Source organism: Lepidochelys kempii, chromosome 24 (assembly GCF_965140265.1).
Source record: "Lepidochelys kempii isolate rLepKem1 chromosome 24, rLepKem1.hap2, whole genome shotgun sequence".
Lineage (NCBI taxonomy): Eukaryota > Metazoa > Chordata > Testudines > Cheloniidae > Lepidochelys > Lepidochelys kempii.
In genome coordinates this window covers 8,178,160-8,383,959 of record NC_133279.1, presented here as the reverse complement: position 1 = coordinate 8,383,959, position 205,800 = coordinate 8,178,160, and the positions used below count along the sequence as shown (strand labels likewise).

At 48.6% G+C, this 205,800-nt stretch overlaps 3 protein-coding genes and 1 long non-coding RNA gene across 18 annotated transcripts; 3 read left to right on the top strand and 1 right to left on the bottom strand.

Moving 5' to 3' along the window:
• Positions 1-1,001: 1,001 nt before the first annotated feature.
• Positions 1,002-67,380, top strand: CGN (cingulin). Of its 8 annotated transcripts, none has more exons than XM_073322423.1 (21): positions 1,002-1,085; positions 23,591-24,821; positions 25,803-25,903; positions 27,543-27,612; positions 29,620-29,734; positions 30,294-30,445; positions 30,910-31,071; positions 31,479-31,691; positions 32,620-32,768; positions 33,511-33,652; positions 34,232-34,444; positions 35,032-35,238; positions 36,133-36,390; positions 38,816-38,986; positions 40,634-40,795; positions 45,311-45,400; positions 50,225-50,308; positions 55,681-55,799; positions 58,007-58,115; positions 61,662-61,825; positions 62,602-67,380. In XM_073322423.1, the coding sequence occupies exons 2-21, from the start codon at positions 23,619-23,621 to the stop codon at positions 62,741-62,743; spliced, it is 4,026 nt and encodes a 1,341-aa protein (XP_073178524.1). In that variant the 5' UTR covers positions 1,002-1,085; positions 23,591-23,618; the 3' UTR covers positions 62,744-67,380. The 8 variants fall into 8 exon arrangements, with proteins under 8 accessions (XP_073178524.1, XP_073178525.1, XP_073178521.1 ...); XM_073322424.1 differs by having other exon boundaries at positions 25,800-25,903; positions 29,620-29,718; positions 30,930-31,071; XM_073322420.1 differs by having other exon boundaries at positions 25,800-25,903.
• On the bottom strand, positions 53,890-104,848 carry LOC140902405 (uncharacterized). The gene is made up of 2 exons (XR_012156061.1): positions 104,741-104,848; positions 53,890-55,782 (listed from the first exon to the last, which is right to left on the bottom strand). It is a non-coding gene; the product is annotated as an uncharacterized lncRNA (long non-coding RNA).
• Positions 104,849-104,944: 96 nt separating this feature from the next.
• TUFT1 (tuftelin 1) lies at positions 104,945-132,290 on the top strand. 2 transcript variants are annotated; one of them, XM_073323429.1, is made up of 13 exons: positions 104,945-105,053; positions 115,528-115,602; positions 116,152-116,256; positions 117,031-117,117; positions 120,831-120,920; positions 121,310-121,381; positions 122,247-122,360; positions 125,536-125,664; positions 126,289-126,383; positions 127,042-127,147; positions 127,953-128,036; positions 129,369-129,469; positions 130,022-132,290. In XM_073323429.1, exons 1-13 carry the CDS (start codon positions 104,994-104,996, stop codon positions 130,083-130,085), a joined length of 1,182 nt encoding a protein of 393 aa, XP_073179530.1. In that variant the 5' UTR covers positions 104,945-104,993; the 3' UTR covers positions 130,086-132,290. The 2 variants fall into 2 exon arrangements, with proteins under 2 accessions (XP_073179530.1, XP_073179531.1); XM_073323430.1 differs by lacking the exon at positions 120,831-120,920 and having other exon boundaries at positions 104,946-105,053.
• Positions 132,291-140,147: 7,857 nt separating this feature from the next.
• On the top strand, positions 140,148-192,463 carry SNX27 (sorting nexin 27). 7 transcript variants are annotated; one of them, XM_073323353.1, is made up of 14 exons: positions 140,148-140,457; positions 162,211-162,442; positions 168,427-168,619; positions 169,704-169,768; positions 171,358-171,462; positions 172,748-172,826; positions 175,872-176,035; positions 176,661-176,750; positions 179,145-179,294; positions 179,751-179,879; positions 180,233-180,292; positions 182,324-182,407; positions 182,504-182,909; positions 183,496-184,523. In XM_073323353.1, exons 1-14 carry the CDS (start codon positions 140,183-140,185, stop codon positions 184,014-184,016), a joined length of 2,553 nt encoding a protein of 850 aa, XP_073179454.1. In that variant the 5' UTR covers positions 140,148-140,182; the 3' UTR covers positions 184,017-184,523. The 7 variants fall into 7 exon arrangements, with proteins under 7 accessions (XP_073179454.1, XP_073179453.1, XP_073179455.1 ...); XM_073323352.1 differs by having other exon boundaries at positions 182,318-182,407; XM_073323354.1 differs by lacking the exon at positions 182,324-182,407 and having other exon boundaries at positions 183,496-184,521.
• The last annotated feature ends 13,337 nt before the right edge of the window (positions 192,464-205,800 follow it).

The window sequence follows — 205,800 nt, the reverse complement described above, 5'->3', positions numbered from 1 at the left end:
ACGCGCTATCTCAGAGTGCAGTGGGGGACGTGCAGGTGCTGGGGAGGCTGATCAGGGTTGGGGGGGGCTGCCCAGGCTTGAGGGGGGCACTGGGGGATGTGCAGTGGGTAGGGAGGCTGATCAGGGTGGGGGGACACTGAGGGAGTGGGTTGCCCACGCCTGGGGGGGCAGTGGGGGACGTGCAGGGGCTGGGGAGGCTGATCAGGGTTGGGGGACAACACTGAGGGAGTGGGGAGGGGGGTTGCCCAGGCCTGGGGGGGCTGATCAGGGTGGGGGGGGGACACTGAGGGAGCGGGGGGGGGTTGCCCAGGCCTGGGGGGGCTGATCAGGGTGGGGGGGGACACTGAGGGAGTGGGGAGGGGGTTGCCCAGGCCTGGGGAGGCTGATCAGGGTTGGGGGGACGACACTGAGGGAGTGGGGAGGGGGTTGCCCAGGCTGGGGGGGCTGATCAGGGTGGGGGGGGGGACACTGAGGGAGCGGGGGGGGGTTGCCCAGGCCTGGGGGGGGCTGATCAGGGTGGGGGGGGACACTGAGGGAGCGGGGGGGGTTGCCCAGGCCTGGGGGGGCTGATCAGGGTGGGGGGGGACACTGAGGGAGCGGGGGGGGGGTTGCCCAGGCTTGAGGGGGGCACTGGGGGACGTGCAATGGGTGGGGAGGCTGATCAGGGTGGGGGGGACACTGAGGGGGGCTACCCAGGTCGGGGGGGAGGCTGCTCAAGCCAGAGGGGCGCTAGCTCGGGAGGAGCCTCGTGAGGCGGGGGGGGGGGGGCTGCGCGGGGCGGGGCTTGTTGCGAACGCGTCCTTCGAACCTCACCCTCGCCAAGATGGCGGCGCGCCCCCTCTCTCCTTGGGGGAGTCACATGACCTCTCCTGCCCCCCGGGCCCCCGCGAGCTGGCCGCGGGCCAACGGGGGCGGGGGTGGCGCGCAGTAGGGGCGTGGCTGTCTCACCGCGGAGGGGAGGGGGGCGGGTCTGGCCGGAGCCCGGGCCAATGGCAGGGGCCGGGGGCGGGGCCTGGGCGAAGGTAACAGGTTGCGGTGGGGCGCGGAGGTGAGGAGCGCTCGCGGCGGGGAGCGGCCTGGGCACGGTGAGTGCGGGGCCCCCTGCCCCTGTGGGGCGTTGCCTTCCTCCGCAGCTACGGTTTCTATAGGGGCTCTGCCCCCTGGGACCCGCCCTGCCCCTAGAGGGGGCTGCCTTCCCCTATAGCTGCTGCTCCTATAGGCGCTTGCCTGCCCAAGGGGCCTCCCTGCCTCCTGGGGACCTGCTGGTTCCCTATAGTGACCCCGTGTCCCACAGGGCTTCCCTGTACAGGGATTCTCTTCTCTTCGGGACCCGCTCTCCCCATATAGCACCCGCCCCCATCATGACTGCCCCTATAGGGAGCTCCCCTCTGTGGTGGCTGCCTGTATAAGGACTCTTCCCCTGGGGACCCATACTCCCTCTATAGTGACTTCTCCTATTAGGAGCTCCCTCCTATAGCATGTGCCCCTAGAACAGCCCTTCATCCTTTGGTGGGAAACCCCTAATTCTCCGTGATGTGCATGTGCTTACCTCCCTCCCCCAACACACGCACCTTCCCCTGCCCCATAAGACACCCCCCCCCTCCCCTGGTGTGTCCTCCCTCCTCGTATAGGGCTCCCTCTTGTTGTGTCCCTGTTCTAGTTACTCTCCCTAGGAAGAGACACCCGCTTCACCCTTCCCAAGCCCCAGCTTCTCCCCATTATTCCCCGAGAAGCATCATCATCCACTGAGGTTTTCCCACCCAGATTAAGTCCCGCTGGAGAGTGTGTGTATAACACCACAGATGTGTTACAAGGCTTGTGACAGCAGCTGGAGATTGGGGGTGGGGGGGAAATTGACTGGCTTGAGGGAGTGGGAGGTATCTGGAGCCCTTCACCCCCAGGACACCTGCTCAAATCCAGCCCAGGCTGGAAGTGACTAGAAGCCATGGCCATTCAGTGGCCCTTGTGTTACGGGCTTTCCGTCCAGTTCCTAGCGGCCAGGTACTTAGCAAAGTTGCCATCCTGGATGGCCACAACAGGCTGCTGTGTTAGTAGCCTCAGCAGAGAGGCTGCATGAGACATGGAGACTGAACTTGAGGGCCCGCACGAGGGTCTGTCTGCTGGTGAGGCCCGTTGGCAGGGATTCTGGCTGAAGCCCCGGCTACTTCCACACAGCTTGGCCCTGATCGGTGGCTAAACGGGGACTTCGGACTCCGGGTTTGTCAGGATGAAAGATATGAGCAGCATTAAATCACCATGACCTAAAGCAAACAAATAGCCCCATGCCCAGTAGAAAAATGTAATCTAACCAGTTACTAGTAGCTGAGTTAAAATCCCAACTTAATTGTGGGTAGTACCGTTCTCCAAGCGGTGGTGAGCAAATGGTCTGTGGCCCCCTACTTGTAGACCTGTGTGTATCTTCTCATGCTGAATTGAATATAATCTCTTGTGACGCTGACCTGGACACTGTTGCGTTCCCTCTGTAGAGGGACACAGTAAGAACGCACAAGAATCCTTTCCCTGTGTCGCTGACAATACCTGAAATGATTAAAATCCAAAGGGTCCTTAAAATTGCACGTGCAGTTTGCTAGTGTTCAGGCTGCATCCCTCCTCTCCCCTCCCCAAGCTGATCGAAACTCCAGCAAACATTGAAACTCATTACTCAGTTTCACTCTCTGGTTCCCATGCATTCAGAACAATGCTGCTATTTCTGAGCGCCCCTCACCAGTCTCTTATGGTGTGTGTGATGGAAATACTTCACATCCAAACAAACTTTTCACTGAAGATGAAGGAACAAGATTAGGCTTTGTGAAAACTGTTGTGTAAACAAACCCTTAATGTCTCAGCCTGTTATACCTCACTGGACAGAAGAATTCTGTATTTATGGCAGTTGCCATGTAAAGCAAATGAGAACTTCTGTTTTAGCTGCTCTAATGGAGGGTGATTGTAATTAATTAGGAGTTGGCAATGAACTTTTTGCACTAGTAATTGTATTGTAAATGTTTAAGTGTTTAGTAGCTCAGTTCTCACAAAGTGAGTTTCCCTCTAAGAGCTAAGTGCCACTGGCCTAAACATAGAAGCTGTGTGTAACTGCATGACAAGTGAATGGTTGGAGTTGTCCAGTTTAATCTTTCTGCTTATCTTTTCTTCCCCCCCCACCCCCCCAAAACCAAAACCAAAACCAAACTCTTGACTGTACTAAGTGCTGAGATAATCCTAACTTGACATGAGTCATTGTCTTGTTTTATGCGAAGACTCCTGGTGAGGTCTCAAATTGCAGGGAAGGAGGGGATAAATGTCTTCAGGGGAAGCCTTGATTTGAAAAAGTGTCTTGGACCCAGCAAATTTTGTGAATTTTGATTCAGTTTGCCTTACTATCTTAAAGCGCTATAATTTGGGTTTCACCTCTGGTTGCAGAATTTGTGTAATGCAGCATCTTTAAAATTTAATGTGCAGTTTCTTACACTGCTCTACCCTGCCCTTCTTTAACATTCATTCTGAAGGATGGTATTTTTACCAGTAAGTTTGTTTTTTGTTTTTTTTTCTTCAATCAGAAGAAAAATCTGAGCCCTAGATTATTTATTTATTTATTTACACTCAGCAGCTGATTACAACGTGAATACTATGCTGGGATTCTTTTAATCTTTATAGGCTTGAGGCTTTTTAAAAGACAATTCCTTCCCATTGTGTTAATACATTAGGTTCAGCTATCTGTGCCATGCCTGTATTGTTCTCATACTACATCTTGTGGCATTTATTTTGTAGCTGTGTAAAAAGATGTCCTGACAGGGCACTTTAAAAATACAATCCATTCACAAACCAAAAGAGATAGGTGTCTTTGCAGAATGATTGTTTCTGTGGAATGGCTGTCTGCTCCCAAGTGTGTGTTTCCAAACCATGATTTACAGATTGCTCGGGCTTAAAATCTTGTAATCTTTTAATTTATTGTGTTCCATTTCTGTCAAGGACCTTCAGTTAAGAAACTGTGCTGAAGGATGACATATTCCATCATGTAGTCCTGTTCTGTCTAATTAGACTGCACCCTTCAGCATGGGATCTGTTTGTTTATACACAATAATTAGGAATATAGGGCTCTTGCTTATGTAATAAAACAGTGCTCCTGTCAAGGGTTTTATTACTGCCACAAACCCCAGTTGATGGCGTGAGTTGTTGGGGAATTTTTCACCTCTAAGAGGAGAGGGGATGGATGGCTTAGTGATGAAGGTAGTGGGTAGGACTCGAGACATTTGGGTTTAGTTCGTGCTGTGCCACTGACTTCCTATGTGATGCTGGGCAAGTTGCTTAGTCTTGTGCATAGGACCTCCTAGGGATAATAACCCTTCCTCTGTCTTGATTGTGAACTCCTTGGGGGAGGGGAGTGTCTCTAATTATAGAGCTACATCACACTTAGCACAGGGGGGTTCTGATCTCTGTTGGGACTTTGAAGGTTTACCATCATAAAACAATAATACTAACATATTTAAAATGTGTTTCTCTTTAAAAGAAAAACTACTCCCTAGTCTCCTATCACATTTGCTGGTATCTAGAGGCTGAGAGTGGGATTATGTGATGCATCATGGAAGGCAGTGTGGCTTAGTGGGTAGTTCATTGCACTGTCACTCAGGAGACGGCGTTTCAATTCTTGGCTCTGCCACTGGTTTGCTGGGTGACCTTGGGCAAGTCACTTCCTGTCCCTGTGCCTCGATACTCCTTTCCGTAAAGTGGAGATAATGTTGCTGATCTCCTTTGTAAAGCACTTTTGAGATCTACTGACAACAAGAGCTATATAAGAGCTAGGAATTGTCATAATCCAATACCACAATATTATTTCCTGACCCGGGAGGCAGAGAGACAGAAAGAGAGAGGACTGGGATCCAATCCTGCAAGATGCTAAGTGCCTTTAACTCTTACCCAAGCCAATGGTGTATTTTTTTTTATTTTAATTCAGTCCATTCTCTCTGTGGACAGTGCACTTGGTTTTCTTCCCCCGCTGCCCCAGAGATAGAATCCTGCTGTGTCCTTCATTCCCTAGTCACTTGCCGGGTTTGTTTCCACAGTTCAGATATCCCTTCCACTCCTGCCTCCAGCTCCAAGGAAGGAGAATGTGCTGCTGGTTGTTGTCATTCTTGTTTGGCTACTGAAGTCAGACATCAAACCGACTGATCCGGAGTAATGTGCAGTGTTGAAAGTTGGTTAGACTGTGCTTCATGCTTGGGCAGCTATTTCAAATTTGTGGGGGGGGGGGGGGTGGAGGGTGAGAAAACCTGGATTTGTGCTGGAAATGGCCCACCTGATGATCACTTTAGATAAGCTATTACCAGCAGGACAGTGGGGTGGGAGGAGATATTGTTTCATATTCTCTGTGTATATATAAAGTCTGCTGCAGTTTCCACGGTATGCATCCGATGAAGTGAGCTGTAGCTCACGAAAGCTTATGCTCAAATAAATTGGTTAGTCTCTAAGGTGCCACAAGTACTCCTTTTCTTATTTCAAAGCGGGCATCTCCCTTCGCTTCTTCCCTTTTTACATAATGCTTTTAAATTGGCCCTCGGCATCTGTGTTCAATAATAACTCTTTATCTTTAGGCTAATTTAGCAACCTTCGTTTTAGAATACATTAACAGGTTGGTTGTGGAGATTTCTTTTTCTTCATTTCACCCCCTCCCCTCCAACCAGTTGGTCTGGTTTTGAATAGGCTCTGTTTCTGTTTAAAGAGTTCTAGTAGAGTAAAGTGCTGTTCGTGTGGCTATTCCTGTTGACAATTCTTTGTCACTTAGGAGAACACATGATAATTATGGGGCTAAGAGTTACTTGCAGGATCTCTCTTGGGCCTCAAGGCCTTGATTGATCGATTGAAAAAACTAACTGGTCTGTGTATTGGTTACTTTCCCCTTAATCTTAATATACTGCAGTGTAGTTGCTTCCTATTGTGGTAGCACATCTTGGGTGCTAGGAGCTGTACAAACATAAGAAGAGAGAGAAATTAATTCTCTACTGCCCTGCACATTGCCAAGTGAATTACAAATGCTATAAAGGGTAGTATTTATATGTGTATTTTGCTGTGGTGTGACTGATTAAAAAGTGTAGGGCATTGGAGAATAGGATTCTGAGTCATTGTGCCAAAGGGCTTATAATCCAATGACCTGGTGCTGAAATGTTTGCTTGATAATTGCAAAGTAATGCACACTGGAAAACATAATCTCAGCTATACATTAGCTGTTGCCACTCAAGAAAGATCTTGGGAGTCATTGTGGATAGTTCTCTGAAAACATCTGTTCAATGTGTGACAGCAGTCAAAAAGGCTAACAGAATGTTAGGAACCATTAGGAAAGGGATGGATAATAAGACAGAAAATATCATCATAATGCCATGGTATGCCCACACCTTGAATATTGTGTGTGGTTCTGGTCTCCCCATCTCAAAAAAGATATATTAGAATTGGGGAAAGATATAATACAGGTTTATTAAAATCATGAATAATGTGGAGAAAGTGAATAAGGAAGTGTTAGTTATCCCTTTACATAACTCAAGAACCGGGGGTCACACAATGAAATTAATAGGCTGCATAACAAACAAAAGGAAGTATTTCTTCACCCAGCACATGGTTAACCTGTGGAACTTGTTGCCAGGGGGCGTTGTGAAGGCCAAAAGTATAAATGGGTTTAAAAAAGCATTAGCTAAATTAATTGAGGATGGGTCCATCGATGGCTATTAGCCAAGTTGGTCAGGGATGCAACCCCATGCTCTTGGTATCCCTAAGCCTCTGATGGCCAGATGCTGGGACCAGGGCGCCAAGGGATGGATCACTTTATAATTGCTCTGTTCTGTCCATTTCCTCTGAAGCACGTGGCATTGGCCACTGTTGGAAGAGAGGATGCTGGGCTAGAAGGACCCATTGGTCTGACCCAGTAAGGCCATTCTCGTGGGTTGAGTAGCCCATTGACATCTGTAGGGCTTTTCATGGATTACAGTGCTGCTCACCGTGACCCTCAATATGCAAACAGGCAAACAATATACAAGTAAAACATTCAAAATGCTGTCAAGGTATGTGTCATGTTGCTGGTATAGGTTGAAATTTTCAGAACCACTTAAGTGACTTGGGCCCCGAATGTTGCTGAAAGTCAAGGGGCTCTTAGATCATGGGTACAATTTTCAGATTTATGAACTATCTGTCTTTCTTAGATATTCCTACATGTTTTTTAAAAAATGGAAAAATCCCCCACACATACCATGTGTGATTTTTTAAAAGTCCTTAGACTACTAACTGGAAAAATAAAGCGTTATGAGAAAAACAGCTGATTTGGTTTTGCTTTTCATCATGTTTTAGTCTGAACAGTAATGATCCAGGACAGGTGTTAGTTTCAGTCTCTGATACTCATGCACTAACACAATGGTTTTTAACCTTTTTTTCGTTTGTGGACCCCTAAACATTTTCAAAGGGAGATGTAGTCTGTGGACTACAGGTTGAAAACCACTGCATTAGCACAGGTTTCAGAGTAACAGCCGTGTTAGTCTGTATTCGCAAAAAAGAAAAGGAGTACTTGTGACACCTTAGAGACGAACCAATTTATTTGAGCATAAGCTTTCGTGAGCTACAGCTCACTTCGTCGGATGCATACTGTGGAAAGTATAGAAGATCTTTTTATACACTCAAAGCATGAAAAAATGGGTGTTTACCACTACAAAAGGTTTTCTCTCCCCCCACCCCACTCTCCTGCTGGTAATAGCTTATCTTATGCTGGAAATGGCCCAACTTGATTATCATACACATTGTAAGGAGAGTGATCACTTTAGATAAGCTATTACCAGCAGGAGAGTGGGGTGGGGGGGAGAGAAAACCTTTTGTAGTGGTAAACACCATTTTTTCATGCTTTGTGTGTATAAAAAGATCTTCTATACTTTCCACAGTATGCATCCGACGAAGTGAGCTGTAGCTCACGAAAGCTTATGCTCAAATAAATTGGTTAGTCTCTAAGGTGCCACAAGTACTCCTTTTCTTTTTGCATTAGCACAAATGCTGTCATGTTCGTTTTGGGTTGCAGGCTCTTCAGGCGACTTTCTAACTCCAAACAAAAGTGCTTGAAATAATAAAAAGAAGTGTATTATGGAACATCATTTTTTGGGGGGGAGGAGGGGATTGAATTTCCTAATATAATTTTAAAGATTATTCTAGGTCTGACTACTTTCCCTCACTCTTTTGCATTTGTTTTAAAACGAAGGGGTTAACTTTCAGAAAGGCCAAATCCCCGAACACCAAACCAGCGACATGCACATTAGTATTCTAAAATACCTTGGCACTGTACTGGAAAAACAGCCAGGTGCAGATTCATTACATGTTCTGAGGAGCAGTTCTTTACTCCAGTATTTATGTCCGCCATTAAATATTTACTGGTGGGTCTGTGTGAATCTGAATAACTGTTTTCAGAAGCACGATTTGTTTTGAAATTGACAAATGGAAGATTAACAGGAACAGAAATCTGTGGGAATTTTGACATGATGCAATTCATGTAACAGTTTGTTTTATTTTACTATTAAGTTAAATATTTATTTCTTAAATCTGGCATCTCACACGTATCTAGGATGTTGGAATTAGTCTTTCTAACTGTGCATACCTAGGCAGGAAGTATCTGAAGAGCGACTATTTGGAGTATTAACTACTTATGGCTCCAGGCCCTGTTTGAGCAAAGCTTTTAAAGACATTTTAAAGACAATCCTACCAACTTCAAAGCTTTTGCTGAACAGGGGCCCAAACCAGGACTGCTCTCATGTATGTGGTTATCTTTATGCACAAGTCTCTGTAGGATCAGGTTCTAAATCAATAAGGAAATCATGTTTGGGTTTAAAAAACCCTGCATTTTCTCTGTCTTGCAATTCAGATATTCCAGCATCAGGCAAGTGACCAATCTATTTCCATATTTTGGGATCAATCTTCACTATCCAGGTTGAATGAAATGCAGAAAATGGGTAAAAAGAACAAACGGGGACTACTAAATTTGGCTTCTTAAAATCCAGCTAGTATAAGGCAGTGTGGATTGATTTCAAGGAAAACCTTGATTTAACTCATAAATTTTAATCAGCTTTTCTATTTGTACTTCAGTTATTTTCTAAAGAATATTGGTTGATATAACCATTAAAATAATGTTGATTTACTACTAAATAGTATCTTTGCACTAGATTTGGTACAATTTTTTGCTCTCTAGGAGAGTATACTATAAATAGATACATTTATATAAGCAATAATATAGCTTAATATTTTCAGATTCTTGTACGTGTTAATGTGTTAGAAAATAGTGAATGATATATTTACTAAATTAACTTTTGCTCGTGATGTGGGTCAAGCTGCGTTAGGATGGTAACGGTAATTTAAAGAGACAAAACACCATATTTATCTTTTTAACTTAAATATTTTAAGAGATTATAACAAGATTAGACCGTAATATATTTTGTATTAAATTCAGTTTTCATTTTAAACAGGTTTATTTTTAAAAATAAAAAACTTATAATTTAAATAAAGTTAAAAAAAAAAAATCTCCCAGCCTACCCTGTCGTAGGGTAAAATTTTCAAAAGAACCAGAGTCCCATTTTTAAAAGTGACTTCAGGATACGTCTACACTGCAGTAGCACGGTCACTTAATTCTGTAGCAAATCTACCCCCTTTCAAAATGGTAGGTAGGTCTTGGGGCTCTGAAGTGTCACTGAAAGTCAGTGGGGCTTAGGCCTGGTCTATACTTAAAAGTTAGATCGACCTAGTTACATCACTCAGGGCTGTGAAAAATTTTGTGACCTGAGCGCTGTAGTAAGATCAACCTAACAACTGGTGTAGACGCATCAAGGTCAACAGAAGAATTCTTCCATTGACCTAGCTTGCGCCTTTCAGAGAGGAGGATTAACTGAGCTGACAGGAAAAACACCTTCCAATGGTGTAGCAAGTGTCTACGCTACGGTGGCATAGCTGCCACTGTAACAGCTGTAATGTAGACATACCCGTGGGCTCCTAATCACCTGGGTCCTTTTGAAAATTTAACCCATAATCTAAAATGGTGGTAGCTTCTTAGCACCTCCTTTTTACAATTGATTTGTAATTTGCCAGTGTCTTAGTCACTATTTTCTTTTGTGGGGGGAGGGACTTTTCCAATTCCTATTAAGGATTGCTTAATAAATTATACTGGTATAACTCTTATTCTGGAATAAGAGGGTATCCTTTCAGTTTATGTCATTTGGGAAGGGATTTGAACCTAAACTGGTGGTGGGAAAGCCACTCTTCTGGAATAAGTGTGTTCACATGGTGGATTCTACTGGTAAAACTTCCCTGTGTAGACAAGCCCTAAATGAAACAGCACACGTCCCATTGACTTCTCAAAGGGTATGTCTATACTACCCGCTGGATTGGCGGGCAGCAATCGATTCAGCTGGGGTCAATTTATCGCATCTAGTCTAGACGTGATAAATCGACTCCTGAGCGCTCTCCCATCGACTCCTGTACTCCAGCGCTGCGAGAGGCGCAGGCGGAATCGATGGGGGAGTGGCAGCAGTCGACTCACCCCAGTGAGGACACTGCGGTGAGTAGATCTAAGTACGTTGACTTCGGCTACGTTATTCACGTAGCTGAAGTTGCAAAACTTAGATCGATTCCCTTCCTTCCGCCCCGCCGCCATGTATACCAGGCCACAGTCACATAAGCCTTTTCAAAAGTCACTCCAAAATACCAGCATACCTATGGCCGATGCTTCATTGGAAACTTTTTCGGTGTAAAGAATGTATCTATTATGGCTTCCTCTGGTAGAGTTTTTATGTCCCTGCCCCCTCTTGTAAGGGTTAGCATTTCAATAAGCTTCTTAACCATTTTTTTTTCTTTAACATAATAACGGAGGCTTTTTTCCACCTGCTTAATAAGTTATGCGTAGGCATAAATAAAACAGTTTGCAGCAAAATCATCGTAGCTTGCCTCCTGTATAGGAGGGGGACTGCAGCTGTAGAAGCATGTTTTCTGGACGGCGAAAAATGTTGCATAGCTGCTTAGACATCTCCTCCTGCATTCGCTGGAAAGGTAGGAATTGGTCCTGGGTGTCTGGCTGGTGAATCTTGCCCATATGCTCAGGGTTCAGCTGATTGAAATCTTTGGGGTCAGGAAGGAATTTTCCTACAGGCCAGTTTGGCAGAGGCCCTGGAGGTTTTTAGCCTTCCTCTGTAGCATGGGGCATGGGTCACTTGCTGGAGGATTCTCTGCTCCTTGAAAGGTTTCAGAGTAACAGCCGTGTTAGTCTGTATTCGCAAAAAGAAAAGGAGTACTTGTGGCACCTTAGAGACTAACCAATTTATATGAGCATAAGCCAAAGTCTGCGATACAACCGCATTTGCTCCAACCCCTCAGACAAACACCTACAAGATCTCTATCAAGCATTCTTACAACTACAATACCCACCTGCGGAAGTGAAGAAACAGATTGACAGAGCCAGAAGAGTTCCCAGAAGTCACCTACTACAGGACAGGCCTAACAAAGAAAATAACAGAACGCCACTAGCCGTCACCTTCAGCCCCCAACTAAAACCCCTCCAACGCATTATTAAGGATCTACGAGACAGGCCAGTCCTTGCCTACAGACAGCCCCCCAACCTGAAGCAAATACCACACAACAGAACCACTAACCCAGGAACCTATCCTTGTAACAAAGCCCGTTGCCAACTGTGCCCACATATCTATTCAGGGGACACCATCACAGGGCCTAATCACATCAGCCACACTATCAGAGGCTCGTTCACCTGCACATCCACCAATGTGATATATGCCATCATATGCCAGCAATGCCCCTCTGCCATGTACATTGGTCAAACTGGACAGTCTCTACGTAAAAGAATAAATGGACACAAATCAGATGTCAAGAATTATAACATTCATAAACCAGTCGGAGAACACTTCAGTCTCTCTGGTCACGGAATCACAGACGTGAAGGTCGCTATCTTACAACCAAAAAAACTTCAAATCCTGACTCCAGCGAGAAACTGCTGAATTGGAATTCATTTGCAAATTGGATACTATTAATTTAGGCTTAAATAGAGACTTGGAGTGGCTAAGTCATTATGCAAGGTAGCCTATTTTCCCTTGTTTTTTCCTACCCTCCCCACCCCTCCCCCCCAACGTTCTGGTTAAACTTGGATTTGTGCTGGAAATGGCCCACCTTGATTATCATGCACATTGTAGGGAGATTTCGGAGTAACAGCCCTGTTAGTCTGTATTCGCAAAAAGAAAGAGTACTTGTGGCACCTTAGAGACTAACCAATTTATTTGAAAAAAGAAAAGGAGGACTTGTGGCACCTTAGAGACTAACCAATTTATTAGAGCATAAGCTTTCGTGAGCTACAGCTCACTTCCTCAGATGCATATCGTGGAAACTGCAGCAGGCTTTATATATACACAGAGAATATGAAACAATATCTCCTCCCACCCCACTGTCCTGCTGGTAATAGCTTATCTAAAGTGATTTCCAGCACAAATCCAGGTTTTCTCACCCTCCACCCCCCCACACAAATTCACTCTCCTGCTGGTGATAGCCCATCCAAAGTGACAACTCTTTACACAATGTGCATGACAATCAAGCTGGGCTATTTCCTGCATAAATCCAGGTTCTCACATCCCCCCCACCCCCATACACACACAAACTCACTCTCCTGCTGGTAATAGCTCATCCAAACTGAGCACTCTTCAAGTTAAAATCCAAGTTAAACCAGAACATCTGGGGGGGGGGGTAGGAAAAAACAAGAGGAAACAGGCTACCTTGCATAATGACTTAGCCACTCCAAGTCTCTATTTAAGCCTAAATTAATAGTATCCAATTTGCAAATGAATTCCAATTCAGCAGTTTCTCGCTGGAGTCTGGATTTGAAGTTTTTTTGTTTTAAGATAGCGACCTTCATGTCTGTGATTGCGTGACCAGAGAGATTGAAGTGTTCTCCGACTGGTTTATGAATGTTATAATTCTTGACATCTGATTTGTGTCCATTTATTCTTTTACGTAGAGACTGTCCAGTTTGACCAATGTACATGGCAGAGGGGCATTGCTGGCACATGATGGCATATATCACATTGGTGGATGTGCAGGTGAACGAGCCTCTGATAGTGTGGCTGATGTTATTAGGCCCTGTGATGGTGTCCCCTGAATAGATATGTGGGCACAGTTGGCAACGGGCTTTGTTGCAAGGATAAGTTTCTGGGTTAGTGGTTCTGTTGTGTGGTATGTGGTTGTTGGTGAGTATTTGCTTCAGGTTGCGGGGCTGTCTGTAGGCAAGGACTGGCCTGTCTCCCAAGATTTGTGAGAGTGTTGGGTCATCCTTTAGGATAGGTTGTAAATTTATTTGAGCAGAAGTAGCTGTAGCTCACGAAAACTTATGCTCAAATAAATTGGTTGGTCTCTAAGGTGCCACAAGTACTCTTTCTTTTTGCGAATACAGACTAACAGGGCTGTTACTCCGAAATCTCCCTACAATGTGCATGATAATCAAGGTGGGCCATTTCCAGCACAAATCCAAGTTTAACCAGAACGTCGGGGGGGGGGGGGGGAGGGTAGGAAAAAACAAGGTATTCCTTTTCTTATTGTAGGGAGAGTGGTCACTTTGGATAAGCTATTACCAGCAGGAGAGTGAGTTAGTATGTGTGGTTTTTGGAAGGGGGGGTTGAGAAAACCTGGATTTGTGCTGGAAATGGCCCACCTTGATTATCATACACATTGTAAGGAGAGTGATCACTTTAGATAAGCTATTACCAGCAGGAGAGTGGGATGGGAGGAGGTATTGTTTCATGGTCTCTGTGTATATAATGTCTTCTGCAGTTTCCACAGTATGCATCCGATGAAGTGAGCTGTAGCTCACAAAAGCTTATGCTCAAATAAATTGGTTGGTCTCTAAGGTGCCACAAGTACTCCTTTTCTTTCTGCTCCTTGAAGTCTTTAAACCACGATTTGAGGACTTCAATAGCTCAGGCATAGGTAATAGGTTTTTCGCAGGAGTGGTGGGTGAAATTCTGTGGCCTGCGTTGTGCAGGAGGTCAGACTAGATGATCATAATGGTCTCTTCTGACCTAAATATCTATGAATGTGGCATCAAAGATACTTTTACTGTCAATTAATAAATCAGAAGCATTAAAATGTGTTTAGTTGGCTTGTGGGACAGTGTGTAGGGAATATGAAGTGAAACTAGAGGTTAGGGGAAACTTTTCCATTATCTTGGTGGTTGATCATTAACTATGGACTCTTTTTTTTTTTTCTTCCTTGCTTGTGGGATGAAAGAGCTGCGTTGTTAGATGCGTATGCACGTTTTGAGATTCCTTTGCATCTAGTCTCACCTGCAGATCTCAAATGCATTTTTATAATGTTAGTGTTATCCTCATTCTCAGATTGGGGGTGGGGGTGAACTGAGGGTGTGTTTACACTGCAATGAAGCACCTGTGCCAGGCCCATATCAGCTGACTCTGGTCTGGCCTGGGCTGTGGGGCTATATAACGACAGTGTTGACACTTGGGTTTCAGTCCAAGCCCCAAGGCCTACACTGCAATTTTATAACCCTACAGCCAGCCCAAGTCAGCTGATACGGGCCAGGCGCAGGTGTTTTATTGCCGAATAAACCTACCCTGAGATGCAGAGAGGAAGAGAAAAGGAGTACCTGTGGCACCTTAGAGACTAACAGATTTATTTAGCATAAGCTTTCGTGAGCGACAGCTCACTTCATCGGATGCATACAGTGGAAAGTGAGCTGTCGCTCACAAAAGCTTATGCTCAGATAAATCTGTTAGTCTCTAAGGTGCCACAAGTCCTCCTTTTCTTTTTCCGGATACAGACTAACATGGCTGCTACTCTGAAACCTGTCATTAAGAGAGGAAGAGACTTGCCCAAGGCCACCCAGCAAGTTGATGGGGATAGAACCCAAGAATCCTGACTTCCAGGCCTGCCAATGCAATGCGTCTTCTAATCTTGTGACAACTAGGGGGTGCAGCAGGGGGAAACTGCTACGTAGAATTTCTCTTGTCCCCTCTATAGCCATTGAATGTGAAATAACAAGGCACTGTAGCCCTAGTTTCTCCCAAACAGGCTATAGTTTCTTTCTTAACAAAGAGAAGAGAGAGTGCCTCTAAAACGATACATTTAATAAGCATTGGTTAATAAGGAAAACCTTCTCTATTGTCAAGAAGGAAAACGGACATATTTGTCTTCCTGTGGAGTACGTGTCTTGCCTTTTAATCATTATTTACCTTTCACTGCCGAAAGTTGTGCAATGGCTGCGAAGTGGGTTGTATACCTGAGATTCCATTCTGTCTGCAGCACCTGCAGGCAAATCCTGTGTGACGTTGGAATGCTGCATGGTGCTGACTCATTTCGAGTACTTTTTTGGGGTTTTTTTTTGTTAAACTCTCTCATGGTTCTGACCTCTTGGCTAGCACACACTTCAAGGAATGGCCACAAGTTCTAGTCACCGATTCTACAGTGTTTTCCACCTTGCACATTTTAAATGTGGTATGTGATGCAGTTTTTTTGTGTGGCCCTAAGATCACTCATACCTTTGGAATGAAGGGTGGCTACTTTTCTGACACCACGCTCTGTCTGTGCAGGTATATGCTGGGAAAAGGCTGTGTAGAATAGGGCCAGGTCTCATGTGATATGTGTAGACAACTGTATCTAAACATGTGACAGCAAATTTCAGATGGATTGCAATTCTTGTGGGCCCACACTGGAAGTGGCTTAAAACTTTGTGGAAGGTAACAGGAGGAAATAGTAACCATTTCTTTCCATTGTGCTAGTTAAAATAGGAGGGTATATCTCAGTGATGTCACTCTGGGTGTGATCTATCTGGCCAATTCCTTAGACTATTCCAAGACTTGAGACTTATCTTAAACAACACTTCCCATATGTAGGGCCCTGACAAATTCATGGTCTGTTTTGGTAAATTTCACAGTCCTAGCATTTTCAAAAACTTGAATTTCAGAGTTTTAGATATTTAAATCTTAAATTTCTTGGTGGTGTAATCATGGGGGGTCCTGATTCAAAAGAGGGTCACAGGGTGTAGAGAGGGTGGGGTGTTGCAAGCCTATTCTGGAGGGGGGGGTTTCAATCACAGTATAGCCACCGTTACTTCTGTGCTGCCTTCAGAGCTGGGTGGCCAGAGAGTGGCAGCTGCTGGCTAGGAATAATAGGAATAGGCTAGGCCAGCAGCAGCAGAGAAGTAAGGGTGGCAATATCATACCATGCCACCCTTCCTTCTGTGTGACTGCTGGCGGTGGCTCTGCCTTTTGGGCTGGGTGCCTGGCCAGCAGACCCCGCTCTCTGGCCACCCAGCTCTGAAGGCAGTGCAGAAGTAAGGGCAGCAGTACCACAAGCCCTCTACAATAGCCAGCTTTCACAGAGGAGACCAGATTTCACAATCCGTGATTTGGTAGGGCCCTAACTGTGTGAGAGACAGCTGTTTCTTCAATAGCCGTAAGGTCTAAATTACAAACACTGAGCTGTGTGATCATCTAGATGCATTTTCCCACATCTTGCAGAAGTTCAGCCTCTAGATTTCCTTTTTGAATTAAGAGGATTTATGTAGCCCCCCCCCCCTTTTTTTTTTTTTAAATGTTTTCCATTCTCTTTCTGCCAGTTGCAAAATACCCTTTTGGGTTAACCTGTTACCAAAGGTACTATTGTGTTGCTATCTCCATGAGCAGAAGTTGGCCTCTTTCCATCAGTAAAACAGTGATTCAACAGCTCCAGGTTGGGGGTGTGTGTGTGTGTGTGTGTGAAGACCCATTAGCAGCCTCCAGTTGCCCTTCCAGTGTTGTCTTTACTTCCTTATCTTAACTCTATGGGCCAAATTAATCCCTGCAGTATAACACTGAAATGGCTTGCATGAAATCCAGTTTAGGCTTTAGTCCTTCAAGGGCTTCCAGCTGGAAGTATGTCTATACAGCAGCTGACAGGTGTGATTCCCCAGCTCAGGTGGGTGTACATGTGCTAGCTCTTCTCACTAGACATAGCTGTGTGGCCACTGGCTCGGGCCACTGGCTCGGGCTAGCCGCCTGAATACATACCCAGGGGGCCGGGCGGGCGGGACAGCACTCTGGCAGCTAGTCAGAGCCACCACCCATGCTGCTGCCGCCATAGTGTGCTAAACCAAGCAGAGCTTGTGCGTGTATGTCTGCCCGAGCTGGGAATAGCCCCTCCCAGCTGCTGCAGAGATGTACCCTGAGAAATTGGAGTCCCAAGTTCTAGCCTCCTTGCAGAATTACTCAACACTGGTGCTAACCCAGCAAGCACTGGAGAGGCTATTGCAGGGTAGAGTTAAGATGCAATTGTGTCATAAAGCTCTAGCTTGGCCATAGCTGGGTGAGCACAGTGCTCAGTTTAATGTAACTGCGTACAACACTCTACTCCTCCCCCCTCCGTTCTGATGTGTACTATCTTGTAAACACTAAAATCCCTCCTTTGGGACAGCGTTTGGGCTGGGTTTCTCTCAGGACTGCTCTTCCCCTTTTTCGGGTGGGAGCGGAGTCCAGATATGCTGTTTCTCGAGCCCCTTTATCAGCTGAGCTGGACTGTAAGAATTCCTGACAGATTAAACATTTACCATGACTCACCCACCTCCACGTAGGACAGGGTGTGATTCAGATGCAGCATACTCTTATACTAACTCTATTCAGGTGGCACCTAAGAGCCCCCATCATGGATCAGGACTCCACTGTGCTAGGCGCTGTATAAAGAAAGCCCCTGCCCCCAAAAGCTTACAACCTATGTAAGTCTCTAGTCCCTGCCTCTGACTAAACGTGGTTGTACGCAAGAAACATACGGGAGTTACAAGGTGCAAGCTAGGGAGATCTGGGTTTGTGAGCTAGAGGCAGTGTTAACATTCCAGCCATGTGTTTTGCTTGATTAGTGGTTTTTTTGCACACTGTAATAGTGATGTTACCTCTGCTTCCCCCAGGCACTAGTTCCTGGAATCTGGTATCCTCCAACTTTATTGCCTTTCTGCTTCCTGGGTAGTGTCTCTTACGTTATTCATTCTCTCTTCTCCCCCTGCCTCTGTCAGACTTACCATGTGTACTTTTTATAGAGGCTGTTATAGGTCAGCACAGCTGATGCCTCCCGTACCGGTTGCTCTTTCCTTCGTGCAGTGGCACATCATGCTCCATCTGGCTGAATCTTGAGGCTAGGATTGGCACCTACAAGCAGGGCTATCTCCGACCTGACTGCACTGTGTCCATTCTGCCTTGATGTGCTGCAGCATCTGTTCTTTTCCTGTTACAAAAGCCACCCACCGCTTCCTACTTGCTGTGATCAGCCAGGCTCCTGTTGCTCCTCTCTTATATCAGTTGCTTTTGCCAGATCTTGTTCCTTCTTCTAGTCACTAGGTGGCTGGAGAGTCTTGAAACAGCTGTTCTGAATCCTTGATATGGTCTGTCCCCCTGCACCATCCCATCACAGAGGTGTCTCTCACTAGGTGTTTAGTATCCCTCTGCTTTACAGGGTCTTTCCTCCCATGCATTCAGAGAGGAAGATCTAAGACCAACTGGTAAGATACTGCTGCATCTTGTTGATGCTCTGCATCGTCTAGCCTGGAAATATGAAAATAATAGGATTGATTAAGGGTATTTGCTATCTGCTTGTGATCTGGGTATATTTACAGATGCTAGGGATAAACTCCCCTGGATAAAATCAATCTCGTTATTTCAATGCTCCTACAGTCTGTGTGGATCACAAGCTCAGGACACGGAGTGTAGGGGGACCCGGTATCTTGACACTCTCTGTATGTTGCAGAGGGCGAGTGGTCTAGTGATGGTCAATGTCTGGTACGTGTCATGCTGAAGACCTCAGGCTAGATTTAGCACTCTGTGTGAAACAGGTGTAACTATGGAGTTATCACATTTATGAGCATATAGACTGGAGATTATTTCCTGTCTCTTCCCCCCCGGCATGATATGGACCAATTTAAGAGTGAGTTGTAAACCTTAATTCTGAATTTCCGCAAAGAGGATGAACCAAACACTGAGACTGGTACTGTAATTGGCAGAAAGATTTCTGCAAGTCTTCACCCACACCCACACAAACAAAAAGCCTTCGGGAAAGAGTCCAGTCCTAACCGTTAGATTGTGGAGGCTGTGAATTGGGACTGCTGGGCTCCTGTAGTGTGTGTCCTTTTAAAATAGCTGTGAACGTATTATTAGAAGCTGAAGAACACATATGGGTATGACTAATTGTGCTTACTGAATATACACAAATATGCCCGACCTAGCTACTCGTATGCTCCTGCTCGGACTGGCTTCCTGCAGCTTCTTAAATATAGCACACAGTGAGCACTACTGGAGGGCTCTCAAACCATTTAAAGGGATACTACCCTCCACTTCCAGTCCAGATGTGGACTGGGAACCATGGTGTAGTGGTTAGTGCAGGGACTCCTGGGTTCTGTCCCCGACTTGCTGTGTCACCTTACGTGAAGCAAAGTTTGCCTCTTCAATGTATGTGCACAGTTACAGGCAATCTCACTGGGAACTGCTCACACCTCAGAGGGGAAGAATCTGTCCCTCTGTGTTGGCTTCTCCACTTGTACAATAAGTGACGAGAGGTACAAGAAATAGTGCCCATCTTCATAAAGTACTTGGATCCAGCACAGTGGGGCCTGATGTGACCTGGGTGATACTGAAAGACAAAGATGTGAACAGCGCTAGATGAAAAGGAGCAGTGTTTGGCATTTTGCTTTTCTCATAATTCTAATAATCCCCAGCTCTCTTCATCCCTAGCTTTCAAGCGCTTTACAGGAGGCCAGTGTCCGTACCCGTATTTTACAGATTGGGGAAACTGAGGCACAGAACGGGGACATGACTTGTTGAAGGTCACCCAGAAGTTCCGGGGTCGAGCTGGGGGTACAACCCAGGTCTCAGCAATCCTGTTCCAATGCTCTTCCATGAGGCTACACTGCCTCCCAAAACACGTATTTGTATGGGATATCTCCACTGTTTGCACCCTCTGTGTATGTGCTTGCTTGTCCGTGTCTGGGGCACATCCTGATGACTACGGTGTCTTCCAGACTCGTGCAATCTCTCTACCCTTGTACGAAATGTATAAGCGACGCTGCTTGTGAAGTGATCCTGTGAAAACCTGTATACAGAGGGGTAAGGTGGCTTTAGGGCCTCACTGCCTGAGATTCCCCCTCCCACACTCCCTATGTTCCACCACAACAGCTAATACAACTTGTCTTGGTTGCTTTTAACAATTTTTGGGGAGGTTTTGGGGGGGGCAGGTGAGGATCCCAATTGGAAACATCTTAAAGGGGCCCAGATTGTTAAAGTACAGAGCACCTGCCTGAAATCACTGGTCACTCTGATGACTTAGGGCTGGTTGACACTAGGCTAGAAAATTTACATCAACTCAGCTGTGTCACTCAGGGGTGTGAAAAATCTAGCTATGCTGACCTAAGTCCCTGCGTAGATGGCGCTAGGTCAACAGAAGAATTCTTCCATCGACTTAGCTACTGCTTCTTGAGGACATGGACAGATTCTCCCATCAGAGTGGTGGCTTCCATATAGGGTCACACCTGGGGTCTCTTACACACCCCGAAGCCTTTTCCTATAAGCCTCAGATGTCAATTCAAATGTAAGCTTTTGTGAACTGTTCACAGTCCCCAGTATCAACTCTATCCATCTGGCTGTACGCCTCTATGGCTTTGGGACCAATACCGGGTGAAACAGCGGGGCCGGTCCACAGCATCAGCCAGGGTCAAACTGCAAGACTTCTCAAAGGCAGTGAGGTAGGCGCCTATATCTCCCCTCTCCTCTTCCATTGGGGCAACAACTTGGTATCGAGGTACGCTAGAGCAGAATCACGCTTTTCGTCCAGCTGGAAGGGCAGTCTCCAAGCTGCTCTGCCGATCAAGGATAGAAGGAGCCCTGGGAGCTCAAACAGGTAACCTGCTTGGCTGTCAGACAGCTGGAGCGGAGGCAAATCAAACATGCCTACAGATGCCCTGACTGCCGGTCAGTTACATGCTGGAGGGAATTCAGGCAGGCTGTCATTCCCATTACGTGCTGCCGGCCGCCTGCCCGTGCCTACGGTGAAGCAGTCTGTGTAGCTTATGGTAATTGATCATCTAACATATTGCGAAGGAAATTGATGCAGTGAGGCTCACTGCATCCAATGGGGAGCAAAAGACTCTCTCCATGCAGGCTGCCCCTGGGACTGATGAGTGTTACATCACTTTTGTGCTCAATATGTCACTGCTAATATCTGTTCCCACCAAATGGGAGTCTTACGGCTACCGAAGTGCTGGGGACGCTAGCTTAGATCGAATGCCGGTGACTGGGTGCAGTGGTGTTCTTATTCAGGTCTCTTGTGGATGTCGGGCATCTGCTTTTGGACCCAACAGAGGTGCTAACCTTCAATTGCAGCGGGTATGTAGCACTCTGCTAGTGCTTCTTAGGCAAGCAAGCCAGAAGAGGTGGGTAGTCTGGTCTTCAGAGTTTGCAACACACACACACGATTTCTCTAAGATCGTATCCTGCTTTTCTCCTCTACTTTCCCAAGTGAGCATGTGCAGGGTGTATTTGCTGACGCTGCATATTTTTTAACAGGAACCCGAGACTGTAGGCACTTGAGCTGTGCGGCTGATTGGGATTTTGATCAGAGAAGGAGAACAGGATGGGTTGCATCTGGAATGCTGGTGACCAGAAAGATGGCATGAACTCAGTGTCAGGATAACAGTCTTTCGTTGTGTGTGAAACTGCTCTGTCCTAAAAATGCAGCTCGGTTCAGACTTGAGGCTGAGGCTTCTTGCCTGTTGTATGCTTTTTTGGTTTAGTGTCTCATAAGATTTTAACAATTGTGTGTTTGTCTGCTTTTGGGGAGTGGGGGAGATTTTTGAAAGAAAAATGCTGTGCTTACAAACTTCAGAAAGCTATTAATCTCCAGCACGGCTAATCCTTGCATGAGATGCATTGCTAGTGTGACAAGTAAAAAGGAATTTTCAGTGTTGTCTAAGGTTCTGCAGTAAAATACGCCCCCCCCCCCCGATATTGGAAACAACAAAATCTTGCACTTGAGAAGCGTGTGTTTATTTATTTAAGGGGTGTCTGTTGGATAGAGAGGGAAAGGGAGTTGGGACTCCTGGGTTCTGTTCATGGCTCTGTTGCTGACTTGCTGTGTCCTTGGGCAAGTCACATAGGCCCTGATCCTCGAAGGGCATCAGTGTGGTTGAAGACTGATTTGTGGAGCTCTGCTTCCTTCACAGCTTTGCTTAGGCCCTGATCTGGCGTTGGATCACTCTCTGCTTTGAGCACCTTGCATTTCTGGTTCTGCTTTTAAAGGGTCCTGCCCAGTGCACCTTCTGCTAGTACATGTTTTTCAGTAATAAAAGGAGACACATATTAGGAGTGCCGAACTTTAATCTCTTGAACACTGCTCCTTATCTCCAGTGTAAATAAACTCTATCGACAAAGCATTCCACATTTGAATAGCATTGAGAGAGAGAGAGTGCCTGCCTGCTCTGGTGGGTTATGCTCTGCTTTCACGAAGTTAATCACATGCCTTTGTGGTGGTTGAGCTCTTTAGCTTAACAAAGAGGAAGTTTAGGGGTGGACTTGATTAGCCTATGTAATGGGGTTCACTCACCACTGTGGTGCCTCCTGCTGGCTGTCTTGGGAATTAGCTCAGTGACCTCTTCAGGTGATGTCTTGCCACCATCACTCCTGCTCTAGGACCCACATCTTTCCAAGGACCGCAGCGTCCTCTTCAGCAACACAGACCTCGGCTATGCCACACGCTGTGCTCCCCCCTTCCGGGGGACCTGCAGTCCGCTGTTCAGCCACTTCCCTTAGTGGCTACTGCAGCAAATTGTTTGGCTACTTCCCCGTGGCGCCAGCATCCTCTTTGCCCTTGCCTCAGGGCCGCAGCCAGCCAGTGTCTCTCACTTCCCCTGGTCCCTGCTAGCAGCACTGCTCTGTCCATGATGCTGGCAGTTGTCTCAGCCCTCCAGAGACACCATCCTTCCTCTCTGGGGTCCCAGCAGAGAACTGCCCTCCTCTGCCCTGCAGCTCCCTTTTTATATGGGCCTGCTTGGCTGCTCCCCTCAGCCCTTCTCTGTTTGGCTGCCTTCTGCGCAGCCTCCCATGGGCTCTGTTAACCCCTTAGAGCCCAGTGTGGGGCAGGTGCCCCATCATAGCCTACAAGTACCTTCGTGGGGAACAAACATTTAATAGTGGGCTCTTCAATCTAGCAGAGAGAGGTTGAACATGAGGCAATAGCTGGAAGCTGAAGCTAGACAAATTCAGCCAGGAAATAAGGGGTGTGTGTGTGTGTGTGTGTGTGGTTTTTAACAGTGAGAGTAACCACTGGAATAATTTACTAAGGGTCATGGTGGATTCTTCATCGTGGGCAATTTTTAAATCCAGATTGGATATTCCTCTAAAAGATCTGGCCTCTGTGATTCAGGAGGGCTGACTGGATGATCACAATGGTCCCTTTTGGCCTTGGAATCTATAAGCCCAGTTTCCTCAAGTGCAGCCTTGCCAGCAGCTGCTCCTGGTTCCCTACTTAAACCCAGCTGTGCCAGTGGCATAAGAGTGTTCTCCTCTTTCCCTTGCAGGAGGCTGGAGTGCTTTTAACCCCCGGGGATGGAGCAGCATGTGAATGGAGCTATGGCCGAGAAGCCAAACCCCATGGACTATGGAGTTCAGATCCGATTCATAGATGATCTGAAGGAAATGAAGAAGCCCCAAAACATCAGGCCTAAGCATTCCAAGCCAGGCTCCTACGGGGTTGCGGTGAGGGTCCAGGGCATTGATGGGCAGCCCTTTGTGGTCCTGAACAGTGGGGCGAAAGGAGAAGACTCCTTCGGGGTGCAGATCAAAAGCGAAAGTAAATACGGGAACCCCGCTCACAGCCAGTGGCCTGAGCAGCTGCCCCCTAACTCTCTCAGGGAAGGCCCGGGCTCCATCAGTTCTGATTCTGATTTGCCGGAAAGCCGGTACGTGGCCAGACATTCCCAGTACAGCACCTCTGACGAGGAGCTGAGCTCCCAGCGCTACCCGAGGGAGACGAGGCCTGTCAGCGCTGAGGCAGCTCATTCCTACCGCCAGGATGGCTCCTCGTCCCCTCAGGGTGGCTCCAAACAGCTGCCACCCCAGAGGCCTTTTGGGGAGGAGCTGAGGAGGACTCAATCTCACAGCTCTCTCTTAAGCCCCAGTTCAGAGGAGGCCTATGGCCCAAGCCCCCTCAGCATGCAGCCCAGGGGCACCTACCGATCCCAGTCTCCAGCCAGTACCAAGAGCAACAGCACGCTGGACATTGCAGGCAGGAAAAGGACTGGCCCCAGCCGGGAATCCCATCCAGCTTCTGGACGAAGGTTTGTAGGCAAGCAGCGATCACCAGACCCAGAGTCCAGGTCTGGTCCTCGGCAGCCAGCTGACCAAAGTGACATTGACACGAAGCCCCTGTCCTCAGTGGATTCCCTGATCACGAAGTTCGACGGGAAGGTTCAGCAGAGGGGCCGAGCTGCCAGGAGAAGCCGGATCTCCCTGGAGGAGAGGAAGCGGTCACAGAGTCTTGAAGGCAGGGTGTCCTACTACGACACGGCCGATTCCAGAGAGCTGAGCTCCGCCCAGCTCCAGGATCGCCTCACGGAAGGGCCGAAGGGCCTGGCTGCCAAACCGCCTGGTGCGGCCAATGCCTCTCGCACCGGCAGCCTGAACCGAGCGCTCCCGGAAAATCTGAAGGAAAACTCAGTCAAGGTCCAGCTGATGCGAGACTGGACCCATAAAAGCTTGGAGGAGCCTGTGGTTGAGCAGCAGCAAAGTCAAGTGCAATCTGGAGTGCAGGTAACTCTTCGTTTGGGGCTCAGTCCTGCTCGGCACGCTGGCCGTGCTTCAGCACCTATTTCACTCTAAGCACAGGAGTAGCCAATGGGAGTAGCGATGCGCTTGACTTCTTGACAGCCCAGCAAACCACATGCTGTCAATGCTCAGGATGGAGCTTTAATTAGCTCTCTGGGCCTCAAGTTCACTGCCTGGGTGATGCCATTGGTCCCTGATCTCAGGATATGCCTGTACTGCAGTCGGGAGGTGTGATGGCAGTAACTGCTGCACAGGCCAGCTTCGCCTGGCACCCTGGGGACAGAGTCAGGCCACCCGCTCGTCTTGCTGAGACTTTGCTGCTGCGGTTCCCACTAGCTTTGCACTGCAGTCGCAGTGTAGACGTGCCCTGCGATGCCAGACTCTGGTGGTGGCTGCAGCAGTGTGGTTATTCAACCTGAAATCGGCATGCTCCATCTTCGGGCTCGTCCTACCCCAATGAGGAAGCTGCTGCTCCTCCTCCTTAAGGAATGCTGTTCCCAGCTGGCCTATTTCCAAGTGCTTTATGCACTAGAGTTCAATGCTGGGAGCGTAGGTCCTGAGGTGCATTTGACTCGGAAATTCACTAGGCCCTTAAGGGCCACAACCTAACTGCCACCTACACCTAGTTATATCAGATCCCAGCCACGTTTGCTTGCAAAACTGCTGCTGTTGTCCTCTCCTAATATAGGGAGCAGAGTGACAACGTCATAGGTGGATGCAGATCTTCCTGCTTCAGGGTATAAACCAAGCACTCATTGTCTGGGCTTAAGAAGAAACTTACTTTGTGGGTAGGTTATTCCATAAAGGGAGTGGTGGGGTTGGCTTGCGCATTGCTCTGAATCAGCTGGTGCTGGCTCGCATCAGACGGGATACCAGGCTAGATGGGCCCGTTGGTCTGATCCCGTCTGGCAGGTCCTACTGCTGTGCAATGAGCATCTGGTGATGCTTGTCCTGTCTCGTTAGCAGCTTAAGTCCACTCCAGATCTTCTGAAAGACCAGCAGGAAGTCTCTCCGCCTGGGAGCAGCGAGTACACCAAGGAACTGATTTACAGTATTCTGAAGGATGGGTGAGTGTTGGGCCGAGCGCTTGTGGGTCCAGTGTTAGACAGGATATCCGCATCTGATGTGCAGCTGGCTCCGTTGGAGCATGGGGGACTGGAGGCATTGAGTGCTTCACTGCCATAAACTATGGGTGACAAGGTGAGGGAGGGAATATCTTTTATTGGACCAACTTCTGTTGGTGAGAGGCACACGCTTTCATGCTTACAGCTCTCTCACAGAAGTTGGTCCAATAAGATATTCCCTCCCGCCCCCGTGTTTCTCTCATATCCTGGGACCAATACGACTCCAACAATGCTGCATAAACTCACTCTAGTGAAAAAGGTTTCTGAAACAATACAAAGACTTGCTGCATCATCTTGGGGGTGGGATCAGGGCTGACCAGAGGCGGGGGGAAAAAAGGGGGCACAATTGTACTGGGGCCCTGAGCTCAGGGCTCCCCCCTAAACATCTGTATAAATAAAGTGAAATGGGAGGAGGTGGGGCCCCAGCAAACGTGATGCATCAGGGCCCCACATTTCTCTCAAGGGGGTGGGGTTTCTCAAGTGAACTCTGCCCCATAGCTCTCGCTAGGCAAATCTATCCTAAACAGGAGCCTTTCTACCAAGTCTGTTACACAGGAGCTCAGACTAGCTGATCACAATGGGCCCTTCTGGCCTTAGAATCTGAGTGTAGAAAATCTGGCCCCAGATGTGTAGGAAAATTGGTCCTTTAAATAAAACAAAACTCTGTTCCTTTAAATCCAGCCCTGGGATAGGAGTCTTGTGCCCTGGGCATCTTGCGGGAGTGTATGCTTAAGAACTCTTGAACCCACACACTAACAACTGTAAGCCTCTTGGCTAAACGGTAGCAACTCTAGAAAGGTGCAAATTGTGCACATGGCAACCTTGGAGCCGACAAAGGGAATTAATTCCTAGTGGCGTCGCATTCTGTTTTAAATAATCCTGTGGAGGTGGATAGTGTCTGTTCTCTGGGAAGTCCCCAGGTGGGTGGGAGTACAGGGCAAATGAGGCAGCTGATCTGCTGAACTTAATCACTAAAAGGATTCTCTATGGGAAAGCAAGGGTTTAAAGATGACCTCTCTCCTTCCCCTTCCCTGCCTTGTGGATACTTGACTGAAACACTCACTTTCAGATTTTCACTCCCATGGCTTCTTGTAAAGAGGGACTTACCCCTTTACCTTCAATTCATATATTATGGGCCTCATAAACTGTGGGGAGCGGTGAATCAAACTTTCCTCTAACTTGCCCCAGAGGTTCTCATCATAAGTGTTACCTGCAACAACATTAAGTTAAAAAATCTGGACAGAAGTGTGTATGTCTCTTAAATACTTACTTTGGTAACAGGGGCCAAGTATCTGAGCACTTCACAACCTTTAATGTATTTCATCCTCTCAATGCCCCTATGAGGCAGTGAAGAGCAATTATCTCCCTTGCTCAGATGGGGAAACTGAGGCATGGAGGGGTTAAGTGACTTGCCCACGATCACATAGGTCCTGTGGCAGAGCAGAGATTCAAATCTAAGTCTCCAGAGTCATAGGCGAGTGCCTTAAACGCTGCTTTGCTTTTCCTCCCCCCGACTCTTGTGGCTGTGTCCCTTTTAACCTGAATGATTTTCTTTGTTGGTATTTGCTTGTTTCTTTTTTAGGAGTAAAGAAAGAGAAAGCTCACTGAAGAGAAAAACCAACCTGATGTTTGAGAAGATCCAAGCGCTCACTGTAAGTCTCCATATCAGTCTCCCCTTATTTTGCAAAGAATGACATTCACCCCTGGACAGAGTCCAGTGCAAAAGCCCTATAAGACTTATGGGGCACCCGGCTCTCAGCAGAAGGGTAAATTTTTCACCCCCGTATTATCAAACCAGGGTGGTACTGATTGGGCAGGATGACTGCCGTTTCTTAGTGTACATCTGCACTGCAGCTGGAAGTGTAGAGACGTACACCTGCTAGCTCCAGTCAAGTTAGTGCAATAAAAATAGCAGCATGCCAGGGTGGTGTGGGCCGCGGGAGAGGCTAACAATCCTCCTACTTAGCTATTGTTTCACATGGGATTGTTCTCCGGGCAGCTTGCGTTGGTTGCTGTGGCAAGGCTGCCATTTTTAGTGCACTCACTCAGTCAAAGCTAGCCCAGGCATGCTGCCCCAAGCTGGAAACTTACAGCTGCACTGTAGACACTACCCTCTTCTCCTGACCCGCACCAAGGGGCTGAGCTCCCTCCCCCTCCACCCCTCACGGGAACCCCCCAATACACAGCGTGGTCAGATGCATTGTGGGCTTTTCACCTTTCGTTAAGCCATCGACAATTGGCCCCAGCTGGGGGTTGGATTCCAGGCTTGACAAGTCAGTGATCTGACAAATGCTTTGCTCTCTAGGGCTCAATATTTTTATCCTTTCTGAACTGCAACCTTGAGCAGTTTGAAGCAAGAATGAAAGTTTTGGGGCTGGGATTCTGGGGTGTGTGTGTTTGTTTACATTATCCCATTCGCTGAAAGAGATCAGTTTTTCCTGTGGACGCTGCTGTGGCCCTGGACTTGGTTTTTTGTTTTGTTTGTCATCTTCTCCAGGGAAGCAGACAGAAATGACTCTTTCATTCTGAAAATTATCTGTGTATGAAAGCAACATGGCTTCCTTTCAGGCATCAGCTCTGATGCTGCTGGAGATGTTAACTTAACAGGGAGCGCAGTTCCCGTTTCATATTCCATGTTAAAAGGGATCTGAACCCATTTTGCCAACTCCACCATTCTCACAGCTCATTTGGTGCTGGCTCCTTCCTGCTGTGCTTGGAGCTTGCCTGAAATGGCTGCGATCTTGATTAAACCTGGCATTTCAGAGCCTCGGACTTGAGGCCCAACATACCTCTGGCAGGACGTGGATCGATATCTCGTGTCAGGTTTAAAAACAAAAACAAAAAACTGCTGCTGAGAATGATACTGTCATTTTTAACTCTTAACTTAAAGGAAGTTTAAAATTGGTGGCCTGAACTACTTGAGCACTGAGGGGGGAAAAACCGGAGACCACTGGATTGGCACTCAGGAGATCTGGGTCCTAGTCCTGGCCCCACCACAGGCTGCGGGTGTGACCTTGGGCAAGTCCTTGCGCCTCTCCATGCCTCAGTTTCCCCGTATGCACCCTGGGGATACTCGCTCTGCCCTGTCTCACAGCGGGGTTTGTGAGGATCAATACACTAAGACTGTGAGGTGCCCAAAGTCTGTCATGATGGAGGGCTGTAAAAGTACCTAGATAAAACTAAAGGTACCCTGTATCAGTGTTACCACCATCAGAAGAGACTGAGATCAAGGCCCTGTTTTGCTAGGTGCTGTACAGACACGTGGTCCTCAAAGTGAAGTGCTTGTCATGTACATAGGAAAGAGAAAGGAAGATCCCCACCCCCGTTTTACAGGCCTGTCTTGGGTACTTACCTGGCCCCCATCACCACAATATCAGAGCACCACACGTTCATCAATCAATTCATCCTCCCAAGACCCAGAAGGTGGAGCTAGGCTGTTGTCCCCATTGTACAGGTGGGGAACTGAGGCACAGGGAGGCCAAGTGATTTGCCAAGGGTCACAGAGGAATTCTGGTGGAGCTGGGACTTGAACCCAGGGCTCCAGAGTGCCATCCCAGTCAGTGTCTTAACCACAAGACTGTCCTTCCTCTCCAGTAATTGACTTCAGGCAGCATCTCCAGGGTGCTTGTGTTAGACAGAGCCCCCTCTTTGTTTAACAGGTGGTGCCTCCTGAGGACGCGAGAGCATCCATTTCCCAGAACAGTGAGCTGAAGAGGAAGGTGGAGGAGCTGCAGGAGAAACTAGATGAAGAGACAAAGGTGACACCAGTACCTGGTCGGTTAGATGCACTGGACAGTCAACTCCTGCATTGCTAGGAGGGTGGTGGAAGGCTGCCGGCCCTATGGAGCTGCCACCCTTCCACTGCTTTGGGTGGGGAGGGGGGGTGAACTCTGTGCTGTCACCATACACCCCAGCATGGAGTGGGGAGGTTTGGGGGGAGACTTGGCTAGTGACTCTGTAATTACATTGGTCCAGTGGCTGTAAGTACTGTGTACCCTTTACTCTTGGACTGGAATATCAGCTGTAGGGCTGCCTGCGGGTTGTGGGGTGGGTTCTATCTCTGCCTACCCCTAACCAGTTCCCTGCACAAACCCATCCCTTTTTTACCTCCTTCCCTCCCCGCAAATTAGGAGTGAGGTGCCTAATCCCCTTAGAACCAGATCCTCGGCTGGCCCAGTTCCGGTGAAGTCAGTGGACTGACTTACGCCAGCTGAGGATCCATTTGTGGGATGCCACGAGAAACGTTCTCTGAAGTTAGCTGGTGGCAGCATCCATTAAATCCTAGCCTCTCCCTCTTCCGTGGCCGCTAATGCTCTATTCTCCCCTCTCCCAGCTCCGCCAGAAAGCGGAGCAGGCCAGGGAGCATGCCAGGAGCAGTGCTGCTCGGAACCTGGAGAGCCGGCTGGCGGAGGCGCAGGACAAGGGCAGGCTCCTCAAGGAAGACTTGGAGAAGACGATGCAGGAGCTGAAAAGCCGCTTGCAAGAGTAGGAGCCACTTCTTGTGTCTGGGGTGGGCTACGCAGGTCCTGGCAGAGCGCTAACGCTCTTCGCTATGGATACTATGCTCTCCATCATTAATAAGCCCTTCCCACCTGAGTTAGGTTGTGGGCATCCCTGTTTTATAGATGGAGAAACTGAGGAAGAAGTGACTTGCCTTATCTAGCTGATCCTAACTGCCTCAAGGCCATTAATGGCTTTGTCCTCTCAGCCCCTGCTTGAGGTATTATCCCCATTGTACAGCTGGAGAACTGAGGCACAGGGTAGATGGAATGACTTGCCCAAAGTCCCACAGGAAGTCTGTGGCCAAGGCTGGGAATTGAACTCAGGTCTCCTAACTCCCAGCCCAGAGCCCTACCCACTAGGACCCCTGGTGTCTGGGCCAGAATTGTATGTGGGGCTGTGGCTGTACTGTGCTGAGACCAGGCTCCTCCCTGGCTGGCTCTAAACAGGCTCACCGGGTCTCCTCTAGGCTGACGGAAGTGAAAGCTGCCAGAGAGCAGGCAGAGGACAAACTGGGAGACGCAGAAGAGCAGCTAATGGGGATGCACGAGGAGCTGGACAGGCTGCGGAAAACCTCGGTGGACTCTGCAGACCGAGACGAGCTCATGAAGGTACATGACTCTCCCCACCTCATCATGCGTCTTGGATCCTGACTGCGCTTCTCAGCAGGGGTAAATAGATGCGGCCGTTGAAGCCGACGGTGCTGCGCTGAATTACAGCACTGGGGGAGCAGGGCCTCTCCCTGAATCAGCATTCCACCAGTAATCCCTAGCGCCCTCCGCACTGGATACAGGAGGTCAGTCTCATTATCCCCACTGAGCAGATGGGGAAACTGAGGCACAGTAACTTGCCCAAGGTCACCCTGCAGGCTGGGGGCAGAGCTGGGAAGGGAACTCAGATTGCCAGAGTCCCAGTCCAGTGTGTTCCACTGGCCAAGACTGCCTCTCTACAGCACTGCTAGACGTGTATAGCATAGCTCCAGGTGGGGAAAGCATCTCTGTCCCTCCCCTGCCCTCAGGAGCTTCTGGAAACCAGAGAGGAGTTGGAGGAGGTCCTCAATGCCAAACAGAAGCAAGAAGAACATCTGCGCCTGCGGGAGCGGGAGCTGACAGCACTGAAAGGAGCCCTGAAGGAGGAGGTGGCGAATCACGACAAGGAGCTGGACCGGGTGACACAGCAGTACCAGCACGACATGGACCAGCTGAGGCGAAACATGGAGGACGTGTCTCAGGTAAAGCCACAGACGCGTGAAATGGAAGCGTAAAGCGAACACGCTGGGGGAACTGTTGGCGTCTGCTAGGAGATTAAGGCTTGCTCATTTTACGGACTGGATTTAGAAGACATAGAAAATTATAGCTGTGGCCCGCTTCCCTTAAATGCCCTCCCCACTAGCTTTTCAGTTGGCTACGACCTTTGCTTCCTGTCCTAAAGTATCCTCGAGGGGTGGTGTGGCCATGGGCGCTGCATGTCCCTGCTCAGTGACGGGGAGGCTCTGGGCTATACCAGAAAGTTGCACCAGTTTTAACTTACGGTGTGATCTCTCTTAAACCGCTTTCTAGCTGGTTCAGACATCTCAGTGGATGCTCATTTTGGTCAGAACCTGATTTATTTCTGCTCCACACAGCTGACCAAAATCAGCGTCCATGCAGCCTTCTGCACTGATTTAATGAAAGCTGGTTTAAAAGAGGTCCCAGCTCAACTTAAACTGGTGCAACGGCTCAGCCGATGCCTTGGTTGGTGTGTGCAAAGCACTGTGAACCGCCAGAGAAAAGGGGCACGTTACTTAGCGCTCCTCCTCCCCCAGCACTGAACTTCTGAATCCATTGACCGAGTGCTACCTGTGGGTGCTCAACTCACTTGCTTAAGCGATGGCTCGAATATGTCTCTCCGTGGTGCTGAATTCTGGTGTGTTACACTAGTATCCAGTTGGAGGAGCTCCCTAGATTTTAGAGAAGCTACTGCAGATGACCCTGATGTAACAAAGGACAGGATCTAGGCTGGGTGTGCGTTGGAAGCCTCCACTAAGTACACGGAAAGCTGTAAGGAACCCTGTGTAAGTTTTGCAGAGGTTTCTACCAAGGCACAACTTTCCCAACCTACTTGCAGTAAATGCACCCAACCCAACAGCAAATGTTTGACAGCTTCCTTCCTGTTCCTAGGACCAAGCCAGTCTAGAGATCGAGAGGCAGAAAATCAACTCGATAGTGAGGAAGCTCCAGAAGGAGCTGGAGGAGAGCAACGAGGAGACTGGCCACTGGAGGGAGATGTTCCAGAAGAACAAGGAGGAGCTGCGCAGCACCAAGCAGGAGTGAGCTCTCACTGATGCGCCGTGTGCATCCCAGGATCGCAGCTGTGACTGGGCATGGTTAGCTAGGGCTGATCTGCCCACAGGCTAGAGTGGCCCTAAAGGGTTCGGCTGCTCCATCTTATCCAGTCATAGAATCATAGAATATCAGGGTTGGAAGGGACCTCAGGAGATCATATAGTCCAACCCCCTACTCAAAGCAGGACCAATCCCCAATTTTTGCGCCAGATCCCTAAATGGCCCCCTCAAAGATTGAACTCACAACCCTGGGTTTAGCAGGTCAGTGCTCAAACCACTGAGCTATCCCTTCCCCTCAAACGCCTTTCCTGTAAATCCAGGAAAGATAACTGGGGGATGTCTCCCAACCTGGCTCTAGGGTGTCATTCCAGGGAGAATCAAGGCAGGATTCTTGGCCTGGGCTCACTGGCAGAAGCCGTGATGCGGTCGGTGGACAGGCTTACAGGCACTGGCATTGCTGATGCGGAGCCCAGCAAGGAGCTGCACGGTGCCTCTCTCTGATCCTGTCACAACGTTACCCAAGGGAGGATAGGGGGTCGTGTAGCTCAGGCTTGGCTGGTGTGCACAGGGCATGCGGCCAGCCACCTAAGTCTCAGTGCACCCCTCCTGGTGACCTTCATAGGCTTTCTTCCCACTCAGCCCAGCTTCCCATAGGGTCAGACTCCCCATGGTTCTTCCATGGGGCAATGGGGAGCCCACCTGGCACTACTTCGCTTCCCGCACGCAGGCTCATGCAGGTGAAACAGGAGCGGGAGGAGTTCGAGGAGGAGCTGCGGGAGCTGCGGGAGCGGTTCTCGGCCATGCGGGTGGAGGTGGACCAGGTCAGGAACAGCACCGTGGATGCTGGCCAAGTAGAAGCCCTGAAGAAGGTATGATGGGCAGAGCGTGGTCAGAAGGAAGGTGGCTCTTGGCTCATGAAGCAGCTGTGTGAACTACCTGAAGGTTGGGGCCCGGTTCTCACGGATGCCAAGGCCTCTTCAGGCCACTCTGGTAGAAGAAAGGTGCCTTAAAATGAGCTCCCTGAGATCGCCATGGCACATGGGGCCACTGTACCACTGGTGTAGCTGTTGGCATAGAGGGCAGGGTAAGGAAGTGGTCAGAGCTTGCCCCACTACTCTCTGCTGCCCAGAGCCCAGGGGGTTATGGCTAGAGCAGGTTGGGAATCTTCTGACAGTTTTTCTTTCCCTCCTTGTCCCCCTCCCCCTCCCCCCAAATGGGGACAGGAAAAACCACTTCCTGCCCAGGCCTAGCTACCACAACGCAGTGGTCTTAACTGGGACCACCGCTAAGCTGAGGGTAGCAGGCTCTCTGGGAGCCCAGTTCCCTCTCTGTTAGACCTCCGGCTACCTCATGAGCACTGCCGGGACTCCCAGAGCTTGGCGCGTGTATTCGATGCTCTTTAAAGCCTGTCAGCAACTCTCCTCCTCCTCCTCCTCCTCCTCCTGCAGAAGCTGCGTCAAGCCCAAGAGGAGCTGAGGGAGCTGGCTTCAGAGAAGCAGGCCCAGGACGAGCTGGTCCACCAGAGGGAGCAGGAGCTGGCTGCCCTGAAGGGGGCACTCCAGGAAGAGGTGGCCAGCCATGACATGGAGGTAGAACAGCTAAAGCAGCAGTTCCAGAAGAACTTGCAGCAGCTCAGGAAGGACTACGACGAAGCTGCCAAGGCAAGAGCCCCGGGTCTCCCAGCTCGGACCCCCTATAGCAGAGGACCCCTGGGAATGCCTATCCCTGCCTGATCTCAAGCCAGGCATGCTGAAGGCTGCAAGCCTGGGTAACTGGCACCGGTGGGCAGTGATTATTGCAGCTCAGGGGTGTGGGGCACAGGACTGTACCCAGGACACAGATCTGGGGCACCTTCTGCACAGCTTGCTTTCCTGCACCCTGCCCCGAGACCTGCCCTTTATCGCTGTGACAGCAGCAAACCTCTGAGCCCACAATGCCCCTTGCGCGTGTCTGGCTGCTTGCCGCCTCCATATCCTTGGAGTTCCGTCAGAGGCTCCATTTCCCACCCCGTTGACCCAGCAAGCGAGAGGTGTCACCTCTTGCAGAGGCGCCTGCTCACTGTGTGTGGGGCCACAGTGGAACGGGCACCCTCTGTCCAAAGATCTGCACCTGAGAGCCCATTTGCCCTCCGCTGGACAGAAGCCTTTGGAGACCAGCTCCTGTGAGTGCCGGCTTCCCACGTGCCAGCGGATGGTGTCCGGATCTGGCCCTGGACTCACCTGTGCATGTTTTCTTGCCCGGCGTGCAGGTGAAGGTGGCCGTGGAGAGCGAGAAGGAGGCCACGGAGCAGATGAGGAAGGCCATGGAGTCCGCTCTGCGGGAGACGCAGGAGGAGAATGACGACTTGAGGAGGAAGATCCTGGGCTTGGAGATGCAGGTCAAGGAGTACAGGCACTTCTCCGAGAACTGGGAGGGCTCGGAGGCCAGGCTCAGGGAGAAGATCACCAAGCTGGAGGTACAGGAGGGCAGCAGCACTGCCGTACGCACAGACCCACCTCCTTCCCCAGCTTCCTTCCCAGGGGAATGCCTTGAAGGCCCCATGGTGCTGGGTGCTGCACAGACCTGAAGAAAGTCAGTGCTTCAGGGCATGTCTACACTATAAAGTCAAGTCGGCCTATAGAGTTACAGCCACTGTAGTAATCACTGCCCTGTGATTCGTGTCCACGCTGCCCTTTTTCCGTCAGTGGTGTACGTCCTCACCAGGAGCACTTTCACCAACTTTAGAGGGGCAGTGGCGGGGGGGCTGAGTCCCGTCAGCTGCTGTGCTCCCGACAGGGAGCAGAGTGCCCAAGGGGTGCGCCTGGTGTCCAGTCAGCTGCCCCATTTCTAGCAGGGAGCTGAGAAGCCCAGGGGGGGATCCTGAGCCAGGAGTGGAGACCATGCAGCAGCCCTGCTGGGGAGCTGGCTTGTCAATCTCACGGCTCCAGCAGAGCTGTGAAGTTGACAAGAATGACAGCCAATAGATGTAAGTAATACAGTGTCTACAGGACACTGCGTCGCCTTAACTACACCGACATAAGCCCTATGCCTCTTGTGGAGGTGGAGTTATTCTGTTGGTGTAACAGGGCACTTCCATCGGCGGGAGCGAGGCTGTAGTGTGTACTCTGACATAATTAGATTGATGTAAACTGCCTTCTGTCAACCTCCTGCTGCCATGTAGACCAGGCCTCAATGAGCTTACTGCCCACACAGAAGGGAAGGGCCTTGCCCAGGGTCACCCGCAGGTCACACATCTCCTGAGCATTATCCATTGGACCATGCTGCCCCGTCCAGACTGAGATATTCAAATACAAAGCTCCCAGGGATGTTAGGGGCTGGGCTGTTTCTCTGAGAGCTCCTCCCCTTCCAGGCTGATCGCAGACAGATGGAGGTATCCTTGGAGGAGGCTGCGGAGCAGGAGCAGGAGCTGCTGATGGCCAAGAGGTCTCTGGAGAGCCGCCTGGAAGAGGCCCAGAGGAGTCTCAGCCGGCTATCTCAGGAGCACCAAGTGCTGAACGCCTCGCACCAGGAGGAGATGAAGCAGAAGGAACAGCTGAGGAGGACCAAGAATGAGCTGGAGGAGCAGAAGAGGCTGCTGGATAAGACCACAGAGAAGCTGACCAGAGAGGTTTGTGAGACTCCTCAGCTGATGTCACCAGCTTAAAGCCTGGGGGAGGGGCCAGGTGTTGCCCATGCTCTCCCAGGGCCGCTTGGATCAAGTTATTGCACTGCATGCTGGGACATGTAGTCTCTGTAGGATGTGGCCATCTTAGTCCTGAGAAGCTTGCACAAGGGCCCAGAGTTTAAACCTCCCGCCACCCCCCAAATCTTACACTGGTGGCATTTGCTACCAATAAGGGGAGAGGCCTCTATTTGAAAAGGGCTGGGATTCTGATATGTCCAGCAGCTAGGGTGACCAGATAGCAACTGTAAAAAATCCGGACGGGAGCTGGCGGAGGGGTAATAAGTGCCTATATAAGACACAATCCTGAATATTGGGACTGTGCCTATAAAATTGGGACATCTGGTCACCCTGCCAGCAACCTGCTTGCAAACAGGTCTTGGCTGCGTTGAAACATTAACGCTAAGATGCATCAGGTTCATAAACTGTTCCATTCCACCCAAGCATGGTATCCTTCTGGCTGGGCGGGAGCTTTCAGAGACCTTGGGCTTAATACTCTGGACATCAGCTGGTGTTGCCAACAGATCAGGTGGCTGCACCCGAGCTGAGCTGTACCAGCGCACAAGGTAGGGAGGTGGTCTAGGGGAAGCCTCTCTTCTCCCTGTCAGGCGACCGGCCTGCCCACCCGCCAGCTAACACGTTTGGCACAGCCAGCATTAAGCACCGCCTGTGACTGTATTTTGCTCGTGCTCGGAGATCTGTCTGGGAGCCCTTTAATAGAGCACACACGGGACAGTCTTTCTGCTTCCTCTCCCTCTGGCTAGAACAGGATTTAGTCTTTTAATCTCAGGTGCTAGGAGAAGCCCATGAAACCTTTTGCGGGAGAACAAGTTCCTGCCTCCAAGCTGGTATCCTTAGCCACAGGACGAGGTGGTTCTCGGGTGTATCGTTCTAGCTTGTGAGCAGCTGGTACGTGACTAGGAGTTGCCATGCAGCTGTCCTACAAGCTCTGACACTTCTGTTTGTTTAGAAGAGGCTCTCTTAACCTCTTGTGAGCTAGTATTTCATCAGCTTGTACGAGGGTGGCCCCCACTGTGCTAGGCACCACAAACCCAGCGACTGCAGGGCGCTTTTAATAATCCCCGGCTCTCATCTAGTGCTCTTGATGAGTAAATTCCAAAGAAGGCCTGTACCATTGTCCCCATTTTGCAGATGGAGAAGCTGAGGCACAGAGCAGGGAAGTAACTGGGCCAAGGTCACCCAGCCGCAGAGCTAGGAATAGAATCCCGGTCTCCTGAGTCCCAGTCCAGTGCGCTGTCCACTAGGCCACGCTGCCTCCCCATTTTTAGGAGTTTCCAGTCTAGGTTACAGATAAAGCAGTGAGGAGCAATAACTGGCCATTGCGGGAAGCGAGCATTAAAGTGGGTGACGCCTCTCCAGCGCTGCAGGGGAGGCCTGACGTAAGGGAACGGCCAGATCATTACACAGTGTCACGTGGCTGCCAACTCCGTTTGTCGCCCAGGCTTACAGAGCTGTTGCTTGGCGTTTGGCTGGGATTCTGCAGAGGCGGCGGGCTGGCCTGCTAGCTGGAGTGCATGTGGCTCGTGCTGCCGTGGCTTGGCTCGCCAAGGGGTGGCATTGGGAGCTCGCCCAGTAGAGTAACTGGAGATGCCTTGCGAAACCAGCTGAAATATGGAGCCATCTGGAAGGTGCTGAGCCACCAGCTGGGGAGGATATTAGTACAGACTAGCTTTTCTTGCCCTCTTAAAATGTCTCATTAGTCTCCATAAAACCCACTACGACTTCTCAGCTCACTAGAGACCCCAAGGGATGCAGCATCCTGGCAGGTCCTGGATGCTAGAAGATTTGGGAGTTGTAGGGTGAACTCTGGTATCCAAGGTGACTCATTTTGCAGTCCTCTGGCCCCACCAGGCTCGCTTATGAAATTCACTGGATGATGAGCTCTGGTGGCTGGATTACCCCAGCGATAGGTGCTGTATAAATCTAAGCTGTGCTGCTGGGTGACCTGCAAGGACTTCATATTGCTGGCCCCAGCCAGGTTAGCCAGCTGCGTTTAACAGGCATTTCTGTGCAAAATCTCTGCTTTGAGTTCAGCTTTGCCCGTCTCCTTCGGACATCAGTACCATTCCTAGCAGCCTCAGCTCTATTGTTCAAACCAAATGTCTGGGAGAAAAAGGGGAAAGTCCAGCCCACTAACCAGTATTGCAGGGAACACCCTCTTACTTCCTTCCCTTCCTCCTCATGGTGGTTCTAAACCTACTAGGGCTCTCTTCCCTCCACTCCCATGGACGTTAACTGGGACCCCCCAGGTGGCTCCAATGGCATCGTTGATCTCCATGTGGCCCAGGGGAGGTGGTTGGTTGTGGGCACTAATTGTGGGTTCCTAAGTACTCCTTCTCCTGTGCTCTAGCTGGACCAGATGGCTCAGGAGTCCCACAGCTCACTGGCCATGCTGCAGTCGCAGCTGGAGGAGTACAAGGAGAAGTTACGGAAGGAGGTTGCAGATTCCCAGAAGCAGGCCAAGGACCGCGGTACGGAGGTGGAGAAGATGCAGTTCACCATGGGCCGGCTGCAGGACGAGGTAGGCTGCCAGCTCTCAGGTGCTTCGTCTTGCTCACAACCTGCCAGGGGCCGTCTTTAGAGACGGCGTCTACGATGTGTTTGCCAGAAATCACTAGCGCTGGGAAGATGCGAACGTCCCTCGTCCACTTTCAAATTACCCAGTGTAACCAAGTCACGCACCTTCCCTGCCTCAGGCAAACTGCCTGCTCAGCTCAGGCCTTGATCCGAAGGTGAGCGTAGCCCTGTTGGAACATGGGAGAATGCAGGAGCAGCAGCCAATGTAACTCTAGACAGTACAAGAGCTCCCTTGCCCCCAATTCCAGTGGAAGAGGCTGCACTACCTGAGACTGGCCGCTGTGTCCTTGAAGTCGGCTGTGCTCAAGGGCATCGCAGAGGCTGTATCACCAGCGATCCCAGATCAGATCTGTTCAGTAGACAAGTAAAGGGGTGAGCATCTGTAACAGCAAGCGCCAGCAGGGACCAGAGTCGGACTGGGCGCCGTCTGGCTCCCACATGGCCAGCAATAAAGATCCTGCAGTCGGAACTTAGCAAATTCCGTTTGTGAGCCAGGAAAGAGTCTGCCTCCCTCTTGCATCGCTTGGGGGACTTGGGGACAGACTCTGGTTCCCTCCTCTGGAGCTGGGCTGGCCCTCCAGGGCTAAGAGGAGTGACAGGTAGTGGAATCTCTCTCTAGTTCAGTCTGCTCTGTTCCGACTGGGAGCGCAGACTGGACAGATCGAAGCTGGAGTAATTCTCGCCTTCCGAGTGAAACTGCAGCATCTCGGCCTTCCTGAGACCAGATACCTCTAAGGTGCTTCCTGTGAAACCCATGAGCCCAGTGCTGGGCCCCAGCGTGTGCGGGTGGAGTGGGGTTGTGCGCTCGCAGGGCTGGAGAGCTCTGCCCAGCTATTCCGAATCCAGCTGCTGAGAGCCCTCTGTGCAAAGAGGGAAGCTCTGCTGTGGCTAAGCTCTGGGTCAGCTGCAGCATCACCAGCTCCAGGCCACACGTAGGGCACAGGCTGGAGTGCTGTGTGAGGTGCATTCCCCTCCTTGGCTTGTGTGGGGGTGGGTTTTTTGTTTCAAATCCAGAGTCATTCCAGTCCCTTCCTGCAGGCTGGCCGCTATCCAGAGGGCCACTCGCTACCTGAAGTATTTAGCTTGGTGGTGTCTGGCCCCTCCTACATCTGTTAATCACCCTGATGACAGAGCTGGGTCTTCTCTGCTATGCAAAGAGCAGATCACCGGTACTATGCGTGGGTGCCCAGAAGTGTCCTTAGACCAGAGCCTGCTGGTTGCGGGGGAAGAGTCTCCTCTCGCCGCACAGTGCAGAAATGGGGGCTGTTTCTCTTTTCTCTCCCTCTCCTCCAGCCGAAGCAGGTTGGCCATGGCTGTCTGCAGGGCTCGCTAGCACTGCAAGCATCAACCACACAGTATCACTGGAGGCCACTAGGGGGTCGTTCAATGGTTGGCACCACACTGGTCCTCCTAAAGCCTTTGCTTCTCCCCTCCCCCAGGATCCTCTGCTTTGTCCAGCTGCTACACCTGTGAGCCAGCCTGTGTGGTCACTAGGGGAGATCTTCAGATGCCTGGCATGTACAGCTTTCTGCAGGCTCTAGGGGAATGCCGGGGTAGCGCGGTAGCTCTCTGACGCCGTCTCTTCCCGCAGATCACGCGGCTGAAGCAAGCACTTCAGGACAGCCAGGCTGAGCGGGAAAGCGCCGTGCTGGATAAGGATGTGCTGGCCCAGCGCCTGCAGAACCTGGAGCAGGAGGTGGAGTCCAAGAAACGCTCCCAGGGCGATCGCTCTCGACAGGTCAAAGCGCTGGAGGTTCGTTTGCTCTCCCTGACCCTAGTGCCGCTTTGAACTCCTGTGGCACAGGGAGCTCACGGGAATGCAGGAGTTCTTATTCACAGGGCTTCGGAGCGGAGCCCGGAGCTGGAGCGGAGCCGGAGCACAGCTCCAAAGCCCTGCTTATTCAAGTGCTGGCAGGTGAGGGTCCCCCTGGGAAGGCTGCAGTGGTTGGGAGGGGAAGAGTCTTTATGACCAAGTCCCCATCTCCACTGCCAACCTTACTACAATCCTATCTGTGCCATCTTCCTCCAGAACATCTCACCAGCACTAAATTCCCATGCACAGAACGTAGCATTGTTCTCTGTTCTGCCGCAGAATGGGCGCGACAGTGAAACTGCAACTAGCTCCTTTAGCATGGCACCGAACAGTGTGACGCACCCTGCCTGGGACCCCCAGCAACAATCTGGTGACTAGACTGCCCTGGCACCCTGATACCAGTGCTGCCTCTCCTGCTTGCAGCCCCAGTAATGGCGTAGCTGGGGGACACAGGCCTATAGTCTAATCCATGAGTATGCAGTGGGTGGGGGCTGTATCTCCGGGTCTGCCTGCGTTCCCCAGAGTCCAAGCCTCTGGATTGGCCTGTTTTAGTGCCACAGCTATGCAGGTGCTGGTCAAATGCTTTTTCTCCCCCCAGAGCATCTGTAAGTACACGGTCTGCTTTCTCCTCCAGCATGTGCAAACAGCAGGTTGGTTAATGCTGACTGCTGAGGTTCTGATTGCCACAGCCTTTTCTTAGGCCAAACTCCCACTGACTGCATGTTGGGGGGCCTTTCGTGACATAGAATCATAGAATCTCAGGGTTGGAAGGGACCTCAGGAGATCATCTAGTCCAACCCCCTGCTCAAAGCAGGACCAATTCCCAACTAAATCATCCCAGCCAGGGCTTTGTCAAGCCTGACCTTAAAAATTTCAAAGGAAGGAGATTCCACCACCTCCCTAGGTAACGCATTCCAGTGCTTCACCACCTTCCTAGTGAAAAAGTTTTTCCTAAAATCCAACCTAAACCTCCCCCACTGCAACTTGAGACCATTACTCCTCTTTCTGTCATCTGCTACCACTGAGAACAATCTAGATCCATTCTCTTTGGAATCCCCTTTCAGGTAGTTGAAAGCAGCTATCAAATCCCCCCTCATTCTTCTCTTCCTCAGACTAAACAATCCCAGTCCCCTCAGCCTCTCCTCATAACTCATGTGTTCCAGTCCCCTAATCATTTTTGTTGCCCTTCGCCGGACTCTCTCCAATTTATCCACATCCTTCTTGTAGTGTGGGGCCCAAAACTGGACACAGTACTCCAGATGAGGCCTCACCAATGCCGAATAGAGGGGAACGATCACGTCCCTCGATCTGCTGGCAATGCCCCTACTTATACACTCCAAAATGCCATTGGCCTTCTTGGCAACAAGGGCACACTGTTGACTCATATCCAGCTTCTCGTCCACTGTCACCCCTAGGTCCTTCTCTGCAGAACTGCTGCCGAGCCATTCGGTCCCTAGTCTGTAGCGGTGCATTGGATTCTTCCGTCCTAAGTGCAGGACTCTGCACTTGTCCTTGTTGAACCTCATCAGATTTCTTTTGGCCCAATCCTCTAATTTGTCTAGGTCCCTCTGTATCCTATCCCTACCCTCCAGTGTGTCTACCTCTCCTCCCAGTTCAGTGTCATCTGCAAACTTGCTGAGAGTGCAGTCCACGCCATCCTCCGGATCGTTAATGAAGATATTGAACAAAACCGGCTCCAGGACTGACCCTTGGGGCACTCCACTTGATACCGGCTGCCAACTAGACATGGAGCCGTTGATCACTACCCGTTGAGCCCAACAATCTAGCCAGCTTTCTATCCACCTTATAGTCCATTCATCCAGCCCATACTTCTTTAACTTGTTTGGTGACATAACCCTGCCCCCCTCCCCATAGTGGTCATGAAGCCATCAGAGTTAGTAGAGCCCAAATGTTCACCTGTTTTTAAGAAGGACTCTTTCAGCTCCACGTCTTAGGCTGTGGGGCTCTGAATAAGTACTCAAGAACAATAATCAAACTTTCTTGCAACAGCACCGGGCTTCGTGCTGTTAAAGGCAATTGCTAACAAACAATATCTGCTGTAACTGAGATTTTAAAACCAGATGGTTGTAGCCATTAGACTAAAAGCCACCAAGTAAGTTTTTAAGAGTAGCCAGCTGGTGCATCTGTGTAATGGTGAGACAAATCAGCAGGGAGCTGGACTCTGGGAGCGGGGTGGCTAGAAATGACAAGGAGGACTCTGTTTTGAGGGAGAGCTGAGAGTTTACCCCAGTGTTTTGCCCACATCTAACAGCAAGTAAGGAAGCATGCACTCAATCCAGGAGAGCATCTGCTGCTGTCTGTGGCACAAAACCTGCTAGCTACAAAGCCTGCCTTTAACAGCAGAGGGCAGAGTTGTCTTCAGAGTCTCTCATTCACTTGGAAAGTGGACCTTTTGTTTAACACTTTCTTGAATTGCCAAAAGAAAAGGAGTACTTGTGGCACCTTAGAGACTAACCAATTTATTTGAGCATAAGCTTTCGTGAGCTACAGCTCACTTCATGCTCAGATAAATTGGTTAGTCTCTAAGGTGCCACAAGTACTCCTTTTCTTTTTGCGAATACAGACTAACTCGGCTGTTACTCTGAAACCTTTAATTGCCAAGTAACTGATTTTGTTTCAGCTCTTTCAAGCCTTGCAGCATAATTGTTCATGGCAGAGACTTGTTCTGTTTCTGGGGTTCTTTATTTATGGATTTATAAAGCAGCTATTTTGATCTGAATGCCAACAGCAGACTTGAGATTCTTTGTGCAGGTCTGTAGTGATCCGCAACAAATCTTATGGTAAAACTTTTAAATACTTTCGGATCAAATCCAAGTCCTCGTTCACCAGTATGTTTAGATGAAGCTCCCAGGCAGATCCAACCCAAACCAATCTTTTAGAAAAATCAAATGGCTTGGCAGTGTGGAACAGAGCAGAGACAGCAGAACCCAAGCAGCCTCGAACATGGTGTCTGGAGATCATGACTTTCCAAGCCACGTTTGAGTTCAGGAAAGGCTTCAGATGCACTTGAACCTTCTGCGTAGTCCGTGCAAACTGTATGGTTTTGAAGCCAGCGTATCGGCAGTGAAACTTAATGAGGGATCAGACTCTTATTTCCAAGCATGGTTCAAATCCCATGGCAGACAGGTCCTAAAGTTGCTTAACTGGCTCTCTGCTGCAATCTGCATTGAAATCTCCAGTGCACCGGAGAAGGGATTTCATGAGGGGTCTCTCTCTCTCTCTCCCTCCCTCCTGCCCTCCAGGTTGGCTGACAAATGCCCCCCTTCAGACAGAGTCAATTGCAAGTGCTGGGGGCCAAGGTATCTCCTGTCTGGCCTCAGAGAATAAATGGCTTTCCAAATCTGAAGCCCTTCTGCCCCTTTCTCTTCCCCAACCTGGCCCCTAGGAGTCCTTAGAAAGTTGTGGCTCTGTGAAGCAGGAATTAATGGGTTGGGGTCAGTGCCTCGTCAAAATTAAAATAGCCACTGATCTTTGGTTGCCTGGCTTGAGGCACCCTTGCTCAGCACCTCTGAAAAAAGTGAGGTCCACCTGCCACTGACTCCAGTTCTGGGCGCTCAGCGTTTTGGCAATTCAACCAACGGTGCCTCCTGTTGGGCACCTGAAATCAGTAGCCCTTCCTGGAAAGGGTGCTCGGAATCTCCTTCCTGCAGGTTGTTCTGTAGGGGCCGCCCCTGAGGCTCTCAGAGCCCCGTGGCAGGCAGTGAGGCTCTGCACAGGCCCGGGGACCAACTTATGTGGCTCACGTTTCAGGAATAGGGTCTTGGGGGTCCTACCGAGCTCTCCCACTGAATCCCCATCACGTTCCTATCCTTACTCCAGCACTCTCGGGGTTAACTGCCTAGCTTCACCATTTCTGAGCACACTGATGTCTTAGTGCGCCCATAACTCCTGCGAGTGCCGCAACGCTCTGTGTGAATGGCCCTCTGTCTGGTCCAAGGTTGGGGTGGGGAGTGGTAGTGTCCCATAAACACCCCCTCCCCTCAGTGATAAGCTGCCAAAATCTTAACAACCGGTTTCCTCCTCACTCCCCCCCTGCCCCAGCTCACCTCCGCTCTGCCTCTGTCTCCCTGGGCCTAGCGCAAAACCACTACTTGCTTCTCAGTCCTCCCAGGCTTCCCGCGTGAACAGCTGATTTGCGGGAAGCAGGGCAGGGGTGTAATTCAGGGGTGGAGGCGGAGCGGAGGGGAGCTGGGAGGGGAGCTGCACCCACCAAATTTTCCCCGTGGGTGCTCCAGCCCCGGAGCCCCCACGGAGTTGGCACCTAAGGCACCACTTTTGGCCAGTTGTTAAACTTAGAAGCCCTTTTAGAACCGGTTCTAAAAGGGCTTCTAAGTTTAACAACCAGTTCCAGCGAACTGGCTCCAGCTCACCACTACCCCCCGCCCCCATCCTTCCCAGAATCTGAAGCTAGAATAACCCGGGCTCTGCTCACAGGAGAAATCCAAGCACCTCGAGGTGGAACTGGACGAGGAGAGGAACACGGTGGAGCTGTTGACTGACCGGATTAACCGCACCAGAGACCAGGTAGGGGAATGTGCTCCAAAGGGAAGGGTTTGAAAACCACACCATAGCCCAGCTTCATCCAATAGGTTAATGGAGACCTGGCGTGGTGTGGGGAGGAAGGGGAGGGTGGGCACAGTTTCCCTGCAATGGGGGAGAGACTGAGGCCCCTGATATGGGGGGAAGAGGGGGCCAAAAAGGGAGTTTGGGGGAGAGGGAGGGATGCAAGGAGCCCCTGGGGTGTGCAATAAGGTTGGCTGACAGACTAGCAGGGCCCACACTTCTTGGCTTCTAAGTGCCCTGCGTTGTAAGCTCTCTGAAGCAGGGGCCATCGCTTCGTTCTGTGTCCGGTACAGCTCCGAGCACAGTGGAGTGCTGAGCCATGCCTGGGGCTCCTCGCTGCTGCTACTGCAATATGAACAATGACCAAATAACCCCTCCCTTTGCAGATGGGGAAACTGAGGCACAGAGGTGGGGACTTGCCCAGGAGCCCTGGTGCTCCAGCAACTATACAGTGCCCTATGACGCTGATCCTCATTTATAATTGTTCAGCGTTCCTTTCCAAGCTAGCCTGTAACACAGCACGGAGCCCGCCGGGCGCAGAGTGCAGCCCTTAGCCTTGCTGATGCTACCGTAACTGCTTACTGGAAGCTCTCTGCTGTGGACAGACCTGCCAGAGGAACCGGGGCTTAGCTGTCTGGCTCTTGGTTCTCTCCTCCAATCTGTTCCCCAGCATCATGTCGGCGTGTGACTGAGGTAGACACTCTGTAGCGTCAGTTGCTTCCACGAAGGGCACTAAAGCAGAACTTCCCTCACTGCAACGGACACATACAAGTGCGCTATCCATGCCCAATAGGTGCTGTTATTTTAGTCCCGTTCAGACACCGTGATGCAGTGGCTAGGACACCCAGGCATCAGGAGTCCTGGATCCTTTTTCCTAGCTCTGTGACTGAATCCACTGTGCAATCATGAACGAATCCCTTCCCCTGCCTTTTTCCTCAGCTTCTCCATCTGCAGAACTGGTGAGGGGGGGGGGGTGGTGGGAGAATCTGGGTAGATTCATGTCTAAACTAAGTTTCATCCTCTCAAGCAACCTCTGACTAGGAGCTACTGCCTCTTGATTGTTCCTAGAAATATTTGCTCAGTGCGAGCTTTTTTTTATTTTTCTGCTTTCCCTGCCTCCTCCTATCCTTGCCAAATAGGCAAATACAGCAACGACTTAAGGCAAATATTCCCCATTCTTGCAGGGCTTCCCTGCTTCACAAACATGCTACTAGTTCTGACTGTTGGCTGTTGATGGAGCTCCTCTGAGCTCCTGCAGACATGGTCTCTATTGCTTTCCATCTAGCAATCTTAGCATCTCCTAAGAGTGCTCTGAAAACACGTTTGTAGCTTGAATCCCTGTAGTAACAAAACCCTCTAACATGTGCACAAAACATAAGAGATGGAGTCTCTTAAAAATAAAGAGCTCATGAGAAGCTCCAGCTGCCACCAGATGCTGCTCTTCTGCATTTTGCAAACTGCTCTGCCACTGGCATAAGTCCCCTTCCCATTATCCTGCTTGAATTATGGGTTCCTGCTGTAACTCGTTTCTGTGGTGGCCTTCGAATGCTCCCATCTCTACCTATGTTGCTGGTTTCTGAATCCAAATTGCAGAACCCTATGGACGCTGCAAGGGCATTTTGAATTGCAAGGTGATTATTTTAATGGCACAGAGAGAACAGGCTACATACAGGTGGAATGGTTTTCTTGGCTCTTAAATTTTCTGAACAGAATTCTCCTTTTGATCTATGGCTTATTAACTCTTATTAGAGCCAGACCTGGAAGCGCTGTGCAGGGAACATATTTTTGAATTGCAGTCTCTATTTTGTCTGTTCTCTAATTTCTGACGCATACAATCTGAAAGCCAGCTGTCAGCCCCAAGCCAGCTATTCTGTCGTGCTAAGCCATTAGTGGTCTATGGAGAAGTTGCAAAAAGTTTGGGGACTGCCTGCCTGTTAGACTCAGTGCTTCTTAGAGCAAGGTACAACCCTGGTGTACTCTCCAAGTAGCCAGTTATTCAGACTCTACATACCTGTTACTAAATGGTCCTAAATTCTCCATCGCATGCAGCTTAAGTTAAGACTGGATATCCCTTTCTCAGAGGTCTGCTCTAGCTTGGTACATTGGGTGAAGTTCTCTGGCCGGCGTTCATGTGCGACATCAGACTAGATCAGGGGTTCTCAAACTGGGGGTTGGGACCTCTCAGGGGATCACGAGGTTATTACATGACGGGTTGCGAGCTGTCAGCCTCCACCCCAAACACCGCTTTGCCTCCTGCATTTATAATGGTGTCAAATATATTTAAAAGTGTTTTTAATTTGTAAGGGGGGTCACACTCAGAGGCTGGCTATGTGAAAGGGGTCACCAGTTCAAAATCTTGAGAACCACTGGACTAGATCATAATGGTCCCTACTGGCCTTAACATTTACTAATCTGGGTGCTGTCAAAGTCTGAGCTCTGCATTTTCAGACTGGGAAAGTGAGGCACAGAAATGGGTTGCAATACCTGGATTGTAAGATCTTCGGGGCAGGGACTCTTTTCTTCTGTGTTCTGTGCAGCACCTTGTGCCATGTGAGGGCATGGCTAATATCCATCAGTAGGTGCAGGGGAGATGCACTGCTAATGCCCTGCAGACCACTGATGTCTTAAGAAAATTTATCCATGTGCAACAGCAGTAAGAGCCTAACTTCTCCTGCCAGGTCTTTCGGGTGTGTCTACATTAGAGTTGCCAACCCTCCAGGATTGGCCGGGAGTCTCCCAGAATATGCCTCAATCTCCTGGTGACTATTAAAGGCAATCTGGGAGATTTTAATAGGCCAAAGTCCGGTCAGCAGCACAGCAGGGCTAAGGCAGGATCCCTACCTGCCCTGGTGCTGCGCGGCTCCCGGAAACAGCCAATGGGTGGCTCCACGTGCTGCCCCTGCCCTGAGCGCCACCCATTGGTGCTGCGGAGCGGTGCCTGCAGGCAGGGGCAGTGTGCAGAGCTGCCTGGCCACCCCACAGCCTAGAAGCCAAATGTGCCAATCGCTTCCAAGAGCCACCCAAGGTAAATGCCGCCCAGCTGGAGCCTGCACCCTGAACCCTCTCTTGCACCCCAACTCCCGCCCGGAGCCCCCTCCCACACTCCAAACCCCTTGGCCCCAGCCCGGTGAAAGTGAGTGAGGGTGGGGGAGAGCGAGCAACTGAGGGAGGGGGGATGAAGCGAGTGGGGGTGTGGGGCCTCAGAGAAGGCGTGGTGCAGGGCGTGGCCTTGAGGAAAGGGCGGGGCAAGGGTATTTTGGGTTTGTGTGATTAGCTAGTTGGCAACCTTAGTCTACACTGCAGCTGGGACAGACTCGTGCTAACGGGGCATGGCCACTGCACTCAGAATAGCAGTGTGGACGTTGTGGCAGAGGTTCGGGCCAGTCCTCCAAGCTCAGACCCAGGGGCTAGAGAGTCCGCAGTGTTCACACAGCTGTTCGTAGAGCGCCAACAGGAGTCCGAACCTCCCAGCTGCAGTGTAGAACATCCCCGCATGGTCTCCGCTCACGTCAGCGAAAACGCCCGTTGGTTCGGCTATCCACACTGATCCTCCTCCGCCCTGCCTGGCAAAGGGAAGGGCATTGTTGGAAGGGGGCTGGCAGCAAGTCTCGCGCCTGACCTTGGCGAACGTTAAGAAAATAGAAAAGATCTGGCTGCTGAGTAAACAATGATCTAATCTCGCTAGGGATGAAACGTGCTGCAGCCTCTGCACAGTGTCTCGTACGCAATTAACCAGCATCAGGGACTCTGCCAAGCCATGATCTCAAGCTGGGCTGCACCCTGCTCTACATGCATCTCTTCCAGGTCCCTGGGTATTCATGGTTTCTCTAACTCACTGAACCCAGCTGTCGCAGCAGCATGCACGGCCGTGTGCTCACACCAGCCACGGGGAATGGATGGCAGCTGAGAATGGTTTCCCTTTTTAATGATGCTTTGTTCTGTCCCTGCCGCCGGTTGCCAATGCGGGCCTGCAACCCACCAAAGATTTATCCCCCTGAGGACCGCAAGTTTCAGTTGAAGACCTAGCACGGAGCAGTGGCTTAAGCAGGGTGGGCCTATGGGTGAGGGTTTGACGTCTTCCATGTCATGGCCTCTAGTGGCTGATCTAGATAGCCCAGCCTTCTAGTATCGGTTTGTAAAACAGGGATACGCCTTCTGTCCTGCTTACTCAGACCGAACTCTGAGGGGGGGACTTCGTACAGCGCCTGGCACAAAGGGGCCCTGGCACTGGCGGAGGCCCCCTGGCTGTTCTACAGAGAACTAGAATCTTCGTACAGTCGCTTTCAGCTCCCACGGAACCCACATTAATGTAATGGAACCACAGTGCCCGCTACTTGTCATGTTTTATGGGCCAGCCACTCCAGACTGCCACTGGTTTGACTCCATTGATCATGAGGGACGTGGGCTGAACTGAGAATTCGGCCCTGGCGCCTTTGATTTCCCCAAAAATGCCAATTGTGCCTAGCTTCTGTTGGCTTTGGGAACGTACAGCCCCCCTTGAAATGCAGTGCTGCCTCTAATCCTTACAGCCCTCCACAGGAAAGGCAGGCTACAAGTGGGGAAACTGAGGCACACCGTGGGGAAGGGACTCGGGACGTGTGTAATAGCCAAGATTAGAACTCGGAAGTTCCTGAACTGTCCCGCCAGTCCTCTGACTGGCTGTATCCATGAATGACCTCAGGAATCTTAGCCGTCTGCCAGGGAGAGAACTGCCACTGGCTGAGAGAAGACGCACCATTCTGACCAGAAATAACCCCTAAACAAAACCTACCTTCCTTCCTCCAGATTGACCAGCTGCGTGCAGAGCTGCTGCAGGAGCGCTCCAGCCGGCAGGACCTGGAGTGCGACAAGATCTCCCTGGAGAGGCAGGTAAGGCTGTGATCGGATGTGGGATTTGGACACCTCTTTCAATGCTGGCAGCCGGTGCTGCTTGGGATGTGCTGCTGCACGGCTCTGCCTCTCCTGGAGCTAGCCCTGCTGTCTGCTTGGGTAGCTAATGGCTGCTCTTGTGGTTTCTTGCAAATGCCGAGACGTCAAGGGGTTGCAAGTCTGCCCCCTCCCGCAAGTGACAACACTAGAAAATGTATTTAGACCAGCTTGCTCTTGTGACTTGGTTGATCATCTTGCTCTGATCCTGGAAAAGCTTCCTCACCCAGAGATCTATCTGGCGGTGGAAGGGTCCCCAAAGGAGAGGGGTGGAAGCCTCCTTTGCTTGGGAGTTTTAAAACTAGGCTGGAGAGAATGCTGCCCCAGGTGGGGAGTGGGGTCACCTGGAGCAATAGGTCTGCCCCATTGCTACTGCCCACAATGTGATGGTCTTAGCTCATCACCGGCATACTTTTTCTATGCAAGACCGACTCTACTGGTCCCGCTTGTTTTTCTTTATCAACAAAAGTCCCCCAACCCCTTCTACGCTATTTCACAGTCTCCCATGCCACCCCCACCCCCATCCCATAAAGCTGTCACCTCTCGTTAGCACCCTCAAAACCTGCGTCTGCAGTGACACCTCCTGTCTGGTGCTGTCAGGCCAGGACACCTGCTGAACTCTGCTTGTTCTGTTGTTTGATCCTCATGTTGCGTCCATTTCATCCACCTGGGGGAAGCAGCGACTCTGAAAAAGATCTGGGAGTCGTGGTGGGTGACCAGCTGAGTGTGAACTCCTGGTGTGATGCTGTCGCCAAAGGGCTAATGCAGTCCTGGGAGGCATAAATGGGGGAATCTCAGGTGGGAGTCGGGAGGTTATTTTACCTCTGTACGGGGCACTGATGCGACTCCTGCTGGAATCCTGTGTCCAGTTCTGGCACCCACAGTTCAAGGAGAATGCTGATAAATTGCAGAGGGGTCAGAGAAGAGCCACATGAACGATTAAAGGATTAGAAAACCTGCCTGAGAGTGATAGACTCAAAGAGCACAAACTAGGTAACTTAACAAAGAGGTTAAGGGGTGGCTAGATTAAAACACCCACATGGGGAACAAATATTTAATAATGGGCTCTTCAGTCTAGCAGAGAAAGGTCTAAGACGATCTAATGGCTGGACGTTGAAGCTAGACAAGTTCAGACTGGAAATAAGGTGTAAATTTTTAACAGGTGGGTAACTAACCACTGGAACAATTTACCAAGGGTCATGGTGGATTCTCCATCACTGACAACTTTTTGAATCAAGACTGGATGTTTTTCTAAAAGCTCTGCTCTGGGAATTATTTGGGGGCAGTTCTCTGGGTCATACAGGAGGTCAGACTAAGTGATCACCCTGGTCCCTTCTGGCCTTGCAATCTGTGACCTGTTGTGTCATTCTCGATATCTCAGTCTCAAGCTCTCTGCGGAAGGGATGGTCTGTCTGTATTGCTCGTCTGCCCAGCGTCTAACACAAAAAGGAACCCCAGTCAAGGATCAGGGGCCATGTTACCATAATAGAAACAATAAATATACGCTGTGGTCCCAGCCTGTCTATGCAAAGAAGAGTCTGTATCCCGGTCCTCTCTTCCCCCTCTCTCATCTGCATCCCAAAGTATGACTGTATGATTGGGGGCAGGAGGGGTAGCTCAGTGGTTTGAGCATTGGCCTGCTAAACCCAGGGTTGTGAGTTCAATCCTTGAGGGGGCCATTTAGGGATCTAGGGCAAAAATTGGGGATTGGTCCTGCTTTGAGCAGGGGGTTGGACTAGATGACCTCCTGAGGTCCCTTCCAACCCTGATAGTCTATGATTCTATGATCTCTATGCCAGATGCGACACAGTCCCTGCTCCAGTGGGCCCTGTTTGGTGTCTCTGGGAGCTACTGGAATATGAGCAGAAAAATGCTGCGAATGGCTGAAGTGTTTAACCTCCTTTCCAAGCAGGGACAGAGTCGGAGATCCTCAGGATTTCTTCTGGCAGCATCGTTGCGCCTCCTGCCAGCGGCTCTGCGATCCCTCCTGTGGCATTCCAAAGGCGGCTAGGATAATAAGGGGTGTCTCCTCTTCTAATCTTCACTCTTAATTTTCAGTTTATTGCACACACCCAGCTCGGGGGGGGGCCCAGGCGTGTTGCACCTTGGAGCTCTTAATGGACATGATTTTCTAATCCCCTGGAACTCCCATAAACCTCTCCCCGCCTGCAGGGGAGTGAGGCTAGCTGTGTGCCCTGGGAGGCTGAGAACCTTGGGCTTGGCCTAATTCTTAAAGGGGAAGCTGTAGCTCATGAAAGTTTATGCTCAAATAAATTTGTTAGTCTCTAAGGTGCCACAAGTCCTCCTTTTCTTTTTGTGGATACAGACTAACACGGCTGCTACTCTGAAACTTAAAGGGGAAGAGGAATTTATAGGTGAAATGCAGGGACTGTCGGCGAAAGGAGGGTGGGGAGTCCTAGATAGCAAAGCAGATCTCTGAGACAGCCAAAGCACTAAACTATCTGTGTGCCCAGCTAGGAGACTCGCTCCCAGCTGCAGCGTAATACAGTGCCCCAAACGGCCTTCAGTGGAAGCAAACTCTGCAGCAATCCATGGAGGTGTTGTACGAGCCTGTGCCACAAGGGACTGCCGGAGAGCAGCTGTGTAACTCTCTGCCCTGCCTTAACTCTGAGAATAACTGTCTGCTGTGTTTTGTCCAGCACTGTGACCCTCCCAAGGCCCCTGCCTCCCCCACAGCTGTGAGCCAGGGCATCTCGTTAGTGCTGCCTAGAACCCTGCAACAGAGCTCAAGCGTTAAGCTGTTGGGGTTTGTTCTTAACCTGGTTGCAAGGGTGCAGCGAGCTCTTGTTGCAGGTTGTCGTGCAGTCAATATTCTCAGGTCTCCTGGCTCCTTTGTAGATATGGAGATGGGGCCTCTATGGGCAGGCTGATGCCCTTTGCCTTTCCAGGAGAAGGGAGGCCCTGAGCTATTGGGGTCCAAGAGGCAGCTCTCTCCTGCCATCCCGGAATGCTGACCTCGCTGCCAGGAGCCGTTCCTGAAGGCAGGGAGAGGGAGGGCTTGGGGTGGGAGGCTTGTCACCTGCCATCCACAAGAAACTCTTGGGGTTTGAGTTCAGAGACTGGGACCTGGCTAGGCACAGAGCTGGAGTGGAGGCTGAGGTGCCGGTGGCTTTGTCTCTCTTCTGGATACTGAGGCTACCGGAGCTAAAGCTGCACCCAGGGCAGCTCTAACATGCACCTTGGCTGCAACAGGGCCCCATGTAGCAACATCGTCTAGCCGGAGGGCAGAGTTCTTTGCCCTCGCTCCTTCCTTCCTTAGACACGCTAGGGGGGATGTGGCACAGAGCATCTCCACCAGTCTTATGCCGGGGCAATCGGCAGTGGGGCTGGGCAGAAACACAGACCTGAGGTCTGCCGTCAGACGTCACTGGTGTGGTGCTCTGCTCTGTTCAATGTTGATAACAGTCGGCTGCGTGCGTGTGTTCCCTCTGTGTGCTGCCCTGGCTCTGCAGATTGCTGACACAGCAGACCCCAAGAGAATCCCCAATGACCACGGACTCCAATAAGGTACCAAGACACCCGGCCAGGTTTATTGTCAAATGAAGCACAGGAATGGTTCCCCACATACACTACAGGACATAGTACGAATATGAGCCCCCGACAATGAACCAGCTAGTCCGTGGTGGGACACTCCACTGCCCCCTAGGCCGGACAAAGACAGCCCCTCAGGGGTGCATTCTGATACACGGGTACAAACAAGTTACACATCACTCCTGACGCATTGAGGTGCAACCCTTCTACGTAGCAAGGTACAACCCCTCTATGCAGTAAGGTGCCGCCTCTCACCTTGTTCATGTTGGTTCGAACAAAACAACTCTATCCATCATAGTATTCTTTTGCCCTTGTCTTTAGGATGAGTCAACCTGTTCCTTGTTATCTGTGTGGAATGTGCAAGTATCGGAGTGTTCTGGTACCGTCCTAGCATATGTTTATCTCTCTAGCATCCAGTGCCTTGTAGGTTTGTGTATTTTTGCAACATCAGCCCTTTCCTTGCCAGCTTCTGTGAGCCGGGCCTGCCTCCGGCTCACAGCTTAACTTTGCTTTATATTAGCAAAGTCTTGACCATTACTTTAGTTCAGGCCTTAGGCCTCAGGCCTCATACCGGGCCTCTGATGTAAGGGTTTATGTTTCAGGGCTTCATCTTACTACAAGGCCCACATCTTCAGGGTCTATCTGCAGACCCAAACTGACTCATGGTTCAAATCCATTTGGAGCCCCAGAACTCATTGACCCGTGCTTTAGAGGAACCGGGCGACTTAAGACGAAATCGCGCCGATGCCTCCTGGACAGCTTTCCCTGCCGCGATGCACCTTAATTCGTAGATAGGCTCTTAATTCCAAAGTTCTTTAAAAAACGTGGTGGTAAACTACAGCCTGGACTGCTGTGAACATGCAGCAGCTACCTGCCCGAACTTGTGTTGCCAAATGCTCTGCTACACAAGCGTGTGCTGGCTCAAAAAAGCAAATCCTTCAAGCTGTTCTTGTTCTCTGCATGTAATTAACAGGGACAACACAACACTCGGCTTGAGCTGCTGACTTCAGGTAGTGCAAAAAGTCACAAAGTTCCCTGCAGTGCATCAAGCTCATTCTTCAAAAGTTTTCAGCCTTATTTCTCCCTCCTGGACGTTGCCAGTTACCGAGGCGTGTTTAATATTGGCGTTGTCTCTGCTGTCACTTCGTGTGGAGCAGGCTAGAGGAGCTCTGATGGCTCTTAGGGAAGGAGGTGAAGCTGGCAAATTTAGCTCTTTGGGCTGAGGAAGCTATTAAATACACTGGTCATTAATATCTGAGTTCTGCACTGGATTGTGTCCCCGCCAGGAGAGCTTTGGCTTGCTGCTAAACCTGTATCCGTACAGGACTGTGGGCAGGTAAACTCCATTCTGTGGGGGAGGTGTGCGGTTTTTCCTGCTGATTGTGATGGAGCATTGGGAGGAACAGCCTAAATGGAGATGTAAGCTATTCCCTGGCCTGTGATCCCCAGCCAGCATGTTCTGACAGCATTGGCTTTGCAGAGCGGGAGAACTGTCTTCACCTGTTTTGAGCGCTTGAATTCCACACACAGCTTTAAACTACGCTCAGTTGGGAACATTTTTAATGCAGGAAAAATGATTGCCATTATATAACCCTACGCATTAAGCTTCCTATTTGTGAAAGGGATTTCGCAGAGCGTGACTCACTGCCGAGGTTTACATAACGCTCCGTTCTTTCTCTGTTTGTTTATAAGGCCAACTTTCTCACTCTGCTGCTGGCTGTTGGTTTCTTGGGTGACTAATCAGGTGTAATTTCTCCCATCAGAACAAAGACCTGAAAAGCCGACTGGCCAGCTTGGAAGGCTTGCAGAAACCGAGCGCCAGTTTGTCTCAGCTGGAGTCGCGGATCCAGGAACTGCAGGATAAGCTGCAGGCAGAAGAGAGGTAAAAGATGTGGAAACAGTAATTGGACCTGGCCCCGTCTGGCAGAAGAGCACAAAGCACTCAATGCTAAGCCCTTGTCTAAACACAGGTTATATCGCTCTAACAGTATAGAGAGCTACAACCCTTCCCTTCACACCCCCCAGAGCGGATGCAGTTCGACCAGGATAGCTGTTCCTCTGTGGAAAGGAGAATAAGCTATACTGGTATAACTGTGTCCGCACTAGGGGTTGCACCAGTATAACCGTATCAGTAAAAATTCATCCCTGAACTGACAGCCAGCCTTAGTTTACACTGGAAAGTTTTACCAGTATAAGTGTCTCGGCCCCTCTGCACAGAGAGGGAGGGAATCGCCACCCCCAGTTTATAGATAGGGAAACTGAGGCATGCAACAGGCATGTGACTCCTCCGATGTCTGTAGCAGAGCTGGTATTGGTGTATAGGAATGCTTACCCACCCCCACCCCGACATGCACTACCCAGAAAGCTCAAGGGTCTTTGCACAGAACTGCAGTTTCAGGGGAGTGCATGGGTTCTCGCCCCATCTGTGCCCTGATCTTGCTTTGCAGCCTCAGGAAGGGGTTTCATTCGGTAATACTGGTGTTGCTCTGTCGGACTTCACGCCCAGAATCCTCTCCATCCTGAGCCCCACTTCTCTCACTCGCGCCCCTTTTCAAAACAGACCTCGGCCTGATCTGCCTCCCAGGCACCTCCCCAGGCTTAATTTCGTAGTAACCACTTTCAGGAGAGCTCAGAGGTTGCGTAAGTGTCATAGATTCATAGATGTTTAGGTCAGAAGGGACCATTATGATCATCTAGCGTCAACAACATTCCCATGCAAAGTGGCGCGAGAATGTGCGGTTAACCCTTTAACTGGCACGTGCGAGTTCAGCAGCAGTCTGGTACCAAGCGTGGCAGCCTGGAACTGACTCCCGATCAATGCGGGTGTGGAGGAGGCTGTCTGCCATATCGAATCAGAAGCCTTTCTCCTAGCTGGCAGGAGAGGGCCAGTACCTCACTTACCTGTGCTTCTGGCTGGGTTTGAACTACCCTAGTGGCACGAGGCAGAATAACCAGCTGTGCGGACAGCCCCTGCTACAGGGCTCTCCACAGCAAGAGCAGCCGTTGCCAGGTTTAAAAAAATGGTGAAAAGAAAACCATCTATGCGGTGGGTCACACTCAGTTAATACCAATTTTTAAACTGATTTTAGCTAAACCGCTTCAACCCCCATGTGGATGCCCTGGTTTCAGTTTGAGCGTTCCCCAATGTGAACGTTTTTTATTTAAAATGTAAATACATTGAAATCCGAGTGTTTTAACAGAATTTGGTTTAAAATAACCGCTGAAATGCATGTCTCTCACGTAGACAAGTCTCTAAAGACTGCCTGGTGGGGAGGGGGAGAGGGGGTGTGTCCCTATCTCAGACTAGAGTTTTAAAAACAGGCATTCCTAATTGGTGTAACTCACATGGCTGAATTGGCTCATTGTTTGCTGCCTAGTGTTATGCAGTGGAAAAATACATCATCCAGAAGGTGTGGCACTGATCGTTGCTGTATAAAAGGGGACTGAGACACTCAGCCATCCACAGGCAACTCTTCTCCAGCTCAGGTTGGCATTGTCAGAGCCACCCCTCTTGGACGCTGACCTGTGTGCACAATAGGCTTGACGTAGTGCTTGGCATTGCGTAATAACCTTGTTGGTGGCATCTGGGGGAAGCGTGCCCAGCACTATCTGCCTTGGAGCTGTCCCTGTTGTAGATAAACAGGGTGTCTGCTTCCAGGCGTGTCACCCTGGCACCCTGAACCAGAACTAAATCCTCGTGCACCCTTGTAATTTTTCTTGAGCCAAATCTAATTTTTGAAGGTAGCTCATCCCAGGTCATTGTGGGCGCAAGTCATGCTGCCCTCAAAGGGCAGAGGGAAGGGGTGGCCTAGTGGTTAGGGTGCTGCACTGGGACTCAGAGGTTCTGGGTTCAAATCTCAGCTCTGTCTCTGACTGCTTGTGTGAGCTGCAGCTAGGCGCTTTATCTCTCTGGGTCTCAGTTTCCCTGTTCAGACTGTGAGCTCTCTGGGGTACGGGCTGTCTGTGCAGCACCCAGCACCAGAGTGGGCTCCAGTCTCAATAGGGGCTTCTGGGGGCCACCATAAGGTAAACTGATCCTGTGTGTGTCTGAGCGGAGCAGCGGCTGAGCTGTGCCCAATGTGCTTTCAGGGAAAAGAATGTCCTGGTGTCCTCAAACCGCAAACTGGAAAGGAAAGTGAAGGAGCTGACAATCCAGATCGACGACGAAAGGCAGCATGTGAATGACCAGAAGGACCAGGTGTGTAGATGACATTATATTGTCTTCCCCCCACCCCCAACCACCCCACACACTCTGACTCTTGGAGCTGCCCTGGGGCATCACTCTCATCCCTCCATTCTTGTCTTCCAATTTTTATTTGTTTAAATGGCTTCCACAGCCTCTGGCACCTGCTTGGCAGACAAATGGGGAAATCTCAGCCAAGTTGGCTCTGTGCAGCCGGAGAGGTGTAGGGGGGTGGGTGGGTGGGTGTGTGAGACCCTTTACACTGCTGATCCCAGCTCAGCTGCTGAATAGCACAGACTCTAGAACATCAGCTCTGTGTGTGTGTGTGTGTGTGTACACACATGTGTGTTTGTTTGTACATGCGCTTTCAGACAGTGATTTGGCTCCAATTCAGGGCTGATCTCTCCTACTGGCCAATCCAATCTGGGTACCAATGGAAACCATGGGTCAGACCCACGGATCTGATCTTGGCTCATCTCCCACACATCTCCTCTCTGCTCCTTCACGCAGCATCTTTCTCCTCTTGGTGCAAGAGCCATCCCCCTTTCCAGCTGCAGCCACCCCATTCTCTCTGCCTCATCAAGCCCCTCCCGCCCCCCATCCTGATTACAGCCTAATATTTCGGTGTCTCCCCGTCTCATGTCCTTTTAGGGCATGTGGGGCAGGGTTTTGGGGGAAGACCCCATGCAGAATAGTCCTGTAGAAGCATTTTAAGAATCCGCTTCAGCTTCCTGGTCTCTGTTGCCACTCCATCTTGCCTAATTACAGCTGGTCTGCCATCATATCTCCCAAGCCTGCTCTTCGTTTTCGGTTCTCTGCTCCCCCCTTTGGCCTACTTGAGCTGCTCTCTTGGTGTTGGGGGCAGATCCTTTAGGTTCTACTGACAGTGCCTCTCCGTGGCTCACTGAGAACAAAACATGAGGGAACAAAAACACCCCTCTCGTTGCCTGACTAAACTGAGCCACTAGCCAAGATCTGCCTGCATACAGCATGTCTTGGGTGGCGTTCCCAGAGCCAGAAGCTTCCACACACAATACACTGGTAGGACAGTAGTTTGCATCTTCTCCACCCGGATTCCTTGTGGAGAAAGTCCTAATCACGCCTGGTTTCCTCAAGCTGTGGCTGATGCATGTGGCACAGTGGAGTGCGGATGGATCTATAGGAGTGTAAGGAGATAGGATAGCATCTGTCCATGGTGCAGAGGGAGCCTGCCCATGTACGGTAACTTAGAAGACTGTACGAATTCTGATCAGTATCTGAGCATCTTTATTTCTCCCCTTCCCTCCCACAAACCTCACTTCTGTCCATGGAGCTGACTCCATACTCAAACAAAAAAATCTTCCTGTCCTGGATGCTTCTTAACCCTCTAGAAGTCTCTCTTCCCTGCAGAGCTCACCTGGGCTCTTAGCCAGGTGTGGACCCTGGTCCCCCTCCCACAAAACCCTCTCACCCAAGTTTGGTGCTTCAGAATCCTAGAAGATTAGAGCTTGAAGAGACCTCGTGAGGTCATCTAGTCCAACCCCCTGCTCAAAGCAGGATCAACACCAACTAAATCATCCCAGGCAGGGCTTTGTCAAGGCAGGCCTTAAAAACCTCTAAGGATGGAGATTCCACCACCACCCTAGGTAACCCATTCCAGTGCTTCACCACCCTCCTAGTGAAAAAGTCTTTCCTAATATCCAACCTAGATCTTCCCCACTGCAACTTGAGACCATTGCTCCTTGTTCTGTCATCTGCCACCACTGAGAACAGCCGAGCTCCATCCTCTTTGGAACCCCCTTTCAGGTAGTTGAAGGCTGCTATCAAATCCCCCCTCACTCTTCTCTTCTGCAGACTGAAATAAGCCCAGTTCTCTCAGCCTCTCCTCATAAGTCATCTGCCCCAGCCCCCTAATAATTTTCATTGTCCCCACTGGATTTTGTCCAATTTGTCCACATCCCTTCTGTAGTGGGGGGCCCAAAACTGGATGCAATGCTCCAGATGTGGCCTCACCAGTGCCAAATAGAGGGGAATAATCACTTCCCTGGATCTGCTGGCAATGCTCCTACTAATGCAGCCCAATATGCCATTGGCCTTCTTGGCAACAAGACTGACTCATATCCAGCTTCTCATCCACCGTAATCCCTGGTCCTTTTCTCAGGAACTGCTGCTTAGCCAGTTGGTCCCCACCCTGTAGCAGTGCCTGGGATTCTTCCATCCTAAGTTCAGGACTCTGCACTTGTTGTTGTTGAACCTCATCAGATTTCTTTTAGCCCAATCCTCCAATTTGTGTAGGTCACTCTGGACCCTATCCCTTCCCTTCAGCCTATCTACCTCTCCCCCCAGCTTAGTGTCATTCGCAGACTTGCTGAGGGTGCAATCCATCCCATCATCCAGATAATTAATGAAGATGTTGAACAAAACCCGCCCCAGGACAGACCCCTGTGGCACTCCACTTGATGTCTAGCTGCTAACTAGACATCGAGCCATTGATCAACTACTCGTTGAGCCTGACAATCGACCTGTATAGTCCATTCATCCAATCCATACTTTTTTGACTTGATGGTAAGAATACTGTGGGAGACCGTATCAAAAGCTTTGCTAAAGTAAAGATATATCACATCCGCTGTTTTCCTCATAGCCACACAGCCAGTTATCTCATCATAGAAGGCAATCAGGTTAGTCAGGCATGGCTTGTCCTTGGTGAATCCATGTTGACTGTTCCTGATCACCTTCCTCTCCTCCAAGTGCTTCAAAATGGATTCCTTGAAGACCTGCTCCATGACTTTTCCAGTCTGCTTTTCTGAAGTCCAGGGTCCGTATTCTGCTGCTCTCCTTTTGTCAGGATCCTGAACTCTACCATCTCGGGGTCACTGCTGCCCTGGTTGCCACCCACTTCTACTTCCCCTACCAATTCTTTCCTGTTTGTGAGCAGCAGGTCAAGAGGAAGACGGACCCTAGTTGGTTCCTCCAGCACTTGCACCAGGAAGTTGTCCCCAACACTCTCCAGAAACTTCTTGGATTGTCTGTGCATTGCTGTATTGCTCTCCCAGCAGATGTCAGGGTGATCATGCCGGCCTGGGTGCGGGTGAGGGCTCAGGTTCCACTTCGAAATGAGGATGCAGGCTGTACGCCTGATAGTGCTGACAGACCTCCACTGCCTTCCCACAATTCCCCCCACATTCCCCCCTATGCCCAGAAGGCCAGACAAGTTCTCCCACAATTCACTGGGAAAGAATCTAGAGCAGCTCCGCTCGCCGCAGAGCTAAGGACTGTGGGATGTGCCCCTGCGAGTCCTAGTGTGTCTAGGCTCTTATCCTGCTCGCAACCTCCAGAGGGGGCTGAGCATGGCTGGTTCCCGGCTTGCTCTGGCCTCCTTCAGCACCAGGGCACTGCTGTGGCTGTGAATGGCTCTTGCTGCTAGCAGAGGCCCGGAGCGTCCTGGGGCAGGAGGAGAGGGGTAGAGGTGGGGGTGAGGTCCCTCCAGCACTGCCCTGGGTGTCCGGATCTAGGTGGCATCCTCCCAGCGCCACAAGCCAACATGCCCCTCCCCTTACGCCCCCATTGCTCTGCCCCGCGCAGCTAAGCCTACGCGTCAAGGCGCTCAAGCGCCAGATGGACGAGGCCGAGGAGGAGATCGAGCGCCTGGAAAGTGCCAGGAAGAAAGCGCAGCGGGAGCTGGAGGAGCAGCACGAACTCAACGAGCAGCTGCAGAATCGCGTCAAAGCCCTGGAGAAGGAGGCCTGGTAGGCAGTGGGTGCGGTGGGTGGTCAGGTGTGTCCCAACTGTGTGCTGCAGAATCCCCTCCTTAGCCTGGTGTCCTAGGGGTCCCCACAGGTAAGGGGCTCCTGGAATAATACGCATCCCAACTTAGCTCTTCTCCGTACCAGTCTCCCTATGCGGCCGGCTGAAGCCCTAGCTCATCTTCCAGCAGAAATGTGACCATAGAAAACTCCCCCTTGAGGAATAATCGCAGGCTGCCTGTCCCCTGCCCTCCTTCCAGCCCTGTAGCTAGGCATAGCTCTGTGCTGGGCGCGCCGAGGAAGATCTGCTCTTGGAGAGCAGGAATCTGGTCTAAGCGACCTCCCCGAAGCAGAGCGGCAGTGTGCCCATAATCTAAGCCATGCTCCAGTGCCCTAGCGAGGGTCGTTCACACTGAGCCTGCGGCCAAGGGAAGTCCGTAGCGCGGTGTGCAGGGATAGTCAAACAATCCTGCCCCGGTCCCGCTGAGAGTCAAGCGAAGGCTGGGCACTGACCTGCCCCAGCTCCATGGAAGTCTCAGCCCAGCAGGCTTGGAACGGTTCCTTTCTGGAATTTCATTGATCTTTTCATCTCATTGCTGCCCTCTAACACAGTGTTTGGGGTGCAGGGTGTCCAATCAGGGCTGTGGGCAGATGGGAGCTCCTGATTTAGAGCAGGGATCTCCCGTTGCTCTAGGCCCTAGTGGGAATCAGCCAGCCGGGGACAGAGAGCAGGGTCAGGTAACCGCAGCCATTCACTGGCTCGTCCTCTTCCCACCCAGGCGCAAGGCCACCCGCTCGGCTGCAGAGGCCTCCCTGGACGACGACCGCCTGAGCTCGGACGAGGAGTTTGACAGCGCCTACGGCCCATCCTCCATCGCCTCGCTGCTGACGGAGGGGAACCTGCAGACCAGCTCGTGCTAGCAGCTAGCGTGGGTCGTTAACTGGCTCCTGGGGTGCGCCCTTTTCCCCACAGTCAGAACTACTTCGGGCTCCTTGAGAGGCAGGTGCAGGGCGTCATTCCACGGGGGAGCGTCCCCTATCCACTGACGTTCCAGTCCCTTTAGGAGGAAAAACAACACCCTGGAGGCCAGCGATCCTTGGATTGGAGTTGGCTGACACATGCGTCCTTTCCAAAAAGCAGCTAACTGGAGAGGAGCCAGGAGCAGAAGAACTGAGAACAATGTGCAGGAAGGTTTTCTGCTTAAATTGGGAGGGAGGGTGGGGCAGAATTGGGTGTTAAGATCCCCAGAAAATTCTATTTAATCTGTTTTTCTCTGTGATTCTCAGGGCACTGCTTAAATTCCAGATGTTTCGTATCTTAACCAAATGTTTGTCTGTATACTGGGGGTGGGGGGTGGAAACAGATGTGCAATAAGGCAGGATGATATTCTGTGGCTCATAAACAAGAGGTGAACCTGTCTCTTCAGGCACCGTGGGAGTTCACTTTTCTCTGCCAGAAGGGGAAGCGTGGTAGGTTACCGTCAGCAACCAGAGTCTGAGGAGACGGTCCGGGTGTGTGGGAAAGCTGGGTTCTGCTCTGAGAGTGTCTTTAATGTCTACAGACAACCTCATGGAGTCCTGGGTCTAAAATCCAGCGGCTGCTTTTTCCAGGACTTTTGCAGCTTTCATTTCCTCACGCCCTGTTAAAGAGAAATTCCTGGCCAGCCCATCAATCCGTGGGGCCTACGTGCTGCTCTTCCCTTCTCTTCATTCTTTGTGAGCACGTGGCTGCGCTGAAGGATGGCTCTGACTTCGTAATGACAGAGGATGGGGAGTGGGAGCCTCAGGCTTGCGAAACTCTATGGGGCTAGTGTGCTTCACAAGGGACTCTGTTGGCACATTTTTGGCCCTTTCTGTTGGCCCTGCTCTGGGGGAGGAGGCCAAGGATGGGGATGTAGGTCAGGAAAAGTTTGAGATCGCCCAGGTTGACTGGGACCTCAAGGGTTCATGGCCTGTGTGAGAGGAAGTGGTGGGTCTCGGTCCAGTCCCCAGCTGTCAGTGACATTACACTAATCCCGTCGCAGCTGGCCCATGGAGGAAGAAGTAAAACAGGTTTTGGAATAGCTGAGATTTTTATCTGACATGATAGCACTTTGTTGTTGAAACTAATGAGCATGAGAGCTTGCCTCCACCTGTCTGAGCCGAGCGATCAATCACGAAATGAGGCATGACCCTGGGGGTCCATCCAGGGCAGGGCTGCCTGGCCATCCTGTCCACATTCTGCTGTCCTGTATAAAGGGACATCCAGCCTCCAGGGCTGTCTCCAATGCAATTAATAACAAACACCTGGGGTCTGCCTGCTGGGGGCCCCTCCTATCTTGCACCTCTCCAGCAGTTTCTCGCGTCTGTTTTTTGGCAATAAACCAGCCAGGGAAAGCAAACCCCTGCCTTTGGAAGCACGTGTGCTGCGGATGTTAATGAAAAGCAGGGGCTGTACTGGCCTTGATGGGCTGAGCAGCCAAATTCTCTCACCTTCAAGCTCCTCCATGTCCCCAAACGCTGCTCCTGCTTCACTCACCCAGCTGCAGTTGTAATCAGTGGAGTGTGAGCTGGGCTGGGCTGTAATGCATCCAGCCTATTCAGAGAGGAAAGAACAATACTGGGCCAGCCCTGCTTGAGACCTATGTATCCTTGAAACGAACCTGCCTTTCAGCTCCCATTGAGCCTCGTTTTGTAGCTGAATTTGCACCTGTTCCTAAAGTGCTGCTTTATAGATTGGGAACATATGTGGGGCGAGGGAGCGTTTCCACTGAGTGTGTGACACCCCCCTCCGCCCCGCTTCTGTTGTGGGTTGAGCTGCTAACATCTCAGTTTCCCTCTGTTACCTTTTTAAACTTCACCAGCTCAGGGGTTTCAGAGCAATTTGAAAGTCAGGCCTTGACCGTTGTGCATTAATGGGGAGTGTCCAGTGGGGGAAACTTAGTCCAGTGAATTTCTGCTTGGAAGCGGACTTGGGGGTAGAACATTTAAACATGCCTATGTTTTAAAATAACCCGATTTAACATGCACATGCCCCCTGCCTGAGGCAGCAAGAGACAGGAGCAGGGGTGGGGAGGTGACAAATACACCGTGATGCTCGGTCTGAGCTCAAGAGCTAACAAAAATCCCCAATGCCCAAATATAGCCATTGCCTTGTCTTGCATGATTTCAGCTTCCACTAGTGTTCACGCCCTTCTGCTCCCAACAGGGGCCTTGCTTGCTTGCGCTGCCTTGCTCGGCATGCTGCCCTAGAGCAGGTCTCCGTAGCCACGTGGATGAGACGGTGCTTTGGATGCTTGTTTTTTGTCCTGATGTTTGGTTCGAACGTCTGCAGCTATGGGCCTGGCAGTTCGCAAAACGCCATGGGAACAGCAAGTCCTCGGAGTTCTCATCTGCTCCATGGCAGTGTGCTGGTCACGCAGCCCAGAGAGCCACTCTGAGGCTTGCTTGGACCATTTAAATAGCTGCCCCTAATTGGGACCTCCCAAAGCTGCTGATCTAGATGTAAAAGGTGTTTGGCTCTAGCGTTTCCAGGCGAACATCTCCCCCCCGAAAACAAACACACTCAGTAGATAAATTCTGCAAGATGCATCTCAGGTCATCGACAAGCCAGTGCTGTCACCTTCTCCTGGGATGCAGTGGTTCAGAGACACCTTTGCAATCTCTCAACCTACCCCAACCAGCTCCAGCTCTCCACCATGAGGCTTTGGGGAGGAATCTGCTCAGGGAGCCAAGTTTTTTCTTGTTTAGAGGCTGCCGCCACTGAGGAAGAGCAGGTGAATCAAGGCTTGACTTACGAATCAAGGCTACATCGTCTGCTGGCGTGAAGGGGAGTAGCTCCATTGCCGTGGATGGAAGACCGCAGATCTGCACCAGCTGAGCATCGAACCCCAGCTTTCAAACAGCTGGATTTTCAGCTGATCTTGGTGGGTTGGGTCTCTTTCTCTCTGGATTTTGATTGGGACTCTTCACACTGGGCACTTAATAATTGAAACAAAGTTTCCTTGTTAAAACACCCACAGATGGGTGGGGGGAATCTTCCCCCCACACACACACACAGCCTACCCCCCTAAAAAGCCCTGGATGGGTGCAGCTGTATCATGACGACAGCCTGAACCTGTTATGCTCTGTGACTGTAGGAATGTGCCCATTGCAAAGGAGCTGGAGCGAAGGTTTCACTAACCAGGTTGCCATCCACACCTTTTGAGGGCTGTCCTGTTTCACTCTCCATCTGCAGGGCCTGGGTGGGTTTCGTTGCAGGCAGCCCCCGCCTTCTGCGCCTGGCTTTGCTCCTCCTCCAAACCCGCCTGATCTGGAGGGGGCTGCAGAGAGGGAGCTAACCAAGAGCATTTCTCCAGAGCTGGCCAGCCTCTGGATCCCAGGGTAGTCTCCCTAGACAGCAGATGCCTCATCGGGGCTCTATTGGTGGATGCAGAGACCCACCCCTTGCACTGTTAACGGGCAAGCTGCTCAGTGAAGCAGCAGCTTCAAAAGGGAGGTTGTAGGGGTGGAATGAGGAGATGGAATTTAAGGTTCCCTTCCCCCACCAGCCGTCAAAGTAATGGGATGTGAGACTCTCGAGAAACAGCCATAGATGAGCTGTGTGGCTCATGGAGCAAGAAGATGGTCCTCCCAGCAGAGTTTTGGGGTTTGTTTTGTTTTTGTTTTTGTTTTTTTGAGATCTAACATACCTCCCACTTCAGGAGCCTGATGGGAGCCAGCCCTGCTTCAGAGCTGCTAAGGGACTCCCGGACGTTCATTACAGACCCTAGCAGCAGGCGTGGGTGTGGCTGGTTGGAGTGAGTGACACTAGGCCGGGACCAGCTTAGTGCTGGAATTTCCCCCCTCCCTCTGCTGTAAATGCAGAACAACCACCTGGAAGTCAGTGACGCTTCTCCCAGGGCTGCCCTAGTAACGGGCCCATTGATACTCTGCCGCAGCGAGAGCCAAGGAGCTGCAGAATTGTGTGGTCCGATTGTCACCCCGCAATGTGCGTGGGGATCCCGCAGCAGCTGGGGCACCGTTTCCCCCTCTTCTGCCTGGTCAGTGAGGACTGAGCGAGGCTGGGCCTTGCCTTCCAGCTGGCTCTGTGGCTCTATACACCAAGAGGATGTTTCGCTGCCAAGCTGGACCAATTTTCTTGTGGGCCCCAGGCTTTGCCCTCCTGGCAGTTGAATCAGAGACACAAGCCACCTACATGTCCCCCCCAAGAAACGTGCAGGGATGAGCCTGGGTTACGGGTGGTCTCCACAGGCTGTTCTGCAGAGGCTGGGCGAGAGGGAGGGAGGGAGGGGGAATCCTTGCTGAGATCTCCTGCGAGGATAACTTGCTTTTTTAAAATAAAACCCGATGTAAGAGGAATTTGAGACAAGGGAGGGGAAGGATGATTCAAGTCCCATGCTAATAGCGTTTATTGCAGAGTGGCTTTCATGCCCCTGTGGATTCTGATTGCTTGTATAGCAGCATATGAGAGAGATGATCTGATTATTATGTAACTTTGTTTTCCTCTTGCATATGCCCTTCAACTTGTATTTTAAAATTAAAAGTTTATACATGCTGAAGCTAATCTCATTGCAGTTTTCCCCTGCATCTCGTATTTATTTTTGTTTGTGTTGTACTAGGAGCCCCAGTCATGGAACAAGACCGCAGGGCGCTAGGCGCTGTACAAACACAGAACAAAAATACAGTCACTTCCCCAAAGAGCTGACAATCTAAGTATCAAATGAGACAACAGGTGGAGATGGACAAATGAGGGCACACAAGGACACAAATACCTTGCAGCGTCAACATTTAAAACAATTTTATTGTAACAGCATTTCAAAGTTTTGGCCCAAGGGTGGGGGCATGGGGCCATCATTTGAGCTCCCCGCCTCAGGTGCCAAAATGTTGTGGGCCAGCCCTGGCACACATTATTATTGAGGGTTATCAAGTGCTAATTAACTTAGTTGATCTGAATGGCTGTGTTCACCGTGATGCAGTGGTGAGCTCAAGTCCGACCTGTCCTGGCCACTTTATCCCTGGTGTAACAGTGCTCACTTTAAGGGACTTACAGCAGGGGCATGTCACTTACAGAGCTGAATTGGTCCCGTAACTGGGGAAACAAACGTATCTGAACTGCAAAGAGATAATGAACAAATTCCCTGCTGTTACATCCTATCAGTAACCAAACAGCCCCCCTGAAAATAGCAGTTCTCTGCCCCTCTCCTTTCACTGGAGGAAGGTCTGTTTGCATTGAGATAGCACCTAGGAACACCAGGGATGAACTAGGACCCAGTAGGTGCTGTACTCCCATAGGAAAAGACCCTTCCAGTCTCACTGTGTTCTGCACAATCTAATGATTCGCATTTCACAGCCGGGGATGCTGATGCAAGGTCTTCAATGCAATGGTGCATTCCTGCTACTCCACTCCAGTGAGAGCAACCATCTTGCGAAACACCTCTGGAGCCAGGCAGAGTGACCGGCTTAGCAGCTGATGGGTCATTGGGATCCGGTTACAGCGGGAGTTACCACTGTGTTACTAGCGTGAGCATCTACAGCACTGGACCTTCAACCCCTACCCCCTACAAGTAGGCTAGTTGAAGTTTAAAGTGCCACTTAAATGGGGCTTGAGATTTTTGTGTGGGGCTAGGAGTTGGACTGGGGGAGTATTCGAGCTGTATCGTGAGCAAATGCAGAAGCTGAAGCAAAGCGTTTCTCTTCAGTTTATTACAGTAGCATGTAGGAATCCCAGTCAGGGCCCTGTGACGATGCACGGACAAAGACTTTCAATAAGCCAAACGTGGGGTTAGTGCCGCCAAATTCAGGAACATCCTTTCTGGATTATGAAAATCTTGAACTCCCTGTTTTTTACAGAACTTCAGTTTTACCAGATCACTCAGATCTTGGACACAGTAACACTTAAATTAAACTCTTCTGGGGAGAGTCAGAGAGATCAAACTGCACATAGCAGCTGTGAGTGACCTCTCTTAATACCCAACTGCAGTGATGAGGGTCAGATAAGAACTCCCATAGGGCAGAATCTCTAACTCCTGGTCTTGTGCTTTCACCCTATGTCTGTCCTTCCTCTGGCTAGCAAAGGAAGCTGCCTTTAGCTAGAAAATGGACTTTGTATGAAGACTAGTGGATCACGGAAGAAAAGGCCAAGTGTTTAATTCTTACACCCTACCTCCATTAAAGAGAAAGTTAACCCTACAGCTACGATGAAAAAGGTGTGGAAAATGGGTAAGGAAGGTTGTGTTGGATCAACCAGCATTTATTCCAAAGGGTGATGTGCTTTACCTGAGATAATCGCCCATGTTTCTTTGGAGCAAATATTGCCATCCGTTTCACTGTGTGCAGAAATGTCCATTTCTCTTCCCTTTGGAAAAATCCCCCACTCCTGAGAAAACGATTGTTGAATCCCATAGGCAGTGGGACAGCAAGGGAGGGTCAACACAAAGGTTGATGTCATGAGGGAAATTGCAGCTGTTTCTCCATTGGCTCATTGCTGCTACCGACCTTTTTGCTAATTGCAGAACAAACCCTGTTTACTTTTCCACAGGTGTGAGTGCTTTGTTGTTGTTTTTTAAATTGCCAAGGGCCTTTTATAGCAGCCAGCAGTCAAGGTACAGCTCAACCCATCCTCTGAATGCCCAAACTCTGTTGTGTTGGGTGGAGATGGTGCAGAGAATAAAGTGAACTGTCAAGCTGTAAGTCCCCTGTTATGATAATTGGGTCTACAAATTTACCTTATCTGTAAGATCAATTGGAAAAAGTATATGAAAGTTCATCAGCTGTTACAATAACCTCTAACAACAGATGGCGATGGAAAAGAGGTCAAGTTGTTTTTCATAATAAATGTAATAAACAGATGCAAGAGAATTAGTGCAGGCAAAAAACCAGCCCTGCTGATATTCTTCAATGAGTCGGTTGAAATCGTGCTTGGTAAAAACAGAAGACTTGGGACTGGAAATTAATGAACCAGAATTAGTGTGTTGGATATTAGGCCTAATGGGTGGACAAAATCGTGAGGGGATGGGCTGTTCCACACACTCCGTGCTTAAAGAAAAGATGGAAGTTAACCGAGGTCGGCACGGCACGGCCCCCAGGGTTAACGGTTAAGGTCCAGTTAAGCCTAATGTTTGCAGGATAAACTTTGACATCCCTCATGTGGGACGCAGGATCAGGGTGGTCAGCGCAAACTGCAATGTTGAATTGGTGGATGGAGATGGCTGAAAATGAGGCCCAAATAGCCAGTGCTCTGCGTTCAGTGGGAAACCCTTTTTTCATGTGGATGTCTATTTCCTCAAAGGGGCCTTCTGAAAGCTACTGCCCGTCCTGGCTGTTGGGGTTGGTTTAATGGAGCTTCCTTGACAGCTCGTGGGGGCAATGGATGGGGGCTCAGGAACCCTGGATTCTATGTTCCTAGCTCTGCCACTGATTTGCCTTGTGACCCTCGGCACATCCCTTCTCCTCCCACCTTGTGTCTGGCTGGTCTATTTAGACTGTACGCTCTGCAGGGCCTGTTGCTCACTAGGTTTATGTGTAGCACCCAGCACAGTGGAGGGGGCTTCCAGCTGCTGCAGTGATTCACATCACGCATCAGGTCTATCTGAGCTGCAACCCACTCTCCCTCCCTTCATCAGATCCCTGTTCGCAGCATCACCAGGAGCAGCAGCAGGGAGTTAGCTGGGCGTTTACATTTCGATTCCTAGTAAAGGGTCAGCATTGACTGGAACTAGGACCATAGGCGTCAACTTCTCCTGGCACCAGTGGGGTGCTTGACACCCCCCCCGGCTCCTCCCCAACTCTGCCCCTGCCCCCATTCCAACCCCTTCCCCAAAGTCCCCACCCCAACTCTGCCCCCTCCCTGCCCCTATTGGATCCCTTCCCCAAATCCTGCCCCAGCCCCACCTCTTCCCCGCCTCCTCCCCTAAGCGTGCCAAAGTTCTGCTCCTCCCCGCTCCCTCCCACAGCATCTTATGCTGCAAAACAGCTGTTTCACAGCAGCAAGCGCTGGGAGGAGGCGCCGGTGAGCTGGGGTGGGGCAGGCAGCTGCTGGTGGGAGCAGAACACCCCACCAATTTTTCCCCATTGGTGCTCCAGCCCCGGAGCACCCAAGGAGTCAGCACCTAGGACTAGGACAGAGGTAGAGGACTGTGCAACTGCCGATAGCAGCAGCCCTACATTGGGTGCTTTGGAAAGGCTCCCGCCTAGCCGCGGATTTGCATAAGGCAGGTGCTTCCCCCTCCCTGAGCTGTTCTCGGTGTTTATCTCTAGTCATGGGATTTAATCAAACACACTCCACCTACAGCAGATCAGGCCCTGGCTCTCCTGGCTGATAGCCATTCACCCCCTCACCTGCTCCGCATTAGCAAGAGGGATGTGGCAGGGACCTTGGTTTTAAAGTGCTGACTTGCAACTCCAGGCACCAGGGCTCAATGCCTGTCTCTGCCACAAGCTCCCCACGTGTCCCTGATAAAATCACTTGAACCTCTCCAGGCTGCTGCTCCCCAACTAGAAAATAAGGCTGCAGATCCTTCTTGTCTAACTGGATTGCAAGCTCTTCAGGGTAGGGACCGGCCCTCACTCTATACATGCCCTGAACACAGTATGAGTGGGCCTTAAGGTACTACTGTCCTGCAACTAATGGACTAGTGTAGAGGAAAGAAAACGAATGTGGGACGAGCAAAACTCAATAATAACGGGGGATTTCAACTCTCCCCATATTGACTGGGTATGTGTCACCTCAGGACAGGATGCAGACATAAAGTTTCTTGACATCTTTAAATGACTGCTTCTTGGAGCATCTAGTCCTGGAACCCACACGAGGAGCGGCAATTCTTGATTTAGTCCTAAGTAGAGCACAGGATCTGGTCCAAGAGGTGAATATAGCGGGACTGCTTGGTAATAGTGACCATAGTATAATTAAATTTAACATCCCTGTGGCGGGGAAAACACCACAGCAGCCCGACACTGTAGCATTTAATTTCAGAAAGGCGGACTACACAAAAATGAGGAAGTTAGTTAAACAGAAATTAAAGGGTACAGCGCCAAAAGAGAAATTCCTGCAAGCTGCATGGAAACTTTTTAAAGACCCCATAAGAGAGGCTCAACTTCAATATATACCCCAAATTAAAAATCATAGTAAGAGAATCAAAACTGTGCCACTGTGGCTAAACAACAAAGTAAAAGAAGCAGTGAGAGGCAAAAAGGTGTCCTTTAAAAAGTGGAAGTTAAATGCTAGGAAAATATGAGAAAAATAGGAGCATAAACTCTGGCAAATGAAGTGTAAAAATACAATTAGGAAGGCCAAAAAAGAATTTGGAGAGCAGCTAGCCAAAGACTCAAAAAGTAATAGCAAAAAAATTAAGTACATTAGAAGCAGAAAGCCTGCTAAACAACCAGTGGGGCTACTGGACAATTGAGATGCTCAAGGAGCATTCAAGGACGATAAGGCCATTGCGGAGAAACTAAATGAATTCTTTCCATCGGTCTTCATGGCTGAGGATGTGAGGGAGGTTCCTAAACCTGAGCCATTCTTTTTAGGTGACAAATCTGAGGAACTGTCCCAAATTGAGGGGTCATTAGAGGAGGTTTTGGAACAAATGGATAAATTAAACAGTAAGGAGTTACCAGGACCAGATAGTATTCACCCAAGAGTTCTGAAGGAACTCAAATGTGAAAGTGCAGAACTACTAACTGTAGTCTGTAACCCATCATTTAAATCAGCTTCTGTACCAAATGACTGGAGGATAGCTAATGTGACACCAATTTTTAAAAAGGACTCCAGAGGTGATCCCAGCAATTACAAGCCAGTAAGCCTCACTTCAGTACCAGGCAAACTGGCTGAAACTATAGTAAAGAACAGAATTGTCAGACACATAGATGAACCTAATTTGTTGGGGAAGGGAAATCATGCCTCACCAATCTACTAGAATTCTTTGAGAGGGTCAACAGGCATGTGGACCAAGGGGATCCTGTGGATCCAGTGTACTTTTTCAGAAAGCTTTTGTCAAGGTCCCTCACCAAAGGCTCTTAAGCAAAGTAACCTGTCATGGGATAAGAGGGAAGGTCCTTTCATGGATTGGTAACTGGTTAAAATATAGGAAACAAAGGGTAGGAATAAATGGTCAATTTTCAGAATGAAGAGAGATAAACAGTGGTGTCCCCAGGGGTCCGAACTGGGTCCAGTCCTATTCAACATATTCATAAATGATCTGGAAAAAGGGATAAGAAGTGAGGTGGCAAAATATGTAGATGATACAAAACTTCTCAAGATAATTAAGGTCCAGGCAGACTGCGAAGATCTACAAAAGGATCTCTCAAAACTGGGTGACTGGGCAACAGAATGGCAGATGAAATTCAATGTTGATAAATGCAAAGTAATGCACATTGAAAAACATAATCCCAACCATATAAAATGATGAGGTCTAAATTAGCTGTTACCACTCAAGAAAGAGATCTTGGAGTCCTTGTGGATAGATCTCTGAAAACATCCTCTCAATGTGCAGCGGCAGTCAAAAAAGTGAACAGAATCTTGGGCATCATTAAGGAAGGGCTAGATAATAAGACAAAAAAATATCATGTTGCCTCTATATAAATCCATGGTACGCCCATATCTGGAATACTACATGCTGATGTGGTCGCCACATCTCAAAAAAGATATGTTGGAATTGGAAAGGTTCAAAAAGGGGCAACAAAAATTATTAGGGGTATGGAATGGCTTCCATGTGAGGAGAGATTAATAAGATTGGGACTTTTCATCTTGGAAAAGCAGTGACTCAGGGGGGATATGATAGAGGTCTACAAAATCATGACTAGTGTGGAGAAAGTAAATAAGGAAGGGTTATTTACGCCTTCTCATAACACAAGAACTAGGAGTCACCAAATGAATTAATAGGTAGCAGATTTAAAGCGAAAGGAAGTATATTTCACACAGTCAGTCTGTGGAACTCTTTGCCAGAGGATGTTGTGAAGGCCAAGACTATAACAGGGTTCAAAAAAGAACTAGATAAATTCATGGAGGAGAGGTCCATCAATAGCTATTAGCCAGGATGGGCAAGGGTGGTGTCTCTAGTCTCTGTTTGCCAGGATCTGGGAATGGGCAACTGGGGATGGATCACTTGATGATTACCTGTTCTGTTCATTCCCTCTGGGGCACCTGGCACTGGCCACTGTTGGAAGACAGGGTACTGGGCTAGATGGACCTTTGATCTGACCCAGTATGGCTGTTCTTATGTGTTAACCATTGGAACAACGTAATGAGGGGGAGGGAGGGTAGTGGATTCTCCATCACTTCAAGTCTTTAAATCAAGAATGACTCAACCCAAAGTCTAGATTGCTGGGTGAGATTCTCTGGCCTGAGTTATACAGGAGTTCAGACCTGACGGTCATCATGAGCCACCTTTGGCCTTCAAATCCATGAAATTTCAGGCACTTGCGTTTGAAAATGTCGTCCCTGGCTCCCAGCCTTAGACAAAACTCTCTCTGTCTCTGTTTTGACCGTCTGTATCATTAGTATGTATTTGTATTACCATCCCACATAGGGGCCCTAGTCATGGACCAAAACCCCATTGTGTATATATAAACTTGTGGAGCTGCTTCTGGTTTACAAATGCTTTCAAGTCACTGCTCTGCGTTGAGAAGCCTTGTTTCAAAGGGGGTATTTTTGTAGAACCTTTAAAAAAAAATCCCTTAACTCATGCATAACAATTCGAGTTGGGAGTTGGTTGCAGCCAATCTTATATGGATAAGATACCATCTGGGTTTCAAACTGGAACAGGGTTGTAACTAGTTCCCCTGACACAGCTGCATTGGTAATGCAAGGCACAATCATTCTTACCACACCTAGTTGTTATCCATTGATCCTAGGAAGTAAATGTAATTAGTGGGTTAATTTCAGCTCCATTAGAATGATGGGGCCAGAGGAACTATCTGCTCAATCAAAAAAAAAAAGCCATTAGGCCAAATGGTTTTCCAGGAAGGCGTTAGTTGCTTTAAAGATCTAAATGCTGCCATCATCTTTAAATTTCAAAGTGTAATCATCTACCAATGCAAAAGCTCCTGGTTGAAATACAGTATTAAATGCAATGAACTCACCCTGCCTTCGATGCGAGAGTCTTTTACAAGCAGGGGCAGAATTACAATTTCCAGCTGTTGATTTACTCCAACTGATTTACAAGGCTATTTGCTATGCTGAAAAGCCTAGCCGCAACAGGTAAGGTGTCTTTTTGCAATCTTGCTCAGATGCTTTGCAGAGGCAGTGTGTGCGTGAGATTATTTATGACCTGGCCAATCCAGTAAAACTCTTTTTAATCATAACCTCAGCAGCAACTGGGTGGTGGGAAACGTTGTGCATGTCTTCAAAGGAGACTGATTGCAGAAGCTGGCCCTATTTCTTTATGTGCAATGATAAACTGTAAGCGTTCTTACAACTACAATACCCACCTGCTGAAGTGAAGAAACAAATTGACAGAGCCAGAAGAAAAGGAGTACTTGTGGCACCTTAGAGACTAACCAATTTATTTGAGCATGAGCTTTCGTGAGCTACAGCTCACTTCAGTTACCTACTACAGGACAGGCCCAACAAAGATAATAACAGAACGCCACTAGCCATCACCTTCAGCCCCCAACTAAAACCTCTCCAGCGCATCATCAAGGATCTACAACCTATCCTGAAGGATGACCCATCACTCTCACAGATCTTGGGAGACAGGCCAGTCCTTGCCTACAGACAGCCCCCCAACCTGAAGCAAATACTCACCAGCAACCACACACCACACAACAGAACCACTAACCCAGGAACCTATCCTTGCAACAAAGCCCATTGCCAACTGTGCCCACATATCTATTCAGGGGACACCATCACAGGGCCTAATCACATCAGCCACACTATCAGAGGCTCGTTCACCTGCACATCCACCAATGTGATATATGCCATCATGTGCCAGCAATGCCCCTCTGCCATGTACATTGGTCAAACTGGACAGTCTCTACGTAAAAGAATAAATGGACACAAATCAGACGTCAAGAATTATAACATTCAAAAACCCATCGGAGAACACTTCAATCTCTCTGGTCACTCGATTTCAGACTTAAAGGTCGCAATATTAGAACAAAAAGACTTCAAAAACAGACTCCAAGGAGAGACTGCTGAATTGGAATTAATTTGCAAACTGGATACAATTAACTTAGGCTTGAATAGAGACTGGGAGTGGATGTGTCATTACACAAGTAAAACTATTTCCCCATGTTTATTTCCCCCACCGCTCCTCGGACGTTCCCGTTAACTGCTGGAAATGGTCCACCTTCATAGAATCATAGAATATCAGGATTGGAAGGGACCTCAGGAGGTCATCTAGTCCAACCCCCTGCTCAAAGCAGGACCAATCCCCAATTTATGCCACAAATCCCTAAATGGCCCCCTCAAGGATTGAACTCACAACCCTGGGTTTAGCAGGCCAATGCTCAAACCACTGAGCTATCCCTCCTTGATTATCACTACAAAAGGTTTTCTCCCCTCCCGCTCTCCTGCTGGTAATAGTCATCTTAAGTGATCATTCTCCTTACAGTGTGTATGATAACACCCATTTTTTCATGTTCTGTGTGTATATAAATCTCCCCACTGTATTTTCCACTGAATGCATCCAATGAAGTGAGCTGTAGCTCATGAAAGCTTATGCTCAAATAAATTGGTTAGTCTCTAAGGTGCCACTAGTCCTCCTTTTCTTTTTGTACTAGGTACTGTAGTCTATGGAGGTGGCTGTATGTAAACCCTTGCTCTAGCCTGGTGAAGAATCTAATAATAATCCCTAGTTTGTCTATAACACTTCCCCCCAGTAGATCTTGAAGTACTTTAAAAGGAGGTTGGTTTTATTATCCCAATTTTACAGATGGGGAAACTGAGGCACAGGCAGATGAATTATCTAGAGTAATCATTTACACTGCAAACTCTTTGGGGGCAGGGATTGTCTCTTACTAGGCATTTTTACAGCTCCTAGCACATTAGGGATTGAATAATAACAGAATCATAGATATCCTTAGTATGATTATTTATCTATCCTGAGACTGACCTGGGGGACTTCAAAGGGACCAGATATTCAGAGGTTGGGGGAGGGAAGAGAATTTCTCAGCAGTTCCTGAAAATCAGGCTCCTTTAAGGGTCTCAGGCTGGGCCCCCAAAGTCATGAGTCGTTCTTGAAACAACCTGGCCTTTGTTTTTAAACTGAACTTTGTCTTTAGGAATAAAATGCACTTTGGGGTTTTTAACCTAGGCAAATAGCTGGTCAAGATACTTATCTGGCCCCTCCTGCCCCAATATCTGAGCACCTCACAATCTTAAATGTGTTTATCCTCAGCCCTGCTATTGTCCCCATTGTATGGATGGGGAAACTGAGGCACAAAGAGTGTGAACTTGGGCAAGTCACAGGAAGCCTGGCAGAGCTGGGAATTGAATACTAGTCAAAGGTAAGTGCCCTTCTCATTGTACCAGCTATTCTCTGGTTTTGACAGGGTGGGGGTAGGCTCCCCATCAGCTGAGATTTCTAAAACTAGAATGGACACATCCTAGGAGCTACCCCAGTTGAGTAACAAACCCTGCTCTGTTTTGTGAAGGCTGTCTGGTGTTACTGCAATATGTGCTGGGTGCTTTGGTCTCTGAAGAGTGGACAAGGCCCTACCACCAGTCTATCTCCGTTGGACTCGCTGGGCAGAGCTCATGGTGGGAGGCAGCTATGCTGGAGGCCAGAAGCTCAGTCTCCAAGACATGGAGGCAGCACGGCTTACCCTTAAGGAGGAGTGGGCCCCCTTGGGGGTCTGGCTCATGGACAGCGTTTCTCCAAGGGACTGTTCGGAAGCTGGAGCCTAGCTCAGATCGGTGGAGCCCTGACAACCAGTATAACCCCGGGGGTTGGACATTGATTCCAGACTGAGAGTGGCTTTTTATCTAATCCCCCTTCCCAAAGGCCAGGAGCTAACCCAAGAAAAGGCCCTGTTATGCCGGAAGAAGTGTGGCTCCACAGAGGCGAATACTGGTGTAACTAGGTTGGTTTAAATTCATGCTTTGGCTTATCCTGAAAAAACATCCCCATAGGGGAATGAACTCTCCCCTTGCCAGCCCTTTATACCCGGTGAGCTGGGGTCCGCGTTAGGTAATGTACTGCGTTAGGTAACGGTAGCATTAAAGCAGGACCTAAGCCCTACGTCAGCTTAAATTGAGACTGTTCGTTAAACTGGTGCAGCTCTTCTGGCCATTACAGACTCAAGTGTCTCGACCCCGACGTGTTTTTGGAAGGAGGGCAGTTGGGGAAGGGACAGGCTGTTGGCAGGTGGGTTCTATACCCAACTTTGGGCACCGAGTTTAACCAAATAGGATCAAAATCACCCCTGTGGTGTGGTCATTACAAGGTTGGGTGTCATCCTTGGGCTGCCAGGGTGTCCCTACCTCCCCTGCCCCACAGGCTGGAGCAGCCTGGTGGGGATGGGTCAGAGAGTGACTCATGCCCTGCTTGCCAGGAACACACGTTAGTTCAGCCCCCCGTCTTCTGGCAGCAAAATAAGGGAGGCCCTGGGTGGTGTCAGTGGGAACTTGACGCAATGTGGAGCCAAAACGTAGTCACCCCGCTGTGGTCATACCCGTGCCGGGCTGCCCCCTCCCTGGCGAGGCTAGAGAGGGCCACGAATCACAAGCTAAAGCAGAAGCACTGGGTCTGATTCTGGCCTCTCACACTGGGGTGACTCCGGAGTGGCTTCACTGAAGTGAACAGGTTTACATGGCTGGGAGTGAGAAGAGGATCAGGCCTGGTGTTTTCGCACCATGCCCTGGCAGCAGGGAAGAAGCATCCACCCTCTTCAGGTTTACTCTGGCATAGCCTCCTGGGAACCACTCCTGTGACTTGAGCAGAGTAGATGGGATTTACCCCCTGCTATCACCAAGGGCAGAATCGGACTCTGCCTGATTTAACTCAGCTGTCCCTGTGCCCAGTGCTAGGAGCTGTATATTCCCAGCAGGGCACACACCAGCCTCTCTCTGCTGCACCCCCTGCTTGTGTGCATGTGTCATGGGGTGACCAGGCCGATGCTTTGGAACTGCTCTGTATGAAGCCAGTCAGGGCTCTGGGGGAGCCTCCTCTCTCTGACACTCTTGCCAGGGCAAGACGTTTACACAGCTTTGGCCTTCCTGGGTCTGACGTTGGAGCATTCAGCATCCCCTTCCACACTCACTTCCTGCAGTGAGTCCTCCTGGGAGGGGCTCCTGGGGAAGCCAGAGGCCCCTGCACCCCAACTCCGCAGACAGCAGTGTCTCTCAGCCAGTGTGTAAAAGAGAAGGTTTATTTAGTTGACAGGAACACAGCGTGGAACAGAACTTGTTAGCACAGAAATCAGTGACTTTCAACCAACTCCCTCTTGGGGGAACCCCAGGCCAGACACCCTGGACTCCCCCCTCCTTGAGTCCCGCACAGCAGACTGAACTGGACCCTGCTGCCTGGCCTCTGACATGCCCATTGCTCCTTCTCCCATCTTAGTCCTGCTTCCTGGGCAAAGTGTCACCTGGTCACACACCCCTCCGAGTTCTCAGGTTACAAAAGGCATTGGCCATCGCTTATGGGCAGGCAGCCCCTGAGGGTCTGAGCAGAAGTCACACACCCATATTCCCACCACTTAGGCACTGGAGTGATACACAGGGAAACTGAGGCACACACAGTATTCATGCAAACCAGTAACTCACATAGGCTCACATATTACGTAATGAGGAGGAAAACCCCACTTTTGTCACAGCATGTCTCTCTTGTCCATGATGCAGTGCCTGGGGGTGGAAGAGGATGTGGGTGGCAGGGCAGAGCAGCGCTGCTGGGGTGGCACAGAGGAATTTGTCTTTCCTTGCAACCCATCGCTTCTTCCTGCCACTGACGGGCTTGTGTGCAAGAGGCTGTGAACCACCTAAGAGCCAGAAATGGATGGCGGGCAGGGGAACGAGGGACCTTGTTTGCCTTCTCAGGGCCTGATGCAGCGAGGGCCCCTGTGGTGGGAGAGGCGAGTGGGAGCGGCTGAGAGCAGCAGTCCCTGCTAGTGGCTGGCTCCTCTGTCTTTTATGGAAAGTTTCCTGCTGTGTTTGGATGTGGTTTCCCTAGCTACCCTATCACTCTGGTTAATCAGCAAGGGAGGTTAATTGCAGGGTATAGGGGCATTTTCATTCATCAGGCTCCCGCTCCCTGTATGGGTAATGGGTATTTGGGGTGCAGGGAGAAGCTCTGGGGGGCGCCGGAGGCCAGGCTGAGTGGGAGGGATCAGAGATCCCTTCCCCCAGGCTGCAGCCTTTCCTCCTCTCCTCCCTTCCCCAGCGGCCTCCCTGCTGGCAGAGAAGGCCTCACGCAGCCAGGGTGGTGTGTGTCTGAGGGTGTGAATCGGAGAGGCGTGAACGTGCACCCGGCGTGACACAGCAGCATGCGAGACAGAGCTGCTTCCTGCACCAGTGCCCCAAATCCAGAGGAGCGCGGGAGAGATTCCCTTGAAGTGAGCTGTAGCTCACGAAAGCTTATGCTCAGATAAATTGGTTAGTCTCTAAGAAGAAAAGGAGGACTTGTGGCACCTTAGAGAACTAATTTCAGAGTAACAGCCGTGTTAGTCTGTATTCGCAAAAAGCAAAGGAGGACTTGTGGCTCCTTAGAGACTAACCAATTTATTTGAGTATGAGCTTTCGTGAGCTACAGCTCACTTCAAGGGAATCTCTCCCGCGCTCCTCTGTAGCTCACGAAAGCTCATGCTCAAATAAATTGGTTAGTCTCTAAGGAGCCACAAGTCCTCCTTTGCTTTTTGCGAATACAGACTAACACGGCTGTTACTCTGAAATTAGTTCTCTAAGGTGCCACAAGTCCTCCTTTTCTTTTTCCTCAAACCAGTGGGAGCCATGAAGGAAAAACCTTGCTTGATCCTGTGAATAGAGAGAGTGGCACTATGCTGTCCCCACTTCTCCCCTCTCCAGGTCAGAAATAGCTCCTGGGATCACACCCCCAATCCAGGGGATGGATCACACCCACCTCTGACAGACAACCCAGGGCAGTACGTGTCTGGCTTCTCCAGCTGCTAAAGCCTTGTTGAATTGGTAGAGTGACCCCAGAGAACCCCCACCTGGGGCTGGGATGGGAGCTGCAGCTGGGCTTCGGATCCAAAACCTCCTGTCCATTATGGCATTTTAGAGCTGGGGAAACTGAGGCACCGAGTGGGACTGTGACTCTCCCCAGGGTCATGCAGCAAGTCCAGTGAGAATTCAGCCTCCTGTGAAGTCAGTTAATAAGGACGTTGTTCCCCAGTTGTTCCTCCTCCATCCCATCTGCCTCTTGTTTACAAAGGGGTCCTGGTGCTGGGTCTTTGGACTAATTGTTGTTACTTGCCTAGTAATGGAGAGCTGGGAAGGGATGCTGGGAAAAGGATTCTGTTTATGCACAGAGATGCCTTCATTGCAGCTGGGGTGGGAGCATTAATAATGCCCATCCTGGGAGACATCTCTGCCCCTGTGGAGTTGCCAGAATTATACCTCCCCTTCTGCAGGGCCCATAGGCAGGGCTGGTGGCTGACGGGAATGCTGCTCGCCAGGCTATGGGCAGGAGATGTGCTGGGCAGCGCTGACTAGCAGGCAAAGGGGGAACTCCTCAGACCCCCTCAGACCCTTCATCCGTCCATTTCACAGCGCTTGAGGAAGGGGGGCTGTGAATCTCCATGCTCCAGCCGTACCATTGGCTCCCATCCAGCTTCCCATGCTGACTTAAGGCTGTGGTCCTACGTCAGAGACTGAATGTCAATCTATGAGCTGCCGCGACCACTGCGCTGCTCTGGGACACCGCAGATCATGGAGCTCAGGACAGCATGTGAGAGCTGGGGATAAGGCTCTGTCGAGGGGCTCCACAGGTGGAACCAGCTCCCAGAGGAGATCAGACAGCTCTGAAGTCGGACCAGTTTTATGAAATGCTACACAACCTTCCTCTTCGAAAAGGTCTTTCCACTGTAAGACCGACATTCGTGACACTGACACCCCTATGTATCCCTTTCCTGTGGTTCTCAGCCCGTGGGCCACTTACGGCCCAATCAGCACACAGCTGCAGCCCATATGACCTCCTCAGGGCCTACTACACAGGTACTAGATACATTATGTGGGTGAGGCCCATATAACACCTAGCAAGCCCCATACGCGGCCCACAAAGGTAAATAGGTTGAGAACCACTGCGCTAAACCCCAACACAGACTCGTCCTCCCTACCCCTGAACGCAACCAGCCTGCCAAAACAACCAAGGAACTCAATACCATCTGAAAAATCCAAAACAAAATCTCTCCCTGCAAGCAGAGCCGGTTGATATTTGTTCTAGCAGAATGTTTTTCCATTGGAAAATGCTGACTTGACAAAATTGAAATATTTTGTACAAAATCTTTGATTTCAGCAAAATTTTCCATTGATTTAATTGAAATTTTCTATGGGGAATTACTGAAATGTTTTCTTCCATGGAGCAGAAATGTTTCGTTTCACCTTTACAGAGACATTTGGTTTCAACTTTATCATTTCTACTCTGATATATTTCTACTCTGTGATGGATCAGCTGCCCCAAGTCAGCTGATCTGGTGTGGCTGGCAATCAGGGGACTTGGTTCAGCTATCAGACCCAGCTGGGGAAGAGTTGGGTGTTGAGAGAGCTCAGTTGATGAAGAAGGCAGGTTACCTCTTGTGACTGGTCCAGAAGGAAAAGGGAAATGGGGAAGAAGCAGGCTGGAGGTAGCCTGGGAAGATGGACCTGTGGGAAGATCTCCAGGGAATAAGAGCTGATGGTCAGTGGCTCAGGGAGGAGCCAGGCCTCCATGGAGAACGTCTGGAGGGCCACTGCTCTGCGAGGGAGTGGGCTGCAGCCTGCAATTCCCTTTGGTTTGATGCTCTTTGGAGTTGAGGCCAGGTTACGAGGCAAGTTGCTGCCCAACAAGCTGCACGCTGGGCCTGTCAATGCTCTGTAGCAGCGTCCACATGGGACAAGCTGCTGCACTGTGGATTCCCCTCCCTGGCTTGCCCCGCAGTAATTTGCTGTGCAGACATGCCCCAAGAGGACAACAGAGATGGAGCCATGCTGGTCTCTGCCACCAGGCAGTGCAGGGAACAGGTGCTGCCACATCCCTGATTCAGGATGAAACAAAAAGTCAAACAGGTGGAATTTCCCCCGGGACAGGAATTCTGTGTTTTGAGCAGCTTAACTCCCAAACAGAGTTTTCACCCAAAAAAGAGAGAAGAGCCTGAGATCCTGAGAACTCCTCCAAGGACTTTAGTTTTGAGTTTATGTGGAAGGTGCCTAGATTCTACAATGATGGGCAGCAGAATACAACCCTGAGGTTATATCAAGATTCCCTTGTTACGGCTGGGCATGTGGACTCACCCAAGGTCATCCAGTAGGTAAGTGCCAGAGCCAGGGGACTGGGTCTCAATCGTATGCTTAGTGCTCTCGGCAGTGTTGACTCAGGCAGATAGGAGAAATGTAAAATAGTCACAATAAAATAAAACAGGTTTGAGAGGAGGGGCTGGGGGTCAGGACTCTGGGTTCTAGTCTCTGTTCTGGGAGTGGAGTGAGGTCTAGTGGTTAGAACTGGGGACCGGGAGTCAGGACTCTTGGGTTCTCTTCCTAGCTGTGGAAGAGGTTAGAACAAGGCACTTGGGCCCGGGACTCTTGGGTTCTGTTCTTACCTCTGGGAGCAAAGTGAGATCAAGAGATAAAACCAGGGGGCTAGGTGTCTGGATTCCTGGGTTCTCTTCCCCACCCTGAGAGGGGAGAGGGAGCTGGTGGTTGGAGCAGGGAATGGGTGCCAGGACTCCTGGGTTCAAACCCCAGCTGTGATATTACGTGTTTGCAGTAGCAAGTCACTTTCCCTGTTCTGTGCCTCAGTTTACCAATCTGCAAAATGGGGATACCTCCCAAGGAGGCTTGTGAGGATTTAATGTCGGCCGGGCCATTGGGGATCCCGTGCTGGAGAAGGGCGTGGGTTTACTTATTGGACTCAGCCCGTGAGGAATCTTGAATTGCTCAAAACACAAACGTTCTCCACCCTGAGATGAGCCGTATTTTGCTAGAGGAGCCTTATACAAATACGTGCCCGGGCTAGGCCAGGCTCCTGCATGGGGGAACCAGTTCCAGTCCCTGCCGGCCTTCCCCAGTTGAATCCCTGTGGCCTGCCGCCCTGTGAGTTCGGCTCCTAGCTCGTTTTGGGTTTGCTGCAACACTTTGGCACCAGAGTCTCTGCTGTGAGAAGCACGAGGCCCCTCCCATCAGGTCCGGATGGAGTAATGAGGGCAGAACCGGTTCCCTGGCTTGCAGGGAGTGGGGAAGCTGGGCTAGGCCCTTGTTTTGCTCCTGAGCTAAGTGTTGTAATTGTTCCTCTGTCATCACCAAATCAAACGAAGGGTGGTGCCATGTCTACAAGGTGCATCTGGGCCACATGGCGCCGGGAGCACCCCAAATGCACCGGCAGAGAATCCGTTCCCATGCATGCAGCCACACCACGCCTGGTGCTGGCAGCCCAGCTGCAGTCCATGTGCAATCCGTGGGGCAGTGCCTCCCTGGCTCAGATGGTAGCTGGGGCCTGCCCGCTCCCTGGTGTCTGGCGATGGTGATGTCAGGCTAGTGCAATGCAGTTGCAGGGACAGGCAAGTGCTGATGAAGGATGCTGCAGGGTATCAGCTGCCAGCCTCATGCCTCCTGCTCCAAATCTGGCCCCGTGGACCCCAGCGCTCGGGGCCAAAGCCCAGGCTGGCTGCAGAGGGAGCAGGGCTCTGCTCTGCTGGAGACACCCCCATTTCTCAGCTGAAGTGCTCCTGCTCTCTCTCCCTCTGCCCCATGCTGGGGGCTGCTTCCCCCAGTTCTCTCCTGTCTGCAGCGGCAGCAGGGCAGCGAGGGGCGTTGGGTGCTCAGTGGGGGAACAGGTGGGGGATCTCTGCCCAACATCCTTCCACTTCCCACTTTGCTCTCCTTCCAGAGTCCCTGGAGCCGAAGAGCCTGCCCGTCTCCTGGGGGGCATCCCGTGTTCTGCAGCTGAGCTCACCCCTCCACCTGGGTGTTGGATCAAAGGGGAGCAGAATTCCTCCCATCTGGTGCTTCTCCTGCCCAGGCCTGCAGGAGGCAATCCCATTGGGGTGTCAGCTGCTGTCGGGTGCTGTAGGCCCCACTGGGCAATGGAGCAGCACCATTTACACCAGCTGGGTCCTGGGAACTTACCCACGTCATCTCAAGGTGGCAACGCATCTGCCGGTCCTGGGCCCAGATGGTGGAGTTATTCTGTCCTAAGCAGCCCGTGGCTTTCAGACCCCCTCGGTATTTTGCCATGCTAGCGAAAGGGGCTGGGGGCCCAGGTGGGCCACAGAATGTCACAGCATAGCCAGCATCTCCCTCCATGCAGCCGTGTCCTCCAGACCCCTTCTCTAGGGCTAAATGGGGAATGCAGCCGGTATTATTAGTAGCTGGGCAGGGACTGTCTACTGCACTGTACCACTGCCCAACACAATGGGGCCTCATTGCTGGGTGGCCCTCAGGCACTACGGTACTAAATGTGTTTGATGATGTGTATTACAATAGCCCTTAGAGTGGGCTATTAGAATGGCTATTAGAATGGGCTCCTTAGAATGGGGACATCTCTCTGTTAAGAGCTAGGCTGAGACCTATCAAATTCACTGCACGTGGAAAACCACAGCCAGGAAGGAGAACTCCCAGTGGAGAACTCCTAGCGCAGCATTAACTGGCTCTCATCATCCCCAGATCCCTAAGCACTTTACTAAGGAGGGCAGTATCATTATGCTCATTTTACAGATGGGGGGGGGGAAAACTGAGGCAGAAAGTAAAGACTGTCCCAAGGTCACTAGCAGAGCCAGGAATAGAATCCACATCTCCCAAATCCCAATCTAGTGCTCTCACCACTCGCCCACAATGCTGGTGTACAGCTGCCCTTTGGCGAGTGCACCTGGCTTTGGTGAGGTCTCTTCTGATTTACACTGGCGTAAGTGACAACAGAATAGCGGCCACTTGGTACTGGGGGCGTCCCATCCTTGTCTTGGGGCTGAGATGCTGCTAATGCCCTGGGATTTCTGTTGTGTCTTTTGCTCTTTACACAGCATGTGTAATATGAAAGCCTGACAGGGTGGAGTCCAAACACCCGTGTGTGTAACACACAAGGCCCAGCCATGCTGCTGCTCTGGCAGATTCTGGTGGCTTTGGAAGCCTAGAACCCAGTGAGCGCCATTAAAGGGCTCACAAACAGTTTAAAGGGATACTACCCAATTCGGAGACACGACACTTTCCCTTTCTCCTCCGCCTGTCCTGCCCTCATCAAGAAACCAGCTTAGGAAGCCAACCACTGGTGCCAAAGGGGCTGGGGCCTCTCGTGTGACAGCCAGATGGTGCTTGACAGCCAGATGGTGCTTCCTTTTTAGGATATGTCTCAGGTTCCTCTCACCTGGGAGGAGCAATGGTTCAGGGAAATTAACCCACCCTGTAACACCACTGTCTCCTGGAGGCTGTCGTCACCACATTCCAGGCTGCTAGGAAACACTAAAAACCTGGCGCTGCATCCTGCCAGCTTGCACCTGAGTTATTAACAGCAGCCGGGGCTGGAAGGCGGTGACTGGCCAGCAGAACTGGTTTGAGGCCGCTTTGGCCAGGCTACCGCACTTGCCCAAATGTATGTGCTGGGCTTAGCCCAATGTAGTCCACCACTGAGCAAAAGCCAGGGCCAGTCAGCTGAATTTTTCCCTTCAGTTAGCATACAGTTCCCTCAGAGTCCTGCTAACTATTGGCCTGATGGCTTTATTACTAATAATACACAGAGCTTTATGGAGGTGAAGGTGGTATCATTGACACCAGATGGACAGGGAAACTGAGGCACGGGAAGGGGCTCTGACAGTGGAGTGTAGGCTGGTAGATCATAGAATCATAGAATATCAGGGTTGGAAGGGACCCCAGAAGGTCATCTAGTCCAACCCCCTGCTCGAAGCAGGACCAATTCCCAGTTAAATCATCCCAGCCAGGGCTTTGTCAAGCCTGACCTTAAAAACCTCTAAGGAAGGAGATTCTACCACCTCCCTAGGTAACGCATTCCAGTGTTTCACCACCCTCATAGTGAAAAAGTTTTTCCTAATATCCAATCTAAACCTCCCCCACTGCAACTTGAGACCATTACTCCTCGTTCTGTCATCTGCTACCATTGAGAACAGTCTAGAGCCATCCTCTTTGGAACCCCCTTTCAGGTAGTTGAAAGCAGCTATCAAATCCCCCCTCATTCTTCTCTTCTGCAGGCTAAACAATCCCAGCTCCCTCAGCCTCTCCTCATAAGTCATGTGTTCTAGACCCCTAATCATTTTTGTTGCCCTTCGCTGGACTCTCTCCAATTTATCCACATCCTTCTTGTAGTGTGGGGCCCAAAACTGGACACAGTACTCCAGATGAGGCCTCACCAATGTCGAATAGAGGGGAACGATCACGTCCCTCGATCTGCTCGCTATGCCCCTACTTATACATCCCAAAATGCCATTGGCCTTCTTGGCAACAAGGGCACACTGCTGACTCATATCCAGCTTCTCGTCCACTGTCACCGCTAGGTCCTTTTCCGCAGAACTGCTGCCTAGCCATTCGGCCCCTAGTCTGTAGCGGTGCATTGGATTCTTCCGTCCTAAGTGCAGGACCCTGCACTTATCCTTATTGAACCTCATCAGATTTCTTTTGGCCCAATCCTCCAATTTGTCTAGGTCCTTCTGTATTCTATCCCTCCTCTCCAGCGTATCTACCACTCCTCCCAGTTTAGTATCATCCGCAAATTTGCTGAGAGTGCAATCTACACCATCCTCCAGATCATTTATGAAGATATTGAACAAAACCGGCCCCAGGACCGACCCCTGGGGCACTCCGCTTGATACTGGCTGCCAACTAGACATGGAGCCATTGATCACTACCCGTTGAGCCCGACAATCTAGCCAGCTTTCTACCCACCTTATAGTGCATTCATCCAGCCCATACTTCCTTAACTTGCTGACAAGAATACTGTGGGAGACCGTGTCAAAAGCTTTGCTAAAGTCAAGAAACAATACATCCACTGCTTTCCCTTCATCCACAGAACCAGTAATCTCATCATAGAAGGCGATTAGATTAGTCAGGCATGACCTTCCCTTGGTGAATCCATGCTGGCTGTTCCTGATCACTTTCCTCTTATGCAAGTGCTTCAGGATTGATTCTTTGAGGACCTGCTCCATGATTTTTCCAGGGACTGAGGTGAGGCTGACCGGCCTGTAGTTCCCAGGATCCTCCTTCTTCCCTTTTTTAAAGATTGGCACTACATTAGCCTTTTTCCAGTCATCTGGGACTTCCCCCGTTCGCCATGAGTTTTCAAAGATAATGGCCAGTGGCTCTGCAATCACAGCCGCCAATTCCTTCAGCACTCTCGGATGCAACTCGTCCGGCCTCATGGACTTGTGCACGTCCAGCTTTTCTAAATAGTCCCTAACCACCTCTATCTCCACCGAGGGCTGGCCATCTCTTCCGCATTTTGTGATGCCCAGCGCAGCAGTCTGGGAGCTGACCTTGTTCGTGAAGACAGAGGCAAAAAAAGCATTGAGTACATTAGCTTTTTCCACATCCTCTGTCACTAGGTTGCCTCCCTCATTCAGTAAGGGGCCCACACATTCCTTGGCTTTCTTCTTGTTGCCAACATACCTGAAGAAACCCTTCTTGTTACTCTTGACATCTCTGGCTAGCTGCGCAATGCTAGATTAGCGCAATGGGCTAAGACTCAGGATTCCTGGGTTCTAAAAATGGGAACAAAGATGATGCAGGTAATTATAGACCAGGCAGGTTAACTTTGATAGCTGGAAAGCTATTGGAACAAGTTATTAAATAATCTATTTGTAAGCACCCACAGGGGAACAGGTTTCCAAGCCAGCATGGATTGGTCAAGAACAAATCGTGCCCAGCCAACAGGGTTACTGGCTTAGTGGATGTGGAGAAGCAATAGACGTGATATATCTTGATTTTAGTCAGGCTTTTGACACCGTCCCATGGGATATTCAAGCCAGGGACGTGCTCTAGGTGAAATTACGACAAGACGGGCGCGCAACTGGTTGACAGACGGTGCTCAGAGAGTAGTTAGCAATGGCCCACTGTCAAATTGGGAGAGTGGAGCTAGTGAGGCCCTGCAGGGGTCAGTCCTGGGTCTGGTACTCTCAATAGTGTCATTAATGACATGGATAATGGAGAGAAGACGATGCTCACAACATTTGTGAATGACACCAGGCTTGGAGGGGTTGCAAGCACTGTAGAGGCCAGGCTTAGAATTCAAAATGACCTTGACAAATTAGAGAACTGGTCTGAAATCCTTAGACCTTAGCCCCCCCCTGCTTTGCTGCACATTGGGCTACCCACAGTTGCCCTCCTTGCCTGTCAACTGCCCTTCACTCCAAATCTTCCCATTTCATGTTGAGGTGCTTGATATCGTTCAGAACTGTTCATTTCCATGTTATTCATGCTCTTCCTCTCTTTTTTTTTTTCTTGCGTTTTCTGGCTTCCATTCAAAGGCGATATTTGGTAAGCGTTCTTTTTCCATTCTCAGCACATGTCCCAGCCGTTGATGTCTCCTTTTGTAGATTATTTGTGAGAGGGTACCTTGTCCAGTAAGTTTTCTGACTTCTTCATTCGTAGTTCATACATTCCAGGTCGCTATGGATGTACTCTTTTTGGCCGTGAGAATTTGGACCATCGAATGGATGACTTCCCGATGGATTTGATCATCCACTGTCATATGCGCATGTGAACGCTTTCCATCTCCTCAGGCCGTGATTTTTGGTTTATGTGAGTAGTTTCTGGTGCTAGAACTTATTATTATTATTATTATTATTTTTTTTTTTACGGAGACAGGAAGCTGCCCCATCGACCAACCCTCCTCCTTTCTGATCCGGGCTTGGGACTGGCACTGGTGGAGCTGGTCTGAAATCAGCAAGATGAAATTCAACGGAGAAAAGTGCCATGCACTTTACTTCGGAAGAAAAAAATCAAAGGCACCACTGCAAAACGGGGCATCACTGGCCAGGCAGTCATACTGCTGAAAAGACTCTGGGAGTTACAGTGAATCACAAATTGAACATGAGTCAACAATGTGATGCTGTTTCCCACCCAGGATAAATAGGCAATAATATTTGCTTACCGTTTCCCTAGGGGGCTGTGATGTTGTGTGTGACCTGCTTTGAGATGCTCAGATGAAAGGGGCGGTGTTAGCTGTGATATTCTCTTAGCCTGTCATAGCCCTGGTCAGTTGGAAGCTCCGGGAGGGGTGTGATTTCTCTCCACCCTCAATACTCTTTCAGCCCCTCTTCTTTGATTGTTTGTGTTTGGCTAGGTGGGGCGTTGGGAGCCCTTTGAAGGGCTGCACTTTGGCACAAACAGCGCAGATAAATGTAACCTGATCTTCGGACTATTAATGGTGGCAGGAACCGCCCTGTGCTGAGGCCATGGTTATCTGCATGTGAATAAATGCCATCGGCAGTCGCCCAGGGTCTAATGATCAGAGCATACAAGTGTCAGGACTCCTGGGTTCTATTCCTGGCTCGGCCACAGGCTGCCATGATGATGTCATGGTATCCTCTCGCCCTGAGGATAACCCTCCAGGGGAGGGAACCCCAGTGATTAGGAAGAGACAGGTAATAGTAATGGGGGATTTGACTATTCAGCTGGGTTTGAGACATCTAAACAGACCTACGTGTCGTGGTGGGGAGGAGCTGGTGCCAGGGAAGTACCAGTGACATTGGGAAAGGTGGAAGAGAGGTCCTGGAAGCTATAGGCGGCAGGTATAAGCCTCCCCTGCTGCAGCCGCCGCAGATCTGTAGCCAGATGCCTGGGCCCGCCGTGGTGGCCCTGCCTTTTCCCGTCCCTGCTCTGCCTCTTCCCCAAGGCCCTCACTGCCCGGCCACTGCCTGGCTGAGTCCCGCATCTCCCCCACTCCAGTCTCCACCATCCCCCTCCGGAGGTCCACGCTGCTCCCTGCATCCCTCCTTTCCTCCACTTCCCCTCCCCCACGAGGCCCCCCCGCCGCTCTGTCCCTGCGGGCAGTGGGGGCCTCGTGGGGGAGTGGGGTGGAGGAGAGGAGGGACGGGGGAGCAGTGGGCGGTGGGGGCCTTGCTGGGGAGGAGAGAAGGAAGGAGGCGGCAGGGAGGCTGAGCAGGGGTGGGGCCTGGGGCAGAGTAGGGGGTGGGGCCTGGGGTGGAGTGCGGGCGGGGCTTCAGGCGGAAGAGGCGGGACCCCAGGCAGAAGAGGCAGGACAGGAAGCTAGCCTCTCCCAAGGGAAGCTTCACCCGCCACCCATACTGCAAGCCAAATTTAGGCTGCTAGGGAAGAGATTAAAGTCCAAGACCTCCAGGGTAGCATTCTCTAAAATGCTTCCAGTTCCACATGTAGGGTCAATTAGACAGGCAGAACTGCAGGGTGTCAATGCGTGGATGAGATGATGATGTACAGAGGAGGGATTTAGGTTTATTAGGAACTGGGAGACCTTTTGGGGAAGGAGCCTATCCAGGAAGGCTCCACCTAAACCACAATGGAACCAGATGGCTGGCACGTGAAATTAAAAAGGTCGCAGAGGAGTTTTTAAGCTAAGGGCTGGGGAAAGCTGACAGGTGAGAGGAGGACGTGGCTCAGACAGAGACATCCCTTAAGGGAGGATTTATCCAAGGGGATTCTCTATATCCTAGTAAAGAGGATAGGATAGAAATCGACAACGTACGTGTAGAAACTGAAGAGAAACAGTCAAACAAAAAAGAGCCCAATTCAACTAAACCACATTTAATTTAGACAACTAAATATTGACAAATTTGATAAGTGTTTGCATACAAATGCTAGAAGTCTAAATACTAAGTTGGGTGAACTTGAGTGCCTTGTGTTAAATGAGGATATTGATATAACAGGCATCACAGAAACTTGGTGGAATTATGATAATCAATGGGACAAGGTAATACCAGGGTATAAAATATATAGGAATGACAGAGTGGGTCGTGCTGGTGGGGTGTAGCATTAGATGTGGGGGGGGGGAAAGAGTCAAATATAGTAAAAATCTTAAATGAATCAAACTGTACCACAGAATCTCTTTGGATAGAAATTCTGTGCTTGAATAATAAAAGAATAGCAGTAGGAATATACTACCGACCTCCTGACCAGGATGGTGCCAGTGACTGTGAAATGCTCACGGAGATTAGACAGGCTACAAAAACAGACAACCCAATAATAATGGGGGATTTCAACTATCCCCATATTGACTGGGTACATGTCATCGCAGGAAGGGATGCAGAGATCAAGTTTCTAGAGACTATAAATGACTGCTTCTTGGAGCAGTTAGTTCTGGAACCCACAAGAGGAGAGGCAATTCTTGATTTAGTCCTAAATGGCATGTAGGCTCTGGTGCAAAAGGTGAGTATCGCTGAACCACTTGGTGATAGCAACCACAATGTAATTAAATTTAACATCCTTGTAGGGGGGAAAATACTAAGAAGCCCACCACAGTAGCATTTAACTTCAAAAAGGGGAACTGCACAAAAACGAGGAAGCTAAGTTAAATGGAAATTAAGAGGAACAGTCACAAGAGTGAAATGCTTGCAAGCCGCATAGAAACTATTTAAAAAGACCATAAAAGAGGTTCAAACTAAATATATACTTGAAATAAATAAATAGATAAAAGAGTAAGAGGACCAAAAAATGCCACCATGAACTGAGTATAAGAGGTAGACAGAGGCAAAAAGGCATCCTTTGAAAATTGGAAGTCAGAGCCTACTAAGGAAAATAGACAGGACTGTAATTTCTGGCACGTCAAGTGTAAAAGTATAATTAAGCAGGCCAAAAAAAGAATCTGAAGAGCAACTAGCTAAAGACAAAAAAACTAAACAGTAATATTTTTTTTTATTTATTTTTTTTTATAGTACATCAGAAGCAGGAAGCCTGATAACAATTATTGGGGCCATGGGAGCACTCAAGGAAGACAAGGCTGTTGCAGAGAAGGTAAACAAATCCTTTCCATCGGTCATCACTTCAGAGGATATGAGGGAGATTCCCACATCTGAACCAGTCTTTTTAGGTGATAAATCTGAGGAACTGTTGTCCCAGATTGAGGTGTAAATAGAGGAAGTGTTGGAATAAATTGATAAATTAAACAGTAGTAAGTCACCAGGACCAGATGGTATTCATCCAAGAGTTTTGAAAACTCAAATATGAAATTGCAGAACTCCTGACTGTGGTATGTAACCTATTGCTTAAATCACCCTCTGTACCAGATTACTGGAGGGTAGTTAATGTGACACCAATTTTTAAAAAAGCCTTCAGATGTGATCCTGGCAATTACAGGTTGGTAAACGTAAGTTCAGTACCAGGCAAACTGGTTGAAACTGTACTAGAGAACAGAATTATCAGCCATATTGAGAAGATATGGTGGGGAAGAGTTAACATGGCTTTTGTAAAGGGAAATCATGCCTCACCAATCTATTCGAATTCTTTGAGGGTGTCAATAAGCATATGGACAAGGGGGATCCAGTTGATATAGTGTACTTGGACTTTCAGAAAACCTTTAACAAAGTACCTCAACAAAGGCTCTTAAAGCAAAGTAAGCAATCAAACTTTGTCGTCTCATGGATCAGTAAATGGTTAAAAGGTAGGAGTAAATGGTCAGTTTTCACAGTGGAAAGAGGTAAATAGTGGGCCTTCTAAGGATCTTTACGGGGACCTGTGTGCTGTTCAACATACTCCTAAATGATCTGGAAAAGGGAATGAAGTGAGGTGGCAAAATGTGCAGATGATACAAAACTACTCAAAATAGTTAAGCCCAAAGCTGATTGCCAAGAGCTACGAGGGGAATCTCACAAAACTGGGGCAAGTGGGCAACAAAATGACAAATGAAATTCAGTGTTGATAAGTGAGAAGTAAGGCCCATTGGAAAACATCATCCCAACTCTACACACACAATGATGGGGTCTGAATTAGCTGTTACCACAGAAGAAAGAGATCTCAGAGTCCTTGTGGATAGTTCTCTGAAAACATCCGCTCAGTGTGCAGCAGCAGTCCAAAAAGTGAACAGAATGTTGGGAATCATTAAGAAAGGGATCAATAACAAGACAGAAAATATCATGTTGCCTCTCTATAACTCCATGGTACGCCCACATCTTTAATACTGCGTGCAGTTCTGGTTGCCCCATCTCAAAAAAAAAAAAAAAAAGAAAGATATATTTGAATTGGGGCACCAAAAATCAGTAAGGGTATGGAACAGCTTCTGTATGAGGAGAGATTAAAAAGCCCAGGATAGCTCATGCTGGAAAAGAGATGACTAAGGGGGGATATGATAAAGGTCCATAAAATCATGAGGGGTGAGAGGAAAGTGAATAGGGAAGTGTTATTTACCCCTTCACATAACACAAGAGCCAGGGGTCACCCAATGAAATTAATAGGCAGCAGTTTAAAACTAACATAAGGGAGTACTTCTTCACACAATGCACAGTCAACCTGTGGAACTCCTTGCCAGGGGATGTTGTGAAGCCCAAAAGTATAACTGGGTTCAAAAAAATTAGATAAGTTCCTGGAGGATAGGTTCATCAGTGGTTATTTACCAAGACGGTCAGGTAAAAGCAACCCCATCCTCTGGGTGTCCCATAACCTCTGACTATACTCTGATTTAGATTAAATCTCTGGAACAGCTTCCTAACTGTAAGCACAGTAGGACAATGGAACAGACTGCCTAGGGAGGTGTCGAAACTCTTTTGTTGGAGGTTTTTCAAGAGGCTGGATGGCCATCTGTCTTGGATGGTTTATTCCCAACAAATCCTGCATCTTGGCAGAGGGTTAGACTAGATGACCCTTGTGGTCCCTTCTAGCCCTATGATTCTATGACTGCCAGAAATTGGGAGTGGACAACAGGGGATGGGTCATTTGATAATTGGCTTGTTTTGTTCATTCACCCTGAAGCATCTGGCACTGGCCACTGCTGAAAGACAACTAGGCTAGATGGCCCATTGGTCGAACCCAACACAGTCATTCTTATGTAATGTTCTTATGTTCCTAGACACTTTTGGATGTCACTTCAGATCAGAGCTCTGAGGCTTAGTCAATGAATGTTTCTGAAGTGCTTTGCGATCCTCACGCAGAAGGTGCATACAGAAATTTATTTATTTCACTGTAGCATCTAGAAACCCCAGCCGGGATCAGGTCCCCTTTGCATCAGGTGCTGCACAGACACACAGTGAGAGAGTCCCTGCCCCGAAGAGCTCAGTCTGAACAGACCAAAAAGATTATTATCCCCTTTTTACAGGTGGGGAAATTGAGGCCCAGGGAGATTAAACAATTTGATTAAGATCATACAGGGAGTCTGTGGCAGAGTCCGGAATTGAATCCATCTCTCCAGAGTTCCAGTCCAGTCGGCCTTAACCACAGGACCTGTCACCTTTGCTGCCCCATTTTGGTGTTACCATATGGCTGGCAGCCCAGGTTGCTTAATTCTGGTTTCTAACAATGAGACAATGTCTTTGTCTTCCAATAAATAATACCATAACAATTTTCTACAGCTGGAACCACATGCAGCCAGACTCCAGGTGGTGTGAATTGGCCAGAGCTCCATTGGAGTCAATGGGGCTAGATCCCCAGCTGGTGTGAATGAGCCCTGCTCCAGATCCTCTGCAGGTATAAATCAGCATCACTTCATTGACTTCAGTTGCGCAGTGTGGATTTACACCCACTGAAGAACTAGCCGTGAACATGTGTTCTAATAAACACATGCTCTGTTTAGCCCATATGACTGCTGTGAGGCATCTGCCCTCAATTATGAAAGGCCTAGGACAGCTACAATAGCAACTGGATATATTTACTATAAACCACAATTGGGGTGATTCATAGCATGGAAAATACAAACAAATACTTGAGTAGGGGCTATTTTGGCCAGTATAATTGCAGACCTTGCCCTCAGACATGTGTATTCATCACACAGAGAGGTGACCTCACGCAGGCCTAGCTAGGGCATATTTCATCATTCAGAGATAAACATAGAAATGCCTTCTCCATTATACCCCAAGTGCAGGGTGTTGGATGTAACCTACTTTAGTTAGGCCCAAGTTATCGGGAAGAACAACTCCTTTGGTGACACCCACTAGAGAAAGATTTGCCTAGCAGGGAACAATGAGATGAAAATAGCTCACAAAGAGAAGAGGAAACGAATGTTATCCAAGTCCAGAGGTTAAAATTGCCAAGTGTGACTATAGAGATGTGAGTTCAGAAGACGGTGGGAGTCCAGACTCCTGGGTTCCATTCCCTACTCCATGAACATGGCCAACTCTGGAGGACAGATTGTGCTCTTGCTTATGTTGCAGCAACTCAGCTGAAGTGAAAGTTGCAGTGGGAGAGGTTTAGATTGGATATTCGGAAAAACTTTTTCACTAAGAGGGTGGTGAAACACTGGAATGCGTTACCTAGGGAGGTGGTAGAATCTCCTTCCTTAGAGGTTTTTAAGGTCAGGCTTGACAAAGCCCTGGCTGGGATGATTTAACTGGGAATTGGTCCTGCTTCGAGCAGGGGGTTGGACTAGATGACCTTCAGGGGTCCCTTCCAACCCTGATATTCTATGATTCTATGAAATGGAGTGACCAGGGCCAAGTCAGTAGGAGAGGACAATCTGGACCTGTGATTTCAGTGGAATTACTCCATATCTATGTGTCTAGAGCTGGATTTTTAAAGGGATTTAGGCACTTGGAAGTGCAGACAGGCACCTATTGGGATGTTGTGAAAGCCAAAAGTATAATGGGGTTCAAAAAAGAATTAGATGAGTTCCTAGAGGATAGGTCCATCAATGGCTATTAGCCAAGGAGGTCAGGGACGCAACCCCATGCTCTGGGTGTCCATGGACTGTGCCTTGTGTGAAGTACTTCCTTAGGTTTGTTTTAAACCTGCTGCCTATTAATTTCATCAGGTGCCTCTGGTTCGTGTGTTATGTGAAAAGGGTAAATAACACTTCCCTATTCACTTTCTCCACACCGCTCTTGATTTTATAGACCTCTATAAAGTTATAAATAAAGGAACCTTTGGATAAGGCTGCTCCATTCGAGTGCTACAGGGATCCCGGAGTGTCTCAGAAACACACTCATTCTGAACCACCGAATGCTGGGCAGGCAGTCCAAGGTCACTTCATCACATGAGGTTACTTCTCTGATGATAACACTGCTTCTGCAAACAGCTGCTACTTTCTAGCACTAAGCAACCTGAGGATTGAAGCCGAAAGATTTAAAAGCGACCTTGCAAAGTCCGGGCTTCCAGTAGCTCAGACAGCATTAGCTCTTTCCTGTCATCCAAGGATCTCAACGCACTTTACGATCATTCTTCAAACCAATCCCCACCCACCATCATAATCCCCACTTTACAAATGGAACCACAGAGCTGGGGGAAGTGACTTGCCCAAGTTCAGAGAGTGAGTCTGTTGCAGCAGTGGGAATAGAACCCAGGCGTCCTGAACCATTAGCCAGCTGCAGGAGACCCGGCTTCAAGGCCTGCTCTGCCACAGGTGTCCTCTGTGACCTTGGGCCAGTCACTTAACATGTCTGTGCCTCACAGCCCCATCCTCACATCCCTCACGCAGGGGGGCTGTGAAGACAAAACACACTGTAATGATTATGAGACTCTCAGGTACTATGGTGACCATATAAGTACCAAGATACTGTGTTCACCTGCCCCTGAGCTGGGAGTCATGGTTCCTAGGCCCCTGCTCTGACCAGCAGGCCTTCACTATCTCCATGGAGATTTCAGTTTGGTTCTCTAGGACTTTTGAAGGATTCATCCATCTTTAAATAATGTAGGTGTTTATTGGCTAATGAGCTGTGGACTGAGATGTCTATGGCTGGGTCATGGACATCAGAGCTGAATCACCTGAGCCAGACTGCAACCGATGTAGCAATTAGTGTAATGGGGCAGATCCTGTGTGATGCAAAGCCGTCATCAGGGCCTGATTCACTGCAGAGCAGGAAGGGGGTCGGTGAGCCTGGTTTTAACTGTGGAGTGGGAAAGGAGGGAGGGCGGAGATTATTATTTTTGCAGGGAGAGGTGGAGTTTGGCTTGTCTCTAGGACACACCCACCTGTAGATGCCCTGACATTTACGACTGTACGTACGTTTGTTTTGCGTTAATATGAAATCAGGAACTTGGAAAGACCCATGAGCGGAGGTTTCCTTTTAAGAGTTGCTGGTTGGACCTTGGACCTTATCTGTGTTAGCAAAGTCTGGGTCCCAGGGGCAAGGGAAGGATCAAAGCTTAATGTGGGGGCTGGGCTGAAGACCCAAGAACAATACCAAAAAAGAGAGACCACAGATGTGAGCCTGGGACAGGCCAGTTGCTAGCAAAATGGGCATTGGAGGGCATCACGGCTGCAGCTGAATGAGCAGCCCAGGCCTCCTACCCTTACAAGTTCAGGAGGAGTTTGCACTGGCTTGGCATTTGTACTGGTCTCAATCCAGAGGAGGGAGGAAGAAAAAGTGGTTGGGGCGCTGACTTGTGACACAGGGATGCCCTCTTCTGCCATAGACTCCTTGGGTGACCTCAGCACAGGACACGGAGCCAGGGCAGAGGAGGGGAGAGGGTCACTCGGGCCATGGACTTTGGGCAAGTCACTTAATCCCTGTGGGCCTCAGTTCCCCATGCGTACAATGGGTGTGACATGCCCCTGTCTCAGACAGGTGTTGAAGGTTTTTGAGGGGCTCATCCACTCTGGTAACAGTGGCACCCAGAGAGATTGCATCAGTGGAATTCCTCTGGCTTTACGCCAATGCGGCTGAGATCAGAATCTGGCCCTGGGACCCTGACAGGAGGTGCTGGCGACTAGGAAGTGTTTAACGGGGGATGCCAGAAGGAGTGGGGGAGTTGTGCCTTAGCTTATGGCCCACCTCCCCCGTTGGTTGCTTTCCCTGCCACAACCCTCTTCTGGCAGGTAAATGACTTATCTGGCGTACTCGCCCACCGCCCGGTGGGTGCACGTGGCACTGCTTTACCAGTCAGACCCTTTGTCCCAGAGGCTGTGCCAGGAGCTGTGCGTGTTTACACTGGCTTGGAACATCCCATCGTGCTCAAAAAACCACCAGCAGTTGCACTCGGATGGGTGGGTGGCTCCCCAGACGCTATGTTGGGCCTGTGACGTAGGGCAGAATGGGCGTGGCCCACTGGGCCTCTGTGGCCGCTGTTTACCCAGCTAACACGGGGCAAAGTTCATGTTTTACAGCCTGGCTCAGCTTCTTGCTCTCACGCCCCTACCCTGCTCGGTCCCTGCAGAACGTCTCCACCTCGTTCCCTAGCAATGCTTGTGTTCACAGGGAGCTATGGAAACGCTGAGTGGCACGTGCCATCAGAGGAGCACTGAGCCAGCACCCCGTAGAGCCAGCCCTGGGCTTCTGTTGGAAAAGGTGAGTCTGCTTCAAAGTGACCTCATGCAGCGGGGGGTGGGCGGGGTCTCAAACATACTGGGTCCCCACCTGTGAATTATTATCCCCATTTTACTGATGGGGAAACTGAGGCATGGGGAGGGATATTCCACATAGAGCCATTTTTCCCAAAGATGCCAGCAGCCACACTGGGAGCTGGAGTTTCAAAAGACCTCCGCACCTTGGGTGCTGCAAAGGGAGCAGCTTGGTGCTGAGCTCCCAGCTTTTTTGAAAATCCAGCTCCAATTATGGGTGCTGAGCCTTTGAAAAACTGGCCCTTAATGAGGAAATGCAAGACCTGGGAGTAGAACCCTGAGAGTCCTGACTCCCACGCTCCTGCTGTAACCCATACACCCCACCCCTGGGAATAGGCCCCAGGAGCCCTGACTCTCAGTCCCCTTGCTCTAATCAGTATGCCTCACAACCTCTATTTTAGCAAATGCCCTGCACATAGTTTTGTCTCCAGTGGTTCTTTATGCAATCTGCAAACATGACAGAAGAATTCTCGGCTGGTTTCTGTGACCCACTGTGGTGTTAGTCAGAATTCCTCAGCTGCAGCTCCTAATGGACAATTCCCCCCAAACATAGACACACCGAAATGGGTAGCTGCTACTTGGAACATCTTGGGTCTCCCCAGCTAGGCTAGACATCTCCTGAGAACCAGGTCTCTCTTGGGGGCACGGGCAGTTCTGCCCGGATGCAGCAGATACTATGTGAACATGAGAAATAAGGAGTCCCGTGTTTCTGTGGAGTCAGTGCAAATGTGGGGGGGTGAAGGAGATGAAGAATTGGGTCAGTTCTTCTTTCTTACACTGCGCTTATCACTGGACTGAGGCCTAGATTCTCAAAGGTATTGAACCCCCTAACTTCCACTGGGCCTGTCCATTATGCATGAAGCACTGTGACGTCACATCGGTTACGTGTCATTTGGTCTCTCATCCTCTCCCCAAGGGGAGAAGTGTGGACAGTGGAGTGTCTTGTTTGGTAGAGTTGTAGGGAGGTTGTTTTATTTTAAGACACGCACATTGTTCTGTATTTACGTTAGAGAAGACAGATCAAAGAAGCGCGCTTCGGCCTTGGAGCGGAAGGTGGGGAGGTTTGGGATGGGCCTGAGTTTCTGGAGAAGGTCATTCTACAACCTCAAGAGAGATCAGCCTCTCAGGTTTGCTGCCTCCATGGTTAGAGCCAGGCTCCCTTCTCGAATCTACCCCCATCTAAGGGGCAACTTGCTTGGCGTGAACACAGGGCAAGACAGGCATTTGCTCCGGCTCAGCGCCTCTCTTCCCCCAGCTGCAGGATCAGGTCCCCTGAGCTCATCCCTGTGGAATGCAGCAATTAGCGCAGTGGAGGAGGGGGAGAAGGGGAAACGGCACGCCCTTTTGGCAGAGGAGGAGGACAGACTGGCTCCCTGCGAGTTGGGATGCGAGGAGGTGGCTTTGCTGCAGATGCTTCTTGTAGAAGGGAAGAAATGGCCTTCTGGAGGCTGCAGACCCAGCTGGCACTGATCCCTGAAGCAGAGGGGGGCCAAGAGGCGCCTTGCCCTGACACCGGGGGTGAAGAGAAAGAGGGGATTTTTTGCCAGGTAGGCTCTATCCTGTGATGGTGTCTCCGGGGGAAGGGAGGGAATCCGATTTAAACTTTTCCCAGCCACAGGCAGCGTGGAGCGGGGCACTGAGCTCATGCTGAGGCTGAAGGGTCAATGGTTCTTTGCAGGAAGAGATGGTGAGGGACCTATTACTTGGTCTTCTGTGTAGCTGGCTGGCTCAGAGGACTGGGATTCTGCCTCTGGACAGATGCCTGGGAATCCTTCTCCTCTGATTCCTACCGGGAGGCTGGTGTGAATTGGGTTTGGTCACCAGGTCTCGCTCCAGATCCCGCAGCTCAATAGCCAGGTTCAGCAGAGAGGCCGTAGGCAACGGATGCCCCTAGTGGAGAGCCCTGCCAGGGGTCAACGCTAAGCTCCACTGGCAGGACAGTAATGGGGAAGCTTGGCTTGCCAGGCTATTCCATCTCTGTGGGGATGGAGGGTACCAGTCTCTGGGGCTGGCAGGCCAACACCACAACAAGGCAGCAGTAGGCTGAGAGGAAGGATGGTCCAGTGGTTAGGGTGCTTGCCTGGGATGGGGCAGACCTACGTTCAAGTCCCTGCTGTGCTATAGGTCCCTTAGGGCTGTGGACAAGTCACCAAGGACCAGATTTTGAAAGGTGACTAAGATGCAGCTAGGTGCTAGTGGGAGTCCCAAAGGCACGTCACTTTTGTAAATCACACTGGGCGCCTACGCTCCTTTCAAAATCTGCCCCGAAGTGCTCCGTCCCTTTTGTAAATGGGACTTTTAACGCTTCTAAGGGGACGTCTGCACTGCAAAACAAAAACAACCCCCGAGCAGAATCTCAGAGCCCACGGCAGCCGACTCAGGCACCCAGGGCTTGTGCTACGGGTCTAAAGAGCAATGGAGATGATCCCGCTCAGGCTGGAGGCCCGGCTCCGAGCCCGTACATCTGCGCTGCTGTTTTTAGCCCTGCGAGCCCGCGCCAGCTGACCCAGGCTATGAGACTCGCTGCTGCAGGAGTGGGGGTTTGCAGCATAGACAGATTCTAAGGCACTTCGGAATTCGTGATAATGTCCCCTGAAGTCTTTCTGTGGTCTCAGATCCACAGCTGTACAAGGGGGACAACAGCATAGCCCCACCCCAAGGGATTTGTGAGGATCAGTACATGGAAGACTTTGACCTGCTCAGGTATGATGGTCACAGGGGCCAGCTATCTAGACGGATGGAAGAATTCACATGCCCACGCTCAGAAAGACACAGCATGGAGGGGTTAGCGTCTCTGCACTTGGGGGCCACAGGCTTTGTTATCAAAAAGCAAACAGGGCCATGGAGCATTCGCCCCGCTCCTCACGTTGCTTTGTGAGGCTCTCTCACGTGGACAAGCTGTGGCCCTCTCTTCCCCGGTTCTGTTCTCACACGCTGAGAAGTAAGCTGGCACGAACATAAAACCCCAAGCACCTTCTTTCTTCTGCTCAGCTCTGAGAAAGAGACAGTCTGCTTCTCACAGCGGCTCCTGGAAACTTCCTTGCCTCGCCCCAAACAATCCCTCAGCATGCTAGATCTCTTTCCAAGTCCTTGCCTGCTGAACCACAGAGGAGAGAGAGTTGGCTGGTTACTCATCCAGCACCTGCAAAGAAAAGCGCCACAACAAAGCAGGGTGAACGGGAAAGATTCAGTGCAACAATTAACTCATTCTCCTTTGCAGCAAACCTGGCTTTAGGGAGAACTCTAGGCCCTCGGGAGTAACTGTAGAGAAATCGGGAGAGGGAATGTGGTTGAGTGGTTAGAGCAACAGCGTATGTGTCAGCACTCCTGGGTTCTGTTGCTGCATCTCAGTGTAAGTCTGGCCCAGTGGCTAAAACAAAGGAGCGGGTGTCAGGATTCCTGGGTTCTACTTCTCTTGGGTTCTTGGGGGGAGCATGGTCTGGTTGTGAGAGCAGGAGCCTAGAAGGCTGAACACCTAGGTTCTTTTGCTGATGCTGGATGGGGAATGTGACCCTAAAAATTAAAACAGAGGCATTATCGATTCTGTTCTTGACCCTGCCATAACCCTGCTGGGTTACATGGGGTATTTAATCAGTCACGACCTGCATACCTCAAAAAGAAAAGGAGTACTTGTGGCACCTTACAGACTAACCAATTTATTTGAGCATAAGCTTTCGTGAGCTACAGCTCACTTTATCGAAAAGCTTATGCTCAAATAAATTGGTTAGTCTCTAAAGTGCCACAAGTCCTCCTTTTCTTTTTGCGAATACAGACTAACACGGCTGTTACTCTGAAACATGCATACCTCAGTTTCCCTTCTGTAAAATGGCAATGACACCACCTCAAGGGAGTGCTGTGAGGCTTAATTAATCAATATCCTTGGCTGAAAAGGTGCTAGAGAAGCATGATGTTAATACATGGCAGGAGATCAGAAATGATGGTTAGCCTTCTCTGAAGACACTTAAGCAAAACTCCAGAATAGTCTCTGTGAATAGGCTAATTAGGCAGCAACTCCAATAGAATGTACCACCCAGAAGAAAATATAGCTGACTTCCAGATCTTCTTTAACCAGCTACGTCATTAAACTTCTTTGACATACTTCTCCTGCAGGACACAATCTTCACCCCCTTCCTTCTTGTTCGGGGCTGCAGCACCTTAAACTACTTAAATATCCCCCCAAAGCAAATGACTAGAAAACAACTCAAAGTCATGTTATGTATGTATTGCCCCAATGCAAACAAATGCAAGATTCTTCAAGTTCATGGACCACCAACATGTAATGTTCTGGATACAAATGACTGCAGAATTAATGTAGAAACAATACATGCATCCTCGATTATGCAAATAATAGCAATGAAATTAAGTTATGCATTGCATGTAAATCCATATATTTAATTCAAAAATAATAAAAATCATGAATTAATTTGCATGTAATATACCTTCCAGTACAACTGGCTGGAAACCACAATTAAAAATCCTGCATTGATTTTCATATAATTTCTTGACAAATTGAAAACATCTCAAATTGTGAATTTTTTTTTTTGCATTCCAATTAAAGTAAGTGGAAAGCAATTGTAAACTATAAATGCAGCATCCCCCTTGCATCAAATAACTGTAAATATTAAAAACAATGTCATGTATACATGCGAATTAGTTATCATATGGATAACTATCTTAGAAAACTTAATAATAGTCATGCATTTTTTCCATGTAATATCCTCCAATGCAAATAATTAGATAAAAATTTAGAAGAGTTCAGTAATTAGACAATTAAATGACCTGGATTAATTTCCATATATTATACCCCATGCAATTTTGGGAGGTGGGGAAATAATGCTTAAAAGCCCATACCTTAATTTGCCAATGCAAATAGATGGGAGCGAACAATTGATAACCAGAACCATAAACTGGTATAGAGTGCAAACATAATGCTGGCCCGCCCATACATTGAGGTGGCTACAATGTACTTGATATATGTGGCTCCATAGTACTTGATTTGAACAAAAGAGCCCGCCCCGCTCCACAGTAATTTACAGATCCTACCTGTGGGGCATTAATTTATATACAAGACCCCCGCCCCACGGTGCGGTTCTTTGCATATGCAAGATTCCCACCCCGTTGTACATTAGTTTACAACGGAGGAAGACCCTGATCGGCCGTGGGTTTATTTACATGCAAGACCCCACCTTGCTTTGCATTAATGTACATGCAAGACGCTGCATTGCTTTGCATTAACATGCACGACTCCGCCCTGCGGCATATTAATTTATATGCGAGACCCCGACCCGCCATGAATTCATTTACATGCAAGACCCTGTCTTGCTTTTGTATTCATTAACACGCAAGACCCTGCCCTACTTTGCATTAATTAACACGCAAGACCCCGCCCTACTTTGCATTCATTTTCATGCAAGACTCCCCCGATCGCGGTGCACTAATTTACATGCAAGACCCTGACCTGCCTGCTTTCATCCTCCCTGCTCCTTGGGGCGCCGCGCGCGCGGCAGCAGCACCCCCAGCGCGAGCCCCGGGCTCACGAGCAGCCAGCGCGCGAGGCGGGGAGCGCGGGACCGGCCCAGCGGGAGGCCAGCGCCCGGCAGCAAGGGGCGGGGCCTGCAGGCGCGGAGGGGCGGGGCCGGGGGCGGGGCCGGTATTTCTCGCGCGGGCGGGCCCCCGCCGCCGCCTAGTCGGGTCGGAGCCGGACCGGTGGCATGAGCGAGGTGCGGAGCGTGTGCACGCTGGCAGAGGTGCGGCCGGGCGGCGACAGTCCGGTGAGTCCCCCCCGCCGCTCCCTCCGGGCCTGTGGGGGGCAGGGCATCCCCCCAACGGGCCAGGCGCCCCCAGCCCCCCGCATGGGGGTGACCAGGGCTGGCCCCGGTGCAGGGCTGGGCCGAGGTCTCTGTGGTGCTGTAGGGCCCCCCTCAGTTCCGGGGGGGGGCTCCGTGACCTGGTCTCCCCCCTTGTGGCTTTATGGGGGACCCCACTCAGTCCCTGGGGGCTCCTCCCCCGGTCACACCTCCTCATTGGTCCAGGGGGGACCCCCATAATCTGGTCTCACCCCCTGGGGCTCTGTGGGGGACCCCTCAATTCCTGGGGGGCGCTCTGCGAGCTGGTCTTACCCCCTCCTGGCTCCAGAGATTCCCCCTCAGTTCCCTAGTTCAGGACTGATCTCCTGTACCCCTAGTGGGGGGCACCCTCTCCCCTGTGTGTGTGTTGGGGGGGTCTCAAAGCTGGATCTAGCTCCTTGTGGCCCCTTGATTCCTGGCATGGCTGTGGGTTCCCCTGTGACTTCCGGGCTCTTGTCCCCAGGGCTGTTCTCCATCTTGCGATGGAAGTGGCTTTGGGCTTGGGTGCAGGGTTTGTGGTGGCACGCAGGGGGTGAAGGATCTGTGGCACCTCTGGTTCCAGCCCTGGAGGGGGACTCTTGTCTGAGATGAAGACCCCTGCCATGCTCCTGGGGGGTGGGGGGAGGCAGCCCTTTGCAAAGGAGAAGCAGGAGGCACCTAAGGTCAAGGGAGAGTTATTGAGACTCCAGTAACCAGAAAGCCTTTCTGAAACTTTCCTTGGTTGTTGAAAGCTGCCATAGACAGCAGGTGGCTCCTGAGCTGCTTGAAAACAGGGAAGGTTATCAGACCATAATGCAAGAACAGACAGGGCTTTGTTTCAATCTCTTACAATTGCAGTTCTGTCATAAGGTTTTTCCCCCTCCCCTTCTACTAATTTATTTTGGCTTGTAAAAATACTAGAAGCCTTGTTGAATGCTTATCAAAATACGTTATCCTTAAAGTGTTTGTCGTGTAATCTTGTATTAACATACTGTAGGCTTATTTTCTTTCAGAGTAGCAATTTTTCCCTGTGGCACAAGTGTGTGCTTCAAGTGTTGTATGCTGTCAGGAGAGTTTATAGATCAGAATATTGTCCAGGCTAATCAGAAACCTTTAGCCACCCTCACTAGTGTTGTACTCTGTTTTATATTTTTTTGTTTGAAAAAATTTTAGGCGCTCTAGATCTACGATAAGGACCTAGAGAGAAATGTAAACAGTAACACCACAAGAATCATTGCCTGCTACACCTTTATCTATTTATCTATTTAAAATTTTTATAAATACACAATTTATATAGCACTGCTTGATGTGATGCCCACAGACATGGCTCATGTAATGTTTACGACATATGTGGGAAAAGTCATGCAGGCAGCAAATGGTTTTGATATAATACAGATGTCAAATAACTATATCCAGATTGTGCTAATGGAATTGTGTGCTTTATGTGGAGTTTAATGTGCCTGTAGTCAAGGTGATAATTACATTGGAGATTTTAATAATAAGATTTGAGTAATCTAGGCATTGGCAGTTGCTGGTAGTAAATGTGTTTTGGTTGTTAGAAAGACCAGGTGAATGAGGTAATATCTTTTATTGGGCCAGCTTCGGTTGGTGAGAGAGACATGCTTTCAAGGTTTTGCAAAGCTGAAGAGGGACTGGTTTTAGTTGTGTCACTTTACAAGTAGTTCTGTTTCGTGTGTTTTTTTTTGTTTTGTTCAAAGTCCTTCTAAATTGCTTTCAGCAGATCTCATTGATAGGAATGCCAGATTTTGGTGTGGCTTACAGTTCTTGACATAGATTGTTTGTTCTTTGGGTTAATGATGAAGCAGAGAAATACTGGATCTGATAGATTGGGTTTTCCAGAACCCCAAGTTTTCGAGAGACAGTTCCAGGCACACCAAATTATCCATTTGGGTCCTGCAGTCAGTCCTGTGTGTCAGTCAATTGATCCAGTTTTCTTTCTACTATATAAATATTAGACAAGAAAAAGAAGCTAGATTTTTAATGTCTTGGGGGGAAATCCAGCCTGGAAAAACATGGCTCCCATAAATGTACACTGGATTTCTCCCTTGCAGTTGTTCAACAGAAGTTTAATTGTTTCATGTTTGGTTTCTCATTATCCTTGCTAGTATCAGTCCACTGGCCTTTGTATGTATCGAAGGTGACTCATCTTTGAGTCTTCTAATGAGAGAATCCTAACTCCCTGCAGCCCTTCCCTACCATATATGGAACTGTTGCGGTGTTAAGCATGTATTGCATACATGTTATGTGTGGTACTGTAGTAATAAGCAACACTATCACACCTTGTGTCTTCAACACTTGGCAAACATTGCCTAATTACTCTTCACAATACCGTTCTGGTCAGTCCTGTTCCCATTCGACAAACTGACACAGATGACAGGTTTCAGAGTAACAGCCGTGTTAGTCTGTATTCGCAAAAAGAAAAGGAAAGGAGTACTTGTGGCACCTTAGAGACTAACCAATTTATTTGAGCATGAGCTTTCAGTGAGCTGTAGCTCACTGAAAGCTCATGCTCAAATAAATTGGTTAGTCTCTAAGGTGCCACAAGTACTCCTTTCCTTGACACAGATGAAGTGACTTGTGACCAAGTGATTCAATGCTGGTGTTGGGTTCCTGGCTTTCAGTCTCAGGCATTCTTCCCTGGTCTCAAAAAAGATAATCCTCTTCTTATCCACTGGTAATAGCTCATCTTAAGTGATCACTCTCCTTACAATGTGTATGATAACACCCATTTTTTCATGTTCTGTGTGTATATAAATCTCCTCACTTTATCTTCCACTGAATGCATCCGATGAAGTGAGCTGTAGCTCATGAAAGCTTATGCTCAAATAAATTGGTTAGTCTCTAAGGTGCCACTAGTACTCCTTTTCTTTTTGCGGATACAGACTAACACGGCTGCTACTCTGAATCCTCTTCTTATGTAGCTCTCCAGTCACTTCTTTAGTCGGGTCAACATAATCTTCTGTTTTTAACCCAGGTCTTTAGTACTCCACTAACCTTCTCTTTTTCCTAGACTAATTTTCTTGCTTCTGGATGCTCTTGAGAATAGATAGCCAAAACATACTTTGCTGAGCAATGCTCAGTGTCTCTTCCTTTAATTATTTAACTAATCTGCATCCCTTGTGTTCCTGCTTATTTTTGTTCTTGGTGGGTTTCACAGCAAAGAACGTGCCACGATCACAAATGAGATCTAAAATAGGACTTTTCAAAATATGTGAATCCTAATTCAGCTACTGACCCTATTTCACTTCCCCTTCAACATCAGTTACCTTATTCTGTGGTGGAAATATCTACGTTTGGATCATTTTCAATCTTACGGATTGAAAAAATCTGAGAATGTCAGTGTTAAATCAGATACCACTTCCCGCTCGGAATAAACTCTTGACATCAGAAAAGCCATTTTTTATTTTATTTTACTAAAAAAAAAAACAACCACATAAATCTCCCCTAGCTGTAGATAGATCTTCACAGAAGCGCAAGTAGAAAATGGTGCAAAAATTGTCAGGTTTCCTTTGGCTCTTCCTTAATTCATGACCCCTGTAGTAAATGCTTTAAACATGTGCAATTCAAGGTGTGTTGGAAGCAAAGAAAATTGAGCAAGTTGCATAATCTTTATGCAGGAAATAGCTTAAGGTTAATATGATATTTACTAAGGTGTTGCCATGTGAGGTTTGTTCCAAATATGAGTGTTTTTTAATAGGTAGTACGTAGCACTTACTAACTCACAGACACACCTGTCATGCTACAAAGAACACCACCTGCCTCTTGAAGAAAATAACTGGGGGCAGTAATATATATTTCCTTAATTTCTAAATTGTTAGTGGTTATTAATTTTTTTTTCTAAAAGAGCAGGAGGGGGAAACCAGCATAGTCATGGTTTTAAATGTAGCTGGAAGGAAGACAAGTGGGATTCATTCCTGCTTTAACTTCATTGGAATCAGTGGAATTACATGGGCCAAATGCATCTCCGGAGGAGTTGAATTTGACTGTCTGTGTAGGGGAGAGATTAGTGCAGACTTCTGTGCGTGGTCTCCTTTTCACTTAGGATTCTTACAAGGTAAATAGGTGCCTGAATTTACGTGTACTACAGCAGCGAGGTTTGGCCATGCTACGAGAGTTCATCTTAGCATTAAGAAAAGGAGTACTTGTGGCACCTTAGAGACTAACCAATTTATTTGAGCATGAGCTTTTGTGAGCTACAGCTCACTTCATCGGATGCATTCTCTTCCAACTCCTTTTTTTTAATGGATTTAATTCTCCCAGAAAATTAAGTTAATCAGAAAGGGTTTCTTTATGCTCATGACCCCTTGATTTTAAGCACAAGGAAATCTACCAGAAACTTAATGCAAAATGAATGTTAGCGATCGAGTAAATTTGTGCAGTTTCATAGATTAATCCTCATTTAGTACAAATAGCAATGGAAATTAAAACATTCTGCTGTGTGTACTTGGAGGGGTCTTTGCTTTTCTGTAAGATCAGAGAAAGAATGAGTGATCAGATCACACCCTAGTCTAAAAGTTTTCAGGACATTTATTTGAATTATGTTTAGGAAGCTCTTCTTAAGAATGTGAGGCACTTCTATTTAGAGGTTGACTCAAGCTATGAAGGATCCATGCTTATGCGAACTTTGGGCAAGCATGGATATGCTTGGAGCTGGTCTATCTAGCTTCTTTGTTAAACCTGCATACTGTCAGTGATGTGTCTGCTCCAAACTTCTCAAATGATTGACTTGGGAAAGATTAGTGTGACAAGATTTTAAAGCATGCATGGAATCTTATAGCTGGGATGATTGGCTAAAGTGCCAGCCCCACTCCAGGAATGATGTTTATGAGACAGTACCTGCTCTCCCTGGTTACATCACAGCTTGCGGTCAGTCTCAACATTTTTCCATAGAGATTTTTTTTCTTTGCTCCCCCACCAGCTATTCCGGAGCAGATGCTTATTTGCTGTAATAGTGTCACTATTGTAGAATACAAGCAGTAAATGGGAAGGCTGTGGGGAAAAATTCACCGAGTTCTTGTCTGTCTTTCCTATGTCTACAGGATTTTCTTTAGGCCCTGCCATCCCCAAAAGCAGCATACAAGTTTTTGTGTGTTTGTGGTATCTTTGGTCTAGGGTAGTGGCTCCCAAACTTCCATCTTGTGCCTCGCTACTGAAGATGACAATTCTTAGTCTCTCTTCAAGCATCTCCATCTTAATTTTGTATCTTCCCTATGGCAACTAGAGGCACCTGTTTATGTTGGGAAAAGTAATAGGATGCTATTAAAGGAATGATGGAAATAACCAGGCTCCAGTGCAATGAGTAGGTCTGGTTGATTAGATCTCTCCTGTTCTGTATCTGTGCTGTTCATTTCTTGGATGTTCAGCTTCACATTTATTAGGACTGACTCGGTCCCCTTTGTTGCTTATGGCCTTGGTTGCTCTGCGGTTTGGTTCAGTCCATCTCTAGTCCTAGTTCCTCTGATTTTTGATTTTGTCTGCAAATTTAATTACTGTTGAATTTATGTGAGAGGTAGCCCACAAAGGCAGATGTGGAACAGTTGCGTAGGGTCCTGTGAGGTGCTTGTGAGGTTAGCTGATTAGAAAATTTCTGGCAACCCAAAAATTCTGGAACGAGTTTCAGGTAGCCAGGAGGATTACTAAGACTGGTGAATGTAGCTCTGTAGATAATGAATAGCCCATGGACTGCAAGTCGTAGGAATATTCACTCCTTGTCCTTTTTTGCAGCAAATTTATATAGCACTGACACAGTTTTCTTGGTGTGCAGACATAGCAGGCATGCATTGTAGCGCACATGCATAATTTGTAGCATTCATAGAATCATAGAATCATAGAATATCAGGGTTGGAAGGGACCCCAGAAGGTCATCTAGTCCAACCCCCTGCTCAAAGCAGGACCAATTCCCAGTTAAATCATCCCAGCCAGGGCTTTGTCAAGCCTGACCTTAAAAACCTCTAAGGAAGGAGATTCTACCACCTCCCTAGGTAACGCATTCCAGTGTTTCACCACCCTCTTAGTGAAAAAGTTTTTCCTAATATCCAATCTAAACCTCCCCCACTGCAACTTGAGACCATTACTCCTCGTTCTGTCATCTGCTACCATTGAGAACAGTCTAGATCCATCCTCTTTGGAACCCCCTTTCAGGTAGTTGAAAGCAGCTATCAAATCCCCCCTCATTCTTCTCTTCCGCAGACAAAACAATCCCAGTTCCCTCAGCCTCTCCTCATAACTCATGTGTTCCAGTCCCTTAATCATTTTTGTTGCCCTTCGCTGGACTCTCTCCAATTTATCCACATCCTTCTTGAAGTGTGGGGCCCAAAACTGGACACAGTACTCCAGATGAGGCCTCACCAATGTCGAATAGAGGGGAACGATCACGTCCCTCGATCTGCTCGCTATGCCCCTACTTATACAGACTTATTAGCAAGTCTGTTTTTTTTAACACTTGCCCGCTGCAGAGACTGGCTGTTAAAAGATTGTTTAAGGAATCCAAACTGTTAGGCATGCAGTATAGATGACTTTTTACACTGTGTGACACCTTAAAACCCATCCAGGTGCCTTTCACTTTGTTGTTTCTATCGACAAGAATCTTGCACTCATAAACAAGGCTCCAAATGAGACAGGGAAATGAGTATGTTGTTTCAAGAAACTTTTTCTTACTTACAGGATCTGAATGGGATAGCCTGTTTCTGCCATGTTGAACTGTAAAACCTATTGAATGAGACAAATACTGTTGCATATGAATTAAAGATTAACCTGCTTTTACTGATAAGTGTAATGGGTTTATAAACTTTATATCATAGAATATCAGGGTTGGAAGGGACCTCAGGAGATCACCTAGTCCAACCCCCTGCTCAAAGCAGGACCAATCCCCAACTAAATCATCCCAGCCAGGGCTTTGTCAAGCCTGACCTTAAAAATCTCAAAGGAAGGAGATTCCACCACCTCCCTAGGTAACGCATTCCAGCGCTTCACCACCCTCCTAGGGAAAACGTTTTTCCTAATATCCAACCTAAACCTCCCCCACTGCAACTTGAGATCATTACTCCTCATTCTGTCATCTGCTACCACTGAGAACAGTCTAGATCCATTCTCTTTGGAACCTCCTTTCAGGTAGTTGAAAGCAGCTATCAAATCCCCCCTCATTCTTCTCTTCTGCAGACTAAACAATCCCAGTTCCTGCAGCCTCTCCTCATAAGTTGTGTTCCAGTCCCCTAATCATTTTTGTTGCCCTTGGCTGGACGCTTTCTAATTTTTCCACATCCTTCTTGAAGTGTGGGGCCCAAAACTGGACACAGTACTCCAGATGAGGCCTCACCAATGTCGAATATTAAAGAACTTCTTGCTCTGTCGGATATGTCAAGTGATTGCATATGAATTAAAAAAAACAGATCAACTGTAATAAGTAGAAGTCAATGTATTAAGGGGGGGACTTTCAAAGTTCTCTGAAGATTGAGGAGCATAAGTCCCAATGAAAGTCAGTGGGATTTGTACTCTTAAGTCGTTCAGGTGCTTTTGAAAATTGCATCCTACATGCTTGCACAGGCAATCTGGGGTGCATTCCATAATACCTGAATTCTTAGACATATGTCTTATTGCAAGTGGGTTTAGCTGCACTTTTTGAAGCCTGCCTGTTCTCTAGGTAGCTAATTGCAGAGTATTGTAGATTCAAATGCTAGTTCATGTGATATACTAAATCATTAAATTAGTCAGCATGCAGGTTATAGATTGTCCAGTATTCTGATATACTTGTTTCTCTGTGATAAGAAAGTGGTTCCGGATGAGGTTGTCTTATTGTGACGTGGACTGTATTGCTGTTAGCCCAATTGCTTTACAATGCAACTGCCTCATTTGCTTCACACACACATGCATGAGGAAGCTTCTGGTGAAATATTCCATAAACCTGATTATAAATTTCTACAAAATTGCTTTCACCATTGTAAAACTGTGACCGCCAATGACCTTAAATCATACTAAAACTTGAACTGTTTTGAAAGCACGCCTCTGTATTATAAAAAGAAAAGGAGTACTTGTGGCACCTTAGAGACTAACAAATTTATTTGAGCATAAGCTTTTGTTAGTCTCTAAGGTGCCACAAATACTCCTTTTGTTTTTGCGAATACAGGCTAAAACGGCTGCTACTCTGAACTCTGTATTAAAGTTAACTGCCACCGTTTTTTGTCTCGTTGTATAATAGGCTTTTCAAATAATTACTTAATCATGTTTATGTAAACATCTGCTGGAATATAAATTCCAAACAAATACATGTGTTGACATTACTAAATATTTGATGCAGTGGTAATGAAACCATAGCTTAAGGTTGTATCAGAGAATTGGGTTTAACAGGAGAAAAGAATGGAAATAATGTTAATGCTTAACATCAGGAAAAAACAAAATAGCATAGTTAAAATTTGTGTGAGGAACATACTCAGATATTTTGGAAATAGAGATGGCTTTTGAAATTGGACCCTACTGAATGGCTTATTTCAGAACCCTTTGTAAAGAGTATACATGGAAATTCTATACGGTATTTCAGGTGTAAATTACAATATATCTGTTACAGAGCTTTGTATAACTTCCTGTTTTGGAATTTGAGTAAAGATTATATTTCAGAACTGACTTGTACTGTGCCAATCTGAGGGCATCTCATTAACCATATCATAGCTTTTGATATCCAGCAATTTACCTGTCTTCGTGGCAGTGGGTTTGTCCAATTACAGCAGCTCTATTTACACAAATATCAATATTGGGTTTCTGACCTGGAGCCATAAAATTATAGAAATGGCAGGCTGGAAGGGACCTCGAGAGGTCATCTAGTCCATTCCCCTGCGCAGGACCAAGAATACCGAGACCATCTCTGACATTTGTTTTCAGGAGACCTTGTTAAAAGTTCTATTTTTAAGAAAACAAAAAGAAAACCATACCTTAAAAGAGTGAATTCTACTTTTAACTTATTTCCTTGTGTCTTTAAGGCTGCATGGTAGCCTATGAAGGCTTGGGTGTTTGTAGAAGGAGAATAGTAAATTAAGAGTTGCTAAGTTTTATACTGGGATAGGCAGAGAAACAGAAGTGTTGCTGTTGACGTTAATTGTTTGATTCCTAGTGCATGAGGAAAATATTGAAGGAGAGCTGAGCAACCTTAACTGTGCAAATTGATTTATTAAGTGCCCATCTGTTGATCTGGATTTTCGAAATGATTGATCTTCTGGTCTAACCCCAGTTGTCAGATCTAACAGATAACTACCCACTCCCCACCAGCAATCAACAAGGGGCTGTTTGTGTACTCTAGATCCCCCAGCCACCTCTCTCTAAACTCCAGAGAAGAGATGGGCTTTGCAGCATACCCAGTTGGTTTTCAGCAGACCCAACTGCTGGATCCCACGTGTTTCTAAGCCCCCTGGCTCTGGGTAGTGTCATCTGGTCACTGTTCTGAGCTCTGGGTCTCTTGGGCACACTCCCATGAGCAAATCCTGCATCTACACCCCTTTCCTGGGTTGTGGGGATCCTGATAAGAAATGGCGCTCACAAAGCAAGATGGTGTTCTCAGTTTGGCGCACACATTCTTCCAGCCTCTCTGAGGCCTTCAGAGAGTGCCTCAGCTGCAACCAGTGTCCTTTTAAAATGAGTGCTCTGACTATACTGATCACAGCTATGGGATAGCAGAGTGGTCTCTACAGTGGCCAGGTCTCAAACCTGTGTCATAGATTAAAGCCAATCCCTTTATGTGCCACTTGGAAATAATAGCTCGCGGAGCCCTGGGGGTGTGCACAGTTGGCATGAAGTATGGCTTAAATGGACAAATGCATTCTGCACCATCTTCAGTTTCTGGGTGTTCTCCACTTCCAGGCAGAGTGCAGTGAAGTTAGCTAGTCTCAAAGAACTAAAGGAAGGGATAAATGTGTCACTGGGTTTTTCCCATCTGAGGGAAGGTACTACTGCAGAACAGAGACTTGGATACTTTCAGTAGCAGCTTTGGATCTATGGCAACCCCTGAACGATCAGCCTGTATCACATATGGCCAGGGGTAGGTCTTCTGGCCTGGGGGCTAGTATAATCATTGCCAGGTCCTCTGATGGCTTTCCCATCCCACCAGTGCTTCCTCAGGTCTATCTGGGGCTTGGATGAGGTGCTATCCAATCTCCTTTTCACTTCAAGTCTTCCCCTTTTTAATCCTAACTATTTTACTACATCAACTGTAGTCAAAATCAAAGAGATGAAGAGGCAGGACTTCCCTCGTGTCTGTGCAGACAATTCTCTGATCTTTGGAAAAAATGTAAATGGGTATTTGAGATTTGTATTTAACTGTGTCAAATGTTTGATGTGGATACAAAAAAACATTTTAAAACCTAACCATGGAGCAACATAAACCATTTTTAATTAAAGTCTGTCGTCGTCTTTACAGGACAGTGTGAAAGTGCTACGGCTGACGTTGCAGAATGACCTTCCAGGCGAGAGATGTGATCAGGTGAAACAAAAGGTGTGTGTTCCAGGCATGAACATACTGCTGTATGTAGGAACTGCTAATTTTATGTACCATGTTTTGAATTTTATCAGCAGACTCCACGCTAAGGGCTGTTTAAAAAACAGTGATTTTAAAACGAGTAGAAATTTCTTCTGTTCTGGCTTATATGTAAAAGCTGTTGTTCACAATAACTTTTTGGAGGGGAGAGAACTTTGTAAAGGATCGTAGTCAAACTGTGCTATGCTTGATATGCTAGAGAGAACTTCATTTCCTGAGCTGCATAAGCATTTTCTCATTGCAAATCGCTTAAAGGAGCATCCTTTAATTACTGTAGCTCCTAGGGGCCCCTGTCATGTAGAAGGGTCCCATTGTGCAGGGGCTGTATAAACACAGAACTAAAAAACAGTCCCTGTCCCACAGGGTCCAGACTGCATTTTACACAGCATTCCTCTAATAAAGTGCTTGATGCTGATCTGACTAGAAAGCTGTCTGTGCCAGGTCCAGACAAGCTATGCAAACAAATCATCTCAATATCTAAATGTCTTACTATATTGTCTCTTGCAGCCTGTTGGAAGGGCCTTTGCTATGGTGGCCAACAGATCAAGTAATGGCCATTCACTGGCTTCAGAATGCATCAAATCCAGCGATGGTCACGAGGAGATCATCAAGGTTAGTGTTAATCATGGTTCCCAGCTGATCTGAATAATTAATTTGCACAATTAATTTAGAGGTACCTAATATGCATTAAGACTAAATTCATCTTGTTTAATTTTAGATGTAAACTAAACATTTTGATTTGGCTATGCAAACAAGAAATCTTAGCAAGTGTGGTTAGTGGTGTCCTTACTTGGGGAGGAGAGCATGTGGCAATGCTTGCAGAGTGGGTTTTCTTTCAGGAGCGGCCATTTTGAAATGTAGAAACCTTGCATTGTTTCAGTAAATTAACTTCAGCAGAGTTGCTGAGTAACTTTCCCAGGTTTAATGGAATTAACTTGTTTAAACTGGAACTCTTAAAAACTCGAAACAAAAATGGCATCTGAGGAATGTTTAGTCTCCACACCCTGGGAATCCTAAGGGAGAGCTTAGAGAAATAAACAAATGCTTTAAAACCATCCAAATGTAAAACCAGGCAGTGAATAAAAATTAGTTGGAAAGAGGAGGAAAAACTGATGGCAATAACCATCATTAACTATTTTATTGAAAAGGTCAAGCTAGAGGCTGAAGTTTTCAAAGCCAGTTAAAATTAATGGGAATTGGGTGTCCAAATCTCAGCTACAATGTCCTGATGAAAGGAGGACTAGAGGTAGAAAAGGAATCTGGAAGATCTTAGAGGGCTTTGAGAGCTCAATGCCTCATTGTACCTGACTCTGTGACTGTAACCATTCTGGTTTGTATCTTCTGCAACTGAACAGCTGTTTCATTGGGTATTTCTTTCTGATTCAGGTTTACTTGAAAGCAAGAGCTGAGGACAAGGTGAAGCATGAACAGAATGTCAGTCAGCTGAAAAGCGAAGTTCGTTACATTCAAGAGGTAGCTTTTTGGTTTCAGAATTAACGTACAATATGTTGTTGACTTAACCCAACCAAAGTCTGAATTCTCACAGCTGCAAGACTGAGGCCATGTCTTCACTAGTACTTATGTCAGCAAAACTTTTGTTGCCCAGGGGTGTGAAAAAAGCCCCACATACCTGAGGGACATAAATTTTGCCAGCATAAGAGCTCGTGTGCACAGGGCTCTGTGTGTGTGGGGGGTGGGGTGGAGAGACGCTCTCCTGCCAACACAGCTACGCTGCTTGTTGAGTTGGTTTTATTACGTTGACCAGAGAGCTCTCTCCTGTCGGCATAACATGGCTGCACAGGCGCATTTGTAAGTGTAGACATGGCCTGACACTGCCACAGTGCCGAGGCATTTTGCAGTGCTGCACTGGGAAAAGTGCAAGTCAGCAGTGTGAGAACTGCATGATTTTTGCCTAGGCTTTCCCCAGCCACACCCAGGCATGGCACCAGAGCTGCCTCTTAAAAGGCAGTTTTGCCTAAGGAAATCTGATGTCTGACACTTCAAGGGTTCATAGAATCATAGAATATCAGGGTTGGAAGGGACCTTAGAAGGTCATCTAGTCCAACCCCCTGCTCGAAGCAGGACCAATTCCCAGTTAAATCATCCCAGCCAGGGCTTTGTCAAGCCTGACCTTAAAAACCTCTAAGGAAGGAGATTCTACCACCTCCCTAGGTAACGCATTCCAGTGTTTCACCACCCTCTTAGTGAAAAAGTTTTTCCTAATATCCAACCTAAACCTCCCCCACTGCAACTTGAGACCATTACTCCTCGTTCTGTCATCTGCTACCATTGAGAACAGTCCAGAGCCATCCTCTTTGGGACCCCCTTTCAGGTAGTTGAAAGCAGCTATCAAATCCCCCCTCATTCTTCTCTTCTGCAGGCTAAACAATCCCAGCTCCCTCAGCCTCTCCTCATAACTCATGTATTCCAGACCCCTAATCATTTTTGTTGCCCTTCGCTGGACTCTCTCCAATTTATCCACATCCTTCTTGTAGTGTGGGGCCCAAAACTGGACACAGTACTCCAGATGAGGCCTCACCAATGTCGAATAGAGGGGAACGATCACGTCCCTCGATCTGCTCGCTATGCCCCTACTTATACATCCCAAAATGCCATTGGCCTTCTTGGCAACAAGGGCACACTGCTGACTCATATCCAGCTTCTCGTCCACTGTCACCCCTAGGTCCTTTTCCGCAGAACTGCTGCCGAGCCATTCGGTCCCTAGTCTGTAGCTGTGCATTGGGTACTTCCGTCCTAAGTGCAGGACTCTGCACTTATCCTTATTGAACCTCATCAGATTTCTTTTGGCCCAATCCTCCAATTTGTCTAGGTCCTTCTGTATCCTATCCCTCCCCTCCAGCGTATCTACCACTCCTCCCAGTTTAGTATCATCTGGGAACTTGCTGAGGGTGCAATCCACACCATCCTCCAGATCATTTATGAAGATATTGAACAAAACCGGCCCCAGGACCGACCCTTGGGGCACTCCACTTGATACCGGCTGCCAACTAGACATGGAGCCATTGATCACTACCCGTTAACGTTTCCCTGTCCAGTTGGCAGCAGTGATGGGACTGGACCTTTGTGGGGTTGGGGGTGGGAAATAGCTGGTTGCTATTTAAACCATTTCCATATTTTGCAATAGTGGGGTCTAGGCTGGTCTGTCTCTGGCTTGGCTTTTAAATAAACTTAAATGTGTCCATAATTTTCTATTGTGGGGGCTTCTTGCACTTTCCACTGTGGGATATGGGATACTGGGTTAGAGAGCCCAACATCTGAGTGACTAGGACAGTTCGTATGCCTCCATTCTATATTATCCTTCTGAATCCTGGCCTCCAGCTTCTGAGTCAAAATGCATTTCCCCTAAAAAATAAAAATAGTTCATTCTGTCTCCTCACTGCAGTAATCGCACTACAGACCTAGTCGGACTAATTGAAAACTAGTTGAAAAGCACAAAGGCTTTAACAATTCCTGCTGTTAGGGCAGTGGGCCCCAATTTTTGGGGTGTGCCGCCCCTGGGGGGCATGGAGGGATGTCCGGGAGGTGTGGCAGAGCCCAGGCCAGCCCCCTTGGGGGCGTAGGGAGGAAGTGCCACCACCAGCCCCGCTCCTCCCCAGCTCCACCTTGGCTGCGGCTCCATCCATGGCCATGCCCCCGCTCTCAGCCATGGCTCCACTCCTGGCTCGTGTCGGGGGGGGGGGGGGCACATTCCATGACTGGTAAGGGTGGGCGCGAGAGGAAAAGTTTGGACGCTGCTGAGTTAGAGCCACTGAAATTTATCTCTAAGCCATCAAGATGCTTTAATCTTTATATGCATGTGCTAAGTCTCTGGGATTTCCATTTTATTAACCACTCTTCACTTGTTACAGTGAGTTCTCATTGGGTGTGTATTGGTCAGGGTGTCCCCCACTTCCAGCTGGATGTATACTTGGTGTAAGTGCCCGTCATGGTAATGGTGTGACTTAGGCCTTATTCAACACGTATGGTGTAGTGCTTTAACTCTTATCTGTATGGGAAGGGGAATAAGCTATACCAGCAGAATGAGGAAGGATCTACGGGTACTTGCCTAAGATGTGGGAGCACCTGCATTTAATTCCCTACTCTTTCAAGGACTTCCTGTGTGATCTTAAAGTCCTTTTGCCAATTGGTGCCTCAGTTCCCCATCTGTTAAATGGGGCTGATAATGCTGCCCTACCTAATAGGGGAGTTGAAGATAAATACATTAAAAGACTGAAGTGTTTTGAGATCTGCTGATGGAAACGGCTATAGGAGAAATAAGCACAGAACTGTGTTTGCCCTAGGGCTTGTCCTGATATAAGTAGATCAATAAATAAATGCACCCCTAACAGACGTTGTTGTTACACCCATACTGAAACTGTATAGAAGAAGCCTTTTACCTCAAACCAGTTGAAGCCGCTCTTGTGCTTTATAAGAACCTTGGATCCGTGGCTGGTGTCATTGAGATAGAATGTGCCACGTAGCATAGTCAGACCTGCTGTATGATCTTGGCTCTTCTGTGTCTCAGATTTCTCCTCTAAAGTGAGTCACTACATACCTCACAGAGGGGGTTGAGAGCTTTAAAGCTAGAAAAGTGTCTGATGATCCTTGTATGAAAAGTGCTTATAGATGCAGAAAGTACATGCTGAAATATTAGCATTTCAGCCTTGGTGTCACTATTGCTGGAGGAGTGACCCTGTAAAAATTACCGGATTCATTTTCTCTAGTGACTAATTCTGTATCACAGGTGCAAGTCAAGACTGTACTTGTTAGTAAACTGCCATATGGCTGAAGACACATGGGCTTAGATGTATGGAATAACAAGAATCTGTTAGGTACTTCTGTTTGTTGTAGTTTTCAAAGTACTCTTGCAAAGAAAATTAAACAATAATGAAAAATCAGCATACATATTGGGATGTCCCTCTTCTGTCCTTTACACTTTAACAAGGATAGTAAGACACTTGTAGTCAGTGCTGCTTGCTGGCGAATATCCAGTAAAATCAGGGACTTTTGTGGCACGCTGGTACAAGACAAAGACCTCTGCTTGCTTGTTTGGCCTCAAACACTGGCATGTAATGAATTTACACCCTGTTTTGGGGACCTAATACATGTGCATTTGATGTATATTGAAAAGAATAATTGACACTGTTGTCCACACAGACAAAGCTAAATTGACTTGCATTTACCAGGCTAGAAGTTCTTTGAAGATGCTGCGGGAAGATATAAGTAGTAAACTTGAGAGCAGACAAGGAGCTAAGACTAACCTGCAATGTGCAAAGGTAACAGGAACATTTCTTCAGTCAACTTGCAGTGGCACTTGCTTTCCTGAGGAAAGAGGTGCCACATTTGGATTAAAAATAACAGCAAAGTGTGGCCTAGAAATAAAATCCTCTTGGGTGATTAAAAGCCTGTTCGAAGACCTTCTTTGGAGGAAGAACTGAGAAATATGCAGAAGCAAACGAGAGATTCAGCAAGCTAAATGCATTGGCTGTTCAAATGCACTAGTGCACGTTTTCTTTGTAAACCTATTACAAAGAATACATTCCTTTTTTTTAAAGCTGTTACAGTAATACAAAGATTTAAAGCTGATGGAAGTGTTCTGTCTGTAACATCTAAGCCTAGTTTTGAGGGAGGATCACAGTTCTTGATTTTTAAATTTTTTTAATAGGTAATGTTCGAAAACCAGAATGGAATATGGCGATACGCTGATGGCTTGCATAGGAACTCCTTGGAGGATCAGGTATGGAACCAAAAAAGGGAAACTGTATTTTGAGCAGTTAGATTTGGTTTCTTTTTAAATCTTCACTTCAGGGGTCACTTCAAACGTATAACTGCTCTAAGATCTTCCTTGCATTCCAAAGCTCACTGGTACTGTTTTGGCTGTGTCTGGGTTCCTTGCATTCCAAAGCTCACTGGTGCAGTTCTGGCCGTATCTGGGTTTGGTTAGAAGTCAGGTCTTAATTTTCACATGCATTTAAACCAGCTGCTCTAGTAATGAGCTCACCTTCTTTTTAAATCTCTGCAAGCACAAGGCTCCTTTTCACACAAGCCTTTTGGATGCAGGGATAATTAAGGAGTCCATCTTATCTGAAAGTGAGTGCAATTTGAAGAAAATTGAGCAATATACAGCATCTCATCCTGTCTCTGCAGTAAGGGCATTCCATGCTACAGAGCGGCACCATGCAATGCTGCAGCCCTTTTGCCAATAGTTTAAAAGCCATAACTGAGGGGGGCAGGATTCAGTAATCGGTCAGTGTTTAAGCTGTCATGACTTCGTTCACTTGATGGTTTTGAGATACCTAAGGGTGGCTTATGACAGCATCCTAGAAACACCATGTGGGGGGCTGAAAGGAGACATAAGAAAGTCACATGCAACTTTTTTTCTTTTATGGGCCCTCAGGCACCTGACTCAGTGTAGAATTTGAGAACTTGTTCTCTTACTTGCCTAAATCAAACTTTACCGCAACTTCTGCAGCCTTTTATGTATTTACTTTTGTAACCTATTGGTCAAAAGTATTGGCTCCTCCACATGCAGAGAAAAAGAATGTGTCTGTTCTGGTAGTGTCCAGCTTGAGACCAATAAAGCTTCCATGCTGTGTTTGCAGGAGGATGATGATTCAGAAGAAGACACAGAAAAAATTCGTGAGACAGCAAAGAGATTGTTCACGAAACTGCAGGAGGCTGAGAAGCGGCATCAGTCCGACAAGACCGCGTTTGAGGTGAATACACAGCAGTGTTGAACTGCTGAAAGATCTTGACCTTTGTCTGAATGAGGGGCTAGCTTCAAGTGCATGCTGCTACGTAGCTTTCAGAGCTCTCTGAAACAGTCCAGACCCGTCCTTCTGGAGCTGATACAAGCTGTGTTGGAAAGCAGAATGGGAGGGTGTGATATGGATTAAAGGTTATAACTCAGGGGTAGGCATCCTAGGGCACACATGCAGAAGGCAGCATGTGAGCTGATTTTCAGTTGCACTCCCACTGCCCGGGTCCTGGCCACTGGTCCGGGGGCTCTGCATTTTAATTTAATTTTAAATGAAGTTTCTTAAACATTTAAAAAATCTTACTTATTTTACATACAACAATAGTTTAGTTATATGTTAGACTTATGGAAAGAGACCTTCTAAAAACGTTAAAATGTATTAGTGGCACGCAAAACCTTAAATTAGAGTGACTAAATGGAGACTTGGCACACCACTTCTGAAAGGTTGCCGACCCCTGTTATAAATCATGAATCTGTCAACCATCAATTCCCATTTTTTTCCCCCAGACAATCAGAGCTACATTGCCCTTTCTTGATAGCAACACCCAAACTTGTTTTGGGTTTGTACAGCGCCTAGCACAATGAGGCCCTGATCCCTGACTGGGGCTCCTGGCTGAAAGCACAATACAAAAAATACATCATAATTGAAACCAGTTTGGGGTTGTGCTGGCCTGCGTGGTTAGGGGACACTTCTGAAGAGCTGCTGTTCAGGCAGTTTTGAAACCCAGAGAGTAAATGGACTTAAGTAGCTTTTAACAATGATTGATTAAAAAAAAATTCTGGCTAGTTCACACCAGCCAGCACAACCAGCCTCTTCCCCATGTGAGGTTGAAAGGTCAAGTTGAGCATGGGGGTTGCCATTAGTCTTAACTAAATATGTACAATCTGTAAACTGTAAGTAAACACATTGCATTGAAATTTTCACAAACTGGTTTTGATTTATACAATGACTGTTTCCAGGTAATGTTAGTTAAAAGGTACAATCATAATGACTTTAGTGGGTGGTGGCAAAGCACTTGCTAAGACAAGTGACATTTTGGTCATTTTCCTTAGTCTCCTCCAATTTCTGTTTATCCTGTTAATTACGTGTAGGACATCCTAGTGCTCATGACAAGCATAGGAGTATCTTGCGTACGGCAGTGAATTGCCTAGATAGCTCGGATGGTGAAGCATCAGATTTTTAATCTGAGGGCCCAGGGTTCAAGTCCTTGTTCTGGTGGTAGGATGCTTGTGTTATGCAAGAGGTCAGACTAGATGATCACACTAGTCCCTTCTGGCCTTAGAACAAACTGTGAATGAGGGAAGTATTATCTCCATTTTATGGATGGGGAAAGGTGGGTACAGAGACGAAGTGTCTTGAACAGAGTCACATAGGGAGTCTGAAGCAGAGCCAAGGATTGAGCCCGGCCAGATCTGCTGAATTGTCCAGTGCCTTCTCCACAACACAATCCTTCCTCTGAGAGATGTTTAGCTTGTTACATCAAGATCACAAGATGTCTTGGTGGTGAAGGGATGTGGCACAAACTGGGCAGCTGGGACCCCACCATGTTTTCATATCAAGTAACTTATTAAATGGAAACGTGGGTTTCTGAGGTGGCAGCTGAATTCATACTCACTCAGCTGTGACAATTTACACACTGCTTTAGAGATATAAGCAGGTTTTGCAGTGCAAGTAACTTCAAATGACAGGTCCTGTGTGCTAGGTGATGCGGACGCAGCAGGATCTCTCTCTTGCTTCTTTCCCCAGCACTGGGGATTAATGGTCCCCTTTTTTTAGGGAAAAACTGTGGTTTTGTCATGTTGGCATAGCGTATATGGAGACTCCATTAAATGTAATGAGCTCCTGGGGTGGAGGGGAGTCCATGTTTGTGGATAACCTCAGGTTTTAGTTCCATTGTGTCAATGGTTCCAGGCTCCATTTCCTTTCTTGGATCTTGAGTGAATTGTTGTCTAAGAGAAATCCCTTTAGCCCTAAAATGGCTGGAAAAGGCAATGCTATTACCCTGTATGTGTGCTCCTAGAGGGAGGCCCCGCAGAGATCTGCTTGTTCCCCTCCTCTCCAAAGCAAGGATGTGTGTTTGGGTGACTAAGAGCTAGCGTAACTAACTGGTGGGGAAGCACAGGTGGAGTACCTAGGTCGATCTAAATTTTAAGTGCAGACTAGGGCTCTGCTGCTTCCTGGAGAGAGTTTGGGGGTGGTGGGAGTTGCAGAAATGTATTGAGTTTGGGGCACTCCTGACACAAACCCCAGGGATTGGAAATCTGTGCATGATTCCGGAGATCTGCTGTACTAGTTATCTGACAAATAATTTTCCTGTTTAAATGGATGTTGTATAGATGCTAATCGGTTTGGCGGCTATACCTTCTGGACAAGCCTGGGAGATTGGTGGGTGTGAGAAGAGAGAATCCTTCTCTACAGAACAACAGAAGCATCTAATGCTCAGCCCACAAGTCTGGGAGCCAGGAGCTCCTGAGTTCTAGTTCCGGTTCTGTCGCTGACTCCTGGGCTAGGGGATGTCATGCAAGCTGAGGGCTGGTCTACACTGGGATCTTACATTGACAAAACTACCTCTTTGAGGGTGTGAAAAATTCATACCCCTGAGTGATGTAGTTAAGCCAACCAATGTAGACCGAGGTAGGTTGACAGAAGAACTCTACCGTTGCCCTAGCTGCCACTTCTCCGGGAGGTGGAGTGTCTATGCTGACAGAAGAACCGCTCTGGTTGTAGATGGTGTACACTGTAGATGGTGTCTACACAGAAGCCCTACTGCAGCACAGCTGTGCTGTTGTAGTGGTTCAAGTGTAGACATACCCCGAGTGTGTTCATTTGAAACAAGATGGAAAACGTCCATAACTCGCATGCCTGAATGATGAGTTTTCTGGCATTTATGATGCACTTTTGTCTTCATTGCCCTAGGATTTATGCATCAGTTAGCCTGAAGTGCTTTGAAGACAAAGCGTTGTAATCGTTCCTTCTCTCCAGCACTTTGGGCTGTTTGGCTTCCTTCAGCAAAATACACCTGCTGAGACTAAAAATGCCATCATGTCTTTAAAATGCAGTCACCGAGTGGGGCCTTCTCATTGTCTTTGTTGACTGAGGATCAGAAACATCTTTCTTTTGTGTCCTGTTGCAGATGACAACCTCTCAATACCAGAAAGAAATAGAGCAAACCAGTGCAGCTCTGAAGAAGGCTGAGGAGGGCATGATGGAGAAGGAAGTGAAGCTGGAGGAAGTGCAGAGGCTCATGTCAGGGATGGAGAAGGTACTGCTTAGAGATCAACATGGGACCTGCTTAATGGTCTAGTGGCTGGACCACTCTGTCTGCAAAGGGTGATGGGTTTAGTGCTTGCAACATGTAAGGTGCGGGATGTTGATCAGTTCCAGAGCAATGCTGCTGTAGCACAAGTGTCTCCCCTACAGCAGAAAGCGTGCCAGCTGTCTGCCGGTTGCCATTTGTTGGTGGCTTCTGGGTAACCTGTTCCAGGGGATGGGTGTCCATGTAATAACTACCTGCACAGCTGGCACCTGTATTGGCATCCTCAGGAGAGGGGCTAAGGTGTCAACAAGCCCTGGAGACTGAGCTCCCCTACTGGGGGCTTTGCCTAGGGCAGGGGTGAAGCACGGTGGTAGAGCGCAGTGTGGGGGAGACTTGCACTGCTGCTGCCCCATCCTGTAAAGGGAATGGAGAATTTCTTTCTTTCTTGTTTGTGAAAGGAGACATTAAATTTCCATGAGATACAGACTGTAGGGTCACCATCTCTGCTGACAACCAAGGCTGCCTCCTAGGACTGCCCAGTGCTACAGATCCACATAGCCTGATGCTTTGCCTCTGCCCTGAAATAGAGGCCAGAACATCTGTTGTAACTTGTCCTCTGATCTGTTGCAGGAACATCAGAGTTTGCTGCTGAAGATGAAAGAAGGTGAAGCAGAGCTGGAGAAACTGAGAAGCCTGCAAAATGACAAGCTCGCCGAACAGGATAGGTGAGACTCAGCCTTGGGCAGGGATGCTGAGACTCCTTCTAGGCAGTCACCAATTTGGGAGAGAGCCTAGGAGGCTGTCAGCTCGCTGGGGCATGACTTTGCATTCTTGTGAAGGGCGGGTGTAGCTGCTTGCCGAATGTCAGGGTTTTTTCAAGAAGATGAGTAATCCGCCTGTTCCTACTGCAGGCTGCTGTGCCCCAAAAACCTTCCCTATAATTTGAGCACTGTCCTCATGTGGCCTTGTTAGAAAAAAGATCTCCCACATCCAAAACCTGACCACATCAGTCCATTCTCAGATACCTCCACTAGCTTCCTGTTTGCTCCAGGATCCAAATGGTAAACTGAGACCTTGTCTTTCTCTGCTCCACTCAGTCTTCGCTACTGTTGGCAGTCCAGAGCAGCTGTCTAGCTCCATGAATCATCATCTGATAAAACCCCATCTCCCTTACTTTCTCTACCTATTACTGCTCCTTTTCTGCCAAGTGGCTGGGGTTCATGCATGTGTACAGGAGACACTACCCACAACTGACCGTCCATGGCAGAATAAACACCGCTCTGGGGAGGTGGTGAGATGTCTGTGGTGAAACGCTCAGTCTCGTATTCCTCTGCTAATCGGGGGAGGCTAAATGGCTCTTTCACTCGTATGTCTCTTTCCTAGGTCGGCCAAACTGGAGAAAGAAGTTGCCACCTTGCGGGAGAAGATACACCATCTCGATGACATGCTGAAGAGTCAGCAGCGCAAAGTCCGGCAGATGATTGAGCAGGTGGGTGCGCCTTGCTGGGGCTAGGAAACATATTGGTGCTGGCAGGCAGTGTCTTCCCCCCCCCTGTGTGTGTGCAGTGCTGAGCACAGTGGGGCTCTGGTCCATGATTAGGGCTCCTGGAGCTACAGGAATGCAAATAATACAAAAGATGCTGAGTTTGCAGAATCTGCGCTGAGGGGCGTAAAGCTATTTTTAGACCCTCTTTAAGGGAAGAAGGCAATGTTTCCTTTTGGGTGTGAGGAGGAAAAGGGACCAAGGCAGTGAAAAGTGTGCCAAGTCTCTCCTGTCTGAGTTAGCATGAGCCGAATGCCACACAGAGCCTTTTAGCCTGGCTCTGATCATCTGCTAGAGGGAGTTGTTTGAAAATATCACCATGCACTTTCCATCCCGGTGCCCTCCAAAGTGATGACGGTCCCCGAGGGACCCAGGTGTGAAAGGTCTGATCTTCTGAAGGAATGGTTGCGATGATGGGAATCGGACCATAGTGCCCAGCAAGACTAGTTACTTGGGAATAAAATGAGTTGCTCTCCTGTATACCAGCAGTGAATTTGGCCCATTGTCTGCAGTGGGGCCCATCAATGAATCTCTGGGAGTGAAATAGTTAATTCTAGACTGTCCACAAGTTCTGAACTCTCTTGCCCAGAACGTAGAGTTCCTTTTCCCTGATCCAAAGTTACAGAAAACCTGTACGGTATGTTATTTTTTGGTAAAGGCTCCTCGTTTTATTATGCTTTCCAGATACCTTGTCTAGTGTAGGCATGTCTGAGATTTCTTTAGTCATCTTGATTAACTTGTTCCTTTACAGCTTCAGAATTCCAAAACAGTGATTCATGCGAAGGATGTGATTATTCAGGAGCTCAAAGAGAGAGTTGCCTATTTGGAAGCTGAGGTATGTTTGTTAGTTTCCTTAGATTGTCTGAGCTGCCTTTCTAGGAGTTGTTTTTTCAAAGTGCATGTTGAGGGGTGATAAAGCCTGCTTTAACTGATCAGAGCTTTCCCGTTTAACTGATACGAGCTAACCTCTCAAACTTTAAATGCCAGTGAAATGTCACGTGTGATTATTTTGCAAGTCACTTTGAAGTTTGGAACAACTAACTGGAATGTATGGAATGAACTTTGCTTTTTCTTCGAAAGCACTGAAGGCCACCCAGTCGGGGTGATAGAGAAGCCAGCAAAGCCTTAGCATGCAGTGTGCCCACTGCACAAGCAAGGACAGGTCATGCTTGGGTTGAAGTCTGTAGGTTTAGATAGTTTCCGCTGAGCCACTTTCTTACACTATATTGTCTCTCTCTTAGTGAAGCTGCGTTACTGCAGCAGACACAACTCCAGTCTAGTCCATGATCTCATAAAGCGTGCTTCCGTAGCCATGAAGCTTTTATTTTGGTGGCATGTATGGGCCAGATAGTAACATTGCAAATTGCAAAGCGGCGCTTCGGGGTCCTTGATACTGGAATGCAAATGCATCTCCTTTTTTGGCTAAAATTGAGCCTGTGCTGGCAGCTTTTAACCATTCTCTTCCGTTCATGGTGCCTTGGCATTTTGCTAATCAGCAGAGGGGGATGGGGCAGTGAGTGCATGTCACCCCTTTTCCTGAACCTGAAGGCAGAAAACTGAAATGGTGCAACTGCAGCCAGCTGTCTATTTGATACTTTGCTTTAATCTAAAATCCAAGTTAAAGTCCTGTTTAATCCCATATGTTCTTGTAGAACTGCCAAGCTAATGAAACCTTGACTGGGGGGCGGCACAGGGGCATGAGCTCTGTTTGGATCATAAGTGTCAAAGCACAATGTTGGCTGCAGTTTGCACGTAGGAAGGTGAATTAGATGAAAGCCGCAAGAAATTAATCTGCCCCTGACTCCTCTTTGGGCCCCTAATTAACGTGCAGTCTGCTCAAAGATGGGTTGACCTCAGGCCCTTAGTGCAAGGAGTAAAACTTGTCTATTGTTTATCCAGCATTGTGTCATGTGGTCTTCCGATGCAATGGGTTAATGTAGCACAGGGGTTCCCAAATTGTGGTGCACATTTCACGTACCACTGGTGATCTTGATGTTCCCCCAGCGCTATTCACAACTATTTTTTAGGAAAGTGGCAAACTGATAACGCATGGGAATTGCTGACCTAGCACTCTGTTCACTGGGTGGTAGCTTAATCAACTCCACGCCACCGCTTTGGCCTTTCTCTCCAGACTGACCTGAAACTCTTGGTCCGGTCTGTGTTTCAGAATCTGGAGATGCACGATCGTATTGAGCACCTGATCGAGAAGCAAACCAACCCTGGCAGCCATAGCACCAGAGCTCGCTCAAAATCTGAGTATGTGAGCAGGTAAGCAGGGAGCCGCATTGACCTGTGGAGGAAGACCAAGACCAGGTTTTGTGGTGTTCAGCTCCAAGCTGCTTCTTCTACAGGGACGTGTGAGCTAAGCTCTGGCCTGGGAGGCAGGAGGTTTGGGTTCTAATCCTGTCACTGCCTCAGTGTTTGCCTTGAACCAAGTCATTTTTTTCACTCTGCCTCAATGTTCCCATTTGTAAAATGGGGAGATACCTTTTTGTGGGAGTGCTTGTGAAGCTTGATTCACTGTTAAGCACCAAGACCCCTGATGGAAGGCACTGGCAAGGGGCAAAGCAACTGTATCCTTCTGCCTCGGTTTCCCTGTCTGTAAAGGGGGTACAAGACTTGTCAACCTTAGTGCATAGATATTTGGAAGATGATCAGAGATTGATGCGGGGAGGCATATAATAACCCAGATAGATCTGGGGGCGGGGCGGGGGGACGTAAAGAACCCAGGTTTGATAGGCATGCATTATAATTTGAGTTATAGCTCCAATGCATATAGTTGATTACGTGCCTCAGTGCTTTCCTTTTTTTGCTTTGTAGTAAAAGGTCGGCGAAGCCCCTTGGACCCAAGCCCCTCCCTCTCATCAGAGTACTGGAAACATGAGCTCTCCTGGGCACGGATTCTGAACTGAAGAAACTCACCATTTGCTACTGCCACCCCCTGTGCTCGCTGGACAAATGGAGGGCAATGCCTCCAGAGAACTGTAGTGCTTTAAGGGCTAAGCCGTCTCCTGGAGGGGACTGGCAGAGCAGCAAGGCCTACTGAACTGACCTTTCCATACTGCTGTCCCTAGGGGCTTCCAGAGTCCATCGGAAGCAAATTTGTTGAGCATGGTATCTGATGTGGTGTCTGGGGAACATCCAACCCATGTGTGTATATAACAGACAGACCCACTTGCACTCAGCCCAAGAGTTAGGCTGACTTTCCCTGATACAGTTATTTTTACTATTTCTTCCTTTGCTTAAGCCTGGTATTGCTCTATGAGCAACTTACAATACTATAGGCCTTCTTTATGCCTCAGTGGAATCCTGCTTTTTTTAAATTGCAACTAACCATGGTGGACTTAAGTTTTTAATCTTTTTTAAAAATATCAGCACCCAAAATCATCCTCTTGAAATCACAAAGATTCCCATGTTTCTCTCCCAAACCGCACCAAACCAGCTGACTCCAACTGATGTCCTCTTAAGGTCTGGCTCTTCCCTCCTGTGTTCACAGCGAGTGCTGCGTGTGGCTGTTCATTGGGACGCATCCAACACAAGGCTTTTCAATAGTCTGTTCCTCTGGAGCATAGAGATGAACCTTACACAGATCTGTGTAGGTATAAATGAAGAGGTTATCCAGTTCCTACTTGTATTTATTTCAGTAAATTATTAGTGTCTTCATATTAGCTTGGAAACGGGCACGAGTGCTAATGCCATAGTTTTATGTAGCATATTTAGTGCGTGCTTGTTTTCCTGATTTCAGTGGAAGATACCATCTGGTTTTTCTTCCGGGCTTGAAAGTTATTATATAACTTGTATGTGATTTGAAAAGAAGCAGTCTTCTCTTTTTTTTTTCTATATCTCTGGTAGAGGAAAGATGTCAGCATATGACACCTGTATCTCTATAAACTAGTGTAGACAAAGGCAGAGCCAGTCCTGTGAAAGGTACCTATCAAATAACCTCTTTAGTGCAGAAAACCATATGCCTTACATAGCCGTCCAAATAATCTGTAGCGGATTGAATAAATTATGTAAATAGTGCATATGTGCTGGGATGTATGTGGAATTTGTGTTTTTATACATTAATTATGGGAATTTGGACTCAGGCTGGATGTCAACATTTGATGCGGGTCGCTGATCAGCAGCCAGTGGGAACAGTTTTCAGACACTATTAACACCAGCATCCTGGAAGCGAATGGCTCCACGTCCCTGAGCTGTTCAGTCATGTGCTGCAGCCTGCGCTGATGCATGTTTAAAGGTTTTAGACCAGTAGCCCTGGACTGCATAACTCTTGATTAGCCTACATCCAATTCTTCGCAGAGGAGAGCCACTCAGCCCCGTACGGCACAATATGGCACGTCCCAGGCAGATATAGTGCTCAGCTGTAAAGGAAGAAGGGAAGCCTGTCAGGTGCTTACACCCGTATTGGCTTGAATGTTGACAGTTGGTGGGGATGGAGGCAGATGGTCTTTCTGTATTGGCCTAGAACAGCGAGTAGGAAAATGGAAACTCAGTATCACACAATTAGTACAAGTCACTGGCTGAAGCAGATATTGACTCCAAATAATCCTGCTGTAGTAGGAAGAGAGCCTGAGACATAAGCCCTTGTGTCAGAGGCCTGGTATGAGGCAGGACCTGCTCACATAATTTGGCAAGAACAGACCTAATATTGCAGAAATACACATTCCTAAGGAGTGCGAGTCAGAGTACTCGTGCAAACACATCCCGATATTAAGGATGGTACGAAAACATTTCCCAAGGATAACAGGAACACACTGACCCCTCCTAGGAGATACGGTCAGGATGACCGTACGTAATAGAGATGTTTTAATTGAACCAATATGTACAAGGATGAGTGATAACTAGCCACATTTGGGGGAAGTAACTATGTCAGAGGGGCAGTACTAACTTGTTTGTATTAGGGTAAAAAGATGTATCTCAGAGGGAATATCTTTGTCTGGCTTAGGGAGGAGCAGAATGTCCCACTGTTCACTGAGCTGGTTCATTGTTATGGTCCATGCATGTATTAGCAGTCCAGTAGAGTCTGCGGGATACTAGTATCGTGCTTCGTCAACAATAAACCTGGCTGGGTGCCTTCGTCCCTTAACAGATCTTGTGGTCATTGGGCGGTTCGCTCGCCGTGCCAACTGTCTGTGCAGGGCTGGGGCATTACACAGAGGGAACGCACATGCAGCCAAACATCTATCAACATCTAACCACATTGTAGCTGGATGGGGCGATGCTGGCTTTCTGCACAGATTATCAGATTTCCTGATCAAAGCCTCTTCTGAAATAAAAGTGAGTTTTCTTCTCCCTTCAAGCAAAAGACCGATAACGAATACTGAACATCAGGAATGTCACTGAATATCAGGCTTGTTTTAGGGAGAGCCCTTATGAGCCAACTTATACGGTTCTCTAACAATGATACAGTTCTTTGATTTCTAGATGTTGGCTTAAAAATCTTCTAGAAAGGATCTGATTCTCGAGGGTAACTTTTAGAGCATCCTGTTGATTTCAGCCATGTTTGTCTATATGGTTTCTGTTTAAGGGTTTGCTCCATTGTGATAGTCCAAGTTCTTACTCATTTCAGCAGATCAGGGACACCTGCACCTTTCATTTTATTTTTTCTTGGGTAGTATGTACTGTTAACTGAAGCTACCTTGAAGATGCAGTCACCGGCGCAGCTATTGATCCTGTTCTGCTGTTGCTTGTGAAATAAAACTGCTTCAGTGGGCCTAAGTACAAAACCATGGGAAGTTTGATACACCACCTACAGTACCTAGAACGTCTTTAATCTTGTAGCTGCTGAGGGCAGTGGAGCATTTCATTTTGCAGGGTTGGGGAAACAACTTCATGGACTTTTATTGTGATAAACTCCTGCATGGTTTACCAGGATGATGGTGGTTGAATTCTTAATCTCTGTATTAAGTGAGATCCAGATTGTCTGACAGAGAATCTGGTAGTGTGTCGCTGTCCTTGGGCTGCTGAGAGTTCTGGAGCTGTCCGGACGTGCCTCGGGGTAGGGAGACTAAATGCAGCAGGGGAGGGTTGTGCACTAAGGCTCGGCAGACCCATGGATTCAACTTGCAGCTCTTGACAGCTTCCCAGTGCAACACCTGAATTTCCCAGCTCTAAAATGATGATACTCCCTTACCCACAGGTGTGGTGAGGAGAGAGGCATCCATGTTGGTGATGTGCTCAGAGACAATGGTGCTGTGTATGGGGGGGATGTGTGTGCTACGTACTGTGCTTTGCCAAACTCGGGGTTCTCAACCTTGTAACCCCCTACTGTTTTTAGTGCACCAACTTGAGCAGAGCTAATGCCTGTCTGTCTACCTGTGCTGGGAGTCGTGCACACAACTGCTGTTAGATGTACCCTGCGCATTGTCTCGAGGAGGAGCCAACCCTCCTGGTGTGCCAGGGTTGCTGTTCCCTCCCTCCCCACTCCTTGAGAGGCCAGGCAGCTTAGCAGAATTTCTTAAAGGAATCTGTGGTCACCAAGGGATCTAATTGTCTGTAGTTCTTTCTCTGATTTTTTTTTTTTTAATCTGAGGCAGCCGGAGGCTGGAGTCACGAACATGCAACTGGGGTGAGTGGCGGGGGTGCGGTTCACCTCGATGTGGCTCTCTCGAACGCTGACATCTCTCCGGTGAAGGGGATTTTGTTGGCCATCTTCTAAGCCGTCTCACTTGCCTGCTTGAAGGCTACCAGAGCACACTGAAGCTGCTGCATTATCTACATCTAAGGATCTGTTCATTCCACCACACAGATGCTGCTAGTAATGGGGTGGAGCGTGGCAGCTTGAGGAGGTGAGGCATGATACTGTCTGCATCAGAAAGTGCTTGGAGAATTAAACCCCAAAGGCTGAGACTTTGGGCCTAATTCCTTATCTCCTTTGCGCTGTCCAGAGCTCTCTAAGAACCCCCAGTTTTAGGTCTCTTTTAATTCCCTGACCTTTAACCCCTCATTCACCTTTCTTTTGGCTGCTACTATGGAGTAACTAACCTTAAACCGCAGAGAAGTGAATACTGCACACAGCTGCCTGAGCCTGCTATGGCGTCCTTGGGTAGCTAGGAGGGATGCTGCTTGCTTTAGGTGTGCCCAGAGCCAGTATCTGGGGAGGCTGAGAGGCTGTGCTCTCAGTGTATGTTGCTGCCAGAGCTGGGCCTTGCTCCGTGGGGGGTCTGTCTCTCAGCCTCCCTCTCCCTCCTGATAAATCTACTGTCCCTGCCTAAACCTCACCCGTTCCAGCTTTATCCAAGTGTCCCCATGGTGCTCCATTCAGACCTCCTTCCTTTGCCTTCTGCTGGGGTTTGCCATGGGCCTAAGGCCCTGGGCAGGACTCCTGGGTTTCAATCCCTGGCTCTGCCACAGCTTCAGATTGTGATCTTGGTGCAAATTGCTTTCCTCTGCCCCAGCTTTCCTCCTCTGTACAAGAGGGAGGAGGTGGACTCGTGATGGGGGCTTTTTGCTGTCAGGCTCAATTCACTCATGGGCCCCTGGTGCGAAGGCACAGGGCTGAGGAATGGGATAGAGCTTGCAGGAATCAGGGCCTCCTTTCCTCTCCCTTTCCAAGAGTCTTGATCTCTGCTCACCTAGGCTGAAGGACTGGGTGGTGCTGTCTGCTCTGCCTCACCATCCTGTAGGCCCTGGTTTCGCAGATGGCAGGAGGCTGACCCCTGTCCGCCCACTGGGGTGACAATTCCCAGGGACGTTAGCTCCATTGTGGCTGCTGTGACATGATGAGGTAGCTGGAGTGAGTGAGTCTGAGGCCAGAGGGGAAGTGAAGGATCCCCAGGAGATCTGCATAGTGGACTGTTTCCTCACCATTGCTCACCCCCTGGAGCTATCCATTCCCTTTCCACCACCCTGCTCTCCTCCTGACCCCACACTTTCCTTCCAGGAGCCTGTCTACACTAGGTGAAAATGCAGGATGGCTCCTGGCAGCTGTGTTTTCAGATGTTTTTTGAGGGGCAGGGAGGGAGAGGGTTAAATTGTGTCACAGGCTGGGAGTGTAAATTGTGTTGTCCGCCTCTCCCGGTTTCCCTCTTCCTTCCTACTCCTGGCTCGCCAGACTCATGGGATGTAGCCACCCTCATCTCTGGCAATCTCCCCTGGCTCCCCTTTGAGTCCAGACTGGTCCTTGTCCTCCCCTTCATTTACTTCCACCTCTTTCCCACCCCGACACTGGCTGCCTCACCGTGCCTTGACATAATCTCCGTGCCGTTGGTGCAAGTCTTCTCCTCGGAGTTTGCAGCCAATGAACAGGCAGCTCCCCGTAGGATTACCTCACCACCCTGCATGTGCCTGCAATACGAGGTACGCCTGGGGCGAACGTATCCTGGCTGCCACGGCTACGTTGTATTTTTAAGTGTAGATGTACCCTAAATCACTGGATTCTGTCCTCACAGCCAGCATGCCAGGGCTTGTTGAAGGACCAACTGGCAATCAAATAAAGCTGGCGGTTCTTGGTTTGTTCCTGAGGGGACGTAGGGACCAACCTCAAGAGTTTAAAAAATCAGAAGTTGAGCTCCCCACAACTACTGAGCTTTCAAATGAGCACCATGGAAGGTGGAGCTCTTTAGTCGCCTTCTGATTATGGCACCTCTTCTAGTTTTCTCCAGTCACCAGAGCTAGAATATGTATTTTTTTTAAGAATGCTGAGACTCTCATGTAGTCACCTGGCTGCGGGAGCGGAGACGTTAAGAAAACCCACCAACTATCACAGGTCTTGCAATCAATCTGCAGCACTGATGCTGTTGCTTTGATGATTGATCAGGCATGACAGCTGGTGGTGGTCTCCCAGTTGTAGCGGAGACCAAAGATTGACTAGAGCCCAGCTTGCCTCTGAAATGGCTGGAAATAAGATGACTAGGGAGGGGAAGGAGAATGCAACCTGGAGGTGTTGACGGAGGGCTCCTATAGCGAGTCTTAGCTCTGTGCAGATGCCCAGGCCAAATCCTGACTAAACGGGGGGCAGGATGGGGAGGAATTCTGCTGACAGCCAAGTGAGGGAAGCAGTTTCTGACTCTTTAATGCACAGACAGAGACTGAGGTCAGCCGGCAATTTCTCAGGATCTCTTCTTTCCCTTCACCCTACACCCACCAGCTCATTCTCTGCAAGGACCCTAAAATTGGGGGCCAACCAGCTGGACTGGCCCACAGGTCAGGGAGAGCAGGGAAAAGAAGGGACCAAGTCACCTGGGTCTGGGAATAGGTTAATGCAATGAAAGGACTCTATGGCAGGAAGGCATTTGTAGCAGGTATTCTCTGGCATCAGCCCCTGCATCGTCCCAGATGGGAATAGGACGAATATGAAGGGAACTTGAGGGGGAGGGCTGGAGATTGGCAAGGGAGACAGATGCTGCAGAAGGGGTCACTTTCTGTGCTCCTCTCCCTTCCCTGTGTTCTCCCCCTTCCCCCTGCTGTTACAAAGAGGTTAGGGTGACCAGACAGCAAATGTGAAAAATCGGGATGGGGCTGGGGGATAATAGGAGCCTATATAAGAAAAAGACCCCAAAATTGGGACCAAGAATAAATTGTCTGAATTTCTAGGCCCGATGCCCTGGAGCCAGAGATTCAATTTCTGGTTCAGGGTTGACTCGGCCCTTCATTCTCCCAAGGCAGATGCATCGAAGTTCTACCCTGCTTGCTCTTTCAGCATGATTCAGACAAGACTGTAGAGACCCAAGGCCTTGTCTGCTCTGCAGGATGCAGGGGTTTCTGTAAAAACTGGGGCTTGCTCTAGTATCCTGGCCAAAGTGGTTAGCCCCATTTATACAGCTGGGGAGTATTAGAGATAGAAAGAATGAGCAGGAGGACCTAGATGCGGATTGAGTAAACGGGCTTCTTTATGGGGGTACTTGTTCCTTTCTACCCAATTGTTGAGTAAGCCCTGAATTAGTCACATCACACTCTTTTTATCTGTTAATATGTAAATAACCACATTTACTACAGCACCCCCAAAACCCTTATTTGATAATATGAATGCCCATATAATGAATATTAATAGCTACATACTGAATATAATTATACCTGCCCCTGTTTACATCATTAAGCATATTATACAGACATTTTTATCTTGAAGACACATTTCTTTGCAGTAACTGTAGCCACAAGTTCCCTTTAAGCAACAGTTCATAGGGGAGGGAGGAAGGGGCCATGACCCTGAGCTTGTTTATGTAGCTGGGAAAGAAGGAGGAAAGGGGGAGATAACACATTTCTCATGTAGCTGCAACACTTATCTCTCCTTAACAAGCAGAAGGGAAGGGAAAGGGGTGGCAACTTTATCTATCAGGCAAAAAGACAGTGCCTGCCTATGCCTTTACTCCCTATTACCATGATAGTGGCTCCCAGGTCTTTTCTTAACCCTTACATACCCCAACAGGGAGACTGAGGCGCGGGGAGATGAAGAGACTCACCCAAGCTTGGACCTTCGTGGCAGTGCCAGGAATACAACCTAGGAATCTCAGCTCCCAGTCCCCTTACGCTTAACTGCTAGACCATTTTCCTTCCCTTGACTGTTAGCAGAACCCAGGAGTCCTGGCTCCCGGTTCCCTGCCGGAGTTGGGATAAGACTATGACAAACCATGGAATTCTCTGTTCACTCACATGCAGTGGGGCTGGTCTTTTGGAGCAGGAAGATTTTGAGTTCTAGCCTTGCTGCTACTTAGAGTTTCCATAGTGGTCGCTGCTTGCAGCATAGTGTCAACAGGGCAGCTCCAGGATGCTTCTGATTACTTGCCATGTTCAGGATTGCTACCTGGTTTCAGAGCTGCACGTCTGATGCTGCGTAGCACGCGACCCCTGCTAGATGCACCACACAGTGCAGCCTCGGAAGCTCTCCCCCGGCTGGTGCAGCTGGCATCATTTGCAAACATTTGTGAGATTCAGCCATATTAGTGCATATGTGTTGACAGTAAATACAGCAGTTGCCAACACCCACTTTTCTGTATCCTTGAGTTTCTCTCTCTCTCTCTCTCTCTCTCTCTCGTTGAGAACTTGCTGCTTTTCCGGCTGGAACAGACCTTCTGAGCTAAACGCTTTGGGATCAGCTGCAACCAGCTTTTGTTGGGGTGGGGTAAGCGTGGGGTTCCCTGCCCTGCTTGGTAGAGGGAGACTATATCAGAGTGAAAGGAATTGACTAGCGTTGCAATGTCTCATACTCTCCCCAGCCAATGATATAACAGCACGGCACCTCCACCTTCTGGATGATGGGCGTGCTGGAAGGGGGTACATTCCAGTAAATGGAGCCCAAGCAGCAGCAGACATTTTGGAAGCTTTCTCATATGCCTCATTTCACTGTGGAGGGGGCCTTTCTAAAGGGCTAGCCTAGGAGGATTACGGTGCCACGCTAGCTAGGAGGATCTGTTGCCTCATACGCAGTTTGTAAGCTCTTTGGGACAGGGATCATCTTTGTGTTGTATGTTTGTACAGCGCCTAACACCACAGGGTCCTGGTCCGTGACTGGGGCTCCTAGGTGCTACTGCAATACAGATACATCATAATAATGGCCTGTGATGGAACTTGTGGGAGCTGGAACGTGGTGTAACATGTAATTTCTGACACAACATGGTGTAGGGTGAAGGCTGGATGCATGCCCACCATGTCGGCCTGGCTGTGGGGGCGTGATGACATTTCAAAAAGCAACGGCATTGCAGAGTGATGCAGGTGATATCACACCACTATGTGTTGTCAGCCTAGACATGTGTCACCGTGGCACTTCGTCACAGTGGCCATGACATCATAATCTGTTGCTACATCATGTGATGTGATGGTGGTTTTTTGACATGATGGGATTCTAATGCAATGGGCTGTCATGAGAGTAAACATGATGACATCGCAGTCTGATGACATCTCAGGGCGGCTTGGTGCCCTCGCAGTTGCTATGGCAATGAGTGACAGCTGCCATCTGTGGTGAGAGGGTGCGGTCAGAGATGATGCCCCATCCCAGGGAGGGCTCAGGTCAGGGCTCACAGGCCCCAGGCAAAACTACAACCCCGAGCGCCCACCTCTTCCCACACACCGTGGCTGGGGTTCTCCTTATGAACTACATCTATTCTCTGTGTATATATAAAGCCTGCTGCAGTTTCCACGATATGCATCTGAAGAAGTGAGCTGTAGCTCACGAAAGCTTATGCTCTAATAAATTGGTTAGTCTCTAAGGTGCCACAAGTCCTCCTTTTCTTTTTGCGAATACAGACTAACACGGCTGTTACTCTGAAATCTCCCATGAGGCAGTGCTAGGGCTTGTGGAACTACAATTCCCATGAGCCTCTGCATCTGGCAGATGGCTGAACTACCTTTCCCATGGAGCTATGGGGGCGACAGTACCTGTGTCACCCATGAGGCTTGGGGGGGTTGAGGTGACCCCAGACTACATTTCCCAGGGTGCCATGCTTCCCAGCATCCCAGACTCCATTTCCCATAGCGCCATCTGTCCCCAAACTCTTCAGACTACATTTTCCATGGGGCCGTGTGCCCCTTAGTTTCCCAGAATAAATGTCCCATAGGGCTATGCACCCCTCAGGATCCCGGGCCTACATTTCCCACAAGGCCCACCAGGCTGGGCTCCACTGACTACATTTCTCCTGGTGCCCCCAGTATTCCTGGACTACATTTCCCATAGTGCCATGCATCACCAGGCTCCCCCCGACTCTATTTCCCATGACGTCCTGTGCGCCTCAGATTCTCCAGACTACATTTCCCGTGGTGCCATGCACCCCTCCCCCTGGCTTCCTGAACTACATTTCCGATAGTGCCCTGCGCCCCTCAGAGACCCTGAACTACATTTCCCATGGCGCCGTGCGCCCCCGAAGCTCCCTGAACTACATTTCCCATGGTGCTGTGCGCCCCCAGGCTCCCTGAACTACATTTCCCGTGGTGCCGTGCTCCCCATCAGGCTCCCTGAACTACATCTCCCTTAGCACTTCGGCGGCCTGGCTACGGTGGCCGGTCAGGGGATCGCGTGACGGCGACGGCCGCGAACTGCTCGGCAAGATGGCGGACGAGGAGGGCGAAGGGCTGCAGCGCTCGGCGCCGGCTCCGCACCGTAACGGGGGGGGCGGGCCCGGGCCGGGGGGGCCCCGCGTCGTCCGCATCGTCAAGTCGGAGTCCGGCTACGGCTTCAACGTGCGGGGCCAAGTGAGCGAGGGCGGCCAGCTGCGGAGCATCAACGGGGAGCTGTACGCGCCGCTGCAGCATGTCAGCGCCGTGCTGGGCGGGGGGGCGGCCGACCGCGCCGGGGTGCGCAAGGGGGACCGCATCCTGGAGGTGTGAGTACGGGGGGGCCGGGCGGAGAGAGAGAGGGGGCGGGAGGGGGACCCCTCAGAGTGACCCTGGGGGGGCGGGGCAGTGGGAGATGGGGGAGGGGCGCCCCTCCCGCCCAGAGTGACGGGGGAAGGGATGGAGGGGGACCCCTGCCCAGAGTGATGGGGGGGGGGCGAAGGGCTCCTTGCCCAGAGTGATCCGGGGGGAGGAGGGGGATCCCTCCCCACCGCAGAGAGTGATGGAGGGGAAGGATGGAGGGGGACCCCTGCCCCTGCCCAGAGTGATGGGGGGGGCAAAGGGCTCCTTGCCCAGAGTGATCCGGGGGGAGGAGGGGGACCCCTCCCCACCTCAGAGAGTGATGGAGGGGAAGGATGGAGGGGGACCCCTGCCCCTGCCCAGAGTGATGGGGGGGGGCGAAGGGCTCCTTGCCCAGAGTGATCCGGGGGGAGGAGGGGGACCCCTCCCCACCTCAGAGAGTGATGGAGGGGAAGGATGGAGGGGGACCCCTCCCCTTGCCCAGAGTGATGGGGGGGGGGCGAAGGGCTCCTTGCCCAGAGTGATCCGGGGGGAGGAGGGGGACCCCTCCCCACCTCAGAGAGTGATGGAGGGGAAGGATGGAGGGGGACCCCTCCCCTTGCCCAGAGTGATGGGCGGGGGCAAAGAGTCCCTTGCCCAGAGTGATCCGGGGGGAGGAGGGGGACCCCTCCCCACCTCAGAGAGTGATGGAGGGGAAGGATGGAGGGGGACCCCTCCCCTTGCCCAGAGTGATGGGGGGGGCGAAGGGCTCCTTGTCCAGAGTGATCCGGGGGGAGGAGGGGGATCCCTCCCCACCGCAGAGAGTGATGGAGGGGAAGGATGGAGGGGGACCCCTCCCCTTGCCCAGAGTGATGGGGGGGGGCGAAGGGCTCCTTGCCCAGAGTGATCCGGGGGGAGGAGGGGGACCCCTCCCCACCTTAGAGAGTGATGGAGGGGAAGGATGGAGGGGGACCCCTCCCCTTGCCCAGAGTGATCGGGGGGGGGTAAAGGGCCCCTTGCCTAGAGTGATTCGGGGGGTGGAGGGGGACCCCTCCCCACCACAGAGAGTGATGGAGGGGGACCTCTTGCCCTGCCCAGAGTGATGGGGACGGGAGGAGGAGGTGGACCCCTCCCCACCACACAGAGTGACCGCATATTGGGGATGCAAGTACTTGGGGCGCGGGGGACTACTGGAACAGTTTGTATTGTGGTGGTTCTGAGAACCATTGAACTTGTGTCTGATGGAAACCACTTCAAGCCGAGGCATGCAGCAGTGCCCCGAGCACCTATGGACTGGGTCCCTGAAGGGGGAAGGGAGAGCTGAGGGGGAGGAGACCTCTCATGGAGGACCCGGGTGGAACCCCTGAAGGAGAACCAGCCCCAGTGGAGCTGAGCTCAGAGAGCTGTTTTGGGGCGGGGGATGGGGAGATTACATACTGGAGCTGGGACTGTGGGGGACGTGGTAGAAGATGACCTTCTCCCTCAAAATCCCTTACTTCTTGGAGGAGTGGGGCCTTGGCAAGGGAGGGGTGCCATCTTGGGGGGCATTTGGGGCCCTGAGATCTCTAGCCATCTAGGCTGGAGTGCACAAGTCGGGAGCATGGGGGGACTGCCTGATGGCAGACAGGGAGAGGTGATCTTTCTGAGAAACTCTTCTATGGGAGACCAGCAGGGGAGGGGGACCAAGGCTGGGGAGTACCCTGGAGATGGGAGCAGGGCTGGGGAGACTACGGGATGAGGATATGGAGTAGGGCTCTGGGGAGGGGGAGTTGGGGGACAGCAGAAGGGATCAGAGAGATTTCTGTGGGGAGAGGGAACTGTGGTGTGCAAAGGGGTCTGCATCCTGGAGGGCTTGAGCATATGCTGTAGGGGAGAGGGTTAATGCCTTCCCTTGGGAATGGGAATATGCCTCAACCAGGACAGAGACCCCTCTCTGGGAGAATCAGTCTCTCTGTGGGGAGAGGGGAGGTGATCCCTGTCCACATAGGGGGATCCTACTCCTCTGGGACTGGAGGGAATATAGGTCAAGGTGTATAAGGGGAATTACATCCTTGGCAGAGAAAAGGATCTCCCCCACCCCCACCCTCTGGGACTGGAGGGAACATAGGTCAAGGTGCATAAGGGGAATTGCATCCTTGGCAGAGAGAAGGATCTCTTCTCCCCACCCCAGCACATACTCCTTGTGGAGAAGGGAAAGATCTCTCTGGAGATAAGCTAGGATATTCTCCCCACCTGTATGTTTCCAGAATAGGGTTTCAATCCCCTCCCCCCCAGCCCTTACATGGAGGAGCGAGTGCAGAGGGAGCCACTTTCTGGAGGTGGGGATGATTTTATTCTCATTTCACATCACTTGGACAGTGGTACTGGACTGTCATTGGTTTCTGGTCACTTGCACTGGTCCTATGCAGAGAAGTATTTAAATCCTGCAGAGGAAATTTTAAATACAACCTCCAACAAAGTCTCTGAATAAAAACATTTAAATCTTTATTATATTGTCTGATTTTTTTTTTTTGGTCAGAACTTAAAATTTGGCCCTAAACTGCTAGGTCATGTCTCCAGTGTTAATTGAGCCTCCTTTATAGCTTGTCCTTGACCTGTTGAGATTTTGAACTGAATTTCCCCTGGCACATGGTAATTCTTCAGGTGGTTTCTGCGGTGCCTCTGGCTGTTTGTGATATTTTCCCTAATTGTGTTCTGCTGTAAGATAAATTAAAAATACGTAAAGATCAATATGTCTGCAGAGTCAGTTATCTTGAAATACTTATTAAATATGAGTGTTTCATAGCAATTAAAAATGCCTTGGTTTCCAGTCTTTGAGGATTTAAGTGTGTGAGGGAGAAGTGGTTTATGTTTTGTCCCACTGGATGGGAAATGTTCTTACAGACCCTTGGTTATGTGAGTATTCATAACCTGTGCTGGGGGAGCCTTGTATCCACAATGGGCTTTCTGCTGTGTGACCCGAATATTTGTGCTTTGACTTTCCTTCACCGAGAACACATTCATTCACTGGGTGAATTCTGCAGCTAGAGGATGTATTTAGAAAACAGTATTTATTGACTGAAGGAATATTTGTATGCGTTACAGGACCCTGAGTCTAAAATCCTCCACCTCCTTGTGCTCCCTGTGGAAAGCACTAAAGAGAATTGAATGTTTAAAATTATTGAAATAGGTTTCGAGGCTATGGGCTGGCTTTGGGGTTTGACCCTGGGAGCCAAGGATTTGCTGTTTGTCCAGGTTACTTGGGGGCAGATCCTCAGTTGGTATAAATTGTCCAGTGGAGCCAGGACAATTAACACCAGTTCAGGATTTGACCCCTAGTTTCTTTCACATGGCAACATGTGGTTTAGTGGTTAGAGCAGAGGCTTGTGAATCAGGACTTCTAGTGAGCTCTGCTCCAGCTCTTGAAAGGCCATGTAGTCTAATTGCTAGAGCAGAGGACTCAGTCAGGACTCCTGGGTTCTATTCCCATCTATTGGAGGGAATATAGAATAGTAGGCAGAGCAGAGAACTGGGACTTGGGATTCCCATGTCTGGCTCTGCCACTGACATAGTGAGTGTTCTTGGGACAAAACACTTTAATCTCTCCCAGTGTCTCTGTTGTAGCACTGGTGAAATAGGAGGGTCCCCAGTGCGAGAAAGCAAATATCAGATCTTACTTTTGTTAACTTAAGTGCATAAATTGGCACCCTAAAAAGTTAATTGTTCCTGATTGCATTTTGTCAGCATGGAGCAGAGGATCCTGTGTCTTTCACACTTAGCTGTGTTATTGCTGGATCCAACCCCTGGAAGTAATTCTAGTATTGCAGCACGTTGGAGGAGAAAACAATAAAACTGACTCCAGAAATAGCATTGATTTCCCTTCCTCTCCACAGAAGCGCAATGATGGGAGTGGGGTTCCCTGGAGCTCGGGAGGCACACATATGTACCAGGTGTGCTGTCGTTTGCTGATTTTGGGGCACACTGAATCCAGTGGTTTCTAGTTGGTTGACTTTGAATAAGTCATTCATTCCATTATAGTGTAACCAGCTCTTAAAGTTAAGTTCTGCAGAGGATCATCTGATGCTGCAGAGATAGTACTGTAGAGATGGACTGTTTTCAAACTTGGGTGTCAAAGCTAACTCATACTTAAGCACAGGGGCTCTGGAATGCCATTTAAAGTGTACGTGTGAGGAACAATAGATCTGCACCCTGCATCAGCCTGACTTCTCTGCCCATGGATCCCTATACCCACCCCTTCCAAATTTGACAAAGTGGTATTGTGACTTGGTGTGCAGGGTTGCAGTGCCACACAGTTTGGCCCAGCCAAAAAGTGGTTGAGCCATGGTCCGGGTGGCCCCCCTGCCCTCCTTCCCAAGCTCCACAGCCTGTGATTAGGTAAATAAATAGGGATCCTGAGACTGAATAGGAATTGTGGAGCGCTGATCATCCCTGAAAATTAGGCCATTCTTTTAGGTGCCTAAATGCATCCGTGTTTGCAAATGCTTATATAGGGTTTCACATCTTCAAAAGCACTAAAACTGTACGCTTCCGAGATGGGCTTTGTTTGGAACTCACATAAGCTGAGGCAAATTCCGTGCAATTTTGCTATAATAAAGCAAAGTAACATTCTTTTAGAGCATGCAACTGGGATGAGGTCTCTTGGTTCCTGTTCCCAGCTCTTCCACTTTCTTGCTGTGTGGTCTCGATCAAGAGGGACAAGGTGGGTGACGTAATATCTTTTATTGGGCGAACTTCTGTCCAATAAAACAGAAGTTGGTCCAGTAAAAAAAATTATTGCTTCACCCACCTTGGGCAGTCTCTAATATCCGGGGACTGACACAGCTACACAAGCACGGCATACATGTTCTTGATCACGTCATTTAACTTTTTTGTGCCTTGCCTTATCTATCTGTAAAATGGATATAAAATGTAAATAGAGTGGGTGCCATTTAAAACAGGATATCTAGCACGCTGGGTCATTAATTTTCTGCAGTGTTCCTCATTAAAGGAATAAGGAATTCCATAGTAAAGAGAAATACTGGGGTGTAGTATTCATCCATTCTTAGGTTGTAAGCTTTTTGGAGTCGGGACCATTATTTTGTTCTGTCTTTGTAGAGCAACTAGTGCAATTGACTCCTAGGTGCTATCACAATAAAAATATTTTGTATGGCATCTCTGTGGGTCTGTGAGGGTTAATATCTGTAAACTACTTTGCAATCTGTGGGTAAGCATTATGCATGTCTGACGTTTCTCAACAGTGTCTAATTGTGTTTTCTATGCTTGTTATAAAGCACTTAACTGCATGATACCCTGATATGAATCTCCCCCTTGTAACTACTAGCTCAAAATGCTTGGTTTTGAAAGCTGACATTGCAGCATAATGACTGCAAAGTGCTTCTCTAATCTTCTTAGCATGTTGTCTGTTTGTGGGAGTTGAGGGCACTGAAAGCAGATAAAGAAAGCAAATTTAGTTCCTTGATTATCACCTTGAATGACAGTCATAACTAATCTTTTTAAAAAAATGTCTCTCACAGGTGTGCAAATCACTGGTTACAGCAAAGCTTGCTTGAGATGATCTAATAGTTATAGAAGGAGTCAAGTTTTAAGTATCAGTGAGCCATGTGTAGAAGAATTGCCTGGTGATTAAGTCATTGGCCAAAGCTAAATTCAGTTCATAGCTCTGCCACAGACAGGAACACTAGCAACTGGCTTACCAGATCCAACAGGTGGTCCATCTGTGCTGGTGTCCTGTCTCCAACAGTACGTCAAAGAAATATGCAAAATAGCTTGAAGTGCGCCTTTTTTGAAAAATTTCCCTTGGAGTTTGGTTTATGCCCTGACACAGAAGCGTTAAGAATAATTTAATCTCTTTCTCAGTTCCCTGACCATAATATGGGGATAATACTTTCCTGCCTCATAGTGTGTTGTATGGATGAATCTGTTAATGTTGGAGGTGCTCAGATACTGTGGTAATTTGGGGCTAGATGAGCGCTTAGAGAAAATATTTTGGGTGTTCTACTAATTGACTTTTCCAGTTATGCCTCTGGGATGTCAACAGCCAAATAAATTATTCATAATAGGTGAGAAATTAGCCATGTCTGCAGGTTATTTAAAGACCTGAGTAATACATTGGGGACTGTACCAACACCCTCTGGGCTTGGCTGGACCTATATATGTGGGTGCACACACGCTTCTCTTTTCTCAGTGCTGTCACATAAAAAGACTAGCTCCTCCTTGTTCGAATGAGATTAAACTCATCTCCTTGCTCTGAAGTCTAACTTTGTGCATGGACTTGAGGCACAAACAGCTGATTCTGCTTTGGAAAAGTACAGACACTGTCTCTAGAAAAACAAGGAGGCAGCTGTGTGTGCTGCTTTTTCAGTGTTTTACTGCTTGCCCAGAGGGCAAATTGCCAGAAAATCACCTTACGAAATGGTCAGCAGGCTGAGCTAGGCCGAACTCCCTTTCCCTGAGTGACTTTTCTGAGACCTGCAGGGCTCAGCTTTAGTGCTCAATACTGTGGTAGCAAGTGTTGTGGTGTTATATAGCTCATCAAGTACTTGAATTAACGTTCCCTGAATATACCTCACTTTCTCCTTGCAATTTTGTAATTCAGTCTTGGAAACTTTTTAAAAGTCTTCCTGTAATTTTAGCTGATGAGAAGCTGAAGAACATACTAGTGCTTTACAGTGATAGTGCTCAATTCCGGGCCTTTGAATGTCTAAAACGAGTAAGAGGGATGCATGGTTTTGCGTTTTACCAAATTGATTCACCATTTTCTGCTCATTGGTTGCTGTTAGTCCTGTATCGCTTGAAAGACTCCTCCACTTGTAAGTCTGTATGCATAACTACTTGCACAGTGCATTAAGTCTTATTGTTTTACCTTCTTTGTTTCCTGTAAGGATACAAAACCAAAATCCTTCTCAACACTAGCTGATTGACTTTCTTCCTCAACATAATTCACTGTTTGTATATTGCTGTGACAGTTTGTTTTTGTCTTTCTAGTAGTGTTTATAAATCCACTCTAATGAAGGGTTCTTGTGTTATGGGCTTTTCATCAATCATACAATTGAAAAGCTCTTGCATGTATCCATCTAAGCTGATGTAAAATTTCCATAGTATGTTTAAACAAAATCCATGTGTGTGACTAATAGCACCTGAGACTACTGAAGCTGAAATAATTTATAGCTACTTTTCACCACTTGTTCAGCATTTTGCATTTCCTGCAGGTTGAAAAAATGAAAATATAAGTTGGTCAGTTTCCCTTGTGTTGAGTCAGTTTCGCTCTCTGGTTCTGGTATAGTAGGACAGTGCTGTGTTGGGGCTTCCGACACTGCAAGGAGGAAATGGTTATTTTGAAAACATAAAAGCTCTTGGAAAAACATATTTCATACTAGGACTGAAATGTTTATTTACAAAGCCTGAACCCTAGGTTGAATGCTAATTGTGTCCTGTTGAAACTAGCAATATTCTAGTACTTTGCTACCTCACTGTAATGCCTTATAGTAGTAATAAATGAAGAAGCTGGTGGGATGTGTCTCTTTGGGTATTTGTGTGGTGTCACGGGGTGTGGGATGTGCCCCAGCCTGTAAGTGGTCTCCTTGGAGTGACCCCTTTACTGTGCTGGGTCAAAAGGACCCACACAGATCTACAGAGTCAGGCCTGTGGACCCCAAGACTGGGTCTTTGACCCCAGCATTCCCTGTCTGTCTCTGTGGCTCCCTCGAGTGAATCCAGCCAAGCCAAACTCCAGCGGGAGGCTTGTACCGGGCCCGCACCGTGCTCTCCGGGAGTATTTACAGTGACACAGGCAGCCTTTTTCAGAACAAGGGAGTCATTGATGAGTCACCTGGCTACAGAATCCGAACGTCCTTTGGGTAGCACAGAGAGGCAGAAGTTATGCCATAGTCCACTCTGGTTAAACCAGTGCCCTGATGAGCCAGCCAAGCTGTGATGGACTCCACCTCTGGCTCTCGTCCTGTGTTCCCCCTTTATCTGCCCAGCTCCGGGCTCCCGAGTCCCTCCAAAAGGGTCACCCTTCCTCCAGTCACCTGACATCTTGTTCTCCAGCTCAGTCCCCGGTCCAGCCTGCAGGGTCGGGGGTGGGAGTTGTTTCCGGTTGTTAGATGTTCAGTCCTGAGGGCATCTCCTTGTCTTGCTTGGGGTTCCTGCTGTTAGTGTTGAGTCCTTGGGGCAGTGGCACAGAGGAATGTTCAGGAGTCGCGGCAGGGCCCTGGTCAGCCCCCATGGGCGAGCGGGGAGAGAGCTGTACCCAGCCCTGCCCCAGGTCCCCCGGCCACTGTCCCTGCCACAGCCCTGGTGCCCAGCTGCGGCTCTGGCCCTAGCTTCAGCCCCCAACCATGGCTCTGGCCCCGTCCGCAGCCCTGGCTGCCAACCACAGCTCAGGGAGGGGCATTGATGGGGTAAGGGGGGCTGCAAGGTAAAATGTTCAGGGATCACTGTGTTAGGGCATCTTTGTCTTGCTGGACCCTCTGTTGATTTGGATTGGTTTGAGCCAGTTCTTTTCCAACTTCATTCATTCCCCCAGACAGTGAGGTGATGCACACCCCTCCTGCACTGTCCCAGGAGCAGGGTTAACCCTTTTGCACCCACTGGGTAGCAATGCAATGTACAGAGGGAAACTGAGGCATGCCTAGGATTCATAAAAATATTAAAGAAAATACCCTCTTTGTCACAGGTGGCAAGAGCCATATAAGTGTTACAAGATTTGTTGGGAGAGTTGTGATGGAACTGAAAGTGGCGATGAGATACAGTGCTATCAGAAAGATCAGCAGCAATTGGCAAGATGATTGAAGTCTTGTTCTCCGGTTTGTACTCTCTCTTTGGAGTTCTTCTCAGAACCCAATTTTCACTTTCTGACCAAATGAGGAGAATACTATATGAATGGCACTGAGCCTAAAGGCTGTGTCTACATGTCAGTATAACTAATGTCACTCAGGGGGGTGAATAAATCAGCACTTTGAGTGACATAAGTTAATCTTCTCCTGCCGACATAGCTCCTGCCACTTGCAGGGGCTGGAGTCGTTAAGACAACAGCAGAGCTCTTTCCCATTGGCTTAGAGTGGCGACATGAGAGAGCTTAGAGTGGCGCAGCTGCATTGGTGGATGCGCTGCTGTAAACTCTCTACTGCAGCCATGCCCTAAGATTTTATCTACACTACAAACGTTATGCTGGTATAAGTATCCTGCCATAGCCCCCTAGTGTAGACACAGCTTCTGCTGATGGAAGGAGTTCTTCTGTCAGCATAATAATACCACTTCCCCAAATGACATTATTTATGCTGACAGAGGCAGATTTCTGTTGGCATAACTGTGTCTACACTGAGGATTTTGCCAGCATAACTGTGTTGGCTGGGGGTGTGGTTTGTTTCACACCCTGACTCGTATAGCTATGCTGACAAATTCTGTAGTGTTGACCTGGACTAAATGATATTCTGTCCTTATTGGTGCGATTCTTTGTTTGCTTGTATAAGCTGAAAGAAAGTAATTGCTGTTCAGTTTCCAGAATTGATACCAAGCTTTATTTCTGAAGTGGCCAAAAATACTTATCCCCTTTAGTAAGACAGAGTATTTTTCCTTTGCCTAGTTAATTCTTACTCATCTTATAGCAACATTTGTTTTTTAAAGCCTTTGGAAATGTTAGCACGAGTTTTTGTGTGTACTTCAAAACCTTTCTCACTAGCATTACTTTAAAGTCTTTTTATTGCTTCCTAAACAGAAGAATGGGAACTATATCGTACACTAGTGTTGAGCCTGTTAATACACATGGAGCTGTTAGAACTTCCTTAAAATGGCATGACAAGCTTGTGTGAAAACAATTACTAAATGATCCAGGCTCTTTTCTCAGTGTGAGGAATATATCAGCAGTGGTAAAGTCAGTGGACTTCAGTTTGCTTATGCTGTCTCTACTTAATGGGTATTTATCGTACTCAAAGAATGTTAAAACTAGGACTTGATTTTGAGCTGGAAAAGAGAAAGGTCAGCATACAAGTGTTTCCCTTTGTTAGGAGCATACTAGAGATGGGAAATACTGATTAGGTTCTAACTGAATTGCCAGGGCAGGGATATGTTCTGTTTTTGTTCTCCAGTGCTCTCTCCAGCCTCGTTCTCACGGTCTCAAGTCATGAGGTTTCCACTTAGGCCAGGTCTACACTAAAAAATTAGGTCGACTGAGCTGCGTTACTCAAAAAAAAATCTACGCCCCTGAGCATTGTAGTTAAACCAACCTAACCCTGGGTGTAGACAATGCTGGGGCGATGGAAGAATTCTTCTGTTGACCTAGCTACTACCTCTCGGGGAGGTGGATTAACTACAGTGGTCGGAGCACCCTTTCCATTGCTGTATTGAGTGTCTACACCAGTGGTTCTCAACCTGTTTACCATTGTGGGCAGCTCTATCTGGGTTATGTGGGCCGCGACCACACAATATATATACACCTGTATGGCCCTGAGGATGTCACGTGGGCCGCAGCTGTGTGCTGATTGGGCCGCAACCCACGGGTCAAGAACCACCGCTCTATACTGAAGCGCTACAGTGGAGCAGCTGTTGTACTGTGGTTTTCCTAGTGAAGACATAGCCTAAGGCCATGTCTACATGTACAATGCTGCTGTGGCTCTCCAGTCGGCATAAAAAACCCACCTCCGCGAACGGCAGAAGCTACGTTGGCGTGAGAAGCTCTCCTGCAGAGGTAGCGCTGTGCACACCAATGCTTATGTCACTCGGGGGGTGGTTTGTTCATGCTGAGCGACATAAATTATGCCAACATAGGCTGTAGTGTAGACGTAGCCTTAGAGACTGTTCCACTGTCTGAAACATTACTGTTTAGATGGTAAGCTCTTTGGGGTAGAGCCATGTATGTGTTACTGGTGTGGGGCTTTACACAGGGAAAATAGTCAAGCCGATAAGAGAGACTCTCTCTCCATTTCCCCAGGAATTTCAGGGTTTTATGCCTTGTTGTCAAAGATGAAATTGCAGAAGTATCATCAAAAAGAAAAGGAGGACTTGTGGCACCTTAGAGACTAACAAATTTATTTGAGCATAAGCTTTCGTGAGCTACAGCTCACTTCATAGGATGTATCATCTTTATCCTAGGATTGAGCTGCAGGCAGACTGGATGGTTGAACAAGTCTCTTCCAGCCCTAATTCCTATGGTGAGGAAGGACCTGCTAATGTAACAATACTCATGGAAAAAAGTTAGGGCTGTCGATTAATTGCAGTTAACTCACACAATTAACTCCAAAAAAATTAATTGCAGCTTTAATCGCACTGTTAAACAATAGAATACCAATTGAAATTTATTAAATATTTTGGATGTTTTTCTACATTTTCATATATATTGTTTTCTGTGTTGTAATTGAAATCAAAGTGTGTATTATTTTTTATTACAAATATTTGCACTGTAAAAATGGTCAACAAAAGAAATAGTATTTCTCAATTCACCTCCTACGAGTACTATAGTGCAATCTCTTTGTCATGAAAGTGCAACTTACAAATGTAGATTTTGTTGTTACATAACTGTACTCAAAAACAAAATAATGTAAAACTTCATTACATTATTTTAAATTATTTAAAACTTGTAAACTTCAAAATAATGTAAAACTTCAGAATCATACATGCTCCAAGTCAGGTGTCAAGAACAGAAAGAAGTGAGGGAGTGGGCTGGGGAAGAGTGCTCTGTTAACAGAGGTGGACGATACATGAAATCATGGTGAGAGTAACAGTTCTGCTGGTTCGGCTCCTTAGAAAGAGGTCACTTTTAAAACCTACACATATTTTGGTCCCTGGAACATTCTCCTCCAGTAGTGGGATGGTTGGGACTTGTTGGGTGAAAGGTGCACACAGGTGAGAAGGCAGCTTTTAGAGTTAGTCTTTTGTTGACATTTTGCTCTCCACTAGGGGAGGACAAAGTTGATTTCAAACTTTTTCCCTCAGGCTGGATTGATTTTAAATCACGATGTGGAAAGCTGCCATTTAAAATCTTCAATTTTAATCAACTTTTACCTTTGTATCTGAGTTATTTTCTAAAGAAAGGCACACTCACATTTGAAACATGTTGATTATTGCTAAACAGAGCCTTCACACTAGATTTGGTACATCTTTTTTAGGTGGGTACACTATAATGATATGCATTTATTTAAGCAATTATGTAGCTTAATATTTTCAGCTTCTTAATTGTGCATATTTAGTATGTTAGAAAATGAATGCTGTATTGCTTATTTACTACCATTGTACCCTATTTATAAAGCTTGACCGTAAAAGTTAGATTTCCCCTCGCCCCCCGTTTCTTTCTTTATATAGAAAAGCAGCCTTTAACTGAGTTTTTGATAGAGGATCATGGATTCAGCATATTTATTTTTTTTATTTAAATGTTTTAGGAGATTATAACAAGCTTAGTCCTCAACATATTTTGTATTAAATTCAGATTTCGTTTTAAACAGTTTTTAATGAAAAATTTATAATCTAAATAACCAAATCAAAAAATCTGATTTAAATAAAAACTGATCCCCCTCCCCCAAAATAACTGATTTTTATCCACACAGTTTAAGTGTTCTGGGATAGTTTTAGCATTTCTCTTGAGATGGTTTAGGAGAATGAAATCCTCAAACGTTTTCTAAAGAGATTTATAAATGTAAAAACTTTTAAAACCAGAAATACTGTAAACCTTGGAAATATCCCTTTTTAAGCATAGCGATGTGGGGAAATCCTACCTTGTCAAAAATATCTATGTCCAGAGGCACTGACTTCACCAGTTCCCGGGAGCTGCTCGACTCCCGCCCCAGTCCTGCCTCTTCCTGCTCCCTTCCCCACCTCTTCCTGCCCCCACCCGTCCCCTTCCCTCCCAGTGCCTCCTGCATGCCACTGAACAGCTGATTGTGGGAGGCACTTGGAGGGAGGGGGGAGGAGCTTCTCGATGCCCCAGTGGGCACAAGGGATGCAGGGGGGCAGGAGGAGGAGTTGATCCGTGGGTGCTCCAGCCATGGAGTCAGCGCCTAGGTCAGTGTCCCCCAAGGCCCCATTTACACTAGGAAAACCATGTACCGCAAATGGCTCCCTCCAGCAGGATGCCTTGCCCAGGGGCTGGCGAGCCTTGTCATGGCAGATCATTTTGGTTCTCCAGCCCATTGGTAGTGAATGCTACCAATGCTTCCTCGTTAAGGGTTCCACCTTGGGGCTCCATACAACTTTGCGTCTTGCAGCGAGACATCTCAGATTGGATAGGAGCCAACTAGTTCTCCTCTGGGACAGGGCGAGTCTGCTGGAAGGCAAGGGGAACTTAGTATCATTCTTACAACGTCCAGACAAGGGTGGAAGTAAAACCAAAACAAAATGCACTCATGTCCAAAAAATCCTCTAGTGTCCAATTGTCTTAGGAACCAGTGTGTTTAAATTCTGGAAAACCAAACAGTTCTATCACTGAGTAAATATTACGTAGTTTGGCTAAGCTTATCTCGCCCTTCTGGAGGCTTCTGATTTGTCCGTGCCATATTATCAGGGATCCTAGAAATCCATTTGCCACAGAAAATTGTGGAATTTGCGTTTTTACAGAAAATCTTTAGTTTTTACATTTTGTGAAAAAATATAGAGTAGAACCCCATTTATCTGCGCTCCATTATCCGCTTCTCTGTATTAACAGAACCGCCAGCCCGGAGCGTTAGTTGTCAGCCCTAGCCCCGCTGCTTTCAGCCCTGGCCAGCTGGTGGTTCGGTTAATACAGAGAGCGGGATAATGGAGGCTCGGATAAACTGGGTTCTACTGTACATCAGTAAAACGTCGTGTTCAACTGATACCTGTATATATTGTGGCTAGGGAAACTAAAGTTCCGCGTTTCATTGTAATCACGGAAAAATGCTGTTTTTTTTTTTTTTTTTTTTTAAATCAGAGAATTTTGGTTTTTATATCACAGAAAACTAGTATCCCTGGTTATGAAGTACCGTTCCCCTTCTTTGGCTTGGAGGTGATTACTCCTGGCTGAGTTGCTATGGTGACTTTATTGCGCAGGTGCTAGGCCTCTGGCCCCTGTGATATTGCACAGCTCCCTTCAGCGCCTTTGTACTGCCGAGCTGGGGCCTAGTGCAGTGGAGCAGCAGCAGGACTGCCACTGAAATCGTGTCTGGGCTTATAAAGAAGCCTGTTGGGTTGATACTTTAAGTGACTGGGTGGCGGGGGGGGGGCGGGGGGCTTCACAGACAGTTACTTTTGTGCAAATGAAATGATACATTGCAGTAGTTAGCGACAGGACTTGGAGTTGAGGCACCCGGGTTCCGTTCCCAGCTCTGGGAGGAAGTGTGGTTCTAGAAGGGAACTGGGGCTGTCTGTATCCAGTTGCACAAGGAAGCAGCCATTTTCAGATCAGCCTGGAAGCAGGCATGGTTAAGCAAGCTCTAGAAATTGTGAGTGAGGAGAGGAGGGCAGTTGAATTATGTTTCTTGCTGGCATGACCTCTGTCAGGAGAGAGACGGGGGTGGCTCTGGTGACTGGGAATGAGTATTGAGTTTTTTCTTCTAGGGTCCTAGGTCGTATCCAGCTCAGGTTGTGAGTGACTAAAAACTGTTTCCATCTTGTAGCCCTCGTGAAATGAATCTGGTGGATCTCAGTCCAGTTCCTATTGTATAGTCGTCCATATTACCAAAACCACCATCACAACTGGCAATCCGTGGCAGTCTCTCCGGGAAACCCGGGATTGAATGGGCCACAGTAACTGAATTCTCTCCTCCGCCCAACTCCCCCTCCCCATTTCAGGTCTGGATTGAAGCACAGAGGCGGCAGACAGTGTGAGGAAAACATGACCTGCGGCCCCTTGTGCTGAACCTGGTCTATGGACAGACAGATGGCGTCAGTCTCTCGGACTGTCTATTGCTGCACTGTTTAACAACACTAACTTCACACTGAAGGAAACAATTCTTGGATAGCAAGATTTGCAGATGACACTAAACTGGGAGGAGAGGTAGATACGCTGGAGAGTAGGGATAAGATACAGAGGGACCTAGACAAATTAGAGGATTGGGCCAAAAGAAATCTGATGAGGTTCAACAAGGACAAGTGCAGAGTCCTGCACTTAGGACGGAAGAATCCCATGCACCGCTACAGACTAGGGACCGAATGGCTCAGCAGCAGTTCTGCAGAAAAGGACCTAGGGGTTACAGTGGACGAGAAGCTGGATATGAGTCAACAGTGTGCCCTTGTTGCCAAGAAGGCCAATGGCATTTTGGGATGTATATGTAGGGACATTGCCAGCAGATCGAGGGACGTGATCGTTCCCCTCTATTCGACATTGGTGAGGCCTCATCTGGAGTACTGTGTCCAGTTTTGGGCCCCACACTACAAGAAGGATGTGGAAAAAATTGGAAAGCGTCCAGCGGAGGGCATCAAAAATTATTAGGGGACTGGAACACATGACTTATGAGGAGAGGCTGAGGGAACTGGGATTGTTTAGTCTGCGGAAGAGAAGAATGAGGGGGGATTGGATAGCTGCTTTCAACTACCTGAAAGGGGGTTCTAAAGAGGATGGATCTAGACTGTTCTCAGCGGTAGTTGATCACAGAACAAGGAGTAATAGTCTCAAGTTGCAGTGGGGGAGGTTTAGGTTGGATATTAGGAAAAACTTTTTCACTAGGAGGGTGGTGAAACACTGGAATGCATTACCTAGGGAAGTGGTGGAATCTCCTTCCTTAGATATTTTTAAGGTCAGGCTTGACAAAGCCCTGGCTGGGATGATTTAGTTGGGGATTGATCCTGTTTTGAGCAGGGGGTTGGACTAGATGACCTCCTGAGGTCCCTTCCAACCCTGATATTCTATGATTGCTGTCTCATGAATAGGGCACTACCAAATTCATGGTAGATTTTGGTCAATTTCACAGTCATAGGATTTTAAAAATCATAAATTTCATGGTTTCAGATATTTAAACTTGAAATTTCAGAGTTGTAACCGTGGGAGCCCCAACCCAAAAGGGGATCATGGGGGCTATTGTGCGGGGGGGTTGTGGTGTTGCCACCTTTGGTGCTGTGCTGTTGCTGGCAGCAGCGCTGCCTTCAGAGCTGGGAGGCTGGCCAGCTTCTGCTCTCCAGCTGCCCAGCTCTGAAGGCAGCACAGAGGTGCAATACCGTGACATCCCCCCCACCCCCTCACAACCACCTTTTGGGTTGGGACCCCCAGTTTGAGAAATGTTGGTCTCCCCTGTGAAATTTGTATAGTATAGGGTAAAAGTACACAAAAGACCAGGTTTCACAGGGGAGTCCAGATTTCATGGTCTGTGATGCATTTTTCACGGCCGTAAATTTGGTGGGGTCCTACTCATGAAATAAGTATCTTGGGGTTTCACAGACCCAGTGTAATTCTGTACAATTCCCATGCAGGGTAAACTTGAAGCACGTGAACTTCAGTTGAATGGAACAAATGAGAGACGTCAAGAATGATGTTCAAAAACCAGTCGGAGAACACTTCAGTCTCTCTGGTCATTCGATTACAGACCTAAAAGTCGCAATTCTTCGACAAAAAAACTTCAAAAACAGACTCCAACGAGAGACTGCTGAATTGGAATTAATTTGCAAACTGGACACCATTAAATTAGGCTTGAATAAAGACTGGGAGTGGATGTGTCATTACATTCCCCCTCTGCTGTTCCTCACACGTTCTTGTTAACTGCTGGAAATGGCTTGATTATCACTACAAAAGGTTTTTTTCCTCTCCTGCTGGCAATAGCTCACCTTACCTGATCACTCTCATTACAGTGTGTATGGTAACACCCATTGTTTCATGTTCTTTGTGTATATAAATCTCCCCACTGTATTTTCCACATCCGATGAAGTGAGCTGTAGCTCACAAAAGTTATGCTCAAATAAATTTGTTAGCCCCTAAGGTGCCACAAGTACTCCTTTTCTCATTTTTATTGTGGCACTAAATTTCAGTGACGGACAGCTTGGTTCAGTTGACAGTTATGGCTGCATTATAATATCCAGAATGCGAATTTAAAGGGAGCCATACACACTCTAATCCTGTGGCAGGAGGTGATCCGTGATGAGGGACTGTAGGACACATCTTAGATAGCTATCTGTCTTAGGTACTTACCCGGCCCTCATTGCTAGGAGCACAGTGCCTCCCATTCTTTAATGCAGTGGTTCTCACACTATTTACTATTGTGGGCCACATATGCAGCTCTGAATGTGTTATGTGGGCTGCATCCACACAATATATATCCTACAGTAACTCCTCACTGTCCTGGTTAATGTTGTTTGCTGATCCATTAGAGAATGTGCTCGTTTAAAGTTGCACAATACTCCCTCATAACATTGTTTGGCAGCCACCTGCTTTGTCCACTGCTTGCAGGAAAAGCAGCCTGTTGGAGCAAGCTGGTGGGGGGCATGGAACTAGGGTGGGCCGGCAGCCCCCCTACTAGCTCCCCTAAGTTCCCTGTGCACAGCCCAGCAGGCTATCAATTGCCTGCAGTTCAGATGTCCCTCCCCCTTCTGCTGTGTGCTGTTCCTGCCCTCTGCCTTGGAGCTGCTCCTGGGCGCCGCCTCCTTGCTGTGCGGGGGGGTGGGGGAAGGGGTGTTGATGTCAGGGTATCCATGCCCCCACTTCTGTACCGCATCTCCACGGAGCAGGAGGGGATATGACAGGGCTCAGGACAGAGGGAGCTTGCTGGCAGCAGCTGCTGTCTCAGCTTGCTGATCTTCTTAAAAAGGCAGTGTACTTAGAGTGTGGCCAGCATACTTAAAGGGGCAATGTGTGTCTGTCTCTCTCACTCACACATGCTGTGTGTCTGTCTGTCTCTCTTTCTCTCTCAGACACGCACATGGTGTGTGTGCCTGTCTCATGGACCCTCCCCACCCCCAGTACTTTGGAAAGTGGAGGGAGTGGTGTGCTTTAATGGGATAGCATGGGTGGTTCATCACGTTCAGTTTCTGCAGGGAATGTTTGCAGCCACTGCCATGGGTCTGTTGTGTCTCCTCCCTCCATGTTGCCTTGTACAACATTTACAACAATGTGTTAACCCTTGGGGGCTTAGCCAGGTGCTAGTTCGTCATTTAGCAGTAAGGCATTCCCTGGGAAATATTCCACCCTCTGACTCCACCACTTCAACCAAGCTTCACAATCATCATTGCTGTGTACAGTATTCAATTATTTGTTTAAAACTTTATAGTGTGTGTGTGTGTATATGTGTGTATATGTGTGTATATGTGTGTGTATATATATATATATATATATATATATATATACACATATATTTATCCCCCCTTCCCCCCCCCCCCCAGAACCTAACCCCCTCCCTATTTACATTAATTCTTATGGGGAATTGGATTCGCTTAATATCGTTTCGCTTAAAGTAGCATTTTTTCAGGAACATAATGACAACATTAAGCGAGGAGTTACTGTACCTGTATGGCCCTGAGGAGGTCACATGAGCCGCAGCTGTGTGCTGATTGGGTCGCCGATTGAGAACCACTGCTTTCATGTTTTTATCCACACAGCCACCTCTGTGAGGTAGAACCCTGCTCTTATCCCCACTTTACAGTTGGGGAACTGAGTCACAGTGAGACTAAGGGCCAGTCTACACTAGAAGCACTACAGCGGTGCAGCTGCACCACTGTAATGCATCTGGTGAAGATGCTCTATGCCGATGGGAGGGAGCTCTCCTGTTGGCATAATAAAACCACCTCTGCAAGAGGCAATAGCTATGTTGATGGGGGAGAGAGAGCACTGTCTGCACTGGCATTTAGGTCAGTGAAACATATTGCTTATTCACACTCCCTGAGTGACATCAGTGGTAGTGTGTACAAGCCCTAAGTACCTGGCCCAAGATCATGCAGGACATCTGTGGTAGAGCAGGGAATTGAGCCCATGTCCCAGGCTAGTACCCGCACCGTTGTACACAAAGTAATGCCACCTTCCTCAGGTGCTCAAAGCGTTTGAGCTTTCATTGTTCTGCAAACTCCTCTAAGCCCAGAAGAACCTGAAGGCAGTGTGTGGGGAAGGTTCACTTTTGCCTTTTAAAACGATACGGAAACCCTGGCTGCATAGAGCTTTGAACAGAATTTTAATGACCACGCTTAATACCCTGGTCCAGAGAGTAACTTGAACCTGGCTGTGACAGTTTGATCCTGTCCATTTCTATGAGTACCCTCTTAAGCAGTTTTTTCGGCTTGGTTCAGAACCTTGAATCGGATTTGTAATTTAGACAATCTTTTCAGGGATGTTCCTATAAGTAAAAGTTCAGTAAAAGGTACTGGATATTAAGCAGTAAGAGCTGCCTTTTTTTTTATTTCAGTGTTAAGGAGAATTTGGAAGGACAGAAAGCTAAATACGGTGGCTGCATTTCAAGCAGGCTTGGATAATTCTGAGAGTGGTGGTTGTGGCTTTCCTCAATTAGATAATGAAAATCCATTCTCACGCTCAAGGAGGGAGATATGGAATTGCCTGAGGGGGGTGTTTAAGAAAAAATTCTCTTCCTCCGCTCGCATGGGCAGTGTTTCATAACTAAGTGCGCACAGCTTTTCTTTTGCATTCCTCTGAAGCATTAGGTGTTCATGGCCAGAGGCACAGTATATGGGACATGATGGACAATTAGCTTGATAGGACAGAGCAGTTCCTTTGTGGCAAGAAAACAAATCGGGGGGCCTAGTTTTGGTCACTCTGACTTTAGTTGGATTGGAACCAGCGACCCCAAGATTAAAGGAGTTTCTCATTGCCCTATCCCTGAGCTAATTCTGTGTTCATGTCATTCCAAGTATGTGTTTTTGAGCAGCCTGTGCAGTTAATGAAGAGAAGGGGACTGGTCCCTTCAGATGAGATGTGCTCTGTCTGGAGCCTGCAGCCCAGTTCCAGTGCATCTGGGCTGATTAGCGGGGATGCAGCTTGGACTGTTCTTGTTTATACAACTGGATGTTTCAGATACCAAACCCTGACAGAGACTATTCCGTTGACACCATCTATGGAGGCTTGCTGCTAAATTTAATTCTTATCTGGGAGAAAAACAGCTTTTTCCCCCCCTCCCCAGAACTGGAAGAAAAAACAAAACAGCTATGTTTGGATTTTATTTGACTACAAAACAAATGCCTTTAAAAACTGGTAACCAGGTGTGGTCTGTTGTGTCTTGGGCTATCCTTGGAACAGAACTTAGCAGAGCTTGACTGTCCAGTGTGTGTTGTTGAGAGAGCAATAACATTTGCAGTTCTTAGAGACCACTTAGTGTCAAGAGTTTCAAACCTTCCATTTTTTTACATTGGGTTTATTTCCTAATTTAAATATTTGCTCTAACTCAACTGTTAGTTATGGGACTAGATACAGAAATTATTGGATTAAATTCTCTGGCCAGTGTTGTGCAGAAGGTCAACAAGGTGATCATAGTGGTCCCTTGAGGCCTTAAAATCTATTAAAGCTGCTTTCTGTTTGCTGCCTGATGGGAACAATGCACAATATTCATTATAAAGCTTTGCTTCCCTAACCTTGGACCTCCTTAGATTTGTGCTTTAAATCGAAAGCGACAAGTTCATCTTCCAGGGACCTATCTAGCAATGAACATTTTGGGAGGGTGAAGAATTGTAGTAAATAGTAAAGCCTATTTTGAAAATTACAGCAGGCGTATTAGTATTAAAAAAATTATCAAAAACTGATCATTGATTTAAAATCGAATGGGCGTTTCGCTATCAATAAATCTTTTACTTTTGGGACTTCGCATAGGTTGGAGAGTGAAACTAAACTGGTCAATAGAGCTGATATTTTTCTATCCGGGGGCCAAACTGAAAAGTGTGTGTGTGGGGAAAATTGGATCGGTTCAACCCGTAACTGATTTTTTTTTTTTTTTTGCACCGAAATGAAAAAAATTAAAACATTTATTTCAACCCAAAACAAAATGTTTTTGGTATTTTTTTGCTTTTTGGGTCATTTGGGAGGGTTGAGCTTCCCCCTTTTCTTTTGTTTTTTAGAAAAAAAAATTAGAAAAATTTCTAAATGAAATACAACTTTTGATTTTTGGAAAGATACTTCTTAAAAAAAAAATTCCAGCTGAATCTGTTAGCTGAATTTGCTAATAGTTTTGGGGGCCCTGAAAAATGGACTTTTTGGCAAATTTACTATTTGCTGAGAAAATTTCATCCATCTCTACTGATCAGATCTATTCAGTTCTCTTGCACTGGCATACCTCAAGGTAGTGTTTGGCTTCCCAGCACTGCAAGTGAAGTGTTAAATTGCAAATCCTATTTCCGCTGCCATAAAACTGAAACCAGTTCCATTCATCAGGAGGATCCAATCCCCCTTTTTATTTACTTTATTTTTTGCAAAACCTACAATTTGGGAGCTAAATAGGTATTGGCTCAAATTCATGACTGGTGGAAGTCACTGAAAGGACATGGGATGTCGAACCGCATGATATTAGGCAGCTTCAGCTAATAATGTTGTAAAGGGAGTAAATAAGAAGAGCCACGTTGTTTTCACACTTTTTTAGGCTGATCCTGGCTTGGTTTTAAGAAAAGGAGTACTTGTGGCACCTTAGAGACTAACCAATTTATTTGAGCATAAGCTTTCGTGAGCTACAGCTCACTTCATTGGATGCTGTAGCTCACAAAAGCTTATGCTCATGCTTATGCTTATGCTCAAATAAATTGGTTAGTCTCTAAGGTGCCACGAGTACTCCTTTTCTTTTTGCGAATACAGACTAACACGGCTGCTACTCTGAAACCTGGCTTGGTTTTGCGGCTTCTTAGGGACATCTGCCTTGTTTATAGCCTTATTGTTTTTTCCCTTCCCAGGAATGGCGTGAATGTAGAAGGGGCAACGCACAAGCAGGTGGTGGACCTGATTCGAGCGGGAGAGAAGGAGTTAATACTGACAGTGTTATCCGTTCCGCCCCATGAGGCTGATAACCTCGACCCCAGCGACGACTCTTTGGGGCAGTCGTTCTATGACTACACTGAAAAGCAAGCTGTGCCCATCTCCATCCCCACATACAAACATGTGGAGCAGAACGGCGAGAAGTTTGTGGTTAGTATTGGCTTGAGCATGCCTTGTGGAGTCCAGGATTGGTTTGTTTTCCTGCTGATCAGGTTCTAAGCTGTCAGAGTTTTCAGAGAGGCCTAGTTTTTAATCTGATCCCTGGATTCTGGTTGCCAGACCCTCTCCCTCAACCCCAAAGAGGCTGTAATACTGACCATATCTTGGAACTCCAACTCCCATTATTTTCTTTAATTTTAGTGCATGTAAAAGGTGATTAACAGTCCCATGTATGAAGGCCTCTGATTCATAGAGCAGCAGTAGTGTGAGTTTTCCTCTGTATGTGATTTTGAGAGGCTGAGAAGGACCCATCATAACAGAGGAACCTCTTCTGGGGCTGAGATGACCGTGGCCTCCATGGTTTATTCAGTCCCTTGGCTTCTCTGCGGAGTCTGCCAGCAAGGAAGCCAATTAGTGCCTGTTATAATGGTGTTTTTTTGATGCCAACATGTTCCTGTTGGGATCAGGACCAGCTCATTCGTGATGCTCGTTATTTTCAAAGGTATGTTACTTACACTGGCCCCAAGCTTACTCTTTTTCAGAACTGCGTTATCTGTCAGTTTCTAACCAGTTCATACAAGTGCGGTAGTTCTGAGCAGTGGGTCCCAGAGGGAGACCTTGACAAATGGCCTTTGGTTGACACTTTCTATTCAGTACCATCAGTTAGCTCATATATGCATCTATATCCTGTTTTATATTAAGTGCCTGGAACATCTGTAATCAGTACCTAAGGAGTATGATCATTTAAGAAAAACTCTCCTCTCATGCTTGTGTCCTTACAGCTTCCCACGCAGCAGAGTGAAATTGACAGTGATTGTACTGGTTTCACTCTGCTGCCTTTCCTGAGAATGTGCTGTGTGTATGAGTGATCCTTCACTACTGTTCAGGGATGGGGTCAAAGATTTCACATACAGGTGTTTAAGGTGGCCTGATTTTCACAGTTGCTGAGCATCTGCCACTCCCACTTAATTCAGTGGGAGCTGTTTACATGTTCAGTACTCCTGATAAGCAGGCTAAGTGTGTAACCTCTGTGCTATAACAAATGTTAAGATTGTGTATTTCTTTCCCTTTCTGTTCTCATTAGTTAGGGATCAGCTGTAGAAAGTACCACTTTCTTCCCGGGTGGAAGACCCTGCCTGGCTGCATTCACTGTGGGAGCTGGCGGTCATTCTTTCAAATAACATGGTCTGTCTTGAAACTGCCGCCTAAGCAGATGCATCTCTGAGGCTTGCTATTGACTCTGGCTTATCATGGGTGCCTGGCTGCAGCTTGGACTGGAATGCACTAGCTATTTTGCATGTTTCCATTCTGGTTCCCTTCTCCCAGAGATGTAGAGAGGGGAAAACCTAATTTGAGTTGTGGATGATTAAAGTACGCACTTCCCCTTCAGTATTAAATTTTGAAAAATAATCTAATTCCTGCAGATCACCAAATAAACTTCTATTTTTTTCTCTTGGTGGCAGTTAAAGTTTACTTACTGATTGTTGTTGTTAGTTTGAATCAATTGGGAAAAATCTGTTAGTCATCTTTCCTCCCAAAGACTGGTGCTGGCTGTTGCTGGCAGCTAGGCTGCATGTATTTCCATCTAGCTTGTGTTGCTGGCATTTGCTGTGCTTCGAATTGAGAACATATCACTGACTCCCAGAGCAGTAAGAGCTGGGGAAGGGGGTAGAATCGGTTAAAGATTGCTTGTAGTCAGAACGGTGACGGTGTAAAAATGGCACCATCTTACCAGACTCAGCTCCTTGTGTGTCTGAGTCATGTCTATAGACATGACTCACACACATTTTCACTCCTGTTAGCACTTCAGAGCCCATAGAGCTTTGCCAATGCACATCCGCAGCATCTGCTGCTGTTCCCATTCTGGGGCCCATGCATCTTTGCCAATGCACCTCAATCCTTTCCTCAGCACCCCTGCAATTCTAGTAACACACCCAGAAGCTTTGCCTGTTCACCCCTACAACTATCACCTCAATCTTGGTCTGCAACATCCCTGTTTTTGCAGCTCTGGGATCCCTACAAGCTCTGCTGATGGACTTCAATCCTGGTCCTCAGTCCCACCTGCCATTCCAGTCCCAGGCTGTTTTTGAATACTCGTCCAATTGCTCCTGAATTGTGAGAGTGAGTCTGATACTTTCATGATGTGAGATCAAACTCGTTCTCACTTTTGAGCCACCCTGTCAGATCACGCGTGAGAGGTTGGACCTGCCACGTTGCAGAGACCCGTGGTCATAGTAATTTTACCAAGAGCAAATGGAGACATGAATGTTCTTGGGCACTGCTCCTGTAACGTTCACCTAGAGCATGGCTGAGAGGGCTTCAACCTGCCAGAATAAAAAGTGAGCCATCTATTACAAGCAGAATAATGGCTGGGAAGCAACACAGAGAATGACCTAAAACTGTTGACTGGATTAGGCAAATTTACACTGAGAATCTCATTTTAATGGCTTACATGTCGCAAAGTGGAATTCTGGGCATGTTCCAGTGATATTAATTGGCCAGGCCTCATCTAGGCCATTTTACTTGACTCCTTTGGTTGTGTTTTATGTTCCCTAAGTGCCTCCGTAGTAAACTTGTTGAGGTGTGTCCTGTACTCCATCCGTTGGGGCCAGAGCCCTTCAGCACCATTAGCCTTAGTGGTGATTTGCGTAGCTTTGAGAACATACCTGTTGGGTTTGAACCATGAGAAAAATCAGCAAAGAGTCTTAAAGCAAAAAAGAAGAAATTCCATCTGGCCTTTGGTTTTCAGAGACAGAAGCCAACCACAAGTGTGGTATTCTTCCCCTCTCAAATAGGCACTTATTGTCAAGGGGACAGTTACCAGTCATCAGCTCCTGGGACTGGCCCATAGATCAGTGTTAAAGTGAAAATTCTCACAGCACTGGTTCCCAGTACTTAAACACTCAGGCAGCTAGGGTGCTTTAAAAGCTGGTTATTAATACATTGCCTGGGGTGGGGGAGAAATAGTGTAAAAACTGCATTGGCCAATTCACTGCCCAGATTGTGGTTTTCTTTCTCCGTTTTGCCCATATCTTATCACCTTACCCAGAACCTTCCCTTCACCTCCTAGTGGCTAGAGAGCTGCTGTTTCAGTCACAGAGAACTGGACCTACAGTTGCCGAGGGCCTTGAGATGAGATGTCAGGGTCAGATGTGGTGCTGCTTTTTGGGTGGGGTGGAGGGGGATGCAAGGCAGTTGTGCACTGGTGAAGGGATTTTTAAAGGGAACTCAGCTGGTTTTTGAATTGCTCTGCCCAGATTGAAAGCTTGGTGAACCAGAGCAATCCCGTCTGTGTGCATTGCAGTTACAGTTTGGAGCGTAAGGAGCTGACAAATGATGAATTGGTTCCCAGTTTGCTACTTTTTCCCCTTACAGCATAGAAAATGGAGGCATTTTCCCATGGAGAACTTGACACAGTGTTACTGTTCCAGGAACCGGGCAGACGCACAGAAGCATGTGTGTTTGTGGGGAGGTGAGGACTAGAACTTGGTTCATCACCAAGAAGCAGAATCTAGTGTGAGGCTTGTAACCTAGGACATGTACCGTGTGCGTTTAAATGGAACAAATTTGATCCTCATGGAAACAAAGGATTCAGAGCTGTGGCCAGACATAGTGTGAACAGGGAGTGTGCAAGTTTCCCATTTCACAGTTCTATCCTGTAGCACCACGTGGGAAAGGGTGATAGAAACATGAGTCTTAGTGTAAAGAGAAGAAATCTGCAGGGAAGCTACAGCAGCTGTATCAGTGCTATAGGAAGTCTGTAATGTGGCTGGGATGAAATGCAGTCTTAAAAGGACTAGACAAATGCAATGTATGTTCTCAGCTGGACGGAGGTCAGCTGATACTGGCCTCGCCTCCTTGTTTCCCACCTCCTCTGGCGTTCTCCAGCATCACGTCATGCAATGCCAAAAGAATGAATATACGCTTTTGAGCAACACAAGAGTTGTGCTTTGAAAAAATATCTTTTTTTGGAAGGTCACAGATCAGCTATTCATATAGCTAATGCTGAAAACAAATTGATTCAGATTCCAAGACCACGCCCTGTACAGATCTTGGAAGCGAAGTGGGACTCAGAATTCTTTGGATTTCCAAGAGCTGTGGAAGGTTCTCTTTTGTGTCTAGTTTGGTGCCTTTTGAAATACTCTACTTCTCTGACTTGCCAGTGCTTTCAGTGTTGCAAATGCCAAGGAGGGTTGATGTGTGACTTTGGAGAGATGGTTGCTGTTACGCAAATTTCTCTTACACGTCGACAAAAAGGTGTAAGCATGTTTTATATCTTTAGCACATTCCTTTCCTCCTATTAAGCTAGTTAAGGCAGTGTCCCATCATTTGGGGCCTCTTTATCACTGTGGGCATATTAGCAATGCCAAGACATCTGCAAAATGGATAAGAGCCTAGTGCATGCCTTCAGTTCTTTATGCCAGGGGTTCTCACCCTTTTTCTTTCTGACCCACAGCATGCTATAAAAACTCCACGGCCCACCTTTGCCACAACAACAATTTCTACATATAAAAGTCAGGGCCGGTGTTAGGGGATAGGAAGCAGGGCAATTGCCTGGGGCCCCACGCAACAGGGATCCCCGCAAAGCGAAGTTGCTCGGGCTTCGGCTTCAGCCCCAGGTGACAGGGCTCGGGGCCCTGGGCTTCAGCCCCGCACAGCAGGGCTTCGGCTTTCTTCCCTGGGCTCCAGCAAAACTAACACTGGCCCTGCTTGGCGGACCCCCTGAAACCTGCTTGTGGCCCGCCGGGGGTCCTGGACCCCTGGTTGAGAACCACTGCATTATGCTGTCCAGGTGGTAACGCTGATTCTGAATCCCTTGCTCATTTCTGGACCCCTTAACAGTATTCTTTGTAAAAGACCTTGCCACATGTAGTATGTAGGACTAATTGACCTTAAAATTGGAGCCTGGCTGAATGGTGAAGGCATGATCTGTAGATATGTTAGATCTTTGAAAGTTGCCCAAACCCCCTCTTTGCTCTAGATAGTTTTCCTTTCCTTTCTGATGTCAAATTCCCATCAGGGTACAGAGGCCAAATTCCATTTCCTGAATGACCTTTGTATGAAATCAGAGCTGTTTGCGCAGCACGGAAGCTAGTTGGATGACAGGATGTTTCCAAAAGATTTGAACCCCTCTCCCCTGCCCCGTTGTCTCTTGCACAGTTGGCAGTGCCTGATAGACTCCATGGCTGAATAGAGCCTCTTACTGCTAAGCCTGATCCTTGATCAGAGGCTGTCTTTAGGCTCTGGAGGAATGTCTGTGTTTTAACTAAGGCCTCGTGTTTTCTGAACCTAAACATTGCAGCAAAGGCCCTGGATTTCTGTGGCCCTGTGATGCTGAATTCTGCAGCAGACTGGAAATTCAGCTGTCACTTTAAGTGTATATTGTGTGTGTGTGTATATATACACACATGTATGGTGGTGTGTGTGTGTGTGGCGTTATTGGCTATGGAAACAATTGATCTAATCAGTGCAGTATTTCTTGTTTGATGTTCAGTTTGTGATACCTTCAAACTTTCTTCATTGTAGAAGTTGTCAGGGTGGAAGCTGGACACTGTGGCACCTGGATAGTGCACAGTTGGGGCATTTGGAAAGAGGGTTAGGGTGCATGTTTTTTGTAGGTGAAAGGCAGCTTGAACTCCAGCAACCCTTTTTCTTTTGCCAGCTGTTTCACTGCCCCCACCCCAGTCTATTGCTGTGTCAAATAGTGATACCTGGAATTATTAGTTGGTGTGTTTCTCTGACCAAACGTTCGGTTGTGACATAGTAAATTATTTAAATTACTGGCAATTTTCTAACCTATCATTAAGCTTCAAAGTCAACACCCCATTGAGATGACTGAGGCAGTTCACAACTCTCAGCTAATTTCAGGCTGTCTGCAGACTCAGGAAGGCAGCTCTGCATCTGTTTACATTTGGGAAGCTTTTTATTGCACTAGACAAATTTCCTGTCCTTCTCTTCCCTCTGCATCCTGATAGGTTTACAATGTTTACATGGCAGGGAGGCAGCTGTGTTCGAAGCGGTACCGGGAGTTTGCCATCCTCCACCAGAACCTGAAGCGGGAGTTTGCCAATTTCACCTTCCCACGCTTGCCGGGGAAATGGCCTTTCTCTTTATCAGAGCAGCAGTTGGATGCCAGGCGCCGAGGGCTCGAGGAGTATCTAGAGAAAGGTAAAGGGCCAGCTGAGCCAGAAGCCCAGTGCTACATTGAAGCTGTCAGCTTTCAAGCAAGTGAAAGGTAGTCTTACGGTGATGGCGGTAAAGCCTACCAGCAAGGAAAAGAGGCTCATTTAAAACCAGGCTCAATTTTCCAAGCGAAACGCTGCAGGAAAAACCAAACTTCACTTGATGTAATGGTGCGGGTGTTAGCTTGCTGAGCACTTCCAAGAACAAAACATAGTTAGTCTTTAATGCATGGTGGGCCGTTATTTATAGTGTTGTATCGCTTGCCAGTAAACACACACATGCTGGATAGAGTGGGGATAAGAGGGAGATAAGGAAAACTTGATATTGTGGAGAGAATCGTTCTTAAGATCTTTTTCTTAGGGAGTCCCAGCCAGACTGCAGTAACATGGCCTTGCCACTGCTGTGTGTTTTTAAAGGGTGGTAGTGTGTCTCTGTTTAAGCTTTGGTGGCTTAGAGTCTGGAGTCTTCTGTGGCTTCAGTTGCTTATGCTGTCTGGGTAGCAATGCTGCATCCAGATCCCCTGCTTTATCTGTGGCCCTTGTAAGTGTTCTTAGTAAGAGACCATGCCCCACACGTGCACTGTAAATGGGGATCAGAAAGGAATTTTCACCCCATGGTATGGCCCTGTGCTTGGCTTGCCTTGAAGCAGCAGGGATTGGCTATTGCTGGGTGAGATGGATCAAGTGTGTGCGTGCAAATGCTTGTGCCAGGTGCAAGTTTGACAGCCTGAGGGTTCTCTGCTTAGAGTGGGTACAGCATGGGTGTTAGCACAGCAAACTTCTCTCGCACATTGTTAATATATCTCAGCCCTGCCTTCCATGGCCCAGTGAATCCTCAGCCTCCCTGTTAAGTCTTTCAAGAAAGGAATAAATCAGCAGTGTCTGTTAGCGTTGTGGACCCTGCCCTTAGTGGACTGGGCTTAGGTACCACTTCATTTCACACAGGCCACCTATCAGTGACTGAAAGTTATCTTCCCTTCCCCCAGGCTCTGTTCAAACCAACCCCCTGGTTTGGTTTCTGCCCATTTCCAGGTGTGATCCACTAACGCAGCATTCTCTTTGTCCTGTAGTGTGCTCCATACGAGTTATTGGGGAGAGCGACGTCATGCAGGAGTTCTTATCGGAATCGGACGAGGTAAGTGGGCGTGCTGGAGACTACGTCGGCGTGCTAATCCGATGCTGTGTTTTCTCTTTCATAACTGTTACCTTCCTGCAGAAAGCTGCATTACTGGCCACTAGGTACCATCATAATGGGGGCAAAAGACTTCTCAGAGTTTGCCATGTGCCTCTGTTATATCCGCCTGCTATTGATACAGGGGATTGCTGCAATGAAGAACAGCTCTGATGCCGTTCTTTTCAGTTCCTGGAGTTCAGATTTCTACAAACAAGCAACCAAACTCTCTCAATAGTGGACCCTTGCCTTTTGTACATGTCCCCTTGGCAGGCCCAATATTAGATCCACTGATGGGGGTTTGTTGCTTGCTGCTTGTGTTAATGTTGCATCTTGCAGCACTGCTGGCTTCTGTGTAGCCTCTGGTAGCTTGAGTAGCTTTGCATTTGCATGTTACTCATATTTTATGGTGCAGCCTTTGGAAGCCAAGGCAATAGGTGTTATAAACATTAATATTTTATCTCGGAATGATTTAGTTGTGATTGCAAAGCAGCAATTGGGAGTTATTTTATCACCAGCTATTGCTTTTCCTCCAAAACTTCTTGTGGTATGTAGAGCTGCTGTATCCAAGAGCTTTTCTTCCTTCACTGGCAAACTTAGAATGCACTGATTCAGGCAAGTGGAAAATCCTTTCCAATCGTGACCTGAAATGGTTCTTTCAAGTTCCTGTCCTGTGAAGTAGCTGGATTCACAGCTTCCTTTTTTTAAAAAGTTGCCTCTGTTGCAATCAGAAATCAGTTTCTGAGGCTTGTAAAAGATTCATTTTGAAGTGTGGTTATATTCTGAAAATTGACTATGTAAAAATGACCCCTTCCTGTTCATGGGTTCCTGTATTTTTATTTATAGTGACGCTTGACACCTTTGACTCCAGTGAATGGGAGCTGGAGTCTGTTCTGGCTCACACAGCCTCAACCAGAATGGTTAACCAAGTTCTGTTTGTAGGAACAAATTTTCTTGTCACTTACATCTATGAACACCGGCCAAAATTGGGCTACAGAACCCTTAGAAAGGGATGATGATGGTCCCGTGGTTTGAGCACTAGGCCAGGGTTTAAGAGACCCTGGTTCAATTCCCTGCTCCACAACAGACTTCCTGTGTGAGATCTTGGGCAAATTACTTAATGTCTCTGGGCCTCGGTTCTCCCTCTACAAGAGAGATAATAGTCCTGCCCCGCCTCACATGGGTGTTGTGAGGATAATGCGTTACTATTTGTGTGGGACTCGGATCCTGTTATAATGGGGGCCAGATAAAATAGATACCGATAGCGATGGGTGAACCAGAAAGAGCCTGTTTTAATTCTCAGATCCCAGTGTGAGTTTGCAGGGCTGGCCGTTAGAAAAATAAATCTTCTTGTAAACGTAGCCAATTTAATTTGAACTCATGGAGTGCATATGTGCCATGCCACTTCTAGATCACTTCTCTGGGGTAAAATAACTCCTCTTCAGGACTGTAGTAATCTAGGTACTGCAGGAGATACAAATCTAGTGATTCCTGGTTGGATGCTCTGTGGCATGATGGGAAGAAAGGACTGTGATGGATTTTCTCTTTTCCAGAATTACAATGGTGTGTCAGATGTGGAACTAAGAGTAGCACTACCAGACACAACAACAGTAACAGTCAGGGTCAAAAAGAACAGCACTACAGACCAGGTGTATCAGGTAAGGTGCATATTTGCATGAAGCTTTCTAAATATCTGAAATAGATGAATGTGGTTCAAACTTGAAGCAAGACCCTAGATGCACAGAGAGACCTTTCCCATTGCTGTTCTCCGTGGTGGGTGTGTTCCAATGGAACTGTTCCTGCAATAACACAACAGGGAAGAGAGAGCTGGAGAAATCCAACCTTACATCTTGGTGAAATGGTGTTTCCTTTGGCAGTTTCTCCTGCAAGGGCAGAGTCGTCGCTCTGTTAATTTTCACTGATGATATCTTAAAAGCTGCAGCAGGATTTCTCTAATTACTAGACAAATTTTGTCTTGCTGCTGCAGAGAGTTAGCTGTCTGCAGGCAATGAGAGCTTGCAAACCCAACATACGATTCTTGTGCGGCTGTCTAGTAGGGCAGCGACTTGAGTCTTAATAGGAGCTCTCTGCGTTGGGGAAATCGTGAGCGTGGGGTTAGTATTTAGCTGCCTTGTAGAGTTGGACTAGCAGGTTTAAGGCCTGACCCCGGGGAGGTCCTGACCCTTCTCAACTCCCATTGAAGTCACTGCAACACCCCACACCATAGTGATCTTAACTGGTTTACTGCTTCGTGAGTATGCCTAGAGAGTGGTGCTGCCGTCAAGGGATCCATTTAAAGTAGGTTAACAAAATGCAGCCAATGCTGCTGTAACTGGGGATGGTAGCTCGTAGAAAATTAATGGGGGATACAGGTTCAGAAGGAAACCTGAACAAATGCAAGTGTTGCTATAAGTAACAGAGCCAAAGGAAATGCATGACAGTAAAATCTCATGGGTTCTAGATTTATGCAGTGAAAATCTGTGCTTGTCTGATCAGATTCTGTATATTAATGCATTTAGGACACCGTCTATTGAATTGCATACTTGTATCGAGCTCCTACTTAAGCATGGCTCTGTTAGCATATAGGACTGAAGTATTGCTGGAAAAACTCCTAAGGGAAGCGGGGGAGGGTGTCTGTGCCTGGTGTACTAGGAACTGAAACTTGAGGCGCCAGAAGAAAAGATGACCTAATTGTCAGCTGTGGCAGTGCTTGAAATCTGGAGCAGTTTACAGAAGGAAAGAGCAAGAGACTTTGAGCCCTAGTTAAATAAAAACTGTGATTGAACAGGAATAGCGTTAAAGCTTTCCTTGGTGACTAATACCTGGGATCGGTGACTTGTAAATAACATATGTGAAGCTAGGCCGGCCCTGTCCTCGAAGAAGGTCGGGTGCGGGCTGAACACTATTTTGCTGACCCGATTTTTCTTTTTGGTTGCACTTTAGGCTGTGGCTGCTAAAGTAGGAATGGACAGCACTACAGCAAACTACTTTGCCTTGTTTGAAGTGATCAATCACTCCTTTGGTAAGTCTCAATCCTCCCAACCCAACCACGCAAAAGTTCTGCAGCGGCAGAGCCTGCTGGCGTTCTCATTTAGCTCTGACCTCCTCTCAAAATCCAGAGCCCCCAAGGGAAATCTGCCAGGCCTTGGAGACTCTGATAATGAGGAGCCCTCGAAGTTTGATAGTTTTTGTTTCTGCTAATGCTTGACTTTCCCTTTTTTAAACAGTTCAAGGAGACTAAATTGTGAGAAACGAAAACCTGTTTTAGTTTTAAGGATTCCAGTGTGCTTAAGATGCTCTTATAGTGCCTGGGAGGATGAAGGGCTGAGAACTCTGATGGCATTTGAGCCTTGATTGTGGGAGTCTGGGGGGGTTTTGATGATGAAACCACCCTGCCAGCTAAAGAGAAGTAAAGCTTATTGATTTTATCTGTGGTTTCTTAAATCATCAGCAGTAGTGCTTCTGTTTTTCACCCAGTTTCAAACCGAATTTGCTGAAGCAGAAGGAAGTCCGGTAACTTAGATGTGAATGTGTTTGGTTTTATGTGCTAGGCTTTGAGCCAAGGGGTCCTGATTCCTAGCCCTGTTCTCACAATCTGTATGTTAACAGCTTTCTTATACAGCTGCAGGAGTGCCCTAAATCCTTGTGCCTTGTGTTATGTTGCTAATTGTGCAATATAGGCTGAGATAGTACAAACTGTTCCCGCTGGCTTGGATTGCAGGAGCATTTTAGATTTTTAAAGAAAGCACTTCTAAAATATCTCTGACACAGCAGACTAGATTGGCATGCAGATCTTGATCCTGGATCATCAACGTTTTGTGGTTCATTCTTGTGTCCTGTGCAGCAGCCTCAATCACAAAATTACCACTTGATGCCACCAAGTTGACAGTTGCTTTACCAGAGATACCTGGCACTGAGATGACAGGGCAGGATCCCAGGGCATTGGCAGATTTGTGTGTGGGGAGCCCGGGACTGCAATCATAGAATCATAGAATATCAGGGTTGGAAGGGACCTCAGGAGGTCATCTAGTCCAACCCCCTGCTCAAAGCAGGACCAATCCCCAACTAAATCATCCCAGCCAGGGCTTTGTCAAGCCTGACATTAAAAACCTCTAAGGAAGGAGATTCCACCACCTCCCTAGGTTTCCATTCCAGTGTTTCACCACCCTCCTAGTGAAAAAGTTTTTCCTAATATCCAACCTAAACCTCCCCCACTGCAACTTGAGACCATTACTCCTTGTTCTGTCATCTGCTACCACTGAGAACAGTCTAGATCCATTCTCTTTGGAACCCCCTTTCAGGTAGTTGAAAGCAGCTATCAAATCCCCCCTCATTCTTCTCTTTCGCAGACTAAACAATCCCAGTTCCCTCAGCCTCTCCTCATAAGCCATGTGTTCCAGTCCCCTAATCATTTTTGTTGCCCTCGGCTGGATGCTTTCCAATTTATCCACATCCTTCTTGTAGTGCGGGGCCCAAAACTGGACACAGTACTCTAGGTGAGGCCTCACCAATGTTGAATATATGGGAACGATCCCGTCCCTCGATCTGCTGGCAATGCCCCTACGTATACATCCCAAAATACCATTGGCCTTCTTGGCAACGAGGACACACTGTCGACTCATATCCAGCTTCTCATCCACTGTCACCCCTCGGTCCTTTTCTGCAGAACGGCTGCCTAGAAGAGCATGCTGCAGGACAGGATTGAAATGTATTGGCAGAGCTGTGTAGGGAGCCCAGACAGGAATGTCAGGCATGCTGGAGTTCAGAATTGGGGTGTATTGGCAAAGCTTCACACAGGAAGTTTTCACACTGCGTGATTCTAACCAGTGCTATATAAGAGCTGGGTATTAATAATAGTTATTCCTTATTTTTATGAGTGCCATGCTTTTCAAACTATTGAAAATTGAAATGCTCTAGTTAACCTTCATGGCGGGTGCACTGGTAAAACTCATTCTGAATAGCCACAGTTCTGTATATACCATACACACTCCATTTAGTTTCTCTGCAAACAACTGAGCTCTATCTGTGATAGTGCAAGGACAATGTTCCTACCTGAATGTGGGCTGAAAAGCCACTCAGGTGGGTTATGCTGGCTCACACTGTGTTCTTCTCCCTCGTTGTTTAGCAAGGTGTTTTTTTCAATACGGTAAACTCACAACAAAGGCATGCTGCCTGTGGTACCAATCATCCCGAGCTGGTATTGAATAGCTTGAAGGCAGCTCCTTTGTCACTGACTGCTCTACGGGTCTTTGTTCTGGTTCTGATGGCAGACTGCCCAGATAGTGTGAGATCCTCCTGTTGCTTGGGAGAATCTTAAAGCAGCTTCAGTGTGTGCGAGAAAATGTACTGTTCTGAAGCGCTCGATGATAGATCATAAGAATTGTAGCCCCGCTGGATTCCATGTTATCCACTCCCATAGGCCAAAGCAAGACTCTTCCCTGCATTGTTTTCTCCTGTGGTTTGAATGCCCCAATGCCCAGGCCAGAGAACCAAAATCGAAGGCTTGAGCAGGATACATCCCTGTACTCTTCAACGAAGAGTGAAAACAAACTGTGACGGTCTGACAAATGTGGTCTTTCTTCGCCAAGCGTGGCTGCTTTCAGCTGAAGTCCTGCATTACACAGCTGCTTTCCACACACACTTGAGGTACAGCCCCTGGACAGCAGCGTTCCCCAGACAGCAGGTCAAGCGAGTGGATTCTGGTTTCATACAAATTCCTGATTTCTGGGGTGCCTGTGTGTTGACCTGAGCCTGCAAATGACTAGCCTAGTAAAGCTCTGACATTGTGAAGGCAAAAGTCAGATGGGGGAAGGATCTTGGAAAAAGCAGAGCTGGGGTCTTGACCCCATCTGCTCCATGGGGACCTGCTCACTCACTCGCCTTTGCATTGTGTTAGCCGAGGCAGTGTAACTTCCTTGAGGTACAGCTATTCATGTGTGTTGCGGTATTGCCTAGGCGCCCCAGTCATGGGCCTGCAACTCATTGTGCTAGGTGCTGTACAAACACAGATCAAAAGGATGGTTCTTGCCCCAAAGAGCTCAGCCTACTCTTCCCATACATCTTGCAGTGCGTAAACTGGCGCCCAATGAATTCCCACACAAGCTCTACGTACAGAACTACACTTCGGCGGTGCCGGGGACTTGTCTGACTATCAGGAAATGGCTCTTCACTACAGAAGAGGAAGCCCTTCTGAATGACAATGACCTCGCAGTTACCTACTTCTTCCACCAGGTGGGTGCATGTGAATTCCTTGCCTCGGAATGCTGAACTAACTTTACCACAGGCCATTTAAACCAGCTCCCACTCGTGTTGCTGTAGCGATTTTGAATTCCAAGACATTGAATGCCTCAGCGCCATGAAGAGCTTGGGGTGGGGAAGGCCCCATCCTATGTACATCACTGTTGTGTAAGAAATGGAAATTGATGGTTGAGTGAATTGCCCACTGTCGCCCAGTGACTCCGTGGCAGGTTCATAAACAGAGTACAGGATCCTGCTGCTACTCATCACTGGCTCAGGCCCTCAAAGAGCAAACAGAAGAACTCAGGAGTTCAGACTCCGTCTCCTGCACTAGCCACCAGATACGCTAGGACCCCTGAGTTCTTGTCTCTGCTCTCACTGACTCATTGTCTCGTTTGGCAAGTCACTTCACCTGTTTTCCTTCATTTACTCCTCTGTAAAACCAGCGTGTCACCTACTGCCCAAGGGTGCTGTGCACTGAATGCATATTTGTAAAGCACATGACTATCCTGTAGAAGTGCCAGGTGAAAGTACTTCATTTCAGACCAGTGAAGAAATCCCTTAATAGTCTGTTGAAGACTCAACTTTGCTCAGTTTCCTTCCCCCTTTTTTCGTTTAGGCTGTGGATGATGTAAAGAAAGGTTGCATCAAAGCCGAGGAAAAGTCCTACCAGTTACAGAAGCTGTCTGAGCAGAAAAAGATGGTTATGGTATGTTTATTTTCTCATTACTTGGAAATGGCTGTTTCCTCTGGCAAATGAAGCCAGATGCATTGGCCCTGGACTGTGCCTTTCCAGTCTGCAGTGAAGCTATAAAAGTACCACTTTCCAAGGGAAGCTGTGTTTGGAAGAGCACTGTGGGTGTATTTTGACTTGCGTTGGTTGAATACACAAGGGAATGCAAGGTTATCACGGTGCTGACTGGTAAGCGAGACTCCCAAAACACTCGGTGAGTTAGTTTGTATAGAGCTAATGTCCATATACCAGATCATGCGTTGCGTTGAGTCAAACTCCCTTACTTGTGTGGTATGTGCTGCTGGGGCAAGACTCAATTCTTGTTTAAAAAACATTGAGCTGGTAAATCTACAGCACTTAAAGACTTTTTATAAATCACTCAGTTGGGGTCCTTTTATGGCAGCTCTTCTGCCCGTTTAGTATTTGATCATCAAAGGGCTGTTTCCATCCGGATCTGTTCTAAGAACAAGAATGGTCTGGCCAGTGGTGCGTCTCATCTCGTATCTCCTCTCTCTTTGTGGCCTGTACCAGACGTTTCAGGGGAAGGTTCTAAAACCCATTGCCAAGCACTCTGCATAGCTGGTGCTTGTGGCACTAGTGTAACTTTATTTACACACCTCTGGCTTCTGGTCTGTGCCAACGAGGCTGCGCACGAGCAAGCTGGGTGGTACCCTGCCTTGCACATCACCACACAGTGAGCTGAGCTCTGGTCCTAGCCTCCCTGTTGCTGCTGGGGCTGTCAGAGGCAGAAAATGTAGCTTCAAGGTCAGAAGAATCACTGGGCTTGTACGTGGAATAACTTACTGAATTGCTCTGGGATCACTGAGACTGAATAAACATGGGGCCTTCCGCTGTCCTTTATGAATGGGAGCTCCATCCTGTCAGGTTTTATTTCCCTGACCACCTTTGGTGGATGCTCACAGCCTCTAGCATTGTTCCCGCCTGTAGATTGCTGGTCTCTGGTGCCAATGATCTCCCAATTTGAAATCCTCTCCCCGGTTAGTCTTTGCCAGCTCTTACTGCGCCTTGTACTCGTGGGCTGCAGGTATAGGCTGCTGCGGGCACCGGACCCCTGGTTGTGGCATTTGGCAGCGAAGTTTTTGTTTTATTATGCCCCTTGCAGGTTCCGGGGTGGCTGAGGAGGTGGTACTGTATGTGCCTCCGCAACCACCCCAGAACCTGCATGGAGCATATGAAAAGCGTCTTCTACAGACGCTTTTCCCGTGGGCGGGTTGGGTCTGGAGAGGGGAGGCACGGCAGGGTTGTGGCCAGCCCCGGGCTTCCCCAGGTGCGGAGAGGCTCGGCGTTTGGCCACCCTGGCCGGGGCTCCTATGTTCGTGGGAGGGGTTTCCAGGCTGCACCTGGCCCGGGGCTCCTCCAGGCAGGTGGAGGGGGGAGGGAGGGACTCTGGGCCTTGGCCAGTCCTGCAGGGCTCCTCCACTTTGGGCTTCGGCCAGCCCGGCTGGGGCTCCTCCAGGTGGCGTGGGAGCACTCCGGGCTTGTACGTGGCTGGCCCAGGGCTCCTCTAGCTGAGAGGGCTGGCCCCGGGCTCCTCCAGGCAGGTGAAAGGGGCTGGGGGCGCTCGAGGCTTTGGCCAGCCCGGAGCTCCTCTGCCCAGGCCTGGGGAGGCTTGGGGCTCCTGTAGCTGGGGGGTGGAGGGGCTTGCAGCTCCGGCTGTGGGGAGGGCGCAGGCGGAAGGGGCGGAGTTGGCGGCTAGCCTCCCCAGAGGTGGCTCCGCCTGCCGCCCATGCTGGTACTAGTGGGAGCCCTGTTGACCCTTTTTGACAGTAACAGCTGCCACAGATCATTGCTCTAGGAGCTTGAAATGCCTCTGTGGGGAGCTCCAGGTCATCTGCGAGGCATTCTAATCACTCCCTAATCCATGTATTTGCTTACCACAGTGAATACAAAACATCCCCCTCCCCCTGCCTGCTTCACTGCCCAGACATTCCAGTAAGCTTTGAGCCCCTACCTTCCTTTACGGGCTGTTCCGTCACTGGCTTTTCAACTACTGCAAACATCATAAATAGAGTTAAAGGGCCAATGTCAAGGTAATATAATTGGAACACTTCACCTGTGCTAATTAATAACTGTTCCTATTGCAAGAGAGTCTATAGGTCCCAGTTATGATCGGATCCCTCTTGTGCAAGGAGCTGTTCAAACTCACTGGAAGACATGGCTCTTGTCCCCAAAACCTTACATAAAACACTTCAAATCATAAAGCTAGAGGGAGAAATTAAGGTTCATATTTGGAGTACAGGATTGCAGTAAGGGGCTGGGGGGCACTGAGGGGATTTCAGAGGTTTGGGGTGATGGGGGGCCTTTCATTTGTTAAAAGAGCCAACACATCACTTTCTTGCTTTTCTCCAGTATTTAAACATGCTGCGGACATGTGAGGGTTACAATGAGATCATCTTCCCCCACTGCTCCTGTGACTCCCGGCGAAAGGGTCATGTGATTACAGCCATCAGCATCAAGCACTTTAAACTCCATGCCTGCACAGAGGAGGGTCAGCTAGAGGTAAGCAACTCAAGGACATGGCAGGGCTTCCTGGGTCTGAGGAAGTTCAACTTTGCTGTAGGAAGAGGCAGAACACTGGTTCCCCATTCCTGGGATACTGCAGCTGCTCTAAGAGTAAAGTTGAGAGCAGGATGAGGTGGATTTTAAAACAGGGTGGTAAATGCACTGCTGTATGATTACAGGGACGGCTGCTGCTGTGTGATTACAGGGACGGCTGCTATGTTGGATTCCCACGGCAAGCTCTGCAGCATTAGGACTCTGTATCCCCACTTCCCCTGCGTGCCATTCTGCAGCATTCCTGGAACTCCCTTGTTTTTTCATCTCTTCCCCTGCACTCTGCCCCACCCCCGGCTCCGGTTCAGATTTGCCCTGTAGCATTTCAGGAACTAACTTGCCTCCTGACTCGGCCAACTGGAGCATGGCCCGCTCTGGACCCTGATCTCTTCTTCTGTTTAGAACCAGGTAATAGCATTTGAGTGGGACGAGATGCAGCGGTGGGACACAGACGAAGAAGGAATGGCATTCTGTTTTGAATACGCACGAGGAGAGAAGAAACCTCGATGGGTTAAAATCTTCACCCCATATGTAAGTGACCTTGTTAACTGCAAATGCACTAAGGAGAGGGACTCGCCCAGTTTTTAGAAACTGGTGTAAAATTCTCTTTGCTCTGATCTCTTGGTGTGAGAGAAGATTTGACACTCAACTTTTCCTTGCGCTGCGTAACCAGACAGCCACTAGGAGGAGCCAGAGATACAGTAAGTTCTTGCTGGCTAGAGCTGGTACCTTTGTCTTCCCCTGCTGTAAACGGAAGCGGGGTGTACAGCTTCTGACTCCTGTCCCGCTCTCTGATGGGCGGCTGTCATTTCAGAGCTGCACAGCGCTATGCTGCTGTGCTTGGCTTTATGTCAACCTAAGAGAGGGCTGCTTTATCTTTTCAGTTCAACTACATGCATGAGTGCTTCGAGCGGGTGTTCTGTGAGCTCAAGTGGAGGAAGGAGGTAAGATCCTGTAACTGCACAGAAATTGCTTAGTACATTTGTGAGTTGGCAGTAACCTTTTCCTGGCAAGCTTTCATACTCGTTCGCAATATCGGCTTACCGCCCAAACAAGGAGGGGAGTGTTTTGTAGTGTGGAGGGCTGATAGCAGGGACGCCTGGGTTCTATTCCCAGCTCTGGGAGCGGGCACATGGGAGTCGCTCCTGGGTTTTATCTGCAGCTGTTGGATGGGAGTGTTGGTGAGTGACTAGAACAGGGAGCTGGGTGTCAGGACTCCTGGGGCCTGATGGTCTCGTCCTTTGCGTCACGTAACTCCTTTTGAAGAGGTGGTACTGGGCGTGTGTGGCATGGGGTAATCAAACACCCGCCTCTGCAAGTCATTGCCTGACACACCTTGGGCAAGTTACTCCCTTGCCTGAGTCTCCTGATCTGTTAAAAGGAGAGAGCAAAGCCTCCCTCTCCCAGGAGGGTTATGAGGACTGCTTAATTGTTCATCAAGAGTTTTGAGATCCTGCAGGGGAAGGCTCTGTAGAAGTGCAAAGTATCTTTTTTTTTTTTTTTTTTCAATTATACCAAGAATCCCATGCTCAGAATCTGTCAGTCATGATGTCCTCTTGGTAAATTATTAAATTTTTAGGTGGGACTCTGGCTGGTGTTGGGGTTTCTTTCCAAGCCAAGGAGACCTTAGCAAATAAGCCCACCCCACCTGTTGCTTGTTTACTTGTTTGTATTCAGTGTTTTCTATTTCTACTGCATGCACCTCTCCATCCTCTCCTGGTCCTTAGAGGAGATGTTTGGCCGCCCCTCATCCACCTGCTAGAGTCTCCCTATCCCCATGTGACTGCTGCCTGGCTCTGTGTCCCCATGGTACAGCTTTCTGCTACAGCTAACTGCAGTGTAGCAGGGAGATGGCAGAAGAAGGTAGCTGGCAACCTGCCCTCCAGGCAGTTGACTCAGAGGAGATGATGCAGAGCTCCTCTGCTTAGGATGCCGAAGTCTGATATTAGCAATGTGCTGGGCATCATCATGTGTAGTGTCTTGAATCGCCACAAGGTGCCTGTTGGAAAACTTGTGCTGCTCTATTGTCTTGGTGATTCTCAGTCATCCCAGTACATAAAGGGAGATGGTGTCTTCCTTTTGGAGCCTTGGATATAAGCAACTGCTGGAGGCAGGATACTGCACTAAATGGGCCATTAGTCTGTTCTGTGCTGCTAAGCTCCGCTGCTTAACCCATTACCTCTGAGGATCAACTCTGTCACTTCTATCGTCTCTTGATCCTGAAGCAGGCAGCCTCTAGAAGTGACTAGCTTTGCTTATTAGAACACTGTTGGGTGCCATCTCTGAACACAAGCTTCCTGGAGCAGATGTGTATTTCTGTAAGGACTGACGTGCTGATATTTGTGTGGGCTCCTATACCCCAGAGATCTGAAGCTGGTATGTGAATATGCTCTGGCAGTCTGGATAGCTCTCATCTGTACATAACCATGCCTTTGCCACGTGCACTGCTGGATTTCCTCAGGGGCAGCATTCACTGTGGTGGCTGGCAGGATTCTTAATCACATGCAACAGCTGGGCACTATGGGTACACAGCGAGGGGGAGAAGAGGCTCTTTGGTCAGTATATACAGACTTCTAACTCCATCCGTGTTCTTTGGGTTGGCACTGGGCAGCGTTCCATCGGGACCTCATGTTAGCCCTGGTCTACACTCGGATTTTAGGTCGAATTTAGCAGCATTAAATCGATGTAAACCTGCACCCGTCCACACGATGAAGCCCTTTATTTCGACTTAAAGGGCTCTTAAAATCGATTTCCTTACTCCACCCCTGACAAGTGGATTAGCGCTTAAATCGGCCTTGCCGGCTCGAATTTGGGGTACTGTGGACACAATTCGACGGTATTGGCCTCCGGGAGCTATCCCAGAGTGCTCCATTGTGACCGCTCTGGACAGCACTCTCAACTCAGATGCACTAGCCAGGTAGACAGGAAAAGAACCGCGAACTTTTGAATCTCATTTCCTGTTTGGCCAGCTGCAGGTGACCATGCAGAGCTCATCAGCAGAGGTAACCATGATGGAGTCCCAGAATCGCAAAAGAGCTCCAGCATGGACCGAATGGGAGGTACGGGATCTGATCGCTGTATGGGGAGAGGAATCCGTGCTATCAGAACTCCGTTCCAGTTTTCGAAATGCCAAAACCTTTGTCAAAATCTCCCAGGGCATGAAGGACAGAGGCCATAACAGGGACCCGAAGCAGTGCCGTGTGAAACTGAAGGAGCTGAGGCAAGCCTACCAGAAAAACAGAGAGGCGAACGGCCGCTCCGGGTCAGAGCCCCAAACATGCCGCTTCTGTGATGAGCGGCATGCCATTTTAGGGGGTTCAACCACCACTACCCCAGCCGTGTTGTTTGACTCCTTCAATGGAGATGGAGGCAATACGGAAGCAGGTTTTGGGGACGAAGAAGATGATGATGATGAGGTTGTAGATAGCTCACAGCAAGCAAGTGGAGAAACCGGTTTTCCTGACAGCCAGGAACTGTTTCTCACCCTGGACCTGGAGCCAGTACCCCCCGAACCCACCCAAGGCTGCCTCCTGGACCCAGCAGGCGGAGAAGGGACCTCTGGTGAGTGTACCTTTTAAAATACTATACATGGTTTAAAAGCAAGCATGTGAAAGGATTACTTTGCCCTGGCATTTGCGGCTCTCCTGGATGTACTCCCAAAGCCTTTGCAAAAGGTTTCTGGGGAGGGCAGCCTTATTGCGTCCTTCATGGTAGGACACTTTACCACTCCAGGCCAGTAACACGTACTCGGGAATCATTGTACAACAAAGCATTGCAGTGTATGTTTGCTGGCGTTCAAACAACATCCGTTCTTTATCTCTGTGTTATCCTCAGGAGAGTGAGATATAATTCATGGTCACCTGGTTGAAATAGAGTGCTTTTCTTCAGGGGACATTCAGAGGAGCCCATTCCTGCTGGGCTGTTTGCCTGTGGCTAAACAGAAATGATCCCTGCTGTTAGCCACAGGGAGGGGAGAGGGTTGAGGGGGTAGCCACGCTGTGGGGGGAGGCAAAATGCAACCTTGTAACAAAAGCACATGTGCTATGTATGTAATGTTAACAGCAAGGTTTACCCTGAAAGAGTGTAGCCACTGTTTTATAAAATGTGTCTTTTTAAATACTGCTGTCCCTTTTTTTTTCTCCACCAGCTGCATGTGTTTCAATGATCACAGGATCTTCTCCTTCCCAGAAGCTAGTGAAGCTTAGAAAGAAAAAAAAATGCACTCGAGATGAAATGTTCTCCGAGCTCATGCTGTCCTCCCGCACTGACAGAGCACAGACAAATGCGTGGAGGCAAATAATGTCAGAGTGCAGGAAAGCACAAAATGACCGGGAGGAGAGGTGGCGGGCTGAAGAGAGTAAGTGGCGGGCTGAAGACAGGGCTGAAGCTCAAATGTGGCGGCAGCGTGATGAGAGGAGGCAGGATTCAATGCTGAGGCTGCTGGAGGACCAAACCGGTATGCTTCAGTGTATGGTTGAGCTGCAGCAAAGGCAGCTGGAGCACAGACTGCCACTACAGCCCCTGTGTAACCAACTGCCCTCCTCCCCAAGTTCCATAGCCTCCACACCCAGACGCCCAAGAACGCGGTGGGGAGGCCACCGGCCAACCAGCCACTCCGCCACAGAGGATTGCCCAAAAAAAAGAAGGCTGGCATTCAATAAATTTTAAAGTTGTAAACTTTTAAAGTGCTGTGTGGCATTTTCCTTCCCTCCTCCACCACCCCTCCTGGGCTACCTTGGTAGTCATCCCCCTATTTGTGTGATGAATGCATGAATGTGAAGCAACAATGACTTTATTGCCTCTGCAAGCGGTGATCGAAGGGAGGAGGGCAGGGTGGTTAGCTTACAGGGAAGTAGAGTGAACCAAGGGGCGGGGGGGTTTCATCGAGGAGAAACAAACAGAACTTTCACACCGTAGCCTGGCCAGTCATGAAACTGGTTTTCAAAGCTTCTCTGATGCGTACTGCGCTCTCCTGTGCTCTTCTAACCGCCCTGGTGTCTGGCTGCACGTAACCAGCAGCCAGGCGATTTGCCTCAACCTCCCACCCCGCCATAAACGTCTCCCCCTTATTCTCACAGATATTGTGGAGCACACAGCAAGCAGTAATAACAGTGGGAATATTGGTTTTGCTGAGGTCTAAGCGAGTCAGTAAACTGCGCCAGCGCGCCTTTAAACGTCCAAATGCACATTCTACCACCATTCTGCACTTGCTCAGCCTGTAGTTGAACAGCTCCTGACCACTGTCCAGGCTGCCTGTGTACGGCTTCATGAGCCATGGCATTAAGGGGTAGGCTGGGTCCCCAAGGATACATATAGGCATTTCAACATCCCTAACAGTTATTTTCTGGTCTGGGAATAAAGTCCCTTCCTGCAGCTTTTGAAACAGACCAGAGTTCCTGAAGATGCGAGCGTCATGTACCTTTCCCGGCCATCCCACGTTGATGTTGATAAAACGTCCCTTGTGATCCACCAGAGCTTGCAGCACTACTGAAAAGTACCCCTTGCGGTTTATGTACTCGGCGGCTTAGTGCTCCGGTGCCAAGACAGGGATATGGGTTCCGTCTATGGCCCCACCACAGTTAGGGAATCCCATTGCAGCAAAGCCATCCACTATGACCTGCACATTTCCCGGGGTCACTACCCTTGATATCAGCAGATCTTTGATTGCGTGGGCTACTTGCATCACAGCAGCCCCAACAGTATATTTGCCCACTCCAAATTGATTCCCAACTGAGCGGTAGCTGTCTGGCGTTGCAAGCTTCCACAGGGCTATCGCCACTCGCTTCTCAACTGTGAGGGCTGCTCTCATCTTGGTATTCATGCGCCTCAGGGCAGGGGAAAGCAAGTCACAAAGTTCCATGAAAGTGCCCTTACGCATGTGAAAGTTTCGCAGCCACTGGGAATCGTCCCAGACCTGCAACACTATGCGGTCCCACCAGTCTGTGCTTGTTTCCCGAGCCAGAATCAGCGTTCCACAGCATGAACCTGCCCCATTAGCACCATGATGCATGCATTGGCAGGTCCCATGCTTTCAGAGAAATCTGTGTCCATGTCCTGATCACTCACGTGATCGCGCTGATGTCGCCTCCTCACCCTGTATCACTCTGCCAGGTTCTGGTGCTGCATATACTGCTGGATAATGCATGTGGTGTTTAATGTGCTCCTAATTGCCAAAGTGAGCTGAGCGGCCTTCATGCTTGCCTTGGTATGGCGTCCGCACAGAAAAAAGGCGCGGAACGATTGTCTGCCATTGCTCTGACGGGGGGAGGGGTGACTGACGACACGGCTTACAGGGTTGGCTTCAGGGAGCTAAAATCAACAAAGGGGGTGGCTTTACATCAAGGAGTATTTCAGGCAGGACTTCACGGAGGGTTCCAATAAGAAATGGTGCACCTAAATTATTGTTCTTATTGGAACAAGGAGGTTAGCCTGGCCTCTGATTGATACATGGCTAGATTTACCTCGCTGCACCTTCTCTGTGAGTGACTGCAGTGTGACCTAGAGGAATGAGTCCATTAGACGGGGGAGGAGGCAAATGAGTACAAAACAAATCTGGTCTATTTCTTGTTTTGATCCACTCCATCTATCTTTTACATCTTTGGCTGGCAGCAGACGGTGCAGAAGGACTGCATGCCATCCACATCTCATGGCTGCTCAGCAGAAGATGGTGCAGTAGGACTGCTAGCCATCCTCATCTCTTGCCTGCCCGGCAGAAGATGATGCAATAGGACTGCTAGCAATCCGTATCGCCTGCCTGCTCACCATAAGACAGTTCAATAGGACCGACTGCAGGACTAAAGAGAATGACCTGGTCAAGTCACTCCAAATTTAGTCCCTGCGCCCACGTCTGCCCAGGCGCTCCCAGCCGACGTGGCCAGGAGCACCTCGGACACAACGAGAATGGCTACCAGTCGTACTGCACCGTCTGCTGCCAGAAGGCAATGGGTTGCTGCTACTGTGTAGCAATGCCGTACTGCGTCTGCCAGCACCCAGGAGACATACAGTGACGGTTACCTGAGCGGGCTCCATGCTTGCCGTGGTATGGCGTCTGCACAGGTAACTCAGGAAAAAAGGCGCGAAACAATTGTCTGCCCTTGCTTTCGTGGAGGGAGGGAGGGAAGGGGGGCCTGATGATATGTACCCAGAACCACCCGCGACAATGTTTTAGCCCCATCAGGCATTGGGATCTCAACCCAGAATTCCAATGGGCAGCGGAGACCGCGGGAACTGTGGGCTAGCTATCCACAGTGCAACACTCCGGAAGTCGACTCTAGCCTCGGTCTTGTGGAAGCACTCCGCCGAGTTAATGCACTTATTAAATGCACTTAGAGCATTTTCTGTGGGGACACACACACTCGAATATATAAAACCGATTTCTAAAAAACCGACTTCTATAAATTCGACCTTATTCCGTAGTGTAGACATACCCTTACTGTCTTCTGCTTGGGAAATATTGATCTGCTCCAGGGGCTAAGTCCAAACGTTCACATCTCGCATCTCTTTCTGCACTTGTGTCTGAGCAGGGCTAGCAGCAGCCATGTCTGAGCGTGTGTGGTGAGCGTAGGTCGTCAGTTCCTAACAGAAAGAATAGTAGGCAGTTGAAATTCATTGCCTGGTGCTCTGGGGTGCTTATTGGAACCTCCCAAATCCCATCCCTAAATTCACCCTAAATGCACCACTACCATAGAAATAGATTTAGTCCCCTCCCACCCCATCAGTTTTTATTTATATCCTTTATATTTTTTTTTCTTGTAAAGGTGGAGGAGGAAGCGACAGACAAGCATAACAAGAACTTCAGTAAAGACAATATGTGCAGCAAGGTAACTGGGGTGAAAGCAAACAGCATCTGGGCTCTCTGAGCCAGTCTGATTGCTGTACTGCGGACTTACTATTTACTTCCTGCTTCTCCATTCCAATTCCTGCTAGTGTAGAATAGCATTCATAATAGTGTCAGCTCGTCCTTAAAGGAACCTTGCAAAGCAAAACATTTCCTGCTGCTGTATGCTGGGGAGAGACTGCCATGCCGCTTTAAGAAATGTTCTTTGTTTCCTTACATTGAAAATATTTAGTCCTGATGCGTCCTGGACACTGGCAATCTTTGGAGGACCTGGAATGAGACTTTACCTGTGAAGCTGTCTCTACTCCCAGATGAGAAGGAAAGGGGGTCAGAAAGGAGCAGTAAAGGGGACACACATTTTTCAAAAAGAAAAGGAGGACTTGTGGCACCTTAGAGACTAACCAGTTTATTTGAGCATAAGCTTTCGTGAGCTACAGCTCACTTCATCGGATGCATACCGTGGAAACTGCAGCAGACTTTATATATACACAGAGAATATGAAACAATACCTCCTCCCACCCCACTGTCCTGCTGGTAATAGCTTATCTAAAGTGATCATCAGGTGGGCCATTTCCAGCACAAATCCAGGTTTTCTCACCCTCCACCCCCCCACACAAATTCACTCTCCTGCTGGTGATAGCCCATCCAAAGTGACAACTCTTTACACAATGTGCATGACAATCAAGTTGGGCTATTTCCTGCACAAATCCAGGTTTTCTCACATCCCCCTGGTTTCTCACAAAACCTGGATTTGTGCAGGAAATAGCCCAACTTGATTGTCATGCACATTGTGTAAAGAGTTGTCACTTTGGATGGGCTATCACCAGCAGGAGAGTGAATTTGTGTGGGAGGGTGGAGGGTGAGAAAACCTGGATTTGTGCTGGAAATGGCCCACCTGATGATCACTTTAGATAAGCTATTACCAGCAGGACAGTGGGGTGGGAGGAGATATTGTTTCATATTCTCTGTGTATATATAAAGTCTGCTGCAGTTTCCACGGTATGCATCCGATGAAGTGAGCTGTAGCTCACGAAAGCTTATGCTCAAATAAATTGGTTAGTTTCTAAGGTGCCACAAGTCCTCCTTTTCTTTTTGCGAATACAGACTAACACGGCTGTTACTCTGAAACACATTTTTCAGTTTCTTTAAAGGACCAAAGACTAATCCTGGCAGCTGCATGCCAACTTTTACCATGGTAGTGCTGGAGGGGCGTTCTGGTACCACTTGATTGGCAGGTCCTGATCTCTTTTCCATCTCAGTAATCAAGGGGTTAATTGAATAGTGGGGTGGGAAAACATCTTGTGTAGCTGAATCTTTTAAGTAAAGCCGCCCTGCTGTTGTCTAAGCAGTTACGCTGAAGCGTTTCTCACTGATTCTACAGATTTTAGCCTCAAATTTTGCCCTCAGATGCCCCCAAGAAGTTTCCATTGCCTGACTGGGGTTTTCTATCTTAAGCCTAATCTATGCTTAAAATTTAGACTGGCGTAGCTGGGTCAGTCCGGGATGTGAAAAGCCACACCCCCATGCGGCGTAGCTGTGCTGACCAGTGTAGACACAACTACACCAGCAGAAAAGTGCTCCTGTCAACGTAGCTAATGTCATCTGGGGAGGTGATCCTATCCATTTGTCGGCGTGTGCTGTGTCTCTGCTAGGGGCTATGCTGGTGTAGGCGCTGTAGAGTAGACGTCGTTTCAGGGTTTTATTCTGCTGCCCCCACCTTAATATACAGTCCAAGTGTACGTGACACACATGAGCCAAACCCGACACTCGTCTCATCGTGTTGCGAGAGCCTAGGCCTTTTGTTTACTGCCGGAGTCCTGAGGCCCTCCCCTCACCCATTTTCTGCTCTGCTTTAACCTCTGGCTGTGGTGCGGTCTCCAGCCTTTCCGCTGTGCCAAAGCCTCCTGCAGGGGAATCTTTGACTCCTCATCTCACCGTTGCTGCCCTAAATGCGCTCGAGGATTCCTTAGTCCGCGTTCTAAAGGAGGGTGGATGAGTTCAGTTGAGGCTCTCCAGTGAGTACCAGTTCCTGTCTAGTTGCTTTGCACTCCTCCTTCCGGGTGAGAGCCCAGCCATTTCTACTGCTGAAGTAAAGGCTGCTTGCAGCAGCTCTGAATGCACTTGACTCTGTCCCTCCCCTCCAGCTATATTTGGATGCAGCATCTGGTTCTGCATAGGCCTGTGCTGTTGACCTGCATCTCTATGTGCCAGAAATCTTGCCAAGTGAAGTCTCTGCAGACTGCTGTGGCCTATTCCATATGTGCAGGGGTAGGGGGGGACACAATGAGCAGCATGGAATTTCCATACTTGATTTATTGGCCTGTAAAAATTGCTTATGACGTTTGTCTTTGCCCACAATGCCCCTTCTGGCTCTGGAGAACTCGGATCTAGATAATTCCCCTTGCTAAGCTTCCAGATGTTCTTGCATTTGTATACGATGCCTTCCACTTAATTGCTCGTAGATCCTAAATTAAGGCACTAAGTCACTTAGACCTCCAAAGCAACACAAAAACGGCAGCTTCCCCTTTTTATTTAGCATTTAAGCAATGCCAGTGGCTGCCATTTAACGTCACTGTGGTTAGCTCAAATGGTACGCGCCGTATTCCCTGTGCTAAGCACGTGAGAATGTGAATCTCAGCCAGCATTAAATGTCAGGTTTGCCGTGGTGACCACTGGACAGCTGGAGTAGTCAGTTGCTGGCTGTAAAATGTGGTCAGTAATATGGCTAGAGAGGAGATTGCGATTCACAGTTACTCAGGGCTTAGGGTCCGTCTCCACTGCAATAAACATTTCTGAGCCTCTGCTGATTGGCTCAGGCTATGGGGCTAAAAATAGCTGAGTAGACGTTCCAGCTCTGGCTCGAGCCTGGGGTCTGAAACCTGGGGGAGGGTCCCAGAGCCCTGGCTCCAGCCCCAGCCTCTATACTGCTGTTTTTAGCTCCACAGCCCAAGCACCGTGAGCCTGAGTCAGCCGACCTGGGCTCTGAGACTCGGTGCCAGGGTTTGTCTTTGCAGTGTCATGTGCTGTTCAGGCTGTTAGATGCCCCCTTGTGACCATATGGAAGAGTAGATCAGTGGTTTAATTCAGTCACAAGGGTAACCAGCACTTAAACGCTGTGGTGATAAGCACTAAATTAGAGGAACTCTGGAGAGGGGGGAAGCAGCCTTGACTGAGGGAAGCCGTGTGTTTCCGTTCCCTCTGCCGGCTCCCAAAGCAATCCGCAGAGGAATCAATTCACTATTGAAATGCAGCCACCTCTGAGTGGGGATTGTGAGTGGACAGCCTGGGCACCAGGGCACAGTGGTTATGGGATTGGGAGGGAGGAGTTGAGACAAAGGACACCTGGGCAAAACCCTCTTGTGAGATTTTTAATGACCATTTGGCACAACCAGGAACTTTGGTTTTTAAATGCCTTGTTCAAAAGAATCAGTACAACAAACCACCCGACAGTTGGATGAATTTGCTTCAAAGAGGAGCAAAGTGTGTGCAACCTGTCTGGATTCCCCTCCTTCCCTTTCTTGGGAGTTCACCTGTTTCAGGCCAGATGCTGGTTCCCCTCCAGAGCACGGCTTCCCATGTCCACTCGCTGACAAACCTGTAGAGAGATGGGAGTATAAACCCCTCCCCTTTATAACACACTGCCATGAGACCAACTGCAGCTTCCGCAAAGGCCCCCGCCATGAATGGAAACCTCATCCTTGCTGGGGGTAGTTAAACTACAGCTGCACGCCCAGGGGGGGTCGATCTTTGCTGCCTGCCACAAGGCTGGTCCTCCAACCCTTGCTGCCAGCGATGGCAATTACTCATGGTTATTGGTGTCATCCATCAAGCCAGCTTGTGCGGCTGCTGCAGGGAGTGCAGCGGGAGCAGAGAATTGCAGCCTGCGCATCCCAAGGTGCTGGGGATTGTAGCTCCAGGTACCTGAATCAGTTCTGCACCCAGCACTGGCAAGGAATCAGTGTGTGTGTTTGGAGATCTGCCTGCTCTCAACCACCGCGCTGCTGTGTTCTTAGACAGACAAACTTAGGGTGATGGTGGGTTTGGGAAGCTGAGGGGGAGGCTGCCTCGTACGGTGGGCTAGAGCGCCAGTCGTTTCCCTCAGCAGTCCTGTCTGGGTCTCAAGTGAACAGTCGATTGCAGAGCCTCCATTTGGCCTAGCTTCACTGCCAGGCTGTGCCCAGGATTGGATTACAGGGCTGGGGAATGGAGGTCGCGAGTGGGGCGTGACGTACTGGCAGAGCTGGAATGGTCCAGGGGGCAGCAGATGAAGAATGAGGTGAACGAGGAGGGAGGGCAGGACTAGTGTAGCAGGTGGAGGAGCTGCAGGTCAGCACTGAGGAGCATTAGCGGAGCCTCATGTGACTAGCCCCAGGAGGTTTCATAGTCATAGACTGCAAGGCCAGAAGGGACCACGGTGATCATCTCGTCTGACCCCCTGTAGAACACAGGCCAGAGACTGCCCCAGAGAAATTCCTAGTGCAGAGCTGTTAGAAAAACAGCCAGTCTTGATTTAAACATGGTCACTGCCGGGGAATCCACCATGACCCTTGGGAAATTGTTCCAAAAGTTAGTTACTCTCCCTGTTAAAAACGTGCACCTTATTTCCAGTCTGCGTGTGTCTAGCTTCAACTTCCAGCCATTGGATCGTATTCGACCTTTCTCTGCTAGACGGAAGAGCCCGTTAGGAAATATTTGTTCCCCACGTAGGTACTTACAGACTGTGATCAAGTCACCCCTTAGCGTTCTTTTTTTATTAAGCTACGTAGATTGTGCTCCTTGAGTCTCTTGCTATAAGGCAGGTTTTCTAATCCTGGTAGCCCTTCACTCATGGGAGGGACTTTAGTTTAGTGATGAGACCGAGCAATGGGAAGGGGTCTAGAGTGGGGGACTGGGAATTGGAACTAAGACTCAGCGGTCTGTTCTTTGGTTTGCCGTGGAATCTTCAAGTGACGTTGGGGCAAGTCACCCTCTCTGTCCCTCAGTTTCCCCCTCTGCAAAGGAGGCTCCCTCTGTCTAACTTGCCCCGAGAGGGTTGATGATTAATGAGGCTGCAAGAGCAAACCCAGAGGCTTACTCTAAGTAATATCTTGTTTTTAATTTCCCTTTCTTCTCTTTCAGAATATCTTTCAGATGGCCAGATCACAGCAGAGGGACGCCGCCACTTAGCCCCTCCTGTCGTGAAAGAACGTAAACCCCCCCAAAATTAACACTTAAAAAAAGATTTAAAAAATTCTGTTATTGTATTAAAAGCCCTTAAACTAAATATTATTAATAACAATACCATTTGTGAATTTCATGGTTATGGAATTAAGCAACTAGGAAAAAACCAGCAGGCTTATCAGAGTAACAAGAGGGGAAAACTTTTCAACAACAGACAAAATCCACCCAAGGGTATTCTGTTTTTCTTTTTTCGTTTCACTTGGGTCCTGCATTGGAAGATGGACTGTGCTTATATTATATTTTTTACAACTGGAAATAGAAATGCCATCCATTTGCACTGTTCAGACATATATATGTATGTATGTAAAAAAAAAAAAAAAGAAAGAAAAAAGAAAGATATATATACAGAATACCCCACGTATATACATATATATCTATATATTTCTTTTAAAATTTCATATCAGCAGCAGTACCTTTTCTAAGCTTGCGTTTTTACACGCATCTCTTTCCTCCGAATCCATCGTGTTTTTTTAAAAACTAACTTTAATGGAAAAAAAAAAAAGTAAAAAAGTTACATTACAGGGAAATACCTCTCCTCTCAAAGGACCTTGACACGTTTACAGGCTTTTAATTTTTTTTTCTTTTCATTTTTCGCAATGAACCTTTTTAAGAAGTGTGTAAAGCAGCTGGCTTCAGAGCTAGTGGGACAAGGAGAGAGGGGATTTTGTTCACTGACGGTCTGATCCTGCATCCTTACCTTGGGTAGCATTTTTAAAATCAGTGGGGCTACTCACGGGTGTAAATGTTCACGAAGGGTGTGATGCTGTAATTGATGGGACTCTGTGACCGCTATGGGTAGGATGGATTTTGAGTTGGAGTCTTCCCATTGGCCTCAATGGACTTTGGATCAAAGCCCGAAGGAGCAAAATTCACCTCTGTGCCAGAGCCAGATTAAGGCCTATTCTCAGTGTAAGGCCCACTGCAGCCATAGTTTGAAGGGTTAAGTGGAGCTGGGATGGTGCATAGTCCTCGGGCAGGCTCTCTGGTCCTCAGGCAGAGGTGTGAAAAGGAGAGCCCAAAGCAGAATTAGCTCCATCCAGCTTGGAGGGGAAGTGAGGCTCCATCTGTGGCTTTCCTCACTCCTTGATCAGATCTCTTTGGGGCGGGGTGAGACTGAGCCCAGAGCTGTCGCAGCCAAAGATCTGGTATCTTCCTGATGGGCTTTGGCTGCTCCTTGCAGCTTTCCAGGACAGAAGCAGCATTGTTTGGGTGCCGTGCTGACGCCTGTATTTCACTAGCAGTCGGTCGGCCCAGGCAGGGTGGGGGAGACGAGGTCTGGCAGTGCAGGGTGGCATCCGCGAGGAGGGACGGGTTTTAAACAACCCTGTCTCTGTGAGAATTTGAACTGTTCTAGCCAGCTAAGCAACAGCCTGGGTAATTGCTCTCCTTTCCTGCATGTGCCCTCCGCCTGCCCTTGAGCAGAGCTTAGTGTGGTGCCGCTTTCCAGCTTCTCCAAGCGCTTTTCAGTGCAAAGACTTTTCTGTAGGGGAGGGGGTTCTGGCCCTGTATAGACCAAGGTGTTATGCATTCCTACTGCTTCATCTCCCCCCGGCCCCAGGTGTGTGGTTCTAGGACTGGATGTGGGGAGCCAGCTGCAGGTTGAAGGACCCAATGAGGCAGCCGTAGGCTAGAGGACATTTGAGGTTAGTTCACTAGTGAGCGGTCAGGTCATCCTTGTCGCCGCTCTGGCTGATTTATTGCCTCAACTGGTGTTTTGACAACTTCTTCCCGTGTTGATCTAGGCTGGGGTCCCTGTGGATCATAGTGGTAACTCTTCACTCGCCCATTCCAGCTAATGGCAATGGTGCCCTTGCCAGTGACCTGATCTGCTGAGTGTGGGGCCCAGCTGGCATGGCAGCAGTACAGAGCTCTGCCCTGTTGTGGGACTCAGTGGTATTGGGGGCCCTGCTCCTTGTCTTGCCTTCTGGGCAGGCAGGGCTGGAGCACGGCACATTCAACTCCAGGGTGGGTCAAAGGGAGAGGTCAAACAGGCCCACCTTTGACTCAGGAAGAACCTCAGAGGGACCCTGGTGACCTTGAAGGCGAGAGGCTAAGGAGTGTGGGACTGAATGAACAGTCAGTGTAGACAGGAGGGGAAGAGAAGAGGGAAATGGGAGCAATGGAATTGGCTTCCCGTCTTCAGAAAGAAGTCTAGGACAATTGGCAACTTTCCCCTGAGCTGGGTTGTCTGTTCCCTGTGCATCTAAGAAACTGCAAAGAAAGACTCAAAGCTGAAACATGGGCAGGGCTTCCTGCTTGCTCTAACTCAATAAACCTTTACCTTTAAGAATCAATCTCTTTAATAAAGCAGGATGACCCTTGAGGCTCGTGGTACCCAGCTTGCCACGTGTGGGGTCTGACACTGCATTTCATGGCATGAACCTAGTGTGGTCTGCCGGGAGGCTGCTTTAAACTGCGGGCCAGGAAATGCTCTCTAAAGATAGACCGTATCCTTCCAGTCACAAGTCGAAGCGGGAGCAGCGTCAGCCGAGGAGAAATCTTGGCCTTGCGCTTAGAATCCAGTGTTCTGCTGGCCTCTACATTTTTACTTACAAACTTTGTATTTCTGGGTGTGAATTAGGTAGCTTAGGTACACTAGTCTGAGTGAGTGCAAAAATTAAAGGCTGCAGTAGGAACTCTCTGCTTTAGATCTTGAACCAATTACGTGTCCCTTCTGCAAAGAAAACAAATTGAGCCGAGGAAGCAGGGTGGCTGTATAAGGGGCTTTAATACGTTAATCCGTTGGACGCCTTGGTGCACAGAAACCCGTCTCCTTTAATATGGTATTGCTGGACGCAACCTAAGTATCTGGGCCAACAGGTTATGCAAACCAGCTTTTGTGCTCTGTAGATGGTGTGAGGAAAGCAGCTTCTAAGTTTTCTCAGTCAGAACTGGATTTGAAATGCACCTGGCTCACTCAAAGCTAGATGCTTATTAAAATAAGAAACTTTGTGGGGGTTAGTGCTTTTAGAAGCAGCTGAAGTCTACATTCAGGGCAGCTGTGAAAGCATTATCATTTAAATATATGGACTTAAAGTTTTTGCAAATATCCCTCTTACTTCCCACCTTCTTTCCTGCTCTGTGGCCTCTAGATGCCCCAAGGCTTAATTCCCTCACATCCCTGAATCATTTAATTTAACACAACCCAGGGGTCACCCAATGAAATTAATAGGCGGCAGGTTTGAAACAAACAAAAGGAAGTATTTCTTCACATGATGTATAATCAGCCTGCAAAACTCGTTGCCAGGGGATGTTGTGAAGGCCAAAAGTGTAACTGGGTTCAAAAAAGAATTAAGTAAGTTCTTGGAGGATAGGTCCATCGATGGCTATTAGCCAAGATGGTCAGGGATGCAACCCCATGCTCTGGGTGTCCCTAAACTGCCAACTGCCAGAAGCTGCGACTGGATGACAGGGGATGGATCACTCAAAATTGTCCTGTTCATTCCCTCTGAAGCATCTGGCACTGGCCGCTGTCAGAGACAGGGTACTGGCTAGATGGACCATTGGTCTGACCCAGTGTGACTGTTCTTATTTTCCAGTCCTGTGTACAGGGACATATTGCATGTGATGTAGGACCTACATAGTGATGGAAACACAAAATATTGGTTGGAACATGCAGTGAATTATTTTTCACACCAACTTTAGATCTAAGCTGGTCAGAAACAGGGTGGGTTTGGGAAGCAATATTAGGTTTTCCCTGCAGTCCCAGGCTGCTAGTGGCTCTTTTGGGCCGCAAGATTCTTCTCTTTGTTATTTAAACAAAGCTTTTTGTATTCTATAACACCTGTTACTCCATGCAGCAGAGAGTCATTTACAATATAGGGCAGCCCAAACCACTGGCCATGGGCAGATAATCCAAAGTTTGGAGGTGTGTTTGAAACCTGTTCAGATGGTGTGGCTGGGGAGGGACAGGTGCTGTTGGGTTAAGAATGCTTGTGCCTTTCCAAAGTCACTCTCCCCTAAAGCATCTTCCTGTAGGGCAGTGTTTGCGGTTTAGGCTGAGAGGAGTGTGGAGTTTGGGGTCTATCTACCCAACTTCCTGCCCCTCATTGGTGTTGGGAGCAGAATTGGAAGGCTATAAGAAAAGCTACCCACAAAAGGACCATCCCCACCCTTCATTAAATTCCATGGACCATCCAGCCATTCTTCGATAAGTTAGCTTCCTTGTTTCCCTTGGTTAATCCTTCTATTGCTATATTCCCCCCCCCCCCCCCCCCCGAGGGAGACCTCTCCCGCTCCCAATCAGAACACTGAACAGCTGTTGTTGTTGGACCCTGCTGTTACCTTTCCAGGCGGCTCCATCAACCTCTGATGGCAGGAAGGCATTTTCGTCCTGCACAGACGGCCAGGTCGCCACGGCACTAGGGATCATGTGCCCCTCTGCCAGTTCAGTAGTGGGCGGATGGGCTGTCTTGCTGCAGTGTGAATTCTCCAGCACAGGAGCCCTTCAGAGCTCTTGGAGAAGTCCCCTTCGGTGTGTGAGGCAGGCAACTTCTTCTGGTGGTTGGAGCAGGGCACTGGGAGTCAGGAGACCCGTGTTCTATTTCTGATTCTGCCACTGACTTTCTGAGTGACCTCGGGCTAGTCACTTCCCTGCTCCATGCCTCAGTTTCCTCACCAGTAGAATGAGGTGTTCGTACCCCTCTGTGTAAAGCACTTTATGACCCTTGACTGGGAGGCACTATCCAAGTGCGCAGCATTAGCCTCTCCCAATAAATGACCCAAAGGACTGAATAAGCTACTGGCAATGTCTCCCTTGTGTATGTAGAGACGAGATTGTCTCAGAGCCCCAGTCTCATCAGCAATACCTTTCCTTCTGTTCTCATCAGAACAGATGGAACGATCTCAGCAGCAGTGTTAAGAGCCCCTCCCCGGTCTCTGTTCGTTGGGCTCGGCTACTCACATGACTCAAGTCAGAGGAGTTCAACGGGTTTGTATGTCACAGGAACAAGCACTGCTTTTGGGAGCCTCTGGAGGATTCCATGTTCCAGCAGAGATCTGGGTTAGGGGGGAGGCTTGGACCCAGAGAGCTCTGCATGCACAGCCAGCTTTGCTTTGCTGACACTTCTCTGCACGCAACCAGGTACCTGGCTAAGGCTGAGGAGAGAACCTGAAAAGGCTGTTTGAGGGATGCTAAGCTAGGCTATTCCTCTGGACCAGCAGGAGTGGACGGTGGAGGTCAGACTTGCTCTGCAGTGTTATGTGAGGAATGCAGATGCTGTGCAACTTGTATTCTCCTAGTATTAGCTCCCTTGGCATCCAGTGTGGCCGTGAGCATGTCTAGTTCTTTTCCTGCTGGGAAGGAAATAAGGGAGCCCCAGAGATCTGGAGCCACATTTGGGCCTGGAGGACCAATTATTGGGGTTATTGGGTGAAATGTGCTAGCTGTGTCATTGGACAGGAGCTGGTTTCCATGGGCAGGAGGGGGCAGTTTTCACTACACAGGTTCCCCAAAAGGGGAGCCCCCCCAATGCTTAACTCTTTCATTCCCCAAACACCTCCCCTGCCTGTAATTTATTCAGGATCCAAGTCTCCCTTCCCTCAGTGTTGGGGTGCACCTTGAGAAGGTTTAACTTGCCTCTGCTTATTCCCTAAAATCCAGGGGTTGGGAGAAGGGAGATCCCCATATTCTTTATGACCCTTTTCACACAGGCAGTAGCTCTGTAATCAGCCATTGTGTTGCCAGGTTTCTCTCAGTCCACTGGATTTAGGGAAGGATTTGTGCCAATACTCTTGATTTTCCATAGCTAAAGGAGCCGGAAATCTCTTTGCAGCAGTAAGTTCTGCCGCAGGACCCATGTAAAAAACAAAAATGGAGCGAGAGCCATAAACATGAAATTTCACTGCTGACTGAAGTAGGTCGACTTAAGAACTAGTAACCTCCTCCAGTTGACTTCTGTGCTGTGACATTTAACCATTGTTAGGTATGTTGCTCATTCTGTCTGTTTAGAGAACTAGAAAGCAAGCACCTTTGCTCATGTCAGAGTGCCAGATTTGGGAGCCTGAGGGGGAAGAACTGAAATTTCCATTCCCATAGGACTGGTCCTGAAATGCTGGGTTTTTTTGTCTGTGTGTTTAAATTTTGAAAGAAACGGGTAATCTCTGTCAATTTCTCTTCCTTTTTTTTTTTTTTTTTTTTTTTTAAATCCTTGGCTGATATAATTTGTCCTATTTTTGGTGCCATCAGAAATAAACAATGAGGCTTTCTCTCTATCTTAACGCAGGTCACTTTTTAAAAAGAGCTCCAGTGCATAAATGCAGCACCAGCCCTTCCATTTCCAGGCTCTTTACTTTTCAGATTTTTAAAAAAAATCAATTGATAGGCTTTGGCAGCTCTGATGTCAGATCTATAAGCCCCAGCACAAGTTAAATAGGTCAGGTTGCACTTGGTATAATAACTGCTTTCCTCAAATGCTCTCTGAATTAAATAGGTAGAAGATGCAGCTGATGAGGAAGCCTTAATTAGACAAGAAATAAACTTCTCAGCCCCCCTTCCTCCTCTGATCCTGATGGTTTGCAGTAATGGCCAGAGCAAGGTAATTGTTTCTTTGCTGTCTTGCAGATTTTTCTTTTTTGCTCTGTTTTCTCCACATTTATACAGACCAGATGAGGGAGAGAATATATTTTATTGGACCAGCTTCTGTTGGTTTCGAGCTTGCACAGAGCTCTACTTCAGGGTTGGGAAGCTAACTCAAAGCCAGATGTAAGAGCTCTTGATTTGAGTGGCTTAGATGGCCAAGTGCTCTCTGGGAAAATTACATTTTTATCTGTGCAAAAGCTTTTCACCCCCTGCAAACCAAAGTTGGTCTGCTGCAGTTTCCACGGTAAACATCTGATGAAGTGAGCTGTAGCTCACGAAAGCTCATGCTCAAATAAATTGGTTAGTCTCTAAGGTGCCACAAGTACTCCTTTTCTTTTTGCAAAGTTGGTGAGTGATGCATTTATAAAAACCAGTTGGTTTACAGATTATAACACACACACACACGCGCATCTGGTTTGGAGGTGAAATGTATTATTAAAGCTGATGGCAGCCTAGCTCATGGAGACAGTTCTATTTTTCTGAACAAATTTGTATAAAGCCTCCACAGCCCTCGCACTTACTGAGTGAGCCTGGATATTTGGGGGAGCGGCAGGTGGTATGTTTTGCACCCAAGCAGGGTATCCAAGATGTAGTTGTCCTTCAGCGTGAGGCTCTTCTGCTTCCAGCTAACCCATCAGATTGCACTAAACCAGTTCAGCAGCCAGGTCGTTTGGACACAATACAGCAGCTTCCCATTAGCAGGAAGGCCCCTTGCTTGCTCCTGACACATCCTTCTCCCTTCTGGTCTGCAGCACCAGGCCCTCTCCTCTTGTTCATTCCTTGTGCGCTCCCCTGCTGACAGGTAGAGAGGCAGAAACTCTCTGGAACCTTACTGCTCCCAGCCTTTGGAGAGTCCCCACACCCCAGCCCAGTCTGCATGCGAGAGATGCTATCCTATCCCCTTTCTAGAGGGAACTGTATTGAAATGCAGGTTTATAGAAGATGTTACCACAGCTTCAGAATTCAGCTTAGCAAGCACCCAGCTGCCGTGTCTGCTTTATCTCTTGACCGTCTCCAGCCACCCTCCGTCTCTTCCTGGTTTAGATTCCAGCTGCTCCAGCTTAGAAGTTCCCTGACCTGTTACCTTGCACCTCTTAGCCAGTTGTAACAAACCAACTGCCCTGTAGCCAAGGCCACAGACCATTGTGTATGTATAAGTAGGCTGTTACATTGAGCTTTCGGGGGGAGGGAATCCGCATCTCAGTGCCCCCAATAGATCCCTTCCTCAGCATTTTATACCTTTCCCTGGCCATCCCTCTTCCACCCCAGCCCTGGGTTGAAGCGTGTTATACAAAGGTTTGTCCGTGGAAGGAAAGCAACAGATATAACAGCAATAATACATCAGTCAGAGCTTTTGATGTAAGCTGGGGGGGGAGTGCCCCCTCCTGGGGGGATGGGAGGGGGATTGAACGGATGCCTGCTACTAAATTTACAGAAATTTTGTATCGTCCCCCCACCCCCCGCTTTTTTTTTTTTTTTTTGAGCCAGTAAAATAGCCCAGGGTTCGATCCCGGGCACGCTCGTTTTAATTTATTTGAGAGAACTCGAATTGTATTTTCACGGCAGTATCTTGTATTTTTTATTTTTGTGATTCAGAAATGTGAAGAAGAAAACAAAACAAAAACCCCGATTGCTCACAGTGTTTCATTCCTCGTTCGATAGAGCTAATCACTCTAAAATTGTTTGGTAAAGTCACTTAGTGTAATTAATTGTAACATATTCTTTTAAATAAATTGATTTATTGATGAAACTACTAGTTAACCCTCTCCTGCCCCCTTTGTCTCTCTTGTGGGGGAGGGGCTATGAGGGGGGAGGGGCTGGGCAGGCCTGGGGAAGTGGCTGGGCTGTGGGGATCCTCGCCCATCTGTGGCACTTGCTCTGATCTGGTCCAAGGCGCCTGTGGGGAAGCGAGCAGAGAAACAGCCTCAAGGACCTGTACAACTGCCCCATCTGCCATGGGCCTAGATCCTGCTGGCTGGGGGACTGGAGGCCCCACTGCCCCCCCCCCCCCCCAGTCAAGCCCCATCTCCCTATGGTCCGTGCCGTTCTCACACCTGCCCCTGGCGAGGACAGGGCCTCCCATTTTGCCCCCTGGCCCTGCCCCATTTCCCCAGTGAAGACAAGGCCCCGCCTTCCAGTCTCAACCCCTCCCCCTTCCCAAGCTCTGCCCCATCTTCCCAGTGAAGACAGACCCCACCCTTCAGTCTCAAACCCTGCCTCCCCTGAGCTCCACCCCATGGGAGGTTCTTGGGATGCTGTGGTGGATCCTGTGCATGAAAAAGCCGGGGGAGATGGTGAGCAGACCCCGCTCCCCCTCCCCCCAGCTGCCAGTGGCCACCTGGGCTTCTCTGGCCTGGAGGAGCCACTCCCCACCGGCCGCCAGAGCACAAGGCCCATCATGGCGTGACACCTAGAGGAGCCCATGGGCAATGGAGGGGGACGGTGCCTCCCCCAACGGGACAGCAATCTAGGGTGCTGGGGGACGCCACTTGACTGCTGCCACCTCTGCAAGGTGGCCAGGCCTCCTCCGGTGTAGGGGGCCAGGTGTGTCTGGCCTTCCTGGGAGTGGGGGTGTTGCCAGCAGCCAACCCTTATGGCCGGGGCGTGGCAGAGGAGCTGGGACAGGAGTGGCACTCAGCTTTTGGACACAGCTTGTTAGACCAATGACTTGACGCCTGCAGGATTTCAATAAAACCTGAACAGTGCAGGACTGTACCTGAGGTGCATGTCCCCTCCTCCTCCCCCACAAGGAGCGCCTGCTACCCTGGGAGGCTCAACCAGCTCTGGCTCCCTCTCGCACAGCTCTGCTGATGCCCCTCAGTGCCAGCCAGCAGCCCCCAGATGCCTGTTGCGTAAGTGCTGAAGAAACAGCCTCTTCTCCTCTGCCCACAGCAGGTGCCGTGGGACGCAGCCAGGGCTCTGTAGAGGGAAGCCCAAGCTCTCAAATCTCCATAGGGTGATTATGCAGGGTTAGGGCTACCCGGGCGTGTGTATGTGCAAGGGTGGTGGCTAGCCTCACACAGAGTTGACCAGGAGACGGATGGAGCGGAGCAGGTCCCGAGGAAGAGGCCGGTTCTGCTGAGGTCCGAGCCCTCTGCCCTGCGTGTCCGTTACAGGCTCCGTCCATGAGTTCCTGCCACCTCCGAGACCATCACAGCAGTCAAACCGGGCCCAGCACCTGGAGCAGACGGTATTCCTGCCAAGGTCTATAAGCAGGGTGGCCACCACACTACAGGGCACCTCCGCATTCTCTGGGAGCAAGAGTGAGGTTTTACATGCCAACATTGTCAACCTATAAACGTGAGGGTGATTGGGCAAACCATGGCCTTTCCTTCCTCTCTGTCGCTGGGAAAACCCTTGCACAGTCATGTTGACTAGCCTTAACACAGATCCTTCCTGAGTCTGTGGATTCTGGGCTGGATGAGGCACAATGGACGTGACCCTCATGGGCCTGCCAGCTGCAGGAAAAGTGGCGGAAGCAAAACCGTGATCTTTGTATGTTTTTTCGACTTAGCTGATGTCTAGTCTGAGTAAGTTGTGAGGGGCTCTGGGAATGGTTGTCATCTTTGGATGCCCTGCGAAGTTTTTCTGTCATTTGGCCCTTCCACGGTGGGATGACTTTGGACCCCTTCCCGGTCACCGGTGACACCAAACATGGTTGTATGCTGGCTTGCACATGCTTTTTGCATCCTTTTTTGGGCTATGCCTAAGGATACATTTCATGAGACGATTGACAGAGGAGTCCAGAGCCAGTTCCGCACTGCGGGGGAGTTTTTCAACCTGCAATGCTGCCGTGCTCGCCTGAAAGTGGCAGATTCACCCATCAAGGAGCTTTTCTTTGCTCACGGCTGCGCACTGTTCACGTGCTCAGTTGATGTCCGGTTTATAGGAGAACACTTTGCACATGCAGTCAATTGCTTTGGTTTTACGATCAGCCTAAAGAAACCTGAAGTATCCACCTGTGCTGGGGGCTCCGTGCGTCTCGCTGATTATTAAAATCAACAACGTTCTCACAGACCTGCCTTGGCCGCATCTGGGGCGCTGTTGCACCAAAATAGACACTGAGCACACTGTCTGCTGGGCTGCCGTGCTCACACAACGCTGCTCGTTGGCTGTGCGAGATGGACAGCGTAGGGTCACCACCCGAGGACCCTGGATCGGTCCCACGTGTGCCATCTCTGCAGGGTCGAATGGTGGGACAAGATTCCTAATAGCACAGTCCTCAGGCGCTGGTGGATGGCCGGCATTCAAAACACGCTCGGAAAAGCTCAGCTGTCTCATCCTGAGCATCTCGTTCATCCGGCCGCTTCGAGGCTCCTCCAGGCCATATTTTGTGAGCGGCGGAAACGGGGCACCTGTTCTCGTGGCGGCTGGTACAAGCATGTCAGGCTCACGCCAGCAACAGCAGGTTTGCCACGTCTCCGTTAACGTCACCGCAAGGCGCATTAACACCAGGCGTGCCCGGCGCGAAGCAAGGATCCGACAGCCTGCAGTGGTCGTGGATGGTCCGGGCTGTGCCACGTTGCGCCGGCCGTGGACCTGGTCACCTGTCGTGTTTGCTGGGCCCTCCTCCATCACCAAGCGACCTGAGACCCCACCAGCATCCACGCTTGCAGGCAAGACTTGGGAGAGTGGCGCAAACTTTGCCCTGCGCTGCCATCTAGTGGAGCCCCTTGGTAGCTTTCTCGGTCACCCTTGGCACCGAGGTGATGTTTGGAAGGCGCATCCTCGTGTATTGCGGGTGGGCAACATCTGGGGGCGTACGTGCTGTGCGAAGGCATCTCATTTAACGCCTGTGCATCATACGGCAACTCGGTCTTGGGCACAGCCAGGGGCCCCCCGCAGCCTGCTCAGGAAGTGCCCAGGTTGTTGTCGGAGATGTCAGTGAGCTGCTGGAGATGCCCTGCCCCTGGGGGGGGGTGCTATACCACTGGGGGGGTGCTGTGGTGCTCTGGGGCACTGTGCTGCAGGAGATGCCCTGCCACTAGGGCGGCATCATCTTTCTGATGAGACATAACCCTGATCTAGATCTCAGGGCGCTTTGCACAGAAGTCAGGAGTGAACCCAGCTGTCCTGGGCCAAATCTCAGCTCTGCCAATTAATTTTGGGCTCATCAGATGCTCCCTCCGAAGACTGCCGCCTTCGCTTCCTGGCCTCAGTGGTTGCATGCCAACCATCAACACACACTTTCTCCCTCCCACCCCAGCCCGCCACGGCCCGAGCACGCACAGCATTTGAAAGGGCCCGTGGTTCCTTTGTGAGCAAACAGCTGCCAGGGGAGTGGGCTCCCCGGGTGTTTTCAGAGCCATCACCCCCCCACCCCCCAGCTGCTGCTCTCTCTGCGGTTGCTGGTGTGGGGCGGGAGGGGCCCTTCATCAATCCTGACTCAAAGGCAGCAGTAGCCTGGCACTGCCTGCATCATGCACTTCCAAAGCCCGCCTGCCCCCCAGGCAACCCCATGCATCTGTCTCTGGGTGGGAGCGCTCTACAGCCAGCCTTTGCCACGCCAGCAGCTCGTAGTGACGCCATGCGCTCTGCAGGGCTGGAGCTGCCGTGTTACAGCAAGGGGGCTCCAAGTGGCGCTGTGACACACAGTCTTGCGAGTTCTTTGTGAGCAAGAGTTTAGTCTCAGGAGAAATGCTGCATCACTGTTAGCTTTGTTAGGGTATCGCTTTTTGGGGAGCTGTTGCAAGCAGCAGGGGGTGGTGTCGCTTTCTGCCTGAGACTCTGTGCCTAGAGCCGGTGTGACGCAGCAGGGAGGGGGGAGCGTTGACCTGGGAATTGCCCTGGGGATGGGAGACCTGAGAGCCTGTCACCTGAGTGGGGAGGGGGAGGTGACACCTCTGCCCAGGAATGTGCTCAGAGGCTGGAGAAGGGAGCCTGCTGGGGGGGTTTAGTTTCAGTTTGGGGCTGGGGGGTGGAATGCAGGGAACCCCAGGTCTAAGCTCCCTGCTCCCCCAGAAGGACTTGACTGAGGGGTCCTGGTTGTACCCACAACCCCTATTTTGGACTGTGTTCCTGTTGTCCAATAAACCTTCTGTTTTACTGGCTGGCTGAGAGTCTCAGTGAATCCCAGGAAGAGGGGTGCAGGGCCTGGACTCCCCCACACTCTGTGACAGCCAGTTCTTGGGCAGCATTGCTCCTTGGGGGTGGGATACTGGTACTTCAGTTGAGGTTCCCGAAGCCTGTATGCTCTTTTATTGTTCTGGAGACTTTCTAGACATGGGGGAGTTGGGATATGCAGCTGGGAGCCTTGAGCTGATCAGTGCTGTGGGCAGGTGGTCTTATATTATTGGAACGTGGGTTTGGTTTAACAGAGTGGGTGTTTCAGTGAAGTGGGGATGGTCTGGTGGGCAGCGCAGATACAGCAAATTAGATGCGACAGTGACCTGGGGCTCAGGACTCCTGGTTCCTGGCTCTGCCACTGAACTGACCTTGGATAAGTCACCTTCCCCTTGCTGTGCCTCAGTTTCCTGTGCCACCTTTGTCTATTTAGATTGTGAGCTCTTTGAGGCAGGGATTGTCTCTTGGTCTGTGCAGCACCTGGCACAATGGGGCCCTCATCTCAATTATTTTGTGTCTGCTGCCCTGGCAGGACGGGGCCCTGATACTCTGTGTCTGGGAAGTGCCGGGCATGGCAGGGCCACAATCTTGGTTACTCAGTGTCTGGGCAGTGCCCGGTGCGACAGAGCCCCGATCTCAGTTATTCTGTCGGGCAGTGCCTGGCACGATGGGGCCCCGATCTCACTTCTCTGTGTCTGGACAGCGCCCCGCATGACAGGGCCCTGATCTCGGTTACTCTGTGGGCAGCACCC

What these genes read in the sequence shown, in the direction of transcription:
- TUFT1 (XM_073323429.1), top strand. Translation starts at nt 104,994, where the DNA reads ATGAGCGAGGTGCGGAGCGTGTGCACGCTGGCAGAGGTGCGGCCGGGC. An exon ending in TCATGTCAGGGATGGAGAAG is followed by an intron (nt 125,665 to 126,288) that starts GTACTGCTTAGA and finishes GATCTGTTGCAG; the next exon opens with GAACATCAGAGTTTGCTGCT. An exon ending in AAGCTCGCCGAACAGGATAG is followed by an intron (nt 126,384 to 127,041) that starts GTGAGACTCAGC and finishes TCTCTTTCCTAG; the next exon opens with GTCGGCCAAACTGGAGAAAG.
- CGN (XM_073322420.1), top strand. Translation starts at nt 23,619, where the DNA reads ATGGAGCAGCATGTGAATGGAGCTATGGCCGAGAAGCCAAACCCCATG. An exon ending in ACCGAGACGAGCTCATGAAG is followed by an intron (nt 31,072 to 31,478) that starts GTACATGACTCT and finishes CCCTGCCCTCAG; the next exon opens with GAGCTTCTGGAAACCAGAGA. An exon ending in ACATGGAGGACGTGTCTCAG is followed by an intron (nt 31,692 to 32,619) that starts GTAAAGCCACAG and finishes TCCTGTTCCTAG; the next exon opens with GACCAAGCCAGTCTAGAGAT.
- SNX27 (XM_073323352.1), top strand. Translation starts at nt 140,183, where the DNA reads ATGGCGGACGAGGAGGGCGAAGGGCTGCAGCGCTCGGCGCCGGCTCCG. An exon ending in GGGGACCGCATCCTGGAGGT is followed by an intron (nt 140,458 to 162,210) that starts GTGAGTACGGGG and finishes TTCCCTTCCCAG; the next exon opens with GAATGGCGTGAATGTAGAAG. An exon ending in AGGCGGAGAAGGGACCTCTG is followed by an intron (nt 182,910 to 183,495) that starts GTGAGTGTACCT and finishes TTTCTCCACCAG; the next exon opens with CTGCATGTGTTTCAATGATC.